We start from the raw sequence: 272,848 nt of genomic DNA, 5'->3' as shown, positions 1-272,848 counted from the left end.
CACCCCGCTGAGAGCCCCCTGCTGCCCTCAGCCAGGGGCCTCTGCCCCTGTCCCCCTGCCGGGCATGCCCAACTCACTCTGACTCTGTTGTTCCTCTGGAAAGCCTTTCTCCCTGCAGAGTTTGGGGGGGTGTCCCTCAGCTGGGGGCCCACAGCACTGGGCTCCCCCGTCAGACCCACCACAGCACTGGGACTGGGCAGGACCCTGGCTCACAACCTGTGGACAGGGACTGTCCTGAGCGTGGACACCTGCACTCTGGGCGCCCTGACTGTGTCATCTGCTCCACAGGCCACATGTGGGGGCACCCTGTGACAGGGCTCCTTCCCCCCCAAAGTGGCCAAACTGAGCTGCCCTGCACTCCAGGGGACACACCCTCCCACCCGTCTCTCCATCACCAGGTAGATGGCACCTCGCTCCCAGGGCGCCAGCTGCCCAGGGTGGTTTGGTGACAGTGATGGGTGGTGTTGTCCGGAGGAGAGTCTTGATGGGGATGGTGACTCCGGTGGGTGTGATTCCAGGGCTCCAAGTGCTGTCTCAGTGAATTCGTCTTCATACCTCTGTATGAGGTTGGCGGCTGCCCCATTTCACAGGTGAAGAAACCGAGGCTCAAACAGTGATGCCTTCCCAAGGTCCTCAGGGCTCTCTCCCTTGTCTCCAATGAGCAGAGCCCCCTCCCTCACAGCAGCTGAATGTGCTGGACACGTGAGCTGGGGGCTGGCACAGGGCCGGGGGCAGGCGTCACTGCTGGAGGACCTTGAGGTGTGGTGTGGGCTCTGTGGCCTGCTCCAAAGCCCCCAGAGCCTGATGCTCTGACCTTCTGGCACCTCCCAAGAAGACCCCACTGTGCCTTGTAAAGGTCCCTTCTGCTCACACAAGCTCAAGTGGGTGGTGCTATTGCAACTGAGAACGTCTCCTGGATGGAGCAGCTTCAAGGTGGTCCCTGTGACTCACTGAGCTGCCCTAGGTGACCTTTCCTGACTCAGAGGAGGGGGCTCCGTGCTTGGAGGGAGAGGGAACAGGAGGAGGCTGCTCAGCTCAGGGGAGTTAGGGAGCAGGAGGGGCCTGTCCAGGTCAGGAGGGAGGGGGTGGGGGGACAGGGCCTGGGACAGGGTGGGGGATAGGGGCGGGGCCTTCCAGCCAGGTGGGTCACCCCAGGTGCCTTCATCTACTCTATTCCAGCTCCTCCTCCTCCCTGCTTTCCTCAGGTCTCTGCCCAGGGCCTCTGCAGCCCCCTTTCCCAAACAAGGCTCAAAGTGGACAAGGAGACCTTGGATGTCGGAGACTGTGACAAACACTGTGACACCATGTTTACATTATGACCCAGAATCTCCACTTCTAGGGATCTGTCCTAAAGAAATAAAGTTTTACGGACACAGATATTCCCTTCAGCAGGATGATGGGAGTGAAAATTCGGAAATGGCCCATGTTCCACAGCAAGGGCTCTTGGGAAACTCTGATGGGGAACACAGAAGAGGAAGAGGATTGGCTGGCCAGCGTCCCGCCTGGGGAAATCAGGTTCCAGGAGAGCACATGCCCCAGAATCCTCTTACACGACACCCACACAGGCACACATGTGCACACCGGCATATACGTGTGCACACGCCTGCACACGTGAACAGCCATCAGCCCACAAGCATGCACCCACAGCATGGCACACACAGAGACACACACATTTGCACATGCACACACATGTGCACACCGAGGGGAAAGGACTAGAATGGTGAACACCGCCTGTTAAGGTCACGTCTGAGTTTCCACTTAATTCTTAATTCCTTTAGAATTCATTATTTTACTATAATAAATGTGCATTGTCTTTGTAGTAAAAATCTCTAAAAATAAAAACTAAATAATGTACTTTACTCCATAGATGAGTGACAAATGGATGACATTTCGCATACGATTCTAATCTTCTCAGAACTAGAGAGGGAATACACACACCTTCTAAAAAGCTTAAACCTCACCTGCAGGAGAAGACAGGAGACTGGAAAGTCCCACCCACAGATAGGACCCCACAATGGTTTGCTGTGTATCTCTCAGGCTCTCTCTGTCTCTCATCTTGTCTCTGTCTCTGTCTCTCTCACACGCAGACTCATTTCCATAGATGTCCGTCTCCCTGTCGATGTCACATATATGTGTCATACACACGGGATGGATGGATCCTGTCCCCTCTCCATGGACATTAGTGTTGTTTCCAATCCCTGCTAGTTCAACTAGTCTGTGATGAAGACTCTTGAAAACACATCTTTGAAACTTGGCTGAGAATTCCTGGGGGATAAACTCCTGGGATCCACCCTGCCTGACACCCACCAGTGCACACACACACATGCACACACGTGCACACACTGGACAAGAATTCCTGAGGATAAGCTCCTGGGATCTGCACTGCCAGCAAAGGCCGCCCCTGGCGACTCTGAGGGTCCTGCACGTGTTCTCCAGAGAGGAGGGTCCTCTCACACTTGTCTCCAGGGGATCTGCTGGAGCCTCTGCTTCCTCACATTGTCACCAGGGCTGGTCGCCACCAGACTATACACCTGCCAGTCTGCTGGTGACCAGTGCCGTCTCCACAGTGTTGACGTGCCCGTGTCCTCATCGGGAGGCCGAGCATCTCTGACACGTGCGCCCATCTGCTTCCCGCTCCTTGGAACTGCCCGTGTTTGCTCTCTGTCCCTTTTGAAAACATTGAGTTTTGAAAACAGAGTTTCTGGACCACAGGGATGTGAAACCTTTCTCTGGCCTTGGGTTATGAGGAATGCTTTTCAGTTTGTGGCTTGTCTTTCCAGCTTTCTCCATGGTTCTTCTTTTTGTTTTGGCCACAGAGGGAGGTCCTGAGCTGGCTCAGGGTCTCCTGCAGGAGCAAGTGATGGTTCCCCCTGCAGGAGTGGGGGGTCCTGAATGCTACAGGGTCTCCTGCAGGAGCCGCCCGAGATGCCGGCCCTTGCTTCAGAGCTGCCAACGCAGTAGCGGGGCGCACCTGCCCCTCCCTCAGGGAGATGGAGTGGATGACCCCGTCCACCAGCTCCTCAAGGATCTCCTGCGTGGAGCTCTGCAGCGACAGGCAGCCGGCCCCAAGGCATCAGAGCCCTGCCTGGCCTCACCCCCGCTTCTTCTGCCCACTGACCTTCTGCTTCCAGATCAGGCACAGACCTGTGTCTGCACAGACTTCCACCTGGGGTGAAAGAGATAGATCTCCAGGGCTCAGGATAAACCTGGGGCAGAAGGACACTGCCCCAGTACTCCATGTCCCAGCCAGCCTTGACATGGCTATGAACTTGACCTGCCCACCAGACTTCCAACTCCTCAGCCTGCTCCTGCTCCGCGTGGGCCCAGCCCACATGAATCCTCCTTCCATAGCCTCACACGTGGGGAGGGGATGTAGGGCTGCTGAGGTGGAATCAGAGTGGTGGCCTGGCCTAGATTGGCCTGCCCTGGGCCTCCCTGTATTACCCTTGGGTCCCTCCGGGCAAATGGCCAGAGGCATCTGGGGTGAGCCCTGACCCAACTTCTGCGCCGTTGGAAGATGCTCTCACTGCCGGCTTCCCTAAGACTACGGCCTTGGGACGTGGGGATGCAGCATGGAAACCTGTGGGTCATTCGACTGTCTCTAGCTAAGTGAGCTGGGTAGGGGGCTGTCTCTGGGATGTGGGTGCCTGGTTACCAGGGTTCCATGTTCTGCTGGGCTCTGTGACGTCACTGCCTGGGGTCGCTTTACCAATGCTTCCTCCTCAAACAAGACCTCCTCATGGCCCCCTGGGCTGCTGACTGCTCACCCTCCACCTCACGCCATGTCCACACACAGTCACCCCAACACAGCCCACACCACAGCCCCCGGAGAGGCCTGGGTGCAGTCCAGACCCAGCTTTGAGGACACAGAGCCGAGTTCAGACCAGGCTCCTTCTTCTTACCAGTGGTGTCACCCTGGACAAGCCACGTGCCTCTCAGGGCCTCTCCAGTCTCCTCAGCGGCACAGTGGGGGTCATTCTAGCATCCTCTTCCTAGGGACATTATCAGATGTAGAGATCTGTCCACACCTACAGTGCCTGTCAACCCTGGGGGCTGGTGTCACGTGTGGCTCGTGCACAGACTCAGTAGCGGAAGGATGACATGAGGGCTGGGCGTGCAGAGAACACAGATCAGAAGGCCTGGGTCTGCTCTGGGGTCTGGGGTCTGTCACTTCCCGTCCTGCCTGTTCCCGGTCCCCCTGGGGAGAGTTGAAATGAAATGACACTCAGGCATTGTCCCCCCCTGATATACAACCTTCCAGGTCCTCCTGTTCTGTTTAGACTCAGGTCTAAGTGCCTCATCTCGGCCTAGATGGTGGGCAGCCCCCACAGTGGCTCCCAGCATTCCCACCTCCTGGTCACACATCCTATGTCACCCCTCCCCTCGAGGGGAATGGACTTTGTGACGGGGTTCTAACCAATAGAAGAGGGCAAGTGAGGGGATGTCACGTCCAAGACTGAGTGAATGAGAAGTCTGCAACTTCTGCCTAGTTCCCTCTCTCTCCCTGTCACTCTGTCTGTCTCCCCTCTGTCTCTGTTTGTCTCTCTCTTTCTGACTCTCTCTCTCCATATCTGTCTCTCCTTATGTCTCTATCTCTCTCTCTGTCTCTGTCTTTCTCTGTGTCTCTGTTCTTCTTCTCTGTTCTGTCTCTCTGTCTCTATCTTTCTCTCTTTATCTCTCTGTCTGTCTCTCTGTCTCTGTGATCCTTTGTTCTGGAGAAGCAAGATCAGATATTATGAGCTGCCCTATGAGGCCTCAGCACAAAGAACTGACAGAGAGTCACCGCCCACAGAGACAGAAAAGATCTGAGACCCTCCATACAAACTGAATCCTGCCAATACCCTGTGAAGGATCTCAGAGACAGACCCTGCCCCAGTCGAGCCTCAGATGAGACCGCAGCCCCAGCCCCCTGAGAGACCTTGAGCAGAGGCTCCCAGCTGAGCCGATCCTGGATCCTGGTACAGAAGCTGTGAGATGGTCAAGGTCTGTTCTTGTCAGCGCTAGGTTAGGGTAATGCTGTCACACAGCGTTGACAACCAGGACCTCCTTCCAGGCCAGGGTCTGGCCCTTCCCCCTCCTCCCTCCCTCCTCTCCTCCCCAGCTCTCTCCAGCCACACTGGCTCAGTGCTCACCTCCCCTCTGGCCAAGTTCTCTCCTGCCCTTAGTCTCCGCACCTTTGAGCTCCCCCCGCCCCCCGGCACACTGCTCGCAGATGTGCAGGGCTGGCTCCTCTTGTCCTTCTGGTCACGGCACAAGTGTCCCCATGGGGGCCTTTTAGACCCACCTGGGGGCTTCCGGCCCTCCCTCGAGCACCTGCTCCATTCCCCATAGCCCCTGCTCTTCTCTTTCACGTGGATTTGCTTTCGTGCTTTTGTCCCTCCCCCTCCAGGCTGTGAGCTCCTGGAGCACGGGAACCATGTGGGTGCTGTCAGCACCGCCCCCAGGTCAACACGGCCCTGCTCAGGGTGAGTGCTGGGGGCACAGGGGCTGAAAGAATAATGAGAGGGTCTCAGAGCCCCTGCCACCTCTGAGCAGCTCACGCTGTGGACACGGATGCCCACGATAAAAGGTGCCTGTTGGGTCAGAGGCAGGGGGAGGCCACATTGACCCCTGGGTGTCCCTTCCCTGCTCCAGCTGCTCCATGAGCACCGTGGGCACAGCCCACCCCCTGGTGGTCAGCCCCAGCACTGCAGCCCCAGACTGCAAACCAGAAAACAAAACACATGCCTTTGTTTGGGTGTAGTCAAGGCAGCGCCTCCCCCTGGCCCCAGAGGGGCAAAGGAGCAGGACCTACAGGCTCCAGCGGTGATGTGAGGGCCCTAGATACCTCCTTTGTCCCCTCTCTCGCTCCATGGCCCTGGTGTGTCCAGTTCACTCATGAGGCCTCCTCACCCCCGCCAGGACAGTGACTCCACCCCACTTCCAAATGAGGACCCCGAGGCTCCAACAAGGATGGCCTGTCCCTGGTCCCTGGACTAGTGGCCCAATGATCTGCCACATTCTGCACGACCCAGGGCCCAAGACCCCCAAGCCCCCAGGCTGCCCTCTGCTCAGAAGGACCTCAAAGGAGTAGAAAGCATTTCCCAAGGACTCGGAGCACAGTGGGTCATGGATGGGGAACTAAGATCAACAGAGTCTTCTAAGAGCCTGTGGGACCCTTGGGGTCACCCCATCTGTGCACCCCAATTTACAGACGAGTAAGCAGAGGTCTTCTCTCCTGTAGCCCCCTCCACACTAGGAGCTCACATCCCAGTTCCAGGTGCCCAGAATGGTGGACACAGGACCCCAGACTTTGTCCTCTGCAGGCTGCTCTAGGGATGGCCCAGCCCAGGTAGTCCCCTGGGCTCCTTGGGGACCCTCTGCCCATCTGCCTGGCATCTCTCCCCCTCCCCATGCTCTGGGCCCAGGCGTATGGTTAGGGGACTGGATGCCCTGGCCCCAGGGCAGAGCTGCCTCCAACCTCTTCCTTCTTTCCCCAGTCACCTCCCCAGAGTGCACGCCCACTCTGAGCCCTTCACTGCGTGTGTGTGTCTGCGTGGGGTGACCACAGGAAAGGACCCCAGGCAGACGGGATGGGCAGGGCTCCCCCAGGATCTTACAGGCTCTCATTCTCAAAGTAAACCCCATGGGAGGGTCGAGGCTGGCCTAGGAGACTGGAACCCTCTCTTCTCCTCTGGACTCTGCCCACCTCGTGGACCCTGGGCCAGTTCCAGCCTCTCCTGGCCTCAGTTTCCCAACTGTCCCCAGACGGGCTGGTCTAGGAACTGCATCAGCCCCGTTCCGCATGGGCACGACCAGTTCTCTGTCCCCGCGTGGGTGTGGCGGGGACGCACTCGGGGCGCACGGTCCTCCCTCCAAGGGGCGGACGCGGGTGGACGCCGCCCGCGGGGCAGCCGGGCGCACGCGGAGCCCACCGACAGCGCGTGCACGTGACCCTGCCCCGCCACGCGCACGCGCTGCACCTACGGCTCACCCTGGGACTGGTCCCAAGTCTCTGTCCCCATCCAAGTGCTCTGTGACCCCATGGTCGGCTGGGGCGTTGGAAGAGCTCCTGGATCCCTGTGGGGTCTGGTCGTGCGGGCTGTGGGGTGGAGAACCGAGCTGGCGGGACTCCTGTCTCCAGAGCGCTCACAGCCCCGCATCTCGGTGCAGCCGGCGCCCAGAGGCAGTTCCAGAAGTTTCCAGTGCCAGGAAGGACTGGCCTCTGAGCCCGAGAGAGACCCACCTTTGCTTCACCCTCTGGCTGGACTCGGGACACTGTGACCTCTTTGCTCTGTGTCCCGGTCCCTTGTCAGGAGTTCTGCTTGTTCGTGCATGGAGGGGCGAGCTGGAGACCTCCGTCGCCTGGTGAAGGAGACGGGCCTGCCCCCAGTCAGCCTGCAGGTGAGAGGGCTGACCCCTGTCCCCAAAGGCAGGACTTTCCCACCGCCACTGTGCCCGCCGCTGCCCGGGCACCTGGAGGGACGTGCACCTGGTGGCAGGAGCACACCTGGCGCTGAGGGTGATGCTGCCTGGCCGAGGAGACGGATGGGTTTCGGCTCCTTCATGCCTCGTTTGTTATGAGCTGATGCGCTTATTGCGGGTGGACTACAGGGAGGAAGCGCTCAGGACTCTAGTCATTTCGTTCAGATCTATGTGGGGCTGCAGTGAAAATGGCAACTTGCCCTGGAGTCTTCTCTTGTTCGGTAGCCTGTTTTGTTTCTGTGTCTGGGAAAGAATGAAAATGATCCTGTGTTTTACCCTTTGGAAAAAATGAAACACCCAACCTTGGATTTTCTTTAAGATATGTGAAAAGTTATCGATAGCGTTCAGATTTTGCTTGAGGGTCACTTCATGGTAAAAAGGCAGCTTTCTTTGAAAATGTCATATTCTAATGATCAGCCCATTTCTGGCAGAGGGAAGAGAAGTTTCCGTGGGTCCTCCATGAGAAAGGGCCCTGGGCCAGATGTCAGAGACACTCGCAGTGTGTCCTTGGACCAGTCGGGCTCCCTCTTGGGGCCTCAGTTTCCTCATCTGTAAAATGGGGCTAGGAGGGTAGGGCTAAGTGTTTTCCAGAAGTTCTTGCAGCTCTGACAGCTGATGCCTTAAGTTACCGGATGTTCCTGAAGCCATGAAACAGGTGATGCAAGTAGTTTTTTTCCCCTTAAGAGTCATAAGCCAGGAAATATAAAACCCAGAGGGGACCCGCTCTAAGATGAATGATTCGAGTGCAGCTCTTTCATGCCTTGTGTGTCATGGAAAGTCCCCTTTAGGTGCTCACTGTGCGGGTCCTGCTCCATCGGTGTCACCAGAGTTCATCATTGACCTTGGGCATTGCCACTGATCCTTCGGGAGGATTTGTGTTCAACCTGATGAGTCCCTGAATGTGGTCCCCAGGAGTCACTCTCACTAATGCTTGCTAATTCCAAGTCCGATTTTTGAAAATTCCATTTCCAGCCCTGTTCTGGCAGGTTTCTAAGCCGACCTCAGTGTCCTGGTCTGATTGAATTTTAGTGAAAATATTCCCATATACACTCAGGTTTTCTCCCCTTGATGTATTTCCCACATGGAATGGCTGCTTTGAAAATCAAAAGATAAAATTTCCACTCTGTTCTCTGCCAGCTTCCCTCTTGCCAAGAGAGACACTTTCAGCTGCACGTTTACCTTGGGAAGATCAAGGCATTAAATTAAAGGTAAAATTCAATTAGTGTGAAGGTTAGGGTTAGGGCTGCTTGAGCCCATGCTGCTGGCTGGGGCAAGTCCGCACCCCCTCTTCTTGGCCAGCGTCCCCCACCTTTCCTTCCCAGGACGTCTCTCCCATTTCCCTGGGGTGATTTGTGGGGCTGTGACCCACATTTTGGGTTGGTCGGGGCTTGTGTCTACAGCGAGTGCCTAGTCCTGCTTCTCCTGGGACAAAGACACATCTCTTTTTATTTTTTAAAACAGCTTTATTGAGATATAATTCACATGCCATGTAATCCACCCATTTAAAGTGTACAATTCAGTGGTTTATAGTATCTTCACAGAGCTGTGCAGCCCTCACAATAGTAGAACATTTTCATTACCTGAACCGGACCCTCTTTACCAATGAGCAGTCACTCCCCGTTCCCCCCGTCCCTACAGCCCCAGACAACCACTTTTCTACTGTTTGTCTCTCTGTTTCTCTATTGTGGACCTTTCACATACACAGAATGATACAATATTCAGTCTTTTGTGACAGCTGCTTTAATATAGCATGTTTTCAAGGTCCATCCATGTTTGTAGCACGTATCAGTAATTCATTCTGTTTTATGCCAAATAATTTTCCATCATATAGATATACCATATTTTGGTTATCCATTCATCAGTTGTGGGACGTTTGGGTTGTTTCCATCTTCTGGCTATTATGAATAATGATGCTATGAACATTTGTGTACAAGCTTTTCATATGGTTTCCTTTCTCTTGGGTACAAACCTAGGAGTGGAATTGCTGGATCAAATGGAAACTCGTTTAAATTTTGAAGAATTGCCAGACTCTTTTCCAAAGGGCTGCACCATTTTTTATTTCTGCCAGCAGTGTATGAGGATTCCAATTTCCACCTATCCTTGCCAACACTTCTTAATACCTTTTTTTAATTACAACCATCCTAGTGGATGGGAAGTGGTATCTCATTGATTGTGGTTTTGATTTGCTTTTCCCTCCTGAATAATGATGTTGAGCATTTTTCATGTGCTTGTTAGTCACTCATGTATCTTCTTTAGAGAAATGTCTGCTTAGCTCCTTTCCCCATTTGTTAATTGGGTTATTGGTTTCTTTATTATTGAGTTGTAAGTGTTCAATATATATTCTACGTGCAAGTCTCTTATGATATATACGATTAGCTGGCATTTTGTCCCTTTCAGCAGTTGTCTTCTCACTTTCTTGATACTGTCTTTTGCTACACACATATTTTTAATTTTGATGAAGTCCAATTTATTTATTTTATTTTGTATACTTCTGCTCTTGGTGTCATATCTGAGAAACCATTGCCTAACTCAAGGTCAAAAAGTTTTATTCCCATATATTTTCTTTTAAGAGTTTATAGCTTTATCTCACATTTAGCTGTTGGATCTCTTTTGAGTTCATTTTGGAAAGTGGTTTGAGGAAGGAGTCCAACTTCTTTCTTTGTCTGTGAATATCCCATTGTCCCAATACCATTCATTGAAAAAGCTATTCTTTTTTCATTGAATTGTCTCGTCACTTGTGAAAAATCAATTGACTGTAACTGGACTCTCAGTTCTATTCCATGGATCTGTATGTCTGTTTTTATGCCAGCACCACAATGGCTTCATTAGTGTAGCTTTGTAATGAGTTTTGAAATCGGGAAGTGTGAGTCCTCCATCTTTGTTCTTCTTTTTCAAGGTTGTTTTGGCTCTTCTGGCTGCTTTTGCATTTCATGTGAATTTTAGCATTGGCTTGTGAATTTCTGCAAAAAAGGCAGCTGAGATTTTGCTTGGGATTGCACGGAATCTGTAGTTCCATTTGTGGAGTGTTGCCATCTTAATAGTATAAAGTCTTCTGATCCATGAAGATGGGATGTCTTTCCATTTATTTTGGTCTTCTTTAATTGCTTTCAATAATGTTTGTAGCTTTCATCGTACAAGTCTTGTACTTCTTATGGCTACCTTAAATAATGCTACAATGAAAATGGGGGTGCAGACATCTTTTTGAGTTAGTGCTTTCATTTCCTTTGGATAAACACCCAGAAGTGGAATAGCTGGATATTATGGTAGTTCTAGTTTTAATTTTTTGAGGAACCTCCATCCTGTTTTCCACAGTGGCTGCACCAGTTCACATTCCATACAATTAATCCTTTTTGTGTTGATCTTGTATCCTGCAGCCTTGCTGGCCTTGTGTATTGGCTCCAGTGGTATTCCCGGGTATTCTCTATGACTTCCTGTGTACGTGGTCATGTCATTTTCAAACAGAGGTGGTTTTACTTCATCCCCTCCGTATAGATGCCATTTCTTTCATTTTCTTGCCTAATTGACATGGCTAAAACCCCCAGAGAAATGTAGAATAGAGTTGGCGAGAGGGCCAGCCCCGTGGCTTAGCGGTTAAGTGCACGCTCTCGACTACTGGTGGCCTGGGTTCGGATCCCGGGCGCACACCGACGCACTGCTTGTCTGGCCATGCTGAGGCCGGGTCCCACGTACAGCAACTAGAAGGATGTGCAACTATGACACACAACTATCTACTGGGGCTTTGGGGAGAAAAAGGGAAAAAAAAAAAAGGAGGAGGAGTGGCACGGTTGTTAGCTCAGGGCTGATCTTCCTCACACACACACACACACACACACACACACACACACACACTAAATAAATAAATAAATAAATAAATAAATAAATAAATAAATAAATAGAGTTGGTGAGAGTGGCCATTCCTCACCTTGTTCCTGACTTCAGGGGTGAGGCTTCCAGTCTTTCCCCATTAAGTATGACGTATGTGAGCTGTGGCTTGTTTACAGATGCACTTTAGCAGCACAGAGAAACTAGAAACTAGAAACTTCTGTTTCTAGTTTCTTCAGTGTTTTTACCATGAAAGGGTGTGGATTTTGTCAAATGTTTTTTTCTGCACTTAGTGGGAATCAGCTTTTATAGCAGCTTTTTAACCATGAAATCATCTTCCTTTCCCTCTCCCTCTGTCTTTCTCCCTCACACAAACTAGTAGAACCTCTCTGGAAGCAAATCAGAATCCACATATTAAATACTTGCTGAGGGCCAGCCCGGTGGCACAAGAGGTTAAGTGCGCGCCCTCTGCTGCAGTGGCCTGGGGTTCGCCGGTTCGGATCCCGGGTGTGCACTGACGCACTGCTTGGCAAGCCATGCTGAGGCGGCGTCCCATATAAAGTGGAGGAAGATGGGCAGAGATGTTAGCCCACGGCCAGTTTCCTCAGCGAAAAAAAAAAAAAGAGGAGGATTGGCAGATGTTAGCACAGGGCTGATCTTCCTCACACACACACACACAAAACTTGCTGAAAGATGCCTAAGCAAACTTGCCTGTTATTTTATCTCAAAATGAGTTTTGCAATTCAGGATGTGCATGCTATGGCAAACCATAGGCAAATCCACCAAAGGAAAGGAGCCACTTTTATAGAGAAAATGGGGGGGTAGTGAGGGGCTGTTCTAAAGGAAAATCCACTGGGGGAAAGTAGCAGTTCAGGGCAGCAACAGCTTCTCATTGGCTGAGCTGCGGCGTTTCTGATTGGCTGAACTGCGGCGTTTCTGATTGGCTGGGCTGTTGCTGGGCAGGGAGAGAAGTCTTCCCTCAGTAGTAAAGTAGTTGTACTTCCTGTCTGAGATGCAAGCACCCTCTCTTCCTGTTTGGAGTAATTGATGATGTGTGATGGGGTGAGAGCTCCCCCTGCAGGCCCTCCTGACTCTAATTTCGTTCAAGTTTCTTTTATTAATTTACACAAATGAACAGTCTAGGCCTCTTGATCCCAGTTGTCCTTGCCCTGGTGGCTGTGTAGCTGGGGGAGGGCCCCACTCCGAACTAGTGATGACTAGAAATTCACATGTTAGTGATGATTCCAAGGGCAGCTGCTCCCTCTGGCATACATACTCCACCGTCTTCTCTTTACTGCTGTACAGTGAAAACATTTAGTGTTAAGGAGAGGATTGTGCAGGAAATAGCCTATGTCAGATGTGTGTGCTGAAAGGTAACAGTAAATAGGCAAAAAATGTGACTTACCTCAGAAATATATTAAAGAGAATATAGCACATTCTGTGCAGACCTTCCTGGCGTGGAAGTCCACGTTCTGAAAATACTGTTTTTGGTTTATTCTCTGAGGCCTCATATATCACTTTTCTCTTCCAGGAGTCTTGGTGCTGACCATGTTGTTGGCTGGCCTCACGAGTGTGAGCCTCCTGTTCCACATTTTGGCCTGTTACGGGTAGGAGGCCTTTCGGGTCATTTGCGTGTCTTCAGCCAGGCTTTCTCAGAATTCCCGGGCAGTGCCGGCAGAGCCAACATGCAATACAGTGTCTGGGCTGGACGGACACTTTGTCTGCAAGTTACCTATGGCACTGAGTTTCTAAAGCCCTTAAATAGCAGCGATCTAAAATGGAAAAAGGAAGGGCAGAGGGATTTCAGCATTATGTTCGTCAGAGTTCTCTCGAGAAAGCACCAACAGGATACATATGTGCGTGCACACACACACACAGATGTGTGTCTATGTGTGTGTGTGTGTATATATATATAGAGAGAGAGAGAGGGAGAGAGAGAGAGAGAGGTTGATTTTAATACCATGACTCATGTGACCATGGGGGCTGGCAGGTCCAAAATCTGAAGGCCAGGCTTGCAGACTGGAAACTCAGGCAGGTGTGTAGATGCTGTAGTCTTGAGGCAGATTTTCTTCTCTGGGAAACCTCAGTTTTTGCTCTGAAGGCCTTCGGCTGATGTGATCCACCCACACTATTGACAATAATCTCCTTTCCTTAATGTCAACTAACTTTACGTTAACCACATCTACAAAATGCCTTCACAGCAACACGTAGATTAAATACCCAGTTTGATTAAATAACTGCGTGCTGCGGCCTGGTCAGGTGGACACGTAAGACTCACCACCACAGCCACGCTCTCTCCACTTGGCACCTCCTGCATCTTCTTTAGCCATATTTAATCTCCAAATAAGACAGGAAGAAAGTCATTCTTCCTCCTAACATGGTACAGCTCTCCTGTGTACATCTCAAAACACACAAATACTCTCCCCAAGGAGGACGCAAAGTTCTTGGGTGATGTTCACTCTTTTCCTTGATATCCTGCGATTTAAATACTATTATGTGAAGTTAACTATTATTGACACATCCTGTGTTATATGTTATGTTATATGATAAGAAGATAAGGAATAGAAGAAAAGAAATCTATCTGACACACACACAGTCCACAGTCTGGGAAGACTTCCTGGAGTGGGATTCTTGGGTGGGGGCTTCTCTGCAAGGCAGTTTCTGTTTTCTGTTTATGGAAAGGCAGTCATGTTGGTGAACTTTTGTGCTCTTGCAGCATCAGTGCGAGCTCTAAAACAAGCTCCAGAGCTAGTGCCAGCTCCAGCACCAGCTCAACCGCCAGCTCCAAAGCTAGCATCACCTGCAGTGCCAGATCACACACTGGCTCTGGTACGAAATCTGGAGTTAAAGCCGTTTCTGGCACAAGCCCAACTGCTAGATGTACTACCAGCTACAGAGCTAGAGCCAACTCCAACACCAGCTCTTGCAACAGTTCCAGCTCCAGTGCCACTGCCAGACTTAGAGCCAGTGCCACTTGCAGAATTAGAGCCAGATCTATCACCAGATCTAGTATCAACTCTAGAGCTAGAACTAGTTCCAACATCAGCTCATATAAAAGCCCTAGAACTACAGCCAGCTCCAGAACTAGCTCTAGCACCAGCTCCAGGGCTAGAACCAGCTTCAACACCAGCTCTGTCACCAACTGCAGAGATAGAGATAGCTCTGTCATCAATTTATTTGCCAGAGCCAGCACCAGCTCCAGCACCAGCTCCAGAGCCAACTACAGCAATAGCTCTAACACCAGCTCCAGTGCCAGAGTAGAGCCAGCTCAAGGAGCTATATTAAACTGCAGAGCCAGGTCCAGACTATCTCTGGAGGTAGATCCAGCTCCAGCACCTTTCCCAGAGCCAGAGCTAGTGCCCACTATAGAGCCGGAGCCAACTCCAGCCCCGGCTTTCGCATCAGCTCCAGAGATTGAGCATCTCCTGCTTCAGCTCCAGTGCCAGTTCTAGGGTCAGAGCCATCTTATAGCTAGAGCCAGCTCCAGCACCAGCTCCAGCACCAGCTCCAGCACCAGCTCGAGAACTAGCCCAGGACATGACCATCGTGGGCGGGGCCTGGTGTGGGACTGAGAGCAGGACATTCCCTGCCAGGCAGGTCACTCCCGGGTACCTTGATCTTCTCCACTCCCGGCTCCTCCTCCTCCCTCCCTTCATGAGGTCTCAGCCCCAGGGGCTCTGCACCCCTGCTTTCCCAAACAAAGTTCAAAGTGGACAAAGAGACCTCAGATGTTGGAAACTATGGCCAATACCTTAAAAAATTGTATACATTTTGACCCAGAAACTCCACTCCATGGATTCTGTCCTAAATAGAGATTTATGAATGCAGATGTTCCCTTCAGCATGATTCAGAGTGAAAAATTGGAAACAGCCCACATTCCGCAGCAGAGGCTCTTTGTGAATTCTGATGCAGGGACGCAGAAAATACAGAGAGGAAGGGGATTGACTGGCATGCCCCCCCTGAGCACACGCCCCGGAATCCACCCTGCCTGACCCCCACAAGTGCACACATACACATGCACACACTGGACAAGAATTCCTGGGGATAAGCTCCTGGGATCTACCCTGCCTGACACCCACCAGTGCACACAGACATATACACATACGTGCACAGACTGTACAAGAATTCCTGGGGGATAAACTCCTGGGATCCACCCTGCCTGACACCCACAAGTGCACACACACATGCACACACGTGCACACACTGTACAAGAATTCCTGGGGGATAAACTCCTGGGATCCGCAATGCCAGCAAAGGCTGCACCCGGGCACTCTGATGGTCCTGCACGTGTTCTCCAGAGAGGGGGGTCCTCTCACACTTGTCCCCAGGGAATCTGCTGGGGCCTCTGCTTCTTCACATTGTCACCAGGGCTGGTCGCCACCAGACTATACACCTGGTGACTAGTGCCGTCTCCACAGTGTTGACGTGCCCGTGTCCTCATCGGGAGGCCGAGCATCTCTGACACGTGAGCCCATCTGCTTCCCGCTCCTTGGAACTGCCCGTGTTTGCTCTCTGTCCCTTTTGAAAACACTGAGTCTCCGGAGTTTTTGGGCCACAGGGATGTGAAACCTTTCTCTGGCCTTGGGTTATGAGGAACGCTTTCCAGTTTGTGGCTCATCTTTCCAGCTTTCTACATTTTTCCTGCTTTTGTTTTGGCCACAGGAAGAGCCAGGCGTTTCCTGTCTGGCTTCTGGCTCTGGTGTCACACTTAGAACAGTGGTCTCTTCCCCGAGATTATGCAGATATTTATGAAAAGTCTTCATTTTATACATCTAATATGTAATACCTCTGGGATTTCCCTTTCAAATAACAAAAATGCTATTTTATTTTATTTTTAAAGATTTTATTTATTTTATTTTTTTCCCCCAAAGCCCCAGTAGATAGTTGTATGTAATAGCTGCACATCCTTCTAGTTGCTGTATGTGGGACTCGGCCTCAGGATGGACGGAGAAGTGGTGCCTCGATGCGCACCCGGGATCCGAACCCGGACCACCAGCATCGCAGCGCGCGCACTTAACCACCAAGCCACAGGGCCGGCCCCAAAATGCTATTTTAAATAAAAAACAAAAGTAGTCATTCCTCTCTTAAAATATGTGGGCAGACACGAGAGCTGCCTATTGCACGATTCCGTTTATAGGAAACATCCAGAACAGGTAAAGGACAGAGACAGAAAGCAGATTAGGGGTTGTCAGGGCCTGGGGAGGGAGTGCTTTGGTATGGGCTTCCTTTTGGGGAATGAAATGTTCTGCAGCTAGACAGTGGTGATGGTTGCACAGCATCATGACTGTACTTAATGTTCAAGAATTGTATAAATTTTATTGTATTCAATTGAAAACAAAATAAACCACACAAAAACTAAAAGAAAAAAATAAAATAAAAAGGCAAACAGAAACAACAACAGGGGAAGGGAAGGAAAGTTCTGGTGGGGGAGTGGGTAGAAGATGTGGCTCAGGGGAGGGTGAAGAGGGAGGTTCCAGAGCCAGCTTTCTCTGCAGGGATGGGGGTCGTGAGCTGGCTTGGGGTCTCCCGCAAGGGCAGGTGGTGGTTCCCCCTGTAGGGATGGGGGGTCCTGAGCCGGCTCAGGGTGTCCCGCAGGGGCAGGTGGTGGTTCCCCCTGTAGGGATGGGGGGTCCTGAGCCGGCTCAGGGTCTCCCGCAGGGGCAGGTGGTGGTTCCCCCTGCAGGGGTGGGGTTCTTGAGCTGCCTTAGGGTCTCCTTCAGGAGCCGCCCCAGATGCCGGCCCTCCCTTCAGAGCTGCTGATGCAATGGAGTGGCGCCCCTGCCCCTCAGTCGGGGGGATGGAGTGGATGAGCCCGTCCACCAGCTCCTCCCTGATCTCCTACGTGGAGCTCTGCAAAGGCGGTGACCGGCAGCCGGCCCCAGGGCATCAGAGCCCAGCCCGGCCTCACCCCCGCTTCTTCTGCCCACTGACCTTCTGCTCCCAGATCAGGCACAGACCTGTGTCTGCACAGACCTCCCCCTGGGATGAAAGAGACACATCTCGAGGGCTTGGGATAAACCTGGGGCAGAGGGCGCTGCCCCAGTACTCCACATCCCACCCACCAGCCTTGAACTGGCATGTGAACTTGACTGGCCCACCAGACTCCTCAGCCTGCTCCTGCTCTGGGTGGACCCAGCCCACATGAATCCCCCTACCACATCCTCACACATGGGGAGGGAACAGAGGGCTGCCCAGAGGGAATCAGAGTGGTGTCCTGTCTTGGATTGGCCTGCCTTGGGCCTCCCTGTGTTACCTTTGGGTCCATCTGTGCAAATGGCCAGAGGCGTCTGGGGTGAGCCCTCACCCAACTTCTGTGCGGTCGGAAGATGCTCTCACTGCCCGCTGTCTCTGGGATGCCAGTGCCTAGTTACCAGGGTTCCATGTTCTATTGGGCTCTGTGAGGTCACTGCCTGGGGTCCCCTTACCAATGTTTCCACCTTGCACAAGACCTGCCCATGGCCCCCTGGGCTGCTGACTACTCACCCTCCACCTCACGCCATGTCCACACACAGTCACCCCAACACAGCCCACACCACAGCCCCCGGAGAGGCCTGGGTGCAGTCCAGACCCAGCTTTGAGGACACAGAGCCGAGTTCAGACCAGGCTCCTTCTTCTTACCAGTGGTGTCACCCTGGACAAGCCACGTGCCTCCCAAGGCCTCCCGAGTCTCCTCAGCAGCACAGTGGGGGTGATTCTAGCAACTCTTTCCTAGGGACATCAACAGATATACAGACCTGTCCACACCTACAGTGCCTGTCAACCCCGGGGGCTGGTGTCACGTGTGGCTCGTGCACAGACTCAGTAGTGGAAGGATGACATGAGGGCTGGGCATGCAGAGAACACAGATCAGACAGGCCTGGGTCTGATCTGGGGTCTGTCACTTCCCGTCCTGCCTGTTCCTGGTCCCCCGGGGAGGGTGGAAATGCAATGTCACTCAGACATCGACCTCCCCTGGCATACAACCTTCCAGGTCCTCCTGTTCTGTTTAGACTCAGGTCCAAGTGCCTCATCTCGGCCTAGGTGGTGGGCAGCCCCACAGTGGCTCCCAGCATTCCCACCTCCTGGTCATGTATCCTATGTCACCCCTCCTCTCGAGGGGAATGGACTTTGTGACGGGGTTCTAACCAATAGAAGAGGGCAAGTGAGGGGATGTCACGTCCAAGCCTGAGTGAATGAAAAGTCTGTGACTTCTGCCTAGTTCCCTCTCTCCCTGTCACTCTGTCTGTCTCTCTCTCTCTGTCTGTCTCCCCTCTGTCTCTGTTTGTCTCTGTCTCTCCTCTCTCTCTGTCTATCTCTCCTCTCTTTCTCTGTCTGTCTCTCCTCTAGTCTTTGTCTCTGTCTTTGTGTCTCTCTCTTTCTGACTCTCTCTCCATATCTGTCTCTCTCACTGTCTATATATCTCTCTCTGTCACTGTCTTTCTCTGTCTCTCTGTTCTTTCTCTCTGTTCTGTCTCTCTGCTTCTATCTTTCTCTCTCTGTCTCTCTGTTTCTGTGATCCTTTGTTCTGGAGAAACAAGATCAGATATTATGAGCTGCCCTATGAGGCCTCAGCACAAAGAACTGACAGAGAATCACCGCCCACAGAGACAGAAAAGATCTGAGACCCTCCATCCAGACTAAATCCTGCCAATACCCTGTGAAGGATCTCAGAGACAGACCCTGCCCCAGTCGAGCCTCAGATGAGACCGCAGCCCCAGCCTCCTGGGAGACCTTGAGCAGAGGCTCCCAGCTGAGCTGAGCCTGGATCCTGGTACAGAAGCTGTGAGATGGTCAAGGTCTGTTCTTGTCAGCGCTAGGTTAGGGTAATGCTGTCACACAGCGTTGACAACCAGGACCTCCTTCCAGGCCAGGGTCTGGCCCTGCCTCCTCCTCCCTCCCTCCTCTCCTCCCCAGCTCTCTCCAGCCACACTGGCTCAGTGCTCACCTCCCCTCTGGCCAAGTTCTCTCCTGCCCCTGAGTCTCTGCACCTTTGAGCTCCCCCTCTCCAGCACACTGCTCGCAGACGTGCGGGGCTGGGTCCTCTTGTCCTCCTGGTCACAGCACAAGTGTCCCCATGGAGGCCTTTTAGACCCACTTGGGGGCTCCCGGCCCCCACTCCAGCACCTGCTCCATTCCCCATAGCCCCTGCTCTTCTCTTTCACGTGGATTTGCTTTCGTGCTTTTGTCCCTCCCCCTCCAGGCTGTGAGCTCCTGGAGGGTGGGGACCATGTGGGTGCTGTCAGCACCGCCCCCAGGTCAACACGGCCCTGCTCAGGGTGAGTGCTGGGGGCACAGGGGCTGAAAGAATAATGAGAGGGTCTCAGAGCCCCTCCCGCCTCTGAGCAGCTCACGCTGTGGACACGGATGCCCACGATAAAAGGTGCCTGTTGGGTCAGAGGCAGGGGGAGGCCACATTGACCCCTGGGTGTCCCTTCCCTGCTCCAGCTGCTCCATGAGCACAGTGGGCACAGCCCGCCCCCTGGTGGTCAGCCCCAGCATTGCAGCCCCAGACTGCAAACCAGAAAACACAACACACTTTTGTTTGTGGTCCTCAAGGCAGTGGTTCCACCAAGGCCCAGGGGGCAAAGAACCAGGACCTATAGGCTCCAGGGACAACATGAGGGACCATAGATACCTCCCTTGTCCCCTCCTTCCCGCCACTGGCCCTGGTATGTCCAGTTCACTCATGAGGCCTCCTCACCCCTGCCAGGACAGTGACTCCACCCCACTTCCAAATGAGGACCCCGAGGCTCCAACAAGGATGGCCTGTCCCTGGTCCCTGGACTAGTGGCCCAATGCTCTGCCACATTCTGCACGACCCAGGGCCCAAGACCCCCAAGCCCCCAGGCTGCCCTCTGCTCAGAAGGACCTCAAGGGAGTAGAAAGCATTTTCCAAAGACTCGGAGCACAGTGGGTCATGGATGGGGAACTAAGATCAACAGAGTCTTCTATGAGCCTGTGGGACCCTTGGGGTCACCCCATCTGTGCACCCCAATTTACAGACGAGTAAGCAGAGGTCTTCTCTCCTGTAGCCCCCTCCACACTAGGAGCTCACATCCCAGTTCCAGGTGCCCAGAGTGGGGGACACAGGACCCCAGACCTTGTCCTCTGCAGGCTGCTCTAGGGATGGCCCAGCCCAGGCAACATCCTGGGCACCTTGGGGACCCTCTGCCCATCCGCCTGGCATCTCTCCCCCTCCCCATGCTGTGGGCCCGGGCATGTGGTTAGGGGACTGGATGCTCCTGCCCCAGGGCAGAGCTGCCTCCAACCTCTTTCTTCTTTCCACTGTCATCTCCCCAGAGTGCACTCTCCTTCTGACCCCCAGCTGGGCAGTCAGAGGGTGTGTGCGTGTGCACACGTGGGGTGCCCAGAGGAAAGGCCTCCACATGGGAGGGGTTGGGCAGGGCTCCTCCAAGATCTTAGGGGCTCTCATTCTCAAATTAAACCCCATGGGAGGGTTGAGGCTGCCCTGGAAGACTGGAACCCTCTCTTCTTCTCTGGACTCTGCTCACCTTGTGGGCCTTGGGCCTGTCCCTGCCTCTCCTGGCCTCAGTTTCCCAACTGTCCCTTAAGGGGCTGGTTGTAAAACCACATCAGCCCAGCTCAGCATTGACACGGCCGGGCCTCTCCCCGGTGTGGCGGGGACATACTCAGGGGCACACAGGCCTCCCTTCAGCGGGGCAGCCAGGCCTTGTGTCCACAGCTGGGTGCACACGGGCCCCATGGACAGCGTGTGCACGTGACCCAGCCCCACAGCATGCAGGCGCAACACCTACTGTTCCTGGTGTGGCTGCTTTCGCGTGTCCCCCTCCCCTGCCAACTGCTCCCTGATCGTCACATCCCCTGAGCCCTGGAACCACTCCCACACAAGCCAGGCAGCACATAGGGTGCCGGGTTGGGTGGGCTGGACAATTGGGGACACGAAGGTCATTGAATATACCCCCACCTCGCTGTCCTGATGCCAAGATTCCATCCCAAGGTCCAGCTCCAAGGCAGCAGTGGACACCAACTCCGCACAGGAAGAAGGTCAGGCCACCCTTTTCCCCTCCTCCTCTACACCTCTTCCTCAGACTTGAGGTCCAGCCTGTCCCTGGCTGCAGCCCTGGCTGGTGTAAGAGGGGCTGGCGCGAGCCCAGGGAGGTGGGGGCCCCACCACTGGGATGGGCGGGTGTTGGGGGTAGTTTCTTTTATTTGGGAGCCCCCTGGGCACTCAGTGATTTCACCCCATTTTATAGATGAGCAGTGGTCCTAGCACTCAAGGTCACTCTGCTCAAAGTGACCGTCCAGCCATGAACGGGGGACTGGGAACCTTGCTCTTCCCCATCACTGAGCCCGTGCTGACCATCTGAGGCCTGTCCTGTGTTGGGGCTCCCCCAGCCAGATGACCTCCTGAGTCCAAGCCCTTTGGGCACCTTCATCTCTTGCTTTAATCCCAACACACTGTCCCGAGGGCAGAGTCACTGACCTCATTCTCAGTGCAGGAAACTGAGGCTCCGAGAAGTCACCACGAGCTTGCCTGTCCCAGGGCAGTGACGTGGCCCAGCTGGGGTCTGAACCCAGGTCAATCTGACCCCAAAGGCCGTGCTTGCACAGGAGCCCGAGGAGGTGGCCTCTGAGCCTAGCCTTGGAGGTGAGTCCATAGTGGATGGGGGCTATGGAGAGGGACACTGCAGGCAGGGGGCTCGGAGGGGGACAAGGGCTTGGCAGGTTCCCTGGGGGAGGAGGGCTCCAGGGAGGCTAGAGTGGGGTGAGGGGTGCACAAGAGAAGGGCGTCTGGCCCAGATCACATAGGGCTATGAATGTCAGGCAGAGTCGGGGGTTACTGCAGGTTGGGGGAACATGGACAAGCAGTCCTATCAGAGCCTCAGCCAGGCAAATCCTAGACTTGGAGGGAGCTTGGTGGCACGTTGTCTACCCCCACTCAAGCATGGATCCCCAAGAACCAACCAGGATGTGGAGGCTGCCTCAGTTTCCTCCTATGGACAGTGGGGGCTATGGTGGCCATCTGCCTCCTCCCAGGGCTGGGCATCTTGCCTGGAGGGCCCAGAGATGGCTTCTTGTCAAGCAGCCATTCAGGTGAGGTCTGTACCCAGAGAGGTCTGAGTGAGGGGGCCAAGGGGACACCCCACCTGCCTGGCTCACCAGGACACCCTTGTCCACGTTGTCGTTCTTCATGTCCAGGTTCACACGGGTGATGCAGCATCGCTCACCTGCTGGATGGGGAGCGGCAGCAAGGAGCTGTGGTTGCAGACCCTGAGACACAGCGCTTGTGTGTGCCCGAGGCTGCCATGGGCGTGGCGGAGGCTGAAGAGAATGAGGTGCTGCTGGAGGCTGAGCTGATGCCAGAGATCATGGGGAACCACGGGGAGGTCAGTTTCCATAACTGTGGGGGACGCCATGATCAGCAGAAGCCCAGACCCTGCAGGGCACTCCAGGCCGGTGTCCATCTCCTGGGCTTCTTGGCCCCTTTGTGGGTGTGGAGTGGGGAATGCTGGCCATAGGAAGGGAGGGGCTGGGAAAGGCAGTCAGGGAGAAGGGGTGGTGCAGTCACCTTTCTCTTGGCCATCAGGGGACTCTGGGTCAAAGCTCGTGTTGATTTTCTCTATTTTGGAGCTGGAGGAGCTGGCCAAGTGCACACTGACGTCATGGGCAGTGTCCCTGCTGCTGAGGGACTTGAGGTGGGAGCTGCCCCTGGTCCTGGACTCTGCGTTGGAGGCCTGGCAGCTGGAAGGAAGGGCCGGCTTTGCAGTGGTCATGCACACTATGTGGGTGAGTGCTCTAGGGTGCCCGTGGGCACAGATAGCAGTGACCTGCACCTGGGAAGGTGTGAGGGAGGTGCACAGAGGGCAGTGCCTAGGTAGCGGGCAGGGCTTGGTGCCCATGGGCAGCACTCCTTGACAAAAGTCAGCTTCTCCTTTGGATCCCAGACCAGAAGGCATCTGAGGCTGTGAGTGGTCCATGGGAGGCCAGGTCAGCCTGGTGACAGGCAGGCATCATGTCCAGCAGCAGGAGGGGTTCAAGGTGAAACTGATCCTGGGGTGGCCTGGGCTGGCAGGTTGTTGTGGAAGGTGCCCACCTGGCCTTTGTCACTCTGGTCTGTAAGTGCCTAGTTCCCTGGCTGACCACACCCTGAGGAGAATGGCCCTGTGGCTAAACAGCACTGGGGACTGATGAGAAGGTGCCCTTGACCATATAGAGTCCCTTTTCTTCATGTGAGGGAGGGTTGATCAGGCTCCGTGTCTGACCTCATCCCCTTGGTGAAGGTGGACTTCTTCAGACAAGAGTCATAGTGGGCATTGAGCACATTGGCATCGTCAGAGGTCTTGAGGTCTGGTGGGGAGGGGCACAGAGAGGGTCAGCTGTGCTCAGGACAGCCACACCAGGGAGAGGCCAATGAACAGAGTCAGGATGCAGATTAGTGGTTGTCAGCGCTGGGGGAGTGGAGATTGGGACTGACTGCTTAATGGATGCAGGGTTTCTGTTGGGGTGATGAAAATGACCTGGACCTAGACATTGGTGATGGTGCCCAGCACAGAAGATGTAGTTAATGTCCCTGAATTGTACAACTTAAAGTGATGGAAAGATTAACTTTTATTTAACCTAAATTTTAACACATTAAATATAAAAATCATAAGATGTATCAAAGAGAAAAAACATACTGCCCTCACAGGCAAGGCGGAGGACAGCCCTGGGCTGGAGCTGGTGCTGAGGGCAGTGCCAGAGCTGGCCTAACCCTGGAGCCACTGCAGGGGCTGAGGCTGGAGATCCCGCCAGCTCTGGCTGTGGATCTGGCCCAGGAGCTGGACCTGATCTGGGGCTGGAGCTGGGTCTGTCTCAGGCGATAGTGCTAGACTTTGTTCTAGAACTGGCTCCAGTTCTGAGGCTGACTCTAAGTCTGCATTGTTACAGGATTTGGTGCAGGAGCTAACGACAGAAATGGCTCTTGCTCTGTAGCTGGTCCACCTGGTCGAGCTGGAGGGGCTCTACTCTGTAGCTGGTTGAGCTGGAGGGGGGGGCTCTAGTCTGGAGCTGGCCCCAGCTGAGCTCTAGAGCTGGTGCCAGAGCTGGCTCTAGTCACAGTCGGTGCAAGAGCTGGTGCTTTAGGTGGCTCTAGCTTTGCAGTTGTGGGAGTGCTTTGCCCTGCTGCCGGGGCCAGAGCCTACTCTAGTCCACAGGTGTAAACAGTCCTGTGACATTGTTAGCTCTCCCTCTGGGGCTGGTACAAAGCTGACTGCAGCTCCAGAGCTGCTGCAGGAACTGAGGGTGGTGTGGCTCCTGCTCTAGAGCTGCTGCTGAAGGTGGCAGCACATCTGACGGTGGAAATGCCTCTAGCTCGAGAGCTGCCTTTATTTTATTTTATTTTTATAATTTTATTTATTTATTTATTTTTCCCCCAAAGCCCCAGTAGATAGTTGTATGTCATAGCTGCACATCCTTCCAGTTGCTACATGTGGGACGTGGCCTCAGCATGGCCGGAGAAGCAGTGCATTGGTGCGCGCCCGGGATCCGAACCCGGGCCGCCAGTAGCAGAGCGCGCGCACTTAACCGCTAAGCCACGGGGCCGGCCCTAGAGCTGCCTTTAGTTCTGCAACTGGATCTCGCTCTTCAGATTGTACTCGGCCTGGTGCTGGAGCCAGCTCTAGATCTCGAGATGGCACTGAAGCAGCACGAGGAGCAAGATCACCGACCCAACTGCCTTTCCATGTGCCTTCCTAAAGAAAGAAAAGTCCCATGGTCTTCCACAGTCATGCTAGAGCTGGTTCCAGAAACGGCTGTAGTGCCGGGGCTCCTCTAACTCTGGCAGTGGTGCCAGAATTGGTGCAAGAACTGGCGATGAGATGGCCTTGGCTCTGGAGTTAACGGCAGAGCTGGCCCCGACTCTGCAGCTGGTTCAGGTGCTGGAGCTGAAGGTGGTCCTATCTGTAGTTGGCACCAGCTCTAGCTCTGTAGCTGGTGCCAGAGCGGGCATCAGTCCACAGCTGGTGCAAGTTCTAGTGCTTTCGGCGGCTCCAGCTCTGGGGCTGATGCCAGGGCTGGCTCTAGATCCACAGCTTGTGCCAGCACTTGTGCTGGAAATGGACTAGCTTTGTAGCTGCCACTTACTGGCTGGTGAGATGCTGCCCCACCCGCTAGGCTGTGAGCTCTGAGGCCAGGGTGGTGTCTGGGGTTTACTACAGTATTCCGGGTGCCTAGACAGAACAGGGAGCAGTACATGGGTGCTGAATGCGTGAATGAATGAGTGAACGAATGAATGCATGAATGAATGAATGCATGAATGAATGAATACATGCATGAACACAAGAGTCTGTCTCTCAGATCTCTCATCTGTAACAACAGCACCCACATCACAGGGCTGTTGAGAGGACAACGTTGATGCATTAACATGCTAAGTGCCTACTACGCGCCAGGGACTGATCTGGAAGTTGGGACACGGCAGTGAACCAGCATAGTCCCTGCTCGCGGGGAGCCGACTGGAGCAGGGGTCAGACAAGGAGGCGGTTCACAGGCCTGTGTCCAGCTCAGTCGGGAGCAGCTGCCGGGATCAGCAGGTCTTGCAAATCTCCCTGTCCGGCAGCTCAGGACCAAATCTGGTGAGGCCTGCGGTGAAGGGGATGTGGGATCCTTGGTCTGAGCGCCCATGCTGCGCATTATCCCCATTCCCTTCACTGTCCCCAGTTTTGCCATCCATAAAATGGGGTATGTGAGGAAATCTGTTTCTAGGTTTCTCCGTGAGGTTGGTCTTGATTCTCTGACGTACAAGGAAGAATTCACCATTATTGGTCTTCCGATGGTAACCACGGAGGGCTGGGGTTTGAGTTCACTGGGGGAACTAAACAATGTCCTCCCAGGGGACAGGCTAGGGTCTCCCTTCTGATCAGTGGCTGAGCTGGGCCAGAAGGCCTTGGCTCTGACCCCCAGTGACCACAAAGACCAGGGCATTGATGACACACAGGTCAAGCCACTTCTCAAGGTTCTTGAAAAAGCCAGCCCGAAGTCTGAGGGACTGTCCAGTGAGGGTCAGCCCTGCCAGCAATCAGGACCAGGGAGAGATCTTTCCAGATCGCCACATAAGGAGCGTCCTCCCTTCACTCTTCTTCCTATTTTCCCCCAACTGCATTGCATTTCATCATGTGGACGTCCACCACTCGTTTATCCACTCCCCTCCTGAGGGAACTGGGATGTGTCCGATCTTTTGCTCTTATGAAGAAGGTGCAGTGAATAACACGGATGCATGTCAAGTGTAGAGATGTTTCTACGGGAAATTCCCTGAACAGGGACTGCTGAGTCAGAGGGTAAATACATTTGTGGTTTTGATAGACGTGGCCACACAGCCTCCACTGGAAGGCAACTTATATTTCCATCAGCAATCAATAAAAGTTCCTATTTCTACCAGCCTCAGAGCATATTTTTAAACTTATAGACTGGATAATTTTGTCACATTATGGTGAAGACTGGGCATGTTTTCATGTGTTTATGACTATTTCTATTTCTTTTTGTGTAGTATCTGATAATATCCTTTCTGCATTTTTTTTCTGTGTGGCTGCTCTTTCTCTTCTTAATTTCTACGAGCTCTTTATATAAGGGGATGTGAGTGGCTTTGCCTGTGACCTGAGGTGCAGATACTTGTTCCAGCTGGTCATTTCCTCTTTCAATGTGTGTGCTTTCCCCTGCTGTATTGTTAAGATGTCAGTTCTCTCCTAAATTATCTGCTGATTCAACACAAGCCCTATAACTACCTCAGCAGACACCTCGTTGTGGAAGCTGATGGGCCGGTTTGGAAATGTACACAAGAACACAAAGGCGAGAATAGAGAGGACAACCCTGAAGGAGAGCCCAGCGGAGGACTGACACTGCAGATATTCAGACTCTCTGTGAATCTGCAGTAACCAGGGCAGGGAGGCAGTGGCACCAGGACAGACACAGAGCAGTAGAAGAGGATGGCGGTCAGCCCACACTCACACGTGTAGACGTTCCTGACTCTCACAAGGATGACGAGGGAAGCAGACACAGAAGAGCACACTGTGTTCTTCCATGTAAACACAGTCCAGCACAGACTCACACACACAGGCAGCTTCTTCATAACTAAGCAGCACCACCGAGCAGTGGAAGAGTGTGCTTCTCAGTAAACGGTCCGGGCTCCACCTGTTTTCCATTTGGGAGAAAATTCATCCCGACTCTTACACCATAAACAAAAATCCATTCTGGGTGGGTTTTAGATCTAAATTTGAAAGTTTAAAATAATAACATTTCTAGTAGACAGCATAGAATATTTTCATGACCTTGGAGAAGGCAAAGGTTTCTTAGAACACAGAGTGCACTGACAATAAAATTGATAAATTGGTTTTTTTTTAATTAGAAACTTCTGTTCACGAAATGACATCATTAAGAGAGTAAAAAAGGCAGGCACAGAGAGAGGATAAACATTTGTCATATATTTATCTTACAAAAGACTTGTCTCTAAGATAAGTAACTAACTCCCTTTAATTATTTAGAAAAAGAGAGATAATCCATCATACACAATGGGCAAAGATTTGACTAGGCATTTCACAAACAAAGATAACCAGTGGGAATAAACATATGAATAGATGTCTACATCATTACTTATTAGGAAAAGGACAATTAAAACCACATGAGGAGTTGCTCAGTTTTCCCAAGTGTCTCCCATGTATACATGTTATAAAGCTTTACTTGATTTTCTCCTGTTATTCTGTCTCATGTGAATTTAATTCATAGCCGAGCCAGAAGGACCCAGAGGGTAGAGGATTTGTCTTTCTCCCCTACAGTTTGGCAACTTGGATGGGATAAAATTTCACTGGCTGGATGCTGCTAGCTCTTGGACTACTGCAGCCAAGAGATCCTGGATCCCTGACAAGAGCCGGCAGGAGGTAAGAGTTCTTATCATGTCAGTCTCCTGGATCTCTGCCTGCAGGGTCCAATGGAAGCGAGAGTGGTGACTTTTTCCTTTTCTAACTTTAGATTAACAGGAGGAAATATTGGTGAAGCTAGCTTCTTGGACTCAGTGACTCTAGGAAATTTGGTTGAGTATTCATTGGTTGTAGATCCTTTTCCTCCCAGAGATAGTCACTATTTTTCCTTGTCTGCTTTTTTTCTGTTGTTTGTCATAAGACACATGCATCTCTATAAGCCTGTTGTCTGGGAATATGTGCGTGAGGTGAAAGCTGTTGCTAAGGGCATCCTGGAAGCCAAAAAGCCCGCAAATTTGGTGGGCATGGGTTGAGCGGTTAAGAGCCAGTAGGGTGCTCACCATCTCAAGAAGTCTCCCGTGAAAGGATCAGTTGGTCACAGAACGTAGTAGATGACACAGGTCCCCCCACCAACTTCAAGAAAATGTCCGTGCAACAACAAGGTACTCTGTAAAGCACCCATGATCCCCAACCCCACAGCACCTCCCTCCTAAAGGTATTATTCTGGCTCCAAGAGACCTAAGGCTTAGCTAAAGCTGTTAATGTGCCTATCAGATGACGTTTTTTTCTTTTGTCTTGTTCTATGTCTTGAGAGCTTGACTTTGTGACCTTTCTGGTCTCCGCCATCTGGAGAATGCATGTACCGGCATCCATCTTGGTGGCCAGTCGAGTAGACTGGGGCTCCAGGACACACTATTTTTGTCCAGCTATGCCAGCTCTCAGGGGAGTCTGTCATGAGGGGTCCCAATTGCTTTCATAAGGGGCCTTTGTTGTCTCAACCTTCGTTGCTGGTTGTGCAATGATGGCCTTTGCTTTCTTAGACTATTCTTGCTAGTGAATTTTTTGGGTCTCTTTTGGGGACTCTCTTGTGTCCATGATTAAGCTTATTGGTATGGGTCACTATTAAGATCCTAGTCATCAAGATGGCTAGAAAAAGGATCATTTGAATTGGAAAAACTTCCAAATTGGGAAAAATATTTTGTGAGACATCTCATCATAATTGTTTTATTGATACCTATGAAAAGGCCAAATTAAACAAGGAAATAAAAAAATAATAATGACTAGCCTTAAGACCCTGACTCAGGTTACAATTAAATTGAGAAAATGTAAAAGTATAAGTGTTGATAAGATTACAAAGGTTGGAATGTTTGAGCTGATTTTATATAAAGAGGTTATATCAGCTTTGCCTGAGTATGTTTTAAAATGTCTGAGAATGCTTCCGCTATCCAATAGTATAAGACCAAGACCTATTGATAAAGTTGCAAAGAAAGCCATGATTAGAGGTATAAGAGTTGATGCAATTCAGATGAAATTTTGTAGAAAAATTGATATGTTTATGGGCTTTATGTGAAGTGATTGTATCTCTTTTTGCCTGACTGTATTATAGATTGTACTGTGGGGATAAACATTGTGTCTCTCTGGGAAAAGGGAATGTTTCCCATGCCTAACTGTAAGCCAGAATATAAATCTGCCCTTCGGACAGTGTTAATTAAACTTACAAAAGGGAAGTCAATAGGGTTGCCTGAGCCCACACTGTATGAGATAAAAACTAGAGGCTAATACCAGGTGCTAATAAAAAGATAATAAAAGCTTCCCCTCACCCCCCAAGGTAAATTGGTCTAGGGTTAAACTGTACACTTAGAAAAAAAAGGGGCCTTTGTTAAATGCTTTGTGCAGACTTTTAAAGGTGTGATACATTGTCCTGAAAGTTTTAGAACATAAAAATCTTTTGATTCACCTCTCAAGTTAAAAATTTCCCTGATATAAACAAGCAATTGGGGGCCGGCCCCGTGGCGTGGCGGTTAAGTGCGCGCGCTCCACTGCTGGTGGCCCAGGTTCAGATCCCGGGAGCACACCGGCGCACCGCTTGTCAGGCCATGCTGTGGCGGTATACCACATAAAGTGGAAGAAGATGGGCACGGATGTTAGCCCAGGGCCAGTCTTCCTCAACAAAAAGAGGAGGATTGGCATGGATGTTAGCTCAGGGCGGATCTTCCTCACAAAAAGAAAAAAAAAAAAAAAAAGAAGCGATTGGAAGGGTGTAGCTGGAGGGATGAGTCAGCCTCTTTTGTCAGACTGTAACCCAGTTCTTTGGGGAACAGGAAGCAACCGTCTTTGTCTTGCAAATCTTTGCAAGGCTGGAGGTGTGGCTCTAGAAAGCAGTTCAAAGTTTACCTGTCTTTTGCCAATCCCAAAGCCTCCCCTGTTCCTCAAAATGCTCCTATATATTGATTGAGACATTAGAAACAGATAAGGCAAATATGCCCCAGAAACTCCATCTTGAAGAAAACTTCACTGCTTTCTCTGTGTCTTTATGATGTAGATTTTCTGCTCCCATCTTCTCTAGTACCTGAGAGCCATTCTTTGAAATGCAAATGTTTCTCATAAACTAGTGAGTTTTGTATTACACCTGATTCATAACAAAAATTTAACGTCCCTGTCTGTGTCTACCTGTGTGTTCATGTGTGTCTATGTGTATGTTATAAATATGTGATATTTTACCTCTGGATGGTATGGCCAAAATTAAGAGCTCTGTTTAACTGACTTACATGTCTTTCAAGTTAACATAATGTGAAATAATCTTTGGTAAATGAAAACTTAAGATTGTTGGTTTGATTAAAGTGGACATGTCCTCAGAGTTACCAACATTGGCTATGATGCAGACATGCAGCCTTTATTCTACATTTATTGGTCAGATAAGATGATGTTATCTCTATTACAAAACTGGTTAACAAAAATAATAATAGCTAATTTTGTCTAATGTCTCATGAAGTTTTCTTGGGTAATCTAAACATAATTCTTGGGAACAAATGATTTAGATGTAAATGAGATAAGAGTTTAAACTTTTAGCAATAATTATATTTTATGACATGTATTTAATAACTTCCAAAATCTCTTTAGTAACTTGAAACTTTGAAGTTTTACTCAATTAAATGATGGAAAATTCATTGAATATCTACATCATTTCCAAATAAGATAAAATATTAGACACTAATTATTAAATATAGGTTTACCTACTTTTGGCTTCTTATTGCAGAAAAACTAAGAGGTGTTTTGGGTCTATTGATAAACATGTATTTTATTAAAAGATTGTACTATGAAGTAATGTGTTTTTAGAAATTATAAAAAGTATTTATAAATTTGCCAAGCCACAAAATGCTAATGTAAAAGAAAGTTTATAATTGCTTATTTAGTTTTTACTTAGAAATTAAGGTTTCAGGGCCGGCCCCGTGGCTTAGCGGTTAAGTGCGCATGCTCCGCTGCTGGTGGCCCGGGTTCGGATCCCGGGCGCGCACCGACACACCGCTTCTCCGGCCATGCTGAGGCCGCGTCCCACATACAGCAACTAGAAGAATGTGCAGCTATGACATACAACTATCTACTGGGGCTTTGGGGGAAAAATAAATAAATAAATCTTTAAAAAAAAAAAAGAAATTAAGGTTTCTAAGGGTTAAAAATTCTAATATGTGTGATTAAAGCTACTAAAAATTAAGGAAAATATGTTTGTATTCAAGGAGAGTAAGGTATGTTTTCAGTAAAGAAGATAAAAGGAATGGAAATATTTTTGTTTGGTTGGTTAAGAAAGGTAAATTTGTCCTACGGTACTAGGAGGAAAAAAAGAAGGCATGAGACAAATTCTGAATGTAAAAAAAAGAAAATTATAGAAGGTGTGTGGAGGAGGAACCCTGAGAAAAGAGTTTTGCATGGTCAAGTTGGCTAAGATTGAAATAAATTTAATTAGGTGAATAAGTTTTAATATCAAAAGTAAGCTAATGCAAAATTAGAACTTGTTTTTTTCCCCTCTCTCTTAAAAGGATAATTTTCTTGAACTTTTAGACTGCTCTTGGTAAAGAGATTATGAAAGTGTTTTTCTTTGACTAGTCTACCAGAAGGGTACGAATTTTATGTTTTATCAAAATAAATTTCCTATATTGTTTTTATCAGGTCTTTAATCACAGGTGCTAAGGTTTTTCTTACAACTATTTAATTATCTGCATTCACCTGAAAATCTTTAATTGTTACCATGGTTAAATGGATAACTAAGCATTCTTAAACTGAGCTACAGCCACGTTGAAGAATATGTATGAATCTTACAAGCATAATGAAAGAAGCCAGACATAAAAGAAAACATTCTGTATGATCCCATTTAAATCAATTTCAAAAACAAGCAAAACTAAATCAAAAGGTGAAATATTGGTTATCCTTGGGGAAGAGAGGGACGTGACCTGCAATGGGTGCATCAGACAAGGTATCCAGATGATTAGTATTGTTCTATTTCCTGTGGTATTTGTTACCAGGTGTGTTCCTTTTGGATAATTCACTGAGCAATACACATATGATTTCCATACTTTCTGGTATGTATGCTATGCTTCAAGTTTCAAATCCAATCAGATGATTAAAACTTTTTTTCTGATTAGTCCCAAGGCCAGATCACATAGTGGTTGGTACAAGAATCTGGAATCATGGGGTCTAGCTTCATAGCCTGGATATCTTCCTATCTCACAGACCCTGGCCAAGCAATTAACTCTCTGGGCTTCAGTTTCTTCATCTGTAAAATAGGTTAATTTTGGTAACTCTCTCTTAGTGAGAGGATTAACTCCTTGCTGGCACACAGCAAGAACTCCATAAATAATGGCTCTTGTGATTGTTCTTGCCATTCTTCCCTCTACTAGGGGCTAGGGAGCTGGTGGACGATGGCTGGTGGCAGAGGACGGAACAGGATGGGGATGAGTCCAGATGCATTCTCCAGGTAAGGGTGAGGGGACAGAGCAGAGCTGATGCTGAGATGAAGGGGGAGATTCCAAGGCCTGAGGCCCTCCTTCCTTCTCCGTCTCAGCTCCTGTGCATCGGTGCACACAGGAGGTGAACTAACCAGGTGGTTTCTAGCTGGTTAGTCATTCCAGGGAGGGCAATGGAGATGCCATGCAAAAGCCACACACAAATTTCCCAGTTTGATCCCCACTCAAACACAAAGGACCTGACCTGGGAGTTTGGGGAGGTGGATGTCAGTGGTGGGATTATGGGTCATTTCTGTATTCTTCATTGTACTTTCTTCTATTTTCTACAATAAATATGTCACTCAATTAAAACAAAATCCCATTCATAACCTACCCATATCTATATATTTATATACTTTTAAAACAAACAAGAAACCCTAAAAATACAAATGTGCCAGGAAATAGAACTCAGAAAGCATCCTTGCAGAGAAAACATTGTCTGTTTCTGGTGTGCAGGGACCGAGGCAGCAGGGCCTCCCAGGAGGGCCAGGGACATCGTGATGGCAAACAATTCCTGGACACTTGCTATTTTTATTGTTTCTCACCTCTCCCCTCAGTTATCTACACTTTTGTTTTTCCAGCTGATTCTGGTCCAATCTTTTGTCACAATATTTCACCTTGTTAATAATGCCCAATACAAAAGAGTGAGAATAAAAGTTTTTCTTACTCATTGTTTCTTAATTTCTGAAACTAGACTGGACTAAATGATTACCAGTTCCTGGGACCACATTGGAAATGCTGTTGGGAGCACAGCTAGTAGGGTGGGATGGGGTCTCATACAACAAGACCCCTGTCTATGCTGCCTGCAAGATTCACGTTAGCTTAAGGACACACATAAAATCAAAGGGCAGGGATGGAAATAGACATTCCATGCAAAGGGAGACTAAAATAGAGTGGAAGTAGCTGTACTATATCAGACAAAATAGACATTAAGTCAAAAACTGTAACAAGAGACAAAAAAGATCATAATGTAATGATAAGGGGGACAATTCATCAAGAGGATATAACAATGGTAAATATATATGCTCCTAACCTCAAAGCACCTAAATATATAAAGCAAATATTAATTGATCTGAACGGAAAAATAGACATCAATACAACAATTGCAGGAGCCTTCAATACCCCACATTCAACAATGGATAGATCGTACAGAAAATCAGCGAGGAAATAATCGACTTGAACTACACTTTAGACCAAATTAGCCCAACAGATATACAGAGTACATTCCATCCAACAGCAGCAGAATACACTTTCTTTGCAAGTACCCATGAGACATTCTCCAAGATAGATCATAAGTAACAAAACAAGTCCTAACAAACTTAAGAAGACTGAAATTATATCAAACATCTTTGATATGCCCAAAATGGGATTAAACTAGAAACCAAAAACAGGAGGAAAATTCTCAAATATGTGAAAAAAAATAATATACTTCTGAACAGCCAGTGGGTCAAAGAAGAATTCAAAAGGTAAATATAAAATATCTTGAGAAAAACAAAAAATGGAAACACAACACACTAAAACTTACAGGATACAGCAAAAGCAGTTCTAACAGGGAAACTGATAGTGATAAACACCTATATTAAGAAAAAATAAAGATCTTGAATAAATAGCCCAATTTTACATGTCAAGGAATTAGAAAAAGAACAAAGCTGAAAGTTGGCAGAAAATGACATAAGAAAGATCAGAGCAAATAAATGAAATAGCGACTAGGAAAACGATAAAATGATCACTGAAGCTAATAGTTGGTTTATTGAAAAGATGCACAAAATAGACAAGCCTTTAGCTAGACTAAGGAAAAAAAGGGAGAACACTCAAATAAAATCATAAATGAAACAGGAGATATTACAACTGATACCACAGAAATACAAAGGATCATAAGAGACAACTATGAACAATTATACGCAAACAATTTGGATATTCCTAGAAACATACAACCTATGAAGACTGAATCACGAAGACACAGAACATCTGAACAGACCAATAACGAGTAAGGAGATTGAATCGGTAATCAAAAATCCCCAAACAAAGAAAAGCCTAGGACCAGATAACTTCACTGTTAAATTCTACCAAACATTTAGAAGAATGAATACCAATCTGTCTTAAACTCTTCCAAAAAACTGAAGAGGAGGGAACACTTACAAATTCATTTTATGAGGCCAGTATTATCTGGATACCAAAATCAGACAAGAACACGACAAGAAAAGAAAATTACAGGCCAACATCCCTGATGAATATAGACTCAAAAATCCTCAAAAAAATACTAGCAAACTGAATTCAATAGCACATTACAAGATCATAAGCCATGATCAAGCAGGATTTATCCCTGGTACATAGGGATGGTTCAACATACATATATCAATAAATGCAACACTCTACATTAACAGACTGAAGGATAAAAATTGCAAGATCATCTCAATAGATGCAGAAAAAGCACTTGACAAAATTCAACGTACTTTCATGGTAAGAAAAACTCTCAACAAATTGGGTATAGAAGGAATGTACCTCAACATAATATAGGCCATATATGACAAGCCCACACCTAACATCATACTCAATGGTGAACATCTGAAACCTTTTCCTCTAAGATCAGGAACAAGACAAGGACACTCACTCCCACCACTTTTATTCAACATTGTACTGGAAGTTCCAGCCAGAGCCACTAGGCAAAAAAAGAAATAAAATACATCCAAACTGGTAAGGAAGCAGTAAAACTGTCTCTATTTGCAGATGACATGATCGTATATTAGAAAATCCTGAAGACTCCACCAAAAACACTGTTAGAACCAATAAACAAATTCAGTAAAGTTGCAGGATACCTAATCAACATAGAAAAATCAGTTGCATTTATATATACTAACAACAAATTACCCAAAAAAGAAATTAAGTAAACAATCCCATTTACAATAGCACCAAAAAGAATAAAATATTTAGGAATAAATTTGCCAAGGAGGTGAAAGATCTGTACACTGAAAACTATAAAACATTGATGAAAGAAACTGAAGAAGATACAAATCAGTGGAAAGATATTGCATGATCATAGATTGGAGGAATTAATATTGTTAAAATATCCATACTACCCAAAGAAATCTATAGATTCAATGAAATCCCTGTCAAATTCCAATAGCATTTTTCACAGAAATAGAAAAACTAATCTTAATTTGTATGGAACCACAAAAGATCCCAAATAGCTAAAGCAGTCTTGGGAAAGAACAACAAAGCTGGAGGCATCATGCTTCCTGATTTCAAACTATATCACAAAGCTATAGTAATCAAAACAGTGTGGGACTGCCATAAAAACTGACACATAGATCAATGGAGCAGAATAGAAAGCCCAGAAATAAACCCTTGCATATACGGTCAACTCACCTTCGTCAAATGTACCAGGAACATACAATGGGGAAATGACAGTCTCTTCAGTAAATGGTATTAGGAAAACTGGATACCCTCCTGTGAAAGAATGAAACTGGACCCTTATCATAGACAAAGATCAACTCAAAATGGATTAAAAACTTGTTTAAATATAAGACCCCAAACCATGAACCTCCTAGAAGAAAACATAGGGGGAAGCTCCTTGAGATTGGTCTAGACAATGGTTCTTTGGAAGTGACACCAAAAGCACAGGCAACAAAAGCAAAAATAAGTAAATGAGACCACATCAAACTAAAAAGTTTCTGCACAGCAAAAGAACCAACAAAAAATAAAACACGACCAGCAGAAGGGAGGAAATATTTGCAAACGATATATATATAACGGGTTAATATCCAAAATATATAAGGAACTCTTACAACTCAATAGCAAAAAAACAAATAACTTGATGAAGAAATGGATAAATGACCTGAATAGATATTTTTCCAAAGAAGACAAACAGATGGCCAACAGGTACATGAAAAGATGCTCAACATCACGAATCGTCAGGGAAATGCAAATCAAAACCACAATGAGACATCTCCTCACACCTGTTAGGCTGTCTGTTATCAAAAGGACAAGAGGTGACAAGTGTTGGCGAGGATGTGGAGAAAGGGAACTCCTATGCACTGTTAGTGGGAATGTAAGTTGGTGCAGCCACTGTGGAAAACCATATGGAGGTTCCTCAAAATATTCAAAACAGAACTACCATATAACCCGGCAATCTCACTTCTGGGTATATATCCAAAAGACATGAAATCACTATCTCAAAGAGATATCTGCACTCCCGTATTCATTGCAGCGTTATTTACGATAGCCAAGACATGGAAACAACCTAAGGGTCCCTCGACAAATTAGTGAATAAAGAAAATGTGATATATATTTATATATAGTGTGACATTATTCAGCCACAAAAAAGAAGGAAATCCTGCCATTTGCAACAACATGGATGAACCTGGAGGACATTATGCTAAGTGAAATAGGTCAGACAGAGAAAGACAACTACTGCATGATCTCACTTATATGTGGGATCTAAAAACATCAGACTCATAGGAACGGAGTAGAATGGTGGTTACCCGAGGCTAAGGGGTGGGGGAAATGGGAAATGTTGGTCAAAGGGTACGAACTTTCAGATATAAGATGAATAAGTTCTAGAGACCTTATGTACAGCATAGTGAACATACTTAATAATAATGTATTATATACTTGAAATGTGCTAAGAAAGGCGATCTTAAGTGTTCCCATCACACACACACACAAAAGGATAACTATGTAAGGTGATAGATAGGGATATGTTAACTAGCTTGATTGTGGTAATAATTTCACATATCAAATCATCACATTGTACACCTCGCATATATACAATTTTTATTTTTCAATCATGCCTCAATAAGGCTGGGGAAAAATTTGTGCTGACTTCAGAAAATGCTTAGGAAACAATGTTAATGAAGAAAACAAGATGTGAAACCATATATAGAGCAGGGACTCAAAAGCCTGCGAGCAAATTTGCCAAAATGTTACCTGTGGGCTGGGATTAGCAGCACTTATTAATCTCTTCTTTATACCTTTATCGATTTCTAACTTTATTTAAAGCACCTTCACTTCACCAGGAGCATTTGTGAGTAACAACAAAAGGGGAGAGATGAGGGAACACATCCCCAGCCTGACCAGCCCCGAGCTGGGCTGGAGGGAGGACAGTGGGCGGCGCAGGCGGGGCAGACCCTATTGGCCCAGGGTCTCCGTCCCCAGAGCCTTCCTGGCGTCCACCAGCCCCACCAGTGTGGGGCTGTGCTGCAGGTGGTCCCCAGCAGGGGGAAGGACAGCTGGCGGTGGCTCCGATTGACCACCAGGACCTGGTTTGTGATCTTGGTCACAAGTGGGCAGGACCTAGGTGGGGCGGGGGCTCAGCTGTTGTGGGGAGAGGCGGGACAGGGTCTGGGAGAGGTGCAGCCCAGGGCCTGGGGCTGAGCTGAAGAGGGGCCTGGAAGGGGGTCCCAGCAGAGCTTGGGCCAAGGGGCGGGGCCCGGTCTGAGAGATGCAGAGGAGCACCCAGGGTCAGTGGGGCTCAGGGAAGCTGCCCGGGGCTGACAGTGACGAGGGTCTCCCCCAAGGCTTATCCAGGGACCCTGATTCTATGACCTTCAACGCAGCTCCAAGGCCACAGTGCAGAAGGTGGCACCTTCTCAGAGAAGGTGAAAGGACCAGAGTGCTCCAGGGCTCTAAGGGTTTCAATGTTTTCATTGATTTGCTCCAAGTGCAGAGTGCTCATGCTCCCAGGGACCAGCCACTGTGCTGGTAGGAGCCCCGTCTTCATCCCCAGTGACCAACTGAGGCCAGAGCTAGATGTCCTTCCCCAGTTCTCCCCATGGTTCTCACCTGGGCACCCTGGGCATGGGGTGGTGGGTGGGGACAATTCTTCAGTCTGTGGCATGTACTGCCCCCTTTAAGTGCCAGTGGTCTCCCCATCGCCCTAGGCACTGGGACAGCGCAAAGGGCCTCCACACACTGCCCAAAGCCCTCGAGAGATGGTACCGCCCCAGGGCAGGCGTGAGAACCTGACCAGACTCAGCAGGTAGAAACTCCAGGAACACTTTTCCTGACCCTGAGTTCCATGCCAGCTGTAGCTATGAGCTGGGGGGCATTGGTGACACTTCCTGCACCTCCAGTTCCCAGACATGACATGGGGACAATGCTCCTTCCAAGGTGGGGATTCCGTGAAGTTAAATGAGATGGACGCAGGTGGAGAAGGCAGCCCGGCGCCAGTTGTCAGGGGGAGTAGAATCAACACGGAAAGTCAAGCATGGAGACATCGCCAGCCCCTGCTCCTCTGACTCTCCTAAGGATAAACTGTGATACAGTTCAGGCCTTCTCACTTATCTCAAATACGGGCGTCCGTCCTGAGACTCTGCTGTGTCCTCCTCACAGCTCTGAGAGCTCTGTTCTCCCCGCACGGACCAGGCTCAGGGCTGAGCTGTTTCTGGAGCTTTCACACCCGGGTTGGGGGGCGGGGGGTCCCTGCTCCCTCCTGCTCTGGGCTTGGTGCAGGACACCAGGGGCAGCTCTGAGCTAGACCATCTGTGATTCTGAGGCTGTGCTCCTTCACACGTGGGTCCACAGAACGGAGAAGGGCTCTCCATGATTTCAACAGGTTTCCTCAACACGGTTTTTAGCTAGAAACCACAGAGCACCATAGTTAGTGGATACTTTTGTGGATGTCACTCCTGATTTTGAGACAAGCCACAAACTGGGACAAAATATTTTCAAAACACGTATCTGATAAAGAACTGGTATTCAAATATACAAAAATCTCTGGGGCCGGCCCCGTGGCGCAAGCAGTTAAGTGTGTGCTCTGCTGCGGCGGCCCGGGGTTCACCGGTTCGGATCCCAGGCGCGCACCAACACACCGCTTGTGAAGCCATGCTGTGGCGGCGTCCCATATAAAGTAGAAGAAGATGGGCATGGATGCTAGCCCAGGGCCAGTCTTCCTCAGCGTAAAGTGGAGGATTGGCAGATGTTAGCTCAGGGCCGATCTTCCTCACAAAAAAATAAATAAAAAAATATATATATATACAAAAAACTCTTAAAACTCAACAATAAGAAAACAAACCACCCAATTAAAAACGACCAAAGATCTGGACAGACACCTCACCAGAGAAGATATACAGATGGCAAATAAACATATGGAAAGATGTTCCACATCATATGCCACCAGGGCTTTGCAAATTAAAACAATGAGATACCACTACACCCCTATTAGAATGGCTAAAAGCCAAAACACTGACACTGTGAAATACTGGTGAGGACATGGCACACCAGGAGTTCCCACTCACGGCTGGTGGGAATGCAAAATGGTACAGCCACTTCGGGGGTCAGTTTGGTGGTTTCTTATGAAATTAAACATATCTTAACACATGATCCAGCCATTGAGCTCCTTGGTATTTTCCCAAGACTTGAAAATTTATGTCCACACAGAAACCTGCACAAAAATGTTCATAGTAGCTTTATTTTATTTTATTTTATTTTATTTTATTTTTCAAATTTCAAAAATTTTTATTTTGAAAGAATGAAAGAAATAAGACAGAGAGGTATCAATTAACAAGAACAATGACATTGAAGAAAATACAATAATTTGTACTCCCCCCACACACAACACCCCCACCCCTTTCCCCATCTCTGGCACAATAATATTAAAACCATCAAAGCACATCAACAAGGACACACAGCAGTATGTAATGAAGAAAGCAAATTTTCATACTGCTCAATCCAACTAACCCATATCAAATGTCCTTCCCCCAGCTAAACTCCACCCACCAGAATGATAAAAAGGTGTAGGGGAGACAACCGTGGGGGTAACTTGGATCTTTGTTTACACTAGCAAAGTTCAGTGAAGATTCAGTAGGAGTAGTGAATCTGTTCGGCGGGGAAACACTGGATACAGCTCCTCTGTCAAATTTCAGATGATTTAAGAGAACGGTAGAGTTTGAGATTCACAGACTTCTAATAGGACTAATCCCTGCTCCCTCAATCGCAACAGTGGAGCAGCTGCCAAATGCTGGTTAGCTGCTGAGAACAGTGGAAGTGAGGCAGCTTTTGGCTTAAGAAAATCCGAAAAAAGATGTCTGGTAACACATTTACTGCTTCAGTTTCAAACTGTGAGTAAAGGAGCTTAGTAGGTTGGGTTCAGACAAAGGCAAGGTGAAACTTCCAATTTTATCACTTGAAGGATTAGATTATCTAATGACTGCATATATCCCTTATTTTCATTAAACTCAATACGGAGTATTTAGAAGTTAAACAACTGTTAAAGTCGAGGCTAATTAATTTTTCATATAACTCAGTGTCTCAAATTGAAGAAGCTTTTTCCTAAAGTGGTAGGTTTAAGTTTTCAGCTTAATCTATCGAGGGATTCCCCCATCCCATGGGAATACATCATTTGTTTTATACCAGAAGCAGGATTCTCTTTATAGGAGGTTTATTTTATTCTGCCTTGGCTAGAATCAGTCTATAAAGGGAAGGATACCAATGCAGGATTAGTTCAAGATCAGAGCCTTCTCCTCTGCATGTGCGTGTGTGCACACACACACAGTAAATACATTTTCCCACACACAATCTCACAGTCACATGCTTGCTGGAGTCCATCTCACAAATACACTTCAATAGTTAGCCATATACATGTACATGCAGCAAGATGTGAGCGTTGCCCCAGAGTGATTAAAAGTGGTGCACATATGTCTATGTGGGGAGGTCATTTTAGGGTATAGGTGTACACAAGCCAATAGGGCCATTAACTTGCAGATTATATTTTTCCCTTTCCCCCAAGATAAATAAATCAAATGAAAAACACGGTAACATCTTCCTGGGTGTCATGGAGGCAACTGCCTGGAAGGTCCACTTTTAGCACTTCCGCTTTCCTATGACAACTTCATTTTGCCCTGAGGGGCTTTCTCATATAAGGAGGGCTGCTCCTCGGCATTCCCTGCATTCGCTGGTGGTGGTGAGGGCTTCTTCTCAGAAGACCGATCTTCCGGCTTGCGGGCAATCAGCAGGCGGCAGGTGAGCAGGATCCCAAACACCAGGGCATGGGCGTAGCGTTTGAGAGGATCACCGACTAGCTGGTGGAAGAAGAGCACAGCCAACACCAGCAAGAGTAGGAAGAAGTTGGCCACATCTTTGGAACGCCCAGGCACAAGGGTCATGACAATGCCACAGGCCACCTCAAGAGCACCAATGCTTTTGCGGAGGAGAATGGAATTGATCCCCATTTTCTTCAGCAGAGGGAGGGCTCGGACATAGCTCTTGTAAGCACGTTTCATCTCACTGTAGGCATCCTTGCTGAGCCTGGGGGTCAACTTGATAGTCCCCATGAAAACAAAGAAGAGTCCCAGGGCCACTGAGAGGGCCACGACAGTTACGGTTCTGGGGGATGCCATGGGGTCACCAAGGCAGGTCCCAACTAATCCTTCTGCTTTGCGCACCCTGTCTGTCTCGTAGCTTTATTTTAAATAGCCCCAAACTGCAAAGAACCAAAACGCCCTTCAATAGGTGAATGGTTGGTTAAACACAGTGCAGGCCCTCCAGACCACGGAATACTACTCAGCAACAAAAAGCAATGAACTCTTCACACACACAAATCTCAAAAGGTCACAGAATGAATGATTCCATTTATACAACATTCTCCAAATGACAAAGTTAAGAGATGGAGAAGAGAGAGGGGCTCAGGGGCTGGTGTGACGATGAAGGAGTGGCACAGGCAGGCTGGGGTTGCTATTGTAGGTTAGGTGGCCAGGGAAGGACACTCTGACGAGTGGCCACATGAGCACAGATCTGAAAGAGTGGGGGAGGAAGGAATACAACCCTCTGGGGGGAGGCCCCCTGTAGAGATCATCTGAAGGCCTGGGGTTTGGGGGAAAGCAAGGGGCCCAGTATAGCTGGGAGGCTCCTAGTGGGAGGCAGATGGTGCAACTTCCTTTCTCATTCTAAATATTCCCGTGGTACCTAAGTGTTTATTCTTTTCCTTGAAGGGAATAACTGTAAGTTTGAGGTCTGGTACCGCCTGGGTCTGACCTCGAGTGTGAACCGGTACGCAGTGGAGGTGGAGGCCCCTGGAGACACGCTGACTCCGGGTGGGATGGGAGCCCCGCAGGGCCCCAGCAGAGGAGTGACTCTGTGGACCACTGTTGGGATCTGTCTGGCTGCTGAGGGGACTGGGGACTGGAGGGCTCAGGGTGGAAGCAGGACGACCAGGCGGAAGGCTATTCCTACAGTCCAGGCCAAGAGGACTGCGGCCGGGATCAGGCCGGTAGAAGTGGACGGTGACCATAAACGGCTGGAGGGAGGACAGCCGGCAGGATCTGTGGACAGTTTGGAGGTGGCGGCAAGCGAGAAGTCACAGATGACCCCCAGGCTCTGGGCCTGGGGCTTCCCTCTCCTGAGATGGGGACATCTGTGGGAGGAGCAGGTGGCTAGGCAGGGTGGGGTGGAGAGCAGGGACCTGACATGGGCAGGTGGGGCCCGCGGCCCCCAGGTATGTGCATCTGGAGGGGACAGGTGGCACTGGCGGAGGCCGAGGGGGGCAGATGAGGAGGAGAGACCAAAGGGGACTGAAGAGGCACAGGGTAGACAGGAGAGCCAAGAGAGTGACGGAGCGACTCCCTTGGGGCGAAAAGGGGCGCAGGCTCCAGGCTGACTGTGGACGGCCCTTGAGACCACGGTGCTGCTGAAGGAAGCAAGTCCCTAAGAGACAAGTGCTGGATGGCCCCACTTACATGAGGGGCCGAGAGCAGCCAGAGTCACAGACAGGAAGCAGAACCGAGGGCCAGGCTCTGCAGGACGGGGCTGCGGAGTGACTGGCTAGTGGGAGGAGACGAGAAAGCTCTAGAGACAAGGGAGGAGATGGCTGCCCCACAGAGAATGTACTTAATGCCCCTGACCCGCACACTTGGACACGATTGAGATGGTGGATGTTCTGTATATTTGACCACAATAAGAAAGAAGTGACTCAGGAGGAAGGAGCCATCGCCCCATCCGAGGAGGGCCCAGAGCAGGGTCGCGCATATTTTTTCACCCCCTCATGCTCTGCCCCAAGTTGGGTGCCTGAAGGCAGACAGTTCCAAAGAGAGTGCAGGAGCGCAAATTCGTCAGTGAGCACCGAGGAATCCCAGCGGGACGCACATCCAGACAAAAGCCACCACAGAAATACCCGTTTAAAACCAGAAATGACCCAGATCCTTCGCTGAGGGGTCACGGCCAGGCTTCTGGCTCAGGAAGCTGAAAGGCTTGAGACGCACACCCTTGACCCTCATGGCCACAGGGTGGAGCTGGACTGGGAGGGGAGGACCTGGCACAGGGCCTGTTCTGGCTCTAGAGCCTCTCCCAGCCCCACCAGGCTGTGCTCATTGTGAATAAAGGAGAAAACCTTTTTCCTGAATTGTTCTTACATAAAAACAGTTGCTCAGCATTGACACGGGAGAATATCTGACAGAGAACCCAGGCCTCTTACAGCGGCAAAGGACTCAGAAATTATGAGTATTTACCAACCACAGAAGAGAAATAACTGTGCAATGTGTGACTTCCCTCTGTCTCCTGAGAGGGGAAAGCAGCATTTCAGGCCACGCGAGGGCCTGGCTGAGGGGCACAGAAATCATTTTGAAGTAAAGGAGACAGGTTTTTATGACAGTCAGCAAGTTCCTATTATCATCTAGAAATGTTCTGTTCTCAGGAACAGGGAACCGGCAGCTCCTGAGTAAAATGAGAGGGGCCTGAGGTGACGGGAGAAGGGGACTGCTCAGCTCCCGGTGGGCAGTGGGCTGTGCCCTGGGCTGGTGGGGGAGCCAGGCGCCAGCCAGGAGGGTCCTGAAACAGCCTCACCTTCATCCCCTGCGTGCGTGCCCAAGGGACCTTTCATCTAAGCCCAGGACTCCAGAAAAGGAAGGAATTTGGCCTAAAGCTGGAGCTGTGGGCCCCCCAGGCCTGTGTGACCCAGCGTGCTGGGGCCTCCTTCCTGCTCTGGAAGAGACATCATCTCTGATCTCGTTTGTCACAAAGGGCTGAGACCACCTGTGTCAGGGGCGCTGAAGGACCTTAGGAGCACCCAGTGAGCAGCTGAAGGTGGGCCAGCTGCTCCAAGAACTTGTGTGCCTGAGGCCGCGTGTGTGTTTGTGTGAGTGTGAGTGTGTGAGTGTGTGTGTGTGTGTGGCAGGGGTGTAGCGCTGGGCCGGCCTGTACCGGGGAGGGGCGGTGCTAGGCCTCAACAATTTACCTCAACAGGACAGAAAAGCAGTGGAGCTGCCGGGTCTGCGATGAAGGTTCCGATCAGGGCGGCCCCCCAGGAGGGAGACGGGCGGCCTCCCGCGCCCTCCGCGCAGCCCCTCATCGGTTCCGGATGGCGCGGTGATTCTTGGGCACGGCCACGTATCTCAGCTTCCTCAGGACGGCGGGCCAGCCCAGCAGCTGCTCGTCCCACATGTACTCCGGAGACAGCACCTTTGTGGGCTTGTGGTCCAGCAGGTACCTGTTCAGGTGGCTCTCGTCGTGCCACACGGCCTCAATGCCATTGGCCCAGTCGGCCACCATCGCCTGGTGACAGGCCTTGGTGAGCCGGTAAACCTCGGACACCGACCCCCCAAAGAAGGCCCCCATGTAGTAAAAGTCGCCCTGGTCCCGGGGGATGTGCGCCTGCGACTGCGGCCGGCGCTCGTAGGTGAAGGCCTCGCGGCTGGCGCCGTAGAAGCCGGGGTGCAGGGTGCCGAAGAGCGGGGACAGGATCTCCACGCCCACGTGGTCGCGGAACCTCATGTCCACGTCCGCGCACACGAGGAAGTCCACCTCGCGGAGGAAGCGCTGCTCGCAGAAGCTGCTGATCATCTCCATGCGGCGCATGGACACGTCCTGCCAGCGCGCGGAGGCGGGGACCTCGAGGACCACCATCTGCCGGCCTCCCCGGAGGGGCACGTGAGGCACCTCGGCCGGCCGGTCGGTGAAGACGTAGTAGTTGACCCTGTGTCCCACCATGAAGTGCTTCTCCGCCGTCTCCAGGAACAGCTTCAGGAAGACCACGTATCTGCAGATACGCGGAGAGCAGGCCCGGGACGAGGGTCACTGCCGAGCCGGCGGAGGGACCCCGAATCCCAGGGGCCCCCACCGTGTGCGCCTTCTTCCTGGCCCGGCCTGAGCGAGTCTGCGGGCTGTGCCCCCCTAATCGTCTGCTCCCTGAAATGGGGGGCCATCAGCACCCCATCTTACACAGGAAAACCTGAGGCTTAGGGTGCCGGAAACCTCCCAGTGCTACAGTCAGCAAAGCTGGAGCTGGGTCACACCCCTGTGCTGAGCTCCAGGGGCGGACCCCCTGCGGGTCCCCCTCCCCTGACAACCCGCTGCGGGTCCCCCTCCCCTCAACGACCCCCTGCGGGTCCTCTCCGCCCTGATGACCCCTTGTGGGTCCCCCTCCCCCCATAACGCCCTGCAGGTCCCCCTCCCCCCCTTACAAACCCCAGTGCCAGGCACTGAGGTTTCTGGTTGGTGATCCCACAGTCCCTTGTCCACAGAACTGGAGTACGAATTCGGAGGCGACCCTGTGCCCTTCTTAGTCCCTGCACATGGGCTCTCAGGTCTGAACTGGGAAAGGGGGTTGCAGAGGCCTCCGCCCGTCCTGCGGGTCTCAGGCGAGCTCTGTGGGGGAAGGCAGGCCAGGTGTCTACTGGCTTTCACCCCCTGCGGCAATCTGTGAGCAGGTCCTGCCGCCAGCCCCCTTCCAGAGGCTGAGAGGTCGAGCCACCTGCCTGCAGTTCATTCCCCGAGAAGTGACCTGACCCCGGCATCCCAGGGCCTCACTGTTGGCTCCCTCTCAAGGGCCTGGGGTCTGGGACCGAGTGCTGTGCCTGCCCTGGCTGTCCCCCTCGCTGTCCCCTTATCCTGCATCTGAGCAACGGGAGGAGCCCAGGTCTGTGGGCATCACCCTTCTACCCATCCACGGAGGCCAACAGGCTTCCTCCCTTCTGCTTCTCAGGTTGGTGGAGGGACCCCTGCGGCCTGGACGGAGGGTCTGCAGCTGCTCCCAGGCTCAGTGAGGGAGTGTGCTGGGGTCACTGACATGTCTGCCATGTCAGGGGTGAGGGAGGGGCCAGCAGGTGGAGCTGCCATCCTGGGTGACACGCAGCCTCCCGAGAAGGAGCCGGGTGGTGTCCACTCGGAGCCCAGGAGAGCCCAGTAAGACTGCTGAATGAATGGACTTGCACATCTGCCCCTGGGGAGGACAGGGCGGGGTCCCCACCCTACTCTGCCCTGGACACAAGGACAAATCCTGATGTCCCTGGTCACTCCCACCTCCCGGTCTCTACCCTGTCGTCTCACCCACTTACTTTTTGATGGCAAACACAGTCAGTCCGATGGTGGCATTCTGGAGCCGGAACTGCTCGTTCAGGATGTCAATGTTGAAGGTCCCCTCCCAGATGATGGGGGCCAGCCAAGGGGTCAGGACAAGGACGTCTTTCCTACTGCACCGCGGGAGAGCCACAGGGCCACGTGTGAGCTGGCAGGAGGATGAACACATGCAGCCCCGGTGCTCACCACCCCCACTCAGCCTCCGTCCCCTCGGTGCCCCCCAGGGCTGACCATCCTTCTAAAACTTGGCATTTGCAGGAAACCAACCCGATGCAAAGCCAGACTCAAATCTGTGCAAATTACTCCAGCTTTCACGGAACGATGGACCCTGCTGGACTCAGAGGGGGAGCTGGGAGTTGCCAGCAGAGGGGTGGGCTCTCCCCAGGGAGGGAAGAAGCGCCCCTCACGCCTCTGCACATTCTTTGGTAGACAGAAGATAGAAAACAAGAAATGCAAGCCACAGAGGGAGAGGACAGAGAATACTCTGTGGGCTCCAATTCGGCTCTCAGAAAGACCCCAGAGGAAAAGAATTTGCAAAGCCAGCTCCAGCAGAGATGTCAACGGAACCACCCTTCAGTGCCTTTAGAACAGCGCCCAGGACTGCGTCAGTTCTCAATAAATTTACTCACGAGGGAATGAGCACCTTGGGCTGGGGATACAGCATCCTGAAAAAAAACACTGTGACGTGAGTTTGCAGGAAGATTTCGTGGACGCCCTAGGGGTGGGGCTGGTGTAGCTGTGACAGTGACTGAGGGTCTGTCTTCTCCCGGGACGAGGGACCCTGGCAGGCTGCACTCAATCTCAGCCTCAGTGTCACCCTTTGTAAAATGGGCCATGGAGCTAAGGGACCTCAGGGCGCTGCCTTCCTCTTGACTTAGAGCAGGAGGAGTCTCAGGGGCTGTGTTTTAATTCACTGTGGGCAGGAGGGGGCTGGAAGTGGCCTCTGTCCCAGGGAGTTCCCCCACGGAATAGCCGGCCCAAGGGAAAGGCCGTTAGACACGCGGACAGTCCACCTGGGCCTGAGCTGCTCTGCCGCTTCCCCGGCTGGGTGAGGGGGGCAGGTCTCCAGGTTCTCAGAGCCCAGGCCTCCTGTCTGCGACGTGGGGAGAGGAACACCTACCCAACTTGGTTGTCACAGGACCAGCTCCATCGGGGACTTACAACACTGTCACGGGCAGCCTGGGAAAATGAGGGAGCAGTGGCCCTGTCCCAACTACAGTATTGTGGAGCCCCCAGGAAAAATGAGCCCGCGGGCCACCATTGTCAATAATGACTGCAAGTTGCATTTCCTGGGATGGCATTTCAAAGTAGGGTGTCAGCCTTAAAAAGGAAGGAACTTCTGCAGTATGCCACACCATGGATGAACCTGGAGGACACGATGCAAGGGAAATAAGCCAGTCATAGAAGGACAAATGCTCTGTGATTCCACTTATATAAGGGACCTAGTGTCCTCAAATCCACAGAGACAGGAGGTGGAAAGGTGATACCAGGGGCTGGGGGAGGGGATGGGGGTTAGTGTTTAACGGGGACAGCGTTTCAGTTTGGGAAGAGGAAGTCCTGGAGCTGGATGGTGGTGGTGGAGGCACAACAATGTAATGTACTTAACACCACTGAACTGTGCACTTAAAAATGGTTAAGATGGTAAGTTTTACTATATGTGTATTTTACCATAGTTAAAAATTTTTTTTTAAAAAGTAGGGTGGCCGCCTTGTCCCAGACTGCCTGAGACTTTTCTGGTTTCAGCACTGATAAAGGCCCACATTCCAGAACCTCTCCCCCTAAACCACTGGGCCCTGGCAAACCAGGCCAGTTGGTTACCCTCTTTAAAAGCTAGATGCCATGCAGCTGGTCAAAACTGAAGCACCAGCTACACCTGGATCTTTCTGTGGCTGCAGGAGGAGGGCAAAGTCAGACCCGGGACTCGGGGAAGGGAGCAGCCACGCTCCATCTGAGGCGCAGGAGGGAAGACAGCCCGTCCACACCTCTCACCCTGAGCACACACTCGGGCTGGAGGGCAGGTATCTGACGGGGAGGCACCAAATAAAGATGTCATACCTCGATAGTTTCACAACTTGCAGGCTGTCTGGCTCCCTTCCAGCCTTGCTGCAGAATGAGAACACAGAGAGGGGGTTTTAGCAGGAGAAATCAGGGCACAAGTTCATGGATCACAGTCGGGGGTCCTGGTCGAGGGGGACAGCGGCGGCCTGGAGTGTGCAGATGGAGTCGGTCTGAAACATGCCAGAACAGCCGTCGCTGCTGTCCCGTGTCCCTGTGTGTCCCTAGACCCTGTGACACCAGACAGTGCAGTCGGAGGTTGGCCCCCCGCTGATCTGCAGGCCCCCACGTTCACCAGATGCTGCTGAGCTGAGACTGAGCAGGGGGTGGTTTCAAGACATGTCTGCATTCTGAGGCTCCCTCCCATCAAGAAGGGGGTCTCCTCCCCACCCCTTGCACACGGACTGGCCTTGGTCTCGAGAGTCTAACAAATGAAATGCAGCTGTGAGGTGATGCTATGGGACTTCTGAAGGCAGGTCAGAGAAGGTGTGCAGCTCTGTCTCTCTTGGGGACACTGACCTTAGAACCTCCTAACTAAGCAGAGAGGAAGCCAGGCCCTTGGGGAGGCGCCGGGTAGATGTCTCAGCCGAGAGGCAGCATCAACAGCCAGAAATGTGAGGAGGGCTTCGAGCTGACCCCAGCCCAGCCACCATCTGCCTACACCCACCTGAGTGACTCAAGTGAGAAGTGCCCAGCTGAGCCCAGTCAACCCCAGGACCTGGAGAGATACAGGGATCGATGGCTGTGATTGTTTCACATCATGAATTGGGGTTTGTTACTCAGCAGCAGATGACTGATACAAGAAGGAACTGGCCAGATACAAAGAGCAGAAGGAGAGAAGAGTGGCCCTGGCAGAGGGCACAGCATGTGCAAAGGCCCACAGTCAGGACCACATGTCATGTGCAGGACGAAGACAGATCACCTGGCCTGGACCACAGAGGTGAGGACCACAGTGGGAGAGATGCGGCTGGAGAGGCCGGGCAGTGGGGGAGCAGTCCATGGGGGGTTCATACGTTATGTTCCGAAAAGATCACTCTGGCTAATGGAGGAGAACGGGGTCGGGGCAGAGGGCAGGGAGAAGAGCATGGAGGCTGCTGGAAAGAAGAGGGGAGCCTCACCCAGAGCAGCAGGGAGAGCACAGACACAAGCTAGAGAGGTGCTTCCAGGCAGGACGGACGGGTTTGGGGCTGAGCAGTGTGGGGTGTGGATGAAGGAAGAGTCAAGGACGATCCCCAGGTTTCTGCCTGGGTCCCTGGGGTGGGAGGCAAGGCCATGTACTAAATAGGAGGAGCAGGAGGTCACTCGTGGGACACACAGGTGACCCAAGAGGTGGGAGGTTGAGGCTGAAGCCAGACCCGTGGGAGTCAGTGCTGCCCAGGTGATCCTTCAAGGCCACAGAAGCGGCCGAGCTGCTCTGGGCAGAGCGGAGAGAGGGAAGAGGAGGAGGTCCAGACCCACCAAGGTGTCAGCCCCCACCGCCCCCCAGCACCTGGCCAGTCCTCGAGCTGGCTGTCACGGCAGCGTGACCCCATCCTTCACCCTCACTCACCCTGCCTCTGCTCGCCTGCTCCCCAGCATCGGGCTTCTCGGGCTCAGGAAACCGGCGCTGTGGGGAGAGCCACCAAAGGCCACTGTTGAGGAGGGCAGAGCTGGATGGCCTGTCCATCAGCCCCTGAAAAGCAGGAGCCGGAGCCCATGTGGTGAGCCCCGAGCTCCCTGACGTGGCTGCCAGGCCTCGGGCAGAGCGGAGCAACTCCCCAAAGCTCGGGCGACTCGTCACATGTCATGGAGGTGGCAGGAGGGGTGGTCACTGTGGACAGTGCTCCCGTCTGAGCCCCTATGGCAGCTGTAGTGGGTCTCTGTGCACGGCCAGCACAGCCCCGAGGCTGCCTCAGGGAGCAATTCCTGGCAGTGAACCCAGCCCTCAGTGGAGCGGCCACATGACTTCACTCTGTAGTTCCAGCACCTTCTCCAGCTGGAAGAGGCTAACAGCATGGCTCCCAAGCGGCCTTCCCCACTCCCCAGCCACACAGCTCAGGGGTGTTCCTTGGCCTCGCCCCCAACTCCCCACGTGTGACCTCGGGGGAGACAGCTCACTCAAACGGTGAGGCTTCAGTAACAGGGTGTGTGTGAAGGCGGGCAGCCCGGCCGGAGCCGTGAGCTCGCTGTCATCAGTCCTGCCATCACTACTGTGACACTGGGGGGGGTGCGGGGGGAGGGCAGCTCAGGGTGCCCATGAGGATGTGATTTGCTGCTTCTCCCCGAGCTGGCAGGCCTCAATGGCCACGCGTGTTTCTTACCCAAAGAAGACCAAGACGAGCGTGATCAGGAAAAACGTGACAGGACGAAGCGAGTGGCATTTTGGTTTTCCTGAAAAACAGCAGTGGGAACCAATCACTCCTCTCTCCCTGTCCCCGGGCCCACCTCTCTCTTCTCCACTCAGACGTCAGACCCTGAGAGGGACCCCTCCCCTTGCTGGTGGTGTTTTGAGCATAACAGGAGTGTCTCTAGGGCCCAATCCAGGATCGGTTTCTCCTCTCTCAGGCAGAGAGAGAGGACAGGGGATTCCTTCCTCCCAGCACATGGCCCAGGCCTTCCCTCCGACGCCCAGAGTAAGTCTCGCTCCCTTTTCCCCCGAGCCTCTTCCCCCGATAGCCTCTTTCCCCCGAGCACCTCTTTCTTTGGAGCCTGAAATGACCACACTGAAATGAACACCGGAGGACCCCTGTTGACCCTCCCGTCAAGGGGGCCGGGCCCACACTGACCAGAACACCCCTCCGGGAGCAAGTGACCCCCCTCCGCCAAGTATTTCACAGCCCCTGTAGCTCACGTACTTGGAAACAATCACTAGTCTTTGTTTTATGGTGAGTTTTATGTTTATGAAAGTGATATATTCACAAGGTCAAGATTTCAAATATACTACATGCTTCCAACCGAAAAGAGCACCTCCCTGGCCCCCCTTCCCCCAAATCAGCCCCTTCAACGAACTGGTCTCTCACTTGTTATCTGATCTTACAATGCTCATCTATTTTTGCCTCCACATTTCTAAATCCGATGCCCATGGAACAATTTATCTGTAATATTTTCCTGAAACCAAGGAACATGGAAGGGAAAATTTGAGCCTTCACATGTCTTAAATGAATTTTCTCATTTTTTTAATTTCTAGATAGTTGGTCTGTAGGGAAATCTAGGTTGGAAATAATTTCCCTTCCATTTTGAAAAATTGTTCCATGTTGTTGTTTTTTTTAACTTTTTAAAGTTAAAAGTTTTTTAACTTTTTAAAGTTTTAAAGTTTGAGGTTTAATATATACCCAATAAAACATACCCATTGTAGGTACACAGTTTGATGAGTTTTCACCAATGTATACACGCATGGAACCACCACCCCAGCCAAGATACGCAACATTCCCATCACCAGAAAGTCCCCGCCTGCCCCTTTGCAGTCAAACACCACACACCCCTGCCCCAGGCAACCACTGATCTGCTTCTGCTGGTACAGACTTCCCTTTTCCAGCACTCCTCAATGGACTCATACAGTACACACTCTCTTATCTGGCTTCATTCACACAGCATCAGGTTTTTAAGATTCACTCACGCTGTTGCATATATCATTTCTTTCTTATTGTGAGGAGTCCTCCCGTGTTGACACGCCACAATTTATCCTTTCACCTGCTGACAGACATTTTGGGTTTTCACCCCATTTGGGCCTAGCACAAAGCTTCTATGAACATTTATGTACAGGTATATTTTTGGACACAAATTTTCCATCCTCTCAAGTAATACCTAGGAGTGGAAGGGATGGGTCATGTGTTCAGCATATATTTAACTTCGTAAGAAACTGCCAAATTGTTTTCCAAAGTGGTTGTAGAATTTTCCATTCCCATGAGCAATTTCCAGTTTCTCCACATTCTTGTCAACACTTGATAGTTGATCTTTTCAGTTTTAGTCATTCTAGAGGGTGTGTAGTGCTATCATTGTGGCTTATGATTAATTAAAATGGCACACTAGAAAATTTCTATTTAATAGAAAAGAAGACAGTAAAGGAGGAACAGGAGAGCAAAAAAACATGAAACATACCGAAAACAAATAGCTAAATGGCAGCTGGAAATCCAAACACAGCAACAATAACACTGAATGTGAATAGATTAGACACTCTAACCAAAAGGCAGAGATAGTCACACTCAATTTAAGAAAAAAAACTTCAATATCAGCTGTCTACACAAGACATATTTAGGGAAAAAAGCACAAATAGGTCAAAAGTAAAAGGATAGTAAAAGATACACCATGCCAACAGTAACCGTAAAGAGAGCAGGAGCGGCAATAGTGATATCAGACAAAATAGACTTTAAGACCAAAAATGTTACTAGAGACAAAGAGAACATTTTACAGTGATAAAAGGGTCAACCCATCAGGAAGATGTAACAAACACAAATGCACGTACACCTAACAACCTAGCCCCAAAAGACATGAAGCAAAAACTGGCAGAACTGAAGGGAGAAACAGTCAATTCAACACTAATGGTTGGACACTTCAAGATCCTTCTCCACTCTCAATAATGGATGGAATAATTAGACAGGAAATCAGCAGATACAGAAGACTTAACAAGATTATCCTAGCTGATATCTATACAACATTCCACCCAACAACAGCAAAATATACCTTCTCCTCAAGTGCACGTGAAACGTTCTGCAAGACACACCATATATGAGGTCACAAAACAAGTGTCAATAAATTTAAAAGAATTGATATAATACAAAGTATGATCTCTAACCACAATGGAATGAAATTAGAAATCGATAACAAAGGAGCTTTGGTAAATCCACAAATATGTGAAAATTCAACAACACACTTCCAAATAACCAAGAGGTCAAAGAAGAGAATCAAAAAATATTCTGAGCTGAAGAGAAAAGAAAGCATACATCCCAAAATTTATGGGACACAGCTAAAGCCATGTTTAGAGGGAAATTTATAGTTGTAAATACCCAGATTAGAAAAGAAAAATCTCAGATCATACCTAAGTTTTCAGGTTAAGAACTACAAAAAGAAAAAAAGAGCAAATTAAACCCAAAGTGAGCAGAAGGGAGGAAATAATAAAGATTAAAGTGAAAATCAGTTAATAGAAAACATAAAGGGAAAAACCAATGAAAGCAAATGTTAGTTCTTTGGAAAGAGCAACAAAATTTACAAAGCTGTGGCTAGATTGACCAAATTTAAAGAGAGAGAGAGAGAGAACACAAGTGACTAAAATCAGGAGTGAAAGAGGATACACCAATACCAATCTCACAGAAATTAAAAAAGATTTTAAAGGAATGCTATTAACAACTGTTTGCCAACAATTTAGGCAACTTAGATGAAATGTACAAATTCTTGAAAGGCACAAACTAGAAAACTCTTAGAAGAAAACATAGGACTAAATCTTTGTGACTCTGAATTCAGCAAAGAATTCTTACATATGACACCAAAACCACAAACGATAAAAAAAAAATGTTAAATTGGAGCTCATCAAAATTAAAACTTTTCAAAAACACCATTAAGAAAGTGAAAAGACAAGCTATAGATGGGGAGAAAATATCTGCAAATCGTATATCTGATAAGGAAGAGGTATCCAGAATATGAAGAACTCTTAAAACTCAACAAAGAAGACAAATACTCCAATTTTTAAAAAGTCAAAAAATTTTAACAGACATTTCACCAAAGAAGATATTCAGATGGTTAATAAGCACATGGAAAGATGCCCAACATCATGAATCATTAAGGAAAAGCAAATGAAAACCACAAGGAGATAACACTTCATATCCACAAGAATGGCTATACCAAGTGTTGGTGAGGATGTGGAGAAACTGGAACCTCACACTGCTGATGGGGATGAAAAACGGTAAAGCCACTGTGCAGAAGAGTTTGGTAGTTTCTTAAAATGTTAAACATATATTTACCATCTGACCCAATGATTCCACTGCTAGGTATCGACCCAAGAGAAATGAAAACATATGTCCGCACAAAGCCTTGTACACAAATGTTCAAAGCAGTGTTGTTGAGAAGACGAAAAAGTGGAAACAACCAAAATGTCCATCCACAGATGAACAGATAAACAAGTGTATCCCCACAATGGAATTATTCAGCCATAAAAAGGAATGAAATGCTGATACATGCTACAACATGGATGAACCGTGAGGACGTTACTCCGAGAGAAAGGGCAGAGATCAGAACAGGGAGTGACTGCAAATGGGCACCAGGGAATTTTGGGGGGTGATGGGAAAGTTCTAAAATTTATTACACAGCTCTGTAAATTGACTAAAAATAATCGAATAGTACACTTAAAACAGGTGAATGTTATGGTATGTAAATGATAAGCTGTTTAAAAAACAAACGCCATCAATAAGAGATCACTGGCTTGAGGCTGGAGGAAGAGAAATATGAAGTGTGTTCTGAGCAGGGCTCAGGAGAGACTGACTAGAAGTTATGCTTGTCATTTGGAGTGAGATGTTTGCTCCAATCCTTCCCGGTTGTCGGAGGGGGGGACCTGCCACAAGGAGAGCAGAGCCAGCGCCCAATGTGCAGCCTTTTTCCAGAACTCCTAAATGTGGCTGTCAGGCCTCTAGGGAGCCAGGTCTGGCGTGAAGGAGTCAAGCATCTCCTAGGAGCCACCCACACAGCAGCCACCTTGCCACTGGCCAACTTCGTCCTTTACTGTCATTTCCAAGGCTCTCCAGGTCGCCTTCCCGCCTCGCCCTGCCCTCCCTCTCTCCTCTAACACACCTGACTGATTTCTGGGGCAGGGCCATCCCCTGTGCCGGGTCCTCTCCCTGGCACGCTCATCCCCCAGATTTTCACACACTGGGCTTCTCTCCATTCACGTCTCTAAGGCCACCTCCTCACCTGCCTCACTGTGGCAGGGGTCCTTCCCAGCACCAGGCCTCCTGTTCCTTATCAAGTGTTTAACAATATTGGTTGAATGAACAGATGAATGAATGTGAGCCTGGGAATGGGAGTTAGTTTCCCAGGTTTCTCAAAAGACCTGAACTTCCTAATCCTTGAGTTTGCATCTGGTCAGTCATGGGCCAGACTTTGCTGGAACCCAGGGGGTATGGAGACCAACGGCAGAGTCCCTGGTCCTCCAAGGGGAGGGTCCAGAGCAAGTAAAACACGGTCCCTATAGCCTGAGGCTGACTGAAACAGTGTCAGACCCCAGGCATGAGCGACGCTGGGGACACAGATGTGTTCATTACCTTGACTGGGGCGACTGCTCCACAGGCATCTACACGGGTCAAAACTTATCGAACTGTACCCTTCATGTGTTGTTTATTGTACAAAAAACTGTCAAAATATTTGGAGAGGAAAAAAAGGAACAACAGCAGCAAAAGAAAGGAGGATCACAGAGGAGGGTCAGGGAGGGACCAGAGACCACCCGCAGCAGGTGAAGAGGCCCACCTCTGCAGTCAGACCTGGATTCCGAATTCCACTCTGCCCCTTCCTACCTGTGTGACCAGGGCAGCGGCCTAGATCTGGCGAAACCAGTTCCCTGGGGAAAATGGGAAGAACACTCACCTCCCAGAGTTTCCTAAAGGGTCAGAGGCACCGAGCAGTGTGCTGGCTCACAGCAAACACTAACAATCGTGAGTGTCGTGGAGGGCAGGGCCGTGACTGCCACCACACTCACGTGGTTTGTTCCTGATAATTTTCCACTCTTCCTGCCCTCCCCTCCAGGGCAGCCAGCCCGCCTGGCCCTCCTCCTCCAAACCTAGGTAAGGCCCCTCTGCTCTATTTAATGCTCGCCTGCACCAACCAAACGTGTAGACACAACAGACCTCTAAATGAAGGGGTATTTGCCCCCTGCGGCCACTTCAGCCCTGGCTCCCATCCCCTTTCCCAGCCCTGTTCACAGCCCTGCAGCCCACCCCGTGCCGGAGCGACCCTGCGTCCTGCCCTCCCTCCTCGGCGCCAGAGCACTTGCGAACTGCCCCCCTCGCTTTCCGGAGGCACCTCCGCCCGGCCAGCCTGGAGCTCTTCCAGGCCCAGCAGGTGCCCAGGTGACCGTGACAAACGGCCAAGGCTGGGCTGGCGCGATGAGCCGCCCCGGGACCTTCTAGGGGGCGGGAGGGCTGCCCACGACCCCACTGCCGGGCCCCAGGCGGTCAGCTCCGGGAGGCCCAGCGCAGGGAACGGCGGGGGTGTGGAAAGCGGGCCGCGGGAGAGTCCCGGCGTCCGCACGGCCACCCGACCTTCCCCGGACCAGACCCGAGGACCCTGCCAGCGGGTCCCGAGCACGACGGTCTCAGGAGGCCCCAGCCCTCGGGCGCGGTGGGCGGTTTCCCACCGGGGCCCTTCCTCCTGGGGACCTCGGGACGGCCACTCACCAGCCTGTGTCCGCCAGCAGTTCAGCCACGTCCCGCGTCCGACGGCAGCCGCCTCGCGGCCCCTCCGCGGCTCCCCCGGCCTCCGGGGGGCGGGGTGAGGCGGGTCCCCTGGCCCCGAGGCGCCCACGCCGCCCGCGGCCGGGAGGCCTCGAGGCCGGACCCGTCGAGGACAGCCGGGCGCAGGCGCCGACGCTGGAGGCCGGGAGGAAATCCCGGGTCCCTGGGACCTAAGCCAGGCGGGGGGCGGGGGCTCCTCAACAGGCACCAGTGAGGCCGTGCGCCCCTCGCAGCCCGCCCCGCCCCACGCGCTCGCCGGGGCAGAGCCGCTTGTCCCCGCGCCCGCAGGCCCCGGCCACCTGGTGCGCGCCCCTGGAGTCCCACCCAGCAGGTTCGCCCCACCGAGCTCCCCTCCTGGCGGAGCGCCGGCAATCCTGCCCAAGGTGGAGCCCCTGCATCCTGTAACAGGATGAAGAACAGTTCCATCACCCCAGAAAGTTTCCTCCTGTCTCTTCTCCGGACAACTACTGCCGCCCCCTCAGAAGCAACCACTTTCTGATCTCCATCACCGTCACCGTGGAGGGGCTCTGCCTGTGCTTGGACCGTGCACACATGGAATCCGACAGTCTGCGCCCTTTGCGTCTGGTCTCTTTGGCTCAGTGTTTTAGAGACTCATCCGTGTGCTCCATACATCGTAATTCATTCCTTCTCATTGCTGAGGAGTCTTCCACTGTTTGCTTCTCTGTTCCTCTGTTGGTGATGTCGGGGGTCAGAATTGGCCACCCCAAAATGTGTCTCTTTGCCTTGATTATTTTTAAGAACAAAAGGCTCTAAAAGAAACTTTGACCTTCCCCCTAAGCGCCTAAAAGAATTTAAGATAAAAGACCTGTCCCTGGGACAGGCCATGGCTGTAGATAACTGGGTATGGTAGACTGGGAGAGTCCTTGCTAAGCCCACTCTTATGAAAGTTCTGTCTACTCAACCAACATTTGCCTTTCTATTTCCATGCGAATTGCCTTCTTCCCCTTTGAAGACCAGAATCACTACCCCCAACACCCTGCTTTGTCTTTAGCTGAAGATAGTGTTTAAGGTGGCGGGATTTGGTCATTCTGGAGAGTTACTCAGCTTTCCTGGGTTTCTCTCATGTATACATGTTATTAAACTTTGTTTGATTTTCTCCTGTTATTCTGTCTCATGTCAATTTAATTCTTAGACCAGCCAGAAGGACCTAAAGGGTAGAGAAATTGTCTTCCTCCCCTACGTGGACATCTGAATTGTTTCCAGTTTGGGACTGTTATCACTAATGCTGATATAAACATTCTTCAGGAGTCTTTTTGTGGATATATTTTCAGTTCTCTTGGGTAAATGCCAGGGAGTAGAATTAAAAGTTATAGGGTAGATGTACATTTAAGTTTATAAGAAATTGACAGACATTCTCCAAAGTGTTTGTACCATTTTGTGTACATTCTTTTCAACTGCCCATGAAAATTTTTGGATGACCCATCAGTAAGCAATAAAAGAAACTCAACAAATTCCCCAAAGTTGAAATTGTACAGCTCATTTTATTCTTACTACGAAACTATATATCTAGGAACAAACAACCTAACAAGAAACAAAATTAACTTCTTGGAAATTTAAAAATTACTCTTCTAAATAATTTTGAGTTAAAGAGAAAATAAAAGCAGACTATTTAGAAATGAGTGACAATGTGGACACTGGATATAAATGCCTAATGGATGCAACTTGCACCTGACTCAAAAAGAAAGTCAAAGCCATCTGCTTTTCTCAGAAACAAGTACCATTCCCAATAAATGACCCTGTTAACCAGGCATTCTACTCAAGAATTCTGGAAAAAAATAAACTAAAATAAAATTAAAGGAATAATAAGCATAAAAGTCTAAACTACCATTTAATAAACAAACAGTCAGCCAGATGCTTCTTTTTAAAAACAAAATAAAACAGATAATCTCTGATACTTGTGTAAGAAGATCAGAAAAAAGGAAAGCGCAAATAAACAGCATTAGAAATGAGAAGATATATTGGGCCGGCCCCATGGCTTAACGGTTAAGTGCGTGCGCTCCGCTGCTGGCGGCCCGGGTTCAGAACCCCGGGCGCACACCGATGCACTGCTTCTCCGGCCATGCTGAGACCATGTCCCACATACAGCAACTAGAAGGCTGTGCAACTATGACATACAACTATCTACTGGGGCTTTGGGGGAAAAAAATACAATAAATAAAAATGAAAAAAAAAAGAAATAAGAAGATATAATTTTAGATATAGAGATTTAAAGTTATTTCAGAATTGCTATGCCATTCTTTTTGCCAACAAATTTGAAAATCAATATGAAATAGAAGATTTTCCAAGAAAATATAAACGATCAAAATTGACTGAAGAAGTAGAAACTTGAATAAATTACAATAGAAGAAACTGTATGTACCATGGAAGGAAACAGAAAAGCTCATCAAACATTTACCGCTGTTGGGGAAGAGGGAGAATCCCCCTCCACCCTTTCTCTTAAGGTTCTTATGGCTGGTCAAATAATTTAAAAAGTCAGGTTAGCAGGAGAAAATCAAACAAAGTTTAATAACACGCATACATGGGAGAAACTCAGGAAAAACTGAGTAACTCGCCAAAATGGAGGAGCTTCTCATCTTAAATACTATCTCCAGGTAAAGACAAAGGAGGATGTTGGGGGTGGGGGTTTGGGATTTCAGAGGGGAGGAAGGCAATTCACATGGCCATGGAAAAGCTAATGTTTGAGAATGGGGCCCAAGAGACAGAATTTTGATAAGATGGGCTTGTTGGTGCCTTTCTTATCACACCTGTTTTACATTATACTGTAGTTATCTCATGGTATTAGCTCCTTCCTGGAACAGGCCTTCTATCTTAAATTCTTTTAGGCAGTTAGGTAGAAGGCCAAAGTTTCTTTCAGAGTCTTTTGTTCTGAAAAATAATCAAGGCAGGAGCCCACCTGGTGGCATAGCGGTTAAGTTCATGTGCTCTGCTTCAGTGGCCTGGGGTTCGCCAGTTGGGATCCTGGGCAGGGACCTACACAACACTTATCAAGCCATGCCGTGGCAGGCATCCCACATATAAAGTAGAGGAAGATTGGCACGGATGTTAGCCTAGGGCCAATCTTCCTCATCAAAAAGAGGAGGATTGGCAACAGATGTTAGCTCAAGGCTAATCTTCCTCACCAAAAAATAATAATAACAATCAAGGCAAAGAGAAATATTTTGGGGTGACCAATTCTGATCCCCCACACTGCCATAAATTACACTAAGTTCCACAGATTTTATGAGTAAAAACAAAGTTCAAGATTATTCATATATCCCAGAACATAGAAAATAATGAGGAGGGGGCTGGCCCAGTGGCGCAGTGGTTAAATCCGCACGCTCTGCTGCGGTGGCCCGAGGGTTAGCAGGTTCGAATCCCCAGCATGCTCACTGACGCACAACTTGTCAAGCCATGCTGTGGGGGCGTCCCATATAAAGTAGAGGAAGATGGGCACGGATGTTAGCCCAGGGCCAATCTTCCTCGGCAAAAGGAGGAGGATTGGCGTCAGATGTTAGCTCAGACTGATCTTCCTCACACACACACAAAAAAATGGATAGCTAAATATTGCTTCATGGGAACCTATGATATTATGTTGGTAAATGTCATCAACATAGGTGTTTTAAAATTATATAACATTACTAAAATTCCGATCTGTCCTGGTTATCAGTCATAATTCTGGTTATTATTTTAAAATGTTGTATGTCACAGAATTAACCAAATTTCTTTGTCAGTTGCCATTTTGGGGTCTTGTTCGCAGACAGTTGTTTTACTCTGATGCTTTTGCAAAATATGTTTCATCTTCAGAGAAATTCATGGAAAGGACTCTGACACTCTAGAATACAGGTTTCTGGTAAACTTTCAGATTATAAAACTGAACGGGGTAAGAAGTTACAGAATTCTAACTGAGAAACGGATGACTTCGTGAAACTGCTAACAGAAGATCAAGAATTGCTATCATGGGACTAAATGAACTGATAAAGATAATTATAATTTATGTAACTTTTTGTTTAAAATATTGCTGATTTTTTTAATGTTTTGTTTTTTTCAGGTTTAAGGAAAAGTTTTTTCTTTTGTCTTAGGGAATCATGACATATAGCAATTTGTAAGCAGAATTGAAGCACTTATTTTTTTCTCCCTACCTGATCCCTCCAGAATTTGGAAAGTCTTAGTAAGTGAACATTCTTACTTCATGGCAATATAATTGTTTGCATAAGTTCAAAAAAATCTGTTCACCTTATAACAGGACACAATTGGAAACATTACTTATATTACCAAAGCTTTGCCTGGAGCATCATATTTAAAAATATATATACAGGCTTGGATATGACCAGACAGCTTTTGAGGAATAAAGATTGGACTTTATGGTATAAATCCACTTGGAAATATTGGCCTGGTACCTTATTTACAGCATTCCCACATAGCAACCTTATGGATAAGTAAGGAAGGTCACTTATCTGGCAGGTGCCTGGAACCTCAATATTTTGGAGAACCACAAAAGAAGAGAGGAATTCACCCAAATCTGTAGGTATGACAGGAAAGTCTGATGATGAGTCCTTGGCTTGGCTTTCCTGACCTCGAGAGGCCTTTAAAGTTCAATCTGAGATTCCTTATAAAAAGTTCCAGCAAAGCAGATTTAAAAGAGCCTCCATAATCAATTGCTATTCTTGCTGTACTTATGTAAATAATTGGGCCAAGTTTATTAAAACTAGACTTTTTTTACAAACCAATGAGTCTTAATTTGACTATCTTTGGTAAAAATGAGGGTGATTTTAGAAAGAAAAATTATGTTTCAATAGAAACTACAATACATATTTGTGGATGTTGGATTCTGGTTCTGTTAATTGTCTTTGAGGTTTTTATCTGTTTACTGGGCTGGATCATGAATTCTTCTAGTCTCCTGAAATATCTGGCTACAAATCTCCAAACTAACATTTTCCATTTTTTCCATCATTTTCATTTGGAATACTTGGGAACTGAATCTGCCCTTTTCCCTGAAGCCTTACAAACTGAAGCTGGAGGACTTGATATAAACTTAAGAGAGATTCATGTCTGTTACTATGTAAGCCACTCAGAAAGATACCTGAATACCCGATGACATCATCAGAGACATTTCAAACTGCAAAAGATGCTTTGAGTCTGACATCTAGAAATCTTTTTGACTGGCTGCCCCCTGTCCTCAGAAACTGGTTTATTATTTGCTCCAACCATTAACCTTGTTTTTTTCTTTTTGTTTCTCTAAAAATGCTTCTTATTAAATACCTGGTTACTTGCTTACACAATATAGGCCTAATTTTGGGAGCCCACCTACATCATCGCCTTACTAAGAGACTGATTCAATGAAATAAAACAACCTATGTCCCTTATCAGCAGGTATCCACAGAGGTACCAGGTCCAGACTGGTTTTCAGGACTGTTTTCTTGGATTTCCCAAGGGATTAAGTCTATTTTTCAGGGACTGTTAAAATTTGGGTTGTCTATTCTTCTTATCCTTCTGGTCAGATACTTATGTATCTTTAGATGTTGTTCCAAAACTGTTAAACAAGGTACAAAAGTTCTAATAATACAAAATGCCAACCTGAAGCTGGGAACAAAAAAATATTTCCAAATGAGTGCTAAACAGTCTCATTCCTCTAACCCAGATCTATGCCCCAATTCAGCATGAAGTAGCTAGATCGATTGTTGCCCCTAATCCCTCAAGATTGAGGAATGAACATACAGTAGGGGGGGAATTGATGCCGGCCTTGATATCAGTTCCCCTATGTTGAATCCAGCATATATGGGGTTAAAAACCAAAAACCACTTATTCCCCTTCCCTGCTTCTTTAGGGTCCATTCACATGTAGATATTGGTTGTTTTAGCCTCTGTATACCTGAATTCCACAAGGCAAATGGAGGTAATAAATTGTTACACACTGAAGTTCTGGCTAGTTACTAGTTCTTGAGGTTTGTTACAGGGAAACTGATATCAAGAAGCTAAAGCTTCTCAGACCTCAACTCCTTGGCTTCCTGGCCCGAGAATCCACCATCCACCATGGAGACAGAGACGGTTGAAGGACACCCACCTGCAATTCCCTTATCTCGCCTCCTCCTCCCTGCCAGCAGCCTCACAAGGCCAAATGCAGGCTGATGGGAAAGCACTGACTAGTCGGCAAGGCCACAGGCTCCCCCTCCCTACAAGCAGCCACATTCCTCACCACCTTTAAAACCCCTTGCCTCCCATCTTTCAGGGAGATGGGACAAATTTGAGAGCTCTTGTCGCCCGGCTGACATCACCTGAAATAAAAACTTTTTCCTTGCCATAAGCCTGGCGTTCCAGTTTTTATTTGGCCCCTCTTGTGTGGCAGGTAAAGAACCTGGGTATGTATCTGGTAACACCAGTGTGAGGGCTTATGATGCCAAACCAGCACAGGTCATATCCTTTGACTAAAAAACAGTAAATCTAGAAAGGAACAATTAAAGGATTGCAACAACAAATAAACAAAATGAACCACACCAAAAAAAGGAAAAAATTACTCTTCTAAATAACTTTGGGTCAAAGAGGAAACACAACCAGACTAGTTACAAATAAGTGACAATGACAACACTGGACACAGAAGCTTGAGGGGTGGCCCAGGACACCAAGCCCCTTCTCCATGGTGCAATGACATAGTGACACCATGGGAAGTAGTCATGCCTGAGGAGGTCGCGGGAGTAGGCCACACTGCGGGACCACCCGGAGAATGGTACAGACCCCCTGAGTGGATGTCTTGTGTGGAAATACAGAGGGAACCCAAAGAAGAGTGGTTTGGGGGACAGTATAAATCCAAACCTTCAGGCAGGAGAACTTCTGGGGACCAGCCAACCTGTGTACACATTTCTACCACCTTGCCAGCATTGCTGAATGGAGGAAACCAAGGAGAGGGCCAAGGAGAAGCTCCCACTCCTGTGCCCTAAATGAGCTGGCCTGGGATGACCTAGATCCAGACCGCAGATTGGTCTCCCTGTTTACCATGACCCCGAGAGCTGGACAGGTCTCAAAGGGGAATGAAAAGAGAAAGTCAACAGGGCTATTAGAAAGGAAAAAATGAAAGTATTATTATTATTAACCACTGATGTGATTATCTATCTAGAAATTTCAAGAGAAGTAATTGGGAAAAAAAAAACCCAGCTAAGACTTATAAAAGATTTTAATAATTTAGCCAGATGCATGATATATAAGCTGTACAATGATAACAGCTTTCTTATACACTATATGCCAGCAATAACTAATTAACAAATGTAATAGCAGGAATCAGCTAACTACAGCCTGTGGGCCAAATCTGTTTCCCTGCCTGTTTTTTGACATAAATTCTTATTTGAATGCAGCTGTACTCACTTGTTTGTGGATTGTTTATGGGCTGCATGGCACTATAGTGGCAGAGTTGAATAACTGTGACAGGGACTGCATGACCCACAAGCCCTAGAACATTTCCTATTTGGCCCTTCACAGAAAACGTTTGCTGACTCCTGGTAATAGGAATAAAACAAACATTCACAATAGCCATAAAAACCATTAAATGCCTAGAAATGAACTTACTAACCATATGTAATGTGTATAAAAGAAAACTAGGAGGTTCTGCTTTTAGTCATGGAGGAGAAGCTCATAGCTGACCCACTCTTCTGCATTTAATAACTGTAAACTTTTGGCCAAAAGAAAAAAAGAAAAATAAACGCATCCAGGTTGGAAAGGAAAAAGCAGATTTGTCTTTATTCCCATACAACATGTTCATCCACGTAGAAAATCTAAGGGAATCTACAAAAAAGTCTGCTTGAACTAATAAGTGAGTTGGTGAGTTTAGCAAAGCTGCAGGAGACAAGATCAATATACAAAAATCAATTGTTATTTCTCTGTACTAACAACCAACAAACAGAAATGGAAATTAATAAAACAACACCATCTAGAATAGTACAAAAAGTATGAAATACTTTGTCAAATAACTCTAACCAAAAAATGTGCAAAACCTGTTCAGGGAAAACTATAAGACATTGCTAAGAGAAATTAAAACAGGCTTTAAAAATGGTGAGATCTACCATGATTGTGGATCAGAAGACTTAATATCATTCAGCTGTCAAACCTCCCCAAGTTAATTTATAGATTCAGTATAATTCTAATCAAAATCCCAGCAGGTTTTTTTGGAGAAATTGACAAACTGAGCTCTAAAATTCATATGGAAATGCTAAGGACCTATAGTAGCCAAAATAACTTTGAAAAATATAAATAAATTTGAAAGACTACCTAATTTTAAGTCCTGTCCTATTAGAAAGTTAGCGAAATCAAGGAAGACAAACCAACCAATGGGACAGAGCAGAGTCCAGAAATAGACACACACACACAATCGATTAATTTTTTGACAAAGCACAAAAGCAATTCAGTGGAGAGAGAAGAGTCTCTTCAGCAATGACGCCCGAAGAAATGGCTAGCCACACACAAAAATAATGAACTTCATTTCATACATAAAAATTAACTGAAATGAGTCAAAGAAAAATAAAAGAGCTAAAACTATAAAACATTTAGAAGAAAACAGAATACGACTTTTATGGCCTTGGATTAGGCAAAGATTTCTTAGATACAACACCAAAAGCAATATTCACAAAAGAAAAAATTCGTAAATTGGACTTGATCAAAATTAATAACTTCTGTTCTTTGAATGACACAGTTAAGAGAATAAAAAGAGAAGCCAGGCTAGGAAAAAATTATTTCCAAATCACATATCTAACAAAGGAGCTGTATCTCAAAACTCACTTACACGAAAACAAACTCCACCAAAAAAAAAAAAAAAATATATATATATATATATATATATGCAGAAGATTTGAACACATACTTCACTAAAGAAGATATGAAGATGGTAAAAAAGTTCACAGAAAATGTCCAACATCATTAGTCATTAGGGAAATGTACATTAAAATCACAATCAGATACCGTTACATATCTACTAGAATTAAAAAGACTGACCATGTCAAATGTTGGTGAGGATGTGGAGCAGCCAGAACTCTCACACGCTTGTGGTGGGAATGTAGGATTGTACCACCACTTCGAAAAACAGTTTGGCATTTCCTACCATACGACCCAGTCATTCCCAGAGAAACAGAAGCATGTCCACGTGAAGACTTGTACACACATGTTCACAGCCGCTTTGTCGTAGCCCAAAACTGGAAACAACCCAAATATGCCTCAACAGATGAATGCATAAACAAATTGAGGTGTGTCTAAACAGCAGCAAAAAGAATGAACTATGGATACACTCAACAGCATAGAGGAATCTCAAAATAATTATGTACGATTCCTTTTGTATGAAACTCTAGAGTGCAAACTAGTCTGTGGTGACCAAAAGCAGACCAACGGTGGCCCTGTACGGCACGGGTGGAGGAGGGTGGGATGGACTGCAGAAGGGCGGGAGGAAACCTTTGGAGGTGGTGGATATGTTCATCTTGATTGTGGCAATGGCTTCACGGCTGTACACAAATGTTAAAATATATCCAACAATATACATTAACTATGTGTAGTTTATTGTATGTCAATTACTCCTGAAGCTGCTTAGAGAAAAAAAGCCACAGTGAGATACGTCTTCTCACCATGAGACGGCGATAGTAGCAAGAGCGTGACTAGACGCTCTCCAGGGGAGACTGAGGAGTGGGCGCTCAAACCTTGGTGTGGAGCATGCGTTCTCGGGGCAGAGGCAGAAGTAGGGAGGGGGAGGGAGCGATATCATCCCTAAGAAGGTGACAATTGGGGGTGTGAAAAAAAATCTTAGATATTAACAATTTGTGGCCTTCCAAAGCTTAACCTTACTCAACAAAGTCTTATGCCTTAGTATTTAATATTTCTCTTTTGAGACTATTTAAATTCAGTCTAATTTTTCTCCTTACTGTGCCGTAATTGGCGGGGGAGGAAAGCTGAGAAACACTGCTGTAGGGAGTAGAAAAGGATAGAACCCCCTATGAAGGGGATCTGGCAGTATCTACCCAGAGCCAGACTCACTTAGCACCTGACCTGGCAAACCCACTTCTGGGATCTACACTGCAGACACCTGCCCACGTGTGAAATGACAGATGGAGAAGGCTGGTCACAAAGGCTTTGTTTGTAAGAGAAAAGACTGGAAACAATGCTGGTATTCACCAATAGGGGGCTGATTCACTGGAGGGTGGTGTCCAGCACAGGGGGGGTCTGCTGCTGTGAAAAAAGACTGGGGCTGCTCTTGGGACACATGGGTTATGTTTAAAGCAAAGTCCAGAACGGTACAAATAATATTCTACCTTTTGTATGAGAAAGGAGGTGAGAGGATATTTAATCATTTTTGCTTATATTTACATAATAAACCTAAAAGTCTGCACTAGAAATGAATAAAAATGGTTATCTCTGGGAGCTGGGACTGCGAAAGAGGCCGGCAGGGACTGAGTGGAAGTGATGCTTCTCAGTGTATAACTGGAAGCATCCTTTTTATTTTGGAACCACATAAGTGTACTACCTATTCAAAAATAATAAAATTAAATAAAAATATAAGTAAACCAGAATAAAATATAGAGAGATATTTTTAAATCTTGAACAGTGGAAAGCCTTTCTAAGTTTGACAAAAGATTTTGTTTTTAAAGGATGTTTTTAAGCCCCAAATGAAGACAAATAAATATGACCCAACAAAGATGAAAATTTTATGCATGGTTAAAAAAAAAAAAAAATGAAAAGAAACAAATTGGAAAAAAAAAGGTTTGCAACTTATATCACGGAAAGCCCTGATTCCCTTAATAATGGCTCCTACAATATAATAAATAAGAGCAGCAGTTGAATTTTTTAAAAGGGCAAAGGATATGAGGCAACAATTCATGTTAAAAGGCATTCAGCCTCATTATAGTAAGAGCAATGCAAATAAAGATTATACCGAGACGCCAGTGTCCACCTGTTAGACGAGCAGTGGGTGCTGGCCGAGCCCTGCCCAGGTAAGGTGCGTGCTGGACGAGGTGAGCAGGGAGGAAGGGCCGTGATCAGAGCAGGACGGAAACAAGAGGAATGCAACAGAGTGTCATGTCTATACTTCATTCACATTTTTCTTGTGACATCTCCCCCCCCAGCTCCCTCCCAGTTCTCACCTCCCCTTTAGAGAAAAAGGCACCTTTAATACTTCCTTTCCCTCCCACTCCAAGTCCAATTCACCAGCATACCACGTCTGCTCTGCCTTCAAAATGTGTCCCCAGTGCAGCTGCAGTGGAATAAAAGTATGGCAATTCCTCAAAAATTAAACATAGATTTAACATATGACCCAGCAATTCTACATATGGCTATATACCCAAAAAAGGTAAAAGCAGAGACTCAAACAGATATTGGCACACCTGTGTTCATAGCAGTATTATTCACAAGAGCCAAAAAGTGGAAGCAACCCAAGAGTCCATCAATGGATGAATGGATAAAGAAAAAATACACACCATGGAATATTATTCGGCCTTTAAGAAGATGGAAATTCCAAAACATGGTACAACATGGATGGACTTCAAGGACATTATGCCAAGTGAAATACGCCAGTCACAGAAGGACAATTCCTGTAGGATTCCACTCATATGAGGTCCCTAGAGGAGTCAAACCCACAGAGACAGGAAGTGAGATGGTGGTGCCAGGGGCTGGGGGAGGGGATGGGGTGAGTGTTTCATGGGGACAGAGTTTCAGTTTGGGAAGATGAGAGTCCTGCAGACGGATGGTGGGGATGGCTGCACAGCGATGTGAATGTGCTTAATGCCACAGAACTGTGCACTTAAAAATGGTAAATTTTTTGTTATGTGTATTTTACCAGAATAATAATTAAAAAAAAAAAGGATGGGCAGACAAATGGGATGGGCCTGGAGGCTCATGTCCTCTTCCTGAGGGGACTCAGTGGCCTGAGCTAGCTGATGGGAGCACAGGCTGAAGGTGGCCGCTGTCCAACAAGGCCGCTTCCTGACTGCAGGGTGCCCCCCTTGCTCCCATCTCCAGCATGTGGGGCAGCTGGCGTCAGAAGTCAGCCTTCCCCTGATCCACCGGGCAGGGTGCTGAGAGCTGGGCTAGCTTGTGTCAACTCAACTATACCTGACTATTGTTCTGCTTGTCAGTTTCCCACTGCCCTGTGTGGTATCCACCCGGCCCAGGGGGCACAGTTGGTATATTCTCACATTTCTCTTGTTCCCTCTCTGGACAGTGCCTGGCACATAGTAGGAGCTCAGCAGACAGCTGTGGGTCGAATCCTTTCAGCCCACGCCTTGTAGATCAGGGCTGGGGGTTGGTCTGGGTTCTGGAACTTTCCAGCTGACTTTTTGAGCCCCCCCACTTCTCGCACGCTTCTGAAACAGAGCGAGCTGACCCAGGTGAGCCCGCAAGTCCCATCAGCTCACTGTTTCGGTTGTCGACGTGCAAGGAGCTCAGGATGCAAAAGGTGTGAGGCAAGCACATCCTGGACCGGGAAGCGAGCCCAGGAAGGGAGGGAGCGCTGAGGCAGGCTGGACAGGGGCCAGCAGGCCAGACACACAGGGGAGAGAGGCAGGAGTGGCGCGGCAGGAGGGCAGGGTCAGGGGAAGGGACCGTGGAAACAGCGTCAGCAGGAACCCGCTGGGAGTCCGAGGATCCGGGGCGTGTGGGGGGAGCAGAGGCCACCCCCAGACAGAGCGGGGGCTGGAGCGCCAGGCCCTGGGGAGTGGTCTGGAAGGCACCTGGGCAGGACGGGAAATGGTGCCAAAGTGGTGTTTGACGGTGAGACGCGAGCATGGGTGGGGGGTGGGGGTTCCGGCTGGGTCTGGGAGGAGGTTTCTAAGGCTGCACTTTCTTGGCAGGCTCCTAAAGGCTGCTCTGCATATGAAAACACACACCCAAATGTGTCCCTGGGCTGCTGCTGACAGATGAGATCAAAAGAACAGAGAACATTTGATTAGTTACTAATCAGGGAAGCAATTTAAAACAGCAATTTTTTTTTTTATATCCAAGATCCAAAGTTTCTCAGGCATTCTCTATGCCTCCCTGAATGTTTTCCCTGAAAACATCTGCTTAGTGTCAGGGGAGGGGGAGGGACTAAAGGGCTTTGCAGAGGAGAGCACAGGGGTAATCCTTGCACGACGCGATGCATCATCACAGGAGGTCAGGCTGGGGAGGGACTTTCCTCGGAAGAAGGAACAATTTTGCCCAAGGTCATGTAGAATTCACGGCAATGTTAGGGCCCAAACCCAGGTCCGGGGTGACCCCCCGCCCAGTTTGCATTTGACCAATGGAGCCCCCAGGACACGGGACTAAAGTGCTAAAACCAGGGCGAGCCTAGGCAAACTGGGATGGATCAGTCACCCTACCAGGCCTTTGGAGCTGGGTTGTCACTGCCTGGTCTCTAAACAGAGGGGCAGCTTTGCGGGGGGGGGGGGGGGGGGGCGGGATGGCCAAGTCTGTGGCTTCCAGCCTTGTCTCCTTTGGGACGCTTGGCATCAGAACCAACACACACCCCTGGCGGACCCTACCAACTCATAACTGTCCTTGGAGCCATGGTCACCACCTTCCAGGGGATGAGGAAAGCCCGAGTCTCAGGGGCACACTGGGGGTGCTGTGCCCTCATGGGAGTGCCTGGGTTCTGTTCACTGTTTCTCGTGCCTGGTGGGTTGTGAGGTTCGGCTGGCTCTGTGAGTCAATAGCCTTTCCCACCACTCACCACTCACCACCCACGACCCACGCAAGGGCCTCTCTGTTTCCGTCATGAAGAGCAGATGATCAGAGCACAGGAATTTAGGAAACCAGGGCAAAACTGAACCAAAAACACCCCCAGCACCTTCCTCCCAGCCTGTTTGGGGACAAGATTTCTTCAGGGAGCCCTGCCCCAGGCCCAGCCCAAGCCAGGCCAGTCTGGTGGCCTGCTATCAAGGAAAGAGAATTTTGATGACTAAACATCAGAAAAAGAAGTGGCCACTGCCTCTGGTTCTCTCTTCCAGGGAGACCTATGCCCTCCGCCGGGCACCCAGTGGCTCCCCGGTGCCTGGGTCTTGCCCGGGCTGAGCCCTGACTCCCTGAAGGACCACCGAATCCCCTTTCCCCTCTGCCCCCTCCTCACAGGCTCCGGCAGGGCCCCCACAGCCAGGCCCTGTCCCAGGAGCCAGGAGAGAAAGGAGAGAGGAATCTATTCTGTTGTTGCCTCACTAGACCCGCCCAGCCACTTCCTCCTGCTCTCAGGGGGGTGGGCTGAGCAGAGGACGGGAAAAGCCTGGAGCCCCCAAAGCTCCTGCCTTCCTTCTCCGGTCGAGGAAGGCCAGACTCCAGGGGCTGAGGTTGACCCCAGCTGTGGGTGGTGCCCAGGGAGTCAGGCCCACAGAGCCAGGTTCACATCTGTTAAGCTGGGCACACACTTCAGACTGCCATTCTAGAAGGTTCATTGAGGCCACACTGCGTGCCAGGCCCTTGCAAAGGCCACAGATGAGAAGGCGAATGAGCAGTGCCTGGTCCTGCGCGCAGGAGATACACGGAGGCGAGGGCCCCATCTTTACCCGCTGGGTCACTCTGAGGAGGGGCAGCTGGCTGCGGGGTGGCCCTGGGCAGGAACTCTGAGCAGGCTGACCAGCCACTCCGCCATTCTGCTGTGCACACTGCAGGCCTTACTGCACTGGGCCCTCCGCGGAAAGGGGCCCATTAATGCCCCTTCTGTCCAGGTTCTGTGGCCTCCAGACGCCGGGCACTCCACTTGCCTGCAGAGCTCCACAGCCTGTCTCGTTCCCTCCCCTCCTCTCTCCCTTCCTCCCCTCTGCCCTCCAACCCCAGCCTCACAGTGTGACCTTGGGCCAGCTACCAGGCAGGATTGATGACATCCGGGACCCAGCCAGTGTCCACAGGAGACTCCTTTCCACTTGGCTCACTTCCTCCTTCTCTCCCTTCTTCCTCCCTGACCCCTGAAACCCCACAGCAGGTGCCCTGGGTCCCCACTTCCTCCAGGCATTGGCTGTATCAAAGCTCCCCTGAGGGGCCCCGGACCCTCTCTAGCACAGGCAGGCTTCATAACAGGAGGAAATCTCCTCATTGACCACTGGCTCTGCCCTCTGGGGCCCAGACAAGCAGAGAAAAGAAAAGAGCGAGGCCGGGAGAGGGGACGGGGGAGGTGCTTCCACCTGCAGGAGGGCTGGGCAGGAGGGCTGGGCAGGAGGACTGGGCAGGAGGGCTGCGCAGGCAGCTTTACAGGTCAAGCCAGAACACCTCCCCCAAGGGTCTGCCCTCCACACTAACACCGCCCTGGCCACATCCTGTCTGTCTTACTTCCCTGGGCGCCATCATCCCTGCCCAAGACCACCGCCCACATGCACACAAACGCAGCTCCCCAGACCCTCTCTGCTCCCATTCCGCCCAGCTATCCTCGCCAAGGCTGGCTCTGGACCTCTGGCTCTAGTGCAGTGGGGAAGCCCCAGCCAGATGGTCAGATGGCCGTGGAGATACCCACAGCCCCATTCCTGGAGCCCTTGTCCCTCCCTGCTCACCTCTGGGGTCCATGGCTCCTCCGAGGACCCACAGGACAGGTGCCTGGAGGCAGAGGCCAGGGGTAGAGGTGGAGGTCAGCTTGGCAGAAGCTAAGCACAGCTCAGACCTCAGGATCAGAGCCAGGTAAATGCCCAGCCCCTGCCTAAGCCCCACCCCACCTTTCCCTTCTGGGTGGGAGGAGTCTCAGCAGGCTTCTGATTTGCCCACATCTGGCAGGGCAGCCAGCCAGCTCAGTTCGATGAGAGAAACCAGCCTTTTCAGCTCAGTGCCCGAGGCCAGCCGTCCCAGCCAGCGCGGGGGCAGTGTTTTACCCACATGTCAGATCATGGAGGGGCCAGTTGGTGGCTTCTCCGTGCTCTCAGGACAAGCCCTGCCCTGGTTACGGCCCCCAGGCCCTGGGGGGTTTGCCCCCTGCTCATGTCTCCAGGTTAGGCTGGTCCCTGCTCCCCACCTCTCCTCACTTGTCTCTCCAACATGGGGAGCTGCTGTTCTCACGACAGCTGGCACATCACCTACCCAACCACCAAAGAGCCCAGAAGTCATCGACACATTCCACGTCTTATCTTTTCTCTAGAGGAAAGTTCCTGGTTCCAGAGATTTCTGCCACGCTGGGATAAAGAGCTTAAATGAGGGCCTCAGTAGAGGCTGCTTCTGAGTGGCTGTCACCTGTGTCTTCAGGGGAGACCTATCTGGGGTACAGGCACATCCAAGAATCACACACAGCACACCCCAGAGGGAGAAAGAGGCAGAGGATGGCGACCTCTCTGCCCCTCTCTTCCAGCTCATGCTTCCTGTGCGGGCTCCCACCTGGCCGAGGGAGAGGGATGAGGGAACCAGGCGAAGCAGGGAGGAGCCTGAGGCCCTGATCAATGGCTCAGGGCCATCCCGCAATCTGGAGACTTTCTTCTCCCCTCCAGTCTCTGCTCTCTGCTCCCAACCTGCCTGGCTCCACCACTCGGTGCCAGCCACAGGGTTGGGAGAGAGGGCCCTTCCATGCAGCATCCCAGGGGCATGCCCTACCTGTGTCAGGGCAGGGGGAATGAGGGGAGGGGTCAGCGCCACGTCCACGGAGGCCCCTTGTCAGTGTCATATGGCAAGAGAAGCTGAGAAATCAGCTGTCACCCCTACCTCACACCATATACAAAACTTAACTCAAAATGGATCAGTGAGCTAAATATAAGAGCTTAAACTATAAAACTCTTAGAGGAAAACATAAGGGTTTCTTGACCTTAAACTTAGTGATGGCATCTTAGATATGACCCCCAAAGTACAAGCAACCAAAGAAAAAAAGATAAATGGGTCTTCATCTAAATTTTAAACTTTTATGCATCAAAGGACACTGTCAAGAGAGTGAAAAGACAACCTATAGAAGGGGAGAAGATATTCGCAAATCATAGATCTGATTAGGGTCTAGTATCCCGAAGATAAAAAGACCCCTACAACTCAACCAAAGACACCCAATTTAAAAATAGACAAAGGACTTGAATAGACGTGTCTCCAAAAAAGAGATACAAATAGCCAATAAGCACATGAAAAGATGCCCGACACCATTAGTCATCAAGGAGAAACAAATCAAAGTCACAATGAGATACCACTTCACACTCACTAGAATGGCTGTAATCCAAAAAATGGAAAATAAGTGCTGGTGAGGATATGGAGAAATCAGAACCCTCCTAACTTGCTGGTGGGAATGTAAAAGGGTGCAGCTGCTGTGGAAAACAGTCTGGCAGTTCCTCAAAAACATAAACACAGAATTACCATGTGACCCAGCAGTTCCACCTCTAGGTCTGTGCCCAAAGGAGTGAAAACAGGGGCCCAGACAAATACCTGTACCCGCACATTCATAGCAGCACTGTTCACAACAGCCAGAAGGTGGAAAGAGCCCAAATGCCCATCAATGCACGAATGGATAAACAAGGGTGGACCATCCATACAGTGGAATGTCCTTTAGCCAGAGAAAAGAGTGAAGGTCTGACACACGCTACAACACGGATGAACCTCAAAAACATCATGCTCAGTGAAAGAAATCAGGCACAGAGGCTAATATCATATAATTCTACTTATATGAAATATCCAGAATACGTAAATCCGTAGAGATGAGTAGATTGGTGGTTGCTGGGGGCCGAGGAGGAGGGAATGGGGCATGACTGTTTAATCCGTACTGGATCTTTTTGGGGGTGATGAAAATGTTCCAGAGCAAGATCAAAGTGAAGGCTGCACAACACTGTGAATGTACCAGAAGCTACTGAACTGTACACTTTAAAAGTATTAGTTTTATGTTATGTGAATTTTGTCTTAATAAATTAAAAAGAATCAGCTGTGTTGTATTTCTACCGCTGGCTCAGGATGAATGATAAAAGATATTTTCTTTTCCCCATCACCCCAGCAACCAGGTCTCCCAGTTCCTGAGGTCGGGTTCTCCTTGCCCAAGGGAACCGGGGGCTCTGATGGGCCTGGGCGTGAGGCAGAGGGCAGGTCCCCACTTGCAGGCCAAGCCTGAGACAGCTGGACGCCTGATGCGGATGCCTGCATGAGTACCTGTGGGGGCTGGACACTGAGACTGAGGAGCCCCCGGAGCCCCAGCCTGAGGTCAGGGCCAGGGACCACCATGTGGCACCATGTGGCTGAGAGAACAGTGGCGATGATGTGGCCAGGAAGGGAAGGAACGGAGCCCACTAACAGTAACACCTTAAAGTGGACCACGGTATCCAATGCCAGACACACAGGTGGGGCAGAGCCAGATCCAAGGGGAACCGAGGAAAATAGGGGTGACATTGCCCACGCCCAGCTGGCAAGGAGCCCATCCCACATCCAGAGTGGTTACAGCCGCGGTTCCGCTCTGGTTCTTTCCTCAAAACCGTCTTCCCCTCTGCTTTGTTGAGAGCCGTCCCCCCTCGCCCGCCTCCTCCACCCCTGACCCCCTGCCTCCCCTGCCCCCCATCATCTTCTCACTGCCTCTGCCCCAGGCCTGCAGGGCCCCTTTCCCAGGTCACTGTGGAGCTGTCCTCCCCACGTCCAGACATTTGTCAGCTTGACTGAGGACTTTGGCCCCTGCCTCCAGCTCGATTCTCGTCACCCAAGACCATTTCCGACTCAGTCAAGTAAAACAGGACTCGCTCCTTCCTCCCGGAACCTCTCAGGCCACCCGGGGCCCTGCTGCCAGATCACCTCGATGTGAAATCCCTTTGACCAGGCATAGCCCTCAGAGTCCAAACTCCTCGTGCCTCCTCCCTGCACGAGGCCCTCCCGGCTCCCGCCCACCTTCTCTGCCCTGCTGCTGTGGGTCCCCCCAGAGCAAAGTCCATGAGACCCCCAGGAAGCATTTGTCTCTCTCCTTCCCCCACACCTGCCTCGATACCCCTCACCCGCCACGACGCACCTCCAACTTGTTTCTCAGGCCTCTCCCTCGTGCGCTGCTCCCCTGGGCTCTGCCCCGACACCCCACACCCGTGTGGGGAGCCGTTCCTCAGTGCCCCCGTAGCACACTGGGCGCTGCCCCACAGAGGCCCTGACCACACCACTGAATGGAGCTTCGTGTCCCCTCTAGAATACAAGGACAGGGATGAGACATTTTGGCATGTGTCCCCACAGCTGGTACAGGACCTGGTGCACAAACATTCATTCACTCCACCACCATTTGTCGGTGGCGTGCTACGTGGCGGGCTCTGCTCTAGGCCCTGGGGAGACACGATGACAAAGGTAGACAGGGGCCCCCCTCACAGCAGTACCTCCCCAGACCCGCCCTGCCGGCCCAGACCAGGGCCACCTCACCTCCCACCCCGCATCTTGTCCTCTCCTGCCCTCTTGCTCCAGCACAGTCGCCTCAATTCACTCACCCACCAGAACCGTTAGTTTGATGCCCCACCCCAGCTGTCCAAATTCTCTGTCCTCCGTGAGGAGCACTGCTGGGGAGAATCAGCCAACTGGGTCACTTGGCTCTAGCATCAGCACAGGCGTCCACCCTCAACGGAGCCTCGCGGCGTGGTCACAGCCCCTCCCTTGTCCCTGCTCACTCTCCCTTAGTTCCCTTCATCTTTGCCCCTCACTTAGGCCCCAACTCTTTGTGCCCAAAGGATGACCTCCCCTTCTTGTGCTCAAGGGGCACCCTGGGGACTCCCCTCAACTTTCCGCCATGTCACCTCCACAAGCGCCCCAACCATCTGCAGCTCCAGCCATGGGACTAGATGCTCCCCATACCCGGCTCTAAGGGATTCCTCTCTCTGTGCTCCTACTGCCCCCTACTCCCAAATTTGCTCCCTCTCCTCGCCCGGGTTGGCATGGCCAAAGCCAGTACGTCTGCAATACCTCACTGCACCCATTTATTTGTTCGATTTTTTTTTCTTTTTTGCAGGGGAAGATTTGCCCTAAGCTAACATTTGTCGCCGATCTTCCTCCTTTTTTTTCTCCCCCACCCTCAAAGTCCCAGCACATAGTTGTGTATGGTTGTAAGTTCTTCTGGTTCTTCTACGCGAGCTGCTGCCGCAGAATAGCTACTGACACAAGTCATGTGGTTTCGCACCCAGGAACTGAACCCGGCCACTGAAGCTGAGTGCACCAAACTTTACTCGCTAGGCCATGAGGGCTGGCTCTTGTTTGATTTTTTTTTGTGAGGAAGATCAGCCCTGAGCTAACATCCATGCCGCTCGTTCTCTTTTTTTGCTGAGGAAGACTGGCCCTGGGCTAAGATCCGTGCCCATCTTCCTCCACTTTATATGGGACGCCGCCACAGCATGGCCTGACGAGTGGTGCATCAGTGTGCGCCCGGGATCCGAACCCGGGCCGCCAGCAGCAGAGCACATGCACTTAACCGCTACGCCACAGGGCCGGCCCCTGATTTTTCAATAAAGGAAATACTTGGACACAGCTTAAAAAGTCAACAAGGCCAATAACAATGAATAGTCAGCTCCTGACCCAAACCTTGATCCCTAAGTCCCACTCCCTGGAAACCACTTTCAACTTTGCTCCTGATTATTCTAGAATTTGCATCCATATTTTAATAACTTGCATCTATATCTTCCTTTTTCTTTATTTAGTATTTTTGAATAAGTAATTATTGTATGGTTCAAAATTCCAAAGGTGTACAGGGGAATATGCTGGTGTTCTTTGAGCTTTTCATGTTAGTCATGGTCCCCTGCCTTCCCCTGTTAAAGTTAGGGGTCATCTCTCTTCTACCCTCTCCATGTCTTTGGTCAGTATTTTCATTATTATGACAATGTAAATATTTTTTGCAGCTGAGACACACAAAGTACATTTCTTCCTAATACAACTATAGATTTCTTTTCATGGGTTAATAATTAATTTTTTCATATGTTTTGTTTTCTGTGCATTTATCACTAATTCATCCTAAACCTCATGGCCGAAAGTTTAAATTTCCTCTCAATCATCAAACCCACCAGGTAAACCAATCAGTAACACTTTGTTTTCTTGGAGGCATCCTTCTGGAAGCTTCTGTCCTCCTGCTCCAATCTGGGACTCTTGCCTCACCACCATCCCTGGAACCCTTGCTGCCCCTCTCCCGTGCTGGATCTGATTTCCTGGATCCCAGATAGAGTGGACCTTTGTCGTTACTTTTGGCGCCCCACATCTAACCCCCCTTCCTATGTTTAGAGAATTCCTCACGTAATATGCCAAACTCTGCCTTCAACTATAAAAGCTACAGACGTCAAAGACTCGCTCCCCCAAAGCCCCTGACAGATAGGCTATGGCCCCCTGCCTCAGGGTCTCCCAACCAGACCACCTGTCCCAGGTTTTGCACCAGCTGGTACCTACAGAACAAAGGTAATCATCTTTGCTTCTGGTTTCAACGGGAATACTTCTAGTGTTTCCCCATTAAACATGATGCTTCTTTGAAATTGAAATGGATAGGTTTTCTTTATAGTAGCTAAAACAAGACAAAAGTTCATTTCTTCCTCCTTAAAACAAGTTGAGGGGTAGGCAGTCTAGACTGGAACAGCATTCCAGGTATCTGAGTCCCGGGCTCCTCCGTCCCTGCATATGGCTTCCTTCTCAAAGGCAATAATGGCTGCTTGAGCTCCAGTTGTCACAACCACATTCCAGCTAGGAAGAAGAGCCAAAGAAGGGTGGGCCTCCCTCAATTTAAGAAAAATTCCCAGAAGTAACATTTCTGCTTATATCCCATTCACCAAAACCTGGTCATGTGATCAAATCTGACTGCAAGGGAGGCTAAGAAATGTAGTATATATCTAGGGTGACCACACACCCGGCTAAAAATTGGGGGTTTATTACCAAGGAAGAAGGGAAGAACGAATATTGAGAGTTAACTAGTAGTCTCTGCCACCCCATCTATTCCTATTTTCTGTTATAATTCCTATTATCATTTTTTTTCAAAAACCAAGAATGGAAATTAAAATTAATCCAAAGTCTTTTCAGCGTCTAGAGGCTGACATATTTTTTTGGCCTTAGCTCTATTAATATAATGAATTATATTGTACATTTCCTAATATCAAACCATCCTTGCCTTCCTGCAATAAATCCCAGTTGGTCATTTTATATTCTTCTTTTAATGGACTGCTGGATTTTGTTTGCTAATATTTTATTCTAAACTTTTGCATCGATATCCTTAAGTGCTATTTGTAGTTTTCTTTTTTATGTTATCTTTGTTGGGTGTTATTATCAATGTTATGATCAATTAATAAAAATAATTTAGAAGAAATACTTCTTTTTCTATTTTCTGAACAGTTTACATATCTTAAAACTCTCAGTTTTTTAAACTTTGGGTAGAATTCTGTGAAAAATCTGTACCTGGTAATTTTTTTTTCTTGATGTAGGGATAAATCTGAAATTTTTCTTTTATGAAAATCAGTGTGTTTTAAGCTTCTATCTCTTCTAGAAGCAGCTTTGCTGAGTCATATTTTCTAGGAAATTATCTATTTCATTCAGATTATCAAATCTTTTTGCCTAGAATTGAGCAAAGTAATTGCTTATGGTTTTCAAAATCTCGTTTGTATATCCTCGGTTGTTCCCCCATTATCATTTCTTATTTTGTATTTTTTTCTTTTTCTTGTTCTTTCTTTCCTTCTTCCTTTGCTAATAGTTTATAGTTTTAATTATTTCTAATTCATATCTCCTTTTATCTTTATGAAGTTCTTTTTTACTGCCTTCCTTTAGTTTATTTTGTTGTTATTTTACTTACATCTTGAATCAGATGTTTAATTTACTTATTTTTATTTCTTCATACAAATAATTAATCAATTAGCTTTTCTCCAAGTTCTGCCTTAGCTGCATCCCATTGACTCTGATATCACAATCATTTTGCTTTCCTCTAACTCAAAAGTTATTAAGAGAGAAATTTTTTAAATTCTTAGAGGGCAGCAGTTTTTCATTATTTTACTATTATTATTATTATTATTGTTATTATATACTGTAATTGGAGAATGTTGGAATGTTACCTGTAGTGTTTTTATATTGTTTAACTTATTAAGATGTATTTTATAGTGTAATAATGTTCACGGGCATTTCTGATTGTGAATGTCCCATGAGTGTTTGAAAGTTGTATTTCCTATTTTAAGTATATGTATCAGACCTAAAATAACTATTATGTTACTTTAGCTTTCTATATTATTTTGTGTCTCATTGATCTGACACGAGTAGATATAAGCAACTTGAAGCCTGTTCTATCAATTTCTCCTTGCACTTTACATGCTGATGCTATATTGTTTGGTGGATATATAATCACATCTACCATATCTCCACTGAGAATTTCACTTGTTGTTGTCATAAGATGCCCTTCTTTTTCTCAATTAAGGCTTTTCCCCCTGAAATCAGTGGTGACAGATATTAAGATCACATCCTTGGTGTTCTTGTTTGCACTCATTCAGTTTCTTTGTGAACCTTTTGATTGTGAGCCCATCTCCATCACATCTTTTTAAAGTGTGTTTTTATATATAGTACTAGTTCGGTGTTGCTTTGTGATCCAATTGGAAACTTTTTCTTTAATAAGGAAACTGAACAAATTTTTCAGTTATGGCTATGATGATACATTTGCTCTCAGTTCAATGAAGTTATTTGTATTTATTTTGCTTTTATAGCTTTGAAAGACCTTTCACCGTGTGGTTTGTATGTAAGTGTTTTTTTGATAATTTGGAAGATCTGGATTTTAATCCAGTGGAAAATTTTACAATGAAAATTTCATGTAATACCTTTTATTCTCTATTTACTTAAACAATTTATATTCACTCCCTGTGATGAATAATTACAAAATTAATTAATTTTCTCTTCTGTACTTCCCCCTGCCTTTCCCTCCTCACCTAACACATGTTGATTTTGTTATGCTTCTAAATATCTACATTGGTACTGTGAATGTATGCCTCCATTACATGAATTTTCAGCTTTATATGATATCACTTATTCATATCTATAAAGATGAAGAAATCCACTTACTTTAAGATCTCTCATTTTCTCTCCCCTTTCTTTTCTTGATTTTTTGTGAGAATTAAATAATTTCTATTTACGTTCTGGAACTATGGTCTTCACTCTTGTTTCTGACTTGATTTTAGACTTAAATATGGTCTTGTTACCACTGATCTTTTTGTCATCCTTTATCCACTTAAAGTATGGCTGCTGAGGTTTGTTCTCTAGCAGCTTCTTCGAGAAGAGTTAATGGGAACAAAATTCCTGAGTTTTTCTATATTCAAAACTGTCTGTTGTCTTAATACTTGAATGAGACTTTGGCTCAGTGTAAAATTCTTGGGTCACTCTTTCTTTCCTTGGAGACTTGGTGGATACATTGCCCAATAGCTTCTAAGGTTGAACACGACTGTGAAAAAATATGATGCCAGTCTGATTTTTTCCCCTATACATAATTTGAAATTTCCGCATGGCTGCCTGAGGACTGTTTTCCTTATCTTGAAGCCCAGTAGACCTTACTAGGGTAGATGTCAGTGTGGAACATTCCGGATGAATGTTTCCTTGGAACTGTGTGGATGTTCAATCTGGAGTAAATTCTATTTTTAAATATCTTTTCTAGTCCTATATTTCAGTTTTCTTCTTTGAAGATCTCTATTTTGTATAGGTTATATCTTTTTTGTCTTTCTCTCATAGCTGTCATTTTCTCTTTAAACTTTCTCAATGTCTTATTCCATCTCATTTTCTTATGTTATCACGTGTTTTTAAGAGTGTTTATTCTTTCATATGCTGCTTCTCATTTTATTTAAATTTTGTGATGATTTATTTTTCTCCTACTCTTTCTCTGAGCTTGTCTAACATATTTTTCAGTCCTTCTGTAGATTTACTATCTCCTCCATAAGCTCATGTTTTTCTGCTTTGGATTTTGTTTTACAGAGGTGATTGCTTCATTTTTTTTTTTAATTAATGGAGAAATACTTGAAAAAATTCCCTCTGTTCCATGGCAAAAGTTCTTGGTATGGGTTCTTCATTCGCCATGTGTTTCCCCTGTTCTTTTCTTCTTTTTATTTTATAATAGCATTACATATGCTAATTCCCATTGTGAAACTCATTTATGAATAAGATACTTCCTGGCATGGATATTTGCACAAGTGTCACTGCGGGAAGGAACAAGATCATATTTCAGGGTAACAAGGATTTTTTTTATGACCCAGGGTTGTGAGTTAAGTTCCTTTAGCATTTACATCCTTGAGTCAGAGAGAGAAGGAAGCTGTAGGAACGTTCCCAAGGAGTTGCTCTTGTCGCAGCCCCCAACACAATCAGACGAAGTCCTGCAAATACAGCTCATCTGTGTGACTCTTCATCCAGCACCACGCCCTCTGCTTCTCAGAACCAAACTGCCATGCAGGCTCCGGTTGCCAGATCGCTCATCACATTCTCACACTAGCTGTGAGAATGTTTTTATGTTCCTGTTTTTTATGTTCCTGGCTGGTTTTTGGTGCTTTCTGAAAGGATAAGAGAGGAAATGCCGGCTTTACGCTGTTATCTTCAATTTAGATGTGCCCTGATATCTTTTAATAAATCCCCTTTCTGCTTAAATCAACAGAATTGTCATCTGTAGCTTGCAACTAAGAGCCCTGATGGATATAGAAATTTGCACCAAGCGTGGTTGCAGGCAACATGGATTCAGGAGGTGTTAGGGGTCTTCAAATCGTCCTGGCTCCTCTCTCCTTCCAAGCACTGGGTAGAACTGCATTTCTGTGCCCACTGGAAGTCAGGTGCAGCTATGTGACTTGTTCTGGCCAGTGAAATGTGAGCAGAAGTAACATGTGGCACTTCCAGACAAAAGCTTTCAGATCCAGTGACAGGTCTGTTTGTTTTTTTAATTAATACACTTTATTGTTCAGAGCAGTTTTAGGTTCACAGCAAAATAGAGTGGAAAGTACAAAGTTTCCACAAAATTCCTTGCCCCTATACACTCACAACCTCCCCCACTATCGACATCCCACACCACAGGGTACATTTGTGACAATCAGTGTACCTACATTGACACGCCATTATCACCCAAAGTGCACAGTTTACAACACTCTCAGTGTTGTACATTCTATGGATTTTGACAAATGTATAATGACATGTCTCCACCAATATAGTATCATACAGAATTGTTTTATCGCTCTAAAAGTCCTTTGTGCTCTGCCTATTCATCCCTCCCTCCCCTCCAACCCCTGGAAACCACTAATCTTTTTACTGTCTCCATAGTTTTGTCCTTTCCAGAATGTCATATATAGTTAGAATCATAAAGTCAGTGGCCTTTTCAGATTGGCTTTTTTCACTTAGTATTAGGTACTTATGGTTCCTCTATGTCTTTTCATAACTTGATAGCTCATTTCTTTTTATTTATTGGATATACCACCATTTACTTACCCATTCACTTACTGAAGGACATTTCAGTTGCTTCTAAGTTTTGGCACTATAAACAAAGTTGTTATAAATATCCACCTGCAGGTTTTTGTGTGGACATAAGTTTCATTTTACTTGGGTAAATACCAAGGAGCACAATTACTGGATCATATGGTAAGAGCATGTTTACTTTTGTAGGAAACTGCAAAACTGTCTTCTAAAGTGGCTGCATCATTTTGCATTCACCAGCAATGCATGAGACTTCCTTCTGCTTCACATTCTCAACAGTATTTGGTGTTGTCAGTGTTCTGGATTTTGACCACTCTAATAGGTGTGTAGTGATATCTCATTGTTTTAATTTGCAATTCCCTAATGACTTATGATGTTGAGCATCTTTTCATATGCTTATTTGGCATCTGTGTATCTTTTTTGGTGAGCTGTCTGTTCTTATCTTTTGCTCATTGTTAGTCATGTTGTTCATTTTCTGATTGTTGAGTTTTAAGAGTTCATTGTATACCTTGGATCTGTCTTTATCAAATGTGTCTTGTGCAAATATCTTCTCCAAGTCTGTGGTTTGTCTTCTCATTCTTTTAGCATTGTCTTTCACAGGGCAGAAGTGCTTAATTTTAATGAAGTCCAGCTTATCAATTATTTCTTTCATGGATTGTGCCTTTGGTGTTGTGTCTAAAAAGTCATCCCCATTCCCGAGGTCATTTAGGTTTTATACTATGTTATTTTCTAGGAGTTTTATAGTTTTGCATTTTACATTTGTCTTTGATCCATTTTGAGTTATTTTTTGTGAAGAGTGTAAGGTCTGTGTCTAGGTTCATTTTTTGGTAGGTGGATATCCAGTTGTTCTAGCACCATTTGTTGAAAAGACTAACTTTCCTCCATTGTATTTCCTTGGCTCCATTGTCAAAATCAGTTGACTATATTTATGAGAGTCTATTTGTGGGCTCTTTATTCTGTTCTATTGATCTATTTGTCTATTCTTTCACCAGTACCACACCGTCTAGATTTCTGTAGCTTTATCAAAAGTCTTGAAGTTGTGTAGTGTAACTCCTCCAACTTTGTTCTTCTCCTTCAATACTGAGTTAGCTATTTGGGTCTTTTGCCTCTCCATATAAACTTTAGAATCAATTTGTCAATACCCAAAATATAACTTGCTGGGATTGCCCTGAATCTGTAGATCCAGTTGGGAAGAAATGACATCTTGACAATATTGAGTCTTCCTATCCATGAACATGGAATATCTCTCCATTTATTTAGTTCTTCTTTGGTAGCCTTCATCAGAATTTTGGGGTTTTCCTCATATCATTTCTGGTTAGATTTTGTTTTGTTAGATTTATACTTAAGTATTTCATTTTTGGGGGTGCTATTGTAAGTGATAATATTTTTAATTTCAAATTTCACTTGTTCATTGCTGGTGTATAGGAAAGTGAATGACTTTTGCACATTAACCTTGCATCCTGCAACATTGTTATAATCACTTATTAATTCCAGGAGCTTCTGTCAATTCTTTCAGATGTTCTACAGAGATAATCATGTCATCTGCAAACGAAGAGTTTTATTTCTTCCTTTCCCTTCTGTATACCTTTTATTTCTTTTTCTTGTCTTATTGCATGTGCTAGGACTTCTAGTATGATTTTGAAAAGCAGTGATGAGAAGAGACATTCTTGCCTTGTTCCTACTTGTAGCAAGAAAACTTTGAGTTTCTCACCATTAAGTATGATGTTACCTGTAGGCTTTTGGTAAATGTTCTTTATGCACTTGAGGAAGTTCTCCTCTATTCCTAGTTGTGGAGACATACCCAGTGATCAGTTTGGTTTTCAACTACTGGTTTTATTTATCAAAAAGTACTATTGTTAACACAACATAACGTGACCTGTCATGCCTGATATACAAGAAAATCTGGGATTTGTTATCTGGCTAGATTTTAGCTGAGGGTAGTAGAAATCTAGTTAGCATTAAGGGATGGGACCCTGGACATACTGGCACACAGCTACAAAACAACGTATCTGGAGATGTGGTCACCTGAGACACATGCCTTTTGAAAGTAAGACTTTGAAAGCCTAGTGGAACACCACCATAAAACAACAGGAAAGGTTTAAGAAACTCAAGGACTACAGGGTGGGTGGCTCCTTTAACACTGCTGGGTAGTTGACAGAAGAAAAGTGATAGGCTCCAAGTCCTACATTTTTAGCTCAAGACCTGGACTGAGAATCAGGGACTCTCTACAACTCTGTAGAAACATCTCTCATTTCACTTGCAGCTGTGAGATCGATATAACTGAAAACCAGACAAAGTTGTAGCCAGCCCCTCAACAGTCATATCAACAGGTGAATTCCTAACCGGACCAGAGCTCCCATGGGAAAGCTGAAGCACTGGCCAGCTGGAGTGGGGCCCTCAGAATTGAAATGGGGACATTCAGGTGACCTCGGCAGATGCAGCTACCCTGAACACCCAACCTCTCTGAGCTTCACTTTGAGAAATAAGCCCCTCCTCCCCAATCAACAAGGCTATCTGTGCCTTGCTTGAAGACTCTTATCTTCGGGGAGTTACTTCCAAGGAGAAGCCAGTTTCCTCATCCCCACTGCCATCTCTCCTTGTTTCTAGACCTATAAGTAGAGTTAGAGCCTAGCAGGTCCTAAGCGGCCAATTACCAAGTTAAAGTCAAGAAGGTTTAACTCAGTAAATGGACAGAAATATTTGCTGTTTTATATTGAAAGAAAAAAAAATCAGGGAAATACATGGGAGTTGATTCTGGAAGTGCTTGGCCAAAAATGAGGGACATAATTTCAGGTGAGGTTCCATCTAGAATCAAGATTCAGTGGGCGAGCTAGGGAACTGGGAAGGATTCAGTTATTTCCTTTGTTGCTCAACTAAAACCTGGACTCCACAGTGGCCCACACGGAGGTCAGTGAATCTTCCAGAAAGCCCTTGCAATAATGTAGAGGTAAGAAATCTCAGTAGAGAGGTAGGCTGGTTGGAAGGGCCTTACCATGTTACCTGCTCAGCCAGCCAACAGGTTGTCTGGGGAGGGTCCAGAAGACTCATCCTTTGCCGAGGCACTGAGGAAAGCACTGACAGCAGAGCATAGACATCTTGGAATAGCATCACAGTGGCTCTACTCTGAAGGCTGGAATGCCGGTGGGAGATGCAGCAGAACTGAGCTCCCAGGGCCGAGGCAGATGCCAGAACCCCAGGGCAGCAGAGAACACAGCATTTCCACCAGCCACATATGCAAGGTTCCCGGGATGGCCAGCAAGGCTAGCGCAGTGAACCGATGAGCTGACCCAGAGATCTGGAGACAGCTACTCTCTCTCTCTGCCCCTCTGCCCCCACCCCCTCTCCCCAGGTCTGATGAAGAGGCTTCACTTGAGCTACCTGACTGGCGACAGCCCCCCACTGCATTTCTAGACGTGCCTCAGTTCGAGTCCTGGAGCCCCTAAACAGAAGGAAAGGCTGGCTGTGAGCCTTCCTCCCAGCTTCACCCAAAGGGGCCAGTGGCCAAAGGACACTACCCTGGCCTTTCAGGACTGTTGGAACCCAGTTCTTGGTGGACCACAGTTCCTAGAGCATGGGTTATGGGTGGGGCTATTGTCATCCAATTAGCTGGACACCAAGAGGGGGACCTTCCGACTTGGACTCTTGCCATTTGGGTCTGCAAACGTTTCTGACATTAGGCCCTTGGAAGTCTCTCCCACAACCCTGCATTCTTATTTTCTGCACCTGAGGCACACCACACCCAACAGGTGTAGATGGGGCCTCCCAGACTCATTCTGTAACATTCTCTCTTCTTCCTTCTTGTCCATATTCTACGGCCCACTGTTGCCTCTGGACATGAGATGCTTCTGTTGCCACCTGCCACCAAACCACATTATGTCCTTGCTTCCCTGCACCATCAGCTCCCAGCCCTAGGCCAGGGCGGGGTGTGACCAGCCAAGCCTAAGGAGGCTGGGGAGGTGAAGCTGGAGCATTTCCAGTGTTTAAACTTGGAGCCAGGCTGTCTCCCACCACACGGCACCAGGTGAAGAATTCTCCACCTTCCCTCACCTTTTCTTCCCTATGGCGTATCTCCTATTGTCCAATGCTGCTTCTAGAAACGGAGTGTTTCTGATGCCACCTGCCACCAAAATGCATCATCTGCTCTCCCTGCACATCGGCCGCATAAAGCTGGGGACACAGAAGCACTCTTAGCTGGAGGGGCGAGCTCCCTGGCTGAGTCTTCAGGGGCGTGCCCAAAGATACATGGGATTAGTTGAACATCCACCAGGCCTTTTGAGATGCTCCTCTGCCATTTTCACATGGGGTTATACTCTCCCAACTCTCCTGACTGTAAGATGGAAAATGATTTGGGAGTAACTGCTGTGTGTGGAGGAGGTGGGACAACAGACTCTTAGAACAAGGTTGCAGGTCAACCAAGATGGCAGAAAATTGTGCTGCGTAATGCAATCCCCTCCTAAGATATATATCCAAGAACACACACACACACTTTTAAGACTATAAAATGCTTTTCGCACTGTTTTAGCTGCATCTCACGAATTTTAATGCACAGTATTTTCATTATCTTTCAGTCCTAAATATTCTCTAACATCCATTAGGATGTTGCAGGTAATTGAGAAGGTTTTTTAAACTTCCAAACATGAAATTTTGACAATTACCTCTTAAATTTAACTAAATTGTGCTGTGGCCAGATAATATACTTTGTATGACACGGATTCTTTGAAACTTAAGACTTGTTCTACAGACTAGTAGGTCAGTTTTCATCACTGTTCCGTATGTTGGAAGAGAGTATACACTCTTTTCAGATACACTGTTCTGTGTGCCTTAGATCAAGCTTGTGAACTCTACCACTGAAACCTTCCGTATCCATCTGATTTTTGTCTGCCTGGTGTATCAATTTCTAAGAGATGTTAAAAGAGATGTTAAAAGTAAAAAGTTCACTTCTGTTTGTGAACTGCTTTCTCCTTATAGTCGTGTCAGTTTTTGCTAAACCGATTTGAAGCTGCAATCCTGGTGCACCTGTCAGCACTGTTCTACCTTCCAGGAGAACTGAACCCCCTTCCAACAGGCGGTGATATTCTTTACCTTTAGCGATGCGTGTCGTCCCCAAGCCCCCTGTGTCTAATACAGCCACACCAGCTTCCTTTTGGCTACACTGCTTCTTAACCAGAGTTTGGTCAAAAGAATTTTCTCAATGGCTTTATTGAAATATAGTTCACATCCCATAAAACTCATCTGAGTTTCATCAATTTGGATTTAATCCTCCATCTTACTTTCTCTTCCACTCACCTGGCTGAGGTCTAGGTTTTGTTCTTTCTCTCCTGCTTTCTTCTACACTGGTGTCTTCCCACCCCATTCCATTTCTTCCTTCCTCCTAGTTTAGTTTACAGTTTCTGTCCAGTGGTGATCTTAGAATTTTTAATGTGCATGTTTAACTTGAATTCTAATTTTTACCCTTCTTACAAATAAACTTGGAATACTTCAATTCCAGTCACCCTGAGGTTGGCCCCACCTTCTCCCAGTTACCCGAGCCCGTCAATTCCACCTTTGGCCTGGGCTACAGGAGTTGGATCTTTATCCCTTCCAAGTGAGGTTTAGACTGACACGGGCAGTCACAAAGGCCGTTCCCTTCCAGCCCCTGTGAACTGGGAGGGGGCGGGCACGGGACCAGACACTGCCAAGAAAGGGCCGGTGAAGAGCTCCCAACCCCCACACCCTCCACACCGCTCCTTTGTCCCTCACCCTGCAAACTCTTGGACAGCTTTCTGGCTGCACAAGAAGAGGCTGGAGCCCAGATCTGGTTCGCCCCCTCCCCAGGTCTGAAGGATCTGGGCCCCTGACCTCAACAACACTCTCGTTCGCACAGGAGACACGGGCCCTCACAACAAGGCTGTGCGGTGAGTGTCCACTTTGCACGGAGCAGCTGAGTCTGCACAGACGGGGCCGCCCAGCATCACCCGACGTGGAAGTTCTCCTGGAGCCCGGATAGGCGCGGTCTGGGCCCCAGGCCGCAGGCCCTCACACCAGGCCGGCGCGCTCCAGGTCCTGGGGCAGGATGCGGCCCTTCCTGCGGGCCTTCTCCAGGCGCCGCTCGGCCCTGGCCACCTTCTTCTTGCGCAGGTTCTGCCGCCGCCGGTCCTGCCGCCGCCGCATCTTCTCCACCACGTGGGCCGTGCGCTTCTCCCACCTGCGCTGCCGCTGGGCGCGCCGCTTCTCCTTGCGCCTCAGGGCCTCCTGCAGCCGGTGCTCGTCGTCGCGGATCTTCACGCCCTCGGCCTTGTACAGCAGGTTGGTCCACCGCATCTTGGCCTCCAGCTCCCGGGCCTTGCCCTCGTCCTGGCCCCGCAGCTCCTCCAGCCGGTCCTGCCGCGCCCGCAGGCGCTCCAGCAGCTGCCGGTAGTTCTTGCCCGTCAGCGGCGTCAGGTTCCCCTTCAGCTCCTGCCTCTTCTCCTTCCTGCGCTGGGCCTTGCTGGCCGGCTCCTCCTCGCTCACCTCCACCTGGTGGGGGTGGGGGAGGAAGAGCCGCAGCACGTGACTACAGCTTCACCCACGCTGCCCAGGGTCCCCACCAGCCCCCCCGACGGCGCTACCACCCCCCACCCCACAGACGGGCGGCCGCGGTCCAGAGGCGGCACAGGCGGGGCGCTCAGCCAAGGCCACGGCCAGCACGGGGGAGCGCCGGGGTCCCGGGCTCGGAGCCCCAGCCTCCGCGCCTCCACGGCTGCACCCACCCCTCACCTTGTTGAAGAGCAGCCCGGGCTGCCCCTGCGCCTCCTCTCGGGGCGCCTCGGGGGGCGGGTCGGCAGCCCCCGCAGCCTCCTCGGCCTTCGCCGCCTTCTCCTGTGCCCTCAGCTCCTTTCGCTTCCTCTTCCTCCGGTCCCGCTCCTGCTTCCTCCGGCGTCTTCTCTCCAAAGTGGCGGGAGACAGCTCCTTGGTGCTGCCCTGGAGGAGAGAGTGGGTGTTCACTTCAAGGTTCTCCCAACTTCAGGGCTCCCAGTCTGGCACGTGGAATCGGCAGGAAGACACTTGAGGAAATCCTTGTGCAGGACAAGGGGCCCACTGAGTTCAGTGGTCCACTCCGAGATGACCTATCACCCAAAATGCAAGTGACCCCAAAAGGGACAAGGGGCCCCCGAGTAAGAACCACGACTTCCAGTTTCCAGGCACTGACCATGGGCTAGGGCACTTTACAGACACGAAATCTCCCAACAACCCAGTAAAGGAGATACTGTCCTCCATCCCTTATAGATGAGAAGGGCAGGCGGCTTGGCAAAGGCCGCGAACCAGACCTGGTGTCAGGTGAGAAGAACTCAGCAGCTGTGCGGACCACGGCACTATTCTGCTGGTGACATCCCCGAGCTCTGCTCTCACCAACAGCCTTTCCCATCCTGGGGCCAACAGGGGGCCTCCGGACCACTGACCCAGACCTGCACTGCAGGAAGGCCCGCCCAGAGCCTGGACCGCTCCCTGGGAACCAGCCCCTAGGCGGTGCTGAATGAAGCTGGGGGACTGTCCGCGCAACAGCAAGAAGCCTGGGGGAGGTCCCCAGGGAAAAAGCAGGTGGTGGCCGAGTCAGAGGGGGGACAACGCCATTCAGCAGAAGAGCTGAGGCTGGGTCAGGTCTCGGTGTTTACTGTGGCTGTCACCTCGGGCGGGTCACCTTATCTCAGGCCCTTGCCCACCTCACAAGGCTGCTGTGACATTCAGATGGATGGAAGTGCCGCCCGGTGTGGTGTTCAGCAAGGGCGGGATCCCGGGGGAAGCAGAAGAGAAGAGCCAGCAGCGCGCACGGCCTGCAGGGGGCGGGCGTCCCTGGGGACAGATGCCCCCCAGGACAACGAGAACTACACCTGATCTCTTGCAGAACAGAGCTGCCGAGTGAGGCCGTGCAGGACCCACGGCAGGCGCAGGACAGTGGCCGAGGCCCCTCCCGTCAGCCCCACAATGGCCGGCAGAGCTGGCAGCTGACCCCGCAGAGAGCACCGAGGCACCTTCTCCTCAGGCAGAGCAGGGAAACATGCCACTCCCGGCACCCCAGAGGTCTCCCCCACCCACCTGGCCCCGGGCCTCCCGGATCTTCTCGTGCAGCCGCTGCCGCAGAACGTCCAGGGCAAAGACGGAGTCAGGCTCTGTGGCCAAGCCATCTGCAAGGACGGAGACAGAGGAGTGAAAGGAGACGCTCTCCCTGGTCCCCTCCTCAGAACTGGCGTCAAACAAAGCCTGAGTCTCCATGCACTGCCCGCCCCCAGGTGGCCACGCGTGGATCTGCAGGGCAGGTCCAGTAAATCTCACTCCACGTCTTCAACCTGGACTGGCCCTGAGGACATGCTCCAGGTCAGGACATCCTTGCGCAGCATGATTAAAAAACACTTCCCGGGCCGGCCCGGTGGCGTAGTGGTTAAGTGTGCGAGCTCCGCTGCAGCGGCCCGGGGTTCGCAGGTTCGGATCCCGGGTGCGCACCGAAGCACCACTTGTCAAGCCATGCTGTGGCAGCGTCCCATGAAAAGTAGAGGAAGATGGGCATGGATGTTAACCCAGGGCGTCTTCCTCAGCAAAAAGAGGAAGATTGGCGACAGCTGTTAGCTCAGGGCTTATCTTCCTCACAAAAAAGACGAAAACAAAAACAAAAAACACTTCCTACAGTTCAAGTGAAAACCATCTCCCATTTCTTCCAACTTCCATAGCCTGGGGCCCCCCAAACAAGTCAGCTCTCACGACGCCGCTTCAGAGACTTGAGGGCAGTGAAGCTCTTCAAGGAAAGCCACCCTAGGTCCTCAGCTGGACATGGCCTTGCCCCTCGCCAACTGGGTCACCACCTGGCCTGAAACCACGGTGTACTTGCCCGGGTCCCACCCACCCACAGAGCCCCTGTGATCTGTCCTCTGAAAGCTCGCTCTTCAGGAAGTCTCAAGCTATCCAGTGCGCCTGACAGAATCTTTTCTGGTGACCAGAGAGGACGACGTTTGCATCCGACCCCAGCCAGCCCTGCCCCTCCTCCCCAGAGCCCCTCACCCGCAGGGGCCCCTGTGGAGCTGGAGGGTTCCTCCTCCTTGGCTGTCACTGGCATCCTGGCCCCGGAAGTGGCCGGAGACTTCTCCCCCAGGGCCTGGGTCTTAGGCTCCGCAGCCTTCTCCTCCCGCGCGCGGGGTTTCTTCTGCGCTTTCTTCCTCTTCTTTTTCGGGGGCCCAGCAGCTTCTGAGCCTCGAGTTCTGCCAGCTGAAATACAAAATGAGAAAGCGCTGCCGTCCCAATCTCTGTGACCCACTAAACAGGCAGGAAGGTCTTGCAAAGGCTTGGATCCCAGAAGGATGCCGTAAGTGAATCAGGATGGAGGATCCGGAGACCCTTATCCATAGAGCTCAGAACCACAAACTTCCTAGAAAGCAGACTGGCCGTGCACGTGAGGCCATCTTGTTATGCTAAATGGCCCCGGCCCCTCCTCCATGTGACTACTCGCTGCGCTGCGCGTACTCGAAAAGGTTCACATGCTCTTCTCATTTACGGCCTCCGCTTACGTACCTACTCCTCTACAGCTTGATGAATTAAAACTCTGTTCTATGCGTTTCTCTCCAGGAACAGGCTGACCACAGGCGGAAAATACACCTACAAGGTATCCACCACAGCTGACAGAAGAATGGAACAATGAGATGCCTGGAGCCCAACATCCCTGGACTCCCTCCTTACTGCCCATTTTCCCTATATAACTGCCTCAAGATTCTGTAATCCTTGAAGATGATTTTTTAAGATATTAGTCTGCCATCTTCCCAGTTATGCTGGCTAATCGAATTAAAACTTCCTTTGTCGATTCCTAATTTGTTGCGATTAATGGGCTCAGATCGCAGTGAGCAGAGTGAACCCGTTGCTGGGTATCAGCCACACATGTCAAAACCCTGAAAAACATCCACTTGACCCAGCAGTCTGCTTGTGAGAATTCATCCCAGGTACCCACAAAGATTTGGCCTCAAGGATGTTCATCACAACGTTGTTTGAGTTAAAAACCAGGAAAATAAATATCCGTTTACGGGAACAAATCACAGCACTGCCACGCAACAAACTACTATGTAGCCATCAAAAATAAGGAAACAGGGGCCAGCCTGGTGGCGCAAGCGGTTAAGTGCGTGCCTGCGCTCTGCTTCAGAGGCCCGGGATTCACAGGTTCGGATCCCAGGCCTGCACTGACGCACCACTTGGTAAGCCATGCTGGGGCAGCGTTCCATATCAAGTAGAGGAAGATAGGCACAAATATTAGCTCAGGGCCACTCTTCCTCAAAGAAAAAAGGGGAGGATTGGCACCTGATGTTAGCTCAGGGCTAGTCCTCCTCACAAAAAATAAATAACTAAATAACGAAAACAGGCTTTCATTTTAAGGGGTGGAAAAAATAAGTACATTGAGTGGGGATGGAATTGTTTTAATAAGAGAAATATACTTGTAAAAAAGACCAGAAAAACACAGACCTAAGTTACATCTGAGTGATGAAAAAACTCACTTTTCTAATTTTCTATAATGAATAAATTTTGCTTGTATAATACGAAAAACTCGTTTTTCCTCTAGTAATTCCACGCCAGAACCTGCTGCTCTCCCCTCCTCCGGGCCGGGCAGTACTTACAAGTCCCAGGTCCCTGCAGGCCAGTCTCTGTTTCACCTGATGGCGGCCTCGTCACCCCTGCCATGTAAACCGCCATTGGCAGGAGCCATCTTCTTCTTTCCTTCTCCCCACTTCCCCAGTCCACAGGGTCACCTCCTCCAAACCTTGGCCGAGCTTCCTGCCCGGTGGGCGGATGGAGCTAAATCCCTCGGACCCCAGGCTAATGCCTCCAACAAACAGGGGAGCAGCAGTAACGTTAAGCATCACTTACATTTCCTTCTAGTATTTTGCAGGCATGCTTCACGCATCTACGTGTCTAATCCCCCCGAAGGCTACTCGGGGTGCGGTGTGGGCTAGACAGCGACCTCCGCCGCGGCGGGGAGCGGGACGCCCCCTTCGGAAGCCCCCCAGTCCCGGGCCCGGGCTGCACCTCACCCGACTTGCGCTTCTGCGGCTCCGCGCTGGGCTGGGAGCAGATCTTCCTGGCCAGGCTCTGCAGGTAGGCGTCCTTGGCGAGCAGAGAAGCCATGGCTAGAGGCTCGGAGGTCGGGCGGGGCTCTCGGGACCCTGCTCGGGAGAGGAAGGCCGGGGCGCAGGGTCCCAGGCCCGCGGCCGCCCCCCGACACACACACCGCCCGCGCCGAGCTCGCCAGGAACCACGTGGGCCGCTTCAAGACGCCGCCGGCCGAGCGCCGAGCCGCCATCGCGCGGCGCTCGACTAGCCAGGCCTGGATCCACCGGAAGAGGAGCGCGGGGCGGGCGCAGAGCATTGTGGGCCGTGGGTGGCCTCCGGCTGGGGCGGAGCCCCTGGGCGCGGCTTCCAGGCCCCCGACGTCTACCGCGAGGCGCCCGCCGACTTCTGCCCCGAGGCGGGGGCGGAGCGGGTGACCCCGAGTCTCGGCCTCTGCGCCGGAGCCTGGCTTCGTGCCCGTATATAGTGGGCGCTCAGTAACTAGGAGCGATAGGGAGGGATGGGCAGTAATTGTGTACTCTGGGCGCTCAGACCCCGAGTGGAAGCCGGCGAGACCGCGTTAGTTCAGAAGGACCGGCGCCGGGCACGTTCCCGGCTCCGGAGACACGCGGTGAAGACGACACAACAGTGTCCGCGTCAGGTGGATGTTTCAACGCCGCCGGGTATTAACAAGATGAATATACGATGTGGCGGATAGCGGGGGCCTAAGGAGATAGGGACTGGAGGGACGAGCTGGGCGCCAGGGAGACCCAGGTGACTTGCCCTGGACAGTGGAATCCCAGACGAAGACGTAAAAGGAGGCTTGTCCGCTATGAAGACTCACGGCAGGGGGTGGAGGGGGGTGTTCACCGGCCTGAGGCGGGGCCATCACACCCCGAGCCTTAACCCACAGGGATTACAGGCTTTGACACAACCCTGAGCTCTTTGAGGGTTGCCTTGGGGTGAGGGCAGAAGAGAGACTTGTAATATTCATCAGGGGAGGGAGGGAGGGGCACTCGGAGTCCTAAATTACCACCTCAAAAGGCTATTTGGAAAGGCTGTAATAAGATACCTTGGAAACACTAAGAATTTCACTTTCTTCCCCTACCCTCTGTCATGGGCGATGGTTTACCGGGAGGATGGTTTCAGCGTCTTCTCCCACTGTGGGTTTACAGTCTGCACAGTCTCATCTCTATACAGCACTCAGGAAGCCATACCCGTCCTTCCTGGGACGGTCAGTTTTAACCCTCAAAGCGAGGGACACTGAAGGGACGGGATGTGGAAAGGGACAAGGATGATGGGTCCTCTTTCGGTGGGACTCCCAGTCAACACGCAAGTCTGGGGTTATCTGTCCTTCATCTGCATCTCCAGAGAGGTCTTTGAGGCTTGTTGAGGTCTTCACTGGGCTGGGGGGCGGGGGAGGGGGGTAGATGCCACCAGAGTTGCTACATGCCAGGGAGAGAAAAAAGTTGTTGCGTTAGGAGTGTAGCTCTTGATTATGGGCCTTCCTAATTTTAACAGTTACCGTTTCTGTGTGCCCAGTCTGGAGGGTTTGGCCAGCTGATCCTCCCTCCTCCCTGAAACCCTGTCTTCACATGGCTTCGGGGACCCCAGACAGCGGGCCTCCTTTCCGCCTGGCTCCTGCTCTCTGGGTGCCTGAACCACTTCCCTCTTCTGTCAGCTCTCCCCCCTCAGTGGTCCCTTTTGGGGGCTCCCGGCTTGACTGTGCTTATGACTCCCCTGAACTCCAGACCCACGTCTGGCCGTGTGACACACACATCCACCTCTGTGCCCACGATGGGGATACTGACTCCCTGCCGCCTGCCTTCCCCGTCTAAGTTAAGGCAGCTCCATGCTTCCCGGCACGTGGGCCAGACCTGGAAGCCGCCCTGACTCCTTACTCCCCACATCCAATCCCTGAGCAAATCCTCTTGGCTCTCGCTTCAGAGTATATCCGGAATTCCACTCGACCCACTCCAGCCACCCTGATCCTGTTCTAGATTTTAAAAGACCGTGAGAAATAATAACTAAATACAATGCAAAATAAAAGTAGGTATAAAAAGACATTTGGGGAACAACTGAGGAAGTTAGAATAGGTCACAGTCCTAGGTGATATCATGGAATAATCGTTCATCTTGGGCATGATGCTGGCATTGGGCCATGGAGACTAGAGGGACAAGCTGACCAGTACTTAGGGGTGAGGTGTCAGGAGGCGTGCCTGACGTTCAGATGATTTTAATATACGAGAAAGAGTGAGCAGAGGTTCAGAAGGTGACTCCAGGGGCCTGCCCCATGGCGTAGCGGTTAAGTGCGCGCGCTCCGCTGTTGGTGGCCCAGGTTCGGATCCCGGGCGCACACCGAGGCACCACTTGTCAGGCCATGCTGTGGCGGTGTCCCATATAAAGTGGAGGAAGATGGGCACAGATGTTAGCCCAGGGCCAGTCTTCCTCAGCAAAAAGAGGAGGATTGGCATGGATGTTAGCTCAGGGCTGATCTTCCTCACAAAAAAAAAAGGTGACTCCAGAAAAGGGTCTGTGTGGGTGTTCTTTATGCTGCCTTCTAACTTTTCCAAGGGTTTGAACATTCTCAGAATAACAAGCTTGGGATAAAAAGGTGATAAGGACTGAGGATTGACCAGGGTTTAGCAACATGGAGCCATTGGGGACCTTCATATGTGTAGCTTGGCCGGAGTCCTGGAGATAAAACCTGCCTGACATAGGCTGGAGAGAACTAGAAATAGCCCATTTCTCCACTGAGTTCTGCTGCCAGGGGTGCGGGCTGGAGAGGACAAGGAGGCACATGCTTTAAAAGGGGAGAAACAGTTGCACTTCCAATGGGAATGATGGCACTAGCCCAGGAGAGTAAAACTGATGATACAGGAGATTCTGTTACTCAGGTTTTTAGAAATTGAGAACAACTGACAGCCCACCACTGAGTTTGGCCCACCCTTCCAGCCTTTTCCCCACATGTGCTTTCATTTGGTTGTAATCTTTTCTTTCTTAGTGGTTAGGTACAAGTTATTTCTGCAGTAAAATACTGCAGGAAGAAATCACCACCCATCTCATCAGTGGGGAAACTCGCCCACAGGGGATGTGACTTCCCCAGGGCCCCTAGAAACTGGGGCCAGACCCCAGGCTCCCACCTGTCTGGTGCCTCTGCTTGGCCCATGGGGGTCTCTGGAACCCAAGATGGGTCAGCTCATGTCCCTTGCTGTCCCTGAGGCTGGCTCGTGGGCTTTCACCTCCTCCATACACTGGGACAATGGTCTCCCTCGCAGAAAGGAGATAAAGCGTGCCAGTGACAGTCGGGGCACAGGGTTGAAGTCCCGGCTCTTCTGGGTTACCCTCCTCTCTCTCAGGTGAGCCTGGCACCAAGGCACTGGGCCTAGCGTTCCGTGGGGGTTGAGTCTTGATTTCTGCCACTTCCCTTCCCAGCTCTGAGACCGTGGGCACAACACCTCAACCTCTCCCGAGCCCGTGGCCACCCCTCTCTGAAACGCAGGTAACAGCAGCACCAACTCGGGTGCAGTGAGGACTAGATGGGACCAGAGGTGCAGGCGCCTGGGCCATGTAAGGTGCAATAGTGGCAGCAGTTTTTCTTTCATTCACCAAATATTAAGGACTTTCTAGGTCCCAGGCAGTTCTAGGCAATGGGAAGGCAGCCATGACCCCAAACTGACTGAGTCCCTGCTGGCCCAGAGCCCCCATGGGGAGAAGGTTGACCTGAAGCCCAAGGTTGTCCCAGCAGAGCCCAGGAGCTGTTCTTCCAACAGCCACTGGGAGACCAAGGGTGGTCCCAGACTGATCTGGACGACCAAGAAAGAGGAACCAACCAACGCCAATGGGTGGTACTGGTTTTATTCAACAGTCTCGTTACAAAAATAACCAGAATGTGTATGACAGCAGAATTAGGAAGGACCGCTGCCTGGCTTCTGCGTGAGCAGGCAGCCCCCCATCCCAGAACGGCCCTGCAGGAACAGTCAGCTGGTGCAGGGACCCCCAGGGCGAGGTAGTGGGCAGCTCTGCACAGGAGGCCTGGCCTGAAAGTGGGAGTCTGGCCTTGGCCAGTACTGTCCACTGAGCCCCCCTGCATTTTAAACCATGCTCAGGGCAGGTCTCCCGACACTGGGCATCCTCCCTGCCTGCCCTGCTGGTAGGTCCTCAACAGGACAAACTGTCCTGGAAACTTCCTTCCACCCAACCGGCCAGCAAGGCAGCAAATGGAGGTGACAATTCGAGGGTAGGGAGGGCCACCCCGCAATTGGTTGGGGGAACTATTTTTCCCCAACACTCCTGGGTGGACCTTCCCTGGGCTGAAAAGTTCTCAAGGAGACCATAGCGGCTCCCTAAGTGGGAAGCAAGGCTGAAAGGAGTGAGGCTGTGGCGGCCCAGAGAGGAACACTGGATTTCATTCCTAAGATCTTAGGGGCCCAGGGAGGGAACGCTGGGAGGCTCAGGCATGCTCCGTGGGGCCGGGGCCGCCAGCATGGGAGTGGGCAGGGGCTGCAGCCTGCAGGGGGCCAGCGCTGGGCTCTGGGGATGCCAGCAGAGGGGCCGAGAGGCCATCAGTGGAGTCTGTGTCGAGGTCCAGCCTCCAGTAAGCTTCGCATAGAGGCAGATCATTAGCTTCGCAAAGACTTGAGCTTTTCCACCACCAGAAACCCAAGGAGCGAGAGGAACAGGCAGAGATGGAAGTCAGGGGAGGGAAAAGCGAGACAGAAGCAGAGTTAAGAAAACACAGACCACATCCCACACCTGCTTTCCCCCTCCTCTCCTCCACCAAGCAGGCCTGGCTGAGGGGAAGGCACGAGGGGCCACTCTTACTTCAGGGTCCTACAGAGCATCCTAAAGGGGGGAACCTTCTAGGACCAGCCATAGCAGGCTGTGTGACCTTGGCAGGTCCCTTCCACTGACCGACCAGTGTCCTTCCTGCCCGACTGCTGCACGGCCATCCTAGCCCCTGCTGCCACCTCCCATCCTGGCTCCAGCCGCCCTCCTCTTGCAGGGAGCTGCCAGCCTGGCCACCCTTTCTGTTCACCAGCTGTGGGAACCAGTGTCCAGAGCTCGCTGTGGTCTCTCCACGGTCCCCACACTTTGCAAGGACCCTGAGGGCAGAGATCCTGTCTTATTTCTGGGGCTGCCCCTGGTGGGGACTGACCCCAAATGGGGTGACAGGAGCAGAGGCCCTGGCACCCCTTCCTGCACCACACCAGCTATGTGACCTCAAACACGCCCCTCAGCCCCTTGAACTCAGTCTCCCATCTCTAATGTGGGCTCGACAGCGTCGGCCTCCAGGGCTGCTGCAAGAGTTAGGGTGAGGATGCAAGTGGGGAGCGCGGCTCAGAAGGTGGTCGAGGGCATGACTCTAGAGCACGGACCAGCCCTACACTTGTCTAACGGGCTTCCTCCCGCGACCTGCCCTGCCTCCCGCTCCCTCCCTTTCTCCTGCGCTCAGTGTTGTCTCAGAAACCACCCTGGGCACAGGGTGGGGTCCCCAGGAGAGCAGAGGGTGACAGGTAGAGAAGGAGCAAACCAGGAGCGGAAAGCGGGCAGGCGGGCGAGCGAGCGTGGAGGCGGTGTGTGGGGCAGCGGGGCTCATGCAGAGGATGGGCTGAGTGCTGGCGGCTGGGTGGGGCACACACAGCTGTGTTGGGAGACTTGCAGGGAGTGGCATACAGCCTGCTGGCCCTGACTCAGCTGAGCCCGGGCCACTTACAGGTATTTACAGACGAGGGAGGAACTCGGCCTGAAGAGGCACCAGGGACGGATGGAGGGGCCACCAGGGTGACCCAGAAACCCCTCTGGGTGAACCTGAGACTGATGGGCCAGGACATGGGAAGCCTAGTGCTCAGGCCCCCTGGGTTCCCCTGCAGCCCTGCAGAGTGACCTTGGGCAGGTCCCCTCCCCTCTGGCCCTCAACTGCGAGAGGCAGGGCTGAACTGCTGTCTCCAAAACCACTCAGTCCAGAAGCCTGGCCCTTGGGGGCAGCAGGGGGACAAACCCAGGGACAGGAAGGGATTCTGCAAAACCAAGCAGAGCTGTGAGCCAGGTCCCCGGTGAGGTCTGAAACCCCCAGGGACCTGCTCAGGACTGCTCTCTGAAGGCCTGGTGTGTAAGAGGCAGTCGCTGCCATGTCTGCTGAGCTGATGGGCATCAGTGACCAGAAGCAGCCCCAGAACCCTCTTGAAAAGTCTAGAACTGCTCCAACTGGGCAGTGACACTCTCTTCCCACAGAGGCCACAATGGGCAGGCACCATGAGGGATGGCACTGAGTCCAGGGCAGGGAAGCCAAGCCCCAGACCACAGACCCGAGCAGCCTCCATGGGCCAGAAGGACAGGTTTGTCTGGGCGAGGGTACAAGGGGCCTGGACTCCATGTCTGCTGGACTGAGTCTTGATTTTCCAGGCTAACAGGAACAGAGGTGCAAGACCTCCCTATCTCCAGCCTCAGTTTCCCGTGTAAAATTACACCTGGACTCTGACTTCTCAGGACCCCTCCAGCCCAAACAGCTTCAGGTTTCAGGATTCTAAGTGGTCCCAGGAGGGCTGGGGTGACGGGTCTCACCCACTGCCATATCCCTGGGGCCCAGGTGGGCCTGGCATGTCGGAGGGCACCAGTTCTGTGAACAAGACTGAGCTGAAGAGGAACTCGGTGGTCCAAGTATCTGGGCCTGGCTTTCAAGGCCATCCTCTGATTGAGCTTTTTCCTCCTCCTTCCCAGGACTGTCCCCCACCCTAACACACACACTGTGGGGTTTCAGTGCCGCCCACACAGAATTGCATCCCTGGACAAGCACTGGTGTCCTGGATGTGGGCGTGGGTGGCCAAGAGGAGCCAGCCCAGGCCTGGCTGGAATGTTTAAATATTGATTAAAAAGCTGAGAGGAGCAGACAAGCCCAGAGAGGCAGACAGCCCCCCGGCAGGAACGCCAGCTCTGCCCTCCCTTCTCCAGGCTTGGCCCTCCCGACCCCTCAAGTTCTGGGATGTTCATCCCGCTGCCCAGGGCCCGGTAGATGGTGTAAGTGTCTGTCGATCAAACGCACTGACCATGAGCTCTGCTCTGAAACCCGGCACGGGGCTCTGCTGCCAAGACCAGGAAGGGTTTGGAAAAACAGGACCGTCAGGGCTGCCGGGTCGGGCCGCCAGGTCAGGCTGGGCCACACCTGCTGGCTGAGCCCAGGTCCGCGGGCTCCACTCCACGAGGGGTCCAGCCCTATCTGTACCTGGACGAGTAATACTCCTCCTCCAGCTCGTACAGGTCGATGGAGACCTCGTCCCGCAGGCCGATGAGCTTCCTGTCACACTCCTCCTGCAGCGCCCGAAGCTGCTGGTTGCGCTGGTCGATGGCCTCGTTCACCGATGGGAAGTCGTTGAGGATGAGGAACTGCTTGAGATCGGACACCAGCTTCATCAGGGATTCGCCGGCTCGGACCTGTGGTGATGGGAACCAGGACAGGCACGATGAGGGAGTGACAGGAGGGCAGGGTCCCCGGCATCCACCTGGACTGCATGAAATCCTTCCATGGCAGGCCTGGCGGAGATGGCAGGTGCCCTCAGCTTCCCAGTCCCTACCCGCACTTGGCCTCTGGCTTCCGCTCCTGTGATACACATTCTGCTTCTCAAAACCTCAAACCCCACCGATGAAACTATAATCCTGTCTAACCACCTGCCCCTGCTCTTCCTCGGGGCAGCCCACCAGCCAGGTGGGCGGGATTCCTTTGGGGCCTTTCCTACGCGTTTTCACCGTGGGCACATACCTACTGGAGTATCTGGTTGATTGCTGGTTCTGTGACATCAGAAGGGCTCAAAATGCCCATCCTGTTTCATTCGGCGATTTGCTTTTGCACTCATAACGAATCTCAGGGAACTTTCTTGTCATCATAACGAATCTCAGGGAACTTTCTTGTCAGCAAGGAAGGGTCAACCTCTTTCTAACCAACGCACAGCACTATACAGGATGGACGTGGCCGGCTATCTGCTGGCCCCTCACATGGCTGCTGCAAACAGCCCTCCTCTCGAGGGGAGTCTCCTGAGAAGTGGTTTGTCCCCCACCCAGGAACCCCCAGTAGGGACCACAAAACTCCTGGAGCCCGGACCGTGCCCTCCACCTGGTGACTCACGATGTTGGCGGCTCGCACGTGCATCTCGTAATTGTCCTGCTCGCCCTGAGTGGCCCTCGACACCTGCGTCTCGTCCTCAATCTGGAGGGCAAAGAAGAAAGCCTGGAATGGGTAGGCGCCCGGGCCCACAGGTGACCGGCTGCAGCATGCCACACCAGCCGCGTCCTGCTGCCCTCCTGCCTTCCGCCCCCGGCACTTCTAACAGGCCTCGGGCACTGCTCAGCTTCATCCCCCTTGTTCTGGCCTGAGGAGATAGGCACCTCATCAGGACAAGCAGATGCCTACGTCCGCTGACTGCTGTGCTAGGCGCAGGGAGATCTGGTCCAGCATTTTCTGGGCTGTGAGCCCTGTTCAGTACCGACTGGTGTCACTAGCTCGAGCACTCAGTAAATCGCTGGATGATGAGTCAAGGACCGTGTATTTTTGTAAGTGACCATTTACTGACCACTTCCTGAGTGCCAGGCACTCCGTCAGGCACTTGACCATCATTATCTTACGAATTTCTCACAGAAGCCTAGACTGCCGTCCCTGGTTTACAGGTGGGCAAACTTGAGGCTGGGACAGAGCAGAGAGCAGGCTTAGGGTGTCGCAGATGGTAAGTGCAGGAGCCAGGAGTCCTGCCTAGCCAGTCTTGTCCAAGACTGCCCCAGCCCATCCACCTGCACAGGGCTTCCACAGGGGCCTTGCCAGGGTTCGGGCTGGGTCAGGGCTCCCTAAGTGGTAGGAGCCAGACTTCCTGGGTTCAAATCCTGGCTCTGCCAGTTATTCTCAGAATGACCTTGGGCAAGTTACTGGATCTTCTGAGCACGTTTCCTCCTCTGAAAACTGAGAGGAGAACAGCGGTACCTGCCCCATAGAATGCTTGTGGAGATTACATGGGACAGGACCCAAAGGGCGCCCACGGCACCGCCTGGCGCGTAGGAAACACTAAATAAATGTGTATTTGTCATCATTATTATTATTGCTCAAACAAGCCTTCCAAGGTCTGCAGCCATCATGCAAAGACCACCATTTGCTGCAGCTGCAGCCGAGCAGGCTTGCCCAACCCAACCCAGATGCTGACTGCTCTACCCACCTGGAGGGGCCTTGCCCAGCTTCTCTCCCTGACCACACACACTCCCACTAGCTACGATGTCTGGGTCCCTGTCAGGCCCAGCAGTAACCTCTTTACACAGATAAACCCATCCAGTCATCATAAGGATCCTCTAACACAGGGGAAACTGAGGCACCGGGACATTAAGTCCCCATCCAAACCCATGCTGCTAGAAAGTGGAGCTGGACGTTGAAACCCAGCAATCTAACCGGCGTCCCCCACGCTGCCTCACCTGGACCTGTCACTAGCTGGTTTATTTATTTATCTGTTGACCTATTTGCTATCATAGATCCCCGTCACCCTCCCAAATGTTTTCCCATGGGAACAAGGGCCTTGCCTGTGTGTTCACTGCTGTATCCTTGCCACCTGGCACAGAGCACATACTCCACATTCAGTGGGTGCTGTTGAAAGTGGACCAGAGCAGGCTTGTCACTTGGCTCACCACTGTCCACAGTCTCTAGACCCTGCTCCTTCCCTTGGTGTCAGAGGTGCAGGAGAGAGGCGGCCGCCACCCACCTTGGCGGTCTTGATGATCTCGGTGAAGTTGTCCATGATGGACTTGATGTCATCCTTGAGACGCTTGTTGTAAGACTGCAGCAGCGTCTCCTTGCTCTGTGGCAGGGCTCTCTGCTGGGCCATGGCGGGGCCTCAGGCCGTGCAGGGCGCCGAGGCCAGGAGCCACCAGTCTGCACCTGGGACCCAGAGTCTGGCGTGAGCGAAGCCAACCCCAGCCACCCACGCTCCATGCCCCCACCTCACAGAGCGTGCAGATCTCCAGGGGATTCCCTTTCTGCCAAAGAAACTCAGCGATCATCGGCACACAGGTGCGCTACGGAGTCTCCTCCGTTCCACGCCCCGCCCTGGGCGAGCTCATCCCAGGAAACTTCAAAAGCCGGCTCCGGCCCGGGCTTCTCCGAGGCCGGGCGCAAGGATGTTCGTGAGAGGCCTTCAGGAGCTCACCAGCTGCCCCTGCCCAGCGGCTTCCGCGCCACCACCCTCGCCCCAGCCCCTCATCCGATGCGTCCTTCCCAGTCTACCCGCGCCGCCCGGCTCCGGCCGGCCGGCCGGCCGCCCGCCCTCTGTCCACACCGGGCCCCCGGAGGGCCGCCTCGCAGGCCTCTGCCCGCCGCCGCGCCCACGGCTCCTCGCTCCGGAGTCTCTGCCGGGACCACCCGCCCCGCGCCACGCGCCTCCAGGCTGCGCGCTCCGGGCAGGCCACGGCCGGCTGACCGAACCCGCGGCCACTGAGCCACTTTGGGGTATATCACCGACAGAAAACACCGCTACTCAACCCCGCCGCCCCCAACGCCCACACCTGGTCCCCAGAGCCCGGCCTGGCTGACACCTGGCCGGGGGGCGGGGTGGGGACGAGAGAGCGCCCCTCCCGGGAAGTTCCAGCTCCCCGGCGCCGCTACGCGCACCAGGCCGGCCCGCCGCGGTCTCGGCTCGCACCGACCCGCCGCCTGGCTCTAGGCACCGCCCCCGACGGGAGGGCAGGCGAGAGGAGCCCTGTCGCTTTAAGCCCGAAATCCCGCGCAAGCAGCAGTTCTCGCGAGCTCCGAGGGCTCATACTTATTACCCACAATTCCCTTTTCTTTCTCTCTCATCCAGCCGCCCAAGATGGTGAGTGGATTTGTGGGTTCCTGTTCTGGCGCCGGGTCCGGGCTCTATCCCCTGCCATCCTCCTCGGGGCGCGACCCCCGCGGGCGTCCCTCCATCGCCCGGCGCGAGGGGAGCCCCGCAGGGCCTGACACAGAGGCTTTGGGCTGGGGCAGAGTCCCCGGCGGCTCGGCCAGGGGAGGAGGATCCGGGGAGCGCAGCGCCGCAATGCGGGGCCGGGGCGGCTGGGGCCGAGGGCTCTTCGCGGTGGTGGGGGCCGCCCAGGGGCCTCGGGCGAGGGTTCTGAGTCCGCCCCGCTGTGTGCGCCGGCTCCTGGGGCCGCGGAGCAGGGCGGGGGCCGGGCTCGTGCGGGGGTCGTGAGCGTCTGCCGCGCGACGGCGAGGGCTCCTGAGCCCCGAGGTCGCCGGTGCCCGGCCGGGCAGGGCCCCGTGCGCCCTCGTCCGAGGCGCCGGCGGAGGAGGTGGTCTGACGGCTCCTCTTTCTGCGCAGCCGAAAGGGAAGAAGGCCAAGGGGAAGAAGGTGGCCCCGGCCCCTGCGGTCGTGAAGAAGCAGGAGGCCAAGAAGGTGGTGAACCCCCTGTTCGAGAAGCGGCCCAAGAATTTTGGCATTGGTGAGAAAGGGGAGTGTGGGAGAGGGCTGTATTTCAGCCGTCGCTCCTGACGGGGAGAGGTAGCTGCTGCAACAGCAGGTCACGTCGCGTCTTGATGCGCGGGTGGTCGCGGGTTGGGGCCCCGTTTGCCCCTCTCCCGCTGTAAGGTGGCTCGGTGCTTGGTCTCCCTCTGCGGGGGCGACAGTGCTGCGGCGTCGGCGTGGCCTCGTGCGCGTCTGAGCGTGTCAGCACTCGGCTCGGATGCCGGCCTTCGGGGTTCGGCTTGCGGGCGAGAGCTGCCTCTCCCGCAGCGGACGCACGTTGAGTGGGAAGAGGTGTCGCTCGTGTCCCCTGTGGTCCCAGGTGTGTGTGTGCAGATGATGTGAAAGAATATTTGCTATCTGAAAGATGGTGACGACTTGTCAAACCACCAAGATCGCTGATGCACCTACACCCTTCCGCGTGGCCCTAGACACGAGCTTGACAGTGAGTTTGAGCCTCACTCAGTGTTGCCCTTTCCGTCTCAGGACAGGACATCCAGCCCAAAAGGGACCTCACCCGCTTTGTCAAATGGCCCCGCTACATCCGGCTGCAGCGACAAAGGGCGATCCTCTATAAGCGGCTGAAAGTACCTCCCGCGATTAACCAGTTCACCCAGGCCCTGGACCGCCAAACAGGTGAGGTGCTGTGGCATGAAACCAGCCTTGGGGAGGGGTTTCTTAGGCAGGGACGCGGTTATGTTTTCTGTTGACAGTACTAGATCGGAGGCGTTCTGAGCGGTGCTGGGTATTTTGAAGTAGGTTGGTTTATTAAAGCTTAGGATTCTTTGTCTAGGTTCCGGAGCCTGAAGGTGGCATAACTGTAGAGATTGTGTACGTGGCCCGAGATTTCTTGAATTGCAAGTGTCATATTCAGGACAGTGATGTAGCATTTATTACACTAAATGACCAGAATTAGAACTTAAATTACAAGCCTAAACTGACAGTATTTTCTCAGCTACTCAGTTGCTTAAGCTGGCCCACAAGTACAGACCAGAGACAAAGCAAGAGAAGAAGCAGCGACTGTTGGCCAGGGCCGAGAAGAAAGCTGCTGGAAAAGGGGATGTCCCCACTAAGAGGCCACCTGTCCTCCGAGCAGGTGAGTGGGCCCCTCCTTACGGAGGTGAATGGTGGGGCAGGCGGTTGGCAGTGATGGGTGAATTTCTTCACTTGGAGTCACAGCGAAGAGTAGAATCCAAGCTTTTTAACCCTGAGTCATAGCCGGGCCCGCCAGAGAGCTGCTTCTAAGAGCACACCATACAGACGTGCACAGACACTCCTGTGCTCATGCGAGCTGATTGTGTGTTCTAGGGGTTAATACTGTCACCACCTTGGTGGAGAACAAGAAGGCTCAGCTGGTAGTGATCGCACATGATGTGGATCCCATCGAGGTACGTTTGAGCTGTTTTTCAGCCATTGGCTGCTGCACTTAGATTGGGTCTTTGTGTCGGTATGGGGAAGACAGTGAAGCTGAATACTGAGTCGGGCACATCAGGCCAAGGTGGGGGGACCGGGACTGTCAGTACTGACAAAGGATCCAACTTGTGGCTCTTGCAATGATGTGAACTTTTCACTGAATTAAACCTTGAAGTGCAAATACATGAGCTTTTTAACACTGAGCAATTGCTACTAAGCTAGCTTTTAAATTATTGCTTTTGATCAAAATACACTCTAGAGCTAATGGTGTCTTCCAGCTGGTCGTCTTCCTGCCTGCCCTGTGTCGGAAGATGGGGGTGCCCTACTGCATCATCAAGGGGAAGGCCCGGCTGGGGCGTCTGGTCCACAGGAAGACGTGCACCACCGTTGCCTTCACACAAGTCAACTCGTGAGTATGCAGTGTACCCCAAACACCCAGGAATCAATAGGGGATGCCCCCCTACCCCTAGAAGTTCACGTAGTCTTTCAGGATTTCACCTTAAAGATCAGATCTTTTAGCTTGAAGGAATACATTCGTGTGAGCCTTTGCCAATGATGGTTAAGAATTTCTTCATCTGAATAAACCATGTGGCAGTTTTGTATCTGAGGTAAAAGGCTTATGTTTAGAGCTAAAAACGAAGGCATTTCTCATTTCTGGAAGGACCATTGAGAGGCCACTGACCCATTTTTTTTTTCCCCCCTGCCTTGTTAGGGAAGACAAAGGAGCTCTGGCTAAGCTGGTGGAAGCCATCAGGACCAACTACAATGACAGATATGACGAGGTAAGGAGTGACTCTACGTAGAGTACTGTCTTGGGGAAGTCAAGTGTTACTGTTTCTGAGCAGTTCTGTTTGGCTAGAACAGCGTGGACTAGCATGCCTTGAAAGCCTCAAAACCACAGGCTAAGCTGACTGCCTTTCTTTCTGCAGATCCGCCGTCACTGGGGAGGCAACGTCCTGGGTCCAAAATCGGTGGCTCGCATTGCCAAGCTGGAGAAGGCAAAGGCTAAAGAACTGGCCACCAAGCTGGGCTGAGCGTACACCGTTGAGTTTTCTGTACATAAAAAAAAGTAATAAAAATTCTCCTTCCGTCAGTGTCAGTTGTGCGTTCTGGGTTGAAGGTAATTAGCTGATTACCAGTAAGTTTGGGATGATGGCAAGTACGTTTTCAAACCCAGGGTCATTATCCCCCATAGGGTCTGAGTTGTGTCAGACCTACTGTGTGAGTCGGTCCCGTTTTACACTGCTTGCTCCTGTGTAGTACTTGAGCATTCTGAACCAGGCCTGGAGTTGATCAGCCAGCAGATGTAGATAGAAAGAAGGCAGGCACAATATGTGTAGTGTGGAGGTTTATTTATACGAATAGTACATGATGCAACATAAAATCAAATCTTTTGAAGTAATGCTTATTGAGTGACTTCCTAATTGACCAGGGACAGGGCTACATCAGTTAGTCCCATCACATGCCAGGAGTCCGCTGTAGGAATTTCTTAAACCATAGGTATGATGTGGCTGCGCAGAGTCCGTACCTGGGGTTGGAAGAAAGTGAATGCTGCCGGGGTTCTGAAGGGGAGGGACGAGGGAGCAGTGGGGGCTGGGACTCACCAGGTGAGGATGTACTGCATGTGCTCGTTCCTCAGAGTGACTCTGGTCTGCCCTCCAATGGGTCCTCCAGGAACCGTGCTCTCTGCAGAGACAGTGGGCGCAGTCAGTCCTCACAATCTCTTGTGCCTCCAGCACTTAACAGGCTAAATGGCCAGCTGCTTTTTTGGAACCTTCCATAGCTCTTGCCCAGAGCTGTCCTTTCTGGATGGCCAATTTCAAGTCACTTCAGTAATGCCTTTTACTGTAACCAACCAGCCCCCTAGTGCTGCCCTCTTTGGGTCACACCCCCCCATCCCTCCTCCCACTCAGTAGAATGGACGTAACTGGGAGGTGTCCAGGGTTTAGAGGGAGGTAGAGCAGTATTTACAAAGCTACTTGATCTTCTAGGGTGGGCTGGTCACCACGTACTGAAGTCGGCATCAATGAAAATGGGGTCTGTGCCTGTGACTCTGGCCATGGCCTCCAAGTCCCGGTAATGCCAGTGGTTCCTTTCTGGATTGTTCTCAGGGACAAAGGGCTTCCTGGTTTCTGTCAGCCTCACCATCCCGACTAGGTCCACTTCTCCCTCGATCTATAAAGGAAGGTGCGATTGCTCTTCAGGGGCCTGCACGGAGACTAGGTGGCTTCTACAGAGTCCTGCTCACCTGCCTCTTACCTGGCCTTTCTGCCGTGTATCCGGATTCACTTTCTTCCTGGGGACAAACCCTCTATTTACCAGGATGGTGATTCTAGAGTAATAAAGGTGTGCTATTTCAGGTCGGGGAGGGTTTTTGAATAATCAGGAACAATAGTAGCAGGGAAGGATTTGAAACAGGACCCAGTGGAGACAAGCTGGGGGGGGGGGTACTCCCAAAGCAGTGTGTGCCATTGGGACAGTCTTCCTCTCTTGCCCTGGGCCTGACTGCTAAGAGCCCCCCCCATTTTTTTTTACCCCTCTTCTGTTTTCTTCCTTCTGCCTCACCCACTGCAACATGCAACCCATGACCAACCCCACCAGGGCCAAAGCTGACGCCCAACTCTCCCTGGAACTACTGCAGCAGCTGCCTCATGCACCTGCCTCCCATCTCCCCTCCTGGCCCGGGGAGCCTCAGGGGGCAGCCTGGCTCACGTTAGTCAGCTGACGTTAGTCAGCTGACGTTAGTCAGCCTGTCAGCCCGCTAGAGACGCAGCCCTGGGGCCCAACCCCGACCCAAGACCAGGCAGCTGCAGGCTGACAAGGCCTCTGGGGTTTCCCTTGTACATTAACATTTGGGAAGCTGCTCTAGTCATGGATCTTGCAGCCCCCCCCACCCCGTCCATGTCATTTCCTTCCCATCTCTTCACTCCAGGTTTGGCCCAAACAGGCCCCTGGAAAGCGTTCCCTGACTTGACTCCCTCCAGGCAGAGCTGAGGGCTCCTTTCTCTCGGGTTTGTCTTGCTAGCCCCTCCCCATGCTGCACCAGAATGTGTTGGCCACTAGACAGTTTCTCGGGAGCAGCCTGTTTCATTCACCTCTCCTTCCCCTTCAGAGCTTAACATACAAAAGTTGTTCAGTAATAAATTAAATGAATTGGCTTAATGTCCGAATTACAAATTTTCAATCATCAAGGAACTGAAGCTTTCTGGGTATCTTGGATTCCCTAGGTCTTACCAAAGTTGGGAGTTGAGAGGAAAGAGATGAAAGTGAGTGTGCCCAGCTGCACCTGGCAGGCCAGTCAGCCCCCACACAGCCCACTCACCCCAGGTCAGTGCAGTGGAAGGGGGTGACCACGTAGGCACCGCTCTCAGCTGAGGAGGAGAGCCGGCCGGCCTCCCGGGCCTCCCGGGCCGGGTCCACCATGGTCCGCGGCATCATGTACAGCTCCTTGGAGTGATCAAAGTGGCCCCTGACCTTCACTGGCCTGTACTCCAGACTCCTCAGTTCCATCAGGCTACATGGGAGAGGGAAGAAGTGGAGCAGGAGGATAAATCTGGGGGCTGCAAACCACGCCCTCTAAACAGGGAAGTTGACCCCTCTGAAGCCAAGTGGGAATGTGGATCTGTGCTGCCAAACAGTGCAAGTCTTTAAGAGAAGCTAAAATGTGAACTGTGTGAACTTAACATATAGGCCAAAACCCCACCTGCCAGCCAAATATGGCACACTTCCCTGCTCCCACAAATGGCAGGCTCTGCTGAATGTATCTGTCCCTCTAGGGCAGTGCTTCCAGATGTGGGAGGGCAGTAGATTCATTCAGGGCACTTTTTCAAAACCCCACTCTCATGTCAAGACAGGACATGACATGAGGGCGTTGTCTGCCCTCACCCACCGGCTAAGAATTACTGCTACAGGGGGCCATCAGCACTCTGGGGGATCCTGCGGGTACACTAGACCTGAAAGGCTGAAACCCAGAATCAAAGATAAGATTTTTCTATATACGTTAGGCAGCTTTCCAGGGGCAGTCGGGTGTCAGCAGGAAGCTCAGCAGGGCAGCTGATCTTGAGGGCTCCCGGCTGAGGGTCAGGACGGCAAGCCGAAGCCAGGCCCCACTGCTGACCTCAGGTGAGACCAGCACAAGGCGGGCAGCCACACCAACACTCACTCTGCTGGCAGAGGGATGGGCTCGGCCATGACTCTAGACTCGAGCTCTGCAATCAGCTCCAGCTTCCACTTCCGACGCTGGACCTACGTAAACAGAGCATAAGCCCGAGCAGATGGCCACAGGGTCAAGGGCTCAGAACCACGAGAGGAGAGGCCAGTCTTTACCTGCCATGTCCCCAGGCCAAATGCAGTCACAGGAATGAGAAGCAGGAACCACTGCAGAAAGGAGTCATCTTCCGCTTTCGTGGCAGGTGCTTCGGCTGCGGAACTGCCACACCTGCTCGGCCTCCAGGCCAACCCTAGGAAGGTTTACAACACTGGCATGGGGTCAGAACCCTTAAAACAAATAGAACTGGAGTAGCCAATTCCTCGAGAAGACTCCGCCAATACTGCCAGAGAAAATGTGGTACAGGAGGAGTGAACAGACCACAGCCTACAGTCAGGAGCCAACTAGCAGCACCTGTGTCCAGCCCAGCTCCTAACCCAGTCCGTGGCACATGGCACACACTCAATGGATGTTTGTTGACTGAATAAATGAGACCTAGGGCTCGGTCCTGGCTCCACCACGAAACACGACCCTGGGTAATTCATGCAACCACCTCATGCCTTTTATGCAAGAATACGCTGAGATGTATTCTACTGCACTGAGGTGCACCAGTACTGGCTGCAGTCCTGTGCAGAGAGACAGGAATATGATACAAACTCAGGAGAGTGGTTTATGCAGCTCTCTTAACAGCCTCTCTCATTGCTCATAAACGCAAAGACAGAACAGTGTACACGCAAAGTGCCTTTAAGCTCTCAGAGGGGTAGTCCCATCAACTGACAGGATCGTGGGCCTTGTGGATGGTAACAAGGCAGGCCTGGAGCTATTTGTGTACAGCACTCTACACGCACCAAAACGCCCTCGCTGGGCATTCAGAAGCAACACGTCAACTGTGGTGACCCCATGTGCTGTCCTTGAGGATCCCACTTAGGCTGGCCCCTGGTGAGCACGACGAGACGCTGGGAAGGTAGCGTCTCCGGCCGTGTGTGTGACCCGGAGCGCGCGAGGAGCCAGCCCCGGGCTGTCGCGAGAGCTCTCGGTGCCCACGGCCTCGCGAGGCGGGGCGCGGGGACAGGGGGCTTTCCCCAGGGCCTGGGTCACACCGGGACCAGTCCTCACCTGTGCGCGCCGGGGCCGCAAGGACGCTCCTGACCGCGCCGGCCGGGGCCTGCGGAGACGCGAGGGGCGGGCTGAGTTCGTCCAGGCCGGGCGCGCCCCCCAGCCCGGCCCCACCCCACGCCCGCCGCCCCCCGCCCCGCTCACCCGCCCCGCGGCCGCCGCGCGCAGGAGTGGCCCCGGCCCCGCCGCCCGCAGCCGCAGCCACCACACAGCCGCCATCGCCCCGCCGGCCCACGGGCGCTTCCGGGGCGCGGCCGGCATCTGCTTCCGGGGCGCCGCCGAGCCCCGCCCTGAGCTCCGCCCCCGGCCCCACGTGGTTCCAGCGGCGCCGGCTCCCAGCTCCGTGGGCCGCCGAGCCATGGGCGAGCCTGCTGCCGACGTGCGCGCCTTCCTGCGCGAGCACCCGAGCCTGCGGCTGGAGCCCGGCGCCAGCAAGGTCTGCGGGTGCCCCTGACCGTCCTGGACCCCCTCACCGCCCCCGGGGGCCCGGGACCCCCCCGTATCCTCCCACCGCCCCCGGCTTCCCTCAACCGCCCCCCAGGACCCCTTCACTGCCCCTAGCACCCGCCTCCGACTGCTCCACCCGCCCGCAGGTGAGGTGCACTCTGACGGGCCACGAGCTGCCCTGCCGCCTGCCCGAGCTCCAGGTCTACACTCGCGGCAAGAAGTACCAGCGGCTGATTCGAGCCTCCCCGGCCTTCGACTACGCCGAGTTCGAGCCGCACATCGTGCCCAGCACCAAGAACCCGTATGTGGGCAGGGCGGCCTGGCACCGTAGGGTTCCGGGGCGGGGGCGGGCGGGCAGGCGGGCAGTTCTAGCGCTGAGTCTGGCCGCTGCTGGGCTGCAGACTCCGAAGTCCGACCCCTCCCGCTGGGTGAGCGCTCCTCGAGGACGCGCCAGTTCTGCAGGCCTGCCTTCCCGTGAGTTAGGAGACCTGGGATCCAGGCGGGCGTCCTGGGGCTGTGTCACCCGGATCGCGGCTGAGGCCCGCCCCGGGGGCATGTTTGCTGCTTTGTAGACGGGAGGGTTGTCACCTTGGCCTGTGGGCTTCATAGAGGATTGGAGCACTGGTGCTTGGTTAGCTTCACAGCTTTAAAGGAGAGCTTGGTTTTGTCTGAGAGTGTGTGGGCAATGGCGAATGCTCCCACTTATTGAGCATTTTGCCAGGCTAAGCCTTGAACATGCATTCTCATGCTGCAGCCATCTGGTGAGGCTGGCTAGGTCTCTCTTCCAGGTAAACGGTGAGGCCACAGTCAGTGTGTATCAGTGGTTTTTCCACCCTGGCTGCAGAGTGGAACTGCTTGGGAGTTTTTTTTGTTTGTTTTGTTTTTTGGTGAGGAAGATTGGCCCTGAGTTAACATCTGTTGCCAGTCCTCCTGTTTTTGCTTGAGCAAGATTCGCCATGAGATAACATCTGTCCCCATCTTCCTGTATTTTGTATGTGGGACACCACCACAGCATGGCTTGATGAGTGGTGCGTAGGTCCTTGCCCAGGATCCAGGCCTGTGAACCTCAGGCCGGGAAGTGGAGTGCACAAACTTAACCACTATGCTACCGGGCTGGCCCTGCTTGATGCCCAGGCCACGTCGTAGACCTCCCCCGTCGGACTCTCTGGCGGTGATTCCAAGATGGAGCCATGGTGGAGGCCCACTGGTCTGGATCCTTGCTTGTGAACTGTCCTTGCAAACCAGGTCTCCCTGCCCCTCAGGCACCAGCTGTTCTGCAAACTCACTCTGCGGCACATCAACAAGTCCCCGGAGCATGTGCTAAGGCATACCCAGGGCCGGCGGTACCAGAGAGCTCTGCGTAAATGTAAGTAGCCATGGGGTACCCAGACTGCCCAGGAGGAGCGTCCCTAGAAGGCAGAAATGGCGTCTCGGTCATCCTTCAGCAATACTTGGTGGATGCACCGGCCGGTCCCGTCACAGTGAGGAGAGCAACGATGGTAGAGACAGGTGCACAGCAAGGAGCAGACTCCCAAGTGATTGCAGGTTGTGTAAGAGCTGTGGAGGGAAGGGTGCCGGGGACGCCAGGCGGGCCTGCCCTGCCCTACGCAGGAGGCCTGGGAAAGGCTCTCCGAGGGTTTCTCTTGAGGCTGAGACTTGAGAGATGTGTGGACTGGGGGTGAGGTGCTCCAAGTAGAGGAAAGGGTCCTTGCGAGGTCTGAGGCAGAAAAACACTGGGCTGTGGGACGTTCTGAAGGACAGCCATTGTGCCCCCGTGCAAGGTGGGGTTAGAAAGTCAGGTGGGGATGAGACCACAGAGGGTCCTGGAGGCCGTGGTCAGGAGCATGTGCAGTGGGGATGCATTGAAAGGATTAAAGCCGGGACAGAGAACAGTTTGTGTCTCAGGATCACTTCTGCTCAGAGGGGGCACCCTGGCTGTGCAATCACCCAGGTGAAGACGGTGGTGGCTGGGTTGGTAACCCAGTCGGGTTACCAGGTGTTGGCAGGGAAGATGGAATGATGTGGACAGGTTTAGCTGTTTTGTGGATAGAATCAGTAGATGAGGGGAGGGAGGCGAGGAAGAAGTCAGCTGTGAATCCTAAGTTCCTGGCTTGTGCGCCTGTGGATGACGTGTCATTAAGTTAGGAGAGTGGAGTCTAGATGATAGGCTTTGTGGGGGAAATTAAAAGTCCCTTTGGACATTTTTAATTGGAGGTGTATCAGGGAGGGTGGCTGTTGAAAACATGGGTCAGCACTCAGATGAAGTCATTGACATAGAGATGGCATTTGCATCCATGGAGCCAGGTGAGAAGGGCCAGGGCTGGGCCTGAGCACAGAGGAGCCCCAGGATGGTGAGGAGGACCCGGATGGAGCGGTATCTGGGACAGAGGAGTTTCAAGGAGAAAGTGGTAGACTCTTATCAAATGTTACTGAAGGAAAGATGAGGACAGAAAAGTGACCTTGAGATTTGACAAAGGTAGCTGAGGTGGCATGGTGGGGACAGAGCCAGATTGGAAAGGGGTGGTAGACTGTAGCCTTGTGAGGCGGGCGAAGGGAGGACTGGGATGGGGACCCAGTCAGGTGGGTTTGATGCTGGGAAGATGAGGAAGACAAGTCCAAAGGCTTTATTTCCCAATGAAGAAATGAGACCCGGTCTCCACCTGAGGGTGAAAGTGGAGGATTGGGAAGGCAGGACACCCATTCCCTGGGCACCTTGCAGAGATTCCGCGCAGGCCCAGAGCCTGGGGGTTTGGTTTTCTCCAATCACGTTCAGCGCTAGGCATGGGCAGGAAGGAGCAGCGGGTAGGGGGGCGGCCTGGGCTGGGGTTCCCCCTGAGTAAGAGAGTAATGATGATGCGGGGCCGTGGAGCTGAGACAGGACGAGGAGGCAGTGAGGCCTCTTCGGTGGTGGCCTGGAGGAGTCAGAGCATGGCGGCGAGGGACGTCGCCGAGGGCGCTGTGAGGAGATGCTGGATGCAGGTTCTGGTGGGGACAAGGCTGCTGTGGGCCCGGAGCGGGTGGCAGAGATGAAGCGGGCTAGGGCTGCGGAGGTAGGCAGAAGTGGGCAGTGACATCCAAGGCCAGGCCCAGCAGGACTCGTCTACCCCGTGAGGGACAATGGTGGGAATTTTTGGGGGTGACAGTGAGAGCCAGCTCCCCCCATCCCCTCTCCCCGTGAGGGAGCTGCACTGGAATGGAGAGGCTTGTGCCAACGGAGGGCAAGCTCCAGCAGCCTGGCCCCTCCATGATGCCCTCCTCCTCACCAGGGGTCAGTCAGCACCCCCCACACCAGGGTGGGCTCCCTGAGTCCTCAGTGCTGGAGGGACCAGTGTGACTCCAATGAGGTCCTTCCATGGAAGCCTCATCCTGGCCCCTCCACCCCCAGCCAAGGGTCAGCAAGGCTTGGCTCCAGCTTCCACTGAGCCTCACCATCCAGGGTTGGGTCCTGGCCACAGTGCCTGCGAGGGGACTTCATTCTCCTGGAGACAGCCCGACACGGCTTCCATGCCAAGCTGCACTTATATCGGTGCCTGCTCAGTGCCCTTCCAGCTGCTGCTCCCTAGAGCCTGGCTGGTGCTGGTGGCCCAGGAGACCTCTACCATCTTCTTGGCTCTCGACCCACACCCCCGCTAGCCTCCCTCCTCTCCTGGGAGGAACTGAGCTGATGGTACTTACCTGCCACCACTAATTTTTACCCAGTGGGTGGCGTGTGGGGGCCGAGAGGATGAGGGAGGACTGGGCAGTGTGCTGGCCTGTCTCCCAGATGCAGAGTGCCAGGAGCAGGGTGTGGAGTATGTGCCTGCCTGCCTCCTGCACAAGAGGAGGAGGAGGGAAGACCAGATGGACAGTGACGGGCCACCTCACCCCAGAGAAGCCTTCTGGGAACCCGAATCCAGCAATGAGGATGGCGCCCCAAGTGACAGTGACGACAGTATGACAGACCTGTACCCACGTAAGCGGGAATGTGTCCCCTCCCCGTCCCGTGGATTTGGGTCTCGGCTGTCCAGTCCATTTCCTGTCAGCAGCAAGTGGGCTCTGGCCTGTTCCTGCCTCCCGCTGTGTGTGCTCCTCAAGCCCGGGGCCCAGGCTGATGGCTCTCCCACTCAGCCCCCTGCACAGGTGTGAACTCAACCTAAAACAGCCCATCTCTCTATTCCTTCCAGCCGAGCTGTTCACCAGAAAGGACCTGGGAGGCACTGAGCATGGGGACAACACTGATGACTTTTTGACAGATGATGAGGATGAGAAGCCAAGGCGCCCACGGGAGAAGGGCCCTGGGGATAGAGAGGGGATGGAAGTGGACCGGGAGATGGTCCTCAAGCGCAGGAAGGTGAGTCATACCTCCAGGGCTGCTAGCATGATAGCAGCTTCCTCTAGTGATTTTCAATTTCTTGAGAGAAATAAAAAAAAAAAAAACCTTTTCTGCAAATAAAATCCCAAGCTGACAATACATAAGGTAAGAGCCAAGGCTGCTCTGATGGGGAGGGGGGCCTGCCTCCTGGTTTGCACGTGTGCCGAAGCCGGGCTCCACAGAACGGGTTCAAGACGGCTGGTCTGCAGGATGACTGCCTGAGTGCAGACACTGCCCCTTACCCTTGCGACCAGAGCAGGAGTGAAGATTTCGTCCCCTGTGGTAGAGAAGCAGGATCAGGGCTAGAAGTAGTCAGGGTCTTTGTGGCAAGGTTTGGGAAGTCGAGGTGCTGCCTTTAAGGTGCTCCCTGGCATCGCCATGGAAGCCAGCAGCTGTGTGGGGAGCCGTGGGCGGAAAGCTGACCAGGGAGTTTCCAACTAAAACCTCCCTGTCTGTACAGACTGGGGGGCTCTGGACCCACAGCCCCTTCATCTCGGGTCAGAAAGGCTCCACTGATCGGAATTGTCTGTTCTTGCCACAGAAGCAGTTGGGCTCGTCCAAGAAGTTCAAGAGTCATCACTGCAAACCGAGGAGCTTCAGGTCTTTTAAACAGTCAGGTTAATAAAAGATTGCTGGAGACAACGCATCTTGACAGCCTCTGGAGAATCCTTCAGGCGTTCCACCCTGTGTTCCTCTTCAGGCCGCCTGCCATGCATCCTCTGAATGTCAGGGCGTCCCAGGGTCTTCTCCATCCACTCCTCGTTTGCTGCCCCAGAAGGCAGGGCTGGGGGTGTATCCTGCAGATGTCAGGGTCCCGTCCCCCACACCCAGGAAGGATTCTGTCTGGATGTGGCTTCTATGTGCTCCTCAGTGAAGCCTAGAGGGTCCGCCCGGCTCCCTGCAGATCCTGAGGAGAGCCCTGGCCAGGCCCCACCCTGGCTGAACAACAGCAGAGGATCACACTGCATACAACAAATGCCATTATTTATTTTGATGTGTTTCCAAAAATCAAAATGTTTTCAAACACAACTAAGTTATAAAATACAGCATAAAATGAGATTTATACCTATTTCCCACATAAAGCAAAAAAATTTTCAGAAATTGTTTTGCCAAACCAATTGGTAAAGCATATTCTTCTCTCCTCCCCACAGAGGCATCTACCCCTGTCACAGGCAGTAGCCCACTCAAGGCCAGGGGGGCGGGGACAACCTCCAATATCCAGGGTGACTAGTGAGGACCACGCCCCTCGGCCTCCTGGGGTCGATCCCAGCTTCCACAAACCAACAAAGGTCTTCTGAGTGAGGGCCAGGGAGCACCCGTACCCTGCCAGAAACAGTGCCACAGAGAGACTGCGACGGGACTGTCACGCTGTGTTAACGGGGAAGGGGGTGTGGACCCAGAGACGGCCCTGCTGAGGTGGAAACAAACCACTTTCATGTAGTGAGCGTCGAGTGAAGCAGAAAAGCTCTCTGTCCTTAAGCCATTGCTTCATCTCATAAATACCAGGGAAGCACGGAGGCAGGCCTTCAGGGGAGGGTTTAGGAACATCTTGGGATGAGCCTGTGCTGTGGCTGGGACACAAGGTGGGGTGTTGAAAGGTGTGCCATTGCTCCCCTCAGGTTAGGTGGGTCCAGGCTGCAGAGCCAGGGAAGGTCCTAAGAGCACTGGTGGGCAAAGCAGGCCTCAGCCCTGTGCTGGGAAGCTAACCAGGGGCACATGGAGGCTCCCCACCGCACCATAGCTCTAGTCTGAAAAGTAAACGTGGAGCTGGCTCAGGCCTGACCCCCAGGAGCCTGGGGATGGCCCTCAGGCTTGCACACCTAGTTGATGAAACCAGAGAAGAAAAGACAAGCTCCAAGGAAGTCCCCGTTCTGAGTTTGGTCAGCCTCACCCAGTCTGCCCTGCAGAAGGATCTGGGGGCAGGACCAGTGGGAGGCAGAGATGTTCTGACTCTCTCCCCGTGGCATCCGCTACAACGCAGATGAGTGGAGAACAGCAACAGCACTCACACCCCCCAAGAAGAGAAACACAATATAAGGCAATGTTAGAAAACTTTAAATACAGCATTAAGATCCAATCAGTAAGGCATCACAAATTGTAAAAAGTAATTTGGGCTGCATCCAGCATAGCAAATAGACAATCGGAGCAAGCAGCAGCCTCATGAAGATGGTAAGTCATGGCTGCACAGCCTGGGAGGAATCCCTCCAGCCAAAGAAAAGCCAGGCTGGGCACTCAGCCAGGTCGGCGCTCTGCCCACGGTGTCAGCCACGGCTCTACGAAAAGGTCGAGTGTGAGGTAACTGGTCTGAGAGCCCGCTGTCACTGCTCTGCCCCACGGTGGCGGTTGTTCCTCCTAAACCGGTCAAATGGGAGCAGCCGAGGCCAACGTGCAGACATGCTGCCAGACCCTGGTCAGCATGCCGGTCCCTGTGGGCTCTAGGTGGTGTCCCGAGGACTTCCAGCCCACCGTCCAGACCGTGAGCCACTAAAGCTCCCGGGGTATCACCCCATAAAACAATTAAGCACCAATCCAAGACAACTTTCTGATTAATGACTTTTACCATCAACAGCAGCCTCAGTCGCCATCTAATACTGCATCATTCCCTGGGTTTTGGGTTTCTCTAAATGTTTTCATTGTCCCTATATTATAACACAGGGCAGAAACAATGTAGAAGCCACTGGTGCGATTTTAAACCAGTGAGTTTGACAGTGTGTTTGATGTTTGGCTGGGCCATCCCAAATCTTTTAGTAGTTTTAGCTAAACACATAAACTTTAAAAAAATAAGAGGGAGACTGCTTTGAATGACACACAACTGTATCTGCTCACAGTACAGCTTGAAGGCCCCCCACCCCCCCAAAAAAGAGAAATGAAAATAGGACTGAGAGACCACAGCCAACCACACTGCTCACTCTGGGAAGCCGAGGCCTTGCCTTGGGGAGGGAGGTGCTAACCGTCCAGCCGGCCAGCTCTGAATGGTCAGATATCAGGTTGTGGGTCCAGAGCAGATTTAGCCATCAATTTTTAGGTGTCTGCAAATAAAGTTCTCAAAACATCTGTGCCTTTACCAAGGGAGGGAAGGGAAGAGGATACATAAATGCTGGCAGTTCTGTCGAATCCACCACGAATGAGTCCTCGATGGCTACGGGTCTTAGCCAGGCAGGGAAGGGGTCTGTTACCACTCTTTCTTCTTCTCGTCCATGGAGACGCCCCCGGGGCCCAGAGCCACCACCAGGAGCAAGCCTCCGATCACCGACATGGTCTGGAAGAAGTCGTACTTCAGGAAGTCGTGCATGGGCTTATAGACAGGAATGGTCCAGAAGGCGTTGAAATACACGTTGATGGCAAACAGCCAGACGACAAGAGTCAAAGCGGCCAGCTTGGTCTTAAAACCAATGGCCACTAAAATCATCAGAGCCGTGCCCACAATGTTCTGGAGAATCTGCGTAGGTTGAAAGGTAAGAAATTCAAAATAAATGTGAGGAAGAAGAGACATATCACGTTTTGCGTGTGTGTGCGCGCACATGTGTGTGTGTGAGGAAGACTAGCCCTGAGCTAACATCTGCCAATCCCCTCTGTTTGCTGAGGAAGACTGGCCCTGGGCTAACATCCGCCAATCCCCTCTGTTTGCTGAGGAAGACCGGCCCTGGGCTAACATCCATGCCCATCTTCCTCTACTTTATATGGGACCCTGCCACAGCATGGCTTGACAAGCAGTGCGTTGGTCTGCGCCCAGGATCCAAACCTGCAAACCCCAGGCCGGCAAAGCAGAGTGCGTGAACTTAACCACTGAACCACCGGGCCGGCCCTGAGACGTATCATGTTTTATCAACAGGCAAGTTCCTTCTGCCCCGTGTCACTGAAGTATCTGTGCCAGGGTGATGCAACTAAGGGGTGTGTGGAGAGGCAGCCGCTTAGGAGCTGGAGTCTGCATTACAAGTGGAGAATAAAAACGGGGGACGATAGGGGCCGTAGATAAAGCAGCATTTTGAACCATGAAAGGTCTGGAGAAGATGAAAAGCAAGTCTCCAATTAATAGGCTGTGATTTACCAAGACACACAGGTGGGCCTCTAAGCCATAGCTCCATTCCCCAGTGCTCCTCAGAACCAACCTCTCCCCTCTCCCCCAGCACCAGGAGCCCCTCCTGGGTGCAGTCGGCTATAAAGACATGCTCTGTAAGCTCCTCGGGACCAGGACAGAACCTTCTTCAACTCTGCACCCCAATACCTGGCACACAAAAAGTACACGATAAAGGTACAAGTGGGAGGAAGGAAAGAAAAAGAAGAGGAATCTGTGTAGAGAACCTCGGTCGAACAGCCTGGAGAGCCAGCGCACCAGTCTTCCAGTAAGGTCAGGGAGATTCTGGACTCAATTTGTCGGAAAGGCAGCTTCTTGGCACTCAAGAGCTTAGAGGTTTCTTGTTTCTTTTCATAGGATCAAAATGTTTGCTTCCTTTGAGCCAACTCATTCCAGTGGCCCCTTGACCATGCTTAGTACACAACCAGGGAAGAGGGGGGCAGGGCTGGGAGGACAGCACGCCTTCTCGGACAGGAGACCAGAGCCGTCTAGGCAAGCAGGAACACTTACCGAGAAGAAGCTGGCGTCAAAGTGCAGGAGGGTCATGAACATCAAGACCAGCAGGACCCTGCCTCCGAGCTGCATGTACTGTTTGGGGGAGCTCTCGCGCACGGTGGGGACGCCGGCGAACATGCTCTTCCCCTCAGACCGGGACTCCGCCAAGAGCAGCAACAAGCCTCCTCCCAGAGCCAGGTTCCTGAGGAACAGGAATGCCGGGCTAGTCGCTAAGGCTCATGGGGCACTACAAGCGCCCGTGAGACCACAGTGGGACACCCTGCCGTGAGCACATCCCTCACTCCACGCTCCAAGCAGGACCGGGCGGGCCTGAGTCCACAGGACCAAAGACCTGAGTCACACCTATGGAAAGCCTTACAGGACTGAAGACACAGGTGTGTCTGTCCTGTGTCCTTACCCCAAACAGTGACGGGGAACCTGAACACACACGGAACCCAGGCCCAGCTCGGCTTTACTGCTGACCAGTAGGTGCCCCTGAGCAAGTGTGTTTTCACTGGGACCCTCATTCTCTCCCTCGTGAAATGTGGAGTCGGGAGAGACGACTGCTTTCTCACCAGTGTCCTAGGCGCCCTGGGTGGGGCTGGAAAAGGCTCTGCCAACATCCACTACAGAGTCTAAGCAGCTCAGTTTGGACACAAAGAAGTTGATTCCAACCGATAGTTACTGAGTTAGAGATATGAGGAAAGTACACTAAACTCACCGACAAGAATGCACCTACCTCATCAGAAACTTCAAGTCCCATAAAATGCTGTAGGCAATCGTCTGAAGGCAACAGAGGAGAGAGAGAAACTTGAGTCCCAGCATTTTCAAACGAACTTCTATTTCTATGGAACTACTAGCATTAGGCAATCTTTCCAGTGAGAAGAGAAGATACACGAAAGCGTGCTGGGACACCTGCAAGGCCAACAGCACGGCTCTGCACAGCTCAGAGCGTGCTGGTGGGCCCCCGGCCCGTTTATCAAGCACCCGCTCAATCACAGCTGTGCCCGAGATGCTCGGGAGAACACGGCGGTCCAGACCACTGATCTAGACTGAAATGTTATGTGTTAAACATTTCATCTGAAGAGCTGGGCATTCTTCTTTATGAAGTAAAACGATAACAAGACAGGGTCCTGGCGGCGGCCAACCTCATGACTTGTCCCCTTGTCAAAGGAAACTCAGGGAAGCGGCAAAAGGTAGGCCCGGCTCCCAGAGCTCGGCACTTGGGCACCGCTCGGCCACACGCTTCTCCTGAGCTTGCCTTGAGGAAAACCTAGTGATTTCTCAGAAGAGAAAATGAGTTCCAGGCAGAGACACACACAGGGCTGAAGGGGAGTGAAGCTGAGTCCTCAGAATGCCTTTCCAGAAGCTCTGCTCCGCCAGAGCCAGGAAAAGGGAGGCCCCCACTGTGCGTGTCTACCTGCAGTGCTATGATTCCGAAGAGCCCAAAGCAGGCGTACTGCACGAAGTTCCTGCTCAACACCAGGATGCAGCCAGCTGGAAAGGAGAGGCCAAAGGTCAGGGGACACTGCCACAGCAGCTGCCACCGCAACTGGCCCTCTGGTGCAGTGGCAGCCCAACTATCTACCCCATGCAAAAAGCAAGTTCCGGGAGAACTAATGATAGGCATGACCACACACGTCAATTGGACTTGATGTATCAAAACCACTGGTCTAGAAAGTGGATCTCTTGTGACAGAGACAGGCCATTTTCCAGAGTCAGCTGTCCATCAGAGGCTCTGCTGTGGAGAGCTTCAGGATGGCTGAAAAGCACAAGTCCCTTTCTTGCCCCATATGTACAAAGAGGGTGGGCTGCCACCAGAAGACGGTGGTCAGGAGCAGACAGACCTGAAGCTGCCATGAGCCACGTTCCAGTCTAATGCTCTCCTTCCTGTTTACCCCTATTTATCCTTTCCAGACACCTCTGTTTTTGACCACCTGGGCCCCGCACTGGCCTACCCAGGTCACCCAGTTGCCAACATCTCCTGCTCTGGGCACATAAAAACAGGGACTGTATCATTAGCCCAGGGTTGAACACGAGCACCACCCAGATGCTTGCAGAACCAACTCCCAGCCCTGGAAAGAAGGGAAGGGGAGCAGACGACTATCCCAGGAGACCCTCCAGCTCAAACGCGGCCTCCCCATCTCTCATGGTCGGCACTTGGCCATGGTGTTGGTGGCGTAGGGGGCACTCACTCAGCTGCCCGAGCAAGTTGAGGATCACGAAGGAGGAGGCCAGCAGGTAGCCGCAGTTCCAGGTGCTGTCGATGTAGTCCCGCTGCTCGCCCCACTGGAACCACATGCGGATGCCATCCTCCAGGAAGGTGCTGATCAGGCAGAGGCGCGCCACGTGAGGGAGGTACTGCTTCGTGACTCGGAGGAACTGCAGGCCACAGAAACCGCCGGGTGAGGAGGCTGCAGCAGGGACAGCAGACCCTAGCCAGGCGCTTCCTGGGTGGGGGCGCGTGGGCACTCGGCACCTGCTCCCAGCACTGCCCTGTAGGTCTGGATGTGTGACAACCCAAGCATCAGTCCCAGAGAGGGACGACTCGGCACTGGGCTCAGACCCCCCTACAGCGACAGACACGACGCTCTCCTATGACCTCCTCTATGATCTCAGCAGACGTGTAGGTGGCAACTACAGTTGTCAAACATGGAACTGCCACAACACACCCAGCACCTAATCTCAGTCAAAGGCATGAGCAAATCAGAATCACCGAATGACAGGCTGAAGAGGCCCTCCGAGACCATCTGAGTTTCTCCACTCGGCACTCCCGCACTTGGGCCCGGGTCATGCTTCACTGTGCGGGCGTCCGGCACTAAAGGGTGTTTAGCGACATCCGTGGCCTCTACCCACTGGTTGCTATTAGCAGCCCCCCTCCAACTGTGATAAGCGAAAATCCCTCCAGGCATTGCTGCATGTCCCCTGAGGGGGAAAATCACCAGCCCTCATTCAGAAGCTCCGATCTAGTCCAACCTCTCATTTTACAACCAGCAAACTGAAGCCGAGGGGAGAGGGCTCACCCAGAGCTGTGCGGACCCGACACTGCCATGCTGAGGCTTGACCCGGCCTCCTGGTCACACATAGCTGAGCCTGTGGCCTCCCAGCCACCCCAGTGACGCTCAGAGCCCCTCCAGACAGAAGAGAGCTGGGCACTCTCTTGAGACGACAATCTGCTTAGGTGACAGCCGGGGTCCCAGCCCCAGAGGGCCTCATGGTTGGCCAAGCAGTAAGCTCACGTGTTTACACTTATCCAAAATCTCCCAAGCAGTGAGAGGACACGCCAGGCTCTGGCCAGCACGTGTGTGGAGGTAGGAACGACAGTGCATGTCCCAGCCCCTCACAGAGTTCCCCTCCAGAGACTCAAGATCAGCCTTGGGCAACTGTGTGTGTGCAACAGCTGTGAGCAACACAGGAACTGGTGTGGCAATGGCTGGGAAGCTCTGGGATTTTTTAAAAACCTGTGTAGCCCAAAGCAAATTGAAACCACGCTAACAAATGGGATGGACAACTGTTTAAACAGCAATGAAATTCAAGTGTGAGAAATCCCTGGCAAATGTCAGAGAGAGAAAACCACACTGATAACTTCCTCCTGCTCTGTGCGAGTTCTGCCATTCCTGATTAGGAGACAAATATGCAGGTCAAACTGAGGTACAAATGTCATTCCGGTGCACACCACGCACCTTCTCATACCAATCACTCAAAGCTGAGATACAAAGGGAAAGAAACCCTACGATATACGATAACACAGCAGGACCTGGGGAGAAAGACCGGGGACCAACCCACGTGAGTGACGTGTCAGGACTCGAGAGTCTAAAGGGCATCATGAGTCTGACCCCTCAAAGGGACAGTCAAATCAACGTCACAGTCCCTCTTAGGGCTGACTACATCTATTGTTGGAATAAATGAAGGTGTATATGAGACCGTTTCTTAATTTTTGGCATTTTGAAAAGTTGCTTTCAAGTCCTAGAAACTGCTGAAGCTGTCGATCACAGTTACTGAGCCTCTGGTTGTTTAGATAAAACTTTAGTTCCTCAACTTTGGCTCAGTCAGCACAGAGAACTCCCCTCCCGGTCTGATCCGACTGGCTCACCTGGAGGAGGAAGAGGAGTAAGAGGTTACAAGCCAGGTGTCATTCTCTTCAAATCCACTGAGCTAGAGCCCTGAGGTGTTGCTTCTGCACACATCTGTCAGCCCTTGACCCCCACTGAAGTGGTGGCAGAAGTCACAGTGAGAGACAGACAGATGCCCAGACAATCAACGAAGCGGGTACAGGGGCTGAAGCACGGGCTGAGGCTGAGGCCCCCTGTTCTCATCCTGGCTCTGACACCCGCCAGCCAGTGTGCTGTGTGACTGTGGACAAGATGAGTTACTTTTGGGGTGGGGGGGTCTCTGCTGTCCTTCTACACAGTGAGGACAGCTGGACTGATGTTTGCTAAGATTCTTTCCAACTTAAGCAGAGGAGAAAAGGGAAGGAGAAAGGGGCTTGTTTCAAAAAAAAAAAAAGGGCCCCAGTATTCCTATGCAAATTCTGGAGTCCACGCAGAGACAAACACAGGAAGTATGCACACTCGGTGTGAACACACACACGTGCGTATCAGATGAGGGTGTACGGGGACAGCTGACGCCACACACACACCCTCCCATTTCTGCTTCACGGCCCAAATGCTTTCGACATGCCCAGCAACAGTGTAATCATCCCCTTCGGTGAGGAGACAGGGCGCCTCCTCGGCTTGAATGCGATGGCCTTTGTGTCGGGGCCAAGCCAAGAGGCCCTGGCAACGACCCAGGCCTCACCTGGACATATACAGCTGGGGAGGAGCAATGGCAAGAGTGGCAGAGCTGCACAGGAAGGCTGCAGACTCAGAGAGACTGGGGCCATGGCAGGACTCCCGGGGGAGGGTGACCCCAAAAGGCAGCACAGAGACAGACATCGGAGGTGTTCTGACTTGCCTCCAAACTGGTGCTGAAAGCCGCTCACCGCCAAGTCTGCCCCATCGCCGTGCTCACCAGAGAGGAGCAAACAAGCCCAGGCCCATGGGGCTTCGGTCTACGCCGCCTCAGCTAAAGCACCCCGTCGAACACACTCATTTGCTCCGCAGCACAGCCCGCGAGATGGACGCGGTGTTTAAAAGCCTCTGGGATGAGTCTGTACTCTTAATTTGAGTGTCTGGGTCAAGAGGATTAAAGAGCAACAGCGAGAATCTCCCCTTCAGATCGGTAAGTCACTCCTCCCTCCCGTGCAGACATGCCCAAGGAGACAGACACCTCTTTGCTTTGGGAAAAAAATGCAAAAATCCAGGTATTTGCGCTCTGAACTAAGCATGTACCTGACTTTCCAAGTCAAATGTGGTCTAGGTTTAAGGTTGACTATTTTATAAGTCAGGCTGATCCAGAGGCTCTTTTAAACCAGCCATCCTCTAATGAGCACCTGTTCGGACTGAACACGGAAGAAAAAAACTATGTTTAATAACGAGACCAGGGGCCGGCCCTGTGGCTTAGTGGTTAAGCATGCGCGTTCCACTGCTGGTGGCCCGGGTTCGGATCCTGGGCGCGCACCGACGCACCGCTTGTCTGGCCACGCTGAGGCCACGTCCCACATACAGCAACTAGAAGGATGTGCAACTATGACACACAACTATCTACTGGGGCTTTGGGGGAAAAATAAATAAATAAAATTATATATAAAAAAAAACTAACGAGACCAGACCCAATTTTCACCTTATTCCCTACATGCGTTTTGGTCACAACGGTTCAGACTTGGCCACTGAACCCACATCATGCTACCTTAGACAATGTCCCAAAGCCAGTGTCCCCTCTGGACAGCAGAGAAGAGCCCCCAGATCAGGCATCCAGGTGCACCCGAGGGCTGGGAACAGTCCCCCGACAGGCGCTCGGGCTATGCCAGCATCCAGCACGTGCCATGGGTCCTGAAGGCCAGGGGCTGCCTGCCGACTATGCCCGCTGCAAGCACATCCTGCCCGTGACTGCCGCTCCCGGGAGAGACTCGTGGAGGCAGACACAAAGTCGGGGGAGCCCGCAGGAGGGGCAAGGACAGTTCATCGCCCTCTGTGGGGCAGGCCTTTCAGAGGAGTCTCCCAGGACCTCACAGTCAGGCACGATATGGTTCACAAGCAGCGACAGCAGCTGAGTAACTTCAGAAATATGGAAAGCTGAAACTTGTTTACAAGGGGTTATTATTTTAAAGAACTGAAGGGGATTTAAGAAACGTAATCATACCCATCCTGAGATGTAACTTGGAATATAATGACCATGTCACACAGCACAACTCACAAAAACCTACTTTCTCTAAGTATCCCGGACAAAAGGAACTGAGGAAAGCAGTCTGCAGGGCTTGGTTAACGAGAACTTCGAGCAGGAGAGAAAGGCAGGTCAGCTCCCCTGACCACCGAGGACTGGGCCTGCCCTTCTCAGGGGCACATCCCAGGAAATTAGAACCTGCGGCCGGGGGACGTCCTCATATCCGGCTGAGTCAGGGCTGGTGCAAGAGTTCGGTGAATCACAGATGCGCATCCAACAGGCCCCCAGAACTCCAAGTCTCCCTGCGGGCTGCTCTGTAGGTTCATGCTGCACCTCAAGGTAAGCTGGAGAGATGGCCTGGCTTTCCCTGCTAAGAATCCATGTGTGACAAAGAGCCTAACTGCAGGAGAGCAGCGACAGGCCACATGGAAGAGAACACGGCTGTGCCTCACCTTCCGGCAGAAGCCTCGCTAACCACAGTCTCCTCCACGTCTTCCCCCAACTCCCCAGAAGAGGTGAGGTGGCTTTTCTTAACCTCCTGTCTCAGCCGGGCAAGCAGGGAAGGCTGAGTCAGCTCTTCTTTGCCTTCTCTCCACACTCCTTATGGCACAGGGCAGGCAGCCCTTGAGGGGGTGGGGGTGACAGAGCACAGAAACAAGAGGAAAACGCTCAGAACCCACACTGTCACCAGAAGCCTACCCACACCCACGCACCGTTAATCCAGAGCCCTCACACCTGTGACTACACATGCCCAGTTCAGTGTCCTGTCGGGGCCATCCGAGCTACCCAACACTAGACCAGAGGCCAAAGGGAGCTCCTGGGGGTGAATGCTCCCAGGACTGGCTCTGTCGTGCGAAAGGACAGGTAAAAAAATCAAAGGCCACAGTGGAGAGCAAGGCACTACGCAGCTTATCTGTCACCTTGGTGATGAGCCAGCAGGCAGAACCCATTAAGCACTAATACTCCTGTTTACTGGGGTAATTGTGCTGGGAAGTGACAGTTTGCAGATCAGCAGCGAGAGCCAGCTCCTGGGCACAGACACAATTTTGGATTGCTGAGTTCATTGGTCTCTGGCCCCTTCCGCCTGGTCTCAGATGGCTTCCGAATGCCTAGCTCCCGCAGAGAGCACTCTCAGCAGTTTCCCCAGGGCCTGGCTTCCAGGGACCAGGAGGACACTGTCCCTGGCTGCCCAGGGCAAGGACTTCGATGCCAGAGATGCAGCTCGGAAGGAGCCTCACCCTCTAACCTTGTACCCTGTGCTCTAGCCTCTGCAGACCTGAAGGAAAGGGTGCAGTATGGCCAAGCAGCAAGGAGCTCAGCCTTTGGGGTACCAAGACTTGGACTCAAAACTTCAGCCTGCCACATGCTGTGCAAGATCACAGCAAACCTCCCTCTCCGCATCTGAAGGTGCACACACCATGGCCAACCTCATACAGTCTGGAGGGTGACTGGGGGACCAGGCCCTGTGCTGGCATATTAAAGGTTCAGTATTATTGTCATAACTCTCCAAGGATGCACAGGCCTTCTTAAGTCCCACTCTCAGCAGCCCAGACTTTCTGGTCAAATCCTGTCACTTCATTTTTGCTTTTGTCTTCTGAAGACAAGGTTAGAAAAAATGGACATGTCACATTATCTGAGCAGTGACTTCAATGATATTTCCCCACTCCCTTCAAATTAGATCATTTTCATTTTAAAAGCCTGGATGCTCAGCACCTTCATTATTGGCAGCTTTGTTTTAATACTATGTGGATAAATGTTACAAACAAAAGCCCCACCCCAGCTTGGCCAGATTTTGTCCATAGGAAGCTGTCACTGGCTCTGCACCCATTATCTGCCCGTGTCCTCCTCCAGCGCCAAGCCCACCTGTGGCAGAAGAGGCTCCTGACTTTGGTTGTGAAGAGCACGAAGGCCGCTGCCCTCCCGAGCAGCCCACAAAGGGGCACGCAGGCACCCCATACAAGGCAGGATGTATGTGGCACTAGCCGCAAGGTCAGAGCCTGGGTCTCCTCCCAGGGCTGTGGCCCCAGGCCAGTCCAGGAGCCTCAGCAGGCCTCGCCTTCCTTCCCCACAGTAACTTGGTGCAGGCCGACCCGGAGGCCGACGTATGCCCCTCAAGGGCCTTCTGGTTCCAAGGTTCTGCTTCTTTCATTTAAAACACACAAAATAGGGCCGGCCCTGTGGCTTGGTGGTTAAGTGCGCGCGCTCTGATGCTGGTGGCCCGGGTTCGGATCCCGGGTGCGCATCGAGGCACCACTTCTCCGTTCATCCTGAGGCCGAGTCCCACATACAACAACTAGAAGGATGTGCAGCTACGACACACAACTATCCACTGGGGCTTTGGGAAAAATAAAATAAATAAAATCTTAAAAAAAAAAAATAAATAAAAAATAAATAAAACACACAAAATGCATGGAGAAAAAGAAGAAAGGATTACATAAAGACATCCTGAACTTTTTTTTTCCAGTATGAGAGTTTATCATTTGACAGTTGGCAGCAGTTTGATTGGAGACATTTTATCTAGATTTGGTTATGAAATTCACTTGCAAAACCACGGTTTTCTAGGCTGAAGAGCAAGTATATGTAGCTCTCACGGTTCCCTTGGCTAAAAGGAGCCATCTTCTTAGGGAGTTGCTACTTGGGGAAATAAAATTGGGTCACTAAAATTATGTCAATGAAAACTGACAAACAAACAAGACCTACTTGGTTCTTGAGAGCTTTCGATATGAATTTTTAAATTGTGTCTGTAAACACAAAATCATGACGTTAGAAAAACTATTTCTTCAAGTTGATATACTTTTTCCCCCCAAAATTAGTTTTCAAATATCAGCTCACAGGAAGGTGGTGCACTGAGACCCCAATTACGAGGCCACACAGAAAGACATCACCCCTCAAGAGGAACGATGGAAAATCTCATTCACCAATAACTGATCAGAAAACACTTACTATTTTTTGAAGTCACACACACACAAACATACGCGTTCCAGTAAGCCTAGTCTCAGAGTATGATTACTCAATACCACCCCCGTAAAAATTAAAAATTTAACCTCACTCCATTTAACTCGGGCAAAGCCACAAGACATGAAGAGAACCAAGGAAAGACATGCAGTTGGGCCAGACCGACCTGCCTGCAGGGATACGGTTAGTCTGTATACATAACGGGATATTCTTAGAAGTAAAAGGCACACAGCTAAATAATTACCACCAAGTCTTTTTTCCAAGCTTAACCAAAAAACAGCTGGAAGCTCTGTCCTCTCCCCTTTCCAGGATCTGATCTGTCCATCTAGTTTTTGAATACCTTTAACAATTACTCAACCACCTGTTTCGAGGGCTTCCCTGTTGCTCAGAATGCCACCTGTACACTTCTGGAAGGAGAAAACCCAGGAAGATAGGCTTCCCCTCCTCCCAGGTTTGTGTACAGATAAATACCCATTCAATTCAGTCCCAGGGCAGAGTCCAAACAGGGAGAGAAAACGCAGGGAGGGTCAAAGAGACCCCATGAGTCCAACAACTGGGAGAGACAAAAGAAAAAGTGCTGTGGCTTTCTGTGGTTGGGGTGCATACCAGGGCGCCCCCTCTCCTCTGGAAGGACCCCCAGGCCTCCAGTCTGACCAACCCCTGTCCAGGATCAGAGCTCCCCGCCCCGCCTCCTAAGAGTGCCCAGTAAAAGGAAAAGGGTGCTGGGAGAACCCCAACATTTCAGAATGGAGAGGACGCTCCCCAAGCACTCCAGGACTCGGGCCGCCTTCTCAGGAGGCAGCCACTCAACCCCTCACCCCCCAGGAGGGCCCAGGCCGGGCTGGGGGCCGGGCACCCCGAGCGGGTGCCGAGCACGGGGCCAAGAACACACCCCAGCCCTGGTGGGGGGGCGGCAACCGGGCAGGCGGGGCCTGCAGGCCGGGTTTGGGGGTGCGCCGGGCCGGCCCACGAGCCCAGGAGGGAGCGCCCCGGTTGGGGGAGCGGGCGCGATCCCTCGGAGGGGGCGGGAGGGGAGGCGGAGGGGAGGCCCAGGCCTCGGGCGGCCTGCGGGCGGGGGCGGCCGGGGCTCGGGGCCGGGGCCGGCGGCGCGGGCGGGCCGGTCGGGGGCCGGGGGAGGGAGCCCGGGAAGGCTGTTCGGGGGAGGGGCCCCACGGAGGGGTCGGGGGAGGGGGTTCTCGGGGAGGGGGCTCCGGGGAGGGGCCGGCCGGGGCCGCAGGCCGCACCTGGTCGGCGAAGTCCTCGGCCGTGCCCATCAGGTCGTTCTGGCCCATGGCGGCGGCGGGAGGCTCGGCTCGCTCGCTCGCTCGCTCGCTCGGCGCTCGGCCCGTCGGCGCCCGCGCCCGCTGCGGCCTCCACAGGAAGTGCCCGGCGCCCGGCCTCGCTCCTCGTCAGCAGCTCCCGCGGCTGCCACGTAGGCCAAGCCTTAAAGGGGCCGCGCCGCCGGGCCCGCCCCGGCCGCGCCTTAAAGGGGCCGCGCGCCGCCCGCCGCCGCCGCCGCCCCGCGCCCGCCTCGCCCTCGGGTCCTGCCCACCGCACGCTCTGGTCCCGCCCACCGCACGCTATGGCCACGCCCATAAGGCACTCTAGCCCCGCCCGCCGCGCTCGAGGCTCCGCCCACCACGCACTTAAAGGCGGCCAGGGCCTGAGGGCCCCGGGCCGGCAGGGACGCACGCGTGGCCCAGCGGACGTCGTTCTGGCAGGGAGGGCCCGGGGTCAGGCAGACACACCTGGGGCTAAGGGTCGCCCCCAGGGTGGGGGATGGGGTCCCTACTGGGCATGCTCAGTCGAGGGTCCCGCTGTCGGTAACGGCTTGGGGCGCAGCCTTGGCGCCCAGCGGAGGGAGAGGGAGGCCAGGAGTCTCCCCTCGGAATACTATGGAAAAATACCAGGTGCCGCGTTGTCCCCTGGCCGGGAGGCGGGAGCGACGAGGGGCCGACGGTCAGGGGCGACCCCAGGACCTGGACCTTCTGCCACCACCCCCAGCCCCCTACTGGTTTAACGGCCACAGCCCCCGGACAGGCAGCCAGCAGCCAGGTCCGACCCCAGGGAGGCAAGGGACCCGTGTTCTGGCCAAGGTCTGCTTCCAGCTCGTAGGGTGACCTCGGGTACCTACAAAGGTGACCTCCTGAGTCCTCGTTGCCTCTCTGGGCCTCATTTTCCCCCTCTCTAAAATGATGGACGAAATTAAGGACTGTCCAGCCCCGTCTGTCTGAATATTTGAGGATGGAGACAACTCCATCCTTCTCGCCCATAGGTCGGTGTGCTCGGGTCCGTGGAGACAGAACACCCTACGACGTCCAGAATTCAGAATCAGGAGCCCCCAAACTGCTAAAACACCCGTCAGTAGTCTCTGGTAGGGGGACTTGGGCCTTGTACAGGGCCCATGAAAATGTTTGGGACTTGAAAAATTCACAAAAGGACAGCTGCAAAATAAAAATGAATGAATGTTTAATTAAATGCTTCTATGCATAATGTGTCAACTTTATTAAATGTTAGACTCAGTCTTTGTAAAAATTTCATTAAGTTGAAAATAATTTGTAAGTTAGATTTTTCTCACTTTGTGAGAATTTGTTTTGTGTAGGAGGATTGCGGGACCGTCAGCCAGTGGTAAAGCAGGGGAGTTTCTGGTGGCCAAAGAGGTTTTTTCTTTTTTTTTTTTCTGTGAGGAAGATTAGCCCTGAGCTGACATCCACTGCCAATCCTCCTCTCCTTGCGGAGGAAGATTGGGCCTGAGCTAACATGCCTGCCCATCTTCCTCTACTTTATGTGGGACGCCTGCCACAGCATGTCCCGATAAGCGGTGCACCAGTCCACGCCCAGGATCGGAACCGGCGAACCCTGGGCCGCCGAAGGGGATCACACGAACCCAACCACTATGCCACTGGGCCAGCCCCCCCAGAGAGTTTTAAAAGCAAAGTTACTTTTTCAGGAAAAAAAAATAGACTTGATCTGAGACATGGGTGCGTTTTACTGTTTAATTTGCCTCCTAAGAGGACCTAAGCATGTGCGTTCTTACACCAGGTTAAGCTGCTCAGGACGTTGTCCCCATATTCCCTGAGCAGGATCCAGGCTGCCCAAAGGGGCTGGATTACAGAATCCTAAGACTTTTCAAGAGTCCCTGGATTCAGGGTTCCATCCTTTACGTAACCCTCCTCGGCATCTTGCCCTCCTTCCTCCATTCTCTGACAAAAGTAATCCGATCCTCCACCCTCATCCTGTAGCTCTTGGTCTCTCTGCACAGAGTCCTGGCACGGCCTCCATCTCTCTGCAGGTTTGCCTCAATGCTCAGGCTCCGGAGTGAGACCCCGGAGTTCCAGTGGAATCCGGGCCATCTCAGTTATTAGTGCTGTAGCCTTAGGCCAGGACCTAGCTCCTTGTGCCTCAGTTTCCTCCAATGTGAACATGGAGATAGCAATAGTGCCGACAGCATGGGGTGGCTGTAAAGTGCTTGGCGCAGTGCCAGGTTCACACATGGCTGACTATGATTGCACCAGTTATGGACCAGTTACTGTCTTGTTTGGATGCCCGATTTGGAGGTGGATGCTGGAAGTTGGGATCATAGGGGGCTGGAGAGAATAAACAAACCCTCTACCCCAGGGATGTGCTGGCTCTTCACTGCCTGTTGGTCTTCGCTGCAGACTGGAGAAGGGGCTTGGGGTGGTGGAAAGAGCTCCAGAATCGGCCCAAAGAGATGGGCTCTGGGTCGGCCCTGTGGCTTAGCGGTTAAGTGCGTGCGCTCCGCTGCTGGCGGCCCAGGTTCGGATCCCGGGCGCGCACTGACGCACCGCTTCTCCGGCCATGCTGGGGCCGCGCCCCACATGCAGCAACTGGAAGGATGTGCAGCTATGACATACAACTATCTACTGGGGCTTTGGGGGAAAAATAAATAAATAAATAAAATTATAAAAAAAAAAAAAGAGATGGGTTCTGGTTCCACTTTCAAACGGCTTCTCAGCCTTCTGAGCCATTTCCTTCATCTGCAGAATGGGCCAGAGATGCATGCTCTGCCAGCCTGCAGGGGAAGTTAGGAGGGCCAGAAAAGGCATTGGAGTTGGGCACCCTTTGGAAAGTGAAGAGCTGTGTGCATTTCCTGAAAGCTTCTCTCTCTCTTGCCGGTAGATTTTGGATGAGCTGAATCCTGGGGCCTTGGGGGTGAACCTGGTGGTAGAGGAGACAGAAACGAAAGTAAAGCATGTGATAAAGCAGGTAAGAGGCCCCGTCTGAGGCACCCAGTGGGGATGGTTCCCCGACATGCACTCATCATCCCCACGTTAGAGAAAGGCTTCCTGATGCAACAGCTGGATTCCTTTCCACCAGCAGTCATGGAGGCAAATCCGGTCAGGGGTAGACGTGGGGGGTGACATGAGGCTCCTCAGGCTTCCCTGCACACTTGACTCTCTCACCTTGATGGAGAAGGAATGCTCATTTTCACCCTGACAACAACCACAACCATACCTACTGTTGAAAAACAAAATTCGACTCAGTAAATTTGAAGATCTAATTGGGTTTATCAAATGATTCCTGAATCGGTCATCTCATGTAGCAAGCAGAGAGATATGAGGAATTATACAAAATGGAAGGCTCTGGGGCCGGCCCGGTGGCATAGTGGTTAAGTTCTCTCGCTCCAATTCGGTGGCCTAGTGTTCACGGGTTGGGATCCCAGGTGTGGACCTACACACTGCTTGTCAAGCCATGCTGTGGCAGTGACACATAGAAAATAGGGGAGGACTGGCACAGATGTTAGCTCAGTGACAATCTTCCTCAAGCAAAAAAGAGGAAGATTGGCAACAGATGTTAGCTCAGGGCCACTCTTCCTTGCCAAAAAAACCCCAAAGGCTTCATAGAAAGGAAGATGGGGCAAGGAAGTTATTAGCAAAGGAAAAATGAAAGTTCATTGAAGGAAAGTAAGAGTTCAGGGTGACGACAGCTTCTCATTGGCTGAGCTGCCGCATTTTCCATTGGCTGGGCTTGTTGCTGGGCAAGAAGAAAATCTTCCTCCTTCCTGGGTAGTAAAATAGAGACACCTTCCTGATAGAGATGCAAGGTACATCTTTTCCTGTTTGGGGTAAATGACAAGATTGGTATGGCATGAGAGCTTCCTCTACAGGCCTTCTTGACTCCAATTTTACTTGAGGTTTCCTTTATTAATTTTCATGCTACCATTTATTCAGTGTATACTTTGTGCCAGGCGTCATCTCGTTTAATCTCTGCCAACCCTGCAAAGCAGGAACCATGACCCTGCTTTACAGCCAAGGATAGGGAGGCTTGGGGAGGCTGCAGACTAGCCAGCATTATACAGTTCCCAAGACCGTTTGAATGCAGGCCACCTCACTGGGGGCCGCCAGTTTTACCAAAGGGGAGCCAGGCCCGGGGAGGGGAGGCAGGGACTTACCCAGGGTCAGTCAGGGCTAAGGGCCGGACACAGAGCCCTGGGCCCTTCACCACCTCCTCACCAGGGCTGGAATGGCAGGGTAGGGTACAGACCTGCAGGGAGACAACACTTTGTGTGTCCAAGTCAGGGTAGTGCAGATGAACAGAGGGTCTAGGGGAAGAGAGCTGCCCTAAAGGCGTCCCTGGCACTCTCTCATGGTGTGCAGTGGTGGCCAGGATACGACAGGATCGGGGCTGACCGTGCAGGTGGAAGAGGCTCACTGGCGGCCACTACCTGTGTGGCAGCTCAGCAGCCCTCTACCCAAGTCCTGGCCTCGAATCCTTACCCACCTCCTACCCCATGGCTGGCCGGCTGTGGGGCTGGCCGGCTGTGGGGCTGGCCCCATCATCTCACAGGCCAGTGGGGCAGGACGGCTGACTGCCTTCTGGGCAGTCAAGGATCTTTTTAAAAAGCCAATCAATCTTTCTAAAAAAAAAAAAAAACAAAACAGATGCGAGTGGAATGCAGGTAGGGGTTTGTGTATCCTTCCAGTCTTTTTTCTAAGCATTTATAAATGTCTTTGTTTTTACAAGAATACTGTTGAGGTTGATACATACTTTTTCCCACTTTGTGTGTTGCGAACATCATTTTGTGCCACTGACATGGCTACTTCCTCTCCTGGCTCTGGTGGCTGCGTGGCCCCAACCTGCTTGATGTGCTGTAATTGATGCAACCTATCCCCTTGTGTGCAATAAGCACTTAGCTTGTTCTCGATTTTTCACTCTGTATAAACAACTCTGGTAAACAACTTATAGTTAATTTTTTTGAGGATCCTTGATACTCTTGGGATAAATTCCAAGGGGTGGGATTTCTAGGTTGAAAGATGTGACATTTTTAAGGCTTTCAGTATGTTTTGGCCAGATTCACCTAAGCATGAGCCCCCTGAAATGGGAGGAAGGGCAGACAGGCAGACTCACTGTGCTGGGGTCTTGACCTGGATCTGGTGGATCTGGGGGATCCAGGTCAAGTGGATGGAATAGTCCACTAACTCTGCATTTTCATCTAAGATCACCCCAATTACAAGAGTTCTTCGTTTGTAGGTCTTGTTAGCAGAAGTTCCGGGTAAGGATCTGGTTTTAGATGATGTGATAATATGTACCCACAGTCTTTGCCACCAAGTGTGCTGCAGATTCAAAGCTCAGTGCTGCCCTTATCACCACCCTTCCTTCTTCCATGCATTCCCCCACTGCTCAACATTCAGTGACAGGGACAGTCTTCTCAATTCAGATAAGGAATGAAGTGGTGAGGCTGATACTTTGCCAACCAGAGCAGAGCTGTTTGGCTCTGGAGGCAACACATTATTTTCTTCCCTGCTTTCAAGATGATCTGAAAATGGATCCTTTAATGATTCCTTGGACTTTATATTATGCTATCCTAAACTTATCCTTGCAACAGGAGCAAAGAAGCTCTCATTGCCCAAAGTATTTTTATATCCTTGCCTTAGGAACACCTCCGGGCTCCATCTGGTGCCATATGGTGGGGCATGAATGGTAGAGCCTGGCACTCCTGGTGAATAATGATGGTGATGATGATGATGGTGGTGGTGATAATGGTGATGGTGATTATGATGGTGATGGTGGTGGTGGTGCTGATGATAGTGGTGGTGAAGGTGATGATGGTGATGATGATGATGGTGATGGTGGTGGTGGTGGTGGTGATGGTGGTGGTGATGATGGTGATGATGGTGGTAGTGTTGATGGTGGTGGTGGTGATGGTGGTCATGGTGGTGGTGGTGATGAGGATGGTGGTGATGGTGGTGGTGGTGATGGTGATGATGGTGGTGGTGGTGTTGATGGTGATGGTGATGGTGGTGATGGTGGTGGTGGTGATGATGATGGTGATGGTGGTGGTGGTGATGGTGGTGGTGGTGATGATGGTGATGGTGGTGGTGGTGGTGATGGTGGTGATGATGATGGTGATGGTGATGGTGGTGGTGGTGATGATGGTGGTGGTGGTGGTGGTGGTGATGATGATGGTGATGGTGGTGGTGGTGGTGATGGTGATGGGTGATAATGGTAGTGGTGGTGGTGGTGGTTGTTTACTGCATCTTTACTGAGCTAGTGCTCTTGTGCCCCTACAGGTAAACTGCATTGATGAGCATCACGCCAACACGGCCCTGGAGGAGGTAACTCTCTGGGTGGCTCTCTCTCTAGAGGACATGAGGCAGAACACACAGAGACTGTTCTGTACCCTCCTGTGGAGGGTAGAGTGGGTAGAAGCCTGGGTGGAGGCATTGAGGGTCAGAACCAGTTCTTGCCCCGTACTGTGAAGCCAGAAGCCCCCAGGTCATGAAGGGATTTTGTGCCCAAAACAAGCTTTTTTTTTTTTTTTTGTGAGGAAGACCAGCCCTGAGCTAACATCGGATGCCAATCCTCCTCTTTTTTGCAGAGGAAGACTGGCCCTGGGCTAACATCCATGCCCATCTTCCTCTAGTTTATATGGGACACCGCCACAGCATGGCTTGACAAACAGTGTGTCAGTGCGCACCCAGGATCTGAACCGGCAAACCCCGGGCCGCCAAAGCAGAGCGCACGCACTTAACCGCTTGCGCCACTGGGCTGGCCCCTAAAACAAGCATTTCTAAATCCAGGTGTGGGGCCGGCCCCGTGGCTTAGCGGTTAAGTGCGTGCGCTCCGCTACTGGCGGCCCGGGTTCGGATCCCAGGCACACACCGACGCACTGCTTCTCCGGCCATGCTGAGGCCGTGTCCCACATACAGCAACTAGAAGGATGTGCAACTATGACATACAGCTATCTACTGGGGCTTTGGGGGAAGAAAAAGGAGGATGATTGGCAATAGATGTTAGCTCAGAGCCAGTCTTCCTCAGCAAAAAAATAAAAAAAGGAGGAGGATTGGCATGGATGGTTAGCTCAGGGCTGATCTTCCTCGGAAAAAAAAAAAAAGAAAAAAAAAAAGAAATCCAGGTTTGGACAACTTAGAATATGTGTTCTCAGAGAAGATCAAGTTTATATGTTGGCCCAGTCCCTAGGCTAATCTACCAATAACCGTCTTTTAAAATATTTTTTTCCTTCAATTATGAAAGTATAAGTTATGGTAGAAAATTTGGAAAATACAAAATCATTTAACAAAGAAAATGTGAACTCTTTTATATTCCTTAAATGTAGCAGTCAGAACTGACAATAACATCCTAATTTATAATAATAGCAATAACAGCTACATGCTCTTCAATGTGCTAGACAGAGGCTCTAAGCAGTTTCTCTTTGCTTTTCTTGAATTTCACATGAAGTTAAAGGTCTCCCGTCCTAGCTAATGATCACTTGCTTGTCTTCTTCCTGGAATTCCCAGCTTTTGAGCTTTGCCAGCAAACAGCTATTCGGTCCACAGTGTGGCTGATGTGCAGGATGGACCCAGGCCACATTCTGACAAAGTGAAAGAAAGCACGTGGGAGGCCCACCCGTAGCCCCCACACCATCACAGCTTTTCCCATGCCCCGTTCCCTTCCACATCCCCCTGGGCAACCTGCTTTCAACCCAACCTTCCATCGTAAGCAGTTGTCCTTCTGGCTGTTAGTCACTCAGCTAGCCATTTCTGCTGCCTAATTGTGTGTGTTCTCAAAGCACTTTCAGCTGGGGGTGAGGGCACAACCCAGGAGGCAAGGTGGCGTGAGTACATCAGTGTCCCACCTCCCTTTGGCCACACCGCCTTCTCCAGCCACCCCCGACTGTGCTTTATTTCCTTCTCCTGCAGCAGCTCACTTAGTCCTCATGACACCCACTGTTACAGCCATTTTCAGATGAGGCTGGAGGCTCAGAGAGGTTGCGGAACCTCTCAGTCACACAGCACAGCCAGCCCATGCTGCAGGCGGGACCCACACGGGGACCTCTGGCTCCTGACCACCAGGCTGCACACCCTCCTTGTGCCCACTCCCCTGCCCTGCTCAGAGCTGGAAGCATGCGTTTTTGCTGGGCCTTGTGACAGACAAGTACTGGCTGTGAAACGGTGCTTCCCGAACATCTCCACTTCCTCCGCTCCTGTCCCCGCAGCTGATGCCGCTGCTGACGCTTCGGCACGCCCACATCTCCACATACCAGGAGCTGTTCATCGTGTGGAAGAGCGAGGTGGGTCAGAGCCGACACCCACGGGCTCAGCTGGCATTTGGTGGCTGCAGGAACAAGTGAACTGAGCACAGGGCACCCTACACCATCGTAACCCCTCGAGTGGCAATGGCAGTGACTCTAAATGTGGCTACCCCCGACTCAACTCTTACTAGGGCCACGTGGGGAGCTCTCTGGGCATCATCTCTGTGAGCCCGCGACAGCCTCAGTGCAGGCAGGGTTACTATCCCACTTTATGGAAGAAGAAATAGAGGCTGAGAGAAACAAGTTGCTCCCAGTTACCACCCAGTACGTGGCCCAGCCAGGAGGCGAGGCCAGGTGGGCCTGACTCCAGTGCCCTGTGTGTTCAGCTACTGAGCTTGTCCTGCAGCCAAAGGCTCAGTGAGTCTGCGCCTCTGACGGTGGAGTTCTGCCTTTCACGGAAGGAACAGGCGTCAGGAAGCTGGTGCCCTGCTTTCCCCGCTCACGTGGCATCAGCTTGTCCCGGCCTCTGGATCCCTGACTTCTGTAGCTCCTTCCTAGCTTACTAACTAGCTGCACATTCATCTTCAGATCCTAGGAGATCTGCAGGGAGGGAAGTCCTGTCCTCATTTCCCTGGGGCTCAGAGAGGGTAAGGAGCTCTCCAAGGCCACACAGCTAGTAACAGCTGGGTGGGATTCAAATCCAGGTCTTCGTACCATAGGCTATATGACTTCTTGTCTTTGTAACGAGCCAGTAGCCTTCAAATTGCTCCAGATGGGACTGAGGTGGAGGGGAGACACGGAGCCAGGGATGGGGTGGGGCTGGGGGTGAAGGGAGGCTGCAAAGCCTCTTGCCGAGGGTCAGACAGTAATCAGATCTCCACATTAGTGTCCCCATCTGGGAGTGACAGCCACGGGTTTGAGCAGGAGTGGGGGTTCCCTTCACACACATTCCGTCCCTTTCAGCTGGGCCCCGAGGAAAGCCTTGGGGAGAGGCCGTCATCACATGCACCCCCAAATATTGTATAAGCACCCCCTAATGCTCTCAAGGAGACACAGAAAAGGCAAGAGAGCATTTCACTGTGGGAGAGAAGGCAGGGTCCTCTGAGAGCCCTGAGCCGAGGCCCCTGACCTGGTCTGCTGGGGTCCCCTTCGGGGCAGGCTCCTCAGAGGGAGGAAGTGGATCCTGGCTGAGCCCTAAAGAATGAATAGTCACCCCGTGAAGGGGCAGGGTCCCAGGCTCGGATCTGCATGTGCAGTGGCCGGGACACCAGTGCAGCTTTCAGAAAAGTCCATGTGGCTTAGTGTAGATGGAACTGGGGGTAGGGGTGGGGAGAGGAGGCCGGAGACGGGAGCAGGAGCTGCCCATGAGGGGCTCGTACTCCCGCCCCCCTCCCCAGACGGTGCCCCTGTAGCCACTGTGGATGGTGGCCCAGCGGAGGGAGGCCGTGGAGCAGATGACCACGCAGAAGCACCCAGGCCTGGGCTTCTGGGGGCCCAAGCCGAGGCACCTGGCTAAGGGGCCTCATGTGCCCAGCAGGTCTCCTCTATGTTCCTCTGCCTGGTGATGGAGTACAACAAGGAGAGCTTCCAGGAGGTCATTGAGAAGAAGAGGGAGGCAAGGACCATCATTGACTCTGAGGTAACACAGACCCTCTAGGACACCAGGCCTGGGGGCCACCTGGACCTTGTGATGTCACAGGCCCCACAGGGTGGGAGAGAGCAAAGGGGCGGGGGAGTCTGGCCTTATTTTCTCCTGAGGTTTATGCATAGAGGTGTTTGCACACTGAAGTGTGCACAGATGCGACGTGGACAGCTGGGTGCATTGCACAGAGGCACACACTCACATAGCCTCCCCCAGACCAAGAAGCAGGACACTCCCGGAACTCCAGACGCTCCCAGTCGGCACCCACGGCTCGACTTCTGCCCGTCCCTGAAGCTCACGTAAATGCACTCACACAGCACGCCATTGTTTGCGTCTGCTTTCTTGTGATCATCCTGGTGCTTCTGAGATTCAGCCACGCGTTGAGTGTATCAGGAAATGGCCCCTCCCCACGGCTAGGTGCTGCTCCATCGTGCGGCCACGCCGCGGTCTGTGTGTCTCATCTAGCTGGGGGAGCGCTTGGGCTGTCTCTGGATTGGGGCTGTGAGGAGGAAGGTGGCCGTGAACAGTGCTGGATGTGTTTTTGGGTGGACCTCAACACTCACTTTTCCTGGATAAACACCAGCCATGGAAGTGTGGGGCTGGGGCGTAGGTGTTGGTGAAGCCTTAGCAGATTCTGCACCCCACTTGCCAAGGCGGTTGGTGACCCAGTTTCCTCTCACCGCAGGCTGTGAGGGTTCCGGCTCTACGTCCTGGCCCACTCTTCAGCCTGTCGATCTTTTTACTTTTAATAAAAAATTACATTTTAATTTCAGTTATTGTGAGTAATCACGGTGAGCACTTTCTGGCTATTTGGGTATCTTCTTTTGTGCCTGTTCAAGTCTTTTGCCTGTTTAAACGTTGGGGTTGTTTGTCTTTTCTTATTGATTGTATGAGTTCTTTATAAATCCCGGATGGGGGTATCCAGAGTCTTCTCCCAGTCCATGGCTGCCAATTCACTTTCTTCATGATGTCTTTGGATGAACAGAAGTTCTGAGTTGCATGGAGTACCTCTTTTATGGTTAGCGCCTTGTGAGTCCTATCTGAGATTTTCCTCTGTTGTCTTCTGAGCTTGGTCACTTCACCTTCACATTTAGGTCTACGATCCACCTCAAATGAATTTGCCTGCTTTTGCTCTGAGAACTCCTCTGCTTGGCGGGTGACGGGCACCACCTCCCTGCTGAGGGGTTCTGAGGGGCACACAGCTCCTCTCCCAACGTGGGCCTCAGAGGCAGGCTCTGGAGTGGGTTTCAAACTTTGTTAGTGGTAGAACCCTTTTAAGCACAAAATGTTCTCAGAAACCCAGTAAATAAAGCAGAGCTACTGTAATCGGGGGCCAGGGGGCTGGTGGAAGGCTGAATGGGAGGAAGCCCAGGGTCCTGCCTGCTCAGCCCCTCTCTGACACCCCAGGATGGAATCCAGGGTTCCTAGGAACACAGTTTGAAAATCACTGTCCTGGAAACCAGATAGATCTTGTTTCTGACACAAATGCTTCTAGAACATTCTCGGGGCTCCTTTCATTCTAATGACGTAGAGAGGCAAGCCCCAAGTAGGCATGGAAGACTTCAACCTCTCTGAAACCCACAAGGCCCATAGGCCACAAGGGGTGGGGCGTGGGGCTGGAGCCCCACGGCACCCTGGGTCTGCAGTGTGGAGACAGGAGTGCCAGGTGGAAATGAAGACGCTGCCCTGCTGACATGGTTTTACTGTCTGGAGAGCTGCACATGCTCCAGCCTCAAAGGAGCCTAAAGCAGAAACCTCTTGCCCTGGCTCTGAGCTTTTGGCTAGCTTCAGGCCCGTCTCAAAATGCAAGGAGAGGATAGGCCGTGATTCCACTGGCTGCGTTGAGTGGTCAGTGACCTGACCCGCACTGAGCTGCAGGGAGCCCCACTGCTGGAGCTTTTGGGCCCCTTCCAATCGTGCCATCTCTCGTTTTTTTCCCCAGTGGATGCAGAACATGCTGGGCCAAGTGTTGGATGCTTTGGAATACCTGCATCAGTTGGACATCATCCACAGGTAACCCAGGTGGCCAGGCTGCTTCAGGAGAAAAGGCACCAAGTCCCCTTGGGTGTCAGTGCCTGTGGGCAGGATCGAGGGAGGGAGGCGTGACTGGGGTCTGTGCAGCCAGGATAAGGGTGCACCTTTCCCGAAGCCCCCTAGGCTTACAGAGAATGTCACCCCCTCCACATAACCTCCAGTGACTCACCCTCACCACGCAGCTTCTTCAGAAAGCTGAGCTGACCCGGCGGGTTGGTTCTAAAGTGCAAGGAAAGAAGCCAGATAGCACTCCGAGGACACGAGGTTAAGCTGCCTGCCACGCCCTCCGGCCAGGCCAGCGCGGGCTGCAGCTCCCAGTCTGCGCTTTCGACCTGCCAGCAGTACAGCTTCCCGCTCTGGGACCCATGGTCTGAGCGGCTGGGAATGGTTAAGTGTTGTGTTTAAAGGGGGAGAGAGAAACCATGTGCACCACGTGTATGAAGGAAATGCTCATAATTCAGTGTTAATGTCACTGGACATTACAAAATGGTCAAAAACCAATCCCCAAACAAATAAATGCGTAGCTAGGATCTGGAAGAGGGCGAACAGGATGTTAGCAGAGGGACTGCAGAAGGATTGGGTAGTTTCCTACTTGTATTGGCTTGTTTTTTCCGATTTAAAATAACTGAGTATATTTTATGTTTATAGAAAACAATATTTTAAAAGTGGGCTGCGCAGGGGGCGTTTATTGAGGAGAGAGGGTTGTGAGCTGCTGCTGTGGAGCTGGGCAGGGTGAGGAGGTGAGAGTAAGGTTCAAGGCACATGCTGGCCCAGCCGCTGGGAAGACGTGGCTCCTGCCCCGGGAGCGTTATCCACGGTGGCCCCGCTGGCGATGGGTGGAAAGGCGTGCCTCTTGTTTCAGGAACCTCAAGCCCTCCAACATCATCCTTGTCAGCAGCAACCACTGCAAACTGCAGGACCTGAGCTGCAATGCGCTGATGACCCATGAAGCCAAGTGGAACATCCGCGCAGAGGAAGGTGGCTGGGGAGCAGTGGGGGACGGGCTGTTTACCAGAGGGGTCACTCTTAGAGTCCAGAGGGCAGTGGCCAGTGCTGAAACATGGCAACATCAAACCTCTCCTTGCTCAGAAGATCCCCACAGACCTCCCTGGGCTTATGTGGGCACCAAAGAGACCCCCTTGCCTGGGTTGTAACTGAACAGGTGTACCACCATGGGGGTGCATGCAGGGTCCAGAGAACACCGAGAAAATGTCAACCTTCATGGAGGGCAAAGAAAGGCCTCAGAAGGAAGGAAACTTCCTTGTAGTGGGGACATGTAGGGACAGAGTACTGTTGGATGCCAGGCACTGGCTACAGTTGGATTACTTTACTGAGTCCTAAAATAGCCCAGGAGATGGTGGAGCTGGGAGCAAGGGGAGAGGAGTTCTCCTGTCTTTGAAAAGACAATGGGGCAAAGGGAGCTGGGCTTTAAACCTATCACAGTTGTCAGGGGTGGAGAGGGTGACTGCAGTGGAGAGCTCCAGAGGCCTAGGGTGGCAGATACTGGTGGCACTCTGTCCTTGGTGCAGGGGATATGTGGATGGGAGGATGGATGGATGGATGGGGAGGTGGGTGGATGGGTAGGTGGGTGGGTGGAAAGATGGATGGATGGGTGGTTGGGTGGATGGGTAGGTAGATGGATGGGTAGGTGGATGAGTGGATGGATGGACATATGGATGGATGGGTGGGTGAGTGGGTGAATGGGTGTATCTACTAGAGGTGTAGGTGGCAGGGGTCCTTGAAGTCCATCCCTTTGCTGTTTGGCTGGGGAATGGAGGTTGGGTGGGGGTGCTTCCTGAGGCCTATCAGGGACTGACATTGCTGGATTGAGGACCCTGCTCTTTTGGCTTCTTATCTGGGGTTCAGGTTTAGAAACTAGGGCAGGGCAGGGGCCAGCCCCGTGGCGTAGCGGTTAAGTGCACTCGCTCCGCTGCTGGTGGCCCGGGTTCGGATCCCGGGCGCACACCGACTCACCGCTTGTCAGGCCATGCTGTGGCGGCGTCCCATATAAAGTGGAGGAAGATGGGCATGGATGTCAGCCCACGGCCAATCTTTCTCAGCAAAAAGAAGAGGAGGATTGGCATCAGATGTTAGCTCAGGGCTGATCTTGCTCACACACACACACACAGAAAAAGAAACTAGGGCAGGGCAACTTGAACTTTGCTTCAAAGTCCTGACATTTAGAGGGGGCAGGATGTTTAAAGAGGGTGCATGTTTTAGCCTCCTTGGCACATGCCTCTTCCAACTACTTCTGCAGCCACTGTGGGCACAGAGACCCGCACACATACGAGCCGGCCTGGTGGGCACCTGCTGAGATGGGCCGCCTCACTGGCTGAAGATCAAGGGTCAGGATCTCGCTGACCAGGGCCTCTTCCTGTCCCTCTATGGATAGCACGTCCCCACCTCCCTGAGGAGGGGGTGAAGGGCTCATACTGTAAGCTGCTTGCTTCCCCAGGGAGCATAGGACTCACACCCCCCCCACCTTCTCCTGCCAACAGACCCCTTTCACAAGTCCTGGATGGCCCCTGAAGCCCTCAACTTCTCCTTCAGCCAGAAATCCGACATCTGGTCCCTGGGCTGCATCATTCTCGACATGGCCAGCTGCTCCTTCATGGATGTGAGCTGCTTTCCCCCCACCCCTACCCGCCACACCCCACACCCCACTCTCCACGTCCCCAGGGGGCCAGGCCCTGCCCACCTCGGCCCCGAAAGGGGCACACTCTTCCCATCTGCCTCCTCCTGCCCTTGTTCTGTGTCTCTGCGGGGCTGTGCAGAGCCCCCCGCCCCAGCTGCTGGAGGACCCCTCACTCAGCACCTGGCCCTGCTGTGCCCTAGCGTGGTGAGGCTGGTGAGGGCAGTATTGAAACCAGCCCACGTGTCTAACCGTCACCACAGCCCTCAGGAGTCGTCACTGCCCCTTATGGATGAGGAAACCTGAGGTCAGGTGCACTAACTGGCCCACGGTGGGATTGGGACTGTGCTCCGTCCCTGTTTGAGTAAGGATGCATTGAGCTGCAGGCAATGGGAAGCTGGACTGATGGGGGCCTGGTGCGCAGGCGCCGTCTCTGTGCCTGCACTTCCCTCGCGTGGGGCCTTGGCTCTCAGCGCTGCTGGAGGCTCCTGCACCAGGGACTCTGCCTGTGGGCAGGAGGGAGAAGGGAAGAGCAAAGGACCATGCTGGTCCCTCCATGGGTCCCTAGTCCCCTGGCTGCAGGGAGGCTGGGAAGTTGAGCCTCATGGCTTCAGATCTTCTACATACAGAAGAGAAAGCAGGGAGAAGCGAGAAGGCCAGGCCTCCGTGCTTGCCACGCCCAAGAGCAGGAAGCTCCCCTGCCTCCCAGCGCCATGTGCAAGGACCCAGGTCCGCCTGGGGGGCCCCAGCACTCCCCACTCTCTCCCAGACCCCCAGACTCTTACCGGCTGGGTCTGGATCAGAGATAAGCACCGTGGCCTTCTTGACATGACTGTAGAGGGAGGGTTATCCCTCACTCCCTCTGCCCAGCGAGAGGGCCTGCTGCTCCCTTCTCTCTGAACCTCCATTTCTTCCTCATGGAAACACTCTGGGCTCGGGTGGTCTCTGGGCATTCCTGAGGGCGGCGGCCACATCTTCTCACCTCTAGCCCCCTCGCCGCTCTCCCCGGTGCCCGGCACAGCCTCCACCCAGGTCAGGGCTGTTTTCATTTAGTTGAGGAAACGCATGACGCAGCGTTCTCTATCTCCTCTTAGAAAACAGAAGCCGTGCTTCTGCGCAAGTCCATCCGGAATCTCCCAGATGGCCTGAGGGGCGTCCTGACGACCATGGAGGAGAGGAAGGTCCCCAACGTGACAACCTTCTCTTCCCTCTTGCCTTTGATGCTCCAGATCGACCCCTCAGAGCGAATAACAGTCAGGTGAGTGCAGGGTCTGGGGTTGAACTTACTCTCTCAGTTCATTTGCCAACATCTTTCCGCTTTAATATCTTCGCAGCCACTTGGTGCTTTAATGGCACAGAGTACCCCATCACACCCACCCTGACTCCCCCGTGGAACACTGGGCTTTTCCAAGTTTGGGTCTCCCAAACTGCAGCAACGAAGGATCTTGAATGCACATCTTAGAGCTCTGGAGCCAACAGGGCCCACTTCTCCATCAGACACAGGAGGCATGGCCCTGAGGACCAGGAAAATGTTTTAATTCTAATTTATCTTAAAATCAGAAGAACAAGTGAAGATATAACAATGAATCCAGCCTGGGTTATAGTCACCTTTATACCAACACGGTTATAAAATCTGATTTCTTTTGTATTTTTATGGAGAAAGGGGCCCACACAGGCCAAAGTGCCAGAGCCCAGCACCGTCCCCCCTCAGCCCCAGGAGTAAGCCCAGTGACCCTCCTGGAAGTGGAATTGTTGGGGCACCAGCTGGACATGCTTGTGACATTGTGACACGTGCTGCCGGACAGATTCTAAACAAGAAGGTGGAGGTCCAGCGTCTGCCCGCTGGGGGCCGCCCTGAGCCCTTCAGAGGGAGGCCGCAAGGTGAGTGCCACTGCTCTCTCTGCTCCCCTCCAGGGATGTGATACACATCACCTTCATGAGCAGCGATTTCAGGTCCTCGAACATCGCCCTGACACTGCACCAGCAGGTGGTGCCTGCATCCATCACTGACATGCTGTTAGAAGGCACTGTGGCCAGCATTTTAGGTGATGATGAGGACCCCAGGGGGGGAGGGCACCATGGGGCTGCTGTGGCCTTGGCATCCCATTGTCTCTTAGCTCCGGAGGGCCAGTGCCTCCCCCACCACCCAGTCCTCTGGACTCCTCCTCCTGCGTGGCTGGTGGGCAGGAAGTCTTCTGGGCTCGCCCTCCATCCATCCCCAGCAGAGGCTCAGGGTGCTGCCCCACTCAGACACCCCCCCAGCTCCCGTTACCTCTAGCAGAGTTCATTTCCATGGCCTGGCCTCCACCTGCTTCCCTCTGTTCCACAGTCCTCGATTATTGAACAGCCCCTCACTGCCACGCCCCTTGGAACTCCCTGCTTTTTGCTTCCACACCCTGGCACAGTGGCCCCGAAGCCCGGAGTGTCTTCCCCACTCGGCAGCACTTCCTGTGTGGTTACTACGTGCTGGACATGGGATGGGTACAGCAGTGACCCTGGAATGCAGGCGCATCCCTAAAGGGAGAAGTGGCACAGGGGCTCCTTCTGCTTTTGATACCCGCGGGCCTCAGGCAAGGGTGCCACTGGTCGCCTGGCGCAGTGCTTGCTCGTCACGCAGCACCCCAGGTGCGTGTGCTAGTCTCTACCATGTGCTCCAGGCTGGGGGCACTTTGGGGCTCCCAGCATAGTGGGAACCCCATAGTGGAACACAGTAGCTATGCCCAAGGTCTAGAGGTCATCTTCAAGTTCGAGCGTAGCTCCACCCTCCCATCCCTCTGTGTTCCTGGTGTGTAGGTGGGCCGCTTACTCCCTCCTCCCCCTCCATGGCTCCCTGCACCGCTGCTTATGACAAGGGACCCCTGCCCTGTCTGCTGCCTCTGCCCCATTTATGGGGAAGGGGTGCAGGAGGGTCTAAAGGCAGGAAGGGACACCCACGAGGCTCTAGCCGCTCGGTTTCCCCACGTCTCATGGTCATGGGCTTTGGAGGCAGACAGCTGGGTCCAATGGAAGCCCATCACCCACTCTGAGCCTCCGTTTCCTTATCTAAAGTAGGGATCACGACAGAACCCAGTCCAGGGGCTGCTGTGAGGATTCAGGACGATAAGGCTTGTGAGGTACCTGTACGGTGCCAGCCAGGCAGGGCTGGAGGAGGGGTCCGAGTCAGCGGTAGGATGAGGGGTCCGCACCACACATGGCTGGAGACTCAGCTCCTTTCTGGGGGTCATTTGTTCTGAATCAATGGCTGAGAAGCCTGCCAGGAGGCCCAGAGGAGCAGTGGAAAGGGCCCTGGGCAGGGGGTTAGGGGAGAACTCCGGCCCTGTCGACCCCCGAGTGAGGCGTAGAGCAGCGGTGCACGCCTGGGTGGGCTCCAGACGGGCTTGGGGTTGACTTGGGACACGTTGCTCAGCCTGGAAAGTGGGGATGAAGAGAGCGTCGCCTCATGCCCGGTGCCGTGGATCTATGAGGCGTGCATGTCAAGCAGCCAGGCCAGCGAGGGGCCCACAGACGCCCTGGCCCTCAGGAGGGTCCCTGAGCTGGCCAGGGCTCGGGGGAACGCACGGCAGGCGCCTCTGCATGCTTTCCTCTGTTCCCTCAGAGGTCATGCAGAACTTCTCCAGCCGACCTGAAGTCCAGCTCAGAGCCATGACCAGGCTCCTGAGAATGCCGGACGCTGAGCTAGGTAGAGATCCCCCCCCCCCCCACGCTCCCCAGTCCTCCCTTTGGGGGCACCCTGGTCTGTTCTTTTACACCCCTGAGGCCCATTTATAGTCCTGTCAGGGGTCCTTGTGTTCATGACCCGCTTGGAACAGGCGGCTCCAGTTCTTCCTGTTGTCACTTTTACTGAGCAGAGCGGGGGGATGGGGTGGCTTGGTACCCAAACCCTTCCTAGTGGGCTCCCTTCACATGATGTTAATGGATGCTGAATAAGACATCCCGTCTCTCCCACCAGCCCTATGATGGGTATGTGAGCTGTTGCTCATTTGCTGGTGTTACAAACAATACTCTACTGAACACCCTGGAGCATACGTATGTGTGCGCTTGTGTGAGTGTTTCTGTAGGATAAATTCATAGATGTTCAGGGTGTGAGTACTTCATGTTGTCATGGATACTGCAAATTGCCCTCCACAGATACACCAACTTACCCACCTATCAAGAGTGCATGCAATGGGGGCCGGCCTGGTGGCGCAAACGGTTAAGTGCGTGCGCTCTGCCGCGGCGGCCCGGGGTTCACGGGTTCGGATCCCGGACGCACACCGACACACCGCTTGTCAAGCCATGCTGTGGCAGCGTCCCATATAAAGTAGAGGAAGATGAGGCACGGATGTTAGCCCAGGGCCGGTCTTCCTCAGCAAAAAGAGGAGGATTGGCAGATGTTAGCTCAGGGCCGATCTCCCTCACAAAAAAAAAAAGAAAAAACAGTGCACGCAAGCACCTCTTCCCCCAGCACTCTCCATCAATGAGTATTAAGCATCTTTTTAACTCTGCCAGAACATGGCTTCATAAAATCTCTCCACTCAACCTCTATCTCGCCAGCCTGAATATTACATTCACTCACTCATCCATCCATCCACCCACTCAACCATCCCTCTGTCCACTCATCCATCAACCCGTCTCTCTCTCCATCTCTCCATCTTCCATCTTTCCACAAAAGGTCTGTCCCAGTGGCTGGGGCATCAGAGATTAGAGACACCCAGTCCCAGCCCTCCACTGAGGCAGCAGAGACCTCATATTGGCCTTTGCCTTTCCTTCCCTCTCCTCCTTGCTCTTGACCCCTTCTGGAGCTAGGCTGTGGCCAGGATAGAGTCCATGGGAAGGGAGATTTTGCCTTCCTGGAGAAACTATGGGAGGCTGCTGGGCCCCTTCCCAAGGATGGCCTTTTCTACCACCCAGAGCCATGCCTGCCTCAAACAGCCTTGTGTGGAGATGGGCTAGGCGTGGCTTGGCCTTCTGGGTGTCAGCACTCTTGTCCTTGTCATTCTCAAGCCCGAGATGGAGGGACTGCTATCTGCACTCTTCCAATGAGGAAACAGGCTGGTAGAGGCAAAGCAGCAGTGGGGAAGGGGCACAGCTGGGACTGGCTGCCCACCTCTGTCTCTCACCCCCTCCCCAGCGCACAGCACAGGCCTGGAGGAAAGACGATGGGACCCATAGATGTCCACTCTAAGGCAGTCACGGCCAAGGGCTCCGGAGTCAGACAGGCTCGGTTCAAAGAAAGTGCTGTCATCTCTCTGTCCCTCAGTTTTCTCATCTGTACAATGAGCACGGTAATAGGAAGGATCTACATTGTCGAGTTGTTGGCAGGAGTAAGATGCCTATGGCAGACACATGGCCAGCACTCAGTAAGCACAGTGACTGATCATGTTTCTTCACCAGTCTACTTGTCCACCCAGGGCCACACATGATGCCCTGCAGACTCCCAGCAGCATCCGGTCCCCGGTCTGGTCCACACACCCCTCCCCCATGCTCCTATGCAAGTCTCACCTTGGCCCCTGCCCTGCCAGGTCTGCCGTGGCCAATTGAGCTGGTGGAGGTGTTGATCACCATCATGAAGCAACATGAGAGGATCCTTGACATACAGCTCTGTGCCTGCTCCCTGCTGCTGCGCTCCCTGGGCCTAGGTGGGCGCCGGGCAGGGGAGACCCCCTGGGCCAAGGTGGGTGCTGAGCCGGGCATGTGTTAGATGTTCACCTGGCACAGGCCCCGTAGGGTCTTGGAAGCCAGTACTGGCCACACAGTGCTGCTCACCAGCCGTGCAGGCTGGACAGGTCCCCACCCCTTTGGTCCTTCACTTCATCATGCAACCAGCACTTACGGGACCTGCTCTGTGCCAAGAGAACAAGGCCGACCTCAGCTTCCTCCACGCAAAGTGGGGGCGCTGCCTCCCAACCAAGGCGGGAGCACCCCTGCATGCAGTCTTCCCGCCCCAGGGTCCCTAGCTTTGGGGTTAACCACAGGCTTCGTCCATTGGCCCAAGCAGCACTGGCACGGGACCCGGCAGCCGAGGTGCCGAGCGACAGCTCCATCACGTCTGTCCTGCTGAGCATCATGCGCAGCCACCCCAAGGCGGAGCAGCTCCTGCTCATGGTCTACAGCCTGCTCACCATCATCTCCAGCCAGGGTGGGTCTGCCGGCCCCTCCCTCAGGCCGAGGCTGGGGCACACCAGGTGGGTGGGGTAGTGCTGGGCCTTGTTCCTGAGATGGCACAATTGCACTGCCTTCGGTTGGTCTGTTCCACATCTCATCCTTTTTCTTTTCTCTTGATGGAAAGCTTCCATTTTTAGTCACTCTTTCCCTCCACGAATGTGCACAGGTACCAACTAGGTGCCAGGCACCACTGTGGGCTTCATGCCGACGTCTTCTGCCCTGCTTGTCTCCATTTCATAGCTCATCTGGGCTTCTGAGGCGGCCAGGCAGGCAGTGGGTGGCTGGACTGGGGATAGTGTGGAGGAAAGGGTCATTCCTGAGGGCTTTACACACCTTTACGTGCCTTCCAGCCACCCCATCGGGTCGGTACTGTCCTCTCCGAGGGAAGTTGGGGTCTGAGAGAGCCCAAGGACACTCGCATATAGTACGTGGTGGCCGGGGGCTGGACCAGCTCCCTGCTCTTCACTACACTGACCCGATCATTTGCTGCACATCACTGATCCCACTTTTGGGAGTGAAAAGGGGTGCTATGAACAGGCATGTGGGGACAACAGGTGGAAATTCGATCCGCCAGGCAAAGTGGATGTCAGGTCATCCCATCGGGAAACAACAATCGTGGGGCCACCTCGGAAGGCTCAGGCCTGCTGTGTGGCCCCTAGAGGCAGGGCCAGGCCCCTTGGAAGGAAAGCTACAGAGGCCGGTCCCAGCCCAGTAAGGGGATGGGAGATACTGGCGCTGGTGGTCCTGGGGACAGACCACGTCCTCTTGTTTCTGGGTCCCACGCTGGGCATGAAACTGACGCAGGACGCGTGGGACTGCAGTGCCCGAAGACAACGGAGGAGGGTGGCGGCGTTCAGGGAAGGGTCCTGGAGGAGGGGGTCTCCGTGCTCTGAATTCCGGGGGCCACCCACAGAATCAGCCGCAGAGGAGCTGCAGGAGGCTGGGCTGTTTGAGCATATCCTGGAGCATCTGGGCACCCTCCCCAGGAACAGGGACATCTGCATCAATGGCCTGAGCCTGCTCTGGGCCCTGCTGGTGGACGGTGAGAGGCCCCTCCTCCTGCTCTCCGGCAGGGGGCTGGCATCTCTCCCTCCACTGCTCCCTAACCACCTCTGAGAGCCTTCAAGGGCTTCTGTGCCCTGTCCCGCAAACACTTCAGGACAAATCATGCCCCTGAAGGGCTGGAAGCACAGCAAAAGCAAGGAAGGACGAATAGGGCAGAGGTGGGACTTCCTGTCCCAGTGGGTGGGCCCCTCACAGACTCTGGCTCCCACCCATCCTGGGATGTCCCAGGCGGTCCTTGGTTTCAGAAGTTAGCCTTAGCACTGCAGCCTAACCTAATTTTTGATTCAGAAAAGGGGGCCCCCAGGCCGCGCTGCTTCCTCTCCTCCAGGCCCCAGGGTGGCCCTCCAGCGCCTGGGCAGTAGTCTTACCCAGGAAAAGAAGCCTCCAAGCCACGGAGAGCCCTGGGAACCCGAGAGCCCCGCCCACACCCAGAGTGCAAAATCCCCCAAGCCTCCCCTTGGGGGCATGGTGATCCCTACCCTCCAAATACTCCCTGGCGAGTGGGAAAGCCCTCCATCTTCCCATCTCTGAGGACATCTGACCTCTCCCACCACCAATTCTGCTTTATTGTCCTTGGTGGGAGGCACGGGGTGGGGCGCCATGTATTGTCCTTGGTGGGAGGCACGGGGTGGGGCGCCATGTATACAGCAGGCACTTCAGTCTGCACCCAAGGGCTAGATGTCCTCTCCTCCATCCCATCCTGGTTCCAGCTGTCATTGTGAACAAGGCTCCCTTGGAGAAAGCACCAGTCCTCGTTGCTGAGGTGCTAGCCACCTACCCCACAGATGCGGAGATGGCTGAAGCCGGCTGTGCAGTCCTCTGGCTGCTGTCCTTGCTAGGTGAGCAGCCTGGGGCCCCGGGAGCTGGGAGGGGGGACCCCAGACCCAGGAGACAAGAAGGCCTCCATCTGGCCTTCTGCAGGCTGCATAAAGGAGCACCAGTTTGAAGAGGTGGCAGCGCTGTTCCTGCAAAGCATCCGGCTGTGCCAAGACAGAGTCCTGCTGGTGAACAACGCCTACCGGGGCCTGGCCAGCCTGGCAAAGGTGTCTGGTGAGCCTGGGGACGGACTGGGCTGCCACTAGGAGGTGGGGGTAAAACTCAACAATATCTGCCAGCTGCCCACAAACCAAAAACAAGCAAAAAATCAAATAGGAAAAACCCTCTGTAGTCCCAGCATCTACAAGTTGCCATGGAGACTTTATATACTTTTGCATAATGCTATATTGTGACCATCTTTCCCCGTCCATAAACACTATCAGGTCTGCACAGGTTTTCCCACAGGTACAGCCCAGGAGACAGGTCTATCTCCAAATTCCTGCCTCCAACAGACCCTGGCTGTTATCCCGTGTGCTGTCCCTGGCCTTGTGCCTAACTCGCGGCACGGTAACACTTTATGGAGACACTTGGGGCCTGGAGACTGGCCAAAGTCACCAGCTGGTGTGTGGGGTGGCCTGGTCCCAACTCTGTGTTCCAGGGCAGGTGCGTGGGCTGGACAGGGGGGCCCAGGGCCGGCCTGGACGGGAAAGCAAAGATGGCCAGGCCTATCTGCCTCAGCCTGAAGTTGCCTGAGCCTGAAGGGGTGGGGCCAGCTTCACTCCTGGGAAGACCCTGGAGTCTTCCATCTCAGAGACACACCCTGGGCTCCAGGCCTGCCCCACCTTCCAAGGTCCCACCAACAACAGACCTTTGTCAGGGGTCAGCTGCCAACCCTCATGAGGCCCTGAGGGCAAACGGGAAATGGCTCAGCTCCGTGAGCGGAGTCAATGAGAACCCAGTGAACACGACCCCCAGCCAGTCAGGGTGAGAATCGTGGCTTTGCCACCTACTGGCTGTGTGACATTCAAGTCATCTCACTGGAGTGTCAGCTTCCCCTGGGCTCCAGGACAATCTGAGGAGTAACATCTACACAGCATCACACGTCACTGCTGACGCAGGTGCCCAGCCCCTCAAGCGCCGGGGTCCTAACCCCGCGCAGCCAGGCCTCCTAACCTGGAGCGCCCCCTACACGCACCCTCTGCAGCGTGTTCTGGCGCTTCTGTCACGCCCACAGGCTGAGACCACCGCTCCCGTGGGAGCCTCTTGCTGCCTGGGTGGAGGGAGGTGGGGTGTGTATTCCCACTGGGAGGGAACAAGGCAGTAGATGCTCTCACAGGCCTCACAGCCAGAGAGAAGAAACGCCAACCTCAGATGCCCCCGGGCTGCAGGACACTGGCCTCCTCCGCCAGTGCCGAGGCCCATGCTGTCCCAAGCACTTTGGCCTCTCAGCAACCCTATGAACTTGGTACTGCCGTCACCCCATTTCCAGAGAACACTGAGGTGTGGGCAGATGCAGGGCACGACCCCACTTTCTCCTGTCCCCCCCTCCCCACCAGAGCTGGTGGCGCTGCAGGTGGTGATGCCCGAGGAGGGCAGCAGTGGCCTCAGCTTCATCAAGGAGACATACCAGCTCTACAGGGATGACCCAGAGGTGGTGGAGAATGTCTGCATGCTGCTGGGCCACCTTGCTTCCTACAGTGAGAACCCCCTGGAACTTCCTATGCACTTGGCACGAGTGTCCACTCTGTGCCAGGCACTGTGCTGGCTGTGGCTGATGCCTAGCTCCTGAGCCCTGGGGGGCAGCATGCAGCTCATGCTGAGCCTGAGTGGGATGGGGACCCTTGTCCTGCTGGCCTCCTCAGAAATGCCCCAGCCTCAGGACCCTCTGCTCTGCCCACAGAGGAGATCCTGTCCGAGCTGGTGTCCAGCGGCATCCAGCCCCTGGTCCAAGAGATCCACAGGCGCTTCACCTCCAGCCTGGTGAGCGCGCAGGGCCTCCGCAAAGCAGGCCCCACATCCGCCTCCGTAGCCAGACCCAGGTGGCACTGAGTCCGGGACCCGGAGCAAGGTTTATGTGGAACCAACCGGGATCACTGCATGTAGTTTTTAGTGACTCTCTTCCTGTGATCCCATGTCTACACGGGGCTAAAGTAAATCCTATAGGGGAGGAGTAAGCAGACCTCTTCAAAGAAAAGCGGATTAACTCACAAAAACAATTACTCATGGACCCCGAGACTGTCCATGAAAACAGTGACCTACTCTTCTTCTAGGAGCTGGTTTCTTACGCAGAAAAGGTGCTCCAGAGGCTGCAGGAGGCCACGCCTCCCAGCCCCATGGGTGGGCAGTCGGCTTTGCCCTGAGGAGGTAGGCAGCCCAAGGCCTCCCTCCTACTCACTGCCTTCTTCCCCACCTTCCTTTCCTCCTCAGGGTTGTGGGGTCAGGAAAACTGTCACCCAGGACCAGTGTGTGCATTTTACACTCTTCTTCAGTTCCTGGCAGGGCTGAACCGGCCCAGGGGTAGGGCTGGCCAGTGGCCGATTCTGCAGTCTATACAAACCTCAGCCCTGCCTGGAACAGGTGGCAGCAGTCAGCCACAGCAGTCCTTCTAGACCATTCCAAATGAGGGAAAGAAACAGCCTCTGCAAGCTCCATCTCAAGTAAAAGCCTGCATTTGTGAAATAACATCCGCAGTGGGTTTGGACCTTTTTTGTACCCCCCTCAGGCAGTTCGGTGAAGCCACGGGGTCTGTGCGTTCCACTCAGCGCAGCTGGCTGCCCCCCACCCCGTTCTCGGAAAGACCCTCACCCCTGGGCCCAGCCGCCCACGGGAACCCAGCGGCTTTTCCAGCTCAGTGGCCCAAGGTCAGCATGTCCGTCCTGGACGGGGAGAGGCACCCGTTTCCGGGAATAACATTGTCACCGTGCTCAGGCAGCCTGCGCCTCACATCGCCACGCTGCGGGCTCTGACTTGGGTTTAACTTGGCGGGTGTGGGGAGTGAGGAAGGCACGCCCGCCCTCAGAAAGTCTCTCCAAGTCCAAGGGGGGGCTACAGAAAACTCTTCAGTGAGCTGCAGCTGGGCTAACCGCAGACACCTGGTCCGGGGCCCCTCCAGTCCAGAAGAGTTCTTTACATCGCTCAAGGCGATGGAGGGAACGAGGCCTCCTTAGAGGAAGCGCTGAAGAGCCAGTGGACAACTGGGTGCTTCCTGCCCTGGGACCCGGTGAACCCCAGCGAAGCCCACTGCCACGTCCACGGTGACAGCGCAGGGCAGGCACAGCCCCGACTCCCCATCTGCACTCCCACTTGAGTCCCGCCACCCCGGACTCCTGGCTGTGCCCAGGACAAACACCCCTGACTCCGCCGGCTGTGTCCCTGCCCACACTGCCCGTCCCCCCTGCGAGTGGGACTAGGTCTTAGATCATAAAATCAGAAGGAAGAAAAAGTTCTTCTCAGCAGCATGCATGCTCCCATGCCCCTGCTGCCATTATTTTGAAAATGTTTCGACAGAGTTGCTGCTCTGGGCAGATTTGGTCACAACTGCCTGTGGACGGAGACACTGCCACAGGGCGGTGGGAGGGACGGCACTAGCAGCTGGGCTCTCACTAGGCGTCGTCACTGCCGGCGTCTGGAGCGGTGGCTGCGGGGCGCCTGTCTGGGGCGATGCTCTCCCAGTCCTTCTTCACCATGATGTACAGTCTCATTGCTGCCTGGGCATCCTGAATCTAGGTGACACGGAACACCACCCTGACTGTCCCAGCTGGTGACAAGCATGGCCATGTGCCAGGCAATCCCACAATTACCGAGCCCTAGCGCCAGATGTGGGAGGAGCGAAGCAGAAAACCGAGCAGAGCAGCAGCCAGTGCTGTGATCCTCACTGCACCTCTGTGACTCGGGCCTCCCCTTACGGAGAAGAAAGGAACCCACAGAAGCAAAGGGACAGACATGCTGCCTTGTGAGGGGCACGAGACAGCAAACATCAGGAATGCAGACGGGGGGATGACGGGCTCTGAGCTTCGTGCTCGGGCACAAGACAAAGGGCAAAAAGAGCCTAGGGGGCTGACGGCCACCATGCAGTGGGGGCTGGGTTCCATGGGCCTGCGACCTGGCACCAACACTCCTCAGCCCCATCACCAGGGCCTGTCGCCGAAGGCCAGGGCCACCACGTCCTAGAGGCCCTTCAGTCTAGACTGGGGACTTCTTCCCAAACATTTACAGTATAGTTTTTTTGTGTTAAGTGTTAATTAGTTAAACATAACCATTTAGAATCTAGTCAACACTGTGTAAGCCTGCTGTGTCATTTCATGTTTTATGGACCAGCAGCCTCTTAGAAAAGAAGTCACTCAGGCTCCACTGTGTTTGCCCTCAGTGACAGTGCCTCGCATGTGACGTCAGGGGTGGCCCCCAATCCCAAGGACTGTCATCCCAGGACAGACTCACCGAGCAATGCTCCGCCTGCTGCACCCTGATCCCCAGGATTTCCTCTGCAAGCAGCTTCAGGGATGGCCTTCCACTCTGCCAGGGGAGAGGGGACAGCACACAGCCGGGCTGGGGCGAGGCCTTTGCAGGCTCTGCGCAAGCGGGGGGTGCTGCCCCAGGCTGGGGGTGTCGCCTACTGAGCCCCAACCCCAGTGACCTGCAGTGTGCCCTCCAGTGGCAGCCCCATGGCAGTGAGGGCTGGCGACACCCTGTTAAGCCCTGGAGGAGGGCCGGGGAAGGAGCCTGCATCTCTGCCTTCCAGCCTCGGCCTCCCTGCTCATTTCAAGAGCGGAGCTTGCCCTCGGCCCCTCTGGATCACAGAGATCAGAGAGTAGACATAACCTGCCCTCAGTCACACTAACTTTTAGGATTGCCATTTAGCAGAACTCTACATTTTCTTTTCAGATTCCCTTTTATTTATTTATTTTTATTTTTTCCCCCAAAGCCCCAGTAGATAGTTGTATGTCATAGCTGCACATCCTTCCAGTTGCTGCATGTGGGATGCAGCCCCAGCATGGCCGGAGAAGCGGTGCGTCAGTGCGCGCCCAGGATCCGAACCCAGGCCGCCAGCAGCGGAGCGTGCACACTTAACCTCTAAGCCGCGGGGCCGGCCCTCCCTTTACTTCTTTTTTTTTTTTTTTTGAGGAAGATCGGCCCTGAGCTAACATCCATGCTAATCCTCCTCTTTTTGCTGAGGAAGACCGGCTCTGACCTAACATCTATTGCCAATCCTCCTTTTTTTTTCCCCATAAGCCGCAGTAGATAGTTGCACATCTTTCTAGTTGCTGTATGTGGGACGCGGCCTCAGCATGGCTGGAGAAGCGGTGCGTCGGTGCGCGCCTGGGATCCGAACCTGGGCTGCTAGTAGTGGAGCACGTGCACTCAACCGCTAAGCCACAGGGCCGGCCCCCCTCCCTTTGCTTTTAAAGGTTAAAAAGCAAAGCAAAACAAAACACCTTTCGCCAATAGGTCAGCTACCAGGCACCAGAACCAGCCATCACATGAACCTCACGAAACAGCTACCACATGCGGAACCACATTTATTTTAAATACCTGCACGTGACTCTTGAAAGGTTTGTATTTCTGTGTGTCCCGGATCTTCTTTTTTGGGTGATCTAGAAACAGCACCTAGAAGAAGATATAGTGACGGTCATTTTCATTTCTAGTTTGTAGTGGTAGAAACCCTTGGTATCAAATAACCTCTTACAAAGAATTCCAACGTATAAAACACATGAATAAAAAAAGGTACTGACGTGAGTCTGAACTTCTGAAGGAAAATACCACACTAAAGATGAGCTCAACAGTAAGACCTACACTGATAAAAACACAATCTTGAACCCGGGGAAGTAGGAGACAGTCACCAATTAACCAGCAACCAATTTATCCCATATTTTAAGTTGGTGTCGCACAGAAAGGAAGTCAGGAATGAGAAGAGAATTTAACAGCTCATCTCAGGACCTCAGCACAGTCTTCAGGAGAGGTTTAAGCACGAGTCTGCCCAAGTTACCCGGGATGCAACAGGCATGAGGAGGGAGCACGAGCTAACAGGGTGGCCTGAGGTGAGAACGTTTATGATACAATGCACTTCGGTGGGCAGACTTGTTAGTTTTTAATAGCTCAAAATTTATCTTAAAAGGCAATTAAAGGGGCCGCCCCATGGCTTAGCAGTTAAGTGCGTACGCTCTGCTGCTGCCGGGCTGGGTTCAGATCCCAGGCGCGCACCGACGCACCACTTGTCCGGCCATGCTGAGGCAGCATCCCACATACAGCAACTAGAAGGATATGCAACTATGACATACAACTATCTACTGGGGCTTTGGGGAGAAAAAGGGGAAAAAAGGAGGACTGGCAATAGATGTTAGCTCAGGGCCGGTCTTCCTCAGCAAAAAGAGGAGGATTAGCATGGATGTTAGCTCAGGGCTGATCTTCTTCACAAAAAAGAAAAAAAGGCAATTAAGACCAACATTTAGTGGTCCTTGAAAAATCTAAGGACACTAGGGTTCCATGGAACACTGTTTGAAAAGCCCCCGCCCAGGAAGGATAGTCTCCCATTCTGCCTGCCTCGCGGTTCTCATCAGAACAGGTGGGTCAGGGGCCGGCCCCGTGCTGTAGCGGTTAAGTGCACACACTCTGCTGCTAGCAGCTCGGGTTCAGAGGGTGTGCACCGATGCACCGCTTGTCACACCATACTGTGGCGGCGTCCCACGTAAAGTGGAGGAAGATGGGCACGGATGTTAGCCCAGTGCGAGTTTTCCTCAGCAAAAAGAGGAGGATTGGCATGGATGTTACCTCAGGGCTGTTCTTCCTCACACAAAAAGAATTAATAATAATAATAATAAAAAAAAAGAACAGGTGGGTCAGTTCTGCCCACGCAGAGACCCTAAAAGAGCAGAGGCTGGAGGCCACACCCTTCGGGGCACTGGAAGTGACCCTCGAGCTCTCCCACTGCCCACTGTGCTGGCCATGATGGGCCAGCCTGTGCGAGGGAGACAAGGGGGGCCCTGACTGCCTGCCCAGTGGCCCTGAGGGAATGGCCGCCAGGGAATACTTCCCGACAGAAGGGGCTCTGACCTCAGACGAGCACAGTTCCTGCCCGCCGGGTGAAAGCCACAGAGGCAGTGCCTGGCTTTGTCCATGTGGCTGTGCTAGAGCCGTGGGCACCTGGCATCAGGCCCGGGTGTGCACCAGCTCTGCATGCTGGCACCGTGGCACGTCACCTAACTCACGGAGCCTAAGTTTTACCACCTGTGAACACCTCAGCCCCCTTTAGGGAACTGAATGAGACCTCTGTCGTGTAAGATGCCTAGCATGGCTCCAGAAGGCAGTACCTCACTAAGTGGTACCTGACAGTGTTAGAGAGGATTCCCAACACGGGGCACAAGTTCACTACAACCCCCGCCCCCGCCGTGACGTGCATGTAGATGGCACGAGGGTGGGCAGCAGCCACGGAAGAGCAGTACCTTTAAATCGTTGTGCAGTGCGTGTCCAACCAGAATGCGGCCCTTCAGCATGTCTGCCACCTCCTTCTGAACAACTTCAAATTCCTCTCCTGAAAATCCACACCAAGAAGTGGTTTGTGATGACACGTCAATCACAGTCGTTCTCTGAGAGTGACCTCCCACCTCTGGTCAGACCTGAGACGGGGGGTCAGGTGAGATTCTGATCCGGGAAGGGGCGTCAACTACGCCCAGGCTGCCCCACCCCCAGGGAAAGGCACCAGGCCTAGTGAGGAAGACAGGACAGCGCTGAAAACCACCCCCGGGGGGTGTGACCGTCAGGACTCCGACTATGCTGACTGCTCCGGACCAGAACCGGGAACGAAAGGGAGAACTCGGGCCCAGCTACTGCCTGCCCTCTGTAGCCGTGAGCTGTGCGGGACCCACCCTGCCGGAGGTGCTCGGGCCGTATCCCGCTGACCGCCGTCCTGTAGTCAGTCACCGGCTGGGTGGGCTTGATGTACTTGTCGTAAACACACTTCCCATACTGGTTCACAATGGACACGCGGGCAGCGATGCTCTCCTCCCCATTGGGGCCCACGCCCACCATCTCACAGTCCATGGCTAAGGCTCTCGTCAGGCTGAGGGGAACCAAAGGCTCCAGGTTAATCAACACTGCAGGATCCGGGAATCGGCACCAAAAGCTCCCCGCCCATCACCACATCACGTGACCAAACTCTATGCGGTCTTGGGTCTTACCAGGACACTGGAAGGTGTCTGCCCAATCCAACCTTCCCGAACCCCGGCCCTCTAAGGCTGAACGTGCCCGAAGGCCCACGCCCAGCCCAGCGTACCCGCCGAAGGCCTGCTCCTTCACCAGCGTGACGCTCCTCTCACTCTGTCCCAGCTGTTTTCTTGCGATCTCTGCTGCCTCTGGGCCGATGGCCGCTTCGATATCTGCCGGGTCGACATCATCAAACCAGATGTCTTCCCTAAAAAGCAGAGAGGAGATGGGCTGCACATGCTGCTCAGCGGAGTCTGCTCCTCACAGCAGCCGGGCCCAATGCCCTCCCGCTGGCCCAGCAGCTCCCGCTATTCTCATCGTTTTGGCTCTTTCCTTTCTCATCAGAAAATACGTTCATTACCCAAATTTAGGAACTAGGGATAAACCCAGAGAATATACAATAGAAATATACAGCCCACTACCTGGGTATAAAGACTGCTACTGTTTTCAATTACAAAAGTAACACCTTCACTGTCATACATTTAGGGAACACAGATGAACACAACTGACCACACAACGGAAACACAGAGTGCCGCCCCGAGGGGTAAGGACTACTGGCCCCTTCCCCTCTAGACCCCCATACTTGGAAGCCCACACAGGGACGTCAATTTCTGCCTGGGGAATTCTGTCTTTCGGGCTCAGCTTCAGTGTCACGTCCTTAGACACCTCTTCCTAAGCCCACTGAACGGACACGCCCCTCCGGCTGTTTGCTCCCAGCCTCACCGGACCCACCATGACCACACTTAGGGAACTACTGAAATCATTTCAGTTTACTGTCCCTCCCCTGTTCGACTACCAGCCTCAAGAGGGAGGGACCCGTTGTAACTGCTCTCTCTCCAGAGTGCGTGCCTGGCACAATGACACACGAGCGGCAAACTGTTCTTCCTGCAACCTTCAGCAACCATGTCCTCAACACCAGGCGACACGCCGCCAGCCTGACTTACAAACACGCCACCTCCAGGTGAGCCATTCAGGGCGGCCACTGACTCCTGGTCCTCCCATGTGAGTGAGCATCACAGGGTTTGTTGAGTAACTGCCAGGCGCTGAGGCAGCACATCCCATCTCACAGACCCCTCACAACACCACAGATGACCACACCGAGGCTCAGGGGATGTCAGGAACTTGCCCCTAACCACCCAACTGGCAAGACGCAGGAATCAGTGTCAAACTCAGGTCTTCCTGGCTTCGGCATCCATCATTCCGAAATCTTTACTGGGGGCCTGCTGAGTGCCACACTGTTCCAGACCCTGCCCGCATCATGCCTACATTCTAGGCAAACAAAGAGCACCAGGGTGAGAGGATGGAGGGGCTGCGGGAGGGGCCACCGGCCTCGGCCTCCTTGAGGAGACAGGCCCTGGTCACTGGGACTTTGTTCTCAGGGACAAGATGACCACCAGCTCGGGCAGACCTCCAGGACTTACTCGGTGGGTGGGGCTGGAGTCAAGGCTGCAGCCGCCTCCTTAGCTTTCCGCTTCTTATGCTTGATGTCCCCTTGAGTTGGAGAAATGTCACCATTTGTCCTTTTCTTGGTCCCTTTCTCACTGTGCTCTGCTCGGCTGGCCTTTGTGGGAGGTGCTGGCACCTTCCTGTTCCTCAGAGATCCTGCAGGAGCAGAGCCCCCGCTGGCTGCATGGTCTGTTTTTTCTGTCCCCATCTCATCTCTCTTAGCTTTACCTGGGCTGCCTTCTCTGTTTTGTTGGATAACTTTGGGCTGCTTTTTGGAATCCATCTGAGAGATAACAAGAGGCTTTTCCAGAGCCTGTGATTTTTGCTTCAGCAGCTATGGGACCCAAAATAAAATAGAGGACACATTTTAATTTGGAAACCATGCACAAGAGATTGAAAAAACTTATATGCATACATATATGTATGTACATACACACACACGTCAATCACAACTACATATACTTCCCACTAGCATCACTGAAATTCATTTTCAAACGGTTTGGAATAGGCCTTTTTCACTGTCACCTGTAAGTCACTTGTGGTGAACGATTTTCTTTGCTTCTTGCATTACAATGCCTAAATTGACACCTGCTCCCTCATTCCTACAAAATTTCAAACTCATGTTCTACTTAAGTACCTGCTGAAAGTCTGAACAGACTACTTCACTCTGAGCCCGGGGCGATGATATGCAACCTGTTTTCACTTTTCTAGGTAATCGAGAGTTCATTCTAGAGTTACTTCCCTCAGAGCTTAGGCCAACAAGCTGGTGCAGAGAAACCACTTCCTTTACAAGATTTCTTGGTTTGCTACTGCTGTGAGGGTCTCAGGAAGAGACAGAGGTGTGTTCAACGGCAAGTTTTTTTCTAGAGGTGGCTGAAGAACTGTCAGCAGCCCTACCTCTGCTGTCACACAAGGAGGACTCTCTGAGGTCTTCCAGCCCAACCTCCTCTGTGCTCACGTCCCCAGCGCGGCTGTTCTCAACCTCAATTAAGAGCTGGGCACGTGGCAACCAGCGGAGAGATGATGAGCTGGGTTTCTAACGACCCGTTCCCGGGATATGCAAAGAACAGAAGGAATTACTTTCTCGTACGAACAAGAGAGAACTCAAGGCTTTCCCCCCAGTAAACATGCTTTCCACTCACTCCATTTTGCTTTACTCTCTTGAGAAAGAGGGAGATTGACAGAAATCACACACAACTCTGGAGTGCCAGGTGTCACCGGGCCCATTTGTCAAGACAGAAGTAGTACGGGGACTCCCCACCCTACGATATCGGGCTGCGTTAAGAGGCTCTTCTCTGTTCTCTTGCTCACCCTGAAGCTCCGTGACAGACTCCAGAAAACGGGAAAAGAGACTTTAAAGGTCAGCAGGAGCAAAGAGCAAAACCTCACGCCTGTGTGACTCTGCACCCCAGTCTGCCGTTTACTGGCTCTGCCACCCCGGGCCAAGTCCCTTAAGCTCCCTGCCTCCATTTCCTCACCCCAAAAACAGCGATAATAAGGACAGCTACCTCCAAGGGAGGGGGGAGAATTTAGAGTGAAGCACCAGGAACAGCACGCAGCAGAGGAACCACTCCCTAGGTACCGGCCACGACGCCCAGAAAGGCAGGTACCACTCGGCATGCAGAGCAGGGACTCGGGCGTCAGACTCCCGGTCCTGCCCACCCGCTGCAATCTTGGGTAATTTATTCAACCTTTGTGGACCGGTGTCCTCGCCCCTAAAACGGAGATGGCAGGGGGGTCTACCTCACAGTGCTGGTAGGGGGGTTAAACAAGAACCCACAGGCAGATCCCAGGGCAGCGTCCGCACGTTTTAAGAGCTGTCACCAACCTTTACCAACGTAAAAACCGTCGGTCTTGCTATTCTCTACCCACGAGTTCGCGACCCCCTCAACAGGCCGCCGGTGCTGCAGGCGGCTCTGTGGACGAGGTTTTCACTCCAGTCCGCCCGCACAGCTCCCTCCGGGCCCCGCGTCTCCCCTTTTGGAGCCGCGGTGACGGGCAGGGCGCGCCCGCGGGCCCAGCCTCACCTCCCGCAGCGCCTTCCAGTTCCGGGAAAACTCTTCCGCAGCCGCGGGAGGCCGCACGACAGCGCCGGCGGCGCCTCCCGGCCTCCCGCTTCCTTCCCGCGCCTTGCCGTTCCGGGATCTCTTCTTGTTCTTCCTCTTCCGAGAGAGCTCCTCAACCAGCCGGGGCCCAGCCGCGGGGGCCCCCGGGGCGGCGGTCTCGCCGCCCCCAGCCCCGCCCCGCGCGGGGACCCTCGGACCCGACCCCGGAGCGCGGCGGCCACGCCGGGGACGGCCACCAGGGCCCCCCGCCCGCCCCGAGCCCGGCCCGCGCCCCGCGCCCATTCCCAGCGCGCCGCCCGGCCCCGGACGGCTCGGCCCGCACTTCCCGGCGGGCGCGACCCCAGCCTCCCGGACCCCGGAAGCGACCCCGGAAGCACCCCGCGCGTGTCGCCGCACGTGCGCCCCAATCCCCGGAAGTGCTCGCCTCTCCCCCACCGGCTGGAAACCAGGCCCTCGCCTCAGGTTCCGCACGACCGGGAGCAAGGCGGGGCTCTTCGTCCGCATGGGAAAAGGGCCGACACCTCAGCGAGCGGCGTCCGGGGTCGGCGACCTAGGGCCGGGTTGGGGTAAGCCCGGGATCTCACCGAGATGCTAAAGCGGGGTGAGAAACGTAGGCGCCGGAAGGGGACTGGGGGGCCGCTGTCGGTGTAGCACCGCGGCTGGGCCGGCAGAGCGCGGGGCGCCGGTGGCCGCAAGGGGGCGCTGGGCGGCCGGGCCTGGAAGGGCCGGGGCCACTCCTATCCCACCGTCCTCACCTTCAGCCTCGCCTGGGTGTCTTCCTCATGCGGGGGGAAACTGAGGCCCAGGGGCGGGGAGGAGGACCCCAGGTAGCACAGCCTGGTTTGCCAGGGCGTGGGCTGCAGAGGCACTTCAGCGATACCCGATGATGATACTAAAGCATCCTAATAATTGTTGTATAGTATGGTAACAACAGCTGTGGACAGGTTTTGGGACGCCTCTCTCTGGTCTAACGGGCGCATCTAGCAAGCACCCTGCGTGGGCTTTAAGTCAGTACAATAAAGTCCGTGCTGTCCTGTGAAGCCGCCGTGCAGGCCATCTTCAGCCGGCGTCAAATGACCTTGAACCCCACACCTCATGACCAAAGACACCAGCTGGACAGACCCACAGCGGGAAAGATAAAGGGTACCTCGCTCTCACGTCCCCAGCTGTGTTTCTTAGAGATGGAGGGAATAATCACGACCCTGGTCCTGGCCTCCCTCCACACATGGATAAGGTCAGCATCTCCCAACTTGTTTGATGTACAAACAAGGAGTTCTTGTTTATGTCACCTTCACCATAAATCTAGAGAAAAGCCCAGATGTACTCCACCCTTTATTTTTCTTGACATATGTGAAATCTAGCTGTAAGTTGTTTTTCTTCTCCTCTTCCCTGCACATGCACTGTTTGTGAAAGAGACGTACGCTCACACCCCTTGGAGCAGTCCCATCAGAGCATCTGCTGAGCTGTTTCCCCGGGTTTGAGCTCCTCACGCTGATTATTGAATAAAGTCCTCCACTAATGTCACCTAGGCTCTTGATTTCAGTCGACACAACAATAATAATAAATTGCTAGCACACCACACCTGGCCCTGACAGTACCTCGATAAACCACAGAGAGGAGGCCTCCACTTCCCTAAGTCTTCCATCTGAGAGTCTGTGTGTGTGTGGGTGTGGGGGCTTCAGAGAAAGACAGATAACACGCCAACAACACAATTATGATAGCAGTAACTGCCATGAAGATGATAAAATGGGATGTGGTGGTAGAGACTGGTGACGAGGTATCGAGGGGTAAGGTTACCAAACAAAATGCAGGATACCCAGAGAAATAGGAATTTCAGATACAGAATAATTTTTAATATAAATAAATATGCCCTGTGCAATAGTTGTAGTATTGGGGGCATATTTATACAAAAAATATTGTTTTTTATCTGAAATTCAAATTTAACTAGGTATCCTGATTTTTATTTTCTAAACGTGGCAACCCTGCCTGGAGGGGCCACTTAGATGGGGTCATGAGCGAAGGCCTCTTGGAGAGGAGACACTTAAGCTGAAACTTGAATGTGACGATCAAGGCTCAGAGGGAACAGCAAAGCATTTGACGTATTTGAGGAATGGGAAAAGGCTGGTGTGGCTAAAGCTCTGTAAGCAAAGGGAAGGCAGTTAGAGAGGCAGGCAGAGGGATGGGCAGGGGCCAGATATGGATTACAGAGCCTTGGGGGCTACAGGAAGGACTTTGGACATTTTATTCTAAGGGCAAAGGGGAGCCATCGATTATTATTATTTTGTGTGTGTGTGTGAGGAAGATTAGACCTGAGCTAACATCTTTGCCAACCCTCCTCTTTTTGCTGAGGAGGAGGTTATAATCCTGTGCTAATATCTGTGCCCATCTTCCTCCACTTTATGTGGGACACCGCCACAGCATGGCTTGACAAGCGGTGCGTTGGTCCACACCCGGGGTGGGAACCCCAGGCTGCCAAAGTGGAGTGCGTGCACTTAACCACTGTGCCACCGGGCCGGCCCTGCCATCGATTATTTTAAAGCTGGGGAGTGATGCAGTCTGACTTGAGTTTTTTAAAGATCACTGTCCCTCTGTGTGAGAAATGGGATGGGGAGGGAAGTGAGGGAGGAAGCGGGGAGACCAGTTAGGAGCTGGTCACAGATGCCCAGGCCAGCAATGGTGCAGCTGGATTAGGGCAGTTTGTCCGTTTGGGTCGCCAGAAAGCAGTCACAGAGTCGGAATTAGGCATGCACAACCTGTGCTGGGTGGAATGCCTATGAAAGATAATGGGGAATCCCAGACCCCATGCAGCGCTGACACCTGTGCGAGCAAAGTGGATTGGCCCTGAATGGATGGATAGGTGCGTCCTTCCTGATAACAGAGGATGGACGAGAAGGGGGCAGGTGGGGAACCAACAGCCATCCCCACGCTAGCCATCAGCTGAGTTGGGGGGAGGCGTCCTGGAGGTGTGAGGGAGTGGGAAATAGTGCTTTGGAGAGTGTGACTGAGAACGTTCCAGGAGGTGGAGTGGACTGCCAGGTGGCCTGTGATGCTGAGTGCAGCATGGTGCCACCAGCCTGGTTCTTTGACTCTGTCCAGCCGGTGCAGGCACAGAAGAGGTGATAGCTGAGTGGGAGGGGATGAGGCAGAGGAGTGTTTGCCAGGGAGTGAGGGTGGTGGGGGCCTGGAGTCTGCAGTGAGTGGGGAGGGGAATGAGGACAGGAGAGTGGGGACAGGTTATAGAAAACAGAGGTGTCAGGAGAGGAGAGCAGGTTGTCTGAGGCCGGAATGGTGGTGCCTTTGGTGCAGCCTCTCATTAGTCAGGGGAGAGCCAGCCCTCAGTCGCAGCATTCAGCATGAATCCACAGCTCCAGATCCCTAGTCTGGTGCTCCCTCCTCCAGACTGGGCTACTTGGCCCAGCCCCATCCCAGGATGCAGGATCCAGTGGGGGTGCTCTGAACCAAGGACCAGCCCAGTGCAAGGCCCAGGTTGCAGCAGGAGGAGCCTGCAGGCCACCCACCCCCACGGCCCTAGCTCTGGGAGGAAGCTCGCAAGAGTAAACATAGCCTGATCATCCCACCCACCCAGCAGGGTCTGTCACATTCCACACCAACTAGATTTCCAGTCACCACGGCTCTTTTCCCTCTGCCAGCTGGCTTTCCTGAGGATGAGCGAGCTTAAGCCCTGGGGACGATGCATACGGGGAATTCTCACTTCTGCCTTCCTTCTCCTGGGCTGCTGGGGGCTCTCCGATTTCCAGCCGGTGGGTGAATCTACACGAGCCGGTGTCAGGGACCTGGGGTGGGAATCTGAGCTCTTCTGGGTGCTGACGGCAGGTTCTCTGGGAGAGAGGGGGTGCCAAACAGCCCTTGGGCAGAGTGGGGGTGTTCTTTTGGCTTCCAGATTTGCACTGGGCAGAGGAGTCTGAGCTGGGGTTCAGGGGATGAAGTGTGCTCACTGAAGAAGGCATTGGCCTCTCAGTCCTGCCCACTCATCTGGTGAAGCACAGACACTGTCTAACCCGTGTGGTGTCTCTGCCTCTCCATCCTCCATTTCTGTTCCCCTCCCTCCTTGCCCCTCTCCCACCTCCCTTCTCCCCCATCCTCCTCTCTCCTCACTTGTCCTGTCTCGCAGATTTTTCTCCAGGCTTTGGAACCAGAGGAAGGGACTTCTTACTTTGGCCCTGACGCTACCTTAAAAGGTACTTGTCCTGGAGCCTTCTGAGCGGGGGAATTTCTCGAGCCGGTGGGGGGATCTCACCGTTGAGTCAGGGCCTGGGACTTTGGTGGCTCTGCTGGGAGGAGTCAGAGCGGCTGCCGTCACCCCTGTTAATTAACTCCGTTACTTCCTGCCGAGTTGATAAAATCTGGTCTGGGTGTTCTGGACGGAGCTGGGGTTCTGACCCCGGGATTCTGCTCTGTATTTCAAGGGAATGGTTACTAATTAGCTGGGCCTTCTGCCCCTGGGCCTCCCTTGGGCTGACTGATTCTCAGGGGCTCTTGTGGTTTCTGGCCTGCGTGTAAATATTTATTTCTTCTGTGAGAAGCAAGATAGGCGCTGGGTCAAGCTCCAGCCAAAGCCGTTTCCCCATCGCTCGGGGACCACGTCTGTGGACTTCTCCAGGGTGCCGGCCCCTTTCCAAGCAGGGCCATTGGTGACTTTGATCAAAAAGCTGGTGGGGACCAGAGGCAGGGCAGGCTAGGGGTCAGGGTGGAGAAAATTAGGGGATGTCCCACTTGTGACTGACTTCTCTGTGGTCTGGGTCAGATGTACACCGACCAGTGCCTGGGGCCATGCTCAGGGGCCAGGGGGACCGTGCTGGGGGGCCTGGGGCCGTGCTTGGTGTCCAGGGGCACCGTGCTGGGGGTCCAGGGGACCGTGCTGGGGGGCCTGGGGCTGACCCTGGGGAATGGAGGCCGAGAACTTGTGTATCACATACCCCAGGTCCCTTTAGCTCTGCCCTTCCTGGAGGGCTAGGAGACCATTGCTCGGGGTCCCTGAACCCTCTGGAGCTACCTTGGGGTGAGGGAGATGGGTGGAGAAGGACGGTGAGGCTGGCCTTGGGCTGCTGCTTTCTACAGAGGCTGCTCATGTACCCGCTTTGCCTGTCGGGGCTCGTGACATCACTCATGAAATACGTTCCGAGGCGAGGCTGCTGTGCCGGGCACTGGTCCGGCCCCCAGGCGAGACCCAGATTGGAGAGGCAACTTGCCATCCACCACCCTGAGAGCTGGGAGGAGCTGGACTGGAACCCAGGCCCCCGGGATTCCCACTAACGCTCACCAAAGGGAACAACTTCAGGCCCCTCCCCAGGCAGGAGGACCTGGAGGGCCGAGTGGGGCTGAGTGAGGCGGCCTACTGTCTCCTGCAGTGCCCCGATTTGACGTGGCCCCGTTCACGTGCATGTGTGAGGACGGGCTCTGGGGGCCACCCTGCAGGGCCCCTCGCTGCTCCCTGAGCGTCCTGGGACAGCTCTTCACCTTCTCTTTCCGGCCCGAGCTGGGCGTCCTCGCTGCCTCCTTCAGCAGTGAGCTCATGGTGAATGCCTCCCTCAGGCTGCTGGGAGGCCACCCCACCACTGCTTCACAGGAGGCCGCGCCTGGCTGCCCCCAGGTGCAGCGGCCAGGGCCACATACTGCTCGGGCCACTTGGTGAGTGGGCGCTCAGGCCAGCAACAGGGAGAGGTTGTGCTGGGGGTGTGGCTAGTGGGACCCCATGGTGTGGAGATGTCCCCCAGCCCCCTGCCACACAGCCAGATGTGTAGATCTTTGCCTAAAGTCAGATCCTGTGGGGCTGTGTTCCACGGAGGCTCAGAAAATCCTGCTAGCAGGTGGCAGAGCCAGGTACAGACCCGGAGGACAGGGAATGAGAAGAAAGAGGGCTTCACAGTCAGACCGCTGAGCTCAGACTCCAGCTCTGTCACTTAGCTCAGACGACCTCGGGCCAGTTGCTCGACCGGGTCTCAGTGTCTTCAACCGAGAAACCGTGAAGACAGCACGGGCCTCTTGGGTTATTGTGAGGACTGGTGTCACGTGTCCATGCAAAGTTTGTCACAATGCGTCACTCAACAAGCCAGAGCCATTTATATCATTACGCACGACACACAACACCCCACCTGGTTCCTGGGTTGGGAGGCCCAGCCTGGGCCAGGACAGATGCCACTCAGGGTGGATCTGGTGACCGGCAGTGCTGTTCATTAGCACAGGTCTAGCTAGTCCCCAGAGACCCCCTCCATTCTCGTACACATGGGACTTTACCAGGCCCTGCAGACTGGGGCCTGAAGGCCGTGTGCATGGGGGGGATTGGAATGTGGGCAGTAGGGGGGCTGGCAGCAGGTGGTGGGCAGTGAGCGCAGCCCCGGAAGGGTGTGGGTTCCTCTCTGTCCAGCAGAGATGGGCTCATGGATCCCGGACTTGGGGAGGAGCCCTTGGAGAGTGCTTAGGGCAAGCCCATGTCTGGCGCCGTGACGGCCCAGAGAGGCCCTCTCCTGCAGCGGGGAGTGGGCTATGTGTGCCAGCCTGCTCTCTCTTCTCCAGGAGGGCGACATCCTGGTGGGTGCAGACAGGCTCTGTGTCCAGCCAGTGAGGAGGCAGCACGGGGAGCTGGTGCCTCCCTGGGGCAGGCCCAGCCCCATCTGATCCACAGGCCCGCCCCTGCGGCCCCCATGGTCCCAGGGGTCCTCCAAGATACAGCTCCCGGGGGAGGGAGGGTGGGCCGCCATCAGGGACAGCTCTGGGGGAGGGACCAGCTCTCCCTGCTGCCCTGGTGCTGTGCAAATGGAGCCATCTTCTTTAGGATGCAGGGGAGTGCCTAGCTTACTGGACAGGCCAGGGGAGCATGTGGCCGTCAACCGTACCCCCAGACTGTCTGCTAGGTGGACAGGTAGATCTCCCACCTGTGAACAGCCCTTCACAGTTTACGAAGCACGTTCACAGGCGGGTGCTGCTGAAGTCTGTGCCAGGCAGGGCAGTGGTGAGTGACTTTCCCAGGCTGCAGATGGGAACCCAGAGGCCCAAGAGGCTTACACGGGTGCAAGTAGGCAGTGTCTTGGGCTTTACTTGCCATCTTGGGGTGACCCCATTCTACAGCGTGTGCCCAGAGGGCCGTCTGGGGGGCAGAGCAGGCGCTTGGGGCTTTGAGGTGACCCGAAGACATAAAAGCCACACAACAGCTCCCTCCTCGGCCTCATGCTGCCTTCTGGCCCTTTCCCATGCCCTGAAATGCCCCATCACTAAGGGGACCCGGGCCCTTGGGGTGGGGTGAAATGAAATGTCTTGACTTGAGAAGGTCATTCTGCCGAGACCTGCCGCCTCTCCCGGTAGCTGGCCAGCCGCTGTCGGTTCTAACAGTCACAACATAAAGTGACCTGCGAGAGCGAGACCTTTCCACCCTCTGGGCGCGCTTATTCCTGAGGAGTTGAGACGACCAAAGTATCTTAAGTCAGTGCATGGATGTCTGAGGGAGCGGACACCTTGGGCACTGAGAGGCTAGCTCCAGGAGGGCAGGGAGGTGCTGTGAGAGGAGGCCACAGAGCAGGGTCTACTAGAGCCCACAGCCCCGGGCAGGCCTGCTCACCCAGCCCTCCCAGTGGGAAAGCTGAGGATCAAGCCCACCAACTCCCTACACCCCATAGTGGTAAAGGGCAGAGACGCGCCTCCCACTGTGTCTCCAAGCCCAGGAGCAAGGGTGATGGAGGGGCCTGGCCCTTGGGCCATGGGGGCCATAGGGATGGCTGACCAGGTGGCCAAGGCCATGTTTCATCTGTTTTCTAGAACCTTCCCTCTCAGCCCTGCCTCCTCCCTTGCCAGGCCGTCTTCCTTCCCGTCGCCTCCAGAGAGGGGCTGCCGGGAGCGTCCTGCACCTGGAGCTGCTGGTGGCTGTGGGCCCCGACGTCTACCAGGCCCACCAGGAGGACACGGAGCGCTATGTGCTCACCAACCTCAACATGGTGAGTGCTCGCGTGGGGCGCTGACTCCATGGACGGACGGCGCTGGCCGCAGGGAGTGGGACTCAGGGATCCAGTGGGGCAGTGACTGTCCTCGGGAGCCTCTGGACATGTGCCCCACATGCGGGGCTTGTGGCAAAACGGCAGTGGGCTGGCTTATCTGGTAGTTTGAACTCAGTGGGTTGAGCTTGGGTGTAAACCTGAGGCTGGGGTCGCGCGTGGGGCTCGGGGCCCTGGAGTGGGGGAGGCATGGTCTGCTCTTTCCTTCCTCCTCCCACTCCCTCGCCTGGAGTGGAGGCGGGTGAGGACCGGGAACCCCTCTCCACTCCCTAGTGCACCCCACGGTCTCTTGCTACTTGGGTCCCTTCACCCAGGGGACCCTCAAGCCTGGCCTCTGCCCCAGTGTCCATTCGACCCATGGGAACCTCGGCCAGCACTGCCTGGCACCCAGCGAGTGTGGCTGCCCCACCCTGGCCTCTCTCAAGTCCCTTCTTGCAGGCACCCCATCTCTGCGGGCCTCCCCTCCACCCAGCCTCCGGGGTAAAGGTTGGGCAGGACGCAGGACTGCACTAATCATTATCTCAGAGAGACAAGGAAACAGGTGTTGCAACAACCTCACGATCACGTGTAATCTCATGGACTGTATGAAACCCTGTGCCCAAGCTCTAGAGACTTCACTAATGAGACGCACACAATAAATGACTGTGCTCTAGGCTGCCAGGTAGGTCTCCACAATGTAAGGGGATTGATGCCACAAGCTCACCATCACCAGCCACAGTGCAGCAAAGTCAGACATGATAAGAAGAAACGTACACAATTCAGACACTGACGATTTTTAAAAAAATTCTGACTAAAGGGATCTTAGGAACATTTAGGAAATTAGTCTCAGCAGATGACTGACAACCCAGGCCCCTTCCCCCACCCCTTGGTCCCCTGCAGAGATGGGAAGGGGACTTGAGGAGGTGCTGGCCATGGCAGGGCAGCCACTGCCCGCCTTGTAAGTTGGCCCTGGAGGGCAGGCAGCCCCCCTAGAATGTGGGGTACTGGGAACCACTTGGTCCCCAGCCGCAGGTGTGCCCCACCTATTTTGGACAAAAGGAAAAGTTCCACGAGTCTTGAACCCTAGGCCCTCTGTCCCCTCCCTGTCCCCTCCCTGTCCCCATGTGTTGTCTGGGCCTCCCACCCGGCAGGGAGTCTGGGTCCCAGGGCCACACCCATGTGGTCCTGCCCCCTTGCAGACCTGGTCCAGGTCCAGAACAAGCCTGCTTAGGCTTTCTGCCTGCAGGCGTGGAGGTGACAAAAACTCCCTCTAAGTCACTTGACAGCTATTGTTTTCAAGCTTTGGGGGTCTCCCCACTTTTAACATGCCGAAATTTAGTCATCAGGCCATGCTCCCTCTGGTCATTCGGCCTGTTTTACGAGGACTGAGGATGGCTGGGGGCAGGGTAGATGCCAGACTGGCTCCTGCCCAGATGGTGCCGGTCCTGGTAATGGCCGCTGTCATCATTGGACACCCACCTCGGGCCAGCTGCATTGTTCCTAAGACCACCAATAGCTACAGAAGGCTTTATCTCCATTTTACAGATGAGGAAACTAACTAAACCAAGGTTAGTGAACAGGATCCTAAGCATGTAGTTGGAAGTGGCAGAGCCTGGATCAGCCTCGGGTCAGCTGAGGGCAGCGATGAGCCGTGTTTTCTCTCGGGTGCCACGTCCCACTTAGAGGACAAGCTGGTGCAAACAACTGCAGAACAAATTGACCACGATGGGCATATTGACAAATGTATGGAGAGAGCCGGGAGCCTGGCGGGGCGGCCTTCTCATTGAGGTGCCCAGGAAAGGGCTCGTGGAGGAGGGGAGCCCTCATGCCCCCTCACAGAGATGGGCAGGTTAAGCAAGCAGAGGTGGAGAGAAAGGTGTTGTAGGCAGATCAACAGAGATGAGAAAGGGCAGGGTGATTCCACTCTGAGAGAAGCAGTGTTTGAATAGAATGTTCTAGACTAATGACAATTATCCACATCCCCTGGTTTCAGGGTTTCTCTTCTTTGTGGTGGTTGGCCTTCCTGAGCCACGAGCAGCGGGGGACCAGAGCAGATTTGACGATCTCTATGGCTGGCTCCCAGCACAAGGACGAGCACTTTGGGGGTCCCCCATGCTGACGGAACATCCTTTCCAGGCTTCCCCTCCAGGCCCCTGGAAGTCAGCAGCTGCTGGGGGCTGGCCACACCCATCCACATGTGTCACCTTCCCTGCTTGCCCTTCCACAGGGATCAGAACTGCTGAGGGACCCATCCCTGGGGGCTCAGTTCCGAGTGCACCTGGTGAAGATGGTCATCCTGACTCGGCCTGAGGTAGGCGCCACGCTGGAAGCCCAGGATCACTGAAAACCCATTTCTGCCCTCTTTAACCTCTTCCTGCGGATGCCCACAGAACAGCCGGGGTAAGAGCAGGGCTTCCAGCCAGCCAGACCCCGATCCAGATCCCAGCTCTGCCCCAGCACTCAGCACTGCTGGGCCTCAGTCTCCTCGCCTGTAACATGGGACAGTAAAGGGTTGTCATGAGGATTGACTGAGATGCCAGCAGCAGTCAGTCCCCCACTTGGTGTGCGTCCCATGAACGCTGGTTCTATTACTGCCCTCCCAGGATGCTCCAGATATCACAGCCAACATCACCTCGTCACTGATGAGCGTCTGTGAGTGGAGCAGGATGGTCAACCCCCAGGATGACACGGATCCCGGGCATGCCGACCTGGTCCTCTACATCACCAGGTAGCCGAGCTCCCCGAGGGCGTGCCAGCCTGCCTGGGAGCTGCTCCTGCTCTCGCAAGGTGGCCCGGCGGGCAGGCACCTCAGCACCGCCCAGGTGTCTGTTCTCTCTTCCCGAGGTTTGACCTGGAGTTGCCTGATGGTAACCGGCAGGTTCGGGGGGTCACCCAGCTGGGGGGCGCCTGCTCCTCCTCCTGGAGCTGCCTCATCACTGAGGATACCGGCTTTGACCTGGGGGTCACCATCGCCCATGAGATTGGGCACAGGTACGGGGCCCCACCAGCTGTCCCCAAGCAGGCCAAGGAGCTGACCTGGGACCCCAGGAGGGAAGGTGGAGGCTGGCAGTGGGCCCTGAGAGAGTCTACTGGAAGGAGCCTGTGCCCTTGACCCCAATGGCCTAGGAAGAGCGGGGGGCAAGGTCTGGGAAATCTGATACTTCTTGATTACCAAATAATTAAAAGAAACTTTTTTTTTCAAAAAATAAGTGAACAAACTTAGCAATTAGACAATAAGTTTTGTAAGAAATTCAGGTAAATAAAAAGCAGGCTGTAAAAATCATTCCAAATCCCATGACTTAGAGATAACATCTGTTCACATTCTGTACTTAATTTTAGTCTTTTCTTTACAGACACACATTTAATTTTTTATTTGCAAAAGTGGGATTATACTGTATATTGGTTTATTACCTGCTTTTTTATGTAACAATATATTCCAAACATTTCTCCCAGGTCTTTTGCAACGTTTTTTGTGTGTGTACCATAATTTATTTAATTAATCTCTATTGTTGGATATTTAGGTTGTTTCTGTATTTGCCCTGTTATGAACTATGCATTCTGTGGGCAAATCTTTGCTCCTAACTGTTAGCATTTACCTAAAGTGGTGAGTTTCTTTTAATTATGAAAGTCACACCCACCTGCTGTAAAATTAAAATAGCACAGAGACTCCTAAAGAACCGAGTCTCTCTTTTCCTCGCCCACAGCCCCCCTCGCACCCCCGGCGGTCTCAGCGGCTCTGAGCGCTGCGGTGGAATCGCGGGCGCCCCCCGTCTCCGCGGGTGGTCAAGCTCGGCATCCAAGGCTGGGGCTCCTTACCCCCACACCGGCCCACGACAGCTCCCCTTTTACTCCCTCTCCTGGGCCTCCACTCGATCTCTCCCCCACTCCCATCACAATTCCTCTATTTTGTTTGCAGGATAAAAAAAAGGTATTGAAAACGATGGCCAAAGGTCCGCACATTTTCTCAGCCTTTTTATTTAACTGTACTATACACGAAGTCGATGACTTCACACACTGAGCCAGCCCTCAGACCAAGAAAGCGATGGTTGGCGGCCCCCCCACGGGCCCTCGAGCCCCATCCTCCCCAGACTGATAACACCATGGATTAGTTTGGCCTGCACATTTTTAAGGCGTTTTAATATTTATTAGCCAAAAGAAGCGGGAGCCACCTGGCCGGCCCAGCGTTCCCTTGGCGGGAAACTGAGGCAGGGCGGCCGTGCGACTCGCTCCACCCGCTGGGTTAGCTGGTGGCGGGGCCAGGGAGGGACTCGAGTCCGAAAGCTCGCCGCGCGCTGCGTCCCGAGGGCGGCCAGGCCGGGACGCGAGGGACCCGGCCCGGCCCGCGCTCAGCGCCGCCGCTCCGCGCAGCTTCGGCCTGGAGCACGACGGCGCGCCCGGCAGCGGCTGCGGGCCCAGCGGCCACGTGATGGCGGCCGACGGCGCCGCGCCCGCCCGCGGGGGCCTCGTGTGGTCTGCCTGCAGCCGCCGGCAGCTGCTGCACCTGCTCAGGTAGCCCCATCCCTCACCGCGCACGGCTGCCCGCCTCCACCCCGCCCATCCCTCCCTACGCCCCCATCCGCCGCGCGCGCACCCCACTTCCCGTCCTCCGACCCTCCCCTCCAGCCCACCCCTCCATCTGTCCGCAGCCCTGCCCAACCCTCGGTCAACTCCCATCGCGTCCCCGCACCCCCCTCTCCATGGGCTCCCGTCACCTCTCAGGGCGCACTCCTCCATCCCACCCCGCACCCACCCCTCCGCCCCACCCCCTCCCTGCGCCCGCCCATCCCTCCATCCACTCCCATCCCGCCCCCGAGACAACTCCCTCCTTCTCTCCCACTCCTCTGCACCCACCCTCCATCCCACCCCCTCCCGCGCCCGCCCCTCAATTCTCCACCATCCACTCCCATCCCTCCGCAGACCCACCTCTCCAACCTCCCTGCCCCCGGCATCTACCCCCACATCCCATTCCCTCCCGAGTTCCACCTGCATCTGCCCCATGCCCCTCATCCCCCCTCCATCGCCCCTCCTTCTGCTCAGGCACCACCTCCACTCCGCGCCGCCCCTGGGCTTGAGCCTTGTGCCAGCCCAGGGTCGGCTCTTGGTCGGGGACACGGGCTGAGAACTTCCGGCCCCGCCCACCCGAGCCCACCCCTCCAAACGCCCTCAAGTCTCTCCCCAACTCTTTCATCCCGCCCCCACCCGGTGTCCACCCGGGGCCTGAGCCCAGGCCTTGTCCCAGCGCAGGACGGGCGCGCTGCGTGTGGGACCCGCCGGGGCCGCAGTTCCGGCCCGCGGGGCGCCCTCCGGAGGCGCACCCCGGCCTCTACTACGACGCTGACGAGCAGTGCCGCGTCGCTTTCGGCCCTGCAGCGGTGGCCTGCACCTTCACCAGGGAGCACTTTGTGAGTCCGCCCTCGGTGGCGCCTGCCTGCCACCCCGCCCCTCTGCACCTGGGGCTCCCTCTGCCCGCGCCCCATGGCCTCCACCCGCCAGCTCATGCCCACTGTGCACTGTGGGCACCCATTGTGCCAGCATATCATTCTCCTCAAAATTCTTAGTTTTTGAACAAGGACCCCACTTTTCATTTTGACAGGGCCCCACAAATTATGTAGAGCCAGCCCTGGCACAGCCGGTGAGCCCATGGACCTTGATCCTAAATAGGCATTTGCGGAGGGCTTCCAACCCAATGGGAGCTGGAAGGCTTCCCGGAGGGAGTGACCTCCAAGCTGAACCCTGCAGCAGAAGTATGAGCTGGCAGGGGGAGGGGAGACGAAGAGTGGCAGGCACCCCAAAGACAGACTTCCTTGCAGGGCTGCACAGGACTTTTATGGGCCCTGGGCACTTTTGCCTTGTGGGCCCCTTCTACCATACAAAATACTCAGAATTATGTCTTAGTATTCTTATAAAATATATACACTTTTGTGTACGTTGTTATAAATACAAATATATTAATATTACGTCAGAACATTTTTTTACCCAAAAGTTTACTTTTTTTTCTGATTTTAAAAGAAATTCAAACATTTTTGTGGGCCCCTAAAAGGATTGTGGCCCCTGATGACTGTCCCTGTTCCCGATGGAGAAGTCAGCCATGCCCCTACTCCCCGGCCACCAGTACCCACAGAGTAGTGTACTGCCTGTGTCAGTGTGTCCTGTGCTCTGGGAGGGACAGTTAAGGCTGGACACTGACCCGACAGGCCCTAGTGGCCCCTGAGTTGGCCACCAATCTCCCCTCTTAGGACAGGTGTCAGGCTCTCTCCTGCCACCCAGATCCCCTGGACCAAAGCAGCTGTAGCCGCCTCCTCATTCCTCTCCTGGATGGGACAGAGTGTGGCGTGGAGAAGGTCAGAGTGGAGATTGAAGGAGCGTGTGCGTGTGCGTGCGTGCGTGTGTGTGGCAGCCTTCATTCCTGGGGCGGGAGGCAGGAAGACATCAGTAAGCTGAGGCAGAGGGCCTGGAGCTGTCCTTGTCACCTGGTCAGGACAGGTGGGCAGCAAGATGCCTCCCCTGCACCTGGTGGCTCGCCCACCCCCCGACAGGCCCCGAAGATGGGGCAGTTCTTCTAGGTTCACAGGACCAACAATAACAGTCAAGAGGCTTGCTCGTGACTTTGCCGAGGCAGGTGGGGATCCAGAGCCCCGCTCGTGACCTCCACGCTGTTCTGGAGAGAGCAGTGTTCACTGAACACCCACTCCCAGGCACGGTGCCGAGTCTACTTCCCCCTCCGCGGGTCTGGAGACAGGGATGACTGCCACCCCGCCTCGCAGAGAAGGCAGAGGTTTTCAGTGACAGCGTGGCCGAGCTCCCTTACGCACTCGTTCTTGTTGTCTGCGTGGTCACCCGTCTTCCCAGTACCCTCCATCCTCAGTGCCTCTGTCCCTGCCCCTCTGCCGTGGGTGGCCAGACCCTTCCTCTGTCCTACAGGCTGGTGGTCTGCCCTCTTCCCATTAGGATTGGTTTCCTGAGCAGGATCAGGGGCACAGGCATGCCAGTGGGTGTGGGGTGCCCTGTGTGTGTGAGGTGCCTGTGTGTGGGGTACCTATGTATATGGGGTGCCTGTGGATGTGGGGTGTCAGGTGTGTGGGGTGCCTGTGGATGTGGGGGCCCTGTGTATGTGGAGTGCCTGTGTGTGTGGGGTGCCTTGTGTGTATGAGGTGCCCTGTGTGTGTGAGGTGCCCTGTGTGTGGGGGGTGCCCTGTGTGTGTGGGGTGCCCTGGGTGTGTGAGGTGCCCTGTGTGTGTGAGCTGCCCTGTGTGTGTGAAGTGCCTGTGTGTGTGGGGTGCCCTGTGTGTGTGAGGTGCCCTCTGTGTGTGGGGTGCCTTGTGTGTGAGGTGCTCTGTTTGTATGGGGTACCCTGTGTGTGTGGGGTGCCTTGTATGTGTGGGGTGCCCTCTGTGTGGGGAGTGCCCTGTGTGTGTGAGGTGCCGTGGGTGTGTGGGGTGCCCTGTGTGTGAGCTGCCCTGTGTGTATGAGGTGCCCTGTGTGTGTGGGGTGCCCTGTGTGTGTGGGGTGCCTGTGTGTGTGGGGTGCCTGTGTGTGTGAGGTGCCCTGGGTGTGTGGGGTGCCCTGTGTGTGTGGGGTGCCTGTGTGTGTGGGGTGCCTGTGTGTGTGGGGTGCCCTGTGTGTGTGGGGTGCCTGTGTGTGTGGGGTGTCCTGGGTGTGTGGGGTGCCCTGGGTGTGAGGTGTCTGTGTATGTGTGGGGTGCCTGTGGGTGTGGGGTCCCCTGTGTGTGTGAGGTGCCCTGTGTGTGAGCTGCCCTGTGTGTGTGGGGTGCCCTGTGTGTGGGGTACCTGTGTGTATGAGGTGCCCTGTGTGTGTGGGGGTGCCCTGTGTGTGTTGGGTGCCCTGTGTGTGTCAGCTGCCCTGTGTGTTTGGGGTGCCTGTGTGTGTGGGGTGCCCTGGGTGTGTGGGGTGCCCTGTGTGTGTGGGGTGCCCCGGGTGTGAGGTGTCTGTGTATGTGTGGGGTGCCTGTGGGTGTGGGGTGCCCTGTGTGTGTGAGGTGCCCTGTGTGTGTGGGGTGCCTGTGTGTGTGGGGTGCCCTGTGTTTGGGGGGTACCCTGGGTGTGAGGTGTCTGTGTATGTGTGGGGTGCCTGTGGGTGTGGGGTGCCCTGGGTGTGAGGTGCCCTGTGTGTATGAGGTGCCCTGGGTGTGTGGGGTGCCGGGGGTGGGGGGTGCCTGTGGGTGTGGGGTGCCTGTGGGTGTGGGGTGCCTGGGTGTGGGGGGTACCCTGGGTATGGGGGGTGCCCTGGGTGTGTGGGGTGCCTTGGGTGTATGAGGTGCCCTGTGTGTGTGGGGTGCCCTGGGTGTGAGGTATCTGTGTATGTGTGGGGTGCCTGTGGGTGTGGGGTGCCTGTGGGGGGGTGCCCTGTGTGTGTGGGGTGCCCTAGGTGTGTGAGGTGCCCTGTGTATGTGGGGTGCCCTGAGTGTGAGGTGTCTGTGTATGTGTGGGGTCCCTGTGGGTGTGGGGTGCCTGGGTGTGGGGGGTACCCTGGGTGTGGGGGGTGCCCTGGGTGTGTGGGGTGCCTGTGGGTGTGGGGTGCCTGTGCGTGTGGGCTGCCTGGGTGTGGAGGGTACCCTGGCTGTGTGGGGTGCCTGTGGGTGTAGGGTGCCTGTGTGTGGGGTGCCTGTGTGTGGGGGGTGCCCTGGGTGTGTAGGGTGCCCTGGGTGTGTGGGGTGCCCTGTGTGTGAGGTGCCTGTGGGTGTGGGGTGGCTGTGTGTGCGGGAGATGGGCTGTCCTTCTCTTGCAGTGGTGCTCCAAGGGTCACTGCCGCTCGCTGGTGGAGCTGAGCCCTGTGGGGGCAGTGCACGGGCACTGGTCTGGCTGGGGTCCCCCCAGCCCTTGCTCCCGCTCCTGTGGAGGAGGTGTGGTGACCAGGAGGCGGCAGTGCAACAACCCCAGGTACGGCACAGAAGGGGCACCATTCTCCCTGTTAGGGAGGGTGGTCAGCCCCCCATTCCCTGGTTGGGTGGCAGTGGGTCCCCTCTCACCCCTTGTGTCTCATGGGCATTTTCAGACCTGCCTTTGGGGGGCGTGCATGCATCGGTGCTGAGCTCCAGGCTGAGATGTGCAACACCCAGGTAGGCCTGCTTCCCGGGCAGGGGCAGGGCCAGAGGGTCAGGTCAGCAGCCCTGGAGGGGCTGAAGGACCAGGCAGCTACAACTGTGGTTCACACCAGGGCACTTGTGAGAGTGAAGGGGGTGCTGCTAACACCTGCGCTGGGACCACAGTGCATACTCTAGGATGGTCCTACTGCTGACACAGCGATGCTGAAGTGTCCCACCTGCCTCCCTGCACTGCCCTCCACAGGGCCCGCGTGGGAGAGCGGGGCTGCACATCTCTGCCACGAGAACCCCCCGCCCCTCCTCCCCCGCAATACGGTCTTTACTGCAAAACCACGAGCTATTCTTTTAGTTATAAATTCAGGTGAAATTCACATAACGTAAAATCAACGGTTTTAAAGTGTGTGATTCAGTGGCATTTAGGACATTCACAATATTGTGTGCCCACCACCTCTATCTAGTTCCAAAACATTTCCATCACCCCTGAGTAAACCATGGACGCAGTAAGCATCACTCCCATGTCCCCTCCCCTTGGCCTCGGGCAACCACTAATCTACTTTCTGTCTCTATGGATTTGCCTATTCTGGACATTTCATATAAGCAGAATCATGCAATATGTGGCCTTTTGCATCTGGCTTCTTTCGCTCAGCATCATGTTTTGGAGGGTTGTCCGCATTGTAGCCTGTGTCGGTGCTCCATTCCTTTTTATGGCTGAGGAGCATTCCCTCGTGTGGATGGACCACACGTTGTTCAACCATCGTCCGTTGATGGACATTTGGGCTGTTTCCACCTTTTGGTTCTTGTGACTAGAGCGGCTATGAATCTGTGTGTACGTGGACTTGTTTCAGGCCTGCTTCAATTGTCTTGGGTATATACCTAAAAGTGGAATTGCTGGGCCACATGGTGATTCCATATTTGACTCTTTGAGGAGCCTCCAAACCATTTCCAGCAGCTGAGCCATTTGGCACCCTGACCCCCCGCCCAGCAGTGTGTGAGGGTTCCAGCTCCTCCACATCCTCTCTCACACTTGTCCGTGTTTTTGATCGTGGCCATCGTAGTGAAATGGCAGACTGATTCCTTTGACACTGAATTCAAATCTGCACGTGGTGAGACCTTCCCTCCCTGCCTTCTCCAGGCGGACACCCGAGAGTCTTCACCTGGGACTCAGGTCACAGGGGCGGGCTAGGGGGCAGGCACGGAGGGCAGCCGCGGTCCCCATCCCTGCTCAGCAGGTCCGTTCCGATTCTTTCCTCCTGGGCTGCAGTGCGAAGAGGCCAGGACGCCTGCACGCCTCAGCACTGCGGCTCTCGTGGCGAAGCCCTGTGCTCTCGGCTGCCTACCACCTTTCTAATCACCTGCCTCTAGAGGCACGTGCATGGTGAACACACGTCATCCATCTTGTTTTCTTAAGTCCGGGCCTTCGGGTTCCATGAGCGGTACTGTTGGCCCTGCTTTCCTCTTCGTTGCTGGGCGGTAGGCCCTGCCATGTATTCTTACAAATTCTCATGGAATGCTCCCACCAGCAGACAAAGGCTCTCGACACCCCACTTTACAGAGCAGGAACTGAGGTGCAGTCAGGAGGTCAACCCGTGTCTTGACCCTCACACTGCAGGGTGCCTGGCTGTCTCCCAGTGACAAGGGCCCTCAGTCCTGGGCCCCCACCCCTGGGGGTCCTCCTGTGCCTGTCCTCTGCCCCTTCCCGGCCAGGCCTGCGAGAAGACCCAGCTGGAGTTCATGTCAGAGCAGTGCGCTGAGACCAACGGGAAGCCACTGCAGCTCTCACCAGGCAGCACCTCCTTCTACCGCTGGGACGCTGCTGCACAGTACAGCCAAGGTGGGGCCTGGGGCGTGTGGTGGGGAGCCAGGCCCTGGAGACCCTTGGGTGGGGAGAGTCATTGGGGGCCGGCTCACCATCACTCCGATGCTGTTGAGAGCAGGCCTCAGGTTCGGGCTCTGCGTCAGACAGACTAGGGATCACTTCCTGATTCGGCCACTTGCTAGCAGATCTGAGTCTCGGTTTTCCCGTCTGTGAAATGGAGATAAGAGCAGGCTCTCCCTGTTCGGGTTGTGGGAAGGATTCAGTGCAATGATGCAGGGGAAGCCCCGAGTGTGCTCCTTGGCTCATAATTCAGTGACATTCATTACATCAGGATTATGATGACCACCTCAGGAGGCAGGACAGGTGGAAAATAGAAACCCTTGCCCCAAATGCAAAGGGTGAAGCTAGATGGCACTGGCACGGGGAGGGGCCACTTGGATCATGTTTGCAGGGTCACTGCCCTCCCTACTCCCTGCCACTCTCGAATCAGGGTCCCTTGTCCCTCTGCCTTCCCAGGGGATGCCCTGTGCAGACACATGTGCCGGGCTGTTGGCGAGAGCTTCATGGTGAGGCGTGGGGACAGTTTCCTGGACGGGACCCGGTGTGTGCCAAGTGGCTGGCGGGAGGATGGGACCCTGAGCCTGTGCGTGTCGGGCAGCTGCAGGGTAGGTGTGTATGGGCAGCGGAGGTGCCCTTCCATCCACTGTGGCCCTGAGGCCTGTCCCATCAGAAGCCAAGATGCAATGGGGCCTCCTGGGGGGTCTTTGGGTGCTGGCCCCCATGAAGCTGCAGCAGAGTCTGCATGGGGTTATGCCAGGACATAGGGCCGACTTTGGAGTTAGCTAGGGGTTAAGAGCTGTGCTGTGACCTTGGGCAAGTCATTTAAGCTTGTTACCTGCGTAGATATCAGACGCTGCAGAAATGCCCCCAGTTTGTTGTGTGAATTCACAGCTGTGGGTGACAGTGGGCCAGCACCCTCCAATGACATCCCCCGGTCTCATCTACCACTCCCCTTTGCACAGACGTTCGGCTGTGATGGCAGGATGGACTCCCAGCAGGTGCGAGACATGTGCCAGGTGTGTGGAGGAGACAACAGTACGTGCAGCAAACAGAGCGGCTCTTTCACGGCTGGAAGAGCCAGAGGTAGGGGCCTCCCTCGGGGTGGAGGGCTAGGCTCCCTCTAGCCTCCAAGAAACCCCGGCAGCCTAGAGCCTGGTTGCAGGGTGCCTGGGTCAGCAGGGCCTACGTGCTCGCTCAGCCCTGGGCCCTCAGATTTTGGGGCGGAGGCCGCCGTGGGGAGGGTGGTGCGGCGGTAACGGTTGCTCACTGTAGCCACGAGACAGACAAAATCTACAGCAGGCTGGCGTCTCCTCTTCTGCTTAAGGAATCCTCTCAGGAGGGGTGTTAAATTGGAAAATCTTTGACTTTGAAATACTTATAAGAAAGGTCAAGTCATTTGCAAAGTTGGTGCTTAGAGGGTCAGTTGAGGAGTTGAGTCCCGCCTCCTTCTGGTGGGCCCCACGCTGTGCTGAGAACCTTGGGTCCAGTGCCTTCCCCTGGCCAGAGCAGCGCCCTTCAGATGACCCTCCAGCCTGGCTTTGATTGCCCCCTGTGACGGGGGCTCACTGCTCCTTGAGGCAGCCCCAGTGCTTTGTGAGATTTCAGTGTTGAGGCCCCCGTTTTCTGTACAGCTGAAATCTGCTCCCTTTGGCTGGGATGTAGGTGACCTGAGACCACCCACCCTCCTCTTCTTCCTCCTAGAGTATGTCACCTTCCTGACGGTTACCCCCAACCTGACCAGTATATATGTCGCCAATCAGAGGCCTCTCTTCACGCACTTGGGTGAGTTGGCCAGAGGACGCCCACCCAGTGTTAGCCAAGCCGCAAAGGTTGAGGGCACAGTCCCCAAGATGACTTCACCTCTGACACCAACTGCAAGTTCGGGGTTTCCAAAACCACCATCAGTTAAATAATTCCCTAGGAGGACTCAGAACACTGAGAGCTGTTACACTCACCGTTATGGCTCATTACAGGGGGAGGAAACAGAATCAAACCAGCCTAAGGGCAGAGTCTGGGAGGGTTCCGTGTCCAGCATCGAAGCGTGACCACACTCATGGAGCATTGCCAATCCAGGGAGCTCACGCAGGTTCAGGGTCCAGTTTTTACTGGGGCTTCGTTACGTAGGCGTAACGGATGGATGGATGGATTGCTCACATGGATGATCTCAGTCTCGGCTTGACTGATGTCCCATGACCCAAAGCCCCCACCCTCAATCACATGTTTGGTCTTCCTGGTGTGGCCAGTCCCCACGCTAAACAAAGACACTCCTATCAGATGTGACACAGGTTCCCTCCCGGAAGCCGGAAGCCGAGGGCAAAGGCCAGGCCTATCTTTTGGCAAGGCCAGCTTCCTTACTACAGTGCCACAGTGGGTCTTTATTTCCAGAGGGCATCCACTCCTGACCTTTGCATCTGGAGTGGGGGGCTTACCCTGGGGTCCTCGAGCCCCTGGCCTTGCCTGTAGAGCTGGTGTGAGTGCACTTGGTAAAGGAAGCAGGTCCACGGCACTCACCAGGTTCCAGAAAGAGGTGCAGAGCCACCACATGGGAAAGCCTTCTGTGGTCAGATGTCTGTGTGCATCTGGAGGGTGCACCTTGCTCACTGCAGAGCCCACCCGACCGAGACAGCAGGAAGACCTGCTCCCCAGGGAGGAGAGGCATTTATGTGGAGGTGAAGATTACATCCTGCTGGCCTGTTGTCGCCTCCACCCTGTTCCTTAAACCAAGACCTCATCTGTGCAAGGGGGTGGCACCTGCCTTCTGAGGGTGGGAGGGGTGGTGCCCCACTCTGCTGATGGGCCTCACTCCCCCCACAGCAGTGAGGATCCAAGGGCGCTACGTTGTGGCTGGGAATTCGAGCATCTCTCTCAGCACCACCTACCCCTCCCTCCTGGAGGACAGCCGTGTCGAGTACAAAGTGACCCTCACTGCGGACCGGCTGCCCCGCCTGGAGGAGATCCGCATCCGGGGACCCACCCAGGAAGACATGGAGATCCAGGTGACCAGGAGGGCCTGGGGGAGCTGGCAGGGACTCCTACTGCTGTTCATCTGTCTACCCGTTCACACGCTCACTCACCCACTCAGCAGTCATGGGGGGGCCTGAGGAACCTGTGCTCAGAGCCCACAGGGGTCCCTGGAGCTCTGAGAATGCAGGGGTCAGGAGGCTTCCTCAGGAAAGGGGCGATGGGGCTGGGGTCTGAAATGAACTAATGCTGCTAGGCCAAGCAGGCAGGGAAGCGTGTAGAAGGAACAGTGCGTGCACAGGGGGAGAAATGAGGAGAGATAAGGAAGGAGACCCCCCCCCCGCCCCCCCGCCAGGCAGACCTCGAGGGACCTTGCTGGTCATGTGAGGAGTTTTGGATTCCTCCTGGGGGCTGCTGAGGGGCTCCATGCCAGGTAGAGTTGGGATGGGGCCTGTGTCAGGCCTGGCTGAAGGAGGAGGTAGGGAGCAAGACAGTGGGGGTAGCTGGTTGGGCTGACACCCAGATTAGAGACCCACCACGGGGGCAGTCCAGGAGCTGGAAGCAGGGTGATCTAGGGATCAAGAACACAGGCTAGGGACTCAGATGGACTGGAGTTCGAGTCTTGGCGCTGCAGGAACCTGGTCAAGAGACTTAACCTTTCTGAGCCTCAATTTCCCCATCTGCAAAACGGGACTAAGTATAGCTACATCATAAAGTTATTGTGAAGATTCATTGTTTTACAAGCAACGTACATTAAGTGCTTGGCAGAGTGTCTGGCGCCCTGTATATGAGCCATGAAAGGTGGCTGCTGCTACAAAAACCGAGTGCACGCTGGCTTGGATCTTGAAAGCCCCCAGAGGATTGGGGATGCCCCATCCTAATGGTGAGAAAGTTTGGGGACAAAGGAATGAGCACCATGAGGGCAGACCTGGAACCTGAATGTTCCCTCCCAGTGGTCACTCTCCTCCTGCAAGGATGCTAGGTTGCCCAGGTTCTCATGCTGACTCTGCCACTGACGGCTGTGTGTGTGTCCCTCTGCCTGCTCCCCGCGCCTCAGTCTCCACATCTGTAGAATGGGGATGGGATCGCAGTCCTTCTCCTAGGGTTCTGGGCAGGTTTCAGGAGTTGATGTGTGTGCTGTGCGGTGTTGGCAGTGGTCCCCGGCACAGAGGAAGCCCTGAGCCCTGAGCTCTTACTGTGTCTTTGGGACAGAGGTAAATGGGAACACAAGCAGGTGTTGTTGGGCGCATCCTCAGTGCTGTGATCTCGTTGGTCTGAGTCCCCATCTGTGCTTTGCTGAGGGAGGTGCTTGGACGGAAATTAGTGTAGGCTGAAATAGCCCTTGGGAACCCTTGGGGAGGGGCCCCAGTCTTGGTGGCCCCTGACTATGATCTAGCAGCTCTACCCTCTGCTGCCACAGCTAGGGGAGATAGCAGGGGCTCCCCTAGAAGGCCAGGCTGGGCCAGAGCAGGCCCCTCGTGAGCAGTTCACCCCTTCCCTGCCTGCCCATGTGGCCCAGTTCACCCACCTCCCCACCCCCAGGAGCACTGTTCCCAAATGCTGGCTGCCGGGCAGCTCCGTCGACATCCTTTGCAGTGTGAATAAAATACAGGTTCCTGGGCTCCTCTCAGAGCCACTGAATCAGGACCTGCCCTGGGGGGTGGGGGCTTGAGAATCCCCATTTTAACAGAGGACCGTGATGGGCGGCCAGATGTGGTGTCACGGGGCAGGTGCTGGGTGCCACTCACTGTGGGACCTCGGGGGCCTCCTCCTGGGCCCTGCCTTCCAGGCTGCCCCTCTCTGGGCTGGCCCTGGGCACAGGACCCAGTGACCCTCCAGAAGTACTGCCCTGCTGAACACCCTCCCTTAATGGCTGTACTCTCAGGGTCGAGCCCAGGCCGCCAGCCGGCCACAGGGACCCTGATCTGACCCCTTCCTGCCGACCCTCAGGCCTCATCTCTTGCTCCAGAAGCACGTGCTTTGCTGGCCTCACCCCCAGGCCCTTGTCTGGGTTCCTCTCTGCTGGAATTCCCCTTCTCCTACCTCTGCCCTTGCCCCCAGGAGCTCCTTCCTGACCTGCCCCACCCCTGGTCAACCTAGGAGCGCTTCTCTGCTCCCATCATACGCTGTGCAGGTTGCCATCCCTGCACTTACCAGGTACTTTAGAATTATCTGTCACCACCACCCCACCCCACCCACTGTGAGCTCCTGGAGGCTGGGGCAGTGTCCCGTTGGATGTGCTGTCCCCAGAACCTGGCATGGGATCAGCATCGCTGATTGCTTGCTGAGTGAAAGAGTATAGAGATGGAGGAATGAAAAGTTAAAGGCTTCCTGGGGTAGGTGGCCGTGACAGTGATCCTCAGGCAGCCCACTAGACAAAGCCCATGTCTCGTGCAGGTTTACAGGCGTTACGGCGAGGAGTATGGCGAGCTCACCCGCCCCGACATCACCTTCACCTACTTCCAGCCTAAGCAGCGGCAGGCCTGGGCGTGGGCCGCCGTGCGGGGGTCCTGCTCGGTGAGCTGTGGGGCAGGTGAGGCCCGGGGCAGGGCTCACCTAGAGCATGGTTTGCCCTCTGCGCGGAGATGATCTAGCCTCCCTCTTTCCTCCCAGGGCTGCGCTGGGTGACCTACAGCTGTCTGGACCAGGCCAGGAATGAGTGGGTGGAGGCTGCCTGGTGCAGAGGGAGCCGGCAGCCAGCGGCGTGGCCGGAGTCCTGTGCCCCTGAACCCTGCCCCCCATAGTGAGTGCCATCTGTGGCTCCAGGGTGGGGTCAGCGGTGGCCCCGGGGCTCTCACCCTGGCTTGGGGGGTCCTCATAGCATGGGCTAGGCAAGAGAGCTTATGGGAAACTGCGCTGTGAGGTGAGTTCTGTCGGTGTTCCCATTTTGCAGGTAAAGACACTGAGACTCAGGCAGACACGGGTGACAGTGTCAGCCCGGTGTGACCCCCCGCCCGCTGCACTTCGTCTGCGGGCAGCACTTGCCTTCTCTGAGCTCAGGTGGTCACTGCCGAGTGGAGATGACTGCCCTGCCTGGGGGTTGTGGGGAGACTCAGGGAGGTAGCGATGGAAAGCTGGCCGTCGCCGGCCCCTGGCAGGTGCGGTTGGTAGGAGAGTAACGTTAGGGACAAGGCCGTCCCTGTTGGGTTCAGGGTTGGGGCAGCCACTTACCAGCACTTTTGTACGGGTGTCCTCAAGCTCAGGTGCAGCCTGGGGACACCTGGAGAGCTGGAGGGCTGGGCTGGCTGTACCTGCACAGTGTCCAGGTACCTGAAGGGACACCAGGCCCGGCCCAGCCAGGGAATCGAGTCGCCTGCCTCCCACCCGGTCCCCCTAAGCCAGCCTGGGGACCGGGCCGGATGCCCCATGCTCTGTTCCTCTCCTCCTCAGCTGGGCAGCTGGAGACTTCGGCCCGTGCAGCGCCTCCTGCGGGGGAGGCCTGCAGGAGCGGGTAGTGCGCTGCGTGGAGGCCCAGGGCAGCCTTCTGAGGACGTTGCCCCCGGACCGGTGCAGAGCGCTGGCCCAGCAGCCAGCGGCGGTGGAAACCTGTAACGCCCAGCCCTGCCCTGCCAGGTGAGCACCGGGAGGGCGGGGCTTGCCCCAGGCCAGATCCAGGCAGTCTCCCTGGCAGGCCTTGTTCCTGCGCTGAGCCCTGCCCCTGCTGAGTGTCCCCTCTTCCCAAGGCCTCTGGCTGGGCCCCACAACCCTGGGTAACAGGCAGTGGTGGCCCAGAGTTATGACTGTCACTATACAGAGACCCTGGGCTGGCCATTTCCCTCTCTGAACTTTGGGGTGCCTGCTCAGGGAGGGGCTGAGGACCAAGTGCAGCCACGAATATAAAGCAATAAATGTCACTTTGTCATTACCGTTGTCGTTTCCACACTGCCTCCTGTCCCCTTAGTGTCCAAGCGGACAGTGGCTTAACGTTCTGATTTGCCACTGACTGGGTGACCAGGACAAGTCCCCTCCCCCTCTGGGCCCCAGTTTTGTTATCTGTCCAGTGGGGAGGGGGTTGGCCTAGGTCCCTGGTGGCCTGCATGTGGCTCTAGGCTCCTTTTCCCCTCTCGCATCCGTGGCATACATGGGAATCACCGCTTTTTCCCACTGCTGCCTGACCCTGCCTCAGAATCCTTCTCAACGCCACACTCCAGGCAGCCACCGCCTCTCAGAGTCGGCACACGCACGAAACCCATTTGCCGGCCATGACCTGGGTGGTCCGATGGCACCTGGCACCTGTTTCCCAGTGCCTGCTAGGTTGTGTGGGGCGAGGTCACTGTCTGGTTGGAGGGAGGGCAGGGGTCGGGGCTGTGTCACCACACCCTGGGTGCCGAGTGGAATGCCAGCAGCACTGGATCCGGAGCTTCAGGGGAAGGCCCCTGGGCTTGGCTCCTTTTGGGGACCCTCTTTGGGCTCTTGGATATTGGGGAGCAGGTTTGCTGCCTCCCTGCCCCAGGAGCTGGGCTGCACCCACAGCCCGATGGCACAGGCAGAAGGCTGTCCTTCGCCGTCCTCAGCAGGGAGGTGTCCGCTGTGCGCTCGACGGCCTGTGGAGCAGAACTGGCTGCGCAGAACGTGACGTGCACGCAGGGGGCAGATAACCTGGAGCTGCCGGTGACTGCTGGGCCCTGCTCACCAGACGAGAAGCTGCCGGCCCTCGAGTGCTGTGTGGCGATGACGTGTCCTCCCAGCTGGGGCCATGTGAGTGTGCTCGGTAGGAGGGAGGCTGGGGCTACTGGGTCCTCATCTGGCCGGGAGAATGAGGAGTACTGGTTACCTTTGGCCTCCCGGCCAGAGCGAGAAGACTGTGCTCCTGCAGGGCTGCTGTCCGCGAGATCCCTCTGGTCAGAGGACAAACCTCAAAATAGCTCTGGGCTTCTTGGGAAGCCCCCCTCCCACTGGCGAGCCAGGCCCTGTTCTCTGCTGTGCGGAGAAACGCCGCCATGCTCCCGCCTGGCGTCAGGGGCTTGAGTCTGGGTGGTGTTTTCAGGCAAGGGTGCTGGCCAGCCCTGTCCTCTGATGGCTGGTGGGGACTGCAGGGACGTGCATGCCTGCAAATCTGGCTCCTGAGCCCCAGCCCCCAGCCCCACCCCACAGTGACCAGTCACGCTGATGCAGAGGCCAAGGTGGGCGTGTGGTGGGGGCATCCGCTGGGTGCTCTCCTCCCCAGAAAGGAACAGCAGGGAGGAGCAGCCTTTGGGGTGCTGGTGACCTCTTCTGCTCTCTCCTGAAGGGATTGGGATGGGTGGAGGGGGAGGGCAGGTGCTCAGGGGTCGGGAGGTGGGAAGCCCAGACCCACCAGCTTGTTGCTTGCCCCCTGCAGCTGGACCCCCAGCCTCCCGGGGAGGAGGCTACATCCCCATCGGGCAGTGCCAGGCTGGAGGCTCACCCTGCACATGTGTGGACTCCCCTGGCGGGGCCGTGCTCCGTCTCCTGTGGTCGAGGTGAGGCCCCTGGCCCTTCTGAGTCCAGCTAGCTAACTCTCACTGCATTTTGCCCAGTTCTAGAAAGCATTTGAGGTGGCTTACAGAAAATCCAAATGACATAAGAACATGACATAATACACAAGGAGATTGGGGCAAGGTATGGACAGCCACATAAACGTGTTCACTGATTGGCTGAAAGATGGGAAAAGATCATAAAACCCAGCAATATTGGCACCCAGGAGTGAATTTCTTAAGGTTCAGAAAAGCTCTGAGAGAGGGGCCCCAAACTTAGCTCTGAGCATCCTGGTGGCCCAAGAGAAACAAAATTAATTTTAAGATACACAGTATTCCTAAACTAAAACCCTAACCACTTGCTCAGTAGAACCTCAGCATGTTTAGAATTGAGACTAGAGATTTCTTTTGAGGATACTCCTAAAGGAGAGAGGTAAGGAAACTGGCCCCAGTAACATCATGATAAACACAGTAAGAGATTTTCATATAGTAATTCTTATAACGCCTTTCAGTAAACAATAGCAGCTACCACTTGTTGGGTGCCTACCATGGGGCAGGCACTTTGTATCTCCCCTTTAAAAATCTTTATAAATATCCTTGCAAGTTAGGCACCATTAGATGAAAAACCCGAGGCTCAGAGAGGTTAAGTCACTTGTCCAAGGTCACACAGCTGGTAAGTGGCAGAGCCAAGACTCAAATCCATGTGGGCCTTATCTGTTAGAGCTCTCCAGAGAGCAGAGCACTTGCAGTCCCTGCTGAGCCCTCCTCTTGGGGCGCCGGGTCCCTGCTTCCTCCCTGCAGGCCTGATGGAGCTGCGTTTTGTGTGCATGGACTCTGCCCTCAGGATACCTGTCCGGGAAGAGCTGTGTGACCTGGCAAGCAAGCCTGGGAGCCGGCGGGAGGTCTGCCAGGCTGTCCCGTGCCCGGCTCGGTGAGTAGCGGGGAGGGAGACTGTGCAGAGGGGCAGCAGTCTCGGTCCCACAGGGAGGAAGGAGTCTTACCCTGGGGCGTGGCTTCCTTCTGAGCACTGGCTTTCCTTCCTGCAGGTGGGAGACCAGAGCCTTGGCACCGTGCCCAGTGACCTGCGGAGGTGGGCAGGTGCCGCTGGCTGTTCGCTGTGTGAGGCTGGACCACGGCCACTCAGTCCCCCTGCCTCACTCCAAGTGCTGGCCGGTGCCCCAGCCCAGCCCCTTCGAGGACTGCAGCCCGGAGCCCTGCCCTGCCAGGTGGGCCCCTTCCCAAGGGGACAGGCCGTCCTAGGCGTGCATCCTTGGGGGTGGCATTGTCACCTCCCTGTGAGCTCCTGACCCTCGGCATCCTCGGCTGCAGGAGTGGGTCATACTGGTGCCCCAGAATGCTGTGGGGGGTTAAAGTGTGGGAAGCGCATCACACGGGCTCTGGGATGCTGTGGGCGCACATGGTTGATGGTTCATTCCTCCATCACTTGCTCTCTACTGAGCGCCCACTAGGCCCAGCACTGCTCTGGCACTAGGGGATAAGACAGCAGTGAGCAAGATGGACAGGCACCTCTGCCCTCCTGGAGCAGACGCTAGGGGCAAAGGGGAGACGGACACTAGATAAGGCAGATGGGGAGATGTAGTCTGATGGATGGTGATTGCGCGATGTAGCAAACTCGAGGGAGGGAAGATTGGATGCTGGCAGGGACAGGGTCCGGGTGGAGGTGGGGCTGGGATTCCTATTAGAGACAGACGTCTTTGCAGGGCCCCTTGGGTGCCCCTCTCCTCCCCCCACTGCCTTTTGGACACATGCTCAAAGCTTCCCACATTGCCCTCAGCTTCCCTGTCTGTAAAATGGGCTCTTCTGACTGGTCTCTGCCCATGGGGCCAAGCTTCTCGGTGGAGATATAGGGGCGACCCCCAGAGACAGAACATCTCCAGGCCCTTCCCAGTCTGGGGAAATGAGGGGAAGCCCCGCTCCTCTGGGCTCCCCTGACTCGGGTTTCCCCAGGTGGCGGTACAAGCTGGCGGCCTGCAGTGTGAGCTGTGGGGGAGGGGTTGTGCGGAGGATCCTGTATTGTGCCCGGGCCCACGGGGAGGACAAGGACGAGGAAATCCTGCCGGACACCCAGTGCCAGGGGCTGCCTCGCCCCGAGCAGCAGGAGGCCTGCAGCCCGGAACCCTGCCCGCCCAGGTCAGCAGCCCCAAGATATCCAGGAGGCAGTCTGAGCTCCTGGTGTGTGCAGACGCCAGGCGAGGCACCGTGGGGGTTAACGGACGGCACGGTGGCACAGGAGACAGCCCTCAGGAAACAGAACTACGGGGCAGGCTGCCCTAGGTGTCAGAGGTGACGTTTCAGCAAAACGCAGGGAGCACTGTTGGTTCTAATGGGAGTGGGGGGCTGGGGTGGGCTGGGGGGCCTCACAGCAGGGGAGGCAGCTTTTGAGCAGCCTGAGAGTGGTCTCAGCTGGGGTACAGCACCGCCAAAGCCCACACAGGACAGAACAGGTCAAGCCTGTGGGGTCCGGAGACAGGATTGGAGTCCAAGGGGGAAGGGCAAATATTTACCTGCCTTGTTCTCAGTTTTTTCATGGTTTCTGTGTCATACAGAAAAGAAGGTAACAGACACCATGTCCCACCACCAGATTTCATAGGTCTTACCATATTGCCATGCTTCCTTCCTATCTGTCTCTTTGGTTTTAAAGAAATACACGATTATGGATAAGATTTCATTTAAATGAAGACCCTTACCTCATCTGTGATTTATTTGAGGTCTGTTGCAGAGTAGGGAGCAAACTTTATTTTTGCAGATCGTGAACCAGCAGCATTTGTGGAATTTCCCACAGATGCTCCTTTGCCATATCCGCACTCTTGTGTACGTTGGAGTCTATGTTGAGGAGTTCTATCAGGTCCTGTCGGTTTTTTCCCCCACCTATTCCCATCCCCATACCAAATTGTTTTAAATATTGTAGCTTTATGATCCATTTAGCATTCTTACCAAAGCATCTCTTGATTTCTTTGCTTCTGCTAAAGTCCCTTGGCCATGCACCCCATTTATTGTTCTACATCACATTTAGAGTTGATCTGGGATTTTTATGGGAATTTCACACACACATGAGCTCTGGCTACCCCTCGGACATTGCTGAAGCTACTTTGGCCTCTGATGTTCTGGAACATTCCAGGGATGCTCCTGACACAGGGCTTCTGCACCTACCTTCCTGCTCCCAGAGGACATGTGGCAACATCTGGAGACATTTTAAATGTCACGACTGGGGAGGGGGGACACTAGTGGCATCTAGTGGGTGGAGGCCAGGGGTGCTCTAAACATCCTACACTGCACAGAGGGCCCCCACGACAAAGAACCTTCTGGCCCCAAATGTCAGTCGTGCCAAACTGGATAAGCCTATATGCTCTGAGACGTTTCCCAGCGTCTAGAACAGCACCAGGCCCATGGAAGGCATGTGTTGAGAGGTGGTATCACAGGGTTGAAAGGGCGGCACAGTGTCGCGATTAGGACCCCAGGCTCCAGTGCAGGCTGCCTGGGTTCAGCCCTGGCTCATTATCACTTGTTGAATGATTACAAGTGACATGGGCATGATTGCCCCGTGTTGAGACCTTGTCCTGGGGCATCGTTCCCCATCCCTGTAACTCGGACCAATGAGTAGCTCCATGGGTGTCAATGGGTGTTATGTGATAAAGGCGACAGAGGGGGGCACCTTGTTAAGGGAAAAGAGACCTCTTTCCTGCAGAGCCTTCCTATGCCAGTGAGCCCTGTGACCAGACAGGAGGGGTTCAGGGGCTGCACTTCTGGATTTCAGCGGCCCTAGAACCTGTCCGGGCCGACCGTGCGAGGAGCCCACTGGGGCATGCTGTCTTTGGGGAGGCCCAGCCTCTCCTGGGGTCTTCTCTTCCTGCAGGTGGAAAGTCACATCCCTTGGCCCATGCTCAGCTAGCTGTGGTCTTGGCACCGCCACACGCTCGGTGGCCTGTGTGCAGCTGGACCAAGGACGGGACGTGGAGGTGGCCGGGGTGGCCTGTTCAGGTCTGGTGCGGCCACAGGCCAGCATCCCCTGCGTTGTTGCCGACTGCACCTACCGGTGGCACGTCAGTACCTGGACGCCGGTAAGCGCTGCAGCTGGGGCCGGGGAGGCATCGGCTGAGGGTCCTCACACATGGGACCCTGGGGGGCTTTGAGTCATTGTGATCCCCTGAAAGGAGGGGGAGAGCCGGGCCTGTTGGAGAGGGGGCAGTCAGGACACCTAGGGACAAAGACAACGCAAGGCCTAGAGACCTGGAGGGCAGCTGGGCCTTAAGAGGCCCGAGGTCTGGACACACCGGGAGATGAACAGCAGATCACTCAGTTCCACCCAGATTAGCAAATGCCATGCCATGCCCAGCACCTCACAAGGCCCCAGAAACAAAAAGCTAAAAAGGGCTGGGTCCCCCTCAGAGGAGCTCGCTCACCATGTGGAGGGAGAAGGAGCAAAGCAGGTAGCCGCTGCCCACCTCAGTCAGAAGGACCCGGGGCATCTGGGTCAGGCGGAGATGAGGGCTCCGACCAGGGCAGGAGGGCAGTGTGGAAGGAAGAGGCCATGCCGAGGGCTGCCTGTCCCTGCTCTAGGGTTGGGAGAGGCAGAGAGGCCTCGAGGGTGACAGTTAGAGACCTGGCTTGAATCCCTGCTCCTCCTCCCTATGTGATTTGTGCAAGGTAACCTCTCTGAGCCTCAGTCTCCTATCTGTAGAATGGAGACACATGCCTGCCTCCCGTGGTGTGCAAAGATTATCTCAGATCACACCACCTGGCCTGTGGTCACTGCTGTCCTTGTCACCCTCTGGCAGGTCAGCCCGACTCCTTCCCCTCTTTCCTGGCAGTGCTCTGTCTCCTGTGGGGGTGGCATCCAGCACCGGCATGATGCCTGCCTTGGACCCCAGGCCCAGGTGCCCGTGCCAGCTGACTTCTGCCAGCACTTGCCCAAGCCAGTGACGGTGCAGGGCTGCTGGGCTGGGCCCTGTGAAGGGCAGAGGACACCTAGCCCAGCGCCCAACAAGGAAGCCACTGCTCCAGGCCAGACCACAGCTGCCACTGCTGATGCTTCCCCGGAGCGGCCCCAGCCCCGGGCCCACCTCCTCTCCCCAGGCCCCCGGCCTCAGGGACTCCTGCCCGGGCCCCAGGAAAGCCCGGTGGAGTCCAGTTATGTTCCTTTCTCCTTTCTTTCTCAGCGGTGGGCTGGCTGCAGGAGGGGTAGACAAAGGCCTCTCCACCTGGGAGAGCTGGGAAGAGGTCCTTGTGGGGATCTCCTGGGAGTGGTCCTGAGGCAGGAGCTCTCAGGACACTGGGATGGATGTATGCAACTGGGCTGAGGGGATGGGCTTGGGAGGCCGGGTTTGGGCTGGCCCTCCTCCTCACTGGCAAAGCATAAGCTCACTTTTATTATTGTCACGGGAAAGTAACCTGAAGGTCTCCCAGAGTCAGAACCCAGGTCTGTGTGACCCAAAGTTATGCACGACTGTACACACTGCCTCCCTCTCGCTGGAGCACCTGGAAGCAGCTCTGGCCTTGGATGGTGATGCTGTGACCCAGGCAGCCCCCTCCCCTGACCTCAGAAGTCTTCTGGCTGGGCCTCGGAGGACTTCAGCTGCCCCGGCCTCCCAGGCTCCTTCCCCAGCAAGGAAAGCCCCAGGCCCTGCCCTGCTGGGAATGCCCCCACTGGAAGCTCTGCTCACTTGTGCTCCACTCCCTCTCCAGGTGCCTGTGGCCAGCAGTACCTTGAGCCAACAGGAACCATTGACATGCGAGGCCCAGGGCAGACTGACTGTGCGGTGGCCATCGGGCGGCCCCTGGGTGAGGTGGTGACCCTCTACGTCCTCGAGAGTTCCCTCAACTGCAGCGCCGGTATGTCTATGGCTCTGTGAGCAGCTGCTGCCAGTGACGGGGCCTGCCAGGTACCAGTGAGCGTGACTCTAGTGTGCCCCATTCCTGGCAGGATGCTCCAGGGGGACTCCCGCTTATAATCATCACGGCCATCTCATGACTGGGGTGCGATTGTCCTCATTCTACAGATGAGAAAACTAAGGCTAGGAGAGATTAAGTAACATGTCCAGTTACTCCCATATAGCCAGTAAGTGGGAGAGTCAGGACCCAGACTCAGCTCAGTCTACCCTAGAGCCTCCATGCTGCCCACCTGGACTGGGGGGTGCTGGACCCTCACTGCACTGCACTTCCCAGGGGAGATGCTGCTGCTCTGGGGGAGGCTCACGTGGAGGAAGACGTGCAGGAAGCTGGCCGGCATGACCTTCAGCTCCAAAGCCAACACGCTGGTGGTGAGGCAGAGGCGCGTGCGGCCAGGAGGAGGAGTGGTGCTGCAGTATTCCAGCCGGCCCGCCCTGGGAACCTTCCACAGAGGTACGGTGAGGCACAGGAGCCTGCCCTCCTCCCACAGGGTGGCCAGACAGTGCTGCTGCCAATGGGCCAGTCCCGACGTGGCGGAGGGCAGGCAGACTGGGAGCCGACTGAGAATAAAGAAGCCGTGCCTTCCCGGGTACCCCCAACACCCCTGCCCCAGGGTGGCCGGTGTCAGTCTGCGTGCGCAGTCAGGATGAGGGCCCGGGAAGTGTGCTGCAGTGAGACAGGTGGACGTGGGACTCCGGCCACATCCTCACCCCTCCCTTCAGGCCACCATAGCCCCGCGCCCTGGTACTCAGGTCCTTCAAGATCCTTTAAGGTCCTTCTGTGAGCCACGGTCTCCAGCCCTGTTCCAGGGCACTGTCCTCTTGGCTCATCATCTGCAGAACAGGGTGTGTGTGTGCACGCTTTCACATGCCTGCATGCACACGCACACCTCGTGTAGAGGATGGCATCCCAGAGACCCCTGTTTTGCCCCACCAGTGTCCTCAGATAGCCCTCTAGGTTGCTTCAGGGGGATTGCCCTCTCCCCAGCTGGCTGAAGGTGGCTTTCCCAGCCAGTTCCAGAGGTTTCCTGCTCCCCCCAGGCCTCTGAATAGTGGGACACTAGGGGGCTTCTTCCTCCACAGAGATTTGAGGCCGTCTCCCATGCCCCTCAGCGTGGAACTGGGCTGGTATCCCAGCGCACAGGTGCCCAGCGGTCAAGGGGCCGGCCGCCTTCTCATCGCTCCTCACTTCCCAGCCTCCCCACGTGCAGGAGCCTGCCTCGAGGGAGCTCCGCCCAGGAGGCGCAGGCAGGACGTGCTCCAGGGGGCTCCTGAAAATGGCAGTGGCCTTCGTGCCAGGCTCAGTGTTGAGCACTTTTGCACGTGTGGCTTTGTTGACTGCTCCTAAAAACTGCCCTGCCCAGCGTGTGCTCGTTACCTTCACTTTACAGAGGAGGGAACCGAACCTCAGAGCATTTAAAGCCTTCACCTGGGGTCACACAGCCGGGAAGTGGTAGAGGTGGGGTTCAGTGGGGGCTTCTGCCTGGGAGCCCCGATCTTGACCACAGTGCTGTACCGCCCCCCAGCTGTGAGCTACCCTGGCCTCTGGCATTAGTGGTCTTTCTGGGGGGCTCCTGTGTCCCTGAGGTGGTCCACACCCGGTCCATCCACCTGCTCTCCCCTGCAGATTGTGACATGCAGCTCTTTGGACCCCGGGGTGAAATCGTGAGCCCATCGATGAGTGCAGATGGGAGGAATGTGGGGGGCTGCCGTGTCTTTATCAACGTGGCTCCCCGGGCCCGGATTGCCATCCGTGCCCTGGCCACCGACGGGGGCAGCAGAACCGAGGGAGCTGATGCCAGCTACATCTTGGTGAGGCTACCAGGATGGGGACAGGAAGGGGCTGACTTTTGCTATGATTCTGGACCGCTGTCCTGGGAGACAGGGACCAGGGGTGCTGGGCTAGAGGACCCCCGGAGTTTACTTCAGACCAAAAGCCTCAAAATCATTAGTGAAAGAATGGGAGAAAAGAGTTTCCTCCACTTATTCACTACCAAATGTTTTTTGCGCTCCCTACGAGAGTGAAATAGAAAAGACCCTTCTGATGTAGACTGCCGGTTAACCCAGGGTGAAAGCATGATCTTAGACCCTGATGTAACTTCACCAGGAGAACAGGCCAACCCCTCCCCCCATGAGGTTTCCTGTGTTCCGGGAGAACTTCCTCTGCAAGGTATCAGCTTCCCTGGAGGATGCATTCTGGCCTCTGGAATCAGACAGACCTGGGCTCAAATCCCAGCTCTGCCACACTGGCTGTGTATCTTTGGGGAAGTGGTACAACTTCTCTGAGCCTCAGTTTCCTGGGTAGAATAATAGTGTCTTCCTGATAGGGCTGTTTTGTGGGGATTAAATGTGAGCCTCAGTGCATGATACCTTGTATATTCAGGGCTCCATGAATGCTAGCTAATAATCATATGTGGCCGGTCCTTTGGGGCTGCCCCTTTCCTCCCAGATCCGGGACATCCACAGCCTGAGGACGACGACGTTCCGTGGGCAACAGGCGCTCTACTGGGAGTCAGAGGGCAGCCAAGCCGAGATGGAGTTCAGCCAGGGCTTCCTGGAGGCACAGGCCAGCCTGCGGGGCCAGTACTGGACCCTCCGACCTGGAGCTCAGAAGCCCGGCAGGACCCTGCCCTAGCTTCCTCTCCAAGCGCATCCCTCAGTTGACGCGAGGGCGCGGTGGGGTGCCTTCTCCCAAGCCTGGAAGGGAAGGAAGGAACCTGACATTTATGAGCGCCTGTTAGGTGCCTGGCCAGCCCTGGAGGGTTGACTCTGGTCTCTGAGTGCTTTCCAATTTGAATTCCCTCCAATCTTAAGTATTTCCTCTAGGGCCTCCTCCAACGGGCAAAAGGCTGGGAGGTAGAAGGGGGGACTCTCCAGAAAGGCAGCCCCCAGCCCCTCGGGTACCAATAAACGGAACATGCGGTCTGAGTAGCGTTTTCCTCACATAACCTGTCAAATCTGCCTTGAAAACCCACCCCACGGCATGGCGGGGATTTCCTGGCCGCGGTCGGGCTCCAGACCCATTTCTGACCTGACCAAGCCCCTCGCCACCCCTAGAGGTCGTCTTCCTATCTGAGGCGAGGGCGTGTGGAGTTACGATTGCGCCCTGATACTGGCGCACCTGTTAATTCTCTGCGAAGCCCCGCCCCTATACCTGTCCGGGTGGGAGGATTTGACCACCTGGGAGTCCTGCTCCGCCAGGACCCGCCCCCTATGCTAATGAGCGCAAGCCCTACGGGGTACCTCCGCACAGCCCCGCGAGCCCCGCCTCTATGCTAATGAGCGCGAGCCCTACGGGTGCACCTCGGCACAGCCCCGCGAGCCCCGCCCCTATGCTAGTGAGCACGAACCTCGGGCACGCCTCTTGGCGGCCCAGCAAGCTCCGCCCCTATGCTAATAAGCGCGAGCCCTGCGGGCGTATCTCGTTGCGGCCCCACACCCTATGCTAATGAGCCCGAGCCTCCTCGGGCGCACCTCTTGGAGAACCAACAAGCCCCGCCCCTATGTTAATGAGCACGAGCCACCTCGGGCACACCTCACTGGGCCCCGCAAGCCCCGCCCCTGCGCTAACGAGCGGCCGCCTCTCCCACAAGGCAGCGCGCAGGGCCGACGCGGCCGGCTCCGGAGCCCTTTGTGAGGGTGCCGGGCAGCGCCGGACAGCGGCACCATGAGCGGCTCGGCCGGGGCGGCGGCGGCGTCCGTCAGCTCCACGCAGCCCGCGCAGGAGGAGGGCATGACGTGGTGGTACCGCTGGCTGTGTCGCCTGTCGGGGGTGCTGGGGGCCGTCTGTGAGTACCCGGCCCAGGGGAGGGGCGGCCCCGCCGCCTGCCGCGCATGCGCGCCCGGCCCCGCCCCTGCCGCGGCCCCCCGCGGGAGGGGGACCGGGGGAAAGGATCCAGGGGAAGGGGTCCCACGGGGAGGGACCCGGGGGCAGGAGCCGGCGGGGAGGTGACCCGCGGGGAGAGACCCCCGGGAAGGGACCCGTGTGGGACCGGGGTGCGCGGCGGGCGCCCCTGCGGTGGTTGTGGTCGCCGGCCCGCAGCCTGGGCTCCTGGTTCTGGGGCTGGGCTGGCGGCTCTGGGGACGTTCCAGGAGGGAACATGAACGTCCGCGGGGAGCGCTGCACTCGACACGGCCCAGTCACTGCCGCTGCGCGCCTCCTCCGGGCGTAAGGACAGTGCGGCACCTCCTCCAGGGCTTTCCGGGATTGCTCAGATGCTGCCTGTAAGGCGCCGGCTCGGCCTGGGGAGGCAGCTCGCCTGTTGACTTGGGCGTGGATGGGGGCTGCAGCCGCCTTAACCTTTGGGCCGAGGTTGTTTACAAGTGGGGCGGGTGCAGGTCTGGTCAAATTTCCTGAGGATCGGGTGGTGCCAGGGGACAGGTGGTCCCCGAGGGAGGGCCGGGCAGTGAGCTGAGGGAGGTGGCCTCTCCTCTGGGTCCTCACTGTCCACTTGGAGGCCAGTGTGTTCTCTCTGCTGTCAGCTCTCCCTTCTGCTGTCAGCTCTGCCCCAGCCATGTCTCATCTTCCCGTCTTCTACCTCCCAACCCCATCCTGGACACACACCCGGACCTCAAGTTTCCTGGGAAGCCAGGCTCTTTTAGCACAAGCCCCCAAAAGGACATAAATGGGAAGGCAGATCTGCTACGTAAGTAAAGTAATGATCATATGGCAGGCCTCCCAAAAACAAACCTAAGTTTGTTTGAACGGCTTTCTCTCTCCTTCCTGCTGCCCTCAACACTGCGAATTACTGGAGTGGCAGAGGCCACAGCGGGAGGTCTTAGAAAGGGCATGTCTGTCGGGGAAGTCTTGGGGATTGAGCAGTGTCTGCCTGGCACAGAGCGCTGAGGCCAGGGTAGGGCAGACCTGATCAGATCTGCCAGAAGTATCACCTTTTCAGGGTCCCCTTCCAAGCCCACAGTCCTCCTAGGTGGGTGGAGGCTGGAAGAAGTTCAGGCGGGACTGCAGAATTAGGAGTGTGCTGTTCTGGCAGAGCACACCTTTATCCAGAGTTGATAATGGGACAGGCCCTCCAGTCACAAAATGCCCTGAGTCCCTGTCACTGCTGTCCAGAGAAAGCACGTTTTTGACTTTGTGGAGAGACTGGTGGCTCGAGGTCAGGCTGTAGATGTGATCCTCTCCAGTTTGGTTGGCTGTTTCCCTGCAGATCAGAGTGGGGGTGCTGTGGGGAGGGACAGTGGTCAGTGGGAGAAAGGAAAGGTCCTGACTGTGGCCCATGGGCCCTCCCCCTCCCCCCATCTTGGAGTCAGCGGCCCTGCCGACTCCCTGGTTAACCCTGGTGTCCCATCCGGTTCTGTGCCTCTCAGAGTGGGGCGCCTGGGCTGCCCCAGGAGTTCATGGTGTTGGGACTACAGATGAAGCTTCACGAGAGACTTGTGGCGTCGGTGTCACCTGCAGATTTGGGGGAGTGATTGTTATGTGGGTACCACATAGTATGTTACAGGGTGAAGGCAAAGCACACGGGAGTGTTAGAGATGAAACGGGAGTTCAGATGAGGGTTGTGCTTCTGGCCTGTCACTTTGGGAGTAGTGTCACCCTCCTCTGTGGTGGGGGGCCTCGGAGAGGCATTTACTCTGGGTCCTAACAGTCATGTGGAGGCAATAGCTTGGGAGGAGAGAGGATTGCATGGGACACATCCCTCAGCTCGAGCATTGGGGACCCCGAGGGGACATCCTCCAGCTCTCGATTGTTAAGGGACTTCTGGCTGGAGCCTGTTTGGGTTGAAATGTGGTCCCACCACAAGGCTGGCTGTTGGTAGGACAGTGGGGGTCAGGTGGGAGTTGGAGGTGAAATGCTGACTGCAGCAGGAGGTGTAGGCCAGCTGTCAGGTGAGACGGCGCAACCCACAGGCAGGCAGAAGTGGTATCATCTCGTGGACACTTACATCTGTGGCCCTGGGGAACCTTGCTGCCCGAGTGCGTATGTGACGTGCCAGGACAAGTGCCGCCTTTTTAGTAGGCAGAAAGCATGTCTGTGGTTTAAGGAGACCTTGGGGGGCGCCCGAGGGCAGTCCCATTGCGGTGGGCTCACTTCCTCTGGTTTCCTCCTCCATTGCTGCTATTTGCTTGGGTTACACGGGAAAACAGCAGGAGAATCCAGGCCGTACCGAGGATCAGGTGCAGAGGAGCTGCTGCAAGTTTAATGAACTGGTTGCTAATTGCTGCCTCAGAGGCTCCAGCTTCCTGCCTTGCCCCAGCCATGGCCTAGGCTTGCTTCCTGCCCAGCAGCCAGCTCTCTGGACCTGCCTGGCAGGCTCCCAGAGTTCTTGGTGAAGCCAGGCTGTGGGTAGAGGAAGGATGTGAGTGTGGCAGACCCTGCCCGTGGGAGCAGTGGGGAGGGGTGGGCAAGGCTCCACATTTGGGGTATAGGAGAAGCCACTTTGAGGGGTAGAAGAGGATGTGTCCCTCGTGGTTGTGGCCCCTTGGTATTTTAGGGTAGGTGGGCTGGGCTGTGGGCCTTACCTGTGTGCAGGAGAGAAAACAGGCCTAGAAAGGTGGAGAGAACATACCCAAGGTCCCTCGGCAGGTGTGGGAGTCAGCTGGAATTGTGACCCAGGTCTACCCGGTCCCGATTTCTGTTCTGAGAGAGGCAGCCCTTTCCCAACCCAAGTTCAAGCCATGTTTCCCGAGTTAGAGGACTCCTGTGAATGGTGATGCCTGGCCTGGCCTGAGCCCTTCGGAGACATTCTCTCTTTTATCCTAACCACCTTGCAAGGTGGGTATTGGTACAGCAGGGGCTCTGAGGGTGGCTCTCCAAGCCCTGGAGTAGAGAGAGGGTGACAGGCCCTCTCAGCTGCTGGGCCGAGCTCTGAGATCCAGCCGCACTCTTGCTGTGGGGCAGGGGGCCACCGCTTCACCTGAGTCTGTCTTCTCACCTGTGACAGGGAGCAGTTGTGTCAGCCTTACTTGTCTCAGATGGCGGGGGACGCTTCTGGGTGCTGTGGAAGAACCAGATGCTGGCTGTCAGCAGGAACTTGCATGGTTTCACAAGCCGTCTCCCCACGTGGCCTTCCCAGCAGCCTGTGTCCCGCCCTCCCTGCTAATTCCTGCCGTGTCTCTTGCTTTCAAGCTTGCGCCATCTCCGGCCTATTCAACTGCATCACCATCCACCCTCTGAACATCGCGGCCGGCGTGTGGATGATGTGAGTAGCCACGTGACTGTCCTGCCTGGTGGGCTGGGGGCACGTGGATCTCTGGCTGCCGTGCAGATCTTCACCTCCTTCCTACCCCACTGTGTTCACTTTTCCTCATCCTCATTAGGGCCGTGGCCAGGGGAGCACCACCCAGGCCTTTATTGGGTGTGGGGCTGAGACCACAAATGTTTCCTGAGTATCTACTGAGTCTACTACCACGGGCCTCGCCTCTGCGAGCTCCTGGGGCCATCCGGGCCGGCCAAGGACGGAGTTGGAGGGACGGTGTCTGATAGGGTTGGAGTCGGGTGCTGAGATCAGGAGATCCAGCTCGGAGGTGGGCAGGCAGTGCCGACCACACACAGGGCAGGGCAGAGTTGGTGTGGGATCAGGCAGTGAGAATGCCCTAGATGAGTTCCCTGCCCACCTCGTGCCAGGGCAGCTCGATCCTTTTGGAAGGGAAGGCGGGTGAGAATGGGCCAGTGCAGCTGTGGCTACATCTACCCCCCTGAGGCCTGTGAGAAGTGGCCGTGCACCAAACATTGTCTGTGTCCGTGTGGGGCTTGGTCTGGGAGGGGCACAGAGAGGGACAAGAGGCCATCCAGCCCTCAGAGAACTCAGGCCAGGGGTGAGGCTTCGAGGCCTGCTGTGGGCACAGAGCCCTATGCTGGCCAGAGGCAGTAGGGACGGGGATCACAGGGGAGAGGCACTGGACCTGGGCTTCGGGGGGCAGCATCAGGAGACTGGCCGGCTTAGATGTGGAAGGATTGGCTGAGCATGAGCAAGTGTCGCGTTGGGAGGACTGGCCCCTGAGGGTCACTAGATGCTGGCGGTGTGCGGGAGGCCTGGGGGCAGCGTTAGTTGTGCAGAGAGTTCCTGCTCTGGGGTGCGAGTGGATTCTTGGGGCGCCCTGAGCCTGCGTTTTAGTCAGACAAGGTGATGAGGGCACTTTCCCCCAGGCTTGGGGGTGGATGGAAGGGCCCTGCAGGCTGTAAGGGCCCAGTGTCCAGTAACTGCGACTCTTACCCAGTCACGGAGAACACAAGGACTGGAGCAGGCACCCTCAGTCAGCCTGGGCTTGGCTGGCCCCAGCCCCAGCAGGGGGGCTGCACTAAAGCGCTTACTGAGTTCCCTCCTCCTGGCGCGGCGGGCTGCCTGAGGGCAGGGCTGTGTCAGCCCTCAGCGACTGTTTGTGGACTGACTGAGCGGCCCTGGGGACAGCTTTCTCAGCACTGATGGTGACGTGGTGATGATAGCAATAATGCTGACAGTCGACAGAGCTGCGGGCCAGCTCTCTGCAGAATGCTCCGCGTGGAGGAACTTGGCTCCTGCTCACAGCAGTGCCGTGCAGTGCCTCGATGCAGGGGGTCTTGTTTCCCCCTTCACAGACGAGAGCGATAAAGTTCAATAAGGGAGACTGCTGTGTGGGGAGCAGCCGGGGAGTGGTGACGTGTTCAGCTGGTTTGTTCGGCAGAAGCTCTGAGAGGGAGAAATGGGTGTCCTGGAGAGGAGAGGCGGGGTGAGGAGGGAGGAGTGGCATTCTGGTAGTGCTGGTGCCCGGAACTGCGCCTTCCCCCAGGATTGTCAGCCTGCCGTCTTCTCTCCCTTGCCCCTCCAGCATGAACGCCTTCATCCTGCTGCTCTGTGAGGCGCCCTTCTGCTGCCAGTTCGTCGAGTTCGCAAACATGGTAGCAGAGAAGGTGGACCGGCTGCGCTCCTGGCAGAAGGCTGTCTTCTACTGCGGGTGAGGGGCCTCTGGGGCAGGGCTGGGGTGGCTAGGAGGTCTCACCCTCGAGGGCCCCTGACAGGGTTCCCCAAAACACTACTGCCTCTGTGACCCGAAGGGCACGCGACGGTGTTGGCGAGGGTGAGGGGACACAGGTGCATTCCTGTACTCTCGGTTGAGGTTTAAACTGGAGTGGCCTTTGTGCAGAGCTACTGATGATAGCTGCTACACGTGTGAGCCAGTGATTCTGCATCTGGGAATTTACCCACAGCCCAGTCCTACAGGATGCAGACAGGAGATGTAGATGCCTTGCAGCATTGTGTGTACAGAGAGAAATGACCAACACCTGGAACTTTGGCCCATCAGTTGGGAGTCTTTAAACAGATTCTGGTAGATCCATATGATGTGTTTCTGTGCAGCCTTTCAAGAGTGCGGTCAGCCTTTCAAGAGTGCGGTCAGTCGTGTCAGGATTTCCTGACATGAAAGGGAAAAGAGCAAGTCGCAGAACAGAAAATATTGCCTTCCAAATATGCTTTTCTCTTATTTTCCTATTTCTAACAACAAATTCAATATGTAGTACTTCATATCTGAGTTATGAGATTGAACTAATTCAGGATGTGTTTAATACAAGGAAGCTTCTAGAACAGTGCCTGGAGCATAGGAGGCCCTCAACAGCTTCTGGCAGCAGCAACAATAGTTATCATTATCCAGATGATCTTTAGAAAAAAATACGGAGGTTTTTATTTCCAAGGTCTTCCCTTCTGGAGGCCCAGTAGTTTTGACATCAGACCACAAGCTGCGTGCTCAGGGCCTGAGCCCTTACCACTGTGTCTAAATCACAGAGGAAGGCCGGATCACAAGAGGTCACACATCATTGCATCCTTGCTCTTGCTTTTTCAAAAATGTACTTTTGAAATGCTAACAGTAATATATGTTCATTAAAAATAATTTGGAAAATAGAAGATTCTTACCCAAACCCCACTACCTGTTAACATTTTGATATGTGTCCTTTCAGTCTGTCCTCAGGCATTTTTTAAAACCTGTTTCTTACACAGTTATAACCATTATAAGTAAATTTGTATCCTGCTTTTTTTCCACTTAATGTCATGATATAAACATTTTCAGTATCACCACAAAGACTTTGTAAGATTATTTGTAATGTTAGGAATATTTATTCCACTGGATATGTCATGCTTTTCTTAATTTGTAAACTGCTGTAAATCAAGCTGTGATGAACAGCTATGTGATGAACAGCTATGTGCTGAAACTTTTTCTGTGTTTATGATGATCCTCTTGAGGCTATATTTCCAGGTGTGGAATTATAAGGTCGGAGATTACGATCATTTACAAGATTTCAATGCGGGACTAAATTGCTTTCCAGAGAGGTTATCTGAGTCTCTCTCCCTCTCCATCGTCCCGAGCTGGGTACCATTTTCACATCTGTATCTGTATCTAAGAGGTGAAATAATTTTCCATGTTTTTTACCAATTGCATTTTCTCTTTTGAAAATGGTCTAGTTTACTCATTACCTATTGGCATTTTAATGTTTACTTAGCAAGTTATATGTGTTTTTCATAATAATGATTTCTTAATCCTTTGTTATATTTCCTGCAAATATTTTTGCAGCCAGTTGTTTGCCTTTAATTTTGTTTTGACAGACCTGTGGTCTTTTTTTGTTTTCTTTGTAGTTTTTATTATTCTTTTATTCCTTAGACATTTATAGCTGCAGTACAACCTCATGGTCACGTGTCCTTCCAGAATGGAAAGCCGGGGAGGACTCAGTTGGTCGAGCCCCATTCTCCTCCCCTCTGCAGCCAAATGGCTGCAGGCTCAGTCTTAGCTTCTTTGCGTACAGGGTTTGTGTGGGCAGGCTGAGGCCGGTGGGGAGCATGGGCAGCCTCGTCCAGGGACGTGACAGGACAGTGTGCTGGTCCTCCATTCGCTCGTATTTTCCTGGCCTAGTTGACCCGGAGTCACTGCCACTGGGCTGGAAATCCCAACTAGGATCCAGAGTCAGCCCCCTGGATTCCTTTTTTTTGAGGAAGATCAGCCCTGAGCTAAGATCCATGCTAATCCTCCTCTTTTTGCTGAGGAAGACCGGCACTGAGCTAACATCTATTGCTAATCCTCCTCCTCTCTTTTTTTTTCCCCCCCAAAGCCCCAGTAGATAGTTGTATGTCATAGTTGCACATCCTTCTAGTTGCTGTACGTGGGACGCGGCCTCAGCATGGCCAGAGAAGCGGTGCGTCGGTGTGCGCTCAGGATCTGAACCCGGGCCACCAATAGCTGAGCGCGCGCACTTAACCGCTAAGCCACGGGGCTGGCCCTAGCCCCCTGGATTCTTAAGCCAGAGTGGACACCTGCCACCAGGTGGCGCCAAACCGCAGTTGGGACAAGACAGCTGGGGCTGCCTATGAGCCAGTTAGCTGCTCCTGGCATGAACCCCGCAGTGAGGAGGCCTGGTGTCTAGTGCAGTTTGATCTTTGGATTTTCCGTATTGACATATGGCTGGTTTTACTGTGCTAATAAGGGCTAACAGTTACTTAGTGCTTATGCTGTTGCAGGCAGTGTGTGAATTAGTAATGTGCCTTACCTCGTTCAGTCTCAAAACCTCTGAGGTTTGATCCTCACTTTACAGTGGAGAGACTGGGTCTCAGAGAAGTTAAGTAACTTGCCCACAGTCACAGAGCTATAAGGGACTGAACTGACACTAGGTGTTCTGGTCTGCCTATTTTTATGAACAGTGAGGGGTTGGACCATCTTAGTGCTGTTGAACGCTTTGGATGACAGACCCTTTCAAAAATCTAACACAAGCTTTGGGTCCCCTCCCCAGAAAATGCACAGAATTTTACAGATAAGTTCAGGGTTGCCTGAGGACTTTCTCCAGCTGGCTGTGAACCTGTGTCTGGCTGATTTCTGGGGATCCTTCCTGGACCTGGCTGTCTGGGAAGGGAGCTGGGTGAATCTGGGAAGCCTGGAAGTGGTATGGTGGCCACGGGGTGGGAGTGCCCCCTTGACCTCTGCTTCCCCCCTAGGATGGCAGCTGTTCCTGTCGTCATCAGCCTGACCCTGACCACGCTGCTGGGCAACGCCATCGCCTTTGCCACCGGAGTGCTGTACGGACTCTCTGCTCTGGGAAAAAAGTGCGTTTGTGGGTCCCAGCCCCCAGGAGGGATCTTTACTTCCTATCGTGAAGTCTCTCAGTGAGGAAGGTCTGAGAGCGGCCCCTGTATCCACTTGTGGAAACTGAGGCCCAGAGACTGTCAGTGACTGGTCAGTGTCTCCAGGGTGTTGAGCTCTAGGGAACGAGACCAGGAGCATTTGTGAAACTTCCCGGCAGTCCAGTTGTGCCTTGTGCCAGCCTGTAGCAGGGATGGCGGGTGTGGCTCTGAGAGCTCTTCCCATCCAGGGCCCACACCTGTCACTGCAGTCAGCTGCCACCCTCTCTCGCAGAGCCTGGACTGAGACTCTCCGTCTCCACCCAGCATCCCAGGCAGATGTGTTTCTGCCATCCTAGCAGTAGGGTCTCTGTCTGGAGAAACCAGAAGACACAGCAGGGTCTCCCTGTGTCATAGGCCAGGAATTGGGTGGTGTCTGGGAGGGCTGTGTGCCTGGGGTCTGTCCCCTGTGTGACACTGAGTCACTCTCTCCCTAGGGGCGACGCAATCTCCTATGCCAGGATCCAGCAGCAGAAGCAGCAGGCGGATGAGGAGAAGCTCACGGACACCCTGGAGGGGGAGCTGTGATGTGGGTTGGGGTGACCCTCCCCTCCCTGCTCACCTCTCTGGCTCTGTGTGAGCATGTGCTGGAGGGACGAGGCCTGGAGCGTTGACCTTGAAGGACAGCCTGGAAGAGGAGCCTCTGTCTGGCTCCCGTCAGCCCCTCTGCCCCAGTCCCTGACCTGGAGGCCTCCTGTCTGCCCTCTCTTCAGATTGGTGTCTCCTGGTTCTGAGCCGGGTGCTGAGGGGCTGGGGTGAGGGCTCTGAGGGCCTTGGCCAGCAGAAAGATCAGCGTGGTGGCAGACAGTGTGAGCCTCGGGGGTGACCCAGGCCACAAGACTTGAGGCAGAGCAGAGCCTGCAGTAGCTCTGCCCAGACAGCCCACCTGGCCCCATGCCTCCCAGCCGGCCTGGCTCGGCCGGAAACAGGCTGCTGGGAGGATTTCGACTTACACAGCTGGGAGAACCACTGGGACCTGCTGAAGGCCTGGGAGGAGCTTCCCCTGGAGATGTTGGTCCTGTCTGGAAGTGGGAGACACGTCATCCAGGCCTGGGCATCGGCCAGAGAGAGCCTCCTCTCAGCTCTGCAGGCAGGAGAGCATCCTGTAGGCTGAGCCATCTGGGCCTGCCTCTGTCCACCGGTCATCAGGGCAGAGCAGTGTCCTGCCCATGGCTTCCCACCACTGCCCAGCACCCTCCCTGCCCCTCTGTTCTCTGTGAGAGCCCACAGCACTGCCAGGATGTTCCTTGAGTACCCGGAACAGCAGCCGTGGCAGAAGCTGGACAGCTGGCTGGGGACTGCTGCCTCCCCCAGTTCCCCGGAACCTTGGATAGGCCATTCCAGGAGATTCCCATGGGCCTGGCCCCCACCGCCCCCTCCAGGCCCTGGTGCTAAGGAAGAGGGGAGGGCAGGCTCCCCCCCGCCCTGTGGGGCTGCCTCTCCACCTCTCTGGTGTGGTCCTGCTCTGTCAGCGGCGGCCCAAGCCGTTAGTAAGGGATGTGCTTGACCCATCTCCGGTATTCCTGCCAGCCTGCCCCCAACCCTGCCCTTGGGGAGCTGCCTGCCTTTTGAGAGCTGGGCAGAGGCCAGAGCCACCTCCCCCACCGTGAGCTGTCCCCACTGCTGTGGGAGCCAGGCCTGTGTGGAAGCAGCCCTGCCTGGGCCGTGCACCATCGCCTCCCCCAGCCTCCCTCCACGCCACCATCCCTTCCTTCCAGCTTGTCCACGTCCTTCCACGTCAGCCCATGGGCCACTCTGCCGACTGGCCCTCAGCTGTTAGGTGTCTCCCATGGGACCTGGCCAAGCCTGGGCAGCAGTGGGCTGGTGTGGAGAATGCTCCATGCAGGGCTCAGCTCCCACTCCTCCTCCCAGGGCCCCAGGCTGGGCCTGCTCCGAGCTCCCAGAGCTCAGGGGCCCGTCTTTTGGTGTGGAAACTGCTCCAGGGCTGTGCCCAGGTCTTCCCTTCCCAGAGGGACCTTTCACCTTGGGGGCTAGTTAGCATCTGAGGCTGGGAGCGGCAGGTACTGTCCTGAGGACATGTCAGTGGGCTCCTGGCCAGCAGCAGCCCTCCAGGGAGCCCGACCAGGCTGAGCCACAGGTGGCAGGAGCGCCGCAGTATGGCCGGCATGGTGGGACACGTGCCTTCAGGGGTCCTCTGGGGCCACCTTCCTCAGGCGTGCTTGGTTCAAAGGGCTGTGGGCTCTGGGCCTCTCCAGGCCGGTGGGGTGTGTGCGTGTGTCTTGTCTGTGTGCCGTGAATAAGACCTGTCTACCTCCCAGGAGGAGCAAGGGCCCTGCCCGACCCTCTTGGCTCATTCTTATCTAGGAAGTGGGGCTCAGGGTCACTTCTGCCCAGCCCTTCTGCCCCTGCCACATGGGCCTCGCTGACGGGGTTTCCTCGCTGCAGGAGAGGGGGTGGCTGTGTGTCGACGAAGGTTGCACCTCTGTGGAAATTGGCTGGGTGTTGGGCGGGCCCTACAGTGGGACACAGAGGTGGAAGGACCCTCCACCCCCTTGGTCACAGGCCAGAGCGGGCAGGTGAGTTGCCTGAGTTCCCAGTGAGAGCAGCTGAGCAGTCCTGAGCTGGGACCCTGTCTCCCAGGAGGAGGTCCTGGCTTGCGCGGAATGTCCGTCCAGGTGGTGGAGGGAGCTGAGCCAGTCAGGCTGCTAGGGCCCACCCCTACCATCGTGGGTCGGACTCGGTCCTGTGGTCCTTGTTCCCTCTGTTTAGCGTATGTTTTGAGCAATAAAGCCTGGCGGTAGTTTCTATGCTCCCTCGTGTTCTCTGCCTGGTACCTTCTTTCTGCCTCCCTGGGCACGGGTCGAGGGGTGGCCATACGGGGGACCCCGCCTAGGGCAGCAGGCCCTGGTGACCTCGGCTGAGGATTTGGGTCTAGCGTGGCTCCCCCACCTAGAATAGACCCCACTCCCTTCCTCTCTAGGACTGCAGGCCTGATTTTATTGTTTTTATAAATAGGGTGAACATGGTTTGCAGACAGGAGCGCTCGAGAGCCTCCTGTTCCCAGAGGTCGGGCGAGTGCAAGAAGCAGCTCTGTGCTGGGTTCTGTGGCCAGGCCTGTAGAGGCTGGAATGTTTCCTGTGGTGTCCACGAGCCCTCACAGGTGCAGATCTCTGTCTTCCTCCCCACAGTCAAAATGCTCACTGTTGGCTAAGTGATCAGAACAGGACGACGTGACGATGTCCCTGTGCGGAGCCACTCTACCACCTCCAACACGGTCTCTGTCCTTATCACAGCCCTCTGGGGGGCGTCCTCTGCTCATGAGCAAGGAACTAGGCCTGAGGTCACCCTGCAGGGCCTTGTCCCCAGGCCCTGGGCAGTGTGCTCCCCTGCGGCCGAAGGTGGCCTCCTCCATCAGCGGGTCTTGGCCAATGAGTGTACGACACTGCAGGCTGCCTGGGCTAGGCCCAGGCTGGACGGGTGTGGCCTGTCCAGAGCCAGAACACACGGTCGGGGGGCTGTCACGCTTCTGGCTGGTCCTCCTGTGCTCTGGCTGACGGCAGGTGCTCGTGCCTCCTGGACGTGGGGTGCAGGTCTGTGGCCAACACAGAGGCTACGCCGCCCAGTGGTTTAGCACGTCCCAGGAGGGGACCTTGGCCTAGCGCAGGAAAGACCTCCTCCCGGTGCGGAAGAAGGACTCAATCTGCTCCAGCGACCGGCCTTTGGTCTCAGGCACGCAGCAGCCGGTGAACACCAGGTTCACCAAGCAGATGGCAGCAAAGAAGAAGAAAGGCACCTGGAGGCCGAAGGCATTCTGGGGGTGTAGAGGGGGTGCTGGGTCACACGGGGAACGCAAGGGTCCTCCTGCCACAGGATGAGCCTCATGGGCCCTGCTAGCGTTAGCCAGCCTTGTGGCAGGGGGTCTCTCATCTGCTTGTTACCCTGCTGAGAGACCTCCCAGGGCTCCCCACTGCCTCCAGCACAAAATCCCAATGCTTTAGCATGGCATCAAAGACCCTCGATGTCTGCACGCAGCCCTCCTCTGGGTGGGCCCTAGGAGTTGCCCCCCGCCCCAGCAAAAGCCTGCCCGGGCCCCGGCCCTCCAGCCTCAGCCTCTGCTCAGGTCCCCAGCTCTCTCCCTTGCCCTCTCCATGCTCATCTTTAAAGTTTCAGCTGTTCCACACTCCACCTCAGGAGGCCTGCCACCCTAGCCTGGCTGGGAGCATGCTCATGCTCTTCTGGGGCCACCCCCGATGTCCTCCCTGCCTGTGCCTCTCTGCTGGGGCTGTGCAGGCCCGCCTCCCAGCCCAGCCACTCACTCTGAGTGCCCCCAATCCTGCCCTGCCTCACTGACTGCACCAGGGTAGGCATTGGCCCAAGCTGCCCCCATCAGATTCTCCCTCCTGGGAGTTGGGAACTGGGACTCAGAGACTGGTTGGCTTCAGGGCCTGCTGGGGCTTTGAACCAAGAGGGGGGTTAAGCCAACTGGGAGCTGCGTGTGCAGGACGGGGCAGTGTGCACACATGCTGCAGGTGGTCTGATGAGCAGGGCACCTGCTGAGAGACCCAAACTGCCCACCCAGACCGAAGGCCAGCTGTCTGGGAGGGCAACAGCGCAGGTGGCTGTGGCCCTGGGCTCCGGCCCCGCCCTGGCCTGGGAAGTCACCTGACTTCTCAGAACGATCCCCTGAGTTCATGTCTGCCTACTGTGAGGTAATGATGTAATGATGTTGTCACTGGACGGCTCCTGGCCTCCGGTGTGAAAGGGGATGTGTGCTAATAACTTCTTGGAGGACCACTGTGGGGCTCAGAGGACAGGAGGAAGCCCTCAGCACAGCCCCAGAGAAGGCTAGATAGGGCCCTGGCGGACCCAGGGTGCTGGGGCCAAGCACTCACCACCACCAGCAGGAAGGATTTGGTGAGGGCAAAGGCCGTGAGCCAGCTGACGAGCACGCAGAGCCCTGAGGCCACGCCGCGGGCCCGCAGGGGTAGGATCTCCGACATGAGCAGCCAGGTGATGGGCCCCCAGCCCATGGCGTAGCCTGCCAAAAGGGGACAAGGGGCAGGCTCAGACCCTGTGGCGTGGCTGGGGCAGGCCCCTTTTGTCTCCCCTGAGGTCTGAGAGACCCCTGCCCAACTAGCCCAGACAAACCAGGACAGCAGTGCCCCACTCCATGATAGGCAGGTCCCCCACATCTCACCCATAAGACAGCCCCTCTCTCCCTGGCCAGCAGCCCTTCTAGACTGCCTCCCCGCCCCCCTGGAGTCCCTGCCACACCTACCCATGATGAAGAGCATCGTGGCCAGCAGGGGCACCAGGGTGATGTAGCTGGTGGGTGTGGCCAGGGGCTGCTCTGTGCCCGCTAGGGTCACACTCTCCAGGCCCACGGTGCTGTTAGGGGTCAGAGGCTTCGGACTGAAGTGGACGTATAGCCCCAGTGTCAGGTTGGCAGCAAACATGATGGCTGCTGTGGATAGACAGGTGGCCCTCGGGGGGCCAGGACTCTGAGCTGGCTGCTCCTCTGGAAGCTCCCTTCACGAGCCCCTCAGTGCCCTGCGCCCCGCAGAACAGCAAGCTCCAACTCCAGCCCACATTTGAGCTTCCATCACACCCACTGTGGTGTGTCACGGTCGACTTGTTCACGCACACAAGCCCCAGCAGACCTTTCTGGAGCAGCTGGCGCATGCCAGGCCCTGTGCCGGGCGCTGGGGAGGCGGAGGCCAGCAGGGCAGGCCTGACCCAGGTCCTCCGGAGCTCGCAGCCACACGCGCCCACCGCGAGGGCCGGCACGACAGGCAGCAGCTGCTGAAGGAGTGAAGGAGTAAGTGGGGGGCAGGCTGGGGCTCACCTGAGACGAAGAGCAGAACCTTGCGGCCCGCCAGGTCCATGGTGAGCGCGGCGATCAGCACAGACAAGAGCCTGACGGCCCCCACAATGGCTGCGTCCTCCTCGGGGGGCTGCAGGGAGGAAACCAGTGTGGCTGAGGGACCCTGGCCTGCCACTCCTATCCCCCGTCCCCCTAAGGCCTCCTTTGGAGCATCGAGCCACTGAGCACCTAGGACGTGGCAGCTGTTCTCTCTGGTCACCCGACCTAGCCCGTGGGGCTTCTTGGCAGGGGCACAAACGCTGTGCCCACCGCTGAGCCCAGGGCCGGCACAGAATCCAGGCGTGACACCAACCAGTGGAACTGTGCTGTCGCTAATCTTCAAATCTCATCTTCCTTTCAGCCTGATGAAGCCAGGCTCTCTATTATCTCCATTCTGCAGAGGAGGAAGCTGAGGTTTGGAGGGGAAGCGACTTCCCTCAGCGAATGGAGATGCTCTGAACCTGGGGTCCATGGTCCCCAAGGGGTCTGCATTTCTATAAAACTGGTTTCCTTTGTAGTCCTGTATGTTTTATTTTCAAACATGTAAGCTTTGATTACAAACACTATTGTGAGAACAGGTGCACGGGACAGAAACAGTTAAGAGACCCTAGTGATCTCTACGTGGTGCATGCTCCCCTGACACGTGGCTCAGAGCAAGTGCTCAGGAAGGGACAGCCTGGGCTCCGAAGGACGCTGGGGGCAGAGCCAGGGCGGAGTGGGAGCCGGGCTCTCACCAGCAGGACGGCAGTGCTGTCGAAGATGGGCTGCAGGTAGACGAGGATGGGTGTGATGCCCGTTAGCTGCTGCAGGAAGCGCATCAGCAAGGCGATGAGGATGGGTCGGTACACATGGGGGTCCCGGGCCTCGGCCCATGACATGTGGCTGCTCTGGAGACACGAGGCCGCCGCTGAGGGAAGAGGCGCCACCCTGGCCCAGACTCCATGGGGCCGAGTAGGAGACTCCCTTCTTCCCTCCTTCAGGAAAGAACCTGCATACTGAGGCCACCCAGGCCAGGGGACAGGCCCGGGGGACCCGAAGCCCAGGCTCTTGAATAAGTGGGTGGGCCAAAGCAGACTCCTGCTTGTCTCTGGGTCCCCAGGCACCCACCACACGGACATCCCCCCACCATTCCTGGTTCCTGAAGCTGGGAACTGCTTGCTGTAATCTCCGTTTTTCAGGAAAAGCAATGGAGGCTTAGACAAGCCTAGGAAGTGGCCATGGCCACACAGAGCTGTGGGCACCCACCCCTCCGCACCTGTCTCTGGACGTTGTCCTGGATCTGCTCGAACTCCCAGCGGGTGTCGGTGTCGGCCCCACGCAGCCAGGCCAGCGCCCGCGTCGCCTCGGAGTCCCTGCCCCGCGAGAGCAGGAAGCGAGGCGAGTTGGGCATGAAGCTGAGTAGCAGGATCATGATGAGCACAGGCCCCTCCCCGGCCACAGCCAGCCAGCGCCATGGCAGCAGGAGGCCTGGGGGTGAGGAGAGTGTGAGGAGCTGGGGTCCAGGCTGCACACCGAGCTCCCTCCCAATGGGGCCTCTGAGCAACCTCATCTGCCCTCAACGGCTAGTCCCAGGGCCGCCTCCTGCAGGAAGCCTACCCTGATTGCCCCAAGCCTCTGTGGTCTAGACCAGGAGGGGCCACAGGGATTGCTCGGCCCCTAGCACAGGGCCCAGCACATAGTAGGGGGTCCTCGGAGGGTCTCAAGGGCCATGGTAGGGTGACAGAGGGGTAGCCTGAGCAGGGAGGGCCCCAGGCCTCTACCTGCAAACTCCCACCCACCTCAACCAGCTCTGATCTCTTTTCTATATAGACTTCCCACTTGAGACTATTCGAGGGAAACATTCTGCTACTAAAAGATAGTTAGAAGACTGATGGCCCAAGAGAAGCCCTCACTGCCCAGTTAGGGATGGGGCTTGTGACCAGAGAGGGCAGGAAATTGCCTGGAGGTACACAGCATGGTGGTGGCCAAGCGAGTCTCTTGCCTCCCAGCCCAGGGTTCGTTTTGGGATGTGATCATTCCCTTTCCACCCATGTCTGCTCATGGCACCCTGTCACCCCTGAGCCTGCACTGCGGACATGCTTAGTGCTCATCTGGATGATACTTGCCAAGGGCGTAGAGGGACAGTGATCCGAACACTGCCATGAGCTGGGGCGTGGCTCCCAGGGCCCCACGAACGCCTGGGGGAGCTATCTCAGACACGTACACCTGCAAGACACATCGCCCCGCCCCGGCTTTGGTGAGAATGCAGGTTCCTGGGCCTGGCCCAGATGGGAGAGGAGGCCCTGGTGAAACTTGGGAAGTGGGAAGTGGGACTTCTGGTGGGGTTCTTGTCCTGATCATGACTCACTGCGTGACCTCCCTCAGGCCTCAGTTTCCCTAACTGTCGAGTGGGCAGGAGCACTCAGCTCTGAAATAGGTAGCGTGAGGCTGGGAATTGGGAGGCCCAAGGGCACCCAGACTCTGGTCTCTGCTCTTCCCAGAGGTCTGCATCCCTACCGGGCTCGCCCCAGCCCCTGATGGGGAGTGTGTGGAGAGGTGGTAAGAAGAGACGCCCAGGGAGGGCCCGGGGAAGGCACTTCCCTTTCCTCTCTGTTGCTCAATGTGGATTTTCTCCAATTGAGCAATGTATCTGACTGTCAAGAAATGGGTAGGAAGTTTGGGGAGTCCAGAGTGGGGGCAGCTGGGGACAGACTTCCCCGAAATGAGCTGCCCTCGTGGTGCACAGCTCAGGCTCCCCGGCAAATGCATCCCCTGAGCCGGGGGCTCAGAGGCCAGGAGACCTGAGCCAAACGGTGGTCTGCACAACACTGAGGCCGTGAGGAGACCCGGGGTGGGCAGTCCTGGCCTTACCGGGATGCAGGCAGCTGTGAGGCCCCCGGCGAAGCCCGTCAGCGTCCTCCCCAGCAGCAGCATCCAGAGGCCGCGGGCGCCCGCCATGAGCGCGTAGCCAGCTGCCGAGGGCACAGCTGAGAACATGATGCTGAGCTTCCGGCCCAAGAGGTCATTGAGGACCATGGCACTGAGGCCCCCAGCCGCAGCACCCAGGGTGAACACGGACTGCAGAGAAAGGGTGCATGGCAGACACGTCTGGGCACCCAGCACCCTCCTTCCCCCATCACAGCTTAGAGACAGCTGCTTTGCCAGGCTGACCCTGGAGCCTGGGCTGCAGGACTCAGGCCCTGTATAGTAGTGAGCCTCCCGTCTCCAGAGGTGTACAAGTAGCATGTGGACAACCGTTTGTCAGGGATACCACAATGGGGAGTCCTGCTCTGGGGAGGAGGTGGGGCCACATGTCTACAGTGATTCTGTCCAGCCAGATGTTTAAATAAGATAAGATACCATAAATATCTGATACCATAAGATAGCAGATGGGAAGCCCCTGTGACTTGAAGCCCCTGGGATTTTAAGATTTGGGGGGTTCTTGGATTCCCTGTAGAGTGTTGTGAGAAGGATCCAGCCTGTCCGAGCCTCACTTTCTTCAGCTGTATGATGGGGAGAGAGGGTTGGCCCTGGAGTCAACCAGCTCTCATGTGAAGTGCCAGCACACGCCTGGCACGCCGGGTGCTCAGTACACGTTCGGTATTGTCATCTCAGCCACTCTGTTGTATTGTAAATTCCAGGCTACTAAGATTGTCATTCTCGATCTCTGGGGCTCTCGGGCCTGTGCTCTTCCTTTCCACGTGTCCACAGTCTATCCTGTGACCCTCCTGGCCCCAGCTGGGGCCTCTTTCCATTGACCCCTGATGGCCCTGCCCCCATCATCCAGGGAGGTGTCTGCTCTGCTGTGACAGCCCAGCCCTGGGTGTGGGGGACCTGGAGAACCCTCGGCCCCAGCGGGGGGACCTTGAGGCACACCTCCTCACTTGCTCCTTCCCACGCCTTCCCCATCAGCTTTCACTTCCTGCGTTTACTTCAGAGCTATCATCTGGCCTCACTCCCCTGCTGCCCACCCTGCGGCCTGGAGTGGGGGCGCAGAGGGGCAGACCAGGGCCCAGGAGGGGGTCTGTGAGTCCCTGCCCACCACCTCCCCCCTGCCCTGCCCCTCTCCTGCTCAGCATGGCCCTTACCCCGAACCAGGATGCCTGGGTTTTGGTCAGATGCAGGTCTGGATCCGAGGAGCGCTCCAGGGCCGGGATGACGGGGGATGTGTAGACCAGGGCATACCCGAAGCTGAAATTGCCCAGCACAGCGGCGAAGGTAGCCAGGAACACCCTCTTGTTCTGTGGGGCCCTGGGGGGGGTGGGCACAGTGACCAGGGTCTTTAAGCCCCTCCTCACTGAATTGCTGCCTGTCCTGAGCCCAATGGCTGCCCGCCCAGAGGGCAGTGCTGGGAGGGCTGGGTTGAGGGCCAGTCAGATTGGTACCTTCCCAGGGCCTGATGGCCAGCTCCCTTGGGAAATCTCCAGGGCGTGAGGACAGTCCTCACAGCCCATCGCTGTGGCTGAGACACAGGTGCAGGAGCCCTTTTCTCCAGAAGAGGAGGCCTGATTTCTGCTCCCAGCTTTGCCACCCAAAGCTTGCTGTATGACCTTAGGCAAGCCCCTCGCCCTCTCTGGGCCTCAGCCTCACTGTCTGTGCCAGTTGGGGCTGAGCCCGGTACTCGGGGGGACCAGCTCCTTAAATAGGACTAGAGCATCTGGAGCAGGAGGGGACCAGATGGCCCCTTGGTGGCCACTCACTGAAGGTCAGTGGAGGCCCAAGGCGGGAGTCAGCCTCCCGCTGGAGGGGACTAGGGCCATCCCCAGCCCCCACCCGCAGCCCCCATGCCCAGCGACTCTCACCCGACCCGTGTCCTCTCCCTCGGCGACGGGGGCGGGTTCTCGGAAAAAGTGTCATAGTCCGGGCCCTCAGCTCCCAGCAGCGGCTCCTGCATGGCCGGCCTCTCCCGTCAGGGCACGCGGACGGCGGGGCAGCTGGGCCGGGAGGCGCGTGGGGTCGCAGCTGCTCGGAGAGTCCTGCCGAGCCCGCAGCTCCGCCCCTCGGCCGCGATTGGCTCCGGGGCGGCCCTGCAGAGCGGGCGCCGGCCAATGGGGCGGCCGCGAGCGGTGCGGATGCTCGGATGCGGGCGCGGCGCCGGGGCGGGGCTGCCGGGCTTTCCCGGGGCGCGGATGCTCGGGTGGGGGGCGCCGGGGCGGGGCGGCCGGGCTCTCCCGGGGCGCGGATGCTCGGGTGGGGGGCGCCGGGGCGGGGCGGCCTGGCTCTCCCGGGGCGCGGATGCTCGGGTGGGGGGCGCCGGGGCGGGGCGGCCTGGCTCTCCCGGGGCGCGGATGCTCGGGTGGGGGGCGCCGGGGCGGGGCGGCCTGGCTCTCCCGGGGCGCGGATGCTCGGGTGGGGGGCGCCGGGGCGGGGCGGCCGGGCTCTCCCGGGGCGCGGCCCGCGCTGTGTGCCCCGGGGCTGGCGAAGCGGATGGGAATCCTGCACTGAGGGAGCTGCCCTTGCGGGGTCTGTAGGCAGAGCCCCTGTGGATTCGTCCCTGACCACGCCTGGGTCTCAGCCGGGTACCAGCACTGGGGGGTAGACTGCGCCGCACCCCCGGGCTCAGCTCCTACAGGCAGAAGGAAACCGAAGCCCAGAGAGGAGAAGCGACTCGCCAAGGTCACACAGGGAACCCTTGTCTTCCTCCAAAGGAAGGCCGTGCGCTCCGCCTGGCTCCCTGCCACAACGCGTCCCCGAGCCGCGGCTGCCCCGGCCCCACCCCGCCCCTCCCGAGACCAGGGGAAATCAGGCTGAGTATCCAGGACAGAGGGTGTGCGGGGGGAAGGCAGAGGGAGGAGGGGGTGGGCGGCTCCAGTGGGCCAGACTTGTGTTTTTCCGGTTTCTGATTGCAGAAATAACTTGGGCTTGTAGTGAATCATCCAGGTAGTAAGATAAAATTTAACAGTAAGAAAAGCAGAAACTGAAAATTCCCTCGAAGTCCATCCTCAAAAAATAACACAATTACTACTCACAGCTCTCCCTTTGGACTTTTTCAGAGAGAGGGCTGAATCAGACCCTGTTCTGCTGGATGGGTGTCCCACATATATTTTTAAACTGCTGCTTTGTTGTTGAACGTTTGGGTTATTTCCAAATTTTAGCTGTTAAAATAATGAAGCGTTTTAAAAAGTTACTATAATTACCTTTTATTATTGTCAACTGACATAAAGAGTCTAGACATTAGTGGAGGAGTTTATTCAATAATCAGCACGCGGAGTTCCAACCCCGGGAAACAGTCCAACAGATGCCCTGAGGAGCTGCTCCGAGGGGTGTGAGCTTATGTCTCTTTCACAAACAGTGCACGCGCGGGGAAGAGGAGAAGAAAAAAAACTTACAACTAGTTTTCATATATGTTAAAAAAAAAAAAGGAATAGAGTACATCTGGGCTTTTCTCTAGATTTACGTTGAAGGTAACATAAGAATTCCTTGGTTTTCCATCAAACAAGTTGGGAGATGCTGACATTATCCATGTGTGGAGGGAGGCCGGGACCAGGGTCGTGATTATTCCCTCCATCTCTAAGAAACGCAGCTGGGGATGTGAGAGTGAAGTACCCCCTTATCTTTCCTGCTGTGGGTCTGTCCAGCAGGCGTCTTCGGTCATGAGGCGTGGGGTTCAAGGTCATTTGACACAGGCTGAAGATGGCCTGCACGGCCACCTCACAGGACAGCATGGATGTTATTGTGCTGACTTAAAGCCTATGCAGGTTGCTTGTTAGATTCGCCTATTAGACCAGGGAGAGGGGTCCCAAAAATCTGCCCACAGTCCCCGCTTTTGGTTGTTATCAACCCACGGATGCATTCGTGACCAGTGAGGTGTTCCTTTGCTTTTTCTCCGGCATGGTGGGGTACCTCTCATTTTTTAACCTATCTTACATGTCGTTTATTAAAAATGCATTCTGGATCACTCTTACCTTCCTAGCTGACATGATCGGGGCCTCGTCCTGCTATTGCCTCCTTTGACAGCTAGCATAACATTGGGATAATATGATAATTAACACAATCAAAATTACAGTTGTGAGTACAGTTTTTACAATTTTTCTCCCAAAAATGTTCCCTGGCAGAATTTCCTTGGAGGTTTTCCCCAGGACGTGCCCTGTATAATAGATGTATCTTGTGAAGTCAGAAGTAATAGGAAGATTGAGAACAGGTTTGTGTAAGATAGGTCTTAGACTCTGGGTTTTAGAATTATATGTGAGTGTGTGATTTATGGGCTCACGATTTGTTGGACTCAAGGTGGTAACCTTTTCCCAAGACCAATAGTTAGTATCTAAGAATTGGGGCGGCTTAGAAAGACAAATGTGACAAGTGTAGGTGAGTCTGGTAAGAAACAAAAATAATGCAGGGCTGGCCCAGTGGCGTAGCAGTTAAGTTCACGCACTCCGCTTCCCTGGCCCGGGGTTCAGGGGTTCGGATCCCAGGCGCTCACCAACACACCGCTTGTCAAGCCATGCTGTGGCGGCGTCCCATGTAAAGTGAGGAAGATGGGCACGGATGTTAGCCCAGGGCCAGTCTTCCTCAGCAAAAAAGAGGAGGATTGGCATCGGATGTTAGCTCAGGGCTAATCTTCCTCACAAAAAAAAAACAAAGACAATACTGCATATTGTCCTTTAATGACTGGCCTGGTCCGGACTCCTGGGAGTGCTGTCCATATCAGCCATCGGCCGCTTCTCTTCCTGGTCTTGTTGGCATAGTTTCAGTCATAAGTCCAAAACACGCTCTGAGGACAACTCTGGAGAAGGCGCCCTTTTTAAGTGAGAAATATGGATCCAAGAGTCAATGCCCTATAATTTAGCTGCACAGGAATTAGTCAGAGGACTTGATAAGGTCCTTTCCACTTAGGCTGCAAAGCGTTTTTCAAATGGTGAAGTTTTCAATAAACATAGACACGAGGCTGTAAATCATGAGCTTGTAGACCTTCATCCGTGGGTTTTGCATCATATGCATCAGCAACCAATTTCAAGTGTTCTTTTAATAGTTTGGATAAGATTTTACAATAGTGATGTATGTCACCTTTTAGTAATGAAGGTTCATATAATCCTTCATCTAGACATATAGGTTTCCCAGTAATAATCTCAAATGGACACAACTGATATTTGCCAAAGGGTGTTGATCTTAGGTTGACAGTACCGGTGGAAGGGCTTTAGGCCGTGATAAAGAGAATGCATCTGTGAGCTTAGCCAATTGGATCTTAATTATGCCACTGGGCCTGACGATTGGGGTGGTAACTGCAGTGAAGAGGCTGCAAAATAGGCCAGGTTCTACAAATTTCCTTCATAATTTGTCCGGTGAAGTGAGTCCCAGGTCACTGTGTAGTTCTGCTGGACTCCCCATCCTGGAATAATACTGGGGATAATTCCGTGCTGGGATAATTCCATGCTGGAATGATTTGTTCCCGGTAGTAGTTTACTGATTGATTGAGCCATAGCCCTTTGGCAGGAAATGCTTCAGCCCAATGAGAGAACATGCAAATCATAACAAGAACATATTGGTAACGTTGGGAGGGAAGCATTTGGATCAAGTCCATGTGGCAAATTTCAAATGCTCCCACTGGCAAAGGGAAAACTCCCTTTGAACTATGCAGAGGACTCCCTGGGTTATGCTGAGGACAGACTAAACATTTAGGGTATATTTTCTGTGCTGTAGTAAAACAGGGATTCCAAAAGTATTGTTTTTTCCAAGAGATCATTTTCTCTGGGGCCCAATGAGTCAGATCATGAAAATGCTGTAGAACTGGATGTTGAGCTTCTAAAGGAAGTATTGGGTGTTGATTTGGCCCAATCCATAAGTTTCTGTGGAAATCAAAAGCCCCCCTTTTGGGGGCCGGCCCAGTGGCATAGTGGTTAAGTTTGCACTCTCTGCTTCCGTGGCCTGGGGTTTGGAGGTTCAGATCCCGGGTGCCAACTTGCACACTGCTTATCAAGCCATGCTGTGGTAGGCGTCCCACATATAAAATAGAGGAAGATGGGCACAAATGTTAGCTCAGGGCCAATCTTCCTCAGCAAAAAGAGGAGGATTGGCAATGGGGGTTAGCTCAGGGCTAATCTTCTTGACCAAAAAGAAAAAAAAAGCCTCCCTTTTGGATCTATAATTGTTTTTCTTTTTCAGTGGCGGTTTTCTGAAAATCAAACAGAGCCTCAGTTAAGTCAGAGAAGGACAAGAAACGTGTCAAAGTTGGTGGAATCACCATTCATGAGGCAGCTTCCTTGTTGCTGCTGCCTGATCTCCCAACTTGTTTCCTTTTTTGGTTTCCAAAGTGTCCGCCTCAGAGTGACCTTGTATTTTTATTATTACCAATTCCTTAGGGAGTAAAATGGCTTTTAACAAAGGAGCCATTTGTCTCCTGTTCTTAATATGTTGTCAAGTACAGGTTAAAAAACCTTTGTTTTTAGAGCATCCCCAAATCGTGGGCTATTCCAAATGCGTATCTAGTGTCAGTAAGAATATTTGCAGTTTCCTGTAGCTAGACGACAGGCTGAACTTCTACTGAATGAGCATCAGGCGAATGAGCCCTCTCCAGAATGGAGACTGGAGGACTCACAGCACACCTGTCCTGATACGTCCCGGTAAGTCCTCGCCAATATGAGCCATCTGTGGATAATATAAGGTCAGCATTAGTTATGGGACATTCACGTAAATCATCCCCTGGGGTCGAAAGTTGGTTAGTTAACTTTATGTAGTCATGATCAGATTTCATTGATTTGGCATCATCTGGGAGCCAGGCGGAGGGAGTTAACCTGTTACCCCTAAGCAGAGTTACATTAGGAGAAAACAAAACAATTTCATAAGAAATTAATCGACTTGCAGAATAAGGTGGAATGTGATGAGAATTTAACAAGGCTTCAACTGAATGAGGAGCCTAAACAGTTAAAGGAGACCCCATCATCATTTCTTCAGTAGCCTCGCACAAGAGCGCTCTTGCTGAAATAGCCCCCATACACAGTGGAAGTCCTTTTGCTACCGAGTCTCATTGCTGACTATAATATCTTATAGGTCGATGGCAATCCCAATGTTCTTGAGTTAATACACCTAAAGCATTTCCTTTAGCTTCATGTACAAAGAGAGAAAATGGCAAGTTGAAATTAAGGTGACCTAAAGCTGGTGCCTGAGCCGAGATGGACTTGAAGGTGTTTATGGCTTTTTCTCCTTCTGGTGTCTATTCAATCAAATCAGACTGGTCAGACTTAAGTAATATAAATATAAAAGGTTGAGCAATGAGTGAAAAGTTAGGCACTTAGTTCCTGTGGTATCTAGTCAGTTCCAAAAAAAAAGAAAAAATCCCCTCAATTGTTTTCGTTAGTTTATGAAGCCATCAGTTTCTCTGTTATGGTTCTGTAATTTTTTTTACTTAGTTTAGTTTTATGATCTGAAAGTTTATCAGAAACCTATATTTTAGAGTAAGTGTCAGAATCCTTTCCGTGACTCTCTCTGAAGATGAAATATATTTGCGAAATCATCAGAGTAAAACAATAAATGTCTGTAAATGACAAAAGACCTCAAAATGGCAACTAACAAAGGAACTTCGTTATTTCTGTGACATATAACATTTTAAGATAATAACTAGAATTACAACTGATAACAGTTGTTATTAGTTACAACTGAGAACAGATCAGAATTTTAGCAGTCATATCATTTTTATTATATTATAAATATTATTATATTATTGTATATAAAATTTTATTACTATATTATAACATTTACTTACACAATATAACCTTAGGGGGTTTGTCATCACTTATTTCACAATGCTTCTCATGCAATTTCATACCAAAGGAGTCTAATTAGTTTAATATTTCCCTCTTTATAGAAACAGAGAACAAAATCTTTGAGAAGTCCTGGGGGCCATTGGAAATTCTCAAAGTGAGTTTTAAGTCAAAAGAAGGGCTGTACCCAGGATTCAAGCCTTGGGGGAAGTTTGTCAAAAATATGAAAAGGTTTTAAAACACTTGGGCAAATAGGAAACAATGTTTAGGTATCCATTCAATCCAGGTGACAACAGAAGATGTCAAAGGCCAAAAAACCTTAATAGAGAAACCTCAATCTTTTTGAATATAGGAAATAATTTTAACAAAACATTGATTTTCTGTCTTTTAAGTAGATTTACTCAAAAGTAAAGAAAAATCTTTTATAACTTCTTTATCAAGAGCAGACCAAAAGTTCAAGAAGATCATCCTTTCAAGAGAGAGAAAGCCAAATTCTAATTTTGCACCAGCTTACTCTTGGTATTGCAACTCATTTATTTAATTGAATTCACTTTGATCTTAGCCAACTTGACCATGCACAAAACTCTTTTCTCAGGGTTTTACTTCCACAAACCATCTATCACTTGCTTTTTACATTCAGAATTTGTCCCATGCCTTCTTTCCTTTTTTTTCTCTTTCCTAGTGCTTTAGGACAAATTTATCTTTCTTAACAAAACAAATAGAAATATTTCCATTCTTTATACCTTCTTTACTGAAAACATACCCCTTACTTTTCTTGTATACAGACTTTCTAGAAACATGTGCTTTTTCATAGGAAATTCCCCAGTGTGGCACAAAACATATTTATCAATAAACCTAAGCATCTTCCAGTTTCTCTGAGATAAGAAGCCAAAGGCAGACAAATCTATGCTTAGTAATTAATTTTTTTAATAATTTTATTTCATTTTTTCTTTTCCCCCAAAGCCCCAGTAGATAGTTGTATGTCATAGCTGCACATCCTTCTAGTTGCTGTATGTGGGATGGAAAATCTCAGCATGGCTGGAAAAGCGGTGCATCAGTGCACGCCCGGGATCCGAACCCAGGCTGCCAGCAGCGGAGCGCGCACACTTAACCGCTAAGCCATGGGGCTGGCCCATTAATTAATTTTTAATATTTTATCTTATGGGGAAATGACATAGATACTCAACAAATTTTTATCATTTAACTTAATTTAGCAAAATTCTAAAGTTTCAAGTTATCAAAAAGTTGTGAAGGTATTTTAAGTACACACACCATAACACATAATTATTGTTAAAAAGTTCATCCAAAAACTTTTATCTTTTACATCTATTTAGTTTACTTGTTCCCAATAATTATATTTAGATTGCCCACAAAAACTTCATGAGATGTTAGACAAAAATCAGCTATTATTCTAAGTTGATATTTTTGCTGACAAATTTTGTAACAGAAGTAACATGTCTGTATCATACCCAGTGCTGATAACTCTGAAAATATGTTTATTTCAATCAAACCAACAAACTTAAATAAGCTTTCATTTACCCAAGTTTTTTTTTATATCATATTAACTTGAAAGACATTTGGTTTAGTTTGTATTACATTTAGAAATAATTTATATAAGCACTTACTTCAAGCCAATTAAATAGAGCTCTTTTAGAAATTATACTATCTGGAAGCAGAAAAATAGAGAGAGAGACTTCCATACATAAACATACAGACAGACACAAACCAAGATCTTCAAAATTTTAGCTATGTCTCAGGTATAAAACTCAAAAGAATAGTTGGATCCAAATTGTTTTTCTGGCAGATGAACTATGTTTATTTGCTCAGATGGCTAAAGATTTTTACTAAAGATTCTTTTTTTTTTTTCCCTGTAAGGATCATTTAAAAATAATTATTGAATAAAGTCAAGGACCTTCAACCATTAACTGGGAGGTCTGAGACCCAGGAAAGACTTACCCTGCTATGGCTGGAGCTCCAAGAAGTTGGTTGTGCACAAAGGGCCCTGCTGGTACCACGGTGCCAGGTCCTCTCGATGCTCCAGGTGGTCTCAAGCAGTCTCTCTGGGTCCCTTCGTGGTCACCAATTTGTCAACTGAAATAAAGAGTCTAGGTGACATTAGTGGAGGAGTTTATTCAATATCAGCATGAGGAGCTCAAACCCCGGGAAACAGCTCAGCAGATGCTCTGATGGGACTGCTCTGAGGGGTGTGAGCTTATGTCTCTTTTACAAACAGTGCACGTGCAGGGAAGAGGAGAAGAAAAAAACTTACAACTAGATTTCATATATGTCAGCAAAAAAAAAGGGTGGAGTACATCTGGGCTTTTCTCTAGATTTACGTCGAAGGTGACATAACCAAGAACTCCTCGGTTGTACATCAAACAAATTCAGAGATGCTGACGTTATCCATGTGTGGAGGGAGGCCAGGACCAGGGTCGTGATTATTCCCTCCATCTCTAAGAAACGCAGCTGGGGATGTGAGAGCGAGGTACGCCTTATCTTTCCTGCTGTGGGTCTGTCCAGCATCTTTGGTCATGAAGTGTGGGGTTCAAGGCCATTTGACACAGGCTGAAGATGGCCTGCATGGCCACCTCATGGGACAGTATGGATGTTATTGTGCTGGCTTAAAGCCTCTGCAGGTTGCTTGCTAGATTTCCTCGTTAGACCAGAGAGAGGAGGTCCCAAAAATCTGCCTACATTATCATCAAAATGCAACTGTAATGGAACAATAGAGAAAACAGAGAGGTGGGGAAGCTGCATCCATCTCTGAGAGCCTCATGCTGTTGGCGTCTTGGTGTCTTTCCTTCCTGTCTTTGCCCCCATGTGTCCGTTTTGCATCTATGCCCATTGTGTGTGTACACGATGGTGTGACTTCTGTCCGTCCTAGTTTAAGCATGTTCTTGCCATCAAGGACATAGTTTTGGGCCCAGGCACACCCTATGAATGGTGACTCCTGCTGATAATGTTGTATAGTCCTCATAACCACATTTTAAAAGTTGAGATATAGGGGGCTGGCCCGGCGATGTAGTGGTTAAGTTCAAGCTCTCTGTTTTGGCAGCCTGGGGTTCGCAGGTTCGGATCCCGGGTGTGGACCTATGCACAGCTCATCAAGCCATGCTGTGGCGGTGTCCCACATAAAATACAGGAAGACGGGCACAGATGTTAGCCCAGGGCCAATCTTCCTCAACAAAAAGAGGAGGATTGGCAATGGATGTTAGCTCAGGGCTAGTCTTCCTCACCAAAAAAAAAAAAAAAGTTGAGATATAACACATCATAAATGTACAGCTCAATGAACAAACTTCTGCATCCACCCCTGGAATCACTCCTCAGATCAAGTAACAGAAGCTTCTGATCACCCCCAGAAAGTCCGGGATAGCCTTCTCTGTCCTATCCACCCTCCTGAGGTCCCCCCACTCTGATTTCTGTCACCATGGATTAGATTTTCCTGCTTGGACCCTCAGATGAATGGAATCATATTCTTGTTTCTGGCTCTTTTTTTCCAATGCATTATTTTCTTTTGAAATCAACTTTATTAAGGTATAATTTACATACAGTGAAATGAACCCATTTTAAGTGTATAGGTTGGTGAGTGTTGACATCTGTATTACTCACCCCCTGCCCCCAATTGAGATATAGAACATCTCCATTCTCCTAGAAGGTTCTTTTTGCCCCCTTACCCCCTCCCTAGGAAACTACTGATCATATTTCTGTGTCTGTAGATGAGATTTCTCTCTCCTAGAGTTTCATAGAAAGAGAACTATGTATTAAGTGCTCTTTTTCTGGCTTCTCTTAGTCGGCACATCCGTGGGATTCATCTGGGTTGTGATCTTCACTGGTCAGCTCTCTTTTTGTTGCTGTGTATGGACATACCACAGTTTGTTCACCACCCTTTGATGGGCAGTTGGGTTGTTTCATTTTTGGCTAAAGGAACAAAGCTGGTATGACTCTCCTTGCAGAGAGCCCCATCTTAACAGCTCTTTAAGGCTCCTGAGTGGACAGACCTGGATTTGCTCATGAGTCTTCTGTCATGGGTGTTCAGGCTATTTCAAACATTTTTGCTTATTAAATGAGCAATGTGATGAACATCTTTGTCCTTAAAGGATAACTTCTTTCAGCAAAGATCATTTCTGTGGTCCTCAGGCCTCTTTTAACCCTCCCTCTAGTGGGCTTGCACCTTCTCTCCTGCCCACTCGTACCTGGGTCTGCCCCAGACCGCCTACTCCGGGACCTGGCCTCTGGGGTGGGATGGGACTCTCCTCCCCTCCTCCACCCACCCTGTGGCTGGCACAGCAGGGGCATGCAGCAGGTGCCAGGAAGCCGCTTGCCAGCTGGAATTAAGAGCCCTCATCTTCCTGAGCCTCCCGCAGCCCCCAGGCTGGAAGTCTCAGCTGGGAGGCAGCAGAAAGCGCTGGTCTGCTCGTGGGGGCACCTGGCTCTGCTGGGCTTGGAAGAGCTGCTTCCTGTCTTTGCCCTGGGACACACCCACGTGGGAGCTGGGTCCCTCCCTTCCCCACCTCCGAGCTCCAGCCCCTCCCCAGGGGTTGGGTTCTTCAGGGGAAGGACTCTGGTTGACCCACTCAGGCTGCCACTCACTGGTGCCTGTCCCTGGGGAGTGTGGCAGCTCCAGGCAGGCCCCTCCCAGGACCTGGGAGCCCCACAGCTGGAAGGTAACGTCCTGCAGAACTGCCGGGGTTGGGGAGGGGTTGGGCAGAGACCACTCCAACTCCTGGATTGTCTCCATCCCTGGCTGGTCCAGGGCGTTGGAGCTTAACAAATGACTTGGTCCAAACTCTGCCCCTGTGCGGAGGAGGAGCCTGAGGACGAGTCTCAGGCTGCCATCACCACCTCTGCCAGCCTCTGGGGCTACTGCGGAACCCACTTCCTTCTCTGAGCCTCACTCTTCTCATCTGTAAGACGCATGTAACCTGGTGCCCATCTCCCAGGCTGCCGTGTGGCCAGAGGGCAGCTGGCAGCCTTGATGCAGCCCCTCCTGCATTTGACAAAGCTCCCTCCAGATGTTTCTGCGGGCTTCCAAGCGCCCTGGAAACTGGCTGAGCTGCATTCCGGATCCCCTGGCACAGGAACAAAGGTCTCTGAGGAGGGCAGCAGGGCTGAACCTGACTGTCCAGCCCCAGTTACCTCAGGTTATTTCGAGGGAAGAGGGAAGGAGGTGGGAGGGAATGCCAGTAGCCCAGGCGCTGTCTCACCCAGTTCTTATCCCCCTGCTGGGGCCGTCGGCATCTCCATTTTACAGAGCAGAAAACTGAGGCTCAGGGAGGCACTGCCCGGGGTCATCTCCTGCTGTGTCTGGAGGGACTCCCGAGGGAGAGGGATGGGAGGCACAGGCAGAGGGTGGGCAGCGGGGCCCTTCCCAGAGGAAGTCCTTTCCCTCACCTCCTCCTTCCCACAGATGGGCCGGCCAGGGTCCCTGAGGGAGAAGGTCTCTGACACCCAGCTGTCCGGCGCCCCTGCCACGCCCCGCCATGCTCCTGGAGATGCGACCCCTGCCCCCGAGGACTCGGACCTGGTGCCCTCTGTGACCCTGGCTGCAGCCCTGGTCTTACTCTTCCTCCTGCTCTCAGCCTGGCTGGTGTCGAACAGGCCTCTCCAAAGCTCCTGCTAACAAGAGTTCCTGCGTAGGGGTTGGAGTAGCCCTGGGCTGGGCCTGGACAGGGTCAAGAGGGGCACAGCGCAAACAGAGCCAGGGAGGGGAGGCCTCCCAGCCACACCCTGGGCCAGACCTTGCGGCCAGCCACTCAGCCCTCGCCCACAGCAGCCCCAGTGGGACCCCAGGAGGCTGCCAAGGCCCCCCACTGGAGGGCAGGAACCCAGATGAGTCCTGGACTCTGCTGTGGAATGCCACTGCTGGAGCCTCACACCTCGGGACGGCCACGGACGGTGGGCTAAGAGGCTCAGGGCAGCGGAAAGTGCTCAGGAAGATCGGGCTCAAACCTACCTCATCCTGGTTTGCTTCAGGGCCTTGGCTGGGTCCCCATCTTTGCCCCACCATTCTGGGTGTTGTAAATAAAGCCAGATGACCCCTGGGCATTTGTGGGATGAGTCAAAGCGTTGGGAAATGAGAGTTCCAGGCCAAGCTCTGCCACGCTGGGCTGTGTAATGGTGGACAAGGCCCTTCTCCATTCTGGGCCTCCGTTTCCCCAGTCATCAAATGAGGATGGCAATATCTACTTCTGGGTTTTGTTGGGAGGGCTGACCAGTGGGTAGGCACTTTGTGGTCACCTCCGCAGCAGACACCCTCCCTTTGTGCCCACCCCTCTTCCTTCTCCTGAGACCCAGAGAACCCGTGGAGGAAGCCCCTCCTGGGCTGAGGCCTCGCAGAGGCGGGATGCGCTGGTCTTGGCCGCCACCTGGTGGCTGACGTCAGAATTGCACCATCTACTGTGAGGTCCCCTTGGAGTTCCCTTCAGGGCAGAGGAGGGGAAGACGTTTTATTTATTTATTTATTTTTTTGTGAGGAAAAGCGGCCCTGAGCTAACAGCTGTCGCCAATCTTCTTCTTTTTGCTGAGGAAGACTGGCCCTGGGCTAACATCCGTGCCCATCTTCCTGCACTTTATATGGGATGCCGCCACAGCATGCCGCGCCCGGGATCCGAACCGGTGAACCCCGGGCCGCCGCAGCGGAGCGCGCGCACTTACCTGCTTGCGCCGCTGGGCCGGCCCCGAAGATGTTTTATTTTTCAACGTGGAAAATTTTGAGATTGTGGATAAGCGCAAATCCCTTTTCCCAGAGAGAACTTCTTTTACCATTTGCTATTTATCTTCTTTCCCTCCATTTCTGTGTTTATCATGTACTTATAAAGGGAATCATCAGGAAGGTGGCAGAGGGGGTGGGAGAGAACCGCTGGTGCATGCGGAGGGGGCGGGGGCGCTGCGGGGGCGGTGGTCACTGCCCAGCGTCCTTGGTGCCTTCCTGCCCCACAGTGGCCCCTTCTTGGACCTTGGCAAAGGAAGACACGAGTTTCTGGGGGTGGGAGGGGCGTGGAGACCTTCAGGTTGGGACTGGAGGCTCTGGGACCCCTCTGTCACTGAACAGTAGGCATCAAGACATTCCCTGTGCCAGACGCTGTGGGGAAACAGGTGAGTGGCCCCCAGGGAGCTCGGCGGCTGCGCAGTGGCCCTCCTACTCTCTCACCAGCCTGGCGGGACGCAGGGATGGACCACAGCGGCCCTCCTCCTCAGCTCACCTCCTGCCTGTTACAGGAAGAGGGAGGCCTGATTCCTGGCACAGTGACTTCGACACTGTCCCTCCCTCCTCTCCCCTTCTCCTCCTTCTCTCCCCCTTCCCTCTCAGGAGCACCGTCCCTGGTGGGCAGATCTGGGCAGGATCAGGGCTTTGCTGTGGCGTCGAGCTCAAGGCCCAGGGTGGGAGGCAGGCAGCTAAGTGTGGCCCCCATCACCTCTGACCTTCTGCCCAGGGAGCAGGGGCCCTGAGGGGCTCTCCTCTCTGCTCCCTCCGTCACATCCCCTCCCTGTGGGAGGGGGAGAGGGGCTGTGGGCAGGACACCAGGTGCCCCCCATCTTTGCTGCCCCCCAGCTCTCCCCACCTCTCCACTTTTGCCCCCCACCCCCATGCATCTTGTCAGAGGGAGACCCTGAGACTCAGCTTCTGAGGTCAGGGGTGGCGTTTGTAACCCAGGCACAGACTGTTAGATTCTGCCAGGTAGGCTGGGCTGGGCTCGCGGCCTCTGGGGGTCCGAAGCCCCACGCTCCTCCTCACACCTTCTCAGAGGGTGCCAGAGCCAGAGCAGAATCTTTGGCTCCCTCCCTCCAAAGTGTGAGCCCCTGTCCACGGATCCCAGGTGTGCACCCCAACGCCCCCCAGAGGCAGCTTCCAGCCGGGCGGGGGGATGGTATGCAGGGAAGCCCAGGTGAGCGGAGGAGCCAGCGTCCCCCAGGGAGCAGGGCAGGAAGGAAAAGCCCCTCTGGACCATGCCTGCGGCCTCGACCCTGAGCGCCGGCCCAGAGCTAACGAGAGACACGGGCGGGGATGGTGCGTGTGCGGGCTCCGCTGTTTGCGTTTCTGACCCGTGCCCATGAAAAGGCCGTGTGGCTTCCGACGCAGTTCCAGAGGGCCGACTCCTTGTGTCCGGCCCAGCCCTTGGTTCTCACAGGACGCCGAGCCCCTGCTGCCATGCTCGGGGCCAGGGCAGGCATCCGTGTGCGGCCCACCCAGGAAGGAATTGCACCCACAAGGAAAATATTGTTCTGTGTAATTCAGTGACCCGTTGTGTAAACGTTGTGGTTCCACGTTGGGGTTTCTCCTGCTTCGACTCCCACCTCTCCTCCCCACCCCTCCAGTGGTGCCAGGGCAGCCAGATGCCTGAGGTTAGGAAAATATGTGCTCTGGTTGGTTGGATGTCACAAAGAGTGACAGGATGGGCCTGGGGCCTGGGGCGGGTGAGCCAGAGAGTCCTGGGGGGCTGGTGGGGCTGCTCCTTGAGCTGGTTGGCAAAGAGTTGCTGAAAGTAGGCAGCCTACTACGTGTGTATATGTGTGTGAGTGTGTATATGTGTGTATACCTGGCTGTGCGCATGTGCACATGTATGCACGTGTGCACATACACACATGAGTGTACATGTGTATAACACGTGTGCAGGTGTGTTTGTGCACACACATATACACGCGTGTATGTGTATTTTGTGTGTACATGTTTATGTGCATGCATACGTGCGTCCCTATGTGTACATGTGTATCGTGAACATGTGTGTGTGTATTGTGCACACACGTACATCCGTGTGCATGTAGGTGTGTATGTATGTGTGCACGAACATGTACGTGTGTGATCATGTGTTTAATCTGTGTGGCCTCCCTGCAGGGGTCTGGGGACAGAGTGGACCGGATGTCTTTCCTACCACCTTGGTTGTGGGCTGGTGGGAGTTTGCAGGGCAAGGTAAATTGGCCCCCAGGGGGCGAGGCAAGTCTCTCCTCTGGGGGAAGAGGCGTTACTGTTGTTAACGAGAGCAGGTGCGGGAGATGGCGGCCCCAGGAGAACAGGTGCGGGAGACAGGTGGCCCCAGATCCGACTGTTCCTGGCGCTCCCTGGTGTGTGTCCTTGGGAGACTTACGCGGCCTGAGTGTCCTCGTGTCATCAGTCCGCTGGGGCAGTGGGGCGGCACTGCTCTCTTCATTCCTTCCAAAAAGGGCCCCAGTTTTGTTTGGGGTGGCAATGTCCTAGCTGAAAACACAGATCCTCCAGCTGCCCTTGCAGCTAGCTGGGCATGTGAGTCATTTCTGGCCAGGAGGTATAGACGAGAGGGTCCAGAAAGAGCCACGCTTCGTGATTAGAGAGGTTTCAGGTCCTACCCTCTTCTTCCTGCCTGGAATCCCGTTGTGATGCGTGGGGGTGCAGCAGCCCTCTTGCACTCGGGAGGTGAGAGCCCAGGCTAAGGATGGCGGGCAGGGGTGAAGCAGGAGCCACTTCTACGGTGACGTCATGGAGGCTGGTTTTCTGCCTGTTGCAGCCTCACGCACTCCTGATGATACAGAGCATCGACGCACTCTTCATCTGGGGATTCAGGGGCCTCAAGACTGTAAGGGGCTGGCACGTGGGTGTGTGCCCTCCTGGCCCTGCACTCTCAGAGGAGCATCGAGGAATCGTCCTCAGAGGCACGCAGATGGCTCTCAAGACAGTCAGGGCCCTCCCGGTGCACGGCTGCCTCTCATGAGGGGCCAGCTGTCCACTCAGAGGAGAAGGATGGAGGGAGGAGGAGGAGGACAGCCTGGCCTGGCTCCCTGTTGAGAAGCGGGCGGCTCTAGGTCCCATGGAGCAGGGCCACTCGTCTGAGACCAAGTGCGCCCTGGAAGCATGGGGCCCATGCTGGTCCCGGCTCTGCTCCCCCTCATGACCTCTGTAAGGTGAGAATGAAATCCGGAGTCAGGGCTGCACAGAGGGAGGAGTGAGGGGGCGGGTGGAAGCCTCCCAACACAGCCCGACGAGATGGGACAGAGGAGCTTGCACAGACAGCAGGTGGACAGACAGGTGGACGGGCAGGTGCGCAGAGGGGACAGCATCCTTCTTCACAAGGCGGGCAGCCAGTCGTGAGGGCCGGGCCCTGGCAGGACCACTCTCTCCTCCTTCACACCAAGGACCTGGCTGGACATGCCCCAGCGGACGCTCCTGGGGACTTCAGCCTACCCACATGTATCAGGTGCTTCCTGCTTGAGGCATGAAGAGACAGCAGGAAAAGGGCAAGGGTGAGGCTGCCCTGTCCCCTCACTGGCCATCAGCCCCTCCGCGGGGCACAGCTGCGGCCCCTGCCCTCTCTGCTCCTGAGGTCCCAGCAGGGAAGCCAGACAACCTGGGGTTGAGACCTTGCTGTGCGAGCTGGGCAAACCCCCCTGCCCCTTGAGCCTCTGCGTCCTCCTCTGTGTAATGGGGCGGCTGAGTGGGGAGGCTGCACGGGTGCTCACGGGTGGGGCCCCGAGCCGACGTCCAACATCCTGGACCGGTGCTTGTTACCTTGACCGTTTGCTTCCAGCCCTCGTTTGGACCAGGATCTGAGGCCTGGAGGAGAGGAGGTGGCTGCCTGGGATGTGACTCGGGGCTGATCTGACCGAGTGACGTGAGCTCTTTCCTCCTCTGGGCCTTTGTGCCGGGAAGGGTCAGACCCAGGTCTCCCACCCCGGCCAGATGATGCGGTGACCCTGCTTCCACTGCCCTGAGGTTCACACCCCCTCCTGTGCTGTTGGGACAGGCCAGGCCCTGGGGGAGACGGCAGGGGGAGGGCGGGGCTGGGAGTGAACCCCACCTGGCCAGCAGAGGACCCGCCCGGTCGGCCAGCCTGGCGGTTCTGCCTTCACGGCCTCAGCCAACTATCTGTGGGCCGCTGGCTAGCACACCAGCTGCTTCTCTTGCTCAAGTATGACATTACATTTTTTCGGATGGCTAGACGCTTCCTGGCTCGCAGCGTGTAAGCGATGGTCTCGCTCTGTCCCGGCCGTTCCTCTGTGGCCTCCAGTCTCCCCGTTAGTCCTGGGCGGCAGATGGCAGGGTCACGCGGAGACCCCTCCAGCCTCATGCTCAGACAGAGCCCCCAGGGCTGCAGGTGGCCCGGGAAGCCTCCCCTCGGTTATTTTTGGCTCCTGTGCTGGCCTGTGGATTTCCCGCCAAAAGCAATGACTGAATTTTCGCCTTGTTTTCTGACGGTTTAGAATATGTCAAAAATGTTCCACTGGGGGACCCGAGGGCCCCTTGGGGGGTGGGGGGTGGGGGCTTGGGAGCACAGCTGTGGCTGAGTCCCCTGGCAGTAGATCTTTGGGGTTCCTGAAGTGGTGGAGGAGGGATGGGGGCAAGCGAGGGCTGCTTATTTACAGCTGTCATTGTTGGTGCTTCCAGAACACAGTCTGTGCACACGTGGGTCATCACTCCCCTTCCTGTGACACAGTGGGATTGTTCTCTCCCATTTCGCAGAAGAGGAGACTGAGGCTCAGTGCTGTGCTGCAACCTGCCTATGTTCCACTCCTGGTAAGTGGCTGAGGGGAGCCTGTGCCCGGCTTCACTCCCTGTTTGTGGGCTGCCACCTCTCCAGCGGAGAAGTGTTCGCCCTGTTCTGTCATGGGCAGGGCTGGGGGCTGGGGAAGCCACAAGGAACAGGTGGGGTCCGCCCCGGGGGTCTCCCTCTTATGCCGAGGGCTGTGCTCAAAGTAACTGGACACCACACAAGGTCCGGCCATCTCCCGTTAAATGTCTGCACAGTGGTGGCTCTGGAATTTGCATCCTGGCCCCTTGACTCCTGCATCTCCGTCGGGAACCACGGCGCTGTCCTGGGAAAGACCACAGGGCCGTCTGAGTCTGCAGACAGGGACAGTCCTGGGCGTTAGCGTTTATGCTCCCACTGGGCAGGCTGGTTTCTGTCTGGTGGGCTTCGTCCAAGGCCCAGGCCACCCTCTGTTCCCTCCCACAGCCCTGGGGAATGTTCACTGGCCACAGGCAGAGGGCAGTGGGAGGGTGTCAGGCCTGCAGCCTCAGCCACCGGCCACAGATCCCAGGAGCTCAGCTGCCCTGACCCAGGACGGCTCCTCATCCTGATCCAAGAGGAGACCAGGGGCTGGGCTATTGCCTGGGGGTCGGGGGAGCTTCAGACCCCCCGCCACTCTGCTGGCCTCAAAGACCACCCCAGGGGAGTTTCCAGAAGGGAGGGTGGGGATGAGAGTCTCTGGGAAGAGGAGTTTGGAGCACCCCAACATCTCAGGACCTCGGTTATCTATACATCTCGGACAGCATCCCTCCCCCGGGCACAGGGGCTCGCTATCCCGCACAGAGTGGTGCCACCAGCTCTTCTCCTCTGGGTGCAGGACACTGCCTCATCGTCACCTTGAGCAGGCCCCGTGGCTGCCCTGGGGGAGCCAAGCCCACTCCACACACACAAGTGTGCTGACACACATGCACATGTATATGTGTGTGCACGTGCACGTGTGTGTCCCGTAGGTACACGTGCACACATTCACGTGCTGTGCAGTCGAGCATGTGTGTGCATGTATGTGCACGTATGCATGTGTGTGTATGTGCTCACACGTGCTCAATTGACCCACTTCCTGTTTGACAGGCTGGCTTGGTCCTGGGCGAGCTTTGTCACAGCGTCCACTTGTTAGGCAAATGCTTCTCGTGCACTCGGTGCCCAGCTCTGGGCCGAGCACTGGGATTGCAACTGGCCCTGCCCCGAGGGAGCTCTCTGTCTGGTGCTGCTCAGCAGGCAGGGGCAGGACAAACATGTGCACAGGCTCCCATGGCACACAGGACAGGAGTTGGACCCAGCCTGGAGCAGGGATAAGCATGCCTCCTGGCAGCGGAGCGCTCCTAAGCCAAGTGCAATCACACGCATACACAGGGCCGGCCGGGTGGTGGAGTTCTGGGGAGGGGTGAAGTCATTCTGGAGGCCCCAGGGTGGGAAGTGTCTTGGTTTTGGGGTGGGTGTCCCCAGCACGTGTGGCTGGAGCATGAGACTGAGCAGGGTGTCTGGGGGGGCAGTCAGGCTGTGGCGGGTGGAGAGGCCAGCCTGGGACATTCAGGCCTGGCCTGGACGTGGGGTGACACTCATAGATGTATGTGTGCACAGGGCTGTGAGTCTTGTGTCCCTGTGTCTACATGGCCTGGGCCTGGCTTCCAGCTGGTCCTGTCGCCCTGGACGGCCCACACATGTTTGGAATTACCGCTGCAATTTCACGGAAAGAGGCAGATGGGGTGCCTGCCCTCAGCTGCCCTCAACCTTTGAAGGCTTCATCTGGGAAGAATGCAGAATGTCTGCCTGAGGAGCTCTGCCCACAGCAGCTCTGTGACCCCGGAGGCTACGGAGGCACGAGATCTCTTGTCTGTGCTTTGTGGACCGACTGTGAGGAGGACTCAGAGCTGACAGATTAGCTGCCAGAGGAAGTGGCTTTTCTGAGAAGCTGGCTCCTTCGTGCAGATAAGGAGCGGGGTTTGCTTTCTGGGGCCTGGAGGATGATTACCAGGTCCTCGCTGTCCTTAAAGGGACTGGCCACGGGCTTGGAGGCAAGGGAGGATTTGGACATTCCGGGAGCGGTGTGGGGGGAGGGGCTGCTGGTTGTCGGGGTCAGGGCCTCCCTCTGTTTGGAACATTTTCTCGTCCTTTTCCCCAGGCGTAGGCCTGGCTGTGGGCGGGGTTGCGAGTGGGCTAGAAGGCTCAGGGATCGCGTCCCCGTGGCTGGGACACGGAGCCCTAACCAACGTGAAGCCTCCGGGCCTGGGCTTCCCCTGCGCCCACCAGGGGGGCGGCCTATGTGCCAGGGCTCCCTAGTCTTTCTCTGTTTCGACTCACAGGGCTCCCGGCCTCTGTCTTCCTGGGTCCCATGTGAGTGGTGGGGTCCCGTGTGAGTGGTGGTCCACATGAACATGTGATCTAGGCGGAAGGCACATGCTCAATACACGAGGGCAGAGGCAAGACAAGTTCCATCATGAGTGCCCTGCCCATCCTGGACGGAGGTCTGACACCCCAGCCCAGGAGCGGTGGCCCTAGTGCATTTCACGGGCCGAGGCTGTGAGGCTCCGAGGAGCAGCGGTTCCGTGGTGGGTCCGGGGAAGTCCTCTGACCATCTCCCCATGGCCCCCTCACTGCCTGTTGACCTGACGCTCTTGGGGGCCAAGAGCAAAGGCCTCACTGTGGGGACGCCTGCCTGCCTTTCTCTGTGCCCTGAGTGCACAAGTCCCCTTCACCTGGCCTCTGTCGGGACAATGATCTTGTGCCACTCTGTATTGTCTGTTGGACGGGCCTTGCAAGGGAGAAGCTCCAAAGTGCAGGGGCTGGCATGTGTGTGGTGCAGCCCCAGAACCCCACGGCTGGGCACCCCCACGGAGCCCGTGAGCCCCCTGTGCCTGCCGGGATCTCGTACTGTGGCAAGGTGGGAGCCCATGGATGCGGGAGCTGGTGGAGGCCCATCTCACTGCTGTCTGTGTGCATGGGGCGCAGAGCCGCACTCCGAGCTCTTCCGGGTGGGAAGGCCCTCTCCTGCCCTATGGTCTTCTCTTTCCACAGACTCTGATCTATGAGAATAAAAGTTGAGTGCCCATTGGGCCCTTTGCTATTGCTGAGAAATGGGCCCCTTCCCCAGACCGCCCACTCCAGCCTTGGCTGTTTTCCCTCCTTCTTTTTCAAAGCCCGGACAGGAGGCATCTGGGTCAAGAACTCTAAGCACGAGGTCTGGGGTTAGAGCCTGGCCGGGGGGTCTGGCCCCTGAAAGGCCAGGCGGGCAGTCTTGGGTTCATAGATGCTCTAGCTTTGAAAACACTCCCAGATGCACTTGGAATGAGGGGCTCATGCAAAGCTCCTCCCAGATCTGGGTGGAGTCAGCCCCACACCTCTCTCTGGGCAGCTCCCAGATGACGGCTGGGAGCCCCTCAGCGGCCGGAGGGCATGCCCTGGTCCCCGGCAGCCTTGCAGAGGGAGGGAGGCTGTCTGGTGTCTGAGATCCCAGGGAGCCCCCGTTGGAGGACCCAGGCTTTCTCTGATCCGTCGAGTGCCTCGAGCCTCAGTTGTCCTCCAGTTATCTTCACACTCCTCTGAGGGAGGGTGGAAGGCGGTTTCTCATGATTAGAAGGCTCCGCAGTTTCTGCATGAGGTCAAGGGCAGCATCCTCGCTGCTCAGGGCCTCCCAACACTCCCCCCGAGCTGGCTGGCCTGAGCTGTGGACTCGACAACCTGGAACAGGCCCCTGGCCTCTGGGAAGCTGAGCTGCAGCAGACTTGGCCTTCCCTCCGTCGGGAGCTGAAATCCTGGACTCCGCCAGCCGGCTGGGGGTGGAGCAGCTGGCCTGGCCTCTGGGAAGGGTTCCCGGGGCCGGGCCATTGACTGGGCTGCAGCCCTCCCGAAAGGGCCCCTTCCCAGAGCTCCTGTCCACCCCGTCTCGGCTGGGGCTGACCTGTGGCTGGGATGTGACAGGCCTGAGAAAGAACACAGCGCCCCTGACCTAGGGAGGTGATGGAGAGAGACGGCGAGGGGAGACAGGGAGGTTGCGAGGAGCGTCCAGTTCCGCTGAGGGATGGGTGTCGGTGTGCACAGCAGGGCACAGTGGCAAGACCATGGGCTCTGCAGCCCACCGCCGGGGTCCAAGTCCTGCCCACTTGACCTTGACCTCGGGCCTGTGCCCGACTTCTCCGCACTGCCGCACCCTCAGCCATAAGGTGGGTGATAACAGCACCCCCGGCTCAGGGCTGTCTGAGGATTGAATGAGCTCGCACCCGCAGCCCTGCCTGCCTGTGTCTGCAGAGGAAAAGGCCTGTGATTTCAGGTGGTCTTCTCTCTGTCCATCTGCACCTTTGAGTTTTTCTCAACACATGTGAATGACTGGGAGCGTTTTTGAAAAAAGTTAGATGGTTGCTTTGAACAAAACTAGAATTGTTGCCTGTGTGTTGCTGATGTGGTAAAAAGTAAATTAAAAATTAATAAAAATACCAGAAAGCTCTCCATCCATCACACGCTGACAGGGTGGCAGCTGATCGCAGGGCTGGGGAGCTGGAGGGGAGACCAAGTCAGTGGATGGGGTCCCGGCAGGGGCTCTGTCAGGCGGGGAGACGCATGTGTGGATACAAGACAACCCTCAGCAATGAGCGACGGACGGAGGGAGGGGCTCGCGGAAGGGGCAGTTTAGAAGGGCATTAGGGAGGCTACGGAAGAGCCAGGCTTTGGAGAGTGAGCAGGATTTTAACAGGCAGGGAGCAGAGGTGCACACGAAGGTGTCCAGGGAAGAGCAGGGTGCACGTGCACACACGCTCGTCCATTTGCACACCACCCACCCATACACACATACACACACACTCATACACATGTATGTACATGGAGGCATAAAGTACGTGCCGGGGGCAGAGTTTGCAAGGGAGATGAAACCAGAGAGCAGGTGAGGCCAGCTGGCTAGGAGGTGTGTAGGCTTCACCCGGCACGCGGCACGACGCCATGGGAAGTTTTGAAGCTGGAATGCGAGCTGAGGGTGAATGGTGACTTGGCCCCCAGTGTCCTGCTGGGCAGGGGCCAGGAGAGCAGCGGTTCTTAGCCGGGGGAAGTCTCAGCCCACAGTGGCCCATGTGCAGGGTTCTGGGGACAGGCTCCACCAACTCCTCAGGTCTCAGTGGTGGCTCCTGGGCAAGTCAGTGAGCATCACAGTGTGGGGTCCCAGAAGCTGCAACGCCCTCTCCAGCTGTGCCCCCAGCCCCTCTGGGAGGCCAGCACACCGCGCTACCCTACAGGAGTCACTGGGCTTGGGAAGGCCTCCAGAGGAGCAGCTTACAGATTCCTCTGGCCTGGGGCTGGAGATGTCCTCCCGCTGCAGGGCCGGAGGCGGGGAATGCTTTGTCAGGCTGGGACGGGGGCCAGCCAAGCCCCAGGACACGTCGTCCCCTGGCCTGGCCTCCTGGAGCAGGGCCCGTGCTGGGAATGGCGTCTGACCCTGTGTTCCAGGAGGGGCGGAGGCAATGTCCTCAGGACGCAGCTGTGTCCAGCTGTTCCCTGAATGACCTCATCCAGAAAGTCCACCCCCTCCCCAGCAGCTCTGCTGACCAAGGGACACAGGTGTCGGGGCCCTTTCGGGGACCCACGACTCTTGGGGTGACAGGCAGAGGCCAAGCTTGTGAGTTGTGGGGACAGTGTTGACTCCTAAGCCTCTCAGGTATATCAGGGGCTGAGATGGTTTGTCTATAGCCCGGTCCACGCAATGCCCTTTGCTCAGGCTTGTAAAGTTAAGGAAGTCGCTGATTTCCAGGGGAACAGCTCATAACTCCCTCATCATGACCACCAGGGTCACCGGCAGAGAGAAGCCAGCCTGCCACTGTGACCTTTGCCCTCCCTGGATCCAGAGGTATTCTGCCCAGACACTGTTATCTGAGTCCACACTGGAGCATTCACCTTCAACAGGAGGAGGGGAAACTGTAGGCTTGTGTTCACATGTCGGCTCGGCCGTGCCTTCCAGGTGCTTCTCGTGCCTCGGGGGACCCGTGGGTTCAGTGGGCCCCCTCTGGCAGCTCTCTCCCAGGGGCACGGGCACTTACAGGAGGGGTCCCAGCCTTGAGATCCAGCCCGAATGGTGCAAGTCCGTCGTCTGACGGCCACTGTTGGCCCTGCTGCCGGTTCCTCCAGAGCCTCTGTGAAGGAGGGCTCTGCACACGTCCTCCACTCCCTCCTGTGCCCGCTCCCCTGGAGTGTGAGCCCTCTGAGGGCAGTGGTGTCATCCGTCTCATTCACTGCTGTATCTCCAGCGCCTCAAACGTGCTGGGCGTCTGGAAGAAGCTCAGTCAATAGTTGATGAGTGAATGGATGAATTCACCAATTACTGACTCATTTGTTGAGAATGGCAAAGGTTAAGCGCACAGACCCTGGAGCCTGGCTGTCCCGGTTCTGAGGTTTGAGTCTGATTCACTGGCTGCGTGAACTTGAGTGAGTATTTAATGTCCCTGTGCTTCAGTTTCCCCATCTGTAAAATAAGGGTAAAAGATTTCTGTTCCTGTCAGTATGGCCAGTACAAACCCTCCCACTAACAACAGCTACAAATCCTGGATGGAATACAAGATGTCCCTCTCGAATGCCCTCTGGAGCTGGCTAGGAGTGCAGAATCCTCAGGCCAGGATGGGGAAAGAGGGGGCCCAGAGGAACATGAGACCCTCAAGCTGGCTCTGCTTTGGGTGTGAGGGGATGACACCTTTGTGCCACATCTGAAACAAAAAGCTGAATTTATTGTCTGTTGAGCCAGAGAGAGGCATAATTTCAAGGCACAGATCCCCGAGCAAAGCAAACGGCTGGCCCAGCACAGAGTTTTAGCAAGTGTCGTGCCAGGCCTGGGAGGAATTCGGGAGAGAGCGTTTAGGAACTGGGCGATGTTCAGTGGACGGTGTGTGGTTCCTGGATGTGGCTCCCGCTGATTGGCTGACTGGAGCGAGCTATCACCAGTAGGCTGGGACGGATTGACACTGGTTCCGGTGTTTATTGGTTGTAATGGTCAAAGAACAGTCTGTCTTCTCTTTTTGAATTTGAAGAACTGAAACTTTTCTATTCTCACAGGTAAACTGGAGCATCATTTTTTGGCATCTTTGGGGCTAGGGGACAGAAGGTGAAGCGCCAAGCCTGGCATGTTGGGGGTCCAATGGAAGACCACCTCCATGAATCCAGGATTCCCAGGGCTCCACCTCACCGTCAAGGTAAGCTAGAAAATCCTCTAGGTATTGCATCAACACTGCTTATCTCAGGCCTTGTTGCTGAGGAAAGAGGAACAATTCACTAAGAATTCACCGTTATAAACCGGCTCTCGTGTGTGTGCAGCCTGAATCCACATTCCCTCAATTATCCCCAAAGCTCAAACAAGGGATTTTAATTTAAAAGATTCTCAGACAGGGAGTGCCCCAGCTGTGTGGCAGAAGCAAACACAAACACTTTCTAAAGGAATCTGCCTTTATCTCAGGCCTCAGAAAATCTCCACCAAGTTCCACAGCAAATGAGAAGTTCAGAGTAAAAATTCACTAAATGCACAAGGAAACAAGGCAGCATGAGTGAAAGCTGACAGGAACAACAGGCAGTAGAATCAGATTAGCAAAAAGTTCAGATATTAGAAATATCAGGCCCAGAAGACAAAATGAATGTGTTTTATAGAAGAAATAAAAGGGACTTGAATATGTTAACAAAGAACAAGCCTACTCCTAGAAATAAAAAACATGATACTTGACATTAAAAACCAAAAGATGGTTTAACAATGGCTTAGACACAGCTAAAGAGAGAGTTAGTGAACTGAAGGATAAGGCAAAAGAAATTAGGAAAATTGCACTGCTGAGAGATAAAGACCAGGGAAATGTGGAAAAGCATGGAGAACAGAGTGAGGAGGAAAAATTTTGCTAATTAGAGTTCCAGAAAATGAAGAGAGAGAGAATAGAGACAGGGCAGTATTTGAAGAGGATTAAGGCTGAAACCGTTCCAGATCTAATGAAAGACAGTTACCCACAAATATAAGAATCCCAATGAATCTCAGGCAAGAAAAAGTAATCCACACACCCAGTCCCCTCAGAGTAAAAATGCAGAACACCGAAGACTAAAGGAAGACTTGGGAAAGAGCCAGAGAGAAAATATAGATTACTTTCAACGATAATGACACAGAGAGCTTACTCTACAATAGCAACCATGGGAGCTCGAAAATAGAGAAATGATATTGTCAAAATGCTGAGAGAAAATGACTGTCAACCTAGAAGTCAATATCAGTGAAAAGGCACAAAATAAAGACAGTTATAGGCAAATAAAAATCGAGGAAATGTCCCACGAACAGTTCGCACTTGAAGTTTTAAAGGACATATCTGAGGCAGAAGGAAGATAATCCCAGATGGAACAGCGGGAATATAAGAGGGATGAAAGTCAAAGATACATGTGGGCAAATCAAGACAAATATGGATGGTAAACATGTCACGTGGGGTTTAAATGAAGACAGAGCAAAAGTAAAAAGTAATAATGGCCTTAAAGTTAGGAGGGGAATAATTGGAATTAAAAAGTTCTAAATCCTTGTGATGTTCAAGAGGAAGACAAAGTATTAATTTAGTATAAACTTTGATAAGCAACCACTAAAAGAACAGAAATAGAGTGCAGAAATTCTAAACCAATAGAGAGAAAAGTAGAATGAAAAAACTCAATAATCCAAAAGAAAGCAAGAAAGGAGAGAAAAAGAAACATAGAAACAGAGGAATAAATAGAAAAGACAAAATAAGATGGTAGAAACTAGTCCAAATATATTGACAATTACAATATCTGGAAGCAAATAGAATGTTGCAGTTAAAAGACAATGATTTCAGGCCAGATAAAAAGGACAAAATCCAGCTTGTATTTATAAGAAACATATCTAAAACATAAAGCTGAAAAAAGATAGAATGGAAGAGTTTATGTAAATCCTAAGCCAGAGTAAGTTGGAAAGACTATATTCACACCAGAAAAATATACTTTAAGTCAAAAAGTACTACTAAACTATTTCATTGCTTAGTGATAAAAACATTTGATATATTGGCTTCCCCATAAATACATAACTGTTCTTAACTTGAATGAACCTAACAACAAGACCTCAAGATATATAAAACAAAATTTGGCAGAACTACAAGGAGAAATAACTCCATGATTAGAGTGGGAGATTTTTTTTTAAAAAAGGTTTCCAGATGCGTAATTTATGCATCATGAATCCACCCATATTAAATTCAATGAGTTTTTGTAAATTTACAGCATTATGTAACCCTCCCTACAATCCAGCTTTAGGATGCTTCCATCACCCCGGAAATTTCCCCTGTGCCCATTTGTAGCTGAGCCCTGCTCCCCAAGCTCCCTGTCCTAGGCAGCCACCCATCTGTTGCTGTCACTATAGTTTCACTTCTTCTAGAAATTGGATGATTCTATTTATGTGAAATTTTGTCTTTTTGATTACAGACTCCTAGAGGGTGTGAGGTAGGACCTCATTGCTGTCTGATCTGCATTTCACTGATGACTAGTGATGTGGAGCATCTTCTTGTGTACTGATTGGACCTTCATAAATCTTTGGTGAAGTGTCTGTTGAAATTGTTTGCCCATTTTTCCTTGAGTTGTTTATCTTCTTATCACTGAGTTTTGAAAGTTTAGTTATGCATTCTGGATACTAATCCTATGTCATATACGTGTTTTACAAATATTTCCTCCCAGTCTCTTTCCTGTCTTTTAAATTTTTCATAGCATGTCTTTCGAAGGGCAAACGTTTTAAATTTTGATCAAGTCTAGTTTATCAATTTTTTTCTTTGATGGATTACACTTTTGGTGTCATATCTAAGAAATCTTCACCTAACCCAAGGTCACGAAAATTTTCTCTTATATGCTATGCTAGAAGCTTTCTGATTTTTCCGAGTTAATTTTGGGGCACAGTGTGAGGTAAGGGATGAGGCTCATTTTTTTTACATGGGGACCTTCGTTTGTCCCAGCATCTTTTGTTTTTGTCTTTTTTTTGGTGAGGAAGATTGGCCCTGAGCTAATATCTGTTGCCAATCTTCCTCTTTTTGCTGAGGAAGATTGGCTCTGAGCTAACATCTGTGCCCATTTCCCTCTATTTTGTATATGGGACGCTGCCACAGCATGGCTTGTTGAGTGGTGTGTTTGTCCGTGCCTGGGATTCGAACGTGCGAACCCTGGGCCACGGAAGCGGAGTGCACAAACTTAACCACTATGCCACTGGCCCAGCCCCCCCGCATCCTTTGTTTTAAAGGTTGTTCTTTCCCAAGTAGGAGATTCATTCCCCGCCTCTCAGTAATTGACAGCAAATACTTAGAAGGATTAGAAGATTTAAACAACTCAATCAACAAGCTCGAGTTGATGGACTTGTACAGAACGTGAAGAGGACACATCCTTTGCAGACCCCACTGGGCGGTCAGGAAAATTGACCACATCCTGGGTCATGAGGCAAATCTTAGCCCATTTCACAGCATCAGCATCTCACAGACTGACCTCAGCACCAGTCAGAAATCAATAACAATAACAATGATCAAATAGCTTGAAAACCCCCTTCTCTGCAAATTAAGAAAGAAGACACCATCATGGAAATCAGAATGGGGGCGATCATGGTGCCTGTCTCAGAGGGTGGTTGAGAGGCTCAAGAGTCAATAGAAGCCAAGCAGCTCATGGAAGTGTCCGGAAGGCACGATGGAAGCCAGCGGCTGGCCTTCTATTCCCTCCGCCTCCTCTCCTTCATTGCTCCTTTTCTGAATCCTGCACTGGTTTATCGGCCGGGCGCTGCCTGCATGATCAGTCACGCACCAGGCTTGGGGGGGGGGTGGCCCAGGGCTCCCGCGCTGTGGGGGAGCCACCACTGCACAACGGGAGCAGTGAACCCAGCAGCCCAGTCCCTGAGCACTAGAGTACAGTGCAGCGCCCAGCGGATTGTCCACAGCGAAGTTGTGCCATCAGGCAGAGGACAAGGGAGGCCATGAGGGGCAGCAGACAGCACTCAGGACTATGAAACCCCAAGCCAAACGGGGTCAAGTCTCGGCTCTATGAGCGTGAGGTCTCAGGCACACTGACACTTCGTTGATCCTCAGTTTTCCAACCTGTGGAATGGAGACAGCCAAGATAGCCAAGATGTACTAGGATGAGGATGGGATCGCGGGTGTGAGAGCCTCTTCCAGGATGTCAAGTCTGACATGGGGGTGATTCGTGGGACGTGGGCATCGAGAGGCTCAGCAGGGATGAGCAGGCGTCTGCGGAGGGATCCACCAGCCCTCGCCACTTCTGAGGGCGCCTTTTGTGCCCACATCTTGGGTTCTGCCATTATGTGATTTCTGGAACTGGCTAGAGACCTGAGGCCAGAGAACGCCCTGTTCCTTCTGCCCCTCCCCTCCCAGCCCTGGAAGTCAGGGCTGTTGATCTGAGGCCGGCAGCTTCCCGGAGCCCAAGCCGGCAGCAGGCGCTTATCAGCTGCGGCTTTGAGGCCCGCTGCCGCGGTGCGGGGGGCCAGGGGCTCTGCCAAACGTCTTCCAGATGTGGCCACAGCTACCCGATAGCCTGGCTCCGGCTGGAGCCCTTGGCCAGAGACTCCTGTTAGCCGAGCTGTTAGGAAAACAAAACCCAATGAAGGCACGAGAGGCCCAACTTCTCGGAAGAGAAGAAAGTAATTGGGCTGGATGTGCAGTTCCAGACCATGCTGGCTTTTCCTTCCCTGCGACCTTCAGTCCAGAGAGCCAGGCCCACTCAGCCTGGCCCCAAACCTGGGGCATCTGCTGCCTGCCTCCTGGGGGAGCTCTGTCTCCCCCGCTAAAGGGGCTCCCTTGGGGGCGGGATCAAGCTGTCGTCCTTCTGCCTTTCCACAGTTCACATGGGTGGGTGACGCAGAGTTCATGCTCCTACTCACTCTGGGCAAGACGGCAGCTTGACAATATGGCGCCCATTTGCTGGTGAGATGGAGGGTCCTGTGAGCCTCTGCTGGCCTTCCTGAGCCAGACAGGTTGTCTGCAGTGGGGAGTGTTGGGGAGGTGCCGTGACCTCCATCATCCCGTTGGACGGCCCCAGCAGGATAAGCACTGGTCCCTACTTCTAGAGATGTTGGGGGCTGAAGGTCATCCAAGGTCACAGGGCTCCTGGGGAGTGAGCACTCCAGAGCCAGTTACTTTCCCAGTGCATGAGCCCCTGCATCCTGCTCCTGGGGGACAGGTCAGCAAAGGGTCAAGGCTAAGACTTCTGAGGGCACTGACTAGTCATCTCTCAAGCGTGGGCTCTTCCAGGAGCCACGAGCCTCCTGCCAGCAAGACAGCTACAGGTAGGAGAAAGGCCCAGCATGGCCAGCTTTGGCCACGGGTGACCGTGAGCACAGACAGACGCACACCAGGCCTAACCACCTCTCTCTTGTCCTGGAACACACATCGTGCCAGCGATGGAAGTAAGGACAGTCCAGCTGTTGGCACCATTCTCTCCATCGAGGCAGCTGTGGTTTTCTTGTGACTCTGACTGGAAGGAAGCAGGAGGTGGGGGGAGGTTCAGTGCACAGGGGAATGGTGAGACTCAGAACCATGGAACTGTGAAGCCGTCAGAGATGAGGCCCGAGAGCCAGGCATCTGCAGGCTCATGTGGTTCTGTCCACTTTGCTTTTCTAGTTTCAGTCTCAAACCTGCCTCTTCCAGGCAGCCTTCTTTGCTTACTTCCTTAATCCATAATAAACACTCGGTTTGAAGCATTTTGTTTCCTTGGAAAGGGGGTATTTGGTGCCATGACTAGGGTGAAAGTCCCCTGATGGTAAGGACCCCTCTACTACATTCTAGAGACCCCCTTGCTTGCTCACGATAACTGATAATGAAAATAATAATGATGCCATTAAAAAAAAGCCATTTAAAAAATTAGGTGCTAAGTGCTTTGTATTTAGTTATCTCATTTAATCTTGACATCACTCGTAGGTGGGCACTATTAAAAATGGGGAAACTGAGGCCAGGAGATCTGGGAGAAAGCAGGGAGCTTGCCTGCGGCCGTAGAGGGAGAGTTGGACCCAGGCTGATTTCCTCGCCTCTACACCTGAACCCCCTGCCCTCCCGCCTCCTCTTTCTGCCCTTTCTACTTTCCAGAGACCTTTCCAGTCCAGCCAGCCTCTGACTCAGTTCTCTGTAACAGGCCTGAGTGCCCGGCAGAGCCAGGCTGCTGCTCCCAGTCGGAGGCGAGGACGCTGGCTGCAGAGATGGGAAGAGCCGGGCCCCGGGGCAGCGAGCTGGGCGGGGGTGGCCAGGATAGCAGCCAGGTCCCCCGGCGGCGCGTGCCCTGTGTGGCCGCTAACCATGTTGTTCAGCTAGCTTTGTTAACCAGCTAACCAGCTAACCAGCAAGCCACAATGTCCGCCCTGGGGCTTCTTGCCGACTCTGCAGAATTAGTCTTGCCCACATACCTGGCCCTCCTCCCTGCAGGCCCTCCCGCCAAGCCCCTGCGGCCGAGACCAGTGCGAATTCCTGCAGCGGCAGCTTCTCCTAACTACAATCGCAGCCCCGGGAGCAGGACAGCGTCCGAGGTGGATGGGAGCTGGAAAGCCTTTTTAAAAGGGGCAATAAAAGTTTTGGGTTTCAGATGGTCTTACTGGAGAAGAGAATAACAGAGACAGGAAATTTCAGTAGCAGACACGACAAAGGCCACAGCACACAGACTGCCCTCAGACGAAAACACCTCGGCTTGTGCAAACAGAGGACACCCTGGCGGGGGCCCAGGCGCTCCCCACGCTATGCCAACCTCACCCCAGCTCCGGGGGCCGGGGGCGGGAGGCGGAGGGGCTGCTACAATAGACTGTTTTGTCTACGTTGTTGCAGATGTTTATAATACTTCTCTGTGTGGGCGGCCGGAGGTGTGCGGCGCCCTCCCCGAGCTGAGTGTGTGTGCACGGAGGGGCGTGTGCCTGGGCGCGGGGCACGTGTGTGGTCAGGCCAGGGCATCAGCTGCTTCTGCTCCTTGCTCTGCAGGGTCTAGAAGGCAAGCCCAGGCCCAGGGAGGCTATTTCGGGGCCTGTGCCCCCCACCCCAGGTTCAGGAAGGATCCGGCGAAGGGAGGACCCCATCCTGTCCCTGTCTCTTGGACCCCGCAGCCCCTCTGCCTGTGTCATTTGGCTTAACCCAGGATCCCCAACACCATATGTCCAGGGAGCTGCCCATCCACTTATCTCTTATAGATGTGCTGTCTTAAGCAGGAGCCGCTAGCACGGGGCAGCACTGTCCGATAAACACAGGACTCCAGGTCGAACCTGAATCTCAGGTGAACAGCAAGTAATTTTTTAGCATAAATGTGTCTCACTCAAGTATGTCCCAAATACTGCATGAGACATATGTGGGCGAGTTAATGACCTATCGTTTGTCTGAAATTCTAATGTAACCGGGCATCCCATATCATATCTGCAAACTTACACATGTGGCTATTTACATTTAAATTAATTAACACCAACTGACATTTAAAGATTGAGTGCCCCCATCCCACTAGCCACATTTCAGATGCTCGGGGCCACGTGCGGCGAGCGGAGCCCTACTGGACGGCAGAGCGTCTCCACCATCAAAGCAAGTTCTGTTGCACAGTGCTCCTCCAGGAGCATCTAGGACCACGTTTCAGGCACTCACTGGAGGAAATCTCAGGACTCCTGGTTCCCTAGAGCTCTATCAGGCTGGGTGGGAGGTGTCCTGTCGGAGCCCGAGGTGGGGTGGAATGCTTCGGAAGCTCTTCCTGGCACCAGGTACCGTGATTCCCAGACTCCAGGGGCACGAAGACCCCGGCACCCGACGACACTGGGATTCGGAGGTGTTTGGTATGAAGGTCATGACATCTCTTCCTTATTAGTCTGGAGGTGTCGGGGTGGCTGTTCTGAGTGGCCTCCTCCCTTTCTGTCCCCTTCCCAGGTACTGCCCTCCTGGCCCTTGGGTAGAGCTCCCAAGATGTCAAAGTGGGCCTTTGAGCCAAAGATGCCGCTGGGATGACAGGCAAGACCCCGGGCACTGCCACCAACTCAGCGGCCAATGTCCAAGGTGTCCTGGCCCTCAGTGTCCTCATCTGCAAAGTAGACTCAGGACCCGCACCCTGGGGCCCTCCGAGGGGTCTCCGTGGGAGCCGACGCTGTTTGGGAGGGGTGCAGCTGGGCCTGGAGCCCGAGAGGCGGACGGGGCTGAGGGCTGGAGCACGCCTCCTAATTGTCCATGACTTACAGACTTGGCCGGGCTCCCAGACAGCCTCATAAATCAGTGCGGCCACAGTGAGGAGCCTGTTAGTGCGGCCCTTACGCGCTTGGCAGGGCTCTTGCCTCCTCCCTGCTCGGGAGCATCCTGCTGCCTCCAATTTTCCATGTGCTGCCGCAGAGCTGGGAGCTGGGGCGTGCTCGCTGTGTGGGGGGGCGAGGAGGATGGGAGGGAGGTGATGGGGGAGGGGGTGGGGAGGTGATGGGGGCAGGGGATGGGGGGAGGTGATGGATGGAGGCCAGCCACCTGGCAGATACCTGTTTCTGGATCGATGCCCCCAGGCCACCCCGAGTGTCCCCCACTGCCCCTCTCCTTACCTCCTGGTGCTGAGACTTATGAGTCTCCTCTTGTGGAGCTGGGTGAGGGGCCAGAGGGGAAGACGCCAGTTCCAGGATGCCCCATCTCTTCATGGCGTGTGCGTGTACACGTGTGTGCAAATATATAAGCATGTGTGTACACACATGTGCCGTGTGCGTGTATGTGCTTGCACCTCATCACCCAGACCGGAAGCCAACGGAGGATATGCCTGCCCCTGCCCTCCTCCAGGGCACAGGGCTGGGTTGGGGAGAGGCCCCTCCGTGACCATGCCCTCTGCCCTATGATGGGGACACGTGGGGGGGGGGTGGGGGGGATGGCCCTCAGCTTCCTCGCTTGGAAAGCAGAGTGATGACGTGCTCCTGCCCCCAGGGCTTGGCGAAGACCCCGAGCGCCCGTGTGAGGAGCTGAGCGGGCTGCTCTGTCTTTAACGGGCTGTGGGGACAGAAAGGGGCCGAGCCAGGGCTAGGCTGTGGGTGTCCAGGCCCCGTGACTCGGTACCTCTGGGCAGTCAAGGGGGCTGACAGATGGGGGCACCTGACCAAGGGGCTCCCCTTGTCCCCAGCCCCGGGTGCTGGAGCCAGCTCTCTCCCAGCCCCTGAGGTGTGCAAGGGGTGACTTTAGGACGAATAACGGGCCACCCCATGTGGTGGGCATGGACGTGGGTTACTGCACGGTCTGGAAACACAAACAGGCCCCAGACAGGTGTAGGTAACTTCCTGCCTGACAGATGTGCCCAGATCGTTCCGGAAGCCGGGCTAAGCCGGGCTAGGCCGGGCTGCGGGGGAGGTTCAGGTTTGTGAGGTGATGTCTGGGAGGCCCGCTCCTGCCACCCCCCGGGGCCCGGTGCAGACAGGCTCTGGCCGGGGCAGGTTGACCGTCCCTGAGCCCAGCGTGCGGGCCCGCGGCCTCTGCTCGAGGTCCCCTCGCCCCGACCCACCTTCCCAGGCTGGGGGGCCGAGGGCAGGGCTGGAAGCCGGCAGAGTGCTCCAAGGACCAACGCAGGCGCTCACGCCTTGTGCACGGTCAGCTCCAGAGTGAGGTGGCCCGGCACGGCCCTGGGACGCGTGGACCGTGGGCTGCGGCCTGGCTCTGCTCTCCCCAGCTCTGGGCCTTGAACAAGCAGTTTACCCCAAGCCTCAGGCTTCCGTCTGTAGAATGGGAATGACACGCTTTGCTCGAAGACTTGGTTTAAGAATGAGATGAAATGACACGTGTAAAGCGTTTGGGCACAAAGTAAGGTCAATAAATAGAGAAGCATCTTAGTGGTTCTTGTTACTGAAACGGCTTGATTCAGGGCCCGGCTGAATCCAGGGGGATGGGCGGCCAAGAGACAGGCAGGCCTGAGCCAGGGACAGAGCTGGACCCCTGGCCCAGCTCCCTAAATGGGTGCGCCCCCAGCCTGCGGGCCTGAGACAGGAGTGGCAATAGCAGTTTCCAGGAGAAAACAGCGTGGGGAGGACACGGGACCAGGGTGGCAGGCGGAGCCCTCTGTGGCGGGGACTGGGCTAGGACTTTTGGGTGAGGAGGGAGGGGAGCGGGGAGGACAGACGCTGGCTCCAGGGTTCTGTGGACACACGGATCCGTCGTGGCCATGGCCCAGGAGAGGGGAGGAAGTTCTCTTCCTTCCAGCGTGGTGCTGAGCACCCAGGAGAAGCCTAAGAAGTGGGTTCTCAAGGAGCACTCCGTGAGGTACTCCCCAAGTCCCTGGGGACCTCTCAGGATCTGAGAAGGGGCGTTTCTCCTGGATGCCCTAGGGTGGGGTAGGACGGGAGGACTCTGCAGGTGTGAGCTGGGGGAGGGCAGGGCCTGGAGGGGCAGGGTCTGCAAAGTCAGACACAAGCACAGCACAGGGTGGCGCAGTCCAACTTGGCTGGGGGCCCCGCGCTTCCAGCCTTCTTGTTGGCCTTGGGCAGCAGCAGGACGAAGGACATGGCCAGGGCACAGTGGTAGAAGCTGTGGACGTAGGTGTAATCCCAGTCCTGCGGGGGCGGGGGGTCAGTCTGCGGCCTCAGCCCCCTCCCCTCCTCTCCAAGCCCCCCCACTGGCCCCCCGCTGCTCTCTGCCTCTGCCGCGTGCCAGGTCCATAGGCCTCCTCCCCAGCAACCCCACTGGTCCTCGAGAGTCTGGCCAAGTGCCTCCTCCAAGGAGCCTCCCCTCACCGTCAGCCCACGGTGGTCTTTCCCACCACCAAATCCCAAGAGCACGGAAAGTCTATGCCATTCCTTGGGCCTTTGACAATGAGGCTGGGGCTCCTTCCTACTTGCCTCCCTTCCTGCCTCCCACATCCCTTCCTCCCTTCCTCTCTCCCTCCTCCTCTCCCTCCTCCTTTCCCTCCTCCCTCTCTCTTCCTCCATCCTCCTCTCCCTCCTCCCTCCTCCTCTCCCTCCTCCTCTCCTTCCTCCTTTCCCTCCTCCCTCTCTCTCTTCCTCCCTCCTCCTCTCCCTCCTACTTCCCCCTCTTCCTCCCTCCTCCTCTCCCTCCTCCCTTCCTCCATCCTCTCCCTCTCCCCTCTCTTTCTCTCCTCCTTCTCTCCCTTCCTCCCTCCTCCAGGTGCAGGCTCCAGCCCCAGGCCCCTCTGGGCCGTGTACCTCATCTCAGACGCAAGCTTTCTGCGTGCCCCCAGCTCCACACAGGCAGCGATGCCGGTGGTGCTGGGGACGGACCATGCTGTGATTGGAGGGAGGCACCCTGACACCCGCAGGAGCGCGATGCTGCTGGAGCCTCCCTGAGAGAGCGCCCTGTCACCCCCAGACGAGAGCACCAGGGCTGAAGGGGCCCCTTGTGGACAGGCCGCTTCTCCGCCCTCCAGACCCGGTACCTCGAAGAAGAAGCGCAGCATCAGGGCCAGCGCCCCGAAGCAGAGCCCGGGGCCTATCTGCTGGGTGTAGACACTCTTGTCGGGGTACAGACCCTTCTTCTGCTTCATCTGCTGCAGCTGCGGGGAGGATGTTGACGAGAAGCTCTCAGGTCACAGCACGGGGAACTGCCGCCCTGAGCCGGCTCCAGGGGGCCCTGGGCACTGGCACCCTGACCATCCTCGGGGGAGGATGGGGCTCAGGGAGATGCTCTGACGGGCCCGGCCCTCCGGCTGCAGGACCCGAGAGAGACCACAGCCTGGGTGACTGGGCTGGGAACCCCTTGGGCCAGTCTGCCCCGTGAGGACCCCCTGCCCCTCCCTGCCTCTTTGGGATGTAAAGAGGCCCCGTTTCCTCTCCCAGCCAGAGGGGAGCCCTGGGAGGACTGGACGTGCTGATTATTTACAGCAAAGGGGTGTTGGAGAGCTGGACCCGCCCGCCAGAGTGGCCCACGGGGTGCCTGCCTGGTGATCCGCGAGACCCGTTCGTCGATTTCATAGGTAATGGACTCATCATCATATTTACTAGACACACCTGACCAGCTGCTAAACCTGTCGTTTCTCAGATACTGATGCTTAGAGTGAGGCTCAGGTGGGATTTATGGTTAAGAAAATGGGTTCGCGTACACAAAAAGATGAAGTGCACGCGGGTCCACATCCTGAAAACTTGACCCCTTGGTGATGCGGTGTTTCAGGGTGCAGGATGTGGTGGGCTCAGCAAGGTCAAGTATTGTAGGAGCCACAACGCTGGGGTGGCACCCCCTAATTGCACAAGCCTGCCGGGGGAGCACCCACAAACCGTGCATAGCCTCGTGCTGGGTCAGGGCAGGGTTTGCCACCAAATGAATGATGAAATAACGTCCGTTTTTCAGTTTTCTGGAATCTGCCATTGCCGATGAGGAATCAGGACCTGAGGTAGTGTGGGTGGTGTGTGGGTACGGCTAGTATGACCCTGCATGTGGGCGGCCGCTGCCCGGGAAGCCCTCCTCTGGCCAACCCGTACCTTCAGATGGGAGAATCCTGCCCCAGGTCACGCCCTGGACTGGCCCTGCCCTGCAGCCCCCCTTACCCACCTCTCCCAGCTTCCTCTGCCTGGGGGTTGCTGGTCCCAGCCCTGTCTCAAGGAGGGACGAGCCTCCAGGAGAAAAATCCACCCTCATTCCAGGAAATAACTGTCCTTGAAAATCCAAAATAAACTCCACGTTCAATGGTCTAGAAAACATGATTTGAGCCCCAGATGTAGGGAGCCAGGCAGCTCTCTCGGTTCTGGTGGCCAGATCCACAGCCCGAAGGCCGTGGAAGTCCCCGTGGCACTTCGTGGGGACGTTAGTGAGTGACTGCTATTCTGGCTAATTAAAGTCCAGCCCAGATTCAGAGGCAGCCAAGATCTGTAGGAGGAGCAGCCTCCAGGGCAGAACAAGGAGCCTTTCTCCCACTTCCTGCCGGGAGGAGCGAGTTATCAGACCCAGGGCTCCCTGTGTTTACGCATTCCAGCATGTTAATCAACGGGGTCCCTCCTTGGGTCCAGACGAGGCAGACCCAGCACTTCCTCCCCTCTCACAGGCGGCTCCGGCGCCTCCCGGGTCAGCCCAGGGCCGGCTTTGCTTCCCTAAGTTGGAGTGGGAAAGAGGCTCCTGCCCTTCTCTTGCTTGAAAAGTTGAGGCCTGGCCTGGCGCTGTCCTGCTGTGACTTCTCGTTAAGTCACTGACCTCTCTGAGCTGTAGTTTCTTCATTAACCAAATGGCAAAACAAATCCTCTACTCCCCGGGTGTGGAGAGGAGTGGAGTGTGTTTTGAAAGTTCACCACCAGAACTTGATTTTCCCTCCTGAGCCTCTAAAATGGGTTGGTGGGTGCCTTCCACACCAGCTGCCAGCCGGATCCCTCTCCCTGAGGAGTGCCCTCCTCTTTCCGAGTCTCTGTTCTGGTCCCTGCCAGGCTCAGCTCCTCCCCTGCTCTGGGGTCCCGGGAAATGCCCCTGGCTCCATCCTGATGCAGCATCCCTCTTTCGCTTGGGCTGGTCTGAGTCGCTTTCGGTCCTTGCAGTCAGGAAAGCTTTGGTATGTCAGAGGGTGCGGGGAGGCTTGGGGACCACATGTAAAGGGCCTTGTGGGTGCCAGGTCCCCTAGTGCCCGACAACGGGCCGTCAGTGTTGGAAACCTCTGCTCAGGCTGCTTCAGTGCTCATGAGCAGTTCCATTTTCCTGTCCACCTCACACCACATCCTCCCTCCCATTAGAACTAAACCCAAGGCTCACCCCCTCCAGGAAGTCTTCCCAGATTAACCCAGTCCATTTCCAATTGATACTGCATCTCTAAAGCAGCCATTCTCTTCAATAACAGCAACAATAATAATAATGATAATAATAATAATAAAATAGCTCGTATTTGTTGAGCACATTAGAAGCCATGTTCTGCGCAGGACTTAAGATGCATTATGTCAATTAATCTTGGAGCCAACCCTATGAGGTCGGTCCTGGACTGTTACTGTATTACCCACTTTACAGATATGGAAACGGAGACAGAGAGGTCCAGTAACTCAGGTTAGAGCCAGAGCTAGTGAGTACAGACATGATACAAACTGGGTCTGCCTGGCTTGGGCACCCAATGGTCATTTTCTACATGTTTTAGCTGAAGCCCTGTGTCCAGCCCGCCCGCCCATGAGGCAGGAGGTAAGTGGAGACCCCAAGGCCGGAGGAGTCACTGTCGGGAGGGGTGCCCCATCTGTCGAGGCTCACAGGGTACGCACCCACTTTGCCGTGATGATGAGGACGGCCATGCCGATGGGGCCCGAGTACACCCCGTAGCCCCAGCGGTCGTGGAAGATCCGCACGGCGATGGTCAGGACGCCGAACATCACCAAAGTCGACCTCTTGGGCTCGTCGAAGTCAGCTAGAGCTGCAGGGGCCCGGGAGAGAAACTGGGAGAGGTGAATGGCCTCTCTTGCCCCTCCTGGCCGCTGCTCCCCCAGGAGGCGTCCCTTAGGGGCCCAGGTGTGGTGTCACCTGAACCAGTGGGACCCCAAGGTCCCGCCTGGTCACGGAGAGGTCTGAATTGCAGCTGGTTTTAAAGGAAAGGCAGGCTGCTGCTTTCCCACGGGCAGAGCAGCCTGGTATACGCCAGCAGGAAGCGGCTTTAATAAGCGATCAATACACGAGTGACTAGGAATGACTAGTCCATAGGACCGCCGGGACGCAGACACAAAGATGTACAAATAGAATGGGAGCCAGATCTGGGTCCTCGACAGGGCCTGGTCGAATAGCAGGGAGCCCCCGTGTGACGGGGACAGTGCGTCCCGAGGTTGCCGTGAGACAAGGGCAAGTGAAAAAGAAGCTACAGAACAAGAGGCTTTTGAATGATCCCGTCTTCAAGGCCCGAGCTGAAAACTGTGTGTGTGAATGCTGGTATGAGCTTCAGGAAAGGTCCTGGGGGGCCAACCCTGAGCTGTCGGCAGCGGGTCTCCAGGGAAAGAGAGCGGGCAGAGCACGCCCACCCGTCCCTCTGTTTGCCTCTGCTGGGAAACTCGTCACAGCAAGCCTTCACTAAACGTGTAATTTTAAAAGGATGTGAAAAATGGGAATGGGGGCATCCAAGATTTGGGCAACTCTTTCTCATAGATTAAGTTCGGCTCTGAACCCCGGGAGAGGGGAGGAGGTTCTCAGATGAGGGGTGGGGGTGCAGAGTCAGCTGGCTTGGCTCCTCCTGGGGTGGGCCGGTGTATGTCTGCAGGGCTGGGTTCCCAGGGGCGGCCACTTACCCATCAGCGAGACCCACATGCTCAGTGCCGTCCCGTAGACGCTGAAGTACTCCAGCATGTCGTGACGCATGAAGCAGAGCACCGCCAGGCCGGGCCCGTCGCAGGCGTGGTAGAGCTGCCAGAAACCCACAGACGGTCAGCGGGGGCGCAGAGGGGTGCTGGAGCCACGGCCCCCAGCCAGCCAGGCACTCACTAGCTGCGAGACCCGGGGCAAGTCACTTAATGGCTTCCTGACTCAGTTTCCCCATCTGAACAAGGGGTCACTGCTGACTACCCCCTCATCGGGTCTTGTGGATGGAGGCTGGGTGTCACTCAGACGAAGCCCGTGAGGTGGGGTACCCTAAAATGTGATAGACACATTCCCTCTACACCTGGGTTTCCTGAAGTCTTGTCCGTGAGCATTCCTCTGCCAGCCTTTGGCTTGAGCCCAGAGCCTTTTCTTTGGGTGCCAGTCTGCTCTCCAGGGGCCCATGGGGCCTCCTCTTCCACAGTTTACCCCTCTGACGACTGGGCATCAGAACCCTGGGGGCTCGTGCACTTGGGTTGCTGAGTCCACCCTGAGAGTTGCTGACTCAGCAGGTCTGGGCTGGGGTGGGAGATTTGCACTTTTTAGAGGTTCACACTTGGAGCTTCTCTAGAGTGAGGGAAGATCGCAGGGCCCCTGGGCAGTGCTGCACGCGCCATCTGAGTTCAGCCCATCTCTCCCCTAAGTTCTTACAGTGGGCTCCCCAATACCTAATTTAACAGCGATTTTTAAAGCAAAATGCCTTCTTTTCAAAGCAGTCAACTCATTTCTTACAGACAACAACAACTCCCTCCTTTTGCTCACACATGTCGTCATCTTAAGTAATATTTAATTACATGACGTAATTATTTTGACAAGTTCAGCAGGCGTAAACAAGTCGGGAACCCACACAATCGGCTCTTGGTGAGCCCTGCTCGGCAGGGGGAGGAGGCGTGCAGGAGAGCAGCCCGCAGCTGGAGGTGCCAGGGCCGTTGCAGGGGGAACGGGATCCCGGGGTCACCTGGCAAGTCGAGCAAGTCGGGGTCAGTTTAGAGCTCCTACTGGTCACTACTGAATGTGACCTAAAGCCAAGGGGCACCTAGGAGGCATTAATGGAGGTATAGTGTCCAGAACAAGGGAAGAGATGGGCTTGCTTCCCTCTGTTCAGGTCAGACCCACCCAGAGAACTGTGCTGGGCTTCAGATGCTGCATCCTTGGAAGTGACAGTGGCAAAGAAGAGGCTAGCAGAGAGCAACCAGGTGGTGGACACCACTGTTTAGCTCGAGAAAGAGAAGCTTCAGGTGGGTCCTGATCAAGGTGCTCAGATCTTCGTGGGAGAGAGGAGGACCCTTGCTCCCCATGGCTCTGGCCGGCAGAGCCAGGCCCTACAAATGACACAGATGTTCTTCTCCTGCCCTCTGGCTCCTTCTAGAACTACATCTCCCTCACCCCCACTTGAGCCCCACCATCTGCTGTCTCTGCACCCCATGCCTCTCCTTTGCAGCACAGATCACCACGTGTGATTACAGACTTAATCCCTGTGAGATTCTGGGCACTGTCTGTGCCCTGCCCCCACCAAGAGCAGCAATAATCTCTGTCTGGTCCCAGCCGTGACCCCAGCTCCCGGCGAGCGTAGAGCTGGCTCACAGTCGGTGCTCAGTAAGCGTTTGCTGTGTGAATGCAGGGTCAAGGAGGCAGGGTGTGGGGCTGTTTGAAGGAGAGCTGCTCCAGGAGGGGCTTCTCCCACCAGGTCCTCAGTTCATCTCTGTTGGACAGGAGGGGAAGGTGAGATTCAGAGAAACACCACCTGCCAAGGAGGTGGGGCAGAGCAGCGATCGGCACCGGGCCTCTGTGCCTGCGAGGCCTCCCTCCCTCTTCTGATGCAGGGGGCCGACCGGGCCCAGTGAGGGTGCTGGCGGGGGTGGGGTGCAGCCGGGGGGCTGGCAGGAGAGAGCATAGCCTCCGGAAGCCGACCTAACAGGTCCTTGCCGTGGAGCTCAGGCAAGTGGCTGACCACTCAGGGCCCCCTCTGTCAGACAGGGACGAGAATACCCTCTGGGGTGGGCCAGGGGACTCCATGTGACAGAGCACATAGCACAGGGTCCAGCACAGAAACAGCAGTTGTCACAGGAGGGTCCTGGTGGGAACACAGAAGCCCTGTGGGAGGCAGAACTTGTGATGGTGCCTCTGGGGGCTCTGGGAGAAAGGGGCAGGGTGTGGCTTTGAGGACATTTGTCGCAGGAGGCAGCTGCCCCTGCCACTCCGGGCAGGGTGGGGCAGGGCTGGGTGGGCCTCTGAGGCCGGGCACGGAGGCAGCTGTGGGGCCGGCCCAGCCTCGGCAGGGAGGGGTGGCTGGGCAGTGCCTGTGGTTTCCTGGGCTAGGCCTAACATGGGCTTGGGGACAAGAGCCCTGGCTCCTCCCCCCACCCTAAGGCCCTTGTACCCGCAGTGAAGTCCATGTCCGCTCTGGCCCTCATTTCTTGTCTGTCAAGTAGACTTCCTAGCCCTCACCCAAGCCAGGGTCCCACAAGGAGCAAATGAGACGGCATTCGACAAAATGCCTTAAGGGAGCCAGGAGCTCCAGTGTGCGTCTGAGGCCTACAGGGATGCACGTGACTCAGTTTCTTCATCTGCCAAATGGGAATCACGATCCCAGGCTCGTGGGGGAGCTGAGAACACTAAATCAGATAGTGCTCATAGAGGACCCAGCTAGTCCCCCAGCCTGGACACTGGCTCGTGGCCAGCACCATTGTGACTAAGGTCTCTCCCACCCAGAGGTGGACACTGAAGCCCCAGGGAATCCGGTTCCTCAAAGGATCCAGCCCGCCCCAGGTCCTCGCTGCCTACGGGAGCACCAGCCCAAATGTACACGCAGCTTCTCCCATCGCAGGTGGGCTTGGGTTCGGCCAGCCAGGATGCAGGCGTGACACGTGGACAGGAGTCTGTAAATAAGTGTGTGCTCACAGACTTCACCACCCAGGGCTGCTTCTCGTACCCTGACACTCACCCCTAGAGGCCCTGCTGCCAGGTAGTGAGGTTGGCCCGGGGCGGGAGGCATGCGATTTTTCACATATCGGGTACTGCCACATGAGGAGTCTGGGGGAATGCTCACCTCCCCAGCGCATGCTTCTCATGGGGAGTTGGGCTTAAATGAAGGATGAGTCTGACGGAAGATGATGGAGAAAGAGAGAGCGGGGCCACTTTGGGAGTCCAGCAGTGAGGGCAGGTGGGGGGTCAGAGGGCGGCAGAGACAGGAAGGCAGGAAGGCACTAAGACATAGACGGATGATAGATGGACGGATGGATGGATGGATGGATGATAGGTGGATGGATGGATGGGTGGATGGATGATAGATGGATGGATGGATGATAGATGGATGGACGGATGGATGGATGGGTGGATGATAGATGGATGGATGGATGGGTGGATGATTGAGTAGGTAGACAGATGATTGACCAGATAGCTAGCTACATAGATACGTAGGTAGATAGACAGACAGACAGAAGCTAGAGGGATGGGTAGATAGAGCCAGAGAGACACATGGAGGGTAAGGGGGACAAAGATAGAGAGGGAGAGACCAAGAGACCAAAGAGATCAAATTCCATGGGCATATAGTTCCAGAAATCGACAGAGAACCAGACACAGAGAGAGTATGAACAAAAAGACAGATGCAGAGAGAACCAACAGAGAAACACAGGGAACGAGACCCAGAGAGAGGCTGAGAGAGGGGCAGAGAGAGAGAGAGAGCTAAGAGGCAGCCATCCAGACATATAAATAGAAAGAGAAAGAAGGACCCAGAGACAGAGATGTAGGCCCCAAGAGGGAGAGACAAGCAAATGTGAGCAGGCCTTCCTGAACTCGGGCCAGCTCCAGAATTCTGGAATCAGATTCACCAGGGCCCTACATATTCCCTAAACCCCCCCAACCCCCTCCTGGGCCTGGCTCACCCCACTCCTCCCCGCTCGGCTGCCCTTTGCGTATAGCTGGGAGAGTGGTGGGGGAGGGGAAGCTGGGGCCACCGGCGGCCTTGGGAGGTCTTGGTCTCACTCACACTAATCCCAGAGTGACTTCCTGGCACAGATGGGGAAACTGAGGTCCAGAGAGGAGGAGGGGGCCCCCCAACCCTCTCTCCTGGTCTCTGGGCTCTTTCTTTCACCTCCAAATCACTTTTCTTCATCATCCAATGCAAGAGAGTGGTGGAGAGACGGCCCCTCTCCTCTGACTCGAGGAGAGTGCCCTGTGTGAGTCCTCCCCCCAGGCCCCAGACTTACCGCCACAAAGAACATGGTGAAGAGGTAGACCATGGCCTCCATGTGGAACCGCCTCTTGGCAGCGATGCTGACAGCGGGGAGGAAGGCTAGGCTGCTGAGGGTGGGCAGGAGCAGTTTGGCCACGAGCGTCCCCATGGGCTGGGGCAGGAGGCACCGGCTGGGGAGAAGAGGTGGGTGCAGACCTCCTGGGTCCCCAGAGCAGGGAAAACGAAAAGGAGAAGGCCTGCTCCCTCGGCGGGGGATCTGGTGGCAGCTGTGGTTTAAATGCCCTGAAGGGAGGCAGGCGTATGAGCGCGTATGTTGAGCAGCACAAGGAGAGGGTCCAACAGCTGATGGACCACATGATCAGCACTTGTCTCTGATTTTTTTTTTGAGAGGCCAGAGTTGTTGATTCAAGGAGACCATACGTCTTTTCTCTGAGGCAGCAACTTTGGAGAAAAGTCTCCATGAGTATAATCCCCAACTCCCAACCACTTTCATCCTGGCCCTCTCCCAGGGTGCTCAGGAGCCCAGAATGAGGGACCAGTGCACTCTGCTGCTTGAGTCATGGGTCCACGGGTGGCAAGAGGTGAGAGAACCCAAGGTTTAGCCAATTCTAGTCGCTAAAAGGACCTTGCAGATAAGTTTCACACTTCACCAGCACACATGCACTTTTCACTGCCTGCTTTTGCCCCACATGGTTTCCTTGGTGGCCAGACTAAGGAAACTAACATTCTTGTCTACTTGATTACATTGTTTCACACCTGAAGCCAACAGACCAGGACCATCTCTATCAGTGCTCCCAAGGCAAAGCTGATCTTGCCTTCTCGGCATTCCTTGGCTGGCCTTCGGGAAATTACCCTCCCTTGTTATAAGAGGTCTTGGAGAAACTGTCTGGCAGGGTGCCCCCTTATCCCCTGGCCAAAGAATGATGGGGGTGTGTGAGCTACCCATGCAGACTCTCTCTCCCTGGACTAACGACTTGATTAATTGATTGACTGATTGATGTGTTGTCAGTGAAAGAACAGCGTTTACTTCCTTTTTATTTTTTCATCATGATATAATTCACATATGACAAAATGCACAGATTTTAAAGTGCAGTTTGACAAGTTTTCACAAGTGCACACATCTGTGTGACCACCACAGCATCCCCATCATCCCAGGATGTTCCCTTGTGCCCTTTGTAGTGAGTCCCCCCAACAGAGGCAGCCACTGTTCTGATTTCTACCATCTGTCTGACTTGGCCTATTCTAAAACCCCATACAAACGGAATCGTGCATTCTTTAGGGTCTGGCTTCTTTCGCTTCAACAACGGAAGGTCCTTGAGATGTGGCCGTGTTGTGTCAAGTGGCTGGTTCCTTTGGTTGCTAGGCAGGTGGTAGTCCACCGATGGATATGCTACACTTTTCTTCTCCGGGGAATTAGAATCTGGAGAATGGGGATGGCAGGCATGAGACCCGGAGGTGCTGAGATGGCACCTCAGAGAGAGGCTGCCAGGTGGTCCCGGACTTCCGAGGCCTGGCTGCCCCACATTTCCTTCCATCTGGAAGCTCCCTCACACTTTTCCAGAAACCTCTTTTTTGTCTTAAGTTGGCCGGAGCCCATTTCTGCTGTTTGCAGTGATACTTCTGGTCATGTTCTTCTGCTTAAGCCCTTCTAAGGCACCCACAGCCGCAGGGGGAAGTCCAAGCTCCTAAGGAGACTACTGGGCTACCTATCCCCAGCCCTGTTGCCCGTGCCACCCACCCCAGTCTCCACCATTCTCTCAGAGCCCCCCACCTCCCCTGCAAGAACATACTTCCTTTCCCTGTGTTCTGGGCAACGCCTGGCTCACTCTGGTTGCTGCCTAAACAGCACTGTCTGTGGGGAAGGCTCCCTCCGCCCCCTGCCAGCCCCCAGGCAAGTGGAGGTGCTGCTGCGCTGGGCCCCGAGCCTGCCGCGTGGTAGGTGTTCAGCAAACACTGGCTGAATGAATGACTTTATTAAAAGAATGAATGAAAGTCCAAGGAAGTGGGGCCACTGCACATTTCAGTCTGGCACCAGGGAGCCCAGTCTGTCTCCAAATGGGAAAACCAGATCCCGCTGTGTGGGCGGCTCTGGGTGAGAGGCAGGCAACCATCCCTGCGACCTCTCCGCCCCTCGGCTCCTGCTCAGCCCCAGCCCCCAGCCCCAGCTTCCAGGAGGAGGAGAAAGCCTGTGCTGAGGAAATGCGATTAGATGTCAGGTGCGAGGAGAGAACTCTCTGGAGCCATAAAACCGCTCAGCAGCAGGAAGACATTCCTCAGTCGGTTTTGTGCATGAGTATGTGTGTGCTTTCTCCGCAGCTGTAAACTCCAGGGCCAGGGCTGTGAGCTTGGTGGTGGTGGGGGGGTGGGATGGAGGAAGGCAAGAGTGGAGTTGCTCACGTGTTGCAGCCATTAAGGCGGAAGGGGGCCGAGGAGGGACTGCCCCGAAGCGGGGAGACAGGTGACTGGGCCTGGGCAGCCCGAGGAGCCCACTGCAGAAAGGCTGGGACGTGAGCTTCTCTGAGGCTGGGGAGCCCGAGTGCAGGATGGAGGTGGGGGGGTGGCCCGCGTGTGGCTCCCGTCCGAGACCTGGCCGCCTGGAGACACACCAGCTGGCTCTGGGGAGGGCGTCCAGCTCTGAACAGGACTGAAATGACCCTCGGTTCTCCCTGGAACGAGGGAAGCGACTGGCCTGGGGAGCTGGGAGAGGGAGAGGCAGAGGGGAAGAGACAGGCCGACTGCTTTGGGGTGTTGCTTTCCCGGGGGCATGGGGGGCCAGGACCGGGCTGGCTGGGGGCCACTCAACCTGGGCAGGCTCTGAGCCAGCCGAGACGTGCGCTGGCATGCCCCGTCCTTCCCGCCCTCCTGTGACCTCTGTCAGCCAGCCGGCCATCAATTCTCCCCACCCCCACCCACCCCTTACCTGCTAGTGCTTGGGCCAAACCAGACCCCACAGGCCGCATGCCTTCCTGCCAGGACGCCCTCGCTGTGCTTGCTTCCCTGGTCACACTGTAGCCCTCAGCCTTTCCTGGCCCCCAGCAGGCTGTGGTCCCTCCCTTCTAACCCCCACCAGGCTGCGTGTCTTGAAAACCGCTCACGCACACAGACACTGACTCAGCGCCGGCCACGTGCGGGGCTCTGTGCTCAGCACTCTTCCTACTTGGTCCCCTTGGGCCCTCAGCAGCCAGGGGTGGGGGTGGGGGGTAGATGCCTCTGCTCTCCCCGTTTTACAGGGAGGAGACTGAGGCCCAGAGAGGAGCAGAGACTGGCTCCTGGCACAGGCACCCGCACAGCCAGCAGTCTCTGAGCGGCCTGACCAGCCTGGGCAGCATCCTCCTCTGCCCAGCAGATGGCGCCGGTCCCAATGGGACCCAGCAGGGGCCAGTCCCCGGAGGGGCGGGGCAGGGGACCCAGGCCTGGCAGCCACAGCACAGGGAAAGGGAGCAGACTGCCTGCGCCCCCCTTCCCTCACCCCCCGGGCCGGCCGCGGAGCAGGCGGTTTTATAGAGGTGCTGAAATGCCTGGAATGCCACACAGCTCCCGCCTCCCTCCCGGACAGCTGTCTGTCTGCTCGGCCCGGCCCAGGAGAGCTGGGCCAGCTGCTGCATCTGCGTCCTCCAAGTGTTGAACACCCGACCCACGGCTCCGGGTCACCCCAGAGCGCAGCGGCCCTTGCTCTCCATGTCAGGGTCCGCGGAGTCTCCCCTGCAGCTGGTGGGATGGGGTCTGGGCTTTGATGCTCCTGGACTCCTTCCCTGGGGTCCCCAGCCTAGACTGCCATCCAGGGCCTCTGCTCTGTGCACATGTCGTGTGTGTCTGTGTGTCTGCAATAGAGCTTGTGACAGCAACCATTGTTGTCTTCAGCCGCTGGATGAAAATTAGCACTTCGACTCACCCCCAGCTCCTGAACATCTGCTGGGGGAGCCAGGTGGAGGTTCCACTCCTTCCTAGACCTAGGCGTTGGTGTGCCCTTTGCCCCCGTGGGCCTCAGTTTCCTCATCTGCAAAATGGAGCTCCCTCAGTGAGCGCTGATGAGCGGTGTGCAGAGCTCTGAGTGTGCCGGTCCAGGACACGCTGTCTAAGCATCTGTTCAGTAAACTTGTAAAGAGCAAACACACGGAGGATTCTCACCCTCTGCAAAGGGGGCCTCCTCATCTGTTCACAGGAGAATGGCTGCCCAGACCCAGGAGCTCGGGGCAGGGCTGGGACTGGAACCCAGGCTCGCCCGCATCGCACAGCCAAGACATCACCAGCTCCCCCATCGCGGCCGCTGGATGCTGCCATTCCCTGACTCCACCTCCTCTGAGTGCAGAAGGGAGAGTGAGGCCAAGAGGGGATGGAACTCCTGGGGACCCGGCCCGGCCTCGGGGACAGGCCCTGTGGCAGGGAGGGGCTGGTGGAGATACTGATCAGGGAGCCCTTGTCAGCAGAAGACCCTCCTTGCTGGCTTCTGCAGGTTTGCTGGGAAGACACCAACCTCTGCTCTCCCTGCTGGAGCCATCTCCTGTATGACCGGGCTCTGCCTGACCGCCTGGGCAGGCTGCGAAATCAGGCTGATGGCCTTGCTCTGTGGGGTCCCAGCCACAGGTTGGGGAAGACGATTCTGGCCCCACTTAGAAGCCAAAACAAAGTGCTGGGGCCCCTGGGGGCTTCCTGGAGGAGGTGGCCTTGGAAGATCATTTGGGGGGGCCGAGCATGTGCAGATGGGTGCAAAAGAAGGGCTCCAGAGAGGGGAAAGCAGGAGCCAAGACGGGGGGCTTGGAATCATTTCTTTCAGTGACTCTTCAGGGAGCCCAAGACACAGTTTGAATTACAGGAGGGATGGGGCCAGGAAGGAGCGACTCTGCTGGGTCATTAGTGGGGCTCAGTGCAAAATGGGGGGCCCCTTGTTCAAAAAGCAGGATGAAGCTTTCCCTTTCCTCCATGGCCTCTCCTGACCCATTGAACGTGGTATTTTTTATCTGCTGTGTCACACCTTCCCTGGCTCCTGGTGTCCCCCCAGATCCTCAGGCCCCCAGTGGGTCAGGCAGCAGCTGCACTCCCTGTGGGTCTGGAGATGCAGGCTCACTGGTGTCACTCGGGGGAGCCCTGGCTGGCTCCTGGAGAGAGAGGGTGGGGTGGGGCAGAAGAGAGGCAGGCCCAGGGTCACGCACTGCAGGAGGTCACAAGGCCAGGGGGGTGGCAGGCCTATCTCCCAGGCACTGTCCCCCCAAGCTAAGAGAAGGCACTGGGGTGTTTGTGTCAGTCAGCCGTGGGGTCCCTCCCAAGGGAAACAGTTAGTCACCCTGGCGCTGGCTGGGTGTGGAGCTAGAAACGCCGAGAGAGCTCAGGACTGTGCCAGGGGTGAGGGACTCTGGCGCTCGGCTGGAGGGGAGGGGATGGCAGCAGAGGCTCCCAGAGTGAGTACTCTTCCTGTATATGTCGTGTGTCTGTGAGGGGCCGGTGAGTGTGTGCGCATGTGTGTGTGTTCGTACATGTGTGCATGCAAATGTGTGTGCATGTGTGTTCTTGTGCGTGTGTGCATGTGTGCACGTGCAATTGTGTGTGCGGGCAAATGTGTGAGTGTGTGCACGTGGACGTGTGTCTGTGCAAATGTGTGGCTGCATGTGTGTGCTTGTGTGTGTGTGCATGCAACTGTGTGTGTATGTATGTGCATGTGCATGCGTGTATGCGTGCGTACGCGACGGTGCTGGGTGACAGGTTCCATCATGTCTGTGCTTCAGCACACCGACTCCAGGGGGCAGTGTGGACCTGGGTTCGAATTTTGGTTCCACTGACCATCAGCGGCCCCAGGGGGAAAATGAGATGAAGAAGCCCTGCCTCCTGGAGGGTTCTGGGGAGGATGAACACCACATCAGGACCTGGTGGATGGAGAA

The 272,848-nt window shown here is 54.0% G+C and overlaps 13 protein-coding genes, 4 non-coding genes and 1 pseudogene across 25 annotated transcripts; 9 read left to right on the top strand and 9 right to left on the bottom strand.

Annotated features, from left to right (window-relative positions):
* Positions 1-40,509: 40,509 nt before the first annotated feature.
* LOC147913176 (putative acetylcholine receptor chaperone pseudogene) lies at positions 40,510-43,681 on the bottom strand (annotated as a pseudogene).
* A 144-nt stretch (positions 43,682-43,825) lies between these two features.
* Positions 43,826-73,264, bottom strand: LOC101407140 (ABO, alpha 1-3-N-acetylgalactosaminyltransferase and alpha 1-3-galactosyltransferase). Its single transcript, XM_014781968.2, has 7 exons — positions 73,184-73,264; positions 51,607-51,676; positions 50,856-50,912; positions 49,307-49,354; positions 47,881-47,916; positions 47,230-47,364; positions 43,826-45,932 (listed from the first exon to the last, which is right to left on the bottom strand). The coding sequence occupies exons 1-7, from the start codon at positions 73,194-73,196 to the stop codon at positions 45,242-45,244; spliced, it is 1,050 nt and encodes a 349-aa protein (XP_014637454.2). The 5' UTR covers positions 73,197-73,264; the 3' UTR covers positions 43,826-45,241.
* Positions 73,265-89,138: 15,874 nt separating this feature from the next.
* SURF6 (surfeit 6) lies at positions 89,139-95,259 on the bottom strand. 5 transcript variants are annotated; one of them, XM_087418842.1, is made up of 6 exons: positions 94,976-95,203; positions 94,562-94,618; positions 92,967-93,170; positions 92,010-92,098; positions 90,693-90,896; positions 89,139-90,452 (listed from the first exon to the last, which is right to left on the bottom strand). In XM_087418842.1, the coding sequence occupies exons 1-6, from the start codon at positions 95,067-95,069 to the stop codon at positions 89,973-89,975; spliced, it is 1,128 nt and encodes a 375-aa protein (XP_087274968.1). In that variant the 5' UTR covers positions 95,070-95,203; the 3' UTR covers positions 89,139-89,972. The 5 variants fall into 5 exon arrangements, with proteins under 5 accessions (XP_087274968.1, XP_087274969.1, XP_087274967.1 ...); XM_087418843.1 differs by lacking the exon at positions 94,976-95,203 and adding an exon at positions 94,812-94,969; XM_087418841.1 differs by lacking the exons at positions 92,010-92,098; positions 94,562-94,618 and adding an exon at positions 93,474-93,577 and having other exon boundaries at positions 94,976-95,259.
* Positions 95,260-96,015: 756 nt separating this feature from the next.
* Positions 96,016-105,660, bottom strand: MED22 (mediator complex subunit 22). 3 transcript variants are annotated; one of them, XM_087418850.1, is made up of 5 exons: positions 105,518-105,660; positions 104,719-104,894; positions 103,110-103,190; positions 102,213-102,421; positions 96,016-96,436 (listed from the first exon to the last, which is right to left on the bottom strand). In XM_087418850.1, the coding sequence occupies exons 2-5, from the start codon at positions 104,839-104,841 to the stop codon at positions 96,184-96,186; spliced, it is 666 nt and encodes a 221-aa protein (XP_087274976.1). In that variant the 5' UTR covers positions 104,842-104,894; positions 105,518-105,660; the 3' UTR covers positions 96,016-96,183. The 3 variants fall into 3 exon arrangements, with proteins under 3 accessions (XP_087274976.1, XP_087274977.1, XP_004423676.1); XM_087418851.1 differs by having other exon boundaries at positions 105,548-105,651; XM_004423619.3 differs by lacking the exon at positions 96,016-96,436 and adding an exon at positions 98,833-99,633 and having other exon boundaries at positions 105,518-105,653.
* Positions 105,661-105,806: 146 nt separating this feature from the next.
* On the top strand, positions 105,807-108,958 carry RPL7A (ribosomal protein L7a). Its single transcript, XM_004423621.3, has 8 exons — positions 105,807-105,825; positions 106,312-106,432; positions 106,939-107,088; positions 107,408-107,548; positions 107,761-107,840; positions 108,144-108,274; positions 108,578-108,647; positions 108,795-108,958. The coding sequence occupies exons 1-8, from the start codon at positions 105,823-105,825 to the stop codon at positions 108,897-108,899; spliced, it is 801 nt and encodes a 266-aa protein (XP_004423678.1). The 5' UTR covers positions 105,807-105,822; the 3' UTR covers positions 108,900-108,958.
* LOC147913175 (small nucleolar RNA SNORD24) lies at positions 106,784-106,858 on the top strand. The gene has a single exon (XR_015549055.1). It is a non-coding gene; the product is annotated as a small nucleolar RNA SNORD24 (small nucleolar RNA).
* Positions 107,594-107,668, top strand: LOC147913174 (small nucleolar RNA SNORD36). The gene has a single exon (XR_015549054.1). It is a non-coding gene; the product is annotated as a small nucleolar RNA SNORD36 (small nucleolar RNA).
* On the top strand, positions 108,001-108,073 carry LOC147913173 (small nucleolar RNA SNORD36). The gene has a single exon (XR_015549047.1). It is a non-coding gene; the product is annotated as a small nucleolar RNA SNORD36 (small nucleolar RNA).
* On the top strand, positions 108,413-108,477 carry LOC147913172 (small nucleolar RNA SNORD36). The gene has a single exon (XR_015549063.1). It is a non-coding gene; the product is annotated as a small nucleolar RNA SNORD36 (small nucleolar RNA).
* A 242-nt stretch (positions 108,959-109,200) lies between the features above and the next one.
* Positions 109,201-113,464, bottom strand: SURF1 (SURF1 cytochrome c oxidase assembly factor). Of its 2 annotated transcripts, XM_087418847.1 has the most exons (9): positions 113,333-113,464; positions 113,189-113,237; positions 112,192-112,325; positions 112,028-112,110; positions 111,188-111,379; positions 110,125-110,197; positions 109,878-110,040; positions 109,470-109,551; positions 109,201-109,393 (listed from the first exon to the last, which is right to left on the bottom strand). In XM_087418847.1, exons 1-9 carry the CDS (start codon positions 113,447-113,449, stop codon positions 109,324-109,326), a joined length of 963 nt encoding a protein of 320 aa, XP_087274973.1. In that variant the 5' UTR covers positions 113,450-113,464; the 3' UTR covers positions 109,201-109,323. The 2 variants fall into 2 exon arrangements, with proteins under 2 accessions (XP_087274973.1, XP_087274974.1); XM_087418848.1 differs by lacking the exon at positions 109,201-109,393 and having other exon boundaries at positions 109,837-110,040.
* A 19-nt stretch (positions 113,465-113,483) lies between these two features.
* SURF2 (surfeit 2) lies at positions 113,484-118,632 on the top strand. The gene is made up of 6 exons (XM_014782296.2): positions 113,484-113,624; positions 113,782-113,936; positions 114,898-115,001; positions 117,399-117,587; positions 117,799-117,965; positions 118,528-118,632. Exons 1-6 carry the CDS (start codon positions 113,547-113,549, stop codon positions 118,606-118,608), a joined length of 774 nt encoding a protein of 257 aa, XP_014637782.1. The 5' UTR covers positions 113,484-113,546; the 3' UTR covers positions 118,609-118,632.
* Positions 118,633-118,953: 321 nt separating this feature from the next.
* SURF4 (surfeit 4) lies at positions 118,954-133,186 on the bottom strand. Its single transcript, XM_087418849.1, has 6 exons — positions 133,017-133,186; positions 124,752-124,938; positions 123,977-124,053; positions 123,296-123,339; positions 122,572-122,758; positions 118,954-121,425 (listed from the first exon to the last, which is right to left on the bottom strand). Exons 1-6 carry the CDS (start codon positions 133,062-133,064, stop codon positions 121,159-121,161), a joined length of 810 nt encoding a protein of 269 aa, XP_087274975.1. The 5' UTR covers positions 133,065-133,186; the 3' UTR covers positions 118,954-121,158.
* A 481-nt stretch (positions 133,187-133,667) lies between these two features.
* STKLD1 (serine/threonine kinase like domain containing 1) lies at positions 133,668-158,062 on the top strand. The gene is made up of 19 exons (XM_087419616.1): positions 133,668-133,883; positions 135,913-135,999; positions 139,305-139,349; positions 141,230-141,304; positions 142,803-142,904; positions 144,850-144,920; positions 145,804-145,919; positions 147,440-147,558; positions 148,668-148,831; positions 149,488-149,618; positions 151,169-151,252; positions 153,075-153,191; positions 153,551-153,691; positions 154,631-154,759; positions 155,493-155,621; positions 155,704-155,832; positions 157,155-157,295; positions 157,499-157,578; positions 157,869-158,062. Exons 1-19 carry the CDS (start codon positions 133,668-133,670, stop codon positions 157,956-157,958), a joined length of 2,166 nt encoding a protein of 721 aa, XP_087275742.1. The 3' UTR covers positions 157,959-158,062.
* A 189-nt stretch (positions 158,063-158,251) lies between these two features.
* On the bottom strand, positions 158,252-167,635 carry REXO4 (RNA exonuclease 4). Its single transcript, XM_014782300.2, has 8 exons — positions 167,268-167,635; positions 165,216-165,574; positions 163,865-164,002; positions 163,458-163,651; positions 163,035-163,123; positions 161,128-161,202; positions 160,036-160,110; positions 158,252-159,320 (listed from the first exon to the last, which is right to left on the bottom strand). Exons 1-8 carry the CDS (start codon positions 167,586-167,588, stop codon positions 159,201-159,203), a joined length of 1,371 nt encoding a protein of 456 aa, XP_014637786.2. The 5' UTR covers positions 167,589-167,635; the 3' UTR covers positions 158,252-159,200.
* Positions 167,636-167,808: 173 nt separating this feature from the next.
* Positions 167,809-203,488, top strand: ADAMTS13 (ADAM metallopeptidase with thrombospondin type 1 motif 13). The gene is made up of 36 exons (XM_087419615.1): positions 167,809-167,872; positions 172,676-172,955; positions 173,232-173,319; positions 173,841-173,909; positions 175,139-175,252; positions 175,624-175,789; positions 176,189-176,246; positions 176,488-176,542; positions 177,516-177,599; positions 177,892-178,016; positions 178,133-178,279; positions 179,549-179,797; positions 179,935-179,995; positions 180,373-180,690; positions 181,525-181,629; positions 184,034-184,185; positions 184,301-184,364; positions 186,054-186,180; positions 186,682-186,830; positions 187,188-187,308; positions 187,927-188,007; positions 189,040-189,221; positions 191,584-191,719; positions 191,800-191,929; positions 192,577-192,759; positions 193,701-193,884; positions 194,507-194,627; positions 195,423-195,552; positions 195,668-195,847; positions 196,590-196,772; positions 198,496-198,700; positions 199,451-199,769; positions 200,325-200,471; positions 200,805-200,981; positions 202,155-202,339; positions 202,977-203,488. Exons 1-36 carry the CDS (start codon positions 167,809-167,811, stop codon positions 203,160-203,162), a joined length of 5,325 nt encoding a protein of 1,774 aa, XP_087275741.1. The 3' UTR covers positions 203,163-203,488.
* Positions 203,489-204,126: 638 nt separating this feature from the next.
* Positions 204,127-215,390, top strand: CACFD1 (calcium channel flower domain containing 1). Of its 2 annotated transcripts, none has more exons than XM_004423623.3 (5): positions 204,127-204,315; positions 207,615-207,687; positions 209,294-209,419; positions 212,437-212,544; positions 213,057-215,390. In XM_004423623.3, the coding sequence occupies exons 1-5, from the start codon at positions 204,195-204,197 to the stop codon at positions 213,145-213,147; spliced, it is 519 nt and encodes a 172-aa protein (XP_004423680.1). In that variant the 5' UTR covers positions 204,127-204,194; the 3' UTR covers positions 213,148-215,390. The 2 variants fall into 2 exon arrangements, with proteins under 2 accessions (XP_004423680.1, XP_087274966.1); XM_087418840.1 differs by lacking the exon at positions 204,127-204,315 and adding an exon at positions 204,523-207,260 and having other exon boundaries at positions 207,430-207,687.
* Positions 215,391-215,549: 159 nt separating this feature from the next.
* Positions 215,550-223,391, bottom strand: SLC2A6 (solute carrier family 2 member 6). The gene is made up of 10 exons (XM_004423625.3): positions 223,225-223,391; positions 222,511-222,673; positions 221,294-221,500; positions 220,549-220,648; positions 219,699-219,910; positions 219,178-219,330; positions 218,426-218,534; positions 217,859-218,044; positions 217,473-217,618; positions 215,550-216,391 (listed from the first exon to the last, which is right to left on the bottom strand). Exons 1-10 carry the CDS (start codon positions 223,314-223,316, stop codon positions 216,236-216,238), a joined length of 1,524 nt encoding a protein of 507 aa, XP_004423682.1. The 5' UTR covers positions 223,317-223,391; the 3' UTR covers positions 215,550-216,235.
* A 34,543-nt stretch (positions 223,392-257,934) lies between these two features.
* On the bottom strand, positions 257,935-267,138 carry MYMK (myomaker, myoblast fusion factor). The gene is made up of 5 exons (XM_004423627.3): positions 266,989-267,138; positions 262,714-262,828; positions 261,706-261,854; positions 258,924-259,040; positions 257,935-258,084 (listed from the first exon to the last, which is right to left on the bottom strand). Exons 1-5 carry the CDS (start codon positions 267,121-267,123, stop codon positions 257,935-257,937), a joined length of 666 nt encoding a protein of 221 aa, XP_004423684.1. The 5' UTR covers positions 267,124-267,138.
* Between the last annotated feature and the right edge of the window lie 5,710 nt (positions 267,139-272,848).

The sequence above is a fragment of the Ceratotherium simum genome, chromosome 29 (genome assembly GCF_057802395.1).
Source record: "Ceratotherium simum simum isolate JZ-2026a chromosome 29, ASM5780239v1, whole genome shotgun sequence".
NCBI lineage: Eukaryota > Metazoa > Chordata > Mammalia > Perissodactyla > Rhinocerotidae > Ceratotherium > Ceratotherium simum.
Note: the sequence above shows the minus strand (reverse complement) of the source record. Positions and strands in the feature narration are given on the sequence as shown.

Bases quoted from the DNA above. Each gene is read 5' to 3' on its own strand.
- REXO4 (XM_014782300.2), bottom strand. From the start codon at position 167,588: ATGGGCGCGGGGCGCGGGCCGGGCTCGGGGCGGGCGGGGGGCCCTGGT. The intron at 165,575-167,267 runs GTGAGGCTGGGC...TGGGTCCCATAG, and splicing joins ACTGGAAGGCGCTGCGGGAG to CTGCTGAAGCAAAAATCACA. The intron at 163,124-163,457 runs GTGGGTCCCGCA...GTGGATTTTCAG, and splicing joins GCCCGAGCACCTCCGGCAGG to GAGAGGAATTTGAAGTTGTT.
- SURF2 (XM_014782296.2), top strand. From the start codon at position 113,547: ATGGGCGAGCCTGCTGCCGACGTGCGCGCCTTCCTGCGCGAGCACCCG. The intron at 113,937-114,897 runs GTATGTGGGCAG...CCTGCCCCTCAG, and splicing joins GTGCCCAGCACCAAGAACCC to GCACCAGCTGTTCTGCAAAC. The intron at 117,588-117,798 runs GTAAGCGGGAAT...TATTCCTTCCAG, and splicing joins TATGACAGACCTGTACCCAC to CCGAGCTGTTCACCAGAAAG.
- CACFD1 (XM_087418840.1), top strand. From the start codon at position 207,461: ATGGCGGGGGACGCTTCTGGGTGCTGTGGAAGAACCAGATGCTGGCTG. The intron at 207,688-209,293 runs GTGAGTAGCCAC...TTGCCCCTCCAG, and splicing joins GCGGCCGGCGTGTGGATGAT to CATGAACGCCTTCATCCTGC. The intron at 212,545-213,056 runs GTGCGTTTGTGG...CTCTCTCCCTAG, and splicing joins CTCTCTGCTCTGGGAAAAAA to GGGCGACGCAATCTCCTATG.
- ADAMTS13 (XM_087419615.1), top strand. From the start codon at position 167,809: ATGGGAAAAGGGCCGACACCTCAGCGAGCGGCGTCCGGGGTCGGCGAC. The intron at 191,720-191,799 runs GTGAGGCCCGGG...CTTTCCTCCCAG, and splicing joins CTCGGTGAGCTGTGGGGCAG to GGCTGCGCTGGGTGACCTAC. The intron at 195,553-195,667 runs GTGAGTAGCGGG...TCCTTCCTGCAG, and splicing joins GCTGTCCCGTGCCCGGCTCG to GTGGGAGACCAGAGCCTTGG.
- SURF1 (XM_087418847.1), bottom strand. From the start codon at position 113,449: ATGCCGGCCGCGCCCCGGAAGCGCCCGTGGGCCGGCGGGGCGATGGCG. The intron at 112,326-113,188 runs GTGAGGACTGGT...AAACCTTCCTAG, and splicing joins TGCGGCCCCGGCGCGCACAG to GGTTGGCCTGGAGGCCGAGC. The intron at 109,394-109,469 runs GTGAGTCCCAGC...TTCCAACCCCAG, and splicing joins ATGCAGTACATCCTCACCTG to GTACGGACTCTGCGCAGCCA.
- SURF6 (XM_087418841.1), bottom strand. From the start codon at position 95,244: ATGGCGGCTCGGCGCTCGGCCGGCGGCGTCTTGAAGCGGCCCACGTGG. The intron at 93,171-93,473 runs GTACGTAAGCGG...TTTGTATTTCAG, and splicing joins ATCAAGCTGTAGAGGAGTAG to CTGGCAGAACTCGAGGCTCA. The intron at 90,897-92,966 runs GTGAGGGGCTCT...TCTCTCCTCCAG, and splicing joins CTCCACAGGGGCCCCTGCGG to GGCAGCACCAAGGAGCTGTC.
- STKLD1 (XM_087419616.1), top strand. From the start codon at position 133,668: ATGGAAAAATACCAGGTGCCGCGTTGTCCCCTGGCCGGGAGGCGGGAG. The intron at 136,000-139,304 runs GTAAGAGGCCCC...GTGCCCCTACAG, and splicing joins TAAAGCATGTGATAAAGCAG to GTAAACTGCATTGATGAGCA. The intron at 153,692-154,630 runs GTGGGTCTGCCG...GGCCACCCACAG, and splicing joins CACCATCATCTCCAGCCAGG to AATCAGCCGCAGAGGAGCTG.
- MYMK (XM_004423627.3), bottom strand. From the start codon at position 267,123: ATGGGGACGCTCGTGGCCAAACTGCTCCTGCCCACCCTCAGCAGCCTA. The intron at 261,855-262,713 runs GTAAGTGGCCGC...GGGCCCCTGCAG, and splicing joins CATGTGGGTCTCGCTGATGG to CTCTAGCTGACTTCGACGAG. The intron at 259,041-261,705 runs GTGCGTACCCTG...TCCTCCCCGCAG, and splicing joins TCATCATCACGGCAAAGTGG to CTGCAGCAGATGAAGCAGAA.
- LOC101407140 (XM_014781968.2), bottom strand. The intron at 50,913-51,606 runs GTAAGAAACACG...CTCTCCCCACAG, and splicing joins CTCGTCTTGGTCTTCTTTGG to CGCCGGTTTCCTGAGCCCGA. The intron at 49,355-50,855 runs GTGAGTGAGGGT...CTCATTCTGCAG, and splicing joins AGCAGGCGAGCAGAGGCAGG to CAAGGCTGGAAGGGAGCCAG.
- RPL7A (XM_004423621.3), top strand. The intron at 106,433-106,938 runs GTGAGAAAGGGG...TTTCCGTCTCAG, and splicing joins GCCCAAGAATTTTGGCATTG to GACAGGACATCCAGCCCAAA. The intron at 107,549-107,760 runs GTGAGTGGGCCC...TGTGTGTTCTAG, and splicing joins GCCACCTGTCCTCCGAGCAG to GGGTTAATACTGTCACCACC.
- SURF4 (XM_087418849.1), bottom strand. From the start codon at position 133,064: ATGGGCCAGAACGACCTGATGGGCACGGCCGAGGACTTCGCCGACCAG. The intron at 124,939-133,016 runs GTGCGGCCTGCG...TGTGGCCTGCAG, and splicing joins CCGAGGACTTCGCCGACCAG to TTCCTCCGAGTCACGAAGCA. The intron at 124,054-124,751 runs GTGAGTGCCCCC...TCTCCTTTCCAG, and splicing joins CAACTTGCTCGGGCAGCTGA to CTGGCTGCATCCTGGTGTTG.
- SLC2A6 (XM_004423625.3), bottom strand. From the start codon at position 223,316: ATGCAGGAGCCGCTGCTGGGAGCTGAGGGCCCGGACTATGACACTTTT. The intron at 219,911-220,548 runs GCAAGTATCATC...CCTCACCCCCAG, and splicing joins ACTGTCCCTCTACGCCCTTG to GCCTCCTGCTGCCATGGCGC. The intron at 219,331-219,698 runs GTGCGGAGGGGT...TCGTGTCTCCAG, and splicing joins AGGACAACGTCCAGAGACAG to AGCAGCCACATGTCATGGGC.
- MED22 (XM_087418850.1), bottom strand. From the start codon at position 104,841: ATGGCCCAGCAGAGAGCCCTGCCACAGAGCAAGGAGACGCTGCTGCAG. The intron at 103,191-104,718 runs GTGGGTGGCGGC...TTTGCCCTCCAG, and splicing joins AGATCATCAAGACCGCCAAG to ATTGAGGACGAGACGCAGGT. The intron at 102,422-103,109 runs GTGAGTCACCAG...CCATCACCACAG, and splicing joins ACGTGCGAGCCGCCAACATC to GTCCGAGCCGGCGAATCCCT.